Source organism: Acomys russatus, chromosome 16 (assembly GCF_903995435.1).
Source record: "Acomys russatus chromosome 16, mAcoRus1.1, whole genome shotgun sequence".
Lineage (NCBI taxonomy): Eukaryota > Metazoa > Chordata > Mammalia > Rodentia > Muridae > Acomys > Acomys russatus.
The window spans coordinates 10,123,192-10,405,234 of NC_067152.1; the positions used below are offsets into that span (position 1 = coordinate 10,123,192).

A 282,043-nucleotide genomic window follows, 5' to 3' on the forward strand; every position below is an offset into this window, starting at 1 on the left:
CTCTTGTGAACTCTCCCTGACAGGCTAGTAAGGACGGGGAAATGTCCACATGGCTCCATGCCTGGAAGGCAAGCTGAAGGAGGCTGCTGAGAACGAGAGAGCTGGTTTACCTTCAGAGATGAACTCCCACACAAGTTTGTCTACTCCCAAGAGGTCAGCCCTGAACAATGGCACATAGGAGCAAAGCAAAAGGGACTCAGCATGTTATGTGTACATGTGTGTATATGTACACATACACACATGTGTATACATATAACCAAAATAATTCAAAAAGAGGATCATGAATTTGGGACAGGAAGAAGGAGGGGTGGGAACAATGTAGATGCAATGTTCATGTATGAAAAGTCAAAAACAAGCTGGGCGTGGTGGCGCGAGCCTTTAATCCCAGCACTCAGGAGGCAAAGGCAGGCGGATCACTGTGAGTTTGAGGCCAGCCTGGTCTACAAAGTGAGTCCAGGATGGCCAAGGCTACACAGAGAAACCCTGTCTCGAAAACCAAAAAAAATTAAAATAAATAAAATAAAATAAAAAGAGAACTAGAGCTATTTTGCTGACTCTGTGACATGGGTCTCCAGTGAAATTTTGATCACTGTGATGTGCACAGAGGCTAGCTGTGTGCTCTCAGCATGAGTTTGCTTTTCTGGATATATGCTGACGGCACACAAAGCGCATGCCTCAGATGACCCATCAGTCACAGAAGAATGAGGAACATACAAAACCATCCTGAGCTCAGCTCGGAGCCAAGTTCAAGGGACTCCACCTAGATCATCCGGAACCCAACAGGTAGTAAATATGCAGATGAGAAATAAATAAACAGCTATCGTTTTACAATTGGGATTCCAAGGTGGTTTTGTAGCAGCAACGGACAGATTCAGGGCAACTCGCCGTGTCACAGTCTGGTCACACAGTCTCAGCGATCTCTCTGTTGGATGTGTCACTAGCGAGTCTGCAGAACTAATGATAGGACAGGTACATGGTCATGCAACCTCTTCTCTTTCTGATATATTCACAAAAACCCAGAGATAGGGCTGCTGGATGAGAGGACTGAGATGGAGGAAATAAGCACCTTATTCCTCTTGATGGGAAGGGCACAGTCATCGCATTTGCTAACATACCGCTCTGGGTGGTGGCGGTGGTTTTAGCTTTGCTTCTTGACCCCAGTACTGAGGATCAAAGCCAGAGCCTTGCATGCGCTAGACAAGTCTGCAACACTGAGCCAAATCCTTCATTAAAAAATATTAATTTTAATTACGTGTATATGTATATACTTATGAATGTAGGTGCCCATAGTGCCCCAGGAGCTGGAGTTACAATTGGTTGTGAGTCACTGGACACCGAGTTATGGTAATTAAACTCAGGGCCTCTGGAAGCGCAATGGGCTCCCTTAGCCACCGAGCGGTTTCATCTCTCCAGTGCTGCCTTCCCCCAACCCTTCTTTTGAGACAAGGTCTTGTTATGTAACGGACAGGGGCTGGGATTGCATGCCTGTTGCCTCAGCCTGACAGACATATAGAGGTCTTGTTTTCATTTTTGTTTTTAATAAGAAGGGGGAAAGGCTGATATCAGCATCTGATTATAAAAATGAGTACTCTCAGAAACAGTTGACACTGCAAAGGAGCATGCGCGGTGAGCTCTGCCTAATCACCCCTAATCCAGAACCTCAAAGAAGTTACTTGAATTGTGGGTAGAAGCATGAACTATTTAACCTTGACGTTGCATAGGGACAGTTTCAGAGAAAAGAAAAGATGACCCTGTTCACGAATGGGACTTTTAAAAATTAATACTTTTTAGCAAAAAATGATAATTTTTAGCCAAGCTTGGTGGTGTACAACTTTTTTTTTTTTTTTTTTTTTGGTTTTTTTTGAGACAGGGTTTCTCTGTGTAGCCTTGGCCATCCTGGACTCACTTTGTAGACCAGGCTGGCCTCGAACTCACAGTGATCCGCCTGCCTCTGCCTCCCGAGTGCTGGGATTAAAGGCGTGCGCCACCACGCCCGGCATGTGGTGTACAACTTTAATTTCAGCCTTTCCTATGCTATGGACTCTGTCACTGAGGTATAGCCCCAGACTGGTTTTTACTTTTTATTTTGACACAAGGTCTCACTAAATTGCTCAGGCTGACCTTGAACTTGAAATCCTCCTGCCTCAGCCTGAGGGGTAGCTAAAGTTAAGGGGCCTGCAGCATCAGGCCTAGATTATTCTACTTTTGTTCAAATGATTTAAGGAATGTATAAGTAGTCCATTTTCTATTTTTTTTGTTTTTTGTTTTTGTTTTTTTGTTTTTCGAGACAGGGTTTCTCTGTGTAGCCTTGGCCATCCTGGACTCACTTTGTAGACCAGGCTGGCCTCGAACTCACAGCGATCCGCCTGCCTCTGCCTCCCGAGTGCTGGGATTAAAGGCGTGCGCCACCACGCCCGGCTCTATTTTTTTTAAAAATGTAGTATTATAGAAGGATTTAGCCAGGCGAGGTGGGGCACGTCGTTAATCCCTGCAGTTGGGAGGCAGAGGCAGGAGGATCTCTGGATTCCAGACCAGCCTGGTCTAGAAAACGAGTCCAGGACAGCCAGGGCTACTCAGAGTTACCTTGCCCCCAAAATATAAACAAACAAACAAAAAGGAACGCTAATCCCATCACCAACAGAGCCTCCCGTGACCCACATGCTATGTTAAGCGCATCCACAAATCATTTACACGCCCATTTTTCAGATGGGGACCTCATCTCAAGCAAAATATAAAAGGGAAGAACTAGAAGATAGAGCATCCCCAACTCATCCTTCTTTTCACAGCTCCCCCAGTTCTTTGTCATTTTTGTTCTTTCATTTCCGGTTCTAAGCAATTCAACTGGTTTCCTGTAGCCCAATCTCCGGCTTGTGGCAGAAGAAGAGAGCGATGGGTGGGCACTTCACCAAGGCATTAAAACGCAGGGCAATGGGGGTTCCAACACTTTTAGGGGACTCAGCCACAGCAACACAAGACAGGCATTCTCCCCCCATCTCCCCACAGTACAGGGCAGAGTACAACAGAACTAGGCTTCGAATGATTTCTTTTTTTCCTCCCTTCTCTCTCCGTATATAATAACTGACCTCATCTGCTATTTAAAACCTTGTTTGTTTTAGATTTTTCGAGATAGGGCAAAGGTCTCGAGCTCTTGGATCCTCCTGCTCGGATTAAAGAGAGTTGGGGCGTTGGGGAGTGACAGAAAGGAAGGTTTTCAGTGCTATGTGTTAAGTGGCGGATAGTTCTAGAGAAAAATTCGAAAACCGATGAGTCTGCTTTTCTTGGCGTTTTCTTTTTTTGAGACTTGGTTTCTGTGTGTACCCTGGGCTGTCCTGGTATTCCGCGGAAAAAGCTAACAGGTGCAGCGGCCCGTGCCTCTCCCCGAAGCCAAGCAGTTTTCGCACAGAAACTCAGAACAGCTGAAACTGCAAAGCGAAATACGAGTTTAAATTGAAAGAAAAACAAGCAGATATCAAGATGGTGGGAAGCTCGCACGGAAACCACAGAACAAAACACAAGTGAAATAAACACTTACAACTCAAGGGCAAGAACAGGAGATGTCCGTCTGTTTTTGAACCGGCGATAGGGTCCCGGAGGGGGTGCACCGTTCCTGGAGGTACTGCAATACCAGGTCGATGCGTGGAGTGGACGGAGCAAGCTCCTATTCCAACTCCTAGCTCCAAAAATCCATTTAATATATTGTCCTCGGATAGAGGACGTATCAGATATTAAACTGATAAGAACAGATACTACACTTGATCTTAGCCAAAAGGCCGAGAAGCGATAACGGAACCGCGCCGCACGCCCGCTGCACTAACGCGCAGACACATCTTCACCTCACGGTCACTAATCCCTCACGCGCCGAAAAACACGCGCTCCACGCTAACTCTCGGGCTCTATGGTCATGACCACACTTTTTTGGCCGGGAAAATCCTGCGATATCAAGAAAAGGAGGAGAATTTTTCGTTGCTCTTTTTGTTCCCAGAGTTCCGGGAAGGCCGGGCTATGTGCTCATTTGCATGCCCCGCCCAGCGCGTCTTCTGCCTTTCTTCTCGGAGCTGCTCGGAATCTTCACAACGCTGCTCTACTGACAGTCAAATGTCCTCGGTACTTCCAGGCTCATCTTCGCAATCTTTCGGACACAGACTTGACAACACCAACCTCTTGTATCTGCCCATTTTGCTTCGTGTCTCGCCCTGAGATGAGAGCCCGGATCGAGGGGGAGGGGACGGTTCGCTTCCTGAGTGTGGCCCCGGGGAAGACAACTTCTGATCCGCTCAGTGGGTGGACAGATCCTTGGGAGATGGACACTCAGAACTTCAGCTCCTTTGCTGTAACTATTGCTCTGGAATTTTGCCCTTTAACCCTTCATTTTCGTTCATTCCGTTTCTTGTTTTATTTGTTTCTCATCTGCATATTTACTACCTGTTGGGTTCCGGATGATCTAGGTGGAGCCCCTTGAACTTGGCTCGGAGCTGAGCTCAGGATGGTTTTGTATGATCCTCATTCTTCTGTGACTGATGTGTCATCTGGGCCATGTGCTTTGGGTGCCGTCAGCATATATCCAGAAGAGCACAGTCATGCTGAGAGCACACAGCCTCTGTGCACATCGCAGTGACCAAAATTTCACTGGAGAGAAGGGACATGACCAAGCCCATGTCACAGGGTCAGCAAAATAGCTCTAGCTCTCTTTTTAAAAACAGGAGAGATGGCTCAGTGGTTAAGTGTGCAGCCTGTTCTTCCAAGGGTCCCGAGTTCAATTCCCAGCATCACAACAATCTATGATGTGATCTGATGTTCTCTTCTGGCCTGCAGGTGTACATGCAGGCAAAGTACTGTATACATAATAATAAATAAATCCTTTAAAAATATAGGGTTTTGGGGTTTTTGTTTTTGTTTTGTTTTGTTTTGTTTTTTGGGTTTTGTTTGGCTGTTTTGTTTTGTTGGTTGTTTGTTTGTTTTTCAAGACAGGGTTTCTCTGTGTAGCCTTGGCTGTCCTGGATTTGCTTTGCAACCCAGGCTGGCCTCGAACTCACAGCGATCCACCTGCCTCCGGAGTGCTGGGATTAAAGGCTCATGCCACCACGCCAGGCTCGTTTTTTGACTTTTCATACATGAACATTGCTTCTACATTGTTCCCACCCCTCCTTCTCCCTGTCCCAAATTCATGATCCTCTTTTTTAATTATTTTGGTTATATGTATACACACATGTGTATGTGTACATATACACACATGTACACATAACATGCTGAGTCCCTTTTGCTTTGCTCCTATGTGCCATTGTTCAGGGCTGACCTCTTGGGAGTAGACAAACTTGTGTGGGAGTTCGTCTCTGAAGGTAAACCAGCTCTCTCGGTCTCAGCAGCCTCCTTCAGCTTGCCATCCAGGCATGGAGCCATGTGGACATTCCCCCATCCCCACTAGCCTGTCAGGGAGAGTTCACAAGAGCGACTCCCCTGCTGTGCCTAGGGGACCTGCTGTCACAGCGGGGCTCACAGGCCTAGGGTTCTTACCATCGTTCCTGCCCCTTTGCCATGATTTTCCCTGAGCCTTTGATTTAGGAGGTGCGTTGCCAATATATCAGGCGGGGTTGCCACACCCAGCTCCTTATGACGTGCGCTTTAGTCAGTTGTAGAGCCCTGTAACAGTCTCTGTCACAGTCCATCTGTTGCCATTTAAAAAAAAAATAAAGGAGCTTCTTTGACGATGGGTGACAGCTACACTTATCTGTGTAAGAATAGCTGCTGAGAAAAGATCAATTATATTGGTTTATGAAAGGAGTCAATTCTCCTTTCCCATCTACAACCTCTCTAGCTAGGTTGGGCTAGGTTTACAGTACTAGATGGGAATTCCCTCCTGGTGAGCAGGCCTTAAGTCCACTCAGACAGTTGTTGGTAACCCCCCAAATAAAGGTGCCACTATTACGCCCTTGTGGCTGTCTCACCAGGCCAGTGCAGTGATTGTGGTGGTTCCTAGGATTTTCAGCAGGGAAGGATGCTTCCATAGCATCTTCTGATAAGACTATAGGAGCCGGTCGTCAGGGAAAAGGCTTCGAGGCCAGTTCCAGCTCAATTCTTCCAGGCCAGGCGTCCTAAGTGCCTGACATCGTCGGCAAGAGGGTCTTACCTTCAAATTCTGGGAGCTAACCAAGGGCAACAGCAGTAGCCCGCATTGTTCTAGAAGTCTCTTAGGTCCCCTGGCCAGTATCTCAGGAGAACTCATGTTTCTCAGTCATGGTACTGGGGTTTTTGTTAGACTGTTCATGGCCCTAGCAGGGAGCATTAGCACTCCAAGTGGCATAACTTCTTTCTCTTATTTTCTATTTATACTTTTTTTGGTTTCCCTGTGTAGTCCTGGCTGTTGTGGAGCTCACTCTGTACACCAGGCTGGCCTTGAACTCACAGAGATCTCCCTGCCTCTGCCTTCCAAGTGCTGGAATTAACGGTGTATGACACCACCATCTGGCTTGATCTATCTTTCTTTCCTTCTTTCTTTCTTTCTTTTTTTTTGTTTTTTGTTTTTTGGTTTTTGGTTTTTCAAGACAGGGTTTCTCTGTGTAGCCCTGGCTGTCCTATACTCCCTCTGTAGACCCGGCTGGCCTTGAACTCACAGCGATCTGCCTGCCTCTGCGTCTGCCTCCCGAGTGCTGAGATTAAAGGCGTGTGCCACCACGCCCGGCTCAACCCTGGCGACTCTTATAAAGGAGAACGTTTAACTGGGGCTGGCTTACAGTTCAGAGTTTAGTCCATTTTCATCATGGCAGGGAGCATGGCAGCGTGCAGGTAGGGGTGGTGCTGGAGAAAGAGTTCGACATTTATACAGCACAGTTTGTGCCACACTGGGCACAGCTTAAGCATAGGAGATCTCAAAGCCTATGAGGACAGGGACATACTTCCTCAAGCGAGGCCACCCCTGCTAATAGTGTCACTCCCTTTGGGCCAAGCATTCAAACACAGGAGTCTATGGGGCTCACACCCATTCGAAACATCACAGCGATTTAAGGGAAAAAGAAAAATGGGAAAAGGCAGGGGGAAAAAAATGAAAGAGCAAACACTTGAGGCAATGGTTCCTGGAAAGAAACGGTCAGAGTCTGAAACAGAGCTCAAAAGGGAGGGGGGAGCTTTGGGCGGGCTTTTCTTGCACATGAAAAAGGTACAGGTGAAGAGAAAGGCCATGGCGGGATCATAAAGAAGAGGAAATTACAAGATGGCCGTCTTCTTGCTCATCCTCCTGACCTGAGACAAAAGCCTGGTGGTCTCAGGTCTAATGGTGCTTTTCTCCTGCCAGTAGGGTCCCTCCCACCATCTTCTGATGAATCCAACAAGCTCAAGGCCACAGCAGCACGTGTTCACCCCAAACCTGTGGACCTATGGGCACCCCAGTCATTGTCCAAACTGAACAATCCCAGACCTCAAGGGGAGGCAGGGCTTCAGCTTCCTGAGTGACCTCTTGTACCCCCACCCCCACCCGCGCTTTGCTAAGGGTCTTCTGTTTTCTGTCTGTCTTGCTGTGTGTTTTCTCTCCTCTTGCCCCCTCCTCCCCTCCCAATCAAAGCCTTTTATAGGCTGACCCTGTTGCTACTGTCAGCTGTGTCTGGGCTCTCACACCTTCCACCCTCTCCCGTTTGTGTTCCAAATGTCTCCTGTTTTAATTCTTTAACTGGCAGAGAAAAGAAGCCCCTAAACTGGAATGCAAGTAGAGGTGCTCAGAGTGAAATATCTCATGGCGAGAGAGGGCTCTGTGCCCCAGGTGGGGACCAGAAGCAGTTGAGACTTCAAGGCTTTAATGGTGGATCGAATCTGTTTTCCTGGGGGAGATGAACACGGACTGTTGGGAACTGGAGTGGATTGCTTTAGTTTGGGTATTGAGAATTACTCAGACTTCCATGTCATAAAGGCCTGTTCCTCAGAGTGAGGCTCACTGGGAGTGGTGGCTTCTTGATGGCATGCCCCTTGTGGAGAGTATCTGGAAAATCCCATAACAGTGTAAGCAGAGCACATCAGAAGCTTGGTGTGTGGTCTCAGAAGAGCTTGTGTTATGCCCAGATGTCAAGGACCCCAAAAGCCACCAGGAGTCCAAAGTCATATGTAAAAGCAAAGAGCCTTTATTCCAGCATGCTAGGGTCAACCATGCAAACAAAATGGCACCGACCCCGAGGGGGACTGCAGGCCTCTTTTAAAGGTCAGACAGGGGAGTTTCTGCTGTGGTTACATGACCGGGATTGAGATTGACCAGTACCCAAGGAGGCTACGTGACTCTGGTCAGGAGTGAAGGGCTTTTTCAAACCAGAGGCTAAGGAACCATATCTTTTTCAGGCCAGGTCTCCCAGAAGTCCCTGGTTGGCTGTTCATTTTCTGTGGTCACCATTGAGGAATGGAGACTCAGGCCTGCTTCAAGTTGACAAGAAACTGAAGCCTGTCATGGAGTTTTAGACTAGATTTATTTAACCAGGCCTCTTCATTTGGAGGGAATTAGGGGGCTCTTGCCGCTTCATCTAGTCACCCTTGGCTGTGACATAAAAAGAGGTTCACTGCCCCCACATGCTGCCTCCAAAAGCACCAGGGTCTGTTGGACACACACAGGGACCTCAAAAGCTGCAGGCCCACACAGCTGTCCTTCCTCTATGTTCACACCTCAGGGACTCGGCACTGTGACAGAAAGCTGAGGGTCACATACAGGACTACCGAGAGGAGCGCAGACGCTTGCTGTGTGCAAACTGCTCAGGGGAGAGAAGACAAGATGCCATGGGCTTTTGATTTCATCCACTGGCCACTGGCCATCACCAACTGAGTAAAGTCAGGACCAATGATCTTGCTCCAAATTCCAAAGAGAAACGCTTCCAACGGAAGTCAAATGGGGCCTATTTAGGTGGAAGAAACTGACCAGCGTGAGAGGAATAACGTAAAAGTGTTGTGGGTGTGTTCGCCAGAGATGACTGCTCTGACAGAAGCTTCAGCCAATAGTAAGTCTTTATTGCTGGCCAGTGACTACACTGAGTGTTCAGGGTCCCAGTGTAGCACCGTGCCTTCTCCAGGGTGAGCTTTTAAGCACAAAAACCACATCCTGGGTTGGCATATCTCAGCTCCCAAGAGCAGTTAACCAGAAGCACAACCACAGACGCCAAAAAAGCAAGGCTAGTACACCTCGAGACTTTCCCAGAACTACATGGGCGTTGATGGATGGGTTAGACAGACCTTTGTTTTCGTTCTGGCAGGTGTGTTGTCTTCGTGCTGAGTTTTACAGCCTGGATGGTCCTTCCATCATGGAGTCAGTTGTGCTAAGGTCAGAGGTGTGGTGGTTTGAATAGCAATGGCCCCTATAGGTTAATGCATTTGAATGCCTGGCGCTATTAGGAGGCGTGGCTTTGTTGGAGGAAGTGTGCCACTGTAGGGGCGACTTTGAAGTCTCCTATGCTCAAACCCCACCAATGTGACATACAGGTTCTTCCTGGTTGCCTTTGGAGAACCCTCATCTTCTCCAGCACCTTGTCTGCCTGCACGCTGCTGCCACACTTCCCGCCATAACGATAACGGACCAAACCTCTAAAATTGTAAGGCAGCCGCAATTACGTGTTCGCCTCTATAAGAGTAACCTTGGCCATGTTGTCTCTTCACAGCCATAAAACCATAAGTAAAGCAGGCGCCTACTAAAATCCCTGACAGCAAGAGAAAAGAAAAAGCAAGTAAGCACGAGGGCCGGCCAATGTCTTGAATATAGATGAATTTCACCTCACCCTTTCTGCAACCCCTCCTGTACTGTCTCTGAGGAGCCCAGGAACAAAGGCTTCCCCCCGCCCCTCCGGCATGTGCCATGCTCTGGATATGATTACAGGTCTGCACCAAAAAGCCCAATGAAAAATGAGTCTCAGTCTCTTTAAAAAGAAAGGAACTAGGTGGCATACACCTGTAATCCCAGCAATCTCTGGGAGGCAGAGGATCAGAGTGAATTCTAGGCCAGCCTGGTCTACAAAGTGAGTCTAGGACAGCCAAGGCTACACAGAGAAACCCTGTCTTTTTTTCCCCCCTGTGTTGAAAAAAAAAAAAAAACAAAATAAAAAAGAAAGAAGTAAAGGAGGGAGGGAGGGAGGGAGGGAGGGAGGGAGAAAGAGAGGGAAGGAAGGAACTGTGCCTTTAAGATTAGGGGAGAGTGACAGGCAGATCTCTGAGTTTGAGGCCAGCCTAATCGACATAGCAAGTTCTGAGATAGCCAGGACTATAGAGAGACCGTGTCTCAAAATATAAAAGAAAGGAAGCTGGCTGTTGGGCTAGGCTCAGGGGGTAGGATCACAGAAAATTCCAGGTCAGTCTGGCCTTCATAGGCGTCAGATTCTATTGAAAAGAAGAAACGGAATGAACGAAAGTTGAAGGGTTAAAGGGCAAAATTCCAGAGCAATAGTTACAGCAAAGGAGCTGAAGTTCTGAGTGTCCATCTCCCAAGGATCTGTCCACCTCGTGAGCGTGAGCGGATCAGAAGTTGTCTTTCCCGGGGCCACACTCAGGAAGCGAACAGTCCCCTCCCCCTCGATCCGAGCTCTCATCTCAGGGCGAGACACGAAGCAAAATGGGCAGATACAAGAGGTTGGTGTTGTCAAGTCTGTGTCCGAAAGATTGCGAAGATGAGCCTGGAAGTACCGAGGACATTTGACTGTCAGTAGAGCAGCGTTGTGAAGATTCCGAGCAGCTCCGAGAAGAAAGGCAGAAGACGCGCTGGGCGGGGCATGCAAATGAGCACATAGCCCGGCCTTCCCGGAACTCTGGGAACAAAAAGAGCAACGAAAAATTCTCCTCCTTTTCTTGATATCGCAGGATTTTCCCGGCCAAAAAAGTGTGGTCATGACCATAGAGCCCGAGAGTTAGTGTGGAGCGCGTGTTTTTCGGCGCGTGAGGGGTTAGTGACCGTGAGGTAAAGATGTGTCTGCGCGTTAGTGCAGCGGGCGTGCGGCGCGGTTCCGTTATCGCTTCTCGGCCTTTTGGCTAAGATCAAGTGTAGTATCTGTTCTTATCAGTTTAATATCTGATACGTCCTCTATCCGAGGACAATATATTAAATGGATTTTTGGAGCTAGGAGTTGGAATAGGAGCTTGCTCCGTCCACTCCACGCGTCGACCTGGTATTGCAGTACCTCCAGGAACGGTGCACCCTCTCGGGGACCCTATCGCTGGTTCAAAAACAGATGGACATCTCCTGTTCTTGCCTTTGAGTTGTAAGTGTTTATTTCACTTGTGTTTTGGTCTGTGGTTTCCGTGCGAGCTTCCCACCATCTTGATATCTGCTTGTTTTCCTTTCAATTTAAATTCGTATTTCGGTTTGCAGTTTCAGCTGTTCTGAGTTTCTGTGCGAAAACTGCTTGGCTTCGGGGAGAGGCACGAGCTGCTGCACCTGTTAGCTTTCTCCGCGAAAGATCAAGACAGCCCAGGGTACACACAGAAACCAAGTCTCAAAAAAAGAAAACGCCAAGAAAAGCAGATTCATCGGTTTTCGAATTTTTCTCTAGAACTATCCGCCACTTAACACATAGCACTGAAAACCTTCCTTTTTGTCACCCCCCCACCGCCCCAACTCTCTTTAATCCGAGCAGGAGGATCTAAGAGCTCGAGACCTTTGCCCTATCTCGAAAAATCTAAAACAAACAAGGTTTTAAATAGCAGATGAGGTCAGTTATTATATACGGAGAGAGAAGGGAGGAAAAAAAGAAATCATTCGAAGCCTAGTTCTGTTGTACTCTGCCCTGTACTGTGGGGAGATGAGGGGAGAATGCCTGTTGTGTTGCTGTGGCTGAGTCCCCTAAAAGTGTTGGAACCCCCATTGCCCTGCGTTTTAATGCCTTGGTGAAGTGCCCACCCATCGCTCTCTTCTTCTGCCACAAGCCGGAGATTGGGCTACAGGAAACCAGCTGAATTGCTTAGAACCGGAAATGAAAGAACAAAAATGAAAAAGAACTGGGGGAGCTGTGAAAATAAGGATGAGTTGGGGGATGCTCTATCTTCTAGTTCTTCCCTTTTATATTTTGCTTGAGATGAGGTCCCCATCTGAAAAATGGGCGTGTAAATGATTTGTGGATGCGCTTAGCATAGCATGTGAATCACGGGAGGCTCTGTTGGTGATGGGATTGGCGTTCCTTTTTGTTTGTTTGTTTATATTTTGGGGGCAAGGTAACTCTGAGTAGCCCTGGCTGTCCTGGACTCGTTTTCTAGACCAGGCTGGTCTAGAATTCAGAGATCCTCCTGCCTCTGCCTCCCAACTGCAGGGATTAAAGACGTGCCCCACCTCGCCTGGCTAAATCCTTCTATAACACTACATATTTTAAAAAATAGAAAATGTACTACTTATACATTCCTTAAATCATTTGAACAAAAGTAGAATAATCTAGGCCTGATGCTGCAGGCCCCTTATTTTAGCTACCCCTCAGGCTGAGGCAGGAGGATTTCAAGTTCAAGGTCAGCCTGAGCAATTTAGTGAGACCTTGTGTCAAAATAAAAAGTAAAAAGCAGTCTGGGGCTATACTTCGATGACAGAATCCATAGCATAGGAAAGGCTGAAATTAAAGTTGTACACCACCATGCTTGGCTAAAAATTATCAGTTTTTTACTAAAAAGTATTAATTTTTAAAAGTCCCGTGGGTCAACAGCGTCATCTTTTCTTTTCTCTGAAACTGTCCCTATGCAACGTCAAGGTTAAATAGTTCATGCTTCTACCCACAATTCAAGTAATTTCTTTGAGGTTCTGGATTAGTCGTGATCAGGCGAGAGCTCACCGCGCATGCTCCTTTGCAGTGTCAACTGTTTCTGAGAGTACTCATTTTTATAATCAGATGCTGATATCAGCCTTTCCCCCTTCTTATTAAAAACAAAAATGAAAACAAGACCTCTATATGTCTGTCAGGCTGAGGCAACAGACATGCAATCCCAGCCCCTGTTCGTTACATAACAAGACCTTGTCTCAAAAGAAGGGTTGGGGGAAGGCAGCACTGGAGAGATGAAACCGCTCGGTGGTTAAGGGAGCCCATTGCGCTTCCAGAGGCCCTGAGTTTAATTTCCATAACTCGGTGTCCAGTGACTCACAACCAATTGTAACTCCAGCTCCTGGGGCACTATGGGCACCTACATTCATAAGTATATACATATACACGTAATTAAAATTAATATTTTTTAATGAAGGATTTGGCTCAGTGTTGCAGACTTGTCTAGCGCATGCAAGGCTCTGGCTTTGATTCTCAGTACTGGGGTCAAGAAGCAAAGCTAAAACCACCGCCACCACCCAGAGCGGTATGTTAGCAAATGCGATGACTGTGCCCTTCCCATCAATAGGAATAAGGTGCTTATTTCCTCCATCTCACTCCTCTAATCCAGCAGCCCTATCTCTGGGTTTTTGTGAATATATCAGAAAGAGAAGAGGTTGCATGACCATGTGCCTGTCCTATCATTAGTTCTGCAGACTCGCTAGTGACACATCCAACAGAGAGATCGCTGAGACTGTGTGACCAGCACAGCCACCCAGAAGAATACTCTGAAGACTGTGACACGCGAATTGCCCTGAATCTGTCCGTTGCTGTTAACAAAACTACCTTGGAATCCCAATTGTAAAACCATAGCTGTTTATTTATTTCTCATCTGCATATTTACTACCTGTTGGGATCCGGATGATGTAGGTGGAGCCCCTTGAACTTGGCTCCGAGCTGAGCTCAGGATGGTTTTGTATGATCCTCATTCTTCTGTGACTGATGGGTCATCTGAGGCATGCGCTTTGTGTGCCGTCAGCATATATCCAGAAAAGCAAACTCATGCTGAGAGCACACAGCTAGCCTCTGTGCACATCACAGTGATCAAAATTTCACTGGAGACCCACGTCACAGAGTCAGCAAAATAGCTCTAGTTCTCTTTTTATTTTATTTTATTTTAATTTAATTTTTTTTGGTTTTTCGAGACAGGGTTTCTCTGTGTAGCCTTGGCCATCCTGGACTCACTTTGTAGACCAGGCTGGCCTCAAACTCACAGTGATCTGCCTGCCTTTGCCTCCTGAGTGCTGGGATTAACGGCTCATGCCACCACGCCCAGCTTGTTTTTGACTTTTCATACATGAACATTGCTTCTACATTGTTCCCACCCCTCCTTCTCCCTGTCCCAAATTCATGATCCTCTTTTTTAATTATTATGGTTATATGTATACACACATGTGTATGTGTACATATACACACATGTACACATAACATGCTGAGTCCCTTTTGCTTTGCTCCTATGTGCCATTGTTCAGGGCTGACCTCTTGGGAGTAGACAAACTTGTGTGGGAGTTCGTCTCTGAAGGTAAACCAGCTCTCTCAGTCTCAGCAGCCTCCTTCAGCTTGCCATCCAGGCATGGAGCCATGTGGACATTCCCCCATCCCCACTAGCCTGTCAGGGAGAGTTCACAAGAGCGGCTCCCCTGCTGTGCCTAGGGGACCTGCTGTCACAGCGGGGCTCACAGGCCTAGGGTTCTTACCATCTTTCCTGCCCCTTTGCCATGATTTTCCCTGAGCCTTTGATTTAGGAGTTGTGCTGCCAATATATCAGGCGGGGTTGCCACACCCAGCTCCTTATGACGTGCGTTTTAGTCAGTTGTAGAGCCCTGTAACAGTCTCTGTCACAGTCCATCTGTTGCCATTTAAAAAAAAAAATAAAGGAGCTTCTTTGACGATGGGTGACAGCTACACTTATCTGTGTAAGAATGGCTGCTGAGAAAAGATCAATTATATTGGTTTATGAAAGGAGTCAATTCTCCTTTCCCATCTACAACCTCTCTAGCTAGGTTGGGCTAGGTTTACAGTACTAGATGGGAATTCCCTCCTGGTGAGCAGGCCTTAAGTCCACTCAGACAGTTGTTGGTAACACCCCAACTAAAGGTGCCACTGTTACGCCCTTGTGGCTGTCTCACCAGGCCAGTGCAGTGATTGTGGTGGTTCCTAGGATTTTCAGCAGGGAAGGATGCTTCCATAGCATCTTCTGATAAGACTATAGGAGCCGGTCGTCAGGGAAAAGGCTTCGAGGCCAGTTCCAGCTCAATTCTTCCAGGCCGGGTGTCCTAAGTGCCTGACATCGTCGGCAAGAGGGTCTTACCTTCAAATTCTGGGAGCTAACCAAGGGCAACAGCAGTAGCCCTCATTGTTCTAGAAGTCTCTTTAGCTCCCCTGGCCAGCATCTCAGGAGAACTCATGTTTCTCAGTCATGGTACTGGGGTTTTTGTTAGACTGTTCATGGCCCTAGCAGGGAGCGTTAGCACTCCAAGTGGCATAACTTCTTTTTCTTATTTTTAATTTTTTTTTTTTAAGGTTTTGGTCTTTTGAGACAGGGTTTCTCTGTGTAGCCTTGGCTGTCCGGGACTCACTTTGTAGACCAGGCTGGCCTCGAACTCACAGTGATCCGTTTGCTCTGCTTCCCAAGTGCTGGGATTAAAGGTATGTGCCGCCACACCCGGCTTTGGTCTGTGTGTTTAAGAAACATTCTTGGTGTTATTTATTGTCCTGTTTGTATCGCCCTCCTAGCCCCACCCCAATTTCCCCATTTTCTGCTTCATTGCACTGTGACCTGCCATTCCCCAATCTACAGTCCCCCAGTTTGGCCCCTTTTACTTCCTTGATATCTTTGGTTACTCATGTCCAAACATTCAGAGATAAGAAACACGGATAAGAGAAAGCATGTGGTATTTGTCTTTCTGGGCCTGGATTACTTCACTCAGTATATGGTGTGCAAATTACCTGCAAATTTCATGGTTTCCTTTTTTTCTTTGGGCTGAGTAGAATTCCTTTGTGTACTTTTTCATTATCCACCAAGTTTTGAAGGCCATTTAGGTTGATTCCGTTTCCTAGCTATTGTGAATACAGTGGCAGGGAGCACAGCTGAGCAAGCACCTGTTGGGTATGAGGCCAGTCCTTTGAGCTTACTCCCGGGGGTGTTTAGCTGGGATATTTACTTTTGGCGATCTGAAACTCCTCCATGCTGATTTCCAGAGCAGCTGTTTGTCACGTGTGGCTCTGCTGCTGGGATCCACAGTTCCACTGTGACAGGGCTCCAAAGCAGTTAAACACAAGGAACAGCCACATAGAACGTAAAGTTGATTGCAGAACTTGCAATGTGTGTAAAATATCAAAAAGGAATGGAAATAAGCCAAAAACAAAGAAAATACACCTGGGTCATGAGATATTTAGGAGCTTTTTGTTTTTATTTTTTCATTTCTTAAACTGGTATTGTCACATTCTGTTGCTTTCTAAAAAAATGTTTTAAGAGCATCACACCACAAGCAACTCTTTCTTTTTAGTTTATTTTATTTTTTTGGCTTTTGGTTTTTTGAGACAGGATTTCTCTGTGTAACCCCGGTTGTCCTGGCCTCTCTTTGTAGACCAGGCTGGCCTTGAACTCAGAGAGCCACCTGCCTCTGCCTCCCAGGGTGCTGGGATTATAGGCGCACGCCCGGCATCACAAGCAACTCTTTATCTTGATTATTTTATTACATTAATTGTATTATCTATACCATTAAGGCAATGTAACAATGCAAGGAGAGGGAGAGGAAGAGATGAGAAAAGAAGAAGGAGGGAGGGAGAGAGAGAGAGAGAGAGGGAGAGAGGGAGAGAGAGAGAGAGAGGAGGAGGAGAGAGAGAGGAAGAGGAGAGAGAGAGAGAGGAGAGAGAGAGAGAGAGAGAGAGAGAGAGAGAGGGAGAACTTGGTGCGGCTGTGGCTGGTTGCCAGGGATTTTTCTGTTCAGTCCTCACCTAGGACAGGCTGCCCCTATAGGTGCTCTAACTATAAGGGCTCTGCTCGCATCTGTGTTCTTGATGAATGTACAAATTAGCAAGACATCCCTAGTCCACTGGCGAATACAGTTCACACTGTAACGTAATACAGTGGCATTTTCACTCATGTCTTTGTCTTCTGTGACCTCAGTTAGCAGAAAGTCAACCCCAAGAGACTCAACTTAGACTTGGTGAAAAAAAACAAAACCAAGTCTGGCCCTGTAAAGCTTGAGCCCCACAGCCATCATGAGATGCTTAGCTCAGGTGCTGCCTTCAAGACACCCAGTCCAGGCTGGACAGTGGTGGTGCGTATCTTTAATCCCAGCACTAAGGGAGGCAGAGGCAAGTAGATCTCTGAGTTCGAGTCCAGCCTGGTCTAGAGAATGAGTTCTGGGACAGCCAAGGGTACACAGAGAAACTTTGTTTAAAAAAAAAAAAGAAAAGAAAAGAAAGAAAGAAACAAAACAAAACAAAAATATACCCAGTCCAAGTAATTGGTCTAAAGGATAGCCTACCATCACTCCCAAAATAGCTAGAAACTCTGGGAGATGGAGGCATGATCAAGGATGGCGTCAGGAGAGAAAGCAGGCACCACAGAGAGCCTTGGAAACAGATTCCATCCAGAGGCTGCAGGAACTCCCCGAAGCAGAGAATTTCGTAAAATTTTGCTTTCTATTTTAGAATCTTTGGTTAAGAGAATGAAAGCTGACTTGGGTCATGAAGCTCAGAGGCAGAAGACCGATCACACTTACATTGTTACAATCCAGGAAAGAGAAGTGGACCAAGGAGTGAGCATGGCCACTGCTAATAATAGAGTCACTCATCCCAGAAAATATGGTTCCGGGCCATAATGATGTACCTTCATTTCTTCACTTGTAATATTAAAATGGAGCTACCACCCATCTGGAAGGAGAGGGTGCTCTTGTTGGCTTCCTGTGTCATTTACAGTAGTTTCAGAAGGCTGTCCTTCCGTACAGCAAGTAGAGGTGTTTAATGGCTCTCGAGGCAAAGCAGAGTTTATGAATCCCCTCTGACTGCACAGACTCAGGACTAAGCCCAAACACGATATTCCTTGCCATGCCTGAAAACTGCTGGACGCTGTCTAAAATGATGCTGTCGCTACACAGATCAGCAACGCTGCTGAAAGCGACCTCCGCTGCCCCACGCGCCATGGCTCTTAGCAACACATCGTTATACCGTCTTCTGTCTTCCGCTCTCCTGTACAGAATTGCTACGTCTTTGGGCAGATAGCCATCGTGGAAGAGGCTGTGGCATTTTTCTGCCACGTAGTTGGCGATTTGTTCTGGTGTCAGGTTATCCCTGATCTCACACACGCCTGGCAGAGCCTGGGCACGCACTGCCTCCTCACAGGGAGCCTCCCGGAGCATTGCCAGTGTGTCTGGAGAAACACTGGAGGGAGGGTTTTCTTGGATCCTCCTCATTTCTTCTCTCATGACCTTTGCAATTTCCACAGCACAGTGGATCTCGTTGCTGATCATTTTCCGAGGAAACTGCGCAGAAGGAGCAGGAAGGCCACCACCGTCCGCATGGCGGATCTGGAAAGGATCCAGAAAGAGCCAGAGGATCCCATGGTGAAGGTGTTCCCTTGCAGCCCCCTTGGCTTTTGGATGGGTGATGCTCTTGGCCTTCCCGTACCAGTCACCGGGATGACTGCAGAAACTCTCAGTCTCATCCATCACGATGTGTTTAATCTTTGGGAACTCGTCTCTCATGAAGGTCCTCCGGGTCACAGCTTGGCAGGCGGCTTGCTGCCTGCAACCGGGAAGGAGAAGACGGGGTGTCAGGCAGAGAAACGAAAATAACAGGAGGCTTTCCTGCTCTCTGGATTGGAAATGGAAACTAATTAGTTCTCCTTCACAGACTGATTCCCTAAAAGAGGCAGTGCGACAAGACCACTCTGCTTCCAATTAACGTGTGTACCTTGGGGATTGTTTAGTTAAATCTTCACGTGGAATCTTACTACAAAGTAGTTAGACAGTCCAGTGGTTTGCACCTATAATCCCACCACTCAGGAGGCAGGGGATCCTGAGTCCAAGGCCAGCCTGGGCTACATAATGACCATAGGTCAATCAACCTGGTCTACAGAGCAATGCTTGATCTTAAAAAAAATATATATATATATATATATATATATATATATATATATATTTTTTTTTTGGTTATTTCTACCGGTCCAGTTGTGATGCTTGGCAGGGCAAGACACGATCATTACGGTTAAAGGAAATCTCCAAACTAACTCATGCCCGTTCCTACTTAGTTAACGTGCCCTTTTAGACCTAGGGAGCAGCCTCCTACAGGCACATCATAGTGTACGCATATAGAAGAGCTGCAGTCACGGAGCACTGCAGCATGCATACGTGCTACACAAACGTGCTTACCGAGTTTGGTTGCTTCTTGTCTTCTCTAAGTTGGATTACGCTAAGAGGGCCCATTCACTCAGATTTCATACATACAGATCCTGGGGCTTTGTTTACCCTCTGTGCTTTGGCTCATAACGGCTCATTCCCTTCTGGGTTGCTCTGTGCGGCTCTTGAGGAAAAGCACCGACTTCTAGCTGCCTCCATACCTTCCTCACAGTAGGCGTTTGGTGGGTATTTGGGGTTGTGGTTTTAACTGGGATAGCTTTGAACTTTAGCCACAGAGTTTAAGAATGTCCATGGTCCCTTGAGCACGGTTTCCTCCATAACCTAGCATCTGTATCCATTCCAATATTATCAATATGTCCTCACTCTGGCTCTAGTCTAGTGAAAACCGGATGCCTTTGGCCTTGCTGTGCCCTTTGCCTAGTAGGCACCCTCCTCCATTTACTTCTCCTTTAAAAAATTTTTTTATTAATTTATTCATATTACATATTTCTTTTTGTTTGTTTGATTGCTTTTTTGTTTGTTTGTTTGTTTTTTGTTTTTTGTTTTTCGAGACAGGGTTTCTCTGTGTAGCCTTGGCTGTCCCAGACTTGCTTTGTAGGCCAGGCTGGTCTCGAACTCACAGTGATCCGCCTGCCTCTGCCTCCCGAGTGCTGGGATTAAAGGTGTATGCCACCATGCCCGGCTCTCAATTGCTTTTGGTATAGGGTCTCGCTGTCTAGTCTGGGCTGGCCTCAAGCTCTCAGGCCCCTTGTTTCAGTTTCCAGAGAGCTGGAATTTCCGGCATTCCCTCTTATACCTGGCTTCCTAATGACTCAGTAGTCAAGAGTCTCTGTCGCTGCAGAGTACGTACTCACCAACCTCCAGCTATGTGAGGCAGCTCTTTAGTATAATATCAATAATATGGTACTTGCACTGTTTATTTTGTAAAGTTTTCAGTTTTTTCCTCTGATGTTATATTTAACAGTATCTAACATAAATGTTCCTCGATCAGATTTTTTGAATAATTAAAACCAAAAGAAAAATATGAATTTTCCCTCCTTGCTAAATTGTACTTTTTTTTTTTTTTTTACTACACTAGAGGTTTTAGTGTAATTACATTTGCACACTTTCTAAAATTACTTGTGCAGAACAACTCAAATGTATGGATATTTTATAAAGAAAAGTCAAATTGTATTTAAATTAATTCCTACTAGAGGCAGAGGCTAACTGTATAACCAGTCCACTAATTATCCAGCAGAAAGTTAATTAAAGCAAGACAGGCTCAGCTCTATTTCCCTTAGATCTAAGGCCACAGACTGTGGGAAAATGTTTCTACGTCTATATAGAGTCACAGCTGGGCATGGGAGTGAATCCTATAGTTTCAATACGCAGGAAGCTGAGGCAGGAGGAGCTTAAGGCCATCCTGATCTGAGGAGAAAGACTGTCTCAAAAAACAAATGTCAAGCATCCTTGGCTTGTTTGGGATTGGACATGATAAACTACCCATTTTATAGTTCAACCTCGTCTGTGGTTAACGGAAGTCCGTGCTAATTTCCACAATGAAAAAGCATTGTAGAAGCTTAAACTCAAAGCACACATTACTTATTTCATTCTGTTGAAACTTTTTTTTTTTTTTAAGTTTAGATGGTAAAAATCCTCACATCACAAAATTCCTTAAGGAGTCATTTTCACAAACATAGAGGATCTCCTTTGCTTTGCAGCGGAACACATCCTTAATCTTCTCCGTGATCTTTATGGCAAGAGCTGTCTTCCTGGCTCCTGGAAAGCAGTGGATGAACAGTTCGCGGGTCTCCTGGAGGTCCCTGGACAGTGAGTCGCCAAGCTCTTCTACACGCTGCTTGAAAAACTCGCAGCCCAGCCGGTCACTCAGCACCGACCTGGAGCACAGTGAGACGACCACGAGGGCCTGCAGCAAAGCCTCCACTTCAGTTCTGCTGGACAGCGTGTAGGATCGGGGGTAGTACACAGAGGACTGATGAGGTGTGGACGCCCGGCTGGTCAGGTGTATCTGCCTCGGGATGACGCATACTTTCCCTGTATAGCCCCCGATAGTTTGCAGCTGCTGTTTTAAGCGGAGGGCGGTGTTTTTTGAGTATAGTCAGATCTTCCGTTCCCCTCAGGGTCTGTTAAGACGGTACAGAGTACCAGAGGGCTGTTAACCACTACCAGGAGAGCGTCACACAGGACGTTCTGCTCTTTCGTTAAACCAATATCAGCAGCCCAGCTTCTAGAAAGTATCACAATCCCGAGAGAACCAGGATGTGTCTGTGCCTTCAGTAACTCCTCCAGTCCGTCATGGTCTGAGAACAGCTTCTTACAGAGGGATTCTGGCTGAAACTGTAGGTTTTCCTGTGTCTCTGAAAGTCGAAGGGATACAGGTTACCAAAACTTGAAAAAGCACACAGGGCTGCTCTTGCAACCTGGTAGAAAAGGACGACTCTACGCCATGTTTTTCCTGTTGCAAAGAGAACATCCCCTACCCAGGCTGTGATGGGAGGTGCTCAAGCCTGGCTACTCTAGGCTTGAGTTTGTAATTGTGTGGTGTGTAATTGGAAGACTATTATGTCTGCTCAGTCTTACATACGGCACTCTTTCTCTTTTTAAATACAGTATTCTGCCCACACATGTGCCTGCCCATCACAAGAAGGCACCAGATCTCATTACAGGTGGCTGTGAGCCACCATGTGGTTGCTGGGAATTGAACTCAGGACCTTTGCGAGAGCAGACAGTGCTCTTAACCTCTGAGCCATCTCTCCAACCCTGACATTCTCTCCCACCCCACCCCTCCAGCCCCCACCCACCCCCACCCGAGACAGGATTTCTCTGGGTACCCTTGGCTGTCCTGGACTCACTATGTAGACCAGACTGGCCTCGAACTCACAGCGAGCCACCTGGCTCTGCCTCCCAACTACTGGGATTACAGGCGTGTGCCACCACTGCCCAGCCTACATATGACAGAAGGTTTGAAGAAAAAAAGGTTTGGGTTACTTGCTATCGATTCTTCCCAGCTTAATTCTTCTTTCAGTGCTGGGCACCATACTCAGGACCTCCCTGTGCCAGGCAAACAAGTCTACTTATGCTTTACTTCATAAAACCATCTCCCCAGCTGAAATGAACCTGGGCTGGGCAACATAATGAGATATTCTCTCTCTCTCTCTCTCTCTCTCTCTCTCTCTCTCTCTCTCTCTCTCTCTCTCCCTCCCTCCCTCCCTCCCTCCCTCTGGCTGTCCTGGACTAACTTTGTAGACCAGGCTGGCCTCGAACACACAGTGATCCACCTGCCTCTGCCTCCCGAGTGCTGGGATTGCAGACATGCTCCGCCATTACCACCTGGCTCGAGATCCTGTCTTAAAAATCAAAATCAAACCAAACCAAACCAAACAAAATCGCAGATAGCTGTACCTGGAAATAAATGACGCTGCAGAGTCTCCTTATGTTCCAGGACTTTTGTGAGATACGCTGGCCTTCTCAGTGCAGACGAAGCTGATGGCATCAGGTGAGCACTGTAATCTGTGGTGGGCAGGCTGGAAGGATCTAAACAAGGACACAGAAAGTGATTTCAGATAAAATGAAGAAAAAAAAAAAAAACAAGTGGAAGAACTCTGTGATTGTTCTTTCTACAGCAAACTGGTGTGTGGCCCTGCACTGCCTCACACAGCTGTGCCTGGGAAACTGCTCTGTGGGTCTCAAGTCTTTTACCTCCCTGGGTAATTCAACCCAAACAAAGGTCATTTCTCCTATCTCTCATGAAGGGAAGATCTCTCGGTTTCCTTCCAACTCCAAAATCCTGATGCCAGGTTAACTCTAAGAAGAAAGAGAAGGGCGGGGCAGTGGTGGGGCACGCCTTTAATCCCAGCGCTTGGAGGCAGAGGCAGGCGGATCTCTTTGAGTTGGAGGCCAGCCTGGTCTACAGAGTGAGTTCCTGCCAAGGCTGCACAAAGAAACTAAGGAGGAGGAGGAGGAAGAAGAAGAGGAGGAGGAGGAAGAGGGAAGCTCCTAGACTCGTGCTTTCAGCATATGTCACATGAAACACGGTTATTTTAAGCGCTAGGACAGTGAGAAAAAGCACAAGATTGCAGGGAAAACTAAACCAGGAGAGGTGGAGCGGAGAAAGCCCTGCCGGCTGTAAGCAGCCACGTGGCCACAGGGGGGCAGTATAGGCTGCGCGCGCTGATGGTCACGGTCGCTTTCAATCTCAATTCTGAGGAATTGAAAGGGGGAAGGATCTCACTGGGGAGAGGAGGAAATAAGTCAAACAAAAGACAAAGAAGCCAGGCGTGGTGGTGCACTCACGCCTGCAATCCCAGCATTCAGGGAGGCAGAGTGCAGTAGGACTGCTGTGAGTTCGAGGCCATCCTGGTCTACAAAGTGAGGCCTGGACTGCCAAGGCTACACAGAGAAACCCTGTCTCGAAAAAACAAAAAGAAAAGATAAAGGCTGACGCATGAAGTCTGTAATGACTGACTTCAGCGAGTCTGCGTTCAGTGACCTAAGGTGTATCATCAAAATGGGACCATCCGGGCTTGGGGGTGGGGCTGGAGAGATGTCTCAGGGGTTAAGAACACTGTCTGCTCTTCCAAAGGTCCTGAGTTCAATTCCTACCAGGGACTCAAAACCATCTATAATAGGATCTGGTGCCCTCTTCTAATGTACAGGTATATATGCAAGCAGAACGCTGTACATAATAAATCTTTTTTTTTTTTTTAAATCAATGTCATCTTGCAAGCAAGTCAGTGAGCTTATTGTGAGTCTTTATGGGTTGAATAGGCTTCACCAAGGCCGATTCCAAACAAGATGTAAGAGAGAGAAAATCACCATCCGTCTTCTCTCTCAGGGTGATCCCTTACCCCAGAGCATCTGCGTTTGCCTCATTCCTCCGTGTTGTGGTGCCTGGGGCCTGATAGTTTAAGATATTTGCTCCTAGACTTATTGAAATGGTTCATATTGCACAACACACACGCACACATACACACAGAGAGAGAGAGAGAGAGAGGAGACGAGGAGAGAGAGGAGAGGGAGTGAGATGGAGGAGTGAGTAGAGAGCGAGAGGAGGAGAGTGGGAGAGAGAGAGAGAGAGAGAGAGAGAGAGAGAGAGAGAGAGAGAGAGAGAGAGAGAGAGAGAGAGATTGATTCCCTGGAAACACTTGGTGGAGTGTCAAACTTAAATGGTGTTCTCTGAAGATTGTTTTTCCAGTAAAACTATTCTAGGTAGACAAAAAAAAAATCAGCCAAGTTTTGTCAATAGGTTTACAGGGCAGAAAAGGGACTTGCTAATTCATGTCTGTGGCTGTGACATAAGACAACTTGTCCCCAAAACACTGAGGTCCTTTTTTTTTTTTTTTTTTTTTTTTTTTTTCCCCGAGACAGGGTTTCTCTGTGTAGCCTTGACTGTCCTGGACTTGCTTTGTAGACCAGGCTGGCCTCGAACTCACAGCGATCCGCCTGCCTCTGCCACCCGAGTGCTGGGATTAAAGGCGTGCCCCACTACGCCCGGCTCACTGAGGTCCTTTTATTATTCTTTAATTTCAAAAGGATCAGATTCAGAGTCTTTGGAACTAAGCCTCTTAGAAAAAGAACATCACAGGAGAGCATTTGTAAATTAACGCTCATTTCTGTGTTTGTTTTAAGCTAAACTATATGACGGATTACCCTCGAAAGGAAAGAAGCTGGTTCTTGCCCTCAACCTCGACAATGCCTTCCTTCTCCTTTTACCTGGCTGAATGTCCAGCATCATGTGCACCCATTGCTGAGCCACCAGCCTTGTGACAATATTGCTCTTCATGATCCAGGAATCGGGGTCTCCTGCAAACACGACACAACAGAAGGGCTGTACTTGAACCACACAGACATAGCCATACAGGGCCTCTCTTTGGTAAACCTTCAAAATTTTGGTTGCGAAATTCACCTTGGGCTTTTCACGACAGAAGTGGTATATGGGCAGCTTTTCTATGCAGCTTTTAATTTCTATCTTTAGTGAGTCGGGGTTCACTTTTTCTTTCTTGCATCCAAACACTTCTTTGCTCTTATCGTCAACCCCGATAATTATGTATCCCCCCTGAGTGTTGGCAAATGCAGAAACGTAATGAACCAGTGTCTCTTTAATCCGAGGGACAATCTTTTTGGTGGTAAACCTTTTAAACTCGACGTGTGTTGACTCTGTGAAGTTAAGCTTCTCCTTATAATTGAGCTTATCTTTCTGAAAAAATTCCGAGGCACACATCTTAATATCTTCCTCTTCCTCAATGGATATGTTGGGGGTCCATTCATGAGAATGTAACCTGGGCGTGCCTTTTTGGGCTCTAGCCTCTTTCTCTCTGAGAAGCTCCAGGGCACTGCTGGCACTCAAGTTGATGGCAGAGGTCACATCTCTCCGGTATAAATTGGAGCGTAAGCTGCAAATCTTCAGTGGAAGGCTGGAGGCCTCTGGGCTCCAGGACTTGACAAAAATCAGTAGTTCCTGGTTCTGTTGTACATAGTCAAGGTGTCTCTGTGACCCTGATGGGAGGAGCTTTTGAAAGGAAGTTTCCAAGTCCTGCCCCAGCCCGTGGCACCGGTAACTATAGTTTTTGTCGCCGACCTCTGCTCTGATCACACCTCCTCCGGAGTTCAGCAGTGCACACACAGCCTGGATGACACTTGAGTTCTCGTGTCTCTTCAAACAACTGTTTGTCATCTTCTTCCTGTTCTCTTCTCCTAAGGTCACTTTGCCCAGGTTTACGGTGATCTCGGCATAGGGCATTTTCTGCACTCCCAACAATAGCAGAAGGGAGTTCCTAGAAATAACCAGATCGGGACAGGGATATTTCTGTGTTAGTGAGAAGTCCAGAGATGGCAATACTTTATTCAAGGCGATACATTATTTGAGGTACATTTTAGCCTTGGATATGATCTTTCAAAGGATGTTTAGTGGCATCGGGAACTGAACCTCCAGCCTTCCTCGTGCCAGGCAAACGCTCTTCCATCAAGTTACATCTCCTCACTTACCATTTTGTGGACGGGTCCTGCTGTCTCTGACTCCTGAGAATCTGGGATTACAAGCCTTTTCTACTGGTCCCAGCTTTGGAGTAGTCTTTGCTAATATTGTTTTCAACAATTTTGCCAAATAGACTTTTCAACAAGAATAGCCATAGATTAGAATGCGAACACAATCGTTTTCCATAGTGGAAGAAAAAGAAAATGCTGAAGATTTCAGCCCACTTCCACTTAAAGTGTGTGTGTGGGGGAGAGGCACTAACACTGAGTCCGGGTATAAGGGGGTGGGTTAGCACAGGAGCCAAGTGAGTGGCTACAGAATGCAGAAATAGAAGCTGACGTTGACAACTCTATTCAGAAGTCAAAGGGCGAAGAAAAGAAGACCGTGGAAAACAAAGGAAGTGGGATTTGGGGTTGTGTGAGGTAGGTCTTCCTATGAGAATAAACATCGAGCTGCACATGGTAGCACATGCCTATAATCCCAGTGCTGAGGAGGCTGAGGCAGGAGGATCAAGAATTTGAGGCCAGATGTATGTGGGCATGCCTGTACAATGAAGGCAAGAGTGTCAGCAGCTATGAGCCATCCGTGGCTACAGTAAGTTCAGTGCCAGTCTTGACAACATGAGACCCTGTCTCAGACTAGCAAGGACACAAAAATGACGCAATTCATAAAAATTGGTATTTCATATGCTACTTTACACAGTTGTTTATTATTATTATTATTAGTAGTAGTAGTAGTATTTTGGTTTTTTGAGACAGTGTTTCTCTGTGTAGCCTTGGCTGTCTTGGACATGCTTTGTAAACCCAGCTGGCCTCGAACTCACAGCAATGCACCTGCCTCTGCCTCCTGAGTGCTGGGATTAAAGGCGTGCATCACCACACCTGGCTTTTATGCAGTTTTAAAGAGATGATTCTACTCTCGAAAGGATGCCAGTTGATACCAAACGCAGACATTGCCTTAGCGTTTTACACATCTTCTAAACTCACAAGCAGTGTGAATTTGTCACAGGCAGTGTGATGCGAGGCAGACATTTTGCTTTCCTTTCTAGTTTTGTCTTGTGCTATAGAGCCTCTAAGACTTGGAAAACAGCCTGAGTCTTTGGGGTTTGGTTGCTTGCTTAATTGTGACCAATATCCATCTACACTGAAATTAGAGCTCTGAAGAAAACATTTCAGAAAGGCCTCCCTTAACTGCAACTCCTGCTAACTGCAGCAAAGAACATTTGCTTATTAACTAGAGCCAACTGTCTTCCTCTGCGAGAGAGTGCCCATGTGCTGTCTGCACACAGAGGTCCTGCAGAGGTGGTTTGTAGTCAGAGGACACAGCTGCATGCAGCTGGACCTACACCTGACCTGTCACCAGCTTCTTCTTGGCTCCTTGGGGAAAGTGTCCATTAATGTTCTATTTCATCAACAGGATCACTGTGTAGCCCTGGCTATCCTGGAACTAGCTCTGTAGACCAGGCTGGATTAGAGCTCACAGAGTTCCACCTGCCTCTGCCTCCCAAGTGCTGGTGGTGTGCCACCATCTCCTGGCTTAGAAGAGATTTCAGAGACCATCTTAACCCAAGTATCTTGCTGCCCCTTAAATCTCTTTGCAATATTGGTATTACCAAGAACTTCCCACCCAACTGCTTGGCTCTCTCCGGTGACTAACGATCTTCCACAGCTGGTCCATTCCATTTTCAGGAGCTCTGTTAGAAATGGCTTACTTGTTTTCAGTTTGCCTTCTTGGTAACCTTCATTTGTTGGCATCTATACCACAAATCTAAGTGACTTTGGACCAGCCCAATGTCTGGTCTCATGGTTCCCATGTCTCCTTGATGTTACTCTGATGTTTATAACTGCTACGGGATGATAGTGTTCTGAGGCCCTAGGTCCAACTGAGCATCTGTTTCCACAAGTGTGAGACTGTCTCACTCATCTTCTGTAACAAATTTCTCCTAGCTATTATATATATCCAACCTGTCATAGTCTCAGACTTGAACGGTGCCCAAAATAGTGATGAGATTAGAAAAACAATTCTTTACCTGGTGTTCTTGTTTCCTCCGGGTACGTCGGTTGCTCTTCTGGCTTTGGGTGGAATGTTTGTCTTCTCCTAAGGGCCCTGCTGCCCTGTGATAGCTGCCAGGGAGGAACAAGAACTCTGCCAGACTCTCTCAGCCTTCATAACATTGACCCGCTGAGGGAGGCTGATAAGGACTCAGGAAGAGTCTATGTCATGGCAGATTAGCAAACTAAGGTCTGGCCAGAAGGAGTGAATCAGGTCCCCAAAGTACGGAAATGTGGGGGTGGGGTGGGGATGGGGGAGGGGTTAAAGTGAGCATCCCAAGAGTTGAGTTTATATCTTCTAAAGGGATGAGCCTCACTTTTACACATAACATGAGTGCCGCTGTCCTGGCTACATGTGTTGGCAAAGCTCTGCACCCATTTTATTTTAATTTTTTCTTTTGGAACAGGGTCTCACTACACAGCCTTGGATGGCCAAGAACTTGCTATGTAGCCCAGCCTCAGCCTCTGTTTCCTGACTGCTGGAGTTAAAGGTGTGGTGATGTCTGGCTACACTGGTTTTAAATCGGGCTATTCTGTAATAGCCATTGTGAGCAATGACAGCTTGCTTCATTATCTTCCAAGTTTTTTGTTGTATTTTATTTATGTTTATCTTTTTCCTGTTGGTTTTTGAATTTTATTTTTTTAAAGTTTTCATGCAGGTGTAATGTTGAACATATTCCCTCCAAATTCCCTGGGCTCCCTTTTCTTGTTCCTCTCCCCTCCTGATAACTTCCCTTTTTGCCCTAGAAAGCTTTATTTCTACTTTCTTTTTTTTTTTTTTTTTTTTTTTTTTTTTTGGTTTTTCGAGACAGGGTTTCTCTGTGTAGCATTGGCTGTCCTGGACTTGCTTTGTAGACCAGGCTGGCCTCGAACTCACAGCAATCCGCCTGCCACTGCCTCCCAAGTGCTGGGATTAAAGGCATGCGCCACCACGCCCGGCTTATTTCTACTTTCATGTCATATGTACATACCTGATTTCATATATTTATATAAAACCCAAGGAGCAGGAATGAAAGAAAACATATACTATTTTTCTGAGACTGGTTTAGTTTGCTTAATATGATTATCTCCAATTGTATCCATCTTCCTGAAAATAATATGTTGTTTATGGACCAAAAATAATTCCACTGTATTTATACACTACATTTTCTTTTTAATTTTTAATTTTTTTTTTAAAGATTCATTTACTTATTATGTATACGGTCTTCTGCTGTTTGTACACCTGCACACCAGAAGGAGACACCAGATCTCATTACAGATGGCTGTGAGCCACCATGTGGTTGCTGGGAATTGAACTCAGGACCTTTGGAAGAGCAGACAGTGCTCTTAACCTCTGAGCTATCTCTCCGGCCCTCTTTTCAAGTTTTTAAATTAAAGTATAATTACGCCATTTCCCCCTTCCCCTTTGCCTTCCAGCCTTTCCCACATTACCTATCCCTTGCTCTCTCTCAAAGCCATGGTCTTTCTTTGTTGGCTTGTATAATACACACCATCCTAAGTATATACATTACAACCTGACCCGTCCATATGGTATGACTTATAGGTGCACAGACATACATGTAGGCAAAATACACATGTATAATCATAATAAATCTTTTTTAAAAATGAGTCTCTTAAAGTGTTCTAGATAGTGGTCTCTTTTGCTCTCCCCACTCTCTATCGAGGCAAGGGTAAAATCACTATGCTTAACAATGCCCAGAGTCCCATGAACAGAGAACTGTAGGAAGAAGAAAAAGAGCATCGCTTGCTGCACAGACAACCACAGGACTAACTCGCGGAGCCAAGAAGCCCCGGGGAAGCAGATCCCTCCATAACTTCAGCTCCACCTCCTGGCTTTCACCTCGCCCTCCCACTGGCTGCGCGCCAGCCCCGCCTTCCCGTTGCCCGCGTGACGCTCTGGCTGCCGCAGGATTGGCTCTCTGGCGCGCGCTGGACTGTGGGATACGGGCCGGCCGAGGTGGAGGGGAGAGGTCCTGGGAAGGCTGTGTGTCCCGGGCGCAGTGCCCCAGTGCCCCAGTGCCCGGTTCGTTTGTCCTCCGCCGGCCGGAGTTGCGTCCTGATTGTGCGGGTGCAAGACGGCGGAATGAGGTGTCCAGGCTGGGTGCCGATTCAAACCCCGACTCCGGCCTCAGTGCTCTTTCCCCGCCAAGGATGGCTTCAGTCTCCCCAAGTTAGTGGGCTTTGGACTTCATCTCTTTTTGCTTTGAGAATCTACTGTGTGCAAAGACCTCGCTGGCCTGCAAATGAATCTGTGCAGAGCGCCACGAGTTAAGAGGATAGGCGAATGACAGCTTGGAGACAGATGCCTGAAGATGTCCCTACCCACGTGACAAGTTAGAGGTAAGCTGGCATTATAAATTGCGCGGATGCCTTTCTAATCGAGGACCGTAGGGCTCAGTGTGGATGGCTACTCACTGAGGTCATTTGTTAAGCCCCTATGTTCCGGGCTGTTAACACTCTGCCTCGGTTCTTTTTTTTTTTTTTTTTTTTTTTTTTCGAGATAGGGTTTCTCTGTGTAGCCTTGGCCATCCTGGACTCACTTTGTAGACCAGGCTGGCCTTGAACTCACAGCGATCCGCCTGCCTCTGCCTCCCGAGTGCTGGGATTAAAGGCGTGCACCACCACGCCCGGCTCTGCCTCGGTTCTTTAGGAGCTCAGCGAGATGAGGCTGTGATGATGGCTGTGATGGAAGAGAACGCTGTGGAGGTTGAAGGAGACCGGCTAAGGTAGTTAAGGGCATTTACAGAAAGAGTAATATTAGAGTAGCTCCAAAAGTATATCCCAGCCCCCCAAAAATTCCCAGACTCTCTCCCATTGAGACAAGGGAGGGGAGAGAGCTTCAGGAGGAGTGTACAGAGGCAGAGAACTAGGAAAATGTACCCGGCTGGGCACGGCAGGAGCTTGGGTTCAGCTATCATGACTATCTGCATCCTTATGTGGAATTGGTTCCACAGACTTTGCTTCCGTAATTCAGAGAAAGGGCAGAACCTTCTTTTGAAAATTAATTGGGATAAGGCCTCGTGCAAAAAGTGGCAGTGTGGAAGGTCACAAACTGGAGAGGCAGAACTGAAGGGCAGGCAGGGGTGGTGGGCACAAGGTAAAATGGTAGATTTAAGAACTTAGAAATAGTTTGGGTTGAGTGGTCTGTAAGACTGTAAGATTCAGTAGGTTTTGCCGGGTGTGGTGGTGCACGCAGCACTCGGGAGGTAGAAGCAGGCGGATGGCTGTGAGTTCGAGGCCAGTCGGGTCTACAAAGTGAGTTTAGGACAGCCAAGGCTACACAGAGAAACCCTGTCTCGAAAAAAAACAAAACACAAACAAAAAAATATTTTAAAGATTCGTTAGGTTTTGTTATTAATTAGATAAGGATACATTGGGGCTATTTTGGATTTTGTTTTATTTTTTAAAGTATTTTCTTTTTAAAAAATTATTTATTTTTAATTTTATGTGCATTGGTGTTTTCCCTGCATGTATGTGTGAGGGTGTCAGATCTTGTAGTTACAGAGAGTTGTGAGCTGCCCCGTTGGTGCTGGGAATTGAACCTGGGTCCTCTGGAAAAGCAGTCACTGCTCTTAACCTCTGAGCCATTTCTCCAGCCCTTATTTTATTTTTAAAGATTAATTTATTTATTACACACACAGTGTTCTGCCTGCCTGTGTGTCTCCGGACCAGAAGAGGGTACCAGATTCATTATAGATGGTTGTGAGCCACCATGTGGTTGCTGGGAATTGAACTCAGGACCTCTGGAAGAGCAGCCAGTGCTCTTAACCTCTGAGCCATCTCTGCAGCCCCTTTATTTTGTTTTTAAGATGGTCTGTATAGCCCATGATGGTCTCAAAACTCAGGATCTTTGTGCCTTAGCCTCCCAAAGCAGTAGGATTCCAGGTGTGTATCCACCACTATACCTGGCTTAGATTTTATTTCCTAGGAGCAATTGGATGCTTGTCCTGGCTGAATCACATTTCCATTGGTTTAAGGTGTTTATGTGTCGGAGGGAGCCCAGGGAAACCAGAGGCAGGGGACCGACTGAATCGCATTGTTGTTAAACAGGTGAGCTGTAAAGTCAGTTATTGGTCCTCTGCAAGAGCAGCCAGTTCCATTCACTGCACGCCGATGGTTTCTCCTGTCAGTGTGACAGTTGAGAAGTTAGAGGTGGAAAGACATAACCCTGCCGTTCAGACCTCAGTTCCGTTACTGATTGCTGTACAGCTTTAGCAGATGCTTGCCTCTCGGAGTTTTGGACTGAAACTAGAAGATCGTGATAGAAAAGTTTTGTGTTGTATAGTTTTGTTTGTTCACTGTACTTTTTACCTGGCTCAAGTAGCCTCGTGTCTCCCTCTCAGGAGTAGCTGGGACTGCAAGCACACGTCACTCACCGTTGGATTCTATGTTAAATGATTTATAATTTGTAGAAAATCTTTTCTGTAACTACTACTTTAACTTAGGCTATATGTCTCTTAGCAGACATCTGTAAGCTTTTGTCAAAATAAATGGAGATTTGACTCATTAAATAACAACAAAAATATTTTCTAAAGCTTATTTTTTTTCCGGGCGTGGTGGCACACGCCTTTAATCCCAGCACCCGGGAGGCAGAGGTAGGCGGATCGCTGTGAGTTCGAGGCCAGCCTGGTCTACAAAGTGAGTCCAGGATGGCCAAGGCTACACAGACAAACCCTGTCTTGAAAACCAAAAAAAAAAAAAAAAAAAAAAAAAGGTATTTTAAAAAAATTTTTAAATATTTACTTATTATGTATATAGTGTTCTGCCTGCATGTACTGCATGCCAGAAAAGGGCACTAGATCTCATTGTGGATGGTTGTGAGCCACCATATGGTTGCTGGGAATTAAACTCATGACCTCTGGAAGAGCAGTCAGTGCTCTTAACCACTAAGCCATTTCTCCAGCCCCAACAAAAATATTTTATGAGACACAGTCTTGCTTTGTAGCTTTGAGGTTGTCCTGGAACTCACTATGTTGACCTCAAATTCAGAGATCCAACAGCCTCTGCTTACCAAGTGCTGAGATTAAAGGCATGTACTGGCATGCCTGGCTCTAAACTTTCTTTCTTTTTTTTTTTTTTTGTTTTTGTTTTTGAATGATGTTTCACTACCCTGTCTTGTGAAAACAAAAAGGCCCCCTACCCACAATCAAAACTTGTTTAAGTTTTTATTTTTGTATAGCAATTACCACATAGTATTTATTGAAAATTCAAAATTAAAACTTTGAAAAAGCAGATTTTCTTGGTCTGTAAGCCTAGATTTTTTTGGATATGAAAATAGGTAATTCAGGGAGGTGAAATGGGACGATGCAATGATGAGTGAAGTAGAGCCTGACCTGGTATAGCCACTGCTCCGGTGCTGGCTTTGACCAGGGCGTGATCCCTTAATCTTCTCTCTGAGCTGACTCTGCTTGTCTTAGCACACATTGAACCTATGTGGATATGGGCTGAGGTGTGAGAGTATGTCTTTTGTAGCCTTTGCATTACTGATACTTTTGTGTTTTCCTTCGTAGGTCCAGGTGAGAAATCAGGGTCGAAAACTTCATGGAGGAGTCATCATTTTTGCCCTGAATTGGAATCAATTCTTTATTGACTTATTACTGTATTAAAAGTGTTTTAGTTACTATGATTTTTGTTTAGGTAAGACCTTTGCTTTTGTTATTGTTTGGGATTTTTTTTTTTTTTTTTTGGTCAGGTCTTTCCCCCTTCCCCCCAGGGTTTCTCTGTAGCCTTGGCTGTCCTGGACTCGGTTTGTAGACCAGGCTTGCCTCTAACTCACAGCAGTCAGCCTGCCTCTGTCTCCCAAGTCCTGGGATCAAAGGCGTGCGCCACCACACCGTGTTAGACCTTTGTTTTGGTAAGGTTTTACAAGAGCTTATAAATGACCGTATAGTAGTCTTCTGATATATGTAAGCTTTAGTATTTTTAAATCCACAGGATGGATTATTCATTTTAAAACTCAGTAAAGTTAGCCAGGCGTGGTGGCACACGCCTTTAATCCCAGCACTTGGGAGGCAGAGGCAGGTGGATCTCTGTGAGTTCCGAGGCCAGCCTGGTCTAGAAAGCGACTCCAGGACAGCGAAGGTTATATCATCTTTATGGTGCCAGGGTACAGTACGCTCTCAGTTGTCAGCGTGACTCACGGTATCGCGTCAGGCACTTACAAATTATTTTCAGTCATCCTGCACTAAGGATTTTTCAAAAGCCATTTCTTCAACAGCTTGTCCAACCAAGTGTCATGGATTTTCTCAAATAAACAATCGAACTGTTATATTTCTGATAAATATTATTTCATACAAGGTGGTATTCTTGTTGTTAGAACAGGGTTTTTGTTCTAATTGTTGGATTTGTCTTTTTAAAAAGCAAAACTTCAGTCAATGCAGAAATACTCCAAGAAGTCAAAGGTGATCTGAATGAAAATTTATTTAAACTCCTGAAGTAATCTTTTGAGTTTCCACATAATCATGACAGCATGGAACAATTCTTTCTCAGAATCATGTATTGTTAACATTTACTTAAATGTTTCATAGAAACTTTCATAATACTGGGGATGATTCATGCCAATCGAGAAAACTCCTAAGAGCAACAGAGCTTTTGCTCCTCGTTATGTATTCATTAGATAGGCATTATTAGGTAGACATTAGAGGATTTGACTGCAGCTCACCATTGCTTGTTAGCTTTCATTCATACTGAAATGTCCAGACTCCTCTCTATAGACAAACCCTACTTTTCTTTAACCTGTTTCTGAAGACAGACCAGCATGGTTCATAAAAGAATCTTCAAAGGCTGATAAACTACTGGATGTTAGTAAGCCAGGGTATATGGAAGGGCCTTTTCTCTAAAGTGTTCTTAAGTATTTGTATAAAGAGGAAGTCCATGTTTCATAGTGTATGCAGTCTGATAAAGTCTCCACTTCACAGGTAGAGACATGGTTTCTAAAGAGAAGGCCTGCTTCTGAAAGCAGCTTGCTTTATTAAGGTCTAACCTGGGTTTTCCTGCTTGATTTTTATCCCTTCTAATCAGGCTCTCACTTTAGTTTTACTTTTTTGCCTGTCTCTTTATGGTAGCCTAAGCTGGCCTTGAAGTCAAAATCCTGCTTCCATCTCCTAAGTGCTGTTAACTACCACGTCCAACTTAAAACCGTGCTCTAAAGAAGGTGGTTTCCCTTGATGCACTTCCACACTGGCCCTCACACCACCTGTGATCCCAATTCTCCTGCTTAACCAGCTTGGTAGAGAACAGCCCAAAAGGTGGGGATCCATATAGTTACTGACAGTTAATGGAGTTATGAATCAGGGAAGTATCAGTGCTGTCTGCCATTGCCACAGCAGTCTTGAGCTGTGAGATCATGTGCTAATCTCTTTCAGTTCTCTGGAGAGTAGAGTTTAATTAGATGCTGGACTTCCGTTGGATACCCTGTGATGGGACAGGCTTGGTGGCTCCTCACATAATTGAACACACAGCGGTAACAGAACACATAGCCAGAGGTGGCAAGAACTGTATCATTGACCCGAGTTTTACGGCACAGGGGGCACACCGTCTTCATTTTGGGTAAAAGGGGGGAGTCCGAGTTGTAGTCTAGGTGTACAGGTGGCGGTGGAGTAGGCAGGGCAGTCAGTGATTTGATGGTCTCTTGGTTCTCAGAAGAGTACCACCAGTCAAGGAACTGCAGGAAGAAGACGCCCACAGAGAGGCCCGTGGAGAGGGATAAGGCAACACCACCCACAGCTTTCTTCAGAGCTAGCTTTACCTTCTCGCCAATGCTGCTGGGAAAAGAGAACAAGGGGCAGAAGAAATGGTTCACTTGTGTGAGGTCACAGAGTGACGTCTATGGGTGCAGTTCACACTTGAGCTGCTGGATGGGGGCGTCTGTTGTAAACAGGCCACTCATTCTAACACCTCATGCTAGGGGGACGCCTAAACTCTGGTGTTGTGATGTCTAAAATGTTTGTGTCTGCTTGTCTGTATGTGCACCACACGCATGCAGGTGCTACTTGGGCCAGAAAAGCTGGAGTCACAGGCAGTTGTGAGCTGCCAAATATGGGTGCTGGGACTTGACCTTTGGTCCTCTGGGAGAGCAGCACATGCCATTCACATGTGCCATCTCCCCCGACCCCAAAACTGTTTTCAATAACCGAAGATGAGGTTTTGATTTGAGAAAAGCATTAAGTATTTGATTTTTAGAGAATTTTTAAATGGAAGATAGCCACCCAGAAAAAAGTAGTTCAGTTAAAAAGTAACTTAGCAGCACCGAGACACATACATGTTTGAACTTGTGGGAGAAAAAGTACTAGCTAGAGGTAGTGTGGCATCTTGGATAAGAAGTCTTTAGAGGGGCTGGAGAGATGGCTCGGAGGTTTAGAGCACTGACTGCTCTTCCAAAGGTCATGAGTTCAATTCCCAGCAACCACATGGTGGCTCACAACCATCTAGAATGAGATCTGGTGTCCTCTTCTGGCTTGCAGGCAGGATATTGTGTACATAATAAATAAATCTCAAAAAAAAAAAAAAAAAAAAAAAGAAGAAGAAGTCTTTAGAATTGTAGTGCTTGGTCTTGAATCTTGGCTCTGCTATCTTCTGGCTGTTGGTTTCCCTAACGGTTATATGAGGCCATTGCATTTAATGAAAGGGTTTTGAGAAAATGTCAAGGGCTTACCTTCTGGCGGGCTCCTGCATCGCACCGGTTTCAGCCAGTCTATGTTCTATAGCTTGTAGGTCCTGAGCCGTCAGTCGGCCCAGCCGAACCCCAGCCAGCTTCAGCAGGGGAGAGTGATGCTCAGCTCTTCCCAGGATGTAGAGAAGTTGTTGTGTAAGAAACCAGCCTTCCCAGGCCATGTTAACAAACGGGTAGGCCGCCAGGAAGGCTCTGTAGAACCGCTTCCAGTGAGAAGAAGGGGGGTGGATAGAGTATTCATCCTCCTCTCTCAAGCTGGAGGCCAACTTCTCCAGCTTCACTTTCAGGTACGGAAGAAGAACAAGAAACAGAGTGGATTTCCAGAGCTGCTTCTCGGGAAGGCCAGCACTGGCTGGTCTCTGGAGCTGCTTTGAGCTCCCCGCTACAATCCGCTTTAGGCCATAAAAGTGTTCAGAAAACGAGGCGCTAGTTCTAGAAAGATAATGCTGCTGGAGCAGAAAGTCTAGTAGAGCGTAGATTTCATCAAACCACCTCCAAAAGAAGCCGTAGTGTGCAGGGTTTGATTCCGCAAGAACCTGAAGCAAAAACACATTTAAAAAAAATAAGTCATCAGTATGTACTTGCATTAACATTTTCCTTCCAAGTTCAACACACGTGGTGTAAACAACACGCTTCTGGAATGTAGCCTAAGCCCCTCGAGGTCCTAGGAATTGAGTATAGGGCACAGCCGTATGTCCGGTGAGCCATGGCTATGAATGGCACACGTCGATCATTGCAAATTTATGGTTACTAATAAAATGTTTGGGGTTTTATCCAGTCGTCCCTGAAACCTTTTGGAGAAACACCTTACCTTGACCACATGCTGAAGAGCGGGTCTCACTGCTGTCATTAAACTGTCCTGTGCTACCACCTCAAAGATGGAGGGCTGGTCGTCCGCCACGGAAGCAGCTGTGATGTGAGCCCCGTGCTCAGCCATAGTGTCCTGTGTGTACTGGGATTCACTTCTCCCACAAACACTCTACTGAGCATGAACCTGGTTTGTGTCAAACGGCTGCGGAGTTTTTAAACCTGCACGGCACCCGAAACTCCAAATTTAATTCTACACGAGTGAAAAATCAACCGACGTAATTAAAAAAAAAAGACTTGTATGGAGGTGGAGGGGAGGGAGTCTCAAAGTAAAGGACTGAACTCCAAAGGTGGGGACGTGGCATATGGGGACTGGGGAATGACTTGTCAAATGCTGCACCTCACAGGGTAGAGGGTGACTCGGAGACAGGTGTGGGCCAAGGAACGTGTCGCTCGAGCTGCAGTCTCGGAGCTCCGAGGCCCCAACTCCGGCCGCTGCCTGGGAAGCGCCCGTCCCGTCCTTGCTTGCTGACCTCGGGTGCGGCGCAGAGGACCCGTGACGCCACTAGCGAAGGGGGGGTCTGGGCTTTGTGACAGAAGGCGCACCCGGAAACAGAAGCTCCGAGGACCTCCGCACGGCGGGCGGAAGATAGGCGCTCTAGCACCGAATGCGGCCCTGAGCCGGAACTCCGGAACTCTATGACCAACCTGGATTTCCGCTTCCGCCCCTCTGACTTTAACCAGGCGACGGGCTAGTGTGGTGGGTGGATTCTGTACCTGGCTATCTCTGCGCGAAACTTTGGTGGAGACACATATTCGACCCTTTGTGCCGAGCTAGGGCCCCTGCCTGGCATCTGTTCCACGGGAGATCAAGCCAGGGAGAAAAGACGGGCAGGTCCTTCCTGCGCACGTGTGCTCAAATTCGGCCCGAGGAGAAGTTGGAGAGACAGAAGCTTTAGCTTTGATTATGTGGTCGGTTATGAGAAAGTTTTACTAAAAGGAAAAAGATTCTATCTGCCCACCAGAACTTAGGACGATTACTTTTCATACAGTATTGTAGCTTGTGTTCCATGTGTACAGTTAAGTTAAAATTGTAGGCACATTCTGCTAGATGAAATTGGTTTCTGCCCTTCGGCTCGGTAGATACGTCGTATTAGGAATCCTGATAGACTAAGGTACCTTTGGTTTGTATATCAAAATCTGTCAAATAGTTTGCAAAGTCCAGGTTATATACTTTGCTTGGTTTGGGGTTCGGATAGAGATAATAGAATTTGGATGAGTTTATCTTCTTGGCAACTCCAGTTTATAGCTATAAACTGCTATAAATATACAAGGTATTCTTAACTGCTGTAGAGGACGTTAGGGTGTAAAAGGAGGCAACTGGTTTGTATAACGAGAACCTTTAAAACGGATCAGGTTTAGTGGTTTCAATTTTAGAAGTTACCTTTATAGCTCTAAAATGTAATTTATACTTTACTAAAATAGTTGTCAGAAAGTGCAGTTGTTTAATTTATAAAAAGTTTTTTTTTTTTTAAAAAATATTTGTTTTAGTCTAAGAAAGGTTCTTGTGCACCTATCTTTGGCTGGCCCCAAAATTGGCTTTCATACCCAGTCTTGAGTTTTAAGGACTAATGCACTACATAAAGCGTCTGGTAAATATATGCTAACCAGTGGCTCTTCATTAACAACAACAACAAAAAGATATTCGGTGTCTGCATGTGTGTGTGTGTGCCATATGCATGCCTAGTGCCTGCAGAGGTACTAAAACAAAACAAAACAAAAAACAGGTCAGGCGGTGGTGGCGCATGCCTTTAATCTCAGCACTTGGGAGGCAGAGGCCTGCTCTACAAAGTGAGTCTAGGACAGCCAAGCTACACAAGAGAAACCCTGTCTTGAAAAACCAAAAATAAAATTAAAAATTAAATAAAGTTAGCAAAAATGTAGCCAAGTAACCTGTTACAATGAATGCATGTCAAGTTGTTATTGTGCCTATGAATCAAATTCTCATAGGTAGGAAGGACATGCTGACATGTAGTCCCAACACCTGAGACATTGGGCTCTATGGCAGTGAGGCTCTATCTTGAAAAAGGGAGAAGAGAAAAGGGGGAGAAAAATTTTTTTACTTGAGCAATGTTGGCTCAGAATCTCATTTCATTCTTAGTCAGAGGGGGAAAGACACTTTGACTAATGGACCCATGAAGTTATGCTTTAAAAAGAAAACTATTACATGAGAAAAGCAAAAGAGTTAATATGTCGAGGTTGGGGATATAACTCAGTGGTAGAGTATTTCCCAACATGTGTAAAGCCATAGGAGCCACCCCAATTCTGGAAAGAAAAAGCATCAATTTTCATTTTTGGTAATGTATCGCGTTTTAGTCACCAAATAATCAATACATTAAAAAAAAAAAAAAAAAACCCACCCTCATGTGTGGCTTAATAGAAGACACATACACGGCTTATTTTTCTATTAGAAGGCATTGCTAAGCCTGACCATCAGGGTTGGAGATCTTGACTATAAAATATAAACACATAGGAAATGACATAATAAATGCTTAGTAAATAATGTGATTGTGACCGGGTTTAAGTTGTCATGAGGTTGGTTGGTTGTTTTCTGAGACAGGGTTTCTCTGTGTAATCCTGGCTGTCCTGGAACTCACTTTGTAGAACCGGCTGTCCTCGAACTCATAGAGATCCACCTGCCTGTCACCGGAGTGCTGAGATTGAAGGCGTGGGCCACTACACCCAGATGCCATGAATTTTTTTTAAGTTCCAAATCTGGAGGCTGGACACATGGTCCAGCGGTTCAATTCCCAGCACCCACACGGCAGCAAACAGCTGTCTGTAACTGCAGTTCCAGAGGATTCAACACCCTGTCATAGGCCTTCATTAAGGCAAAACACCAGTGCACATACAAAAAGAAAAAGAAAAAAAAAGTTTAATATCTATCACTTTCAGAGATATAGTAGACCTTGGTAAATATTTGTTCAATAGTAGAGTAAGAGAAAGCCTGGACAGAAGATAGAAAAATTCAAGACACTTTGGAGGCAGAAGCAAGAGGGGGTCCAGTTCCAGGCCAGCCTGAGCTACACAAACTGTCAGTTCTTTCTTTTTGCCGCTGGACGTGGTTGCCAAACACCTGTTGTACCATTTTAGTTTCCCAAGGAAATTCGTATGCGCCAGGTGTTTTAGCTCCCTTAGACCACTTAAGCCCCAGCAAGACTAATGGCGCGGGGGTGCGGTGGGAGCGACGGAGACGCCGAAAAGCTTCCCCCTTTCCGTTGCCTGAGAGACAAAGATACAGCTTGGCTGTTCGGCTCTCCCGCGCACCAGGATGACGTCACGCGGCGAGATTCTCTTACGCCAAAGCTTCCGGCCCACCATCTTTGTCCCTGGCAAATTGGGTTTTGCGCAGTGGCTTAGATCTAGAGAGAATCGTGACGGGCAGGAAACCATTACACCACCACCCCGGCTGTGCTCTCCGGCTGCCGCCGCCACCCCGCCCTTGCCTCCGGTGAGTTCAAGGCGGCTGGCTTTTGGGGTGTGTCCCTGACTGACTCGGGATGGGGGAACCCCAAGCCGGGTCGTTGGCTCGGGAGGAAAGGAGATCCTAGGAGCGTGACGGTTGAGGATGGAGGGAGTCCTCGGGTGTGACCGTTTGAGGGAAAAGCTTGGAGAAAGTGCCACCTCCGTGGTGGGTTGGGGCTGCTCTCGGGTGTAGCAGGCGGTAGTTGGGGGCTTGGGACGAAGCATGTTTCGAAGACCGGCTTGGGGTGGGGGGCGCTGAGGCCAGGGGTGTGGCCGCTAGAGGCCGAGGGAGAACCACCCAGCTTTGCTATTTGGCATCTGCTCATTGAGAAGCCCGTGTCCATCCATCAGCAAGCCAAGGGAGAAAGGATTCCCCCGACGATTTTGGTCATTGAAGCCTCTCTTTATCGCCCGTATTTGGGGTGTAGAGGCATCTCTCCTCACCTGGTGAAAACTGACCAGATCTCTAGGTTTAGACCTGGGGAGGTGGGTAGAGAGAAAAGGGGACTAAATGTGCTTCGAGGAACGGAGGAGAAACCTGCATAACTGACTCCCTGTGTGAGAGGGGGAAGCCAATGAAAGGAAATTTTGGCCTGGAATTTCGTTTTTCTTCCCTGAGGTTATAGGAGTAGTCTAGTTTGGGCAAGGCTGTAAAATTATACTAGAAGTGAAAAAACTGGAATTTCCTGCTATTTCCTTATTCTTTGAATTCGTGGATGCATTAGCTTTCTTAGGAGCCCTCTGTTTAGCCCTCTTAGAAGGCTCTTGTTAAACAGGCTGTTTAATTATGAAGCAGCGTGAATGTGTCGTGGATGCTTCGTTGATTTTTTTTTTTAAAGAGGGAGGCGGGGGTAAGGGTGGGGGAGCGGGCGGGTGTATTTTAATGGCTAAACACTTTTGCAACCACTGCGCTTTAAAAGACAAAGACCGCACCACAATAAGCTCAGGAAGGCACGTTGACTAAGAAGGAAGGTGCTTTCAGTAAGGGAACAATTTTAATCTTTAATTGCTCTCCTTTGGTAGTTCTACTGCTTAGCCTTAGGGCGCACTTACAAAGTAATAATAGAAAGCGGCGGGTGAAGTAGGTGCAGCTAACTGGAAACAGGCTCCAGTGATGACTAAGTGAGGTGTGAAATGAGAACTGCTCGCAGGTATCTTCCAGGGCAAACTCCATGAGAAATAAAGGGATCGTGTTCTGCAAACCGCCTCCCTAAAATTGGACGATAAAATTTAATATAAAGCAAACATTCTGATGACTTAAGACTCAAAGAACTTCCCTTACAGTCTTTTCTTCTGTAAAAGGTTATTTTAGTCAGTCTCCGTCTCTGCCCCCATCTCTGTCTATCTGTCTCCCCGCCCCCACCTCCACCCCCTATTAGTTTTTCGAGACAGGGTTTCTCCGTGTAACCTTGGCTGTCCTAAAATCACTTTGTAGACCAGCCTGGCCTCGAGCTCACAGAGATTTGCCTGCCTCTGCCTCCCAAGTGCTGGGATTAAAGGCGTGTGCCATCACGGCCCGTCTCTTTATTTCAGTCTTGCACAAGTTTGAACCAAGTTAGACAAGGGTTGTTCAGAGGACGTCAACCCCGTTTTCATCCTTTCCTTCTAGGCTTCAGTTTCCCAAGATTTCTTGGCATTTCAGAACACTTGGGTGTAAAGCTGTTGGGCTTCTTTATGAATTAACTTGTAGCTATTTAAATAGAAACTGGAAGTGAATTTAGCTTTTAAATGTTTTATTTCTGATACGCTAATTAATCTGAAACTGCTGTTGTTCTTGTGTTGCTAACATTTGGCCAGAAATGGTCTTGACACCTTTCATCCTGGTGAGGCTGCTGGAATGACTCTTCCATTTATGTTTTACTGAACTTTGGCTGGTTACTGACTTTATGTGCGAAGAAGGGCCTGGTGGCCTTGCCAATGCTAATGTTAGCTGCTGTTTCCCAGAGAACAAGTTGGAATTAAGACATTATAAAATTTTTTTTCTGACCTTATTCTACCCAGCCTATTAATCTTTGGCTGTCGAGTTTCTCTGTTGGGGAATTGGAGGAAGGGAAGGATGGAAGGAGAGAAAGGCCGCTGACAACCTATATTTGGCAGAAACTAGGTTATATTAATCTAGATGTATAAACTTGTACAGGGAGGCCTGTAAAAGGCAGTGAATCACACCGTGGGTCAGGACAGAGTACAAGTGAGTATGTGCTTTGCCTGGTGCCTGTTTTGTTTTCTAACAGTGTCCCTAGGCCATGCCTTAAGACAGGCGACAGTCAGTGACTCTTCAGGCTTGATGTTGTATTCGATTGTGTGAGTTCACATTCCATTGTGGCTTGCTTATTTCTAGGGATTTCCCAAAAACCAAAAAAATTACCCCAGTAGGGTTTTGAGTTCTGAAGCACCGGGCAAGTTGTGTTTTCACACCCTGTATTTGGAGAATTTGGCTGGGTCTGTCTGGCAAGTGTTTGGGAGTATTTTATTAAAAAATAGGTATTTGAGCTGGGCAAGGTGGCACACACCTATAATCCCAGCACTTGGGAGGCAGAGGCAGGCAGATCGCTGTGAGTTCAAGGCCAACCTGGTCTACAAAGGGAGTCCAGGACAGCCAAGGCTACACAGAGAGACCCTGTCTCGAAAAAAAAAAAAAGAAAGTCACAGTGACATTAAGGTTCTGTCACTACCAAGTCTTCTTATTTTTAATTAAATATTTAATATTCATACAAGTGTTGGATCCAGTCCACCCCCACTCCTTTCTCTTTACTCCGTTTGCTTTTGTTTAGAGAGCCTTGGCTGTCCTAGACTCACTTTGTAGACCAGGCTGACCTCAAACTCACAGCAATCTGCCTGCCTCTTTTTTCCGAGTGCTGGCTGTTTTCTTTTTCTTTTTTCTTTTTTTTTAATATGTATTGAACACCAGGAGAGGGCACCAGATCTCATTCTAGATGGTTGTGAGCCACCATGTGGTTGCTGGGAATTAAACTGAGGACCTCTGGAAGAGCAGCCAGTGCTCTTAACCTCTGAGCAATCTTTCCAGCCCCTCTGTTTAGACTGTTTTCATTTTTCCTTGGAGGTTTTTTTTTTTCTTCCTTAAGTCAAGGATAGACTTGATACCATGTGTCTTTGCCTGTATGATGGAGATTATTTCATCACAATTGTTTACCATGGTGTCCACTTGAGTGAGTGATATATTTACCTGCTTATTTTTCTTGCTTTTTTTTTCTTTTTTTCTTCCTTCTGATGATGGAAGGGGGGCGGTCTTATACCTGTTAGGTAAGCACTCTACCATTGAACTCTATCCCTGCTCCAAAATGGCACTGGAGATTGGGCACAGGGTTTTCTATATACTAAGCACGCCCTCTACCACTGAGCCCTTTTTATGAATTTTATTTTGTGTATGGTTATTTTGACTGCTTGTAGGTCTGTATACCACCTGTGTATTCAGTGGCCCCAGAAGAGGGCATCTGACCCCCTGGAACTGGTTAAGAGTTGCCAGGTGCATGCTAAGTCTGGTCTTCTGGAAGAACAGCCAGCGCTCTGAACTGCTGAGCCATCTCCAGCCTTAGTTTATTTTTGAGACAAAGTCTCATTAAAGTTTCCACACCTGTCTTAGCCTCCCAAGGAGCTGGTTCTATCTCTTTATCTTTCTGTTAGAGCAGAGATTCTTGGTTTAGGATCTATGTTGCAGGCTTCTTTTTACTATTATTATTTTATTTTGTGCGGGTTATGCCTGTGTTTATGTCAGTGCCTCATGTGTGTGCCTCGTGGCCAAGGAGGCCAGAAGAGGGCGTCAGATCCCCGGGGACTGGAGTTTCGATGGTGGATGCTGGGAATCAAATCATACAAATCATGAAATGTGTAGGCTGCTGATGAAGACATGCCTTAAGGTGGCTGACAAGAGTATTTTATGTTACCTGGGTATGTGGCTCATGCAATTGCAGCACTAATGAAGCAGAAACAGGAGGATCACACGAGTAAGAAGCCAGCCTGGTCATTATAGCAGGTTTCAAGTCTGCCAGGACTAGACAGTGAGGACCCTACCTATCTCAAAAGAAAAGAAAAAAAAATTTTTTTTGGGCATGTGTGTACAGGTAGCTATGAGAGCTTTAGAAAACAGAATGCTTTTGTGCGCTTTTCCCAAGTAACTGGGTGAAAAACTTCCAAGCAAATTTTTGTCTTTAAATCTTAGGTTCGAAGGTTTGGTGATTCCATGAGGTTTAAAAAGGTACAACAGCATGCTGTACAAACAGGAATGGTTTTGAGAGGTAGCTCTTAGCACTCCTGTCAGACCCTAGTAATTGTTTCTGTGTGTCAGCTTTTCTGTTTGTGTACGCCAACTTACAGATAACTTAAGATTTATATTACAAGTGTTTAAAAGTTTTGTTGTGGTTTGAAGCAGGTTCTTACTATGTAGCCCTGGCTTGCTTGGAATTCATTATGTAGACCAAGCTGGCCTTAACTCCACCTGTCTAAGTGAAGAGTTCCTAGGCAGATGTGGTGCTATACACCTGCAGTCCCAGCACCTGGGAGCTAGAGGCTGGAGAAGCGAGACTAAAAGCCATCTTCAGCTACATAGCAACTTTAAAAAAATTTTTTTAAATTTAATTTTAATTTATGTGCATTGGTGTGAGGGTGTCAGATCTTGGAGTTACAGACAGTTGTGAGCTGCCATGTGGGTGCTGGGAATTGAACCCGGGACCTTTGGAAAAACAGACAGTGCTCTTAACCACTGAGTCAACTCTCCAGCTCCTACATAGCAACTTTAAGACCATCTTGGGCCACATGAAATCTGTCTTTGAAAAAATAAAAAAGAACTGCTGGGCGTGGTGGCTACACCTTTAATCCCAGCACTCTGGAGGCAGAGGCAGGTGGATCGCTGTGAGTTCAAGGCCAGCCTGGTCTACAAAGTGAGTCCAGGACAGCCAAGACTACACAGAGAAACCCTGTCTCAAAAAACCAAAAAACAAAACCAAAAAACAAAAAAACAAAAGACTGAACTGTGTGTGGTGATGTGTTTATAAAGCCAGCACTCTGGACAGGGGCAGGAGGAGAGGACATTTGCAAATTCAAGGCTAACCTCTTTTACATAGAGTCCCAGGCCAGCCAGGGGTATACAGGGAGATGCTGTCTCAAAAAAGCACAGTGATTACAAGTCGTCATGATAAAATTATAATTTCATATGATAAATTCAAGAATAAATTTAGCCTTCTATTAATGCATATTAGATGCTAAAGAAATATTTAAATTTTTTATGTTATGTTTGAAAAAAAAGAAAGCACAGTGGTTAAGAGCACTTGGTGGTCTTAACTCAGGTTCAATCCCCAGCGTCACATCAGGTGGCTCACAGCCATCCGGAACTCCAGCTTCAAGAATCCAGCTCATTCTCTTACAGGGGCACACACGGGTGTACACACACGTGCGCGCACACACACACACGTAAGTGAATAATTAACATCAAAACAAAAAAATTTCCCTCATTTTTCTTTTTATTTAATTTATTCTGTGAATGGATAGATTATAGCCTTTCTGAATTTTTCCTGCAAAGACACGAAAACATTAACGTGATCCTCTATGCGACAAATACCAAAACAATTTCTATATTCTACGTGGTGTTCGTGGTTCCTAGCTCTTTCATTTCTTTCCTTTTTGGTTTTTGAGACAGGGTCTTATGCACTCCAAATTTATCCCGAACTGACTGTCGATGAAGAAACAGGTCTGCCTGCCTCTATTCCCGGTGCTGGGAGTAAGGCAGGCATCTTGTTTTTCTGAGAGTCTTTTTGCAAGCAATATTTAATAGTTTGGCGGAGCTGTTCCACCTTTGGCTGCTTGAAGTACATGCTTTGAGTGACTCCATACTGAGGCAGGGAAGTGACCCGGTCTTACTGATTAGAAAGTTATGGAGAAACCTTTCAAACTAAGTCTTTGTCTTAAATGTTTGAGGGAGTGACTAAGATGTATTTACAAGTCAAGCTTATCCTTGGAGGCCACAGAGCCACAAGGGGTTCAGATTATTACCCCATTCCATTTGTCCTTCACACTTTTTTCCTAGAAGTTCCTTGAGGCAAGTTGCAGTTTTTTGTTTTGTTTTTGTTTTGTTTTTTTCGAGACAGGATTTCTCTGTGTAGCCTTGGACATCCCAGACTCACTTTGTAGACCAGACTGGCCTGGAACTCACAGTGATCCACCTGCCTCTGCCTCCTGAGTGCTGGGATTGAAGGCGTGCGCCACCATGCCCTGCACAGTTTTGTTTTGTTTTAAAGTTTAATTTTGTTTTGTTTTTCAAGACAGGGTTTCTTTATGTAGCCCTGGCTGTCCTGGAACTTGTTTTGTAGACCAGGCTGGCCTTGAACTCAGAGATCTACCTGCCTCTGCCTTCAAGTGCTGGGATTAAAGGAGTGCGCCACCACTGTTCAGCCAAGTTGCAGTTGTTATTTCCTGTGCTGCTTGGACCACAAATAGTGGTGGTATGAGGAAGCAACTACTCACTTGGTTAAAAAGCAGAAATCTTAAATTTACATGTTCTTAAAATTAGTCAGATGCCTTGGCATGCAGTTTGGGTAACAGTATCCTTTACTCTCGCCATAGGTACACGCTAAAGATCCAGAATCATGACTGACTCCAAGTACTTCACAACCAATAAGAAGGGTAAGTGGGAGAGCCTTGTCAGATCTTCAAATTGTTGCGTTCAGTTGCTGGGTGAGATTCCCCAATACGATGTTCTGACATTTTAACATACGTGTTTGCGGTCTCACTGGGAATCTGATGCTTCTACAAATAATTGTATTTGAATAAATTATTAAAGTGTTGGGGATTTTACATGCCTGCTTTCCAGGACTGGGGACCTAGTCCAGGGCCCGGCACATGCTAGGCAGGTGCTTGCCATTGCGCTACACCTCTAGCTCTTGACTTTATTACCTTAGTCACATTTGTGGTGAGTAATACAGTACTGAGGTCTTTACACATGCACGTGGGCTTATGAACTAAGGATTTTTTTTGGGAAAAATCTAACTTCCCAAATTATTTCCAGATGGCTCATTTCTAGAGCTAGATTGGTGTCACTGTCCTCAGCTTACTAAGCAGCCAGCCGAGCTTGCTCTGTTTCTTGGGATCAGAACTCTGTGCCTTTGCATTCAACAGGTCTTATATTTGCTGAAAAACTCTGGGCACAGCACCAACTTCTGTGGTGTTTATTACTCCTCTTTTTCAGTGTCTTGTCCTGCATCTCAGGTGAAGTCATTAACACGAGTGGAGTTAATGACTACGTACCCCAATTTTCACTAAGTCAGAGTAGTGCAGAAGGTTCCTAGGACTCAATCTCAGTTTCTAAATAACATTTTTCAGCTGGGCAGTGGTGGCACATGCCTTTCATCCCAGCAGTTGGAGGCAGAGGCAGGTAACTTTCTGAGCTCAAGGACAGCCAGGGCTACAAAGAGAGAATTTATCTAGAAAAACCAAAAATAAATAACATCTTTTACTGAAAGCAAGCAGAACTCTTTGGGCGAATACTGATTCTAAGGCTGTGTCAAGTTGCAGGTGAGTGTCTCCTAAGTAAGGAAATGCTCAGAAAATGATGGGAAAGGAAGGGCCCTCACAGGTTTAGGACTCCACTGCCAAAAAGTGATCAAATTAATGGATTTTTATAACCTATCAAATATAATCAATACATATGTGACTGTATTTAGTATAAATTATTATAGTTTAAGTAAGAGTCACATCATGCTAAAATTAGAAAGTAGGTAGTTTGATGAAGAACAGGGTATTGATTGGGCTTCAAACTGTCTTTCCACAAATTACTAACTACAGTGATGAAAATATGAGTTGTTAGCCAGGCGTGGTGGTGCAATCCTTTAATCCCAGTACTCGGGAGGCAGAGGCAGGAGGATCGCTGTGAGTTCGAGGCCAGCCTGGTCTACAAAATGAGTCCAGGATGGCCAAGGCTACACAGAGAAACCCTGTCTCGAAAAACCAAAAAAGAAAAGAAAAGAAAATATGAGTTGTTTAGTGTCAAAATTTGACATTCAGGGGCTTAGAGAGATGGCTTGGTACTTAAGAGCACTTATTTGTGGAGAGTTAGCTCACAACTATTTATAACTCTGGTTCCAGAGAATGTGGGGTCCTCTTCTGATCTCTGTAGGTACCAGGCAAACACATACACACACACACACACTCACTCACACACACCTGCACACACACAATCCAAAAAACAACAACAACAACAAAGGTACTTAGAACCTTAACTACATAGTCATGTTAATATCACCAACAGCTGGTCAAAGAAACACCGTTTGCCTTTTCATTTGGTGTTCTATGAAGTTTGCTTAATAATTTCATAACCTTATTGCAATGCAGAAAACCCATGACAAACTGGAGGTGCTAATATTAATGACCCTATACTTAAACATCTTATAACCCAGCACTGGGGAGGCAGAGGCAGGTGTATTGCTGTGAGTTTAGGGCCAGCCAGGGATACACAGTAAGACCCTGCCTTAAAACAAAATATGATCATGAAAATAGACAGATTAATGACTAAATAGACAATGATAATAAATATAATGCCTATTCTTAAGCTGGATGCTGCCCCAGAGCTGGGAATGCATGGGAGCATTGAACAGGATTTGTTTAGATTAGATGGTGGTGGTATATTGATAATTTAATATTAATATCTTAATAAAATAATTAAGAAAAGTTCCCTGTTTTTAAAAAACACAGGTTATTTATTCAAGGCTAAAGAGGCATGATGTCTGTGTAAGAAAAAAGTAATCTCTGTATAGAGAATTATAAACAAATAAGACAAAATTATAACTGCGAGATAAATACAGTTTGAAGACTGATTTTATTTTTAGAGAGAGAGAGAATGAATGCGTTTGGTATTTACAAGTACATAGAAGGTTCAGTTGATGTTAGGGTAATCTTCATTAAAATTTTATTTAATGTGTATGGGTATTTTACCTGCTGTGTGTCTGTGCACCACTTGCATGCCTGGTGCCTATGGAGGCTTGAAGAGAACATCAGGTTCCCCAGGAAATGGCATTTCAGCTGATCATGAGCTGCCATGTCAGTAGAGGAATCACGTTCAGGTCCTCTGGAAGAGCAGCCAGTGCTTCTAACCTCTGAGCCACCTCTCCAGTCCTTACTCGGATCTTTTCTATCTAATCTGTTTTATTTAATGTTGAGGTAGAGTCTTACCACTAATTAGCCAGGTTGTCCTAGATCTTATGACATATTCCATGATAGCCTAGAGTTTACTCTCCTGACATCCTCTCAAGTGCTGGAATTACAAACATACATCACCATGCTAGGCTGAATATTGAGGTTTTTAAAAATCTACAGTTTTTTTGGTTTGTTTGTTTTGTTTTTTAATGTGTGGCCAACATTGAGAACCACTCTTACTTACTAACAGTGCTTGACAGATTTGGCCAGTGGAAGAAGTGGGGTTGGATAATCAGATGTGGTCCATGCAAGGTACTTTGGCTCTCCTAGTACCTGGCTTTAGATCCATCCAGTTTCTTCTCTGTATTTATGATTTGTGCCTCACACAAACCATTAGCCTGCTGGTCCTGGTGGCATATGCCCAGAATCTCTGCACTTAGGAGGCCGAGGCAGGGTGCTCATGAGGCTAGATCGGGCTGCCGGTGAGATTCTGTCACAGAAATCAAACAGGGCCACTCAAGTGACTCTTCCAGTAAAGGTACTTGCTGAGTAAGCCTGGCAACCTGAGTCTGATCTCCACGGCTCATGTAAAGGTGGAAGGAGAGAAACACACACATGCACACGCGCGCACACACACACACACACACACACACACACACACACACACACATACACACACAGAGCCATTAACTCCTTGTTATTGTTTCAGCTAACTACCCAGTCATTTGCATATGTATTTACTTTTTGACCAGCATTATTGTCTATAATGACATAGAAGGGTGGTGGTTGTTTGGAACTTCAAACATAGACCAGGCTGGCCTCAAACTCGAAAGATTTGTCTGCCTCTGCCTCCTGAGTGCTGGGGTTAAAGGCGTGCACCACTACACCTGGCTTTTATTTTTTTTAGGTCTTTAAAACTCACCTATTTTATCAAAGCTTTTCCTGTAAAGGGTGCAAATGACATTTATAAAGTTTGAGACATACAAACTGAATCACTGCTAGATAATATCATGTTCTTCAAAAATGGATAGACCATGTTCCCTTTGCTTCCTGCAACGCCCACCAGAACCGCCTCTGGAGCAGATCCTTTAAATGTGTGCTTGGCTCTGGAATAGTCTCCACTACATGCTGTTTCCATCCTGCAGCTCCTGCTGCTGCTCACAGTGCAGACCCTGAATCCCTGCTGTTTGCCCTTCACTGGGCCAGGAGTAAATGATGGGAGCCCTGAGAGCCACATTTGTCAACTCACGGCTCAGTAAAGAAGAGAGTAACTCTTTAAAGGGCCTGGCCTTTCTGCCAGTGTTATTTTTGTAGTTGTCAATTAAATGGAATAGATTTTTAGAACATTTTGCTTGCCTGTTGGGGATGGATATTGATAAAATAAGCTTTTTTTTGTGAGTGTGTGCTCCATTTTATGTCTCTTGTCCATATACTTCTTGTCAGAGGCTTCAGGGAGATTATATAGTGTGCAGACTGGTGGATGACGTATAGGTAAAATGAGCATTGAGAATAGTCTGGAAGGTGGTGGACAGGAGGCAATACTGTAGACAAGCTTGAAAAGTCAAGATGGAAAAGATGAACGAAGTGGTACACACCTGTGATCCAGCACTGGGAAAGCAGAGGCAGGGTTGCCTATGAGTTAAGAGGCCTGCTTAGTCTACATTGGGCATTCTAGGCCAGCCAGGGTTACCTAGCACGGCTCTCTTGCAAACAAAACAAGCAACCACAAGAGGTGGGGCATCCACAGAAGGAAGAGATGGGAGTAAGCATGAACATGGTGGTGTGGGCTAGCCCAGCTAGCCTTTGCCCTCTCCTTTGTCCAACGTGGACCATTGCTGTTTCCTTTTGTCCCCTGTGTTCTGAAGGCAGATGAGGCTAGAGATGGCCCTTAAAATAGTGGTGACGGTCTTTGATTGACATCTCTTGAGTAGTCATTCAAAATTGGGCCTTTAGAAATGACCCTAGTTTGTATCATTTTAACCTCCATTTTTCTTGCTCCCTCCCCCAACAGCTCTCCCCCCCTCCCCCCAGACAGCATCTCATGAAGCCCTACCTGGCCTGGAACTTGCTAAGTAGACCAGTCTGACTATGAACTTGTGGAAATCTCCCTGCCTTTGTCTCCCAAGTGCTGGGATTACAGACATGTGCTACCATGCTGAGCCTCCTTGACTTTCATTGAATTGATTGAGGCTGAGACCTTAATGCCCACTAACTTACAAAAGTGCTCACTAGGGCAGTGATTTTTAAAATATTTATTTTATATTTAGTTTGTGTGCGTGTCATAGCACATGTGGAAGTCAGATGACAACTTTCAGCAGTTGGTTCTCTCCACCATGAAGGTTCTGAAGCATCTTTAACCGTTTAGCCATCTCACCCGCCTGTATACATTTATTGAGAATTTCATACGTCTATAGTGTATCTTGTTCATATCCAGCGCCCTTCTCGTCTCTAATTCTCCCCGACATGTTCCCCTCCATCTCAACTTCATGGTCTTTAATCTTTTTTAATAATCCACTGAATCCAGGTAGTGCTGCCCTCATGTCTATGAGAATGGGGCATCTAGTAGAGCATGGACAATCTGCCAGTGGCCACAGCCCCAAAGAAAAATGGCTCTGTCTCTCCCAGCTGCCATTACCTCCCAGTAGCCCCCAAACTAGGGCCTGAGCCTTGTGAGTCCAGCCTCCCCCATCCACGCTTTAATGTTGACTGACTTGTATTTTGAGTTAGTGAATGCAGTGGCCATCTCATGTACAGCAACAGCATCTCCCAGCCTCCTCTCCATCCTCCAGCTCATACACTGTTTCCACCACCCCTTCTTCCAGGATGGTCTCTGAGACTTGGGAGGACTCAGTTACTTACTCTCAGCATTTTGAATGATTTTGACTATCTGTTTCCAACAAGCTTTTCTGACCAAGGTTGAAGCAGCACCAATCTCTGAGTATAAATGTACATATGTAGAAGGACAGCATGCTCATTCAGCAGGGTGACAGTGACAGGCTGCCCATCAGGGCCTTGGGCTTTGGACCAGGTTTCCAGTACTGCATTAGTTACTTTTCCATTGCTATGACAACATAACATGACTAAGGCAGTTTATAGGAGGAAGGGTTTCTTTGGGTCTTACATTCCAGAGGGATAGGGTGGGGGTGATATTTTTATTTTTACTTTTATTGTTGCATCATATTTTGCAAACACTCCCTCCAGCACCTTCTGATTGGATGGCCAATAGCTGAGGCGGTAGAGAACAGTGGGACGTCCAGGCAGAGAGAGAAACCCTGGGAAGGAACCTGAGGCACAGGAGATTCACCAGATGGGGAGGAAGAAAGAGATGCTGGTAGTATGGAGAAGTAACAAGCCATGTGGCAGGACATAGGTTAATATAAACGGGCCAATTTCAGTTCTAAGAGCTAGCTGGGAACAAGCCTAAGCTAAGGCCAGGCTTTCATAGTTAGTAAAAAGTCTCTGTGTCATTATTTGGGAGCTGGCGGGCCAGAGAAAGTCCCATTTTAATCACGGTATGCAGACAGGCAGATGTGGCACTGGGGCAGCTGCTGAGAGTTCACATGTAGATCCACAACAGGAAACAGGGCATGAACAGTGGGAATGGTGCCTTTTGAAGCCCTAAAGCCCTCTTGAGTGACACACTGCTGCCATCAAGACCAAACATCTTAATCCACCCCAAACAGTTCTTCCAATTGGGGACCAAGTGTTTAAACATGTGAGTCTGTGGGGACATTCTCATTCAGGCCACCACAAGCACTAAGCGTGAATTCCCTCCTGTGAGTGAACTTCAAATCCTAGTAGGAATTCATTTGGACGAGACTAGAGTCAAAACATTGATGTTTTTGAACATTTCTTAGTCCAGTAAGATAGTTCAGTAGGGAAAAGTGCTTCTTCTGCAAGCTCGACCATCTAGGTTCTGGTGTTGTATGCATCAGTAATCCCACTTATTCCTACTTCAGCATGGGAGATGGAGACAGGAGAACCATGCAGGTACCCAGCACAGCAGCAGAAACAGCAAGACTGTCTGAACAAGGTGGAAGGAGAGAACCAACTCCCAACTTTAAAAAATACTATTTTTATGTGTATGAGTGTTTCTCTGCGTGGATATATGTGTGCCTGGTGCCTGCAGAGGAAAGAGGGCATCAAGTTTCCTGGAACTATAGTTACAGACAGCTATAACCTACATGTGGCTGTTGGAAAGGAAGCTAGGCAGAGAGTGCTGGGGCCTTGGAGTTATGGCTGAGCAGCTAAGGGCACTTGCTTTTTGAGAAGACCTAGGCTTAGTTCCCAGCACCCACATAATGGCTCACAACTTCCATAATTACAGTTTGAGGACACCCAACACCCTCTTCTGGCCTCTGAAGATGCCAGGCATGCATGTGGTGCATAGACATACATATAGGCAAAAATTTAAACACAAAATAAATAAACTTTGAGAGGGGTAGGGGGATGCTAAGCCTAATTTTGTAATTAGTAAACTGATTTTTGAGTCAAATTTATCTATAAAGTTGTATCTCTTTAACTTGTAAACACTGATTTCTTTTTCTTTTTTCTTTTTTTGGCTGTCCTGGGAGACCAGGCTGGCCTTGAACTCACAGAGATCCACCTGCCTCTCTGCCTCCTGAGTGCTGGGATTAAAGGCATGTGCCACCACGCCCAGCTGTAAACACTGATTTCTAAACTAGCTTCTTATCTTACATTTATTTTCTTTTTAGGCCCTTAAAAATCTGCTGTGAGATTACCTCTCAGATACTGTTATTAATTCTGTTGTAGTGAAGCTGACTTTTTCTTGCTCTTACGCTTTCTAAAGAAAGGTCTGCAGTGCATTTTTTTGTTCGTTTGCTTGTTTGTTTGTTTTTTTCCCCAAGGCAGGGTTTCTCTGTGTGGCCTTGGCTTTCCTGGACTCGCTTTGTAGACCAGGCTGGCCTCAAACTCACAGTGATTCACCTACCTCTGCCTCCCAAGTGCTGGGCTTAAAGGTGTGCACCACCACGCCCAGCCTGCACTGCATTTTTTAAAACTTCTTTGAATGTCTATTATTTATACGTCATGCATCAAAATCCCTCTCCTCCCCCCAGTAAAATAAAACAAACAAACAAAAAATCTTGTTCCAGAAGCTGTAGTATATCACCCGGTATAGCCTTTTGTCCACATATGTTTACTTTGAAATGTTCATTGCTAGAGTCCTGGGTCTGGTTGGAGGCCTACACTGTCTTTACCGGATCCTCACTGGGACTGCTGTCAGATATCCCGTTGTTGCTGTGTGTCAGGGAGATTCTTAATCTTTGAATCTGCAGGTCCGGCCCCTTCATGTGTTCCAGCAGGTCATACATGGGGTAGATTTGGGGTAAGGTCCACTTAGAGACCTGGCTCAGGGCCTGCTCTCTTGTCCTCAGGGCAGGGCCCACTTTCCTGCTCCTGTGTCATCAGGGCAGGCCTGGCTTACCCACTACCATGTCATTAGATTGCATTGCATTTTTAAGGACCATGATTTAAAAGACTTTAAAGATTTATTGCTGAGCCTTTGTTGGTGGGTCAGTTACTATTTGGGGCTTTGAATTGTACATCTCTCTTATACTTTTTAAATGACCTCACTTCAGTAGCTGCCTTGCTATGCTAGTGTTATTTCGTATTGCAGTATTCTACCCGTTCTAGTCCTGAGACCATGCCTGTTTGTGTTCATCTCTTTTAGGAGAAATCTTTGAATTAAAAGCTGAGCTCAACAATGAAAAGAAAGAAAAGAGGAAGGAGGCTGTGAAGAAAGTGATTGCTGCTATGACGGTGGGGAAGGATGTTAGGTAAGGGTGATGACCCTGGCCCTCTAGAGAGCCAGACCGCATGCTCCAGCCCTTATTGCTGTCCTATAGGATCCAAGACTGCTCAGGTACAACCGTGCTGGCCTCTACTCCCAGCTGGAGAAGCCGAGGCAGGAAGATCTCTTGAGTCGAGTTGAGCATCTAACTTGGGCAACATAGCAACAATGTCTCAAAAAACAAAAAACAAGAAACAAAAAACAAACCCAAACACAGAGAATCGGTACAAATGGGGTTGTCTGGTGGAAGCCATCACAAGGAAGTCTAAGCACTTTGGTATTATCTCTGACCTACGTTTTATTGGTTTGCTTTTTAAATTTTTGTTGCATACAGTTTTAGAATAAACCATGTCTAGTCCTGGCACTGTTAGACATATGTTGCCTGAGGTAGTTTTAGAAAATGATAAAAATATGCTGAGCTCACATACTCCTCTTTAGTTGGTGCTACCAGCCAGTGCTATCAGCTTCTCAGCTCTACATTCTGTTGTTGGATTCGAGGTGAAAACCAACACTACCAAAATTCCCTTGGCCCTGCTTCTGTGATGGTGAGACTGTTGAAGATGCAGGCTCCACGGCCTTCCAAGTCCTCTTGCAGGTCCGTGAGAGCAAAGCTGGTTTTTTTTCCTTTTTTTTTTTTTTTTTTTGGTTTGTTTGTTAGTTTGTTTTTTGAGGCAGGATTTCTCTGTCCTTGGCTGTCCTGGACTCGATTTGTAGACCAGGCTGGCCTTAAACTCACAGTGATCCACCTGCCTCTGCCTCCCAAGTGCTGGGATTAAAGGCATACGCCGCCGCCACCACCACCGCCTGGCTCAAAGCTGTTCTTACAGTACTTGGATGTGCTTTGCTTCGTGACCGTTCTGAGCTTTTCAGTGACGATGGAAGCAGTGGTGGGTGTAAATGCCAGTACCTTACTGTGAATCCAGGCAGTGATAGTCTTCCTGTGTTCACTACCAAGACAAAAAGAAGAGTTTCATTTAGGACTGTCATTCATGATGCAGTAAAATTTCATTTTATTGAATAGATACTTTGTTTGCTTATCTATGTGTGTGCCTGTGGGAGTGAGAGGACCACTCTCTGGAGTCTGTTCTCTCCTACCCAGGTCATCTGGCCCATGTACAAGCACCCTACTTGCTGGGTCGTCCTATCAGCCCTTTTTTCTTCCTTAAAAAATCATGTATGTTGAAGCTATGTTTTTAATATACCGTGATTAAGGGATGGAGAAATGGCTTAATGGCTAAGAGTACTTGTTGCTTTTACAAAGGACCTGTGTCATTTTAACTGAAAATCCCAGATTGTTCTGTTTACCAATAAAAACTGAGAAGCCAGATGCTATCGTAAAATCCTGCTAGCTCAGAGAGGCAGAGAAGTACCCAGCTGATCTTCCTACTTTGCTCACATCCTGATGGAAAAGGCCCAGAAGGCTAGTGCTCAGCTGCCAGCCCAGGAGGAAAAGGCCAAAACCCAAGGCCAAAGGCTTGTTAGCTCAAAGTCCAAAAAAACTAGAGGCCAAGGAGCTGAGGAGCCAAAGAGCAAAGAGCTAAGAACTAAAAGCTAAAGAGCTAAAGACCCTTCTACTTCTACACACTGTCTGAAATATCCCTCAGCTCAAAGTCCCTCCTGCTCTTTAATCCCTGTCAGCTGGTTTCTTGCTCCACCTCTTAACCTAGGGTTGACTTTATTAAATCCTGTGTACAGGTAACTCTTGGATTAAAGGTGTGTGCTTGGGCTCAATTGCATTAAACAAAAGACAGCTTTTTACAGTTCACAACTTCAGGGATCACAGTGGGATCAAATGCAGGTTTTTACAGTTCACAATTTCAGGGATCACAGTGGGATCAAATATCTTGTAACAGACCTGGATTCAGTTCCCAGCACCCAGGAGGTCTAGCACTCCCAGCACCTTCTGACTCCTTCCGGCATCAGACATACATGCAGTGCATATACATATATGCCAACAAACACTACTATGAATTAAAATATATATGTGTGTGTATATATAAACAGTTATCCATTTATTTGAAAAAGATAGTATTCATTTTTCAAGTCATATTTATAGGAAGCTGATTTTTCCTCTTACGCTTCATATAAACATTCCATAGCTGAGTTAGTAGTGTGAGAACCCAGCTGTCTCTACTTAACCGGACGCCGTAGAGATTTATGAGTATGTGAACAGGGCGCGGATGAGGTGGCTCAGTGGGTAAAGCCGTTTGCTGCAGAGCCTGATGACCCATTAGTTCCCAGAACCCTGCAGCGAGCCACTGCTGCAGGTTGTCTCAGACCTACACAGAGCCTGTGGCATGAGCCCACCATACACAAGCACTTACAAAATGTAAAACGCTGCCTCCTCACTAATAAAAATAGCATTCACTTTAACGTAATTTATGAAGTGGGCTTATGATTTTATTTTACTTTTGAGGCAGTCTCTCTATTTAGCCCTGGCTGTCCTAGAACTCACTATGTGGAGCATGCTGGCCTTGAACTCAGGAATCCACTTGTTTTACCATGCCTGGCTTATGCTTCTTAAGTGGATTCTTGATCTACTAAGTCGAGATCTACTACTATCTATTACCTTGGCTTCTTATGAAACTGCCATTCCTTGAGGTCTGCATAGCAGTAGCCTAAGCTAACACATGAAACTGGACCAGCAGAAGCCTACTTCAGGGCATCGGGGCATCGGAAGAGGCTGAGTTCTTTCCTGTCCCACCACCGTTACCTTATGAGGGCAAGCTCTCAGCCTTTTGGTCTCAAGATCCCTTGCTTTTATATCCGCTTTCCCCAAGATCTCCAGAAAACTTTTGTTCATGTGATCATAACTACTGACATTGAAAAAGGAAGGAAAAAAAAAACCTGAGAAAAAATTGAAGTATTAGTTATTCCACTTAAAGTAATTATCATAAACCTTTGAAATTTACTGTAATTTTCTCTTGTTGGCCAGGGAATTGAATTATGGCCTTGCTTATGCTAGGCACAGCCTTTATCATCAAACTCCTTCCCAAGCCTCTTTCTCCTTCTTCATCTCAAGAGAGGGTCTCACCATGTGTCTGAAACACCCTCCCTGAAACTCGCAGTCTCCCTGCCGCCTCAGCCTCCCAGATGCTGGGCTTACACGCATGCACCGGTGCGCCTGGCTTCAGTTTCTTGTGTGGGCTGTTAGCGTTTCCCAGGATTGTAGGCATCCTACTGGATAGTGTTTTAGTTATTGACTGGTTTTAGTTACCTCTGGGTGCATGGAACTATACCTGACACCACACAGAGAAGCTAAGCAAATCATAAACAGATCTCCAGAATAGAAGTCAAGAGGCTCATTGGAGACGTGATGGATTCTTTTTGGATGTGAAACCCATCTTCCTTTTTGTAAATACTTTGTTTTGGGGCCAGAGAGATGGACTGATGACCTGAAATCAGTCAGTGGTTAGAGGAGAGAACTGACACCCAAAGGTTGTCCTCTGACCACCACACCGGCACACATAAAGACACTTAAAAAGTAAAACAGATCACATCATGTTTATGCCTTAAAACATAGTGTCTGTATTCTGCTTTTGTATGTGTACAAGACTTAAACTATGTGAGATATAGCGATGCTGGTTTTTTTTTTTCTCTGTATTTATAAGATACATAGAATATGGATTTTGTTTTGGCTTTTTGTTTGTTTGTAGACCAGGCTGGCCTTGAACACACAGTGATCTGCCTGCCTCTGCCTCCCAGGTGCTATAGAGTATGTATTTTAATAAAGCTTTGGGAAGGCTACTTGATAACTTTAGAGTTCACTTCTGTTTTTAAAATATGGCTTATTTTAGAGTCCAAACTTGGAGGAACGTGGATCCTTTTATGCTAACGGTGCTACTTTGTGAATGTAGGTAGACATTTCTTTCCTTATGGGAAAATGCTACATTATGAAATGATAACCAGTACTTGAGAAGTGAATAGACCGTTTATATTTGATTATGCCCCAGTTTGCAAATGCATGATGCTTTTTAAAAGTAAGTAAATTAATAAATTCTACCAAAAGGAAATCAGAGCACCTTGGAGAAATGAGTGATTCTAGGTCTGGATTAGGAATTTTAAACTTGAACATTAGGGAAAGCTTAGAAACACTTGAAAATATAGGTTCACATCACAAGGACTTGGGAGTTATTCAATTCCTACTGGTCAATGGTAGAAGAAAATGTGCATTAAAAAGTGTTAACTGTTGAAGTGCTTTGATAGCACAGTGAGCTGATAAGGATAATTGTTCTTAGGGTATGCCTAAACTATCGATGAGCTGATAAGGATAATTGTTCTTAGGGTATGCCTAAACTATCGATGAAGCAGCACAGTGCAAGCTGGCGGTAGTGATGCACATCTGAAGCCCCAGCACTTGGGAAGCTGAGCTCACGGTCTCTCTCTTGGCTTACATAGGAAGTCCCAGGTCAGCAGAGATTAAGCATAGCCCGACCTTGTCTCAGAGCCAAGAGCTAGGCATAAAGCTCAGTAAGATATACACTTTCTGTGATTCATTTAAAAATGGTTCTGCAGTGTGCAATATAGCTCGGTGGCAGAGTACGTTCCCAGCACGAGTGAGGCCCTGGACTTTATCTCTACCCGAGAGCAACTAGACAGGAGTGGGATGAGGCGTTAGGGCTTATGTGAGGCACGGTGAAGTGAAACATGCAGCATCACTTGTGGGTAATGCATATGTCGGGCTTTTTCTGTTGCTCTCAGACTTTCCCTCCACAAAACTACTGAGAGGGCTGAGGCTGGAGCTCAGGCCTTCCATGAGCTTGCCTGCCATGCACAGGTACTGTGGGCAATCTATGCACTACAAAGCCAAACAAACAGTTTAGCGACCTGCCAGCCAACAGTGCTTTTTATTTTTATTTCTTTTGTTGGCTCTGTTTTTTAACAATTAAACTTTATTATACAACCCAACTATCTTACACAAGAGGGACAAAAGGTTAAAGGGAAACAAGAGTGAACCTTCCGGTATCTGTTCTATGGCACGGGTCCCTAGATGTCTCTGGCCTGTGCGCTGGTCGGGCTTGTTCGCTGATCCTTTTCCACGTGCACTCAAGCTCGGTCTGAACCTGCTGCCCCTCTTGTCCTCTCTGCCTGTGTCTTTCACGCGCAAGGGCCAGTGTGGAGTCTCTTGTCAGCTTCCTGAATTCCCAGCCCAGTATGGCTCCACCCAGTCTATCTCAAGGTTAATCTCAGGGAGTATCCGTGGTGTGTCCAAGGCCAAAGCCTGCCAAGACTGCTTTCACCTTTGACAAAGCTTACAGTCCTTCCTACATCTTTAGTTACTTGTGTCCATGAAAATGAATTCCCACCATTGAACTGCTGTCCTCTTGTCAAATGGTTCTGGAATCCAAGACTGTCATGTCACTTCATTGTCTGTAAGAGCTCAGCACTGAGGTTGTGTTTCCCTCTTCTCTCCTCAGCTCTCTCTTCCCTGATGTGGTGAACTGCATGCAGACTGACAACCTGGAGCTGAAGAAGCTCGTGTACCTCTATCTGATGAACTACGCCAAGAGCCAGCCAGACATGGCCATCATGGCTGTCAACAGCTTCGTGAAGGTAGTTTCCCAAGGACTCCAGCTTCTCCATCTCACGTCACCTTTTCAGTAGCGACTTTTGATGTAGTTTGTGTCTGCATTGCACACAAGCAGCTTGTGTTTCAAGGGACGAAGTCCTGTAGGGAAGTCCTGGCAGTGAGCAGCAGTGTTGGTGTTGTAAGCATGCAGTACGTCAGCATGCAGCATGCAGGGACATTGAAACCATATGGCAAGCCTTCTGTTAGTGGGGGACGTCCGTCCTTGCCAGATGAGTAAAAGAAAGCCAGGTGAAACCTCACGTTTACCCTTCCGGGCACAGAGGGTGGGCATTTCATCGTATTATTAGTTACTTGCTGATGAAGGTTGGACATACCATAATATTGTTACCTGAGGATTTGTGCTGCTGCAGGAGCTAATACTCGTCCGGTTCAGCCGGCCTTACAACATTAAAACCAACATATATATGTATACACACACATAAGTATGTATGTATGTATGTATGTGTGTGTGTATATATATATACTGTGTGTGTGTGTGTGTGTGTGTGTGTGTGTGTGTGTGTGTGTGTGTATGAGTGTAGTGGCCAAAAGATGAGTTGGAGCCTCTGGACCAGGAGTCACAGGTTGCAAACACATGACATGGGTGCTAGGAACTGAATGCAGGTCTTCTAGAAAAGCAACAAGTGCTTTCCACTGCTAAGCCTTACTTCAGTCCGTGATTAAATATTTTTCATTATGGAAATTTAAAAATACCCACATAGAGGAAATAGTATAATAAATACTCGTCTTATGGTTTTTAAATAACTACTGACACATGGCCACTCTTGTTCAATTTATATCCCCTGTACATAAGACAGTTTTCTGACCCCAGCCCCCTCTTTCAACATCATTTTCATGCATATGTTTGTCAGAATAAGATCTGAAGGATCTCAGTCCCTCCCTGCTGGCCGTACTCTCACCTAGCTGACCTCTCACCTAGCTGACCTTTCTCATTCCCCTGCCCCAGCACCCGTGTGCTAGAATTACAGGCACATGCTGCCACCTGGCTGAGATTGTCTTTAGAAGCATCATCGCACCACTACTGTCACATCTTTAAAAACTGACAACCTGAAACCCTGTCTCAGAAAACCTAAATAAATAAGCACGAACACCAGATGTCCTTGCTGTAGCTGAGTAGTCAGACCTTTGTGCCGCTAGCTGTGATGAGCCTGAGAGCGGGCTGTTCATACTAGCGCCCTTTCTGTCTGAAGTATATTCTGCATTTAAAAAAAAAAAAAAAATCAGACAATTCCAAAATCAACTTCTGTTGAACTTTGAAAAATAACTGACTTTTCATAGGCTTATTTTTCCTACATTTTCACAGAGAATCATAAATTTATTTTATTTTTTTGTTTAATGATTCCTAGGTAGGTAGAAAATATTATAGGGAAGGGTTTTGTTTAATTTTTGAAAGAACTGGGCATAAATGCACATGGTTTAAAGATATTTTTTTTCTCTTATTTTGAGACAGTCTCACTGGTCAGCCCTGGCTAGCCTAGAACTTGTTATATAGACCAGGCTGGCCTCAGGCTCAGAGAGCTCCATCCACCTCTTGCTTTTGCCTCCTTGGTGCTGGGATGAAAGGCATGCGCCACCACTGCTGACTTCTTTCTTTTTTAAGACTTTGTTGTGTAGTTTTGTTTGAGACAGGATCTCACTATGTAGCCCTGGCTATTCTGGAGCTCACTATGTATCTCGGGGTGACCTCAAACTCCCTGAGATCCACCTGCCTCTGCTTCTTGGGTGTTAGGATTAAAGACATGAGCTACCATGCCCAGCCTAGATAAATTTTTGATACAGGTATTTTAAGAAAGCATTCTTTGTCAGTGTTCTGTCTGTGGTGTATTTGAAAGAACTCCCTAGCCTTTTCAATTCTTCTCCCTCCTGCTCCCCCGCTCCCTTCTCTCTCTCTCTCTCTCTCTCTCTCCTTTTCCTGAGCAAGACTAGAAGAAAAAGGTATGTTTTTTGTTCTTAGGACAAGTCCACTAATAGTTCTAGGTATGGCCATGCCAACTTACCAGGCTTTTTGCCTAGCCCAAGATTGAATCTATTGGACCTTCCCTTACTCTGTGTATATAGCACTTCAGAGATTTCTTTCTGGGGCTGGAGACAGTGGTTAAGAACACTTGTGGTACTTGCAGAGGGCCCAAGTTCTATTCCCAGCACTCATATGAGGTAGTTCATAACACCTTGTAGTTCCAGCGGCAGGGGCTCTGACACCCTCTTCTGGCCTCTGTGGACATGTGCACACAAGTAAGCCTACGGCACCTGCATACACTCATAAATAAGCTTCTAATTTATTTTATTTTAGATTTATTCAATGTGTGTGAGTGTTTTGTTTGTATGTGTGTTTGTGTACCATGTATGTGCTTGGCACTCGTGGAGGGCAGATCCCCAGGGTCCCCTGGAACTGGAGTTATGGGTGTTTGTGAGCTGCCGTCTGGATTCTGGGATTAAACTTGAATTCCCTGCAAGAGGAAGTGCTCTTAACCTCTGAGCCACCTCTCCAGCTCTGATAAATTTCTTTTTAAAATTTCCTTCTAGGCTCTTGAGTGGACAACTAAGATCTGTAGGAAAGGAAGGAATAGCATGAGAGATTGAATTCTCCTGTTCTACAGGAAGGTTGTGGTTTATGTCAGCTGGAGTGTTTACTTATAATTACCTTATAGTCATGCAGCTTGTTTGTTTGTTTGTTTGTTTTATTTTTTGGTAGGATTGTGAAGATCCCAACCCTTTGATTCGAGCCTTGGCAGTTAGAACTATGGGGTGCATCCGGGTGGACAAGATTACAGAATATCTCTGTGAACCTCTCCGCAAGTGCTTGAAGGATGAAGACCCATATGTTCGGAAAACAGCAGCAGTCTGTGTGGCAAAGCTCCATGATATCAACGCCCAGATGGTGGAAGACCAGGGATTCCTGGATTCTCTACGGGATCTCATAGCAGATTCAAACCCAATGGTAATGCATTGTGCTTTACAACGAGAGCAGCACTTACAATGACTCTTGCCAAGGCATGCTGACACAGTGTTGTCTTTGAGATCTGACTACGGGTAGTTGTGGGAAATCGTTTTGTTAATGTGTAGATTGTATACGTCATCCCCCAGGTGGTATTGTTTTGTTTTTGAGATTAGTTTTTCAGATAGTGGTAATTGCTTGTATGAAAATAAAACTGGATCAAAGTCATTTTTATTGACCAGCTATTGTACTCTCAAAGAACTCTAGGGTAGGAAATGATTATGTTCTATGCAGTTATCAGCCAGAACGTAACACTTAAGATTTTTACTTTACATTTGTATTGGTTTGGTTTTGTCAGAGCCGTGTGTAAGTCCGTTGCTTCTGAGCTGCATCCTCGCCTCAGAGGAGTTTCTCTCCTTCTTGACATCTTAGCATTTGTTCAGATGCTAAAAGAAGAGTGGGTCCCAAGTGACTATTATCAAATTAAACTCCTTTCAGTGGAGTGACAGGGACTGAGAATATTGAGGGGGCTGCTGGCCACTTTAGAGTACATCTCCAGCATTCTGCCTTTGTGTGCTGAAATACGGTTCCGTGTGTTTAGGATGGCTCCTAACCTGTTATGTAGTCGGCCGTGAACTCTTCCTGTCTCCACCTCTCAAGTGCTGGGATTACAGGCATATGCCACCACTTTTAAAAAATTAATCTAATCTAATCTAATTTTTTCAGACAAGGTTTTATTGTCTTGCCTTGCATAGGCCCTGCTAAGTAATTTTTTTGTCCTGTACAATATTTCTTTGAAGATAAACTACACTAAGAGATAGTCAGTGGTTAATGTTAAATTATTTTGTTGTTGAGTTTTTACAAATAGAGAGAGGGCTAGACTTTTCCTGAAATAGGCATCATCTTTCCCTGGCAAAAGAATCTGCTCAAGTCTTGATCATCTTTCCATGGCTTTCGCCTTATTATCCTTCTAATGCGGCAGAAAGCCATCGGATGGAGTGTCGAACTTACTCTTTCCTGGGTACACGCTGTGCTCAGTCTCAATAGGGAATTTCCCGCCACTTACTAGGAGTAAGAGTAGACACGGAAGGGTGTGGACAGTGACTTTTGATAATGTGTCATCTCTGTTAGTAGAAGATGAACCCCCTTTTTGTTTAATCTCTGAAACAGCACTGCCTGGCATTCTTTTAAAAAGATTCCATAAAAATTGAGTCTATATGGTAACCTAGTTTTGCTTTTAATTAATTTGTGTGAGCGTGTGTGCTGAATTGAGGTGCTGTATGCCATGATGTGCTGTGGCTCTCTGCTTCTTCCATGTGGGTTCCAGGGATCAGGGTCTCGGTTTTAAGTGCGTACACGCTAACCCATCTTGCCAGTCCTGGCAGTACCACTTTTAAGGACTGCTTAGCTGGTGTGTGTATGGTTGCCATCATTTGTGGTCACTCTGTCATTCTGAGCAACCATCTTTGACCTTCTCTACCTGTGGACAGATGAAGTGCTGAAAGTTCCAAGCACCAACTAGATAGGCAGAATGCCATGTACCCTGTGGAAACCTACTAAATATTCAGTGCAGCTAAGAATGGGCTGAAGCAAAAAATACATTTTAACGCCTACAAGCAATTCTAGGTTTGGAGGGGAAAGGCACCTCGACACTCACGCAAAGTTTTCTTGTGAAACCTATTACATTTTAGGGTATAGAGACTGGAAGGCCAGCAGCCAGGCTATTTGTTTGTTTGGAGGAAATGGGGTTTGAAGTCCTGGTAGCCCTGGAACATCTCTGTGAGATCAGCTGAGAGCATGCCTGCCCAGCTTACCTGATCTACTCTAAGCTTCCTCTGTAGAGGAGCCATCTGAATTTTTTTTTTTTTTAAATGCAGTGCCTAGTACTTTTCAACAGATATAATAAATGGACTTATTTATCACTGCCAGATTCAATAACTTATCAATATATTCTAATCTTATTTCCTTAATCGGCTGGCTTATGTAATTTAAACAGACATTGCTGGGTGGGTTCTATTTGAATTCATATCAGTATATATAGTAAACAGATGTTCCCGGCAGTTGTCATCATTGTTTGTTTTCTCTGTACTGTCCAGATTGTGTTGGAACTCACTGTGCAGCCTAGGTCAGCCTTGAACTGTCCCTCTCACTGTCACAGCTTCACAAGTGCTGGGACTGCCATCACTCCTGACTGTTGGTGACACTTCTTAACTTGTTTTTATAACAACTGATTAAGACGTGATTTGAAGAGATTTTAAAGATAAGTTTGAGAGTTGGGCACAGCTGGGCATTCCTGTAATCCCAGCACTTGGGAGACAGAGCTCTGTGAGTTCGAGGCCAGCCTGGTCTATAAAGTCCAGGACAGCCAAGGCTACACAGAGAAACTCTGTCTTGAAAAACAAAACAAAACAAAGAAATAAATAAGTTTGAGGAGACATCTCTTTAAAAATTATGGTTACTTGGTAGGTTTATGAGAAACTCTCATGCTTGTGGTCTCTCTCCCACTGAGAGAGATTTTCTTCTTCCCATCCCACTAGACTCTTTGTTGTTGTTGTTTTGGTTTTTGAGGCAAGGTTTTTCTGTGTAGCCTTGGCTGTCTTGGAACTAACTCTCTCTGTAGATCAGACTGGCCTCAAACTTATAAAGATTCATCGGCCTCTGCCTCCCAAGTACTGGGTTGATTGCGTGTGCTACCACCGCCTGGCCCACTAGACTATTTATTGTCTGTTTATTGCAGACTGACTTAGAGCATGTGTCAGCATTAGGTACCAAGTGTGGCACCTCTTTGCTAAACAGAAAGTCTGCCTTCTTTTGACCTGGAACCTCTACTTTTTACCTTAACTGTATGCTCTACTTTTTAATCTTAAACACAGCATTTCAATTACCAAAAGGTAACCTTAAGTAAAATGCTAGAATTAGCACCCTGCTTTTCCTTTATTGTGGGATCAGATGCAACTAACAGGTAGAACTAGTGAATGAGTGGCCAGTAGCATCTGAGGGCTAGTGGCGGAGTGTTAGCTTCCTAGCTTAAACACTGGAGAAGCTCCAAAGGCTGACCGTGCTTTTGTGTCTATTGGAAAGAGAAATGTAACTTGTAATGCCTGTATACCAGGCACAAGATAGGTGATTTTATCCAAATGTTTCACGTAGTTTTCATGTCTATCTGAAGTAGAAGTTGCTCCATGTTACGGTTCAAGACGTGCACTCGGAGTCTGAGCTGTCTCGGTGTGATGCCGCTAGTTGTAATGCAGCCAGGATTCCAAGCCTATGCCTCATCACTGCGTTCATGTATATATGTAAAGAATCAAATTTAAACGTACACAGACCCCATACTTAGGTCGTGAAAATGTTTTGTTTTCATTTTTTCAAAATGGTTGAGGTTTTGGATGCATAAAAGTCTTTAATTATCTGTACACTGTTACTACGGGCATGAGTCCTTACTCTCTGCTTGAGTAGTCTTGTTTCGGCTTTTCTCAGGCTGTCCCACATGGTGGCAGCACAGCACCAGCAAAGGTTGTCTTAAAGGACATGAGTACTTAGAGATCCCACCATTGTGTTCTTACAGCCCTCAATTCAGAAGGGCTTCCTAGAGAGGCAGCACCAGCTGGCCTCGAACTCACAGAGATCTGCCTGCCTCCTGAGTGCGCAGAATCTCTGAATATGAGAATAAAAAGTCAGTCAAGCGTTGACAACTCTTGGAGTTGTATCTGCTTTGAGTACTAGCATTGGTGTGCCTTGCTGTAAGTAATGGCACTGGGTTTTCCCTTGCCATTCTTGGGGTTAGACATAGCTCATTTTCCCTTAGTTATTTCACTGCTTTACTTAACGCTGACTCACAGTGTCCTGGTGATAGCTTTGAGGTAAAAGCTTCTTGGCTGCTTAGTGCTGGCTTTATGCTAATGCAACTTCATGTTTCTTCTGAAAATGAGAGAGACTGCCTTTAAGAGTTGGGAGCAAGAAGGCTAGAGGGGGCTCAGTGGTTGAGGGTGTGGACTGCTCTTTCAAGTTCAGCAGCATCGACATTGTAACTGCCTGTAAGTCCAGCTCCAGGGACTCCCACTCTCTTCTCACCTTTGAGGACTCCATACTCACATGTGCAACACAGACATACACACACACAATTAAAAATAAAACACATTATTTTTTAAAGTATAAAAAAGTAGGTCAGGCTTGGTTGGTGTACATCTTTAATCCAAGCACTTGGCAGGTAGAAACAGGTGGATTTCTGTGAGTTTGAGACCACCTGGTCTATATTGAGAGTTCCAGGACAATCAGAGCTACATAGAGAAATCTGTTTGTTTTTGTTGTTGTTTTAAGTACAGGGTTTTTATGCGTAGCCTTGACTGTACTGGGCTCACTTTGTAGACCAGGCTGGCCTCTCCAGCTCACAGAGATCCGCCAGCCTCTGCCTCCTGAGTGCTGGGATTAAAGGCCTTCGCCACCACCTATTGGCAGGAGACCTTGCGGGGGGGGGGGGGCACGGGGAGGAGAGAGAAGAAGGAGGGGAAAGGAGAAAGAAGAGAGAGAGGTGAGTGGGGGGGGAGGAAGAAAGAAAAGAAAAAAGGTTGAGACATTAAAAATTTACAAAAACTATTCCTATTAAAGTACCTGGGATATGGCCAGAAGGCAGTGGCTGCTACTGTAATTATGAAGTAGACATTAAGCCAAGATCAACCGTATCCATATTAATTTAATACTTATGCATTTGATAGGATAAAATGTGATGTCATTAAGAGTTAAGCCTACTTTCAGTTGTGGATTTTACCATCCCATTTTGTAAATAAACTTGTCTTTAGGATGAGGAAACACTGAGGAGCTGCAGGAAAACAGCTTCCATGATTTCTTCACAAATAGCAGATTTTTAAGACACAATTTGATAAGTATGTTTGCAGGAAAACAGTGTACTTTGAAATGATAGTGTTCTCTAGCGTTTGGGTCTTGTTAGTCTCTTCCTTGCTTAATTTGGTTTTGCTCTCGGCCATCTTGGATACTGTTCTACACCTGACATTTATATTAGGATCCACTGTTTGGGGACGCCATTGGCAGCCGCACCGTGTGTGCCCCGCTGGCTCACTACAGAGCTTTGCTCTCTAGCCTCCAGGCCTTCTCTCACTCCCAGCAGCCCAGGGATGCGCCCAGGCTCCATGCTGCAGCCTCTCATAAGGTGTAAAGTAAGTAATAAAGGACACACTTTGTCTGTGTGCCCTGGTTCCGATCCTCCTTAGCTGTGTGTCCTCCCTAAGCTTCAGTATCCTCATCTTCAAAGTGCAAGTGACAAAGTGCTTACATAGAGTTGTTGAGTGTCAGACAAAGGCTCTCAAAACCACTTAGTGCAGAACCTGGGAGATTAAACCTTGGTATGATGACCTTGTACTCCACTCCTTATTGTGCTGTGGTGCTGGGTAGTAACAGCTCGAGAAAGGTTGCTCTTTCAATGGCAAAATTTCTATTTTAAAAGCTTTCGAGGCCATTTTAAGAGGTTAAAACAAAAGGTCATGATAGTGGGAGTTGGAAAAAGTGGCTGGGATGGTGAGCATGACAAGGATGCGTTCTAGGGCTGGAGATGACTCAGTGCTAAGAACATATGTTGCTCTTGCAGAGTAACTGGGTTCCCGTCCCGGCAGCCACGTGATGCCTCACAACCACCTGTAACTCCAGTTTCAGGTCTGATGTCCCTTTCTGACCCCTGTGGGCAATAGCATGCATGTGGTGCACATACATACACGCTAGAAAAACACATATACTCTTTTTTTTTTTAAGATTATTTATTATGTGTACAGTGCTCTGCCTACCTGTACACCTGCAGGCCAGAAGAGGGCATCAGTTCACATTATAGATGGTTGTGAGCCACCATGTGGTTGCTGGGAATTGAACTCAGGACCTCCGGAAGAGCAGTCAGTGCTCTTAACCTCTGAGCCATCTCTCCAGTGCCAACACATATGATCTTAAAAAGAAAAATTTAAAGGCTGCATTAAGCACATGTGAACTTGTCAAAAGAATAATTTTATTCTTATAAAATGTTAATTAAAACTTTTAAATAAAATTTAGACTGAACTTTGTTTATATTGGCCTATCTATGTATGTATATGTCATGTATTTAGACTATAGGTGCTCCATTGTCATCTCACCCCTCTCTCATTTGTCTCCTCCTTTTCCCCAGTCTTTCTTCTACTTCTTGTCATGTGGTGTGTGTCTGAGTGTGTGTGTTAGTATGTGTGTGTGTGTGTGTGTGTTAGTGTGTGTCTGAGTGTGTGTGTTAGTATGTGTGTGTGTGTTAGTGTGTGTCTGAGTGTGTGTGTGTGTGAGTGTGTGTGTATGTGAGTGTCTTGAGTGTGTGTTGTGTCTGAGTGTGAGTGTGTGTGTGTGTCTGAGTGTGTGTGTGTGTGTGTGTGTGTGTGTGTGTGTGTGTGTGTGTGTGTAGGCTAGAAGAAGGTGTGATTGTAAGCACCCCTGTGAGTGTTGGGAACCTAACCCAGGTTCTCTGGAAGAACACCTGAGACATCTCTCCAGCCCTAGATGCCAACATTTTATAAATCAATTTGTATATCACCAATGTTCCATTTTCCCATTTATAATCTTTCTTTCCCCTCCTACTCTGGTTTTCTGAGACAGGGCCTTTTTTGTTTTTTTGAGACAAGAGTTCTCTGTGTAGCCCTGGCTGACCTGGAACTCACTTTATAGACCAGGCTGGCCTTGAACTCAGAGATCCTGCCTCTGCCTCCCACATATTGGGATTGGGACAGTGCTTCTTAAGGCTGCCTATGAATTTCTAATTTTCCTGCCCTCACATCCTGAGGGCTAGGATTACAAGTGTATACTGCCACACTTGGCTATAAATTTACTTTTAAAGCGAACTTCCTTAAGAACTTTTTTTTTTTCTCATATGCTCTTAATTTTTCTGAGGTTATAGCAGTGTTCCTAAGAGAAATGATAATTTCCTAGGGAGGAAATAGACTTGTCTTGACAGCGATTCATTCACAGTGATGCTACAGATGGAGGAAGCACACCTTTGCTTCTCTGTTGGGACTGAGCTTGCTTTCTGGGGACCTTTCCCTAAGTCCCTACAGTGATGTGGTACTCTTTGGAGAAGGTTCTTTGGGAAAAAGTGAGTTCTGATTTATCAGTCTATCTTTAAATTTCCTTTTTAAAAATGGGCAGCTTTGTACACAGATGTTTAAATAGAAACATCGACAAGAAAGAAGCCTGGTACACACCAGCTGCCCACCGGTGGACTTGAGCTCAGTCTTTTCATCTGCCTCAGATGCAGTGTGGGAAGCACGGTCTTCTGACCATGAGACTATAAAACACTCCATCTGGGGCTGCCTTGGGTAATTTCTGGAAACCCAAGAACCTGAATTGATTGGAAAATGACAATGGAGAGGTAGAAAAACCTTGGGTAGTTTTAGAGGAACAGGAAGTCTGGTGCAGGGTAGAAAAGCATCTCGTCCATCCTGTCACTTTGTTGGTGACTTGACCAGTGACCTCTTCCCTCCCCCAGGCTGTGTTCAACATGGTCCTCTGATCTGCTCTTTCTATATATTTCTTTTTTGTTTTGTTGTGTGTGGTTTTTTTTTTTTTTTTTTTTTTTTTTTTTTTTTTTTTTTAAATGAGACAGGGTTTCTCTGTGTAGCCTTTGGTTGTCCTGGACTCACTTTGTAGACCAGGCTGGCCTTGAACTCACATCGATCTGCATGCCTCCACCTCCCAAGTGCTGGGATTAAAGGGGTGCGCCACCACGCCCGGCTGGCTTTTTGTTTTGATCACCAAATTATAGCTCAAGAGTATTCTGCGTCTGCCATCCTTATTTTCTCCATAACAATGGCTATTGCCACGTTGCACTGTGTCCTAAGTCACTGTCTCCTAGGTATTTGCTTTCTGTGTTTACTCTCACGATTAGTATAATCTGCAGAGTACCTTGGCAATGTGGATAACAAAGCTGATACTACCTAGGTTATAGCCATAATGTTTTCCCCTTGCTAACTTTAACTGTAAAACTGGGTTTCTCAAGTTTTTGTTGGGGGACTTTAGCAAGAATCAACTTTGAATTAACATTTTTGAGCATTTTTTTAAAAAGAGTATTATTGTTGGAGATGACTTCTTGACACATCTCATTTAAGTCAAGAAATATAGTCAGCCTTATCTCTCTAGCTCTGTAAACTTTTGATTTTTCAAGACAGGGTCTCCTGGACTCACTTTGTAGACCAGGCTGGCCTCAAACTCACAGTGATCCACCTGCCTCTGCCTCCCACGTGCTAGGATTAAAGGCGTGCGCCACCACACCCAGCACCATAAACATTTCTTAATGTATAACATCATTGGACTTGGACCCTCAAACTAAAATTAATCTATTAATCTATGAAGTAAATTAAATTTCTCCTGGTTTTCAGATGAGCAAGCTGCATGGTACAAAGGTTACGTGTTTTTCTAGTATTGTATACTAAAGAATTCTGCTTTCAAGTCTGTTTATCTTATTCTAAGCTATGTGATAATACTCAATAATTAACAGTGTCACCTCTCTGTTTTCTACATGCACTTATAATTTGGCCTAGAATTTTCTGTTAGGTAATGTAAATATTTACTGAACTTTTCCTTTTTGTTTTGGGTTTTTTGGGTGGTTTTTTTTTTTTTTTGTTTTGGGTTTTTTGTTTTATTTTGTTTTGTTTTTGTGAGGTGTTGTTCTATAGTCCAGGCTGTTCTGGAGTTCACTTTGTAGCTAGTCCATAATAGCCCCAAACTTTGAAAGGCCTCTTGCCTTTAATCCCAGCACTCAGGAGGCAGAGGCAGGTGGATCGCTGTGAGTTCTAGGCTAGCCTGGTCTACAAGGCAAGTCCAGGACAGCCAAGGCTACACAGAGAAACCCTATCTCGAAAAAAAAACCAAAAAGAAAAAAAAAAAAAAAAAGAAAGGCCTCTCTTTACTTCAGCCACCCGAGTGCTGGGATAACAGGTGTAAGCCACCACCCAATTTAACTTCACTTTTTATAGCTGTTGATATGTCATGATATTAGTGACAGTTTTGAGTGTTGCTGCAGTGTTCATGTTTCAGTCGTGAATCAGCTGCGACCCCAGTAATATGTGAATTACTTTAATTCTGGAGCGCCTGACGACTCAGTAGCTGTGCATGCTATCGTTGGTGGCTTAGTACATGTTTTGAAAGCAGTCCACCTATTTCTGTCTAACTGGGCAAAATGTTTAGGAATGAGTAGAGATGTGTGAAGGGATGCTGCCAAGGTTGTTTGTGTGGCACAGTTGTGGCTTTCTGAGTATATCCCAGTCATTATCTGTTTCTTTGCCAGGTGGTGGCCAATGCTGTGGCAGCGCTGTCTGAGATCAGTGAGTCTCACCCAAACAGCAACTTACTTGATCTGAACCCTCAGAATATCAACAAGCTGCTCACAGCCCTGAATGAGTGCACTGAATGGGGCCAGATTTTCATCCTGGACTGCCTGTCGAATTACAACCCTAAAGATGACCGGGAAGCTCAGAGGTCAGTCGTCTACCTGGACATGAGCTGATGGTCTTGCCTGACTGAGTACTATCGAATGTCTGCTCTTAGTGTGAGGTCAGATCGAGGAGGGCAGAGGACTTAGGGGACATTGCCGTCCCCAGCATATTTTCTCACTGGATTTAGGAACACTGTAGGTGCTAAACCACACCAAAAATGATTTGGTTGTTTCTATGTGTGTTTCTATAAAACCTCCCTCATACTGTCGCCCATCTCCCAGGTCCTGGCTGTTTGGTAAACAGAAGTTGTGACTGTCTGTTCCTGTAATGACACACTGTCTATTCTGTTAGGTTCTTTATACTAGTTATGAGCTGAGTAATATAATTTAGTACTAGGGTAAGTATATTAAAGTCAGCAACATATATGCGTCTTGCCATTGTGTATAGAAGCCGTGTGAGACTGCATTTGGAGCTTTTGAGAACATGCCTTGATGGTTTTGCTCAGCCCTTTACCACTTACATGTTACAAATTTTTCTTTGAATGTCAGAGCTTTATTACTGAATGTCATCAGCACGTAAATGCATAAGTACATTACAGTTTACAAAGTTGGAGTCACAACCAATTTTAAAAATGAGCATGTTGTATATAAAAACACTATGCTAGGCAAAATACTTTTGAAGAATTGCTGCCTCTTCATTAAAGTTGACGTATTTTAATTATGGTAGATAAGAACCTTCCTTGTGTGGCAGAAGCTGATTTCCAAGCTACTAGAATGTAAGTTCTCTTCACTTGTCTGAGAATAATTCCCTCTGGACTTAACTAATACTGCTGGTAGTCTCTGTCCATTAGTGAAAGTACAATTATATTCTGGAAAGAACTTTACCAAGAATTTTATTTTTCATTGGTCATTGGTATTACACTCATTAATTCACTGATATTTCTTTTTTAAAAAAGGCTTATTTATTAAGTATACAGTGTTCTGCCTGCATGTACTCCTGCACATCAGAGGAGGGCATCAGATCACATTATAGATGGTTGTGAGCCACCCTGTGGTTGCTGGGAACTGAACTCAGGACCTTTAGAAGAGGAGGTGGCGCTCTTAACCACTGAGCCATCTCCATCTCTCCAACCCCAGCAGATATTTCTTAAGCCCAGTCTATGTCCTAGGCTCAGTTCTAGACTGTGAGGATTCCACAGTGAGCAGACAAAAATTGTGTTCCTCATGCATCATTCATTCCGAAGAATGCGGTAGGAGCATGTGCAATATGGACATTTAGCAAAACATACAATAGGTCATATTTCATGACTGCTTAGGGACAATGTAAGGATCTAAGAAATGGCAGATATTTTAGAGTAAGAGACTTTAAAGAGAATGCCCTGCGCCCCCTTATTTTTGTTCGAGTTCAGGGTCTATGCCATGTAGCGTGAGCTGCCTGCAAACTTGTGGTCCTTCTGCCTCGGTTGTTTTTTGTTTCTTTTGTTTTGTTTTTAATCTGTTTTTAGGCTGTGGACTCTAACCCACCTCGTAGACCATGGCCTCTAACACACCACGTAGACCGTGGCCTCCAACCCACCACCTACACCGTGGCCTCCAACCCACCACATAGACTGTGGACTCTAACCCACCACGTAGACCATGGCCTCTAACACACCACGTAGACCGTGGCCTCCAACCCACCACCTACACCGTGGCCTCCAACCCACCACATAGACTGTGGCCTCTAACCCACCACGTAGACCGTGGCCTCTAACACACCACGTAGACCGTGGCCTCCAACCCACCACATACACCGTGGCCTCCAACCCACCACATAGACTGTGGCCTCTAACCCACCATGTAGACCGTGGCCTCTAACACACCACGTAGACCGTGGCCTCCAACCCACCACGTACACCGTGGCCTCCAACCCACCACATACACCGTGGCTTCCAACCCACCACATAGACTGTGGCCTCTAACCCACCACATAGACCGTGGCCTCTAACTCTGAGGTCCATCTGCTGCTGCTCCCCAAGAGCTAGAATTAAAGCTTTGTATATCACACCCAGAGGATTTTATTTTGCTTTTTTGAAATTATACTTTTTAAAAAGAGTAATCAAGAGGGTATATGAAAGGGAGTGGACTTTTTCCCCAAGGCCTAGGTCAGGATTCAGCCATGTGATCATTGGAGGAGAAGAGTAAGCAGCCCCTGGTCGGGTATCCATAACAGTCACTTGGGGTGCCTTGGGGTGCTGCCCAAGAGCTAGCAAGGTTAGCAAGGTGGCTTCGGGTAGAACACCGCGTGTATGAGTATCAGGACTCTAAGCGTAGGTAGAGGGGCTGGAAGAAGAACTCTGGAGAACATTGTAACAATATTCTTATATTAAAAACCAACCAAATAAAACAAACCCCACATCTGTTTCTGAGTCTTTCTTACTAGCCTGAAATTTGTCTAGTTTTTCCTGCCAACCTATTTCCTCTTTAAGTCCCAGGTGGTTGCCACCTCTCACTATGGATCTTTAGGATGCTTGATTTGACTTCCTATAGGTTGAGTAGAGGTGAGCTGTGAGGCAGGGAGCCCTAACATTATGTGGGGAGACAGAGGACTAAACGCATGAAGGTAACTGGTGTGACTGCAAGTGTCTGGGGGATTGCTAGTTTCCTTCCGGTTTGACTTCCCTGTTGCTGGCTTCTAGAGTTCCCTGATGTTCCCACTCTGCCTGTAGTTCACTGGGCATGAGGCTTCTGTGATGTTGGATCCCATTTTGACCTGAGCATGGAGCTTTGACCTTTCTAACTGATTCTTTGACTTCTTGATACTTGGGTCATGGAACTCTGAAGCTTTACGTTATGAAATGAACTGAACAAAGGTACCGCAATCCAAGGTACTAATTTCCCTTTCTGCCCCCAGCATCTGTGAGCGAGTAACACCTCGGCTATCCCACGCCAACTCTGCAGTGGTGCTCTCAGCGGTGAAAGTCCTAATGAAATTTCTAGAATTGTTACCCAAGGACTCTGACTACTACAATATGCTGCTAAAGAAGTTAGCGCCTCCACTTGTCACTCTGCTGTCTGGGGAGCCAGAAGTGCAGTATGTCGCCCTGAGGAACATCAACCTAATTGTTCAGAAAAGGTGGGACAATAGGGATTTGGTGATTTAAAAATGTTTGAGATCTTTAAATTAAACTTCATACAAATGTCCGTAGACTGGTGCTTGTTTGTCCTTTACTGTGTGGTAGTAAAGTGTTACGTAGTAGCACAGCTTGCCCAGGGGTAGCGACTTAGAGTTGTTATCCTTTCTTCTGTAGTAGTTGAACTGGTGTTGCAGTTCAGGGTGTTTTGTTGTTGTTTATTTTTTAGAACTAGGCTCTCACTCTGTAGATGAGGTTGACCTCCAACTCACAGAATTCCACCTGCTTCTACCTCCCAAGTGTTGAGATTTAAAGGTGTGTAGCACCACTCCCAGCCAGGTTCCATTCTTTCTTTTCTTTTTAAAAAAATTATTTATTTATTTTATATGAGTGCTTTATCTGCACATTACAGATGGTTGCGAGCCACTATGTGGTTGCTGGGAATTGAACTCAGGACCTCTAGAAGAACAGGCAGCATTATTAACCACTGAGCCATCTCTCCAGCCCCACCAGGTTCCTTTCTTAAGTCATTCTTTTGGATGTGCTACCCATGGAAAGTTGTAGGAAGGGCTAGGTTGTTCTTCCTTAGCAGTTCCCCTGGGTAACATATACCCTCATGTTTTAAAGGCTACAAATGAGATGTCAAGGGGAGTTGATGAGATATCTGGGCTGGGAGTGTAACTTCATGATAGAATGCTCGCCTAGAACGTGCTAACGCACTGACCTTGACGCCCAGCGTGACTGAGTGGCAGCGAAATGTTACATAGTGACATAACTACTATATAGGGGCTGGAGGGAGGCACAATAGACGCTTATACAGGACATTTGTGAAGGGGCCAGGCAGAAAGAGACTTGAATACAGGCTGAGCAGGATATACCAATAAGTGGAGCCCATCGTCTTCCTCTTTTGTGTGTCCGTGTATCACAGGCCTGAAATCCTGAAGCAGGAGATCAAAGTCTTCTTTGTGAAATACAACGACCCTATCTATGTTAAGCTGGAGAAGCTGGACATCATGATTCGTCTTGCGTCCCAAGCCAACATTGCTCAGGTCAGACCTCAAGGTGTTTCACATTCATGCCGGCTTAGAGCTTAAGGTCTGGCTGGCCTTCAGAAGCCATGAAATCACTATTGGAGACTCTTTAAACGTTATCCACTTCTTGGGTATTTGATAGGTTCTGGCAGAGCTGAAGGAATATGCCACTGAGGTTGATGTGGACTTTGTTCGCAAAGCTGTGAGGGCCATTGGACGGTGTGCCATCAAAGTGGAGGTAAGGCTCCAGAGGCGCTGAGATCACATGTTACCGGATTCTGCCTGTTCATTGAATGTAGACATTGAAGTTTATCAAAATAATAAAGTATATACTTAATGAGCTAAATAATTTTTCAAAAATTAATTTAATGTGTATGGGTGTTTTGTCTGCATTTTATCTGTGTACCGTGTGTGTGCCAAGTACCTGTGTAAGCCAGAAAAAGGTTCCGCACCGCCTGGAACTAGCATTACCGATGGTGGGTCATGAGCCACTATGTGGGTCCTGGGACTCTTAACACAAGTCCTCTGGAAGAGCAGCCATTGCTCTTGACCTCTGAGCCACCTCAGGCCCAGATTAAAGAATTTGTAACAAAATGCCACTGTCCCCACTGTCGCTGGTTCTTCCCCCTCTCTCCCTCAGCCCACTTCCCCAGAAGTATGACGTTCAACTCTTCTACTTTGGTTTTTCTTTAGATACTTCCAGATCTATAAATAATTTTGTTGTTATTTATTGATTTGTTAGTTACAGAGGTTTATCTTTTTTAATTCCTCACCCAAGCATTTTGGGGTGCTTGTTGGTTTTACTTTTCGAGACAGGGTATTACTGTGTAGCCCCAAATTCACATTCCCTTTGCCTCAGCCTCCCAAATGTAGGATTCCAGGCACAAGTCACTATACCTAGCTTTTATTTTATTTTCTTTTCCACATATTGCTTTTAGTTAATATGTTTCCTTAGGTGTTATATTTTCTTTTGGCTTTAATTTGTTTTTATGCTACTTATTTGTTTTTTACATGTATATATTTATTGTTTGAGGAGACAGCATGTACCAAGGTTACATGTGTTGAGATCAGAGGACAGCTTACAGGAGTTGGTTCCCTCTTTCTACCATGAGGGTCCTGGGGATCCAACTCAGGTCATCAGGCCTGGTGCCCAGGTCCCTTATCTAGTGATCCTCTCACTGGCCCTAACACCACATATTGATTGCTTAGTAGAATTAGAGACTTTCCCAGACACTGGATTGGACTTTTATCTTAGTGATTCTGCTTATCTCATACCTCTTACCTTCGGATGATTAAATCTGGAGGCTTGGTGATCTTCAAAGGCTTTAGGTGATGCTGCGTGCTTCTTTTTGAATCCTGACCAGAGGCACATGATTTAGTGACCTGTAGTAGTTCAGAAGGATAAATGGTAGACATGTCCTTTGATATTGGGGAGTTTTCTCATATTCCTGTCCTTAAAATAAAAATCTATGCTGGGTGTTGTGGGTGTGCACGCCTTTAATCCCAGCACTCGGGAGGCAGAGGCAGGTGGATTGCTGTGAGTTCGAGGCCAACCTGGTCTATAAAGCGAGTCCAGGACAGCCATGCCAAGGATACACAGAGAAACCCTGTCTTGAAAAACAAAACAAAAATCTATCAGCTGGGTGTGGTGGCACATGTATTTAATCCCTGTGTGTATTTAATCTCTGTGTTAGCCTTGGCTGTCCTGGACTCGCTTTGTAGACCAGGCTGTCCTCGAACTCACAGTGATCTACCTGCCTCTGCTTCCTGAGTGCTGGGATTACAGGTGTGCATCACCATGCCCGGCTTTCAGTATGTTTTCTAATGAATAAAATCTGGTATATTCCTAGGGTTGTTAATGTTGATATACACCAGATAATTTATAGCAAATTCAGTGCCAGTCTAATTTAGCCAACATACTTGTACGTTTCCTTTTTTTTTTCTTTTTTGTATTGAGATAGTGTTACTGGATTGACTTTGTTTTGATGTCTCTCTCCCTAGCAATCAGCAGAACGCTGTGTAAGCACATTGCTTGATCTGATCCAGACCAAAGTAAATTATGTGGTCCAAGAGGCAATTGTTGTCATCAGGGACATCTTCCGCAAATACCCCAACAAGTATGTCACAAGTCTTGTAACTTTCTTTCTCAAATCATTTGGGAAATGTTTAAGTAAGGCACTTTGAAGTTGACCAGGTAAGAAGTATTATTCTTAGTATAACAGGTTGTATAGATACTTGGTTAAAAGTCAGAGATACCTAAGTGGGTAGCAACAGAGACCGAAACTTTTCGTTTAGAGATAGGGGTGGGTTTCAAGTTGGCCCTGTGTGCTGGGCTTGCAGGCATGAGCCACCATACCCAGCTGGTGTATTATTTTTCTAGAAATGAAGTTTTGCTTGACTATAAATTGCCTATTGGCATAGACTAACTTAAACACATAAGATTGTTTGTTGTCAAAGTTACCATTAAACAGGAAACCTATATGTTCCCAGTGTCTGGACACACTTTATGCCAGACAGGTGATTGTGTACTTCATCCCCTCAGAAGGGTCTTAGCATGGTAGATGACTCCGAGTCATCTTCTGCAAAAGCAGGGTGCTAGCAGCCATGCTCCTTACTTTGCATGGAACCTGCTTCCTTGTGGGAAACAGACAACTTCTTACAATAAATTACCCATAAATAAGTAAAGGTGTTATTTTTAAAAGGAGGAGTACCACCTTTTACTGAAGTGGAGGATCAGGTTTCTAAACTGTTTTGTTATATATTTTTAAAAAATATCGTCAATAGAGAAATGTTTAAAACTTGAGTAAATAAGGGGCTATGACGGTTTAATTTTAAGAAAACAGTCAAAAGCCTGGTTTAATAAATAGGAATAGGGTGGATACTTGACCTAGTTACCCTCATTAATTTGTTCTGTCTCAGTGTAATGTTTACGTTAGCCAGCTGGATCTGGTGGCATAGACCTATAATCTCAGCTAGTCAGGAGGCCAAGCCAGCCTCTGCAGCCTAGCAAGATTCTGTTTCAAAGCAAAAAGAAAACAAAAGGCTGGGACACAGCTCAGTGGAAAAGAGTTTGCCTAGCATGTGCTAAATCCTAGATTCAGTCTTCAGTAATAAAACACATTTCCAAATTACGTTAGTAAAGGACATAGATTCAACCTGGTGAACATGAGAGGGCCATAGAGCTATAAGACTAAAAAGAAATTATTGAGTTTCTTACTGAAAGCAGGGCATTAGTTTAATGCATTAGAAAGAACATAAAGATGTCTTTTATAAAAGGTAAATGGGGGCTGGGGAGATGGTCCAGATAAAGCACTTGTGCATAAGCATAAGGACCAGAGTTCTAATCCCTGTCACCCATATTAAGAAAGTGCATGATGGTCCACTTGTAAACCCAGTGCCAGGAGCCAGCGTAAATGGGGCAAGCTGGCTAGCTAGACCCCCTGGATCTATGAGCTCTCTTGTTTTAGAAAGAGACCTTACCTTGGTTAAAGTCAGGCCTTCACACACACACACACACACAGTCGCACACTTGTACACATGCACACACTGGTGCACAAAAATAGAATGAGAAGTGCAATAGGAGATAGAGTTATGGTTTCCTATTGTTTTCTAACTCCATCTTTTTAAAAAGAAAGATTTCTAATGTTTTCATGAGATCAAAATGCAAACTAGGCAAATTCTTTACTGTAGTTAAAAAGGTGATTTTAGACCCAGTGTAGTAGGATTTTTCTGTCTTGGGCCTGGAGAGACGGCTCAGCAGTTAAGAGCACTGGCTGCTCTTTCAGAGGTCCTGAGTTCAATTCCCAGCAGCCACATGGTGACTCGCAACCATGTATAATATGATCTGGTGCCCTCTTCTGGTGTGCATGAAGACAGTGCACTCATATACATAAAATAAAATATTAAAAAAAAATAAAATCTATCTAATGAGCTCTTGTAAACATTTAAAGCTTAGTTATCAAAACATAACTGAGCTAGTCATGGGAGTGCATGCCTTTAGTACCAGCACTCAGGAGGCAGAGGCAGGCAGATCTCTGTGAGTTCAAGGCCAGCCTGTTCTATAGAATGAATTATAGGACAGCCAGAGCTGTAAAGATAGACCCTGTCTCCAAAACAACAACAAACTAAAGAATGGTGGCACACAGTTATCTGTCACTCCACTCCCAAAGAATCCAATGCCTTCTTTGACCTCTGCAGATACCAGGCCTGCGTATGGTGTACACACATACATATGACCTAAACACTCATATACATGAGATTATAAATAGTAAACTAAATCTAAAAAATATATATATATTTTTTTAAAGCACATTTGAAGAAAAATTTAAGCCATAAATTTCTGATTTACTACATTCTGTTGACTAAAAACCATTGTGGCTTAGAGTCCTTTGTGTACGGTTTGTACTTTAGCTTCCACTGTTCAGTATGTTCTTAGTTCTGGTCTTAGTGACCGCGGTCCATTTGCTGTAATAGGTATGAAAGTATTATTGCCACCCTCTGTGAGAACTTGGACTCCCTGGATGAGCCCGATGCGCGAGCAGCTATGATTTGGATTGTAGGAGAATATGCTGAACGAATCGATAACGCAGACGAGTTACTCGAGAGCTTCCTGGAGGGTTTTCATGATGAAAGCACCCAGGTAAGTTCTCTCCTGTGCTGTGTTCTGGATCTCTTCAGGACGGTAACCAAGACGGTAAAATGTTGGGTGTGTGCGTTTATATGTCATGGTTTCTTTTTCTCAAAGGGGAAGACCCTTTCAGTCAGAGTAAGAGAGGCTGCCGTGCTTAGAGCAGTGTTTCATAGACTCTGATGGGGGGTGGGCAGTTTGAGGGCGGTTGAAACACAGCTTGGTGAGCCTCAGCCCCCAGTGAGTGAGAGGCACATAGAGTCACTCCTTAGCTGCTGCGGGTACCGCTCCAGAAGTGAGCATCCTGCAGTGGTGGAGAGCAGCAATCGAGTTTCTATTTTCTTCATTTAAGGATGATTACACATTGTCCTCGGCATTTGCTGGTGCTCATTACAGCACAGCACGGCGAAGTTTGAAAAGGTGCTCTGCGGATGATTGGATTTCTCCCATCTGTCCCTTTCTCCTACTAAAATTAGAGCCAGAGGCCCAGAGAAACAAACAGATTATTAAGCCCTTTCTCTCTGGCATTTGTGCTCATAGCAAATAGAAGTTTGTGTATGTAATTCATTATAGTAACTTTAATAGGCTTAATATTAATAGTGGAACAGCAGGCTCCCTCTAATTGGCTCTAATCTGACATAATTCTGTTTTGGCTCTTATCCCAGTATGACAAGTGATCTCATAAGTTCTTCAACCTTGTAAGCTTTGGCCAAAATAAATAATACATGATTTGATCAAGAGCTAGTTTTTGTACTTTATGTATGTACTTTAAAAAATACAACTGAGGGCTGCCTCATAGGGCAAAGGTGATTGCTGTGCAAGCCTGGCAACCTCAGTTTGAGCCCTGAAGTTTGTGTTAAGGTGGAAGGAGAAAACTGACACCTCAGAGTTGTCCATGACTTCCACATGTGCACCCTGAAACATGTCCTCACACGCATCATGCAAAAACACAATAATGACAATGATAACAACAACAATAACAACACATTTTTTATTAAAAAGAACAGTTGAAAATCTGGCCCAGAAACAAGCCCTTTTGATACTAAAAATGCATCTGGAAAATAAGAGGCTAGTGAGTGGTCAGTTGATTGCTTCCTTCAGAGACAATCTTTGACTGAGCTTTAACATTTCAACCCTTAGCCAGCATCAATGATTCATAGCTGAGGAAATGTGAGTTAGAGATGATGCTGAATTTTGTTTTTTAGGTGCAGCTCACTCTGCTTACCGCCATAGTGAAGCTATTTCTCAAGAAGCCATCAGAAACACAGGAGCTGGTCCAACAGGTCTTGAGCTTGGCCACACAGGTAGGATGGCTTGAAAGCATCCAGAGGGTTGACTTGTGCTGCCTCAGATGGTGAGGACCAATGATACTTCTTGTCTTTTTCAAGGCTGCTGTCGCAGTGTTGAATTCAACAATGAGGAGCAACTTGCGGGGGGTGGGGGGAGGCTTTATTGACTCACATGCTCTGAATCACAGTCCGTTTTGGGAAGCCAAGAAAGGAACTCAACTCAGCGGGAACCTGGAGGCAGGAGCTGCTGCGGAGGCTATGGAGGACTGCTGCTTACAGGCTTGCTCCTTGTGGCTTGCTCAGCCTGTGTTCTTATAGAACCCGGACCACTGGCCCAAGGTTGACCCCTTCCATAATGGGCTGGGCCCTCCCCCACCATTCACTAATTAGGAAAATGGGCTTCAGGCTTGCCTACAGTCTGATCTAGTAGAGGCATTTTCTCAATTGAGCATTTTCTCAATTGACTCTAGCTTGTGTCAAGTTGAAATAAAACCAGCCAGGATACTTTCCAAGAAAATTCATTTGGGGCAGGTTTTATGATGCCTCTTAACAAATTCTGCTAAATTATATCTGGCTAATGCAGCTTTTAGCTCAGCTGTCTGAGACTGGAAAGGTGGCTCAGCAGTTAAGAGCATTTGTTGTTTTCACAGAGAACCCACATCATGGTTCACAACCAGCTGTAACCCCAGTTCCATGGGAGCATCCACTTCTTCTGATCTATGCAGGCTCCTGCACACATATGGTACATATGCACATACTCAGTCACACAAATATACACATAAAATAAAACTTAAAATTAAAAAACTTAGGTTGGCTGATTGCAGCTTTCCTGATAATTTTGGAAACATATACATGGATGCAAACCTACATATGTGAAAATAACCCTGAGTTTGATATCTTGTGGATGACTTCAGCTTGTGAGATGCTGTGTACTTGATCTGCCTTTCAGAGAGGTGCCTTTCTCATAGAGGTCGCCTTAAAGTGCTTATGCTGTTTCCTTAAATGTTTTGATACTTGAATTATATGATGCGTTTTTTTTTTTTTTTTTTTTTTTTTCCTGTCACTGATAAAATACTCTGACTAGCAACTTTAAGGAGCAAGGGTTTATTCTGGCTCACAGTTTATATTCTAGCCCAGCATGGCCAGAAGTCACAGGAAGAGGAGCATAAGAGAGCTGGTCACACTGTATTTGCATTGGGAACAAAGCACTAAGCATGCATGCGTGCTGCTCAGTTCCCTCTCTGTGTCTATGTCACCAGGATCCCCACCCACTATTAAAATGGGTCTTTTGTGTGTATCAGCTATCATGATGGAGACACCACACCTCCCTCCCCAGAGGCCCATCCCCCAGGGAATTATGTGTCCTGCAAGTTAACAGTTCACCCCAACCACCACATAAGATATTTCTGGTCAGAAGAAAAGAAGTTCAGGGGGATTCCAATTTGGGAATGTGGCCATTGACCTTACATACCATGCCACAGCCAGACCCGATGGCACAGGCCTGTCATCCCAACTACTGAGCAGGCTGAGTCAGAAGATAAGTTTAAGGTCTACCAGGAAAACTTAGTGAGACCCTGTCTCAAAATACATTTTTAAAAATTTCTTAAAATGCTGGGCATATAGCCCAGTCATATAGTACTTGCCTAAGATCCACAAAGCCCTACATTCAATTTTCAGCACTGAAAATCAGGTTACCCTTCAGATCCATAAAAGTCAAAATAATTTGTTATTTATAGTTTAACTAATATGACGATTACCAGTCCATTGGGTGTATAATACCCTGAGTTGAATTTGAGAACAGGCTGGCTTAAACAAAATTGTCAGTTAAGTTGTGTATCTACACACGGAATCTGATTAAAATATTAACCTTTTTTCTGTTTCTTCTCTTTCTAATGGTATATTACCAAAAATTCAGTCCTTTCAATATTATCTTGCCTAATTCTGGCTATCCTTTTCCCATTGCTAAAGATTTTTTTTTTTTTTTTTTTTTTTTTTTTTTTTTTTACTTAAAGATTCATTTATAAGTGCTCCTGGAAATATTTTTTAAATCTTATTTTAATTTTTATTATCTGGACAAATGTGTATGAAAGTAGCTTATGGAGCAGTGTGGATAACATGAAAATAGGTTACTGTGCCAAAAGCGTGTTTGCTCCTCAAGATAGACACATGCAGCCTGCTGGTCAGGGTTATTGGGAATGGAGAGCTGAGATCAGGAGGGGATTGGATAATTGTAAGAGTTTTGTTGTTTTTTTAATTTCATAGTCTTATAAATCTTGGTGCAGCCTGATTACTACTTGTGTGCTTGTTTTTATTTTTCTTTCCAGGACAGGGTCTCAGTATGTAGACCAGGCTGGCCTTGAACTCAGTGCCTGTCTCTGCCTCCCGGGTGCTGGGATTAAAGATATGTGCCACTATGCTCAGCTGATTATAATTACTAAGCCATGAGCATGCATAAAAGTATTTTAAAACTACAACAAAAAGAGCACTAAATTCAAGTGTTATTCCTTTTGAAAGTGCATACATTTATATGTCCTTTTAATGATCTGTTGTTGAGCCATTTGGGGCTTTTGTTGTTGTTGTTTTAGTTAATAGTACTTTTATGAGTCTTTAGTCAGGCATTGTATGTAGTCTCTTTTTATTAGCCAATGTCTCCATAGGAGATGCATATAGGTATTTGAATCAAGAAGGAAGTTATGGTCCTGGGGAGATGGCTCAATGGTTAAGAGCAGCTGCTGCTCTTACAAAGAGTTCAATTCCCAGCATCTGCATGGTGACTCACAATGTCTGTAACTCCAGTTCCAGGGAATCTAATACAACCATCTGGTCTCCACAGGCTCTGCACATGTGTAATACATGTAGGCAAATAGACACATAGTCATAAGTTAAAAAAAATAATGTAAGGAATATATTAGGAAAACATGTTAGGTATAATGTGTGTTAAGAAAATTCCTGCTCTTATTTCTGGCCATATTTATTAATTTTTATTAATTAGTTAATCTAGAAATGGTGTCTTGCTATGTAGCCCTAACTGGCTACATCAATGCATACCCCAAATTCATGCAGTCCTCCTGCCTCAGCATCCTGAGTACTGGAATTAGAGGTATGTGCCTCCACATCTGGTTTATGTAGCATTTTTGGACACATGCGAGCTAGAGAAGATGACTCAGTGGTTGAGAGTTCTTACTGCTTTTGCAGGACCTGAGTTCATTTCTAGCACAACATAGCTGCTTACAGCCATCTGTAATTCTAGTTCAGGGGCTCAGACACCCTCCTCTGTCCTCTGTGAGTACTGCATGTACATAGTGCACTTACATTTCTGTAGGCAGAACACTGGTACAAATAAAATAATAAATCATTTCTTAAAAGGCTGACACAATTGTGTGTGTGTGTGTGTGTGTGTGTGATAGTGTGCTTGTAGAAGGCAGTTGACAACTTGTAGGGACTTAGTTCTCTCTTCTCCTACCATTATTGGTTGCAGAGGTTGAACTCAGGTCACAAGGCTTAGCAGCAAGTGGCTTTACCCACTGAGCTATCTCACCATATCTCAATATAATAATTTAAGATACTAGTTTTACTTCCCAAGGCCATTTAACTATTGCTGAACTAGAGTGGTTTTTTTTTTTCCTTCTCAATTTGAGTCTAGGCAGTAGCCCATCTCAATATGTGCTTACGTTTAAGTTACAAAACTAATAACTATAGACTGTCATTAAGTCCCAGTAAAATACTGTTTTAATACTCACTTACACAAATCACTACAACAGTACCTTGACAGTGAGTCTGGCACATTGGTGTCTCTGTGGAGAACAAATCCATGTAAATCACCTGGCCTTTGCTTTTCTTTAGGATTCTGATAATCCTGACCTTCGAGATCGGGGTTATATTTATTGGCGCCTCCTTTCAACCGACCCTGTGACGGCTAAAGAAGTAGTGTTGTCTGAGAAGCCACTGATCTCTGAGGAGACGGACCTCATTGAGCCTACCCTGCTGGATGAGCTCATCTGCCACATTGGTTCTTTGGCCTCCGTGTACCACAAGCCTCCAAATGCTTTTGTGGAAGGGAGTCATGGGATTCATCGCAAACACTTGCCAATTCACCACGGGAGGTAAGCAGGTGGCTTCGGTGAGAAGAAAGTTGCTGTTCAGGTAGTTTGTCCGTCTCCTGCTCCATACCTGGTTTGCTGTGCACTCTGCAGTCTTGCTGCTCTGCAGCGTTTCTTTCTCTACCTTCCAGTCTAGGAGTACACCAGAACTATACAGAACTGTGGAGAACCCCTTTTGAATTGATAAAGGGTGAAAGTTGCTTAAGTCTCTGGTAATGGATTAGCTACTGGGGCTGAGGAGATAGCACCATTGATAAAATGAATCTGATCTCCACAACCCACGTGAAAAAAGCTAGGCATAGTAGCGAGTGCTTGGAGTCGAGCAATGGGAATATAGAGACAAGAAAGTTCCCAGGCTCACTGGCTAGCCAAAGCAATCAACAGGCTGAAGTCTCAGTGAGGTGCTATCCCCAGAGCCAAGCAACATGAGCTGGAGAGATGACGCGGGGGGTCAGTGCACTTGGTGCTCTTCCTGAGACCAGATCTCAGGTGCCAGTACCGCACTGAGTGGCTCACAGCCACAAGGAGATCAGCGTCTGGTCTCCTTGGATAAGGAACACATGCAGCACACACTTAAACACAGACAGATACATAAATGAAAAGAAAAATGTCTTTAAAAATAATAAACAAGCTGGACACAGTGTCACACACCTGTAATCCCAGCACTCAGGGAAGCAGAGGCAGGTGGATCTCTGTGAGTTCAAGGCCAGCCTGGTCTACAAAGCTAGCCCACGACAGCCAAGGCTATACAGAGAGACCCTGTCTTGAAAAACCAAAAACCAAAACCAAACCAAACCAAACCAAACAAACAAACAAACAAAAAACCCAAAAACCAGCCCCCATCATCATCATCATCATCACCACAGCAACAACAGGGCACCTAAGGAACAATACCTCAAGCTGTCCTCTGTCCTCCATGGATTGGCACATGCCCACATACACACAGTAAATGTTATTATTAGATACTATTTCTCTAGTATAAATGACTTATGGCAAAACTATTAACAAAATACTTTTGCAGAATTGAGATGTATAAACAGCTTAGATTCTCTGTATAGATACAGCTTTCCGATATAGATGCCTAATTTATTTTGTTTTCCCCAAATAAGGCTAAGGAGATCAGTAAGGAAAGTGTGCTTTGAGCAGACCACAGGTAACATGCAACTGTTGCTTTCTAACTCTTTCATTCTATAATCAGAGAAGAGGAACATTAATAAGCTCTTTTTGCTTTTTTTTTTTTTTTAAAGATTTATTGATTATTATGTATACAGTGTTCTGCCTGCATGTACATCTGCAGGCCAGAAGAGGGCATCAGATCACATTATAGATGTTTGTAAGCCACCATGTGGTTCCTGGGAATTGAACTCAGGACCTTTGAAAGAGCAAGCAGCGCTCTTAACCACTGAGCTATCTCTCCAGCCCTTCTTTGGTTTTTTGTTTTTAAGACAGGGTCTTATATGCCCAAGGCTGGCCCACAACTCATTGAACAGCCCAGTAGCTTCGATTTTCCTGCCTCAGTTTCCCATGAAGCTAGGAAGCTAGAAGCAGGCCTGGGCAACTGGGTCTGGCTTTATACATAGGTCCTTTTCAAAGCCCCCTATCCATTTGTACTTACTTTTGTCTTTAAAGACTGATAGCAAAAAAATACCTTTTGGTATAAATGGGGATCCCAGTTTAGGAATATACCTCGGTGGGAGAGTGCTTGCCTAGCACCTACCTGTAAGGCCCCTAAGTTCAACTCCAGCACCCCATCCCATCCGAAAAACAGAAAGGGCATGTGTGCGTGATGAGTTGCTGCAAACGGCATGTCCATAAGGTCCTTCCCTAACTCCTCTGTAACATAGATTAGTAAGTGATACACTTACGACATGGAGTAAAGCAGCACTTGAAGGCTTTGGGCTGCCTCCTGGAGAGGTTCAAAAGGTAATGTCACTAGGTCTTTCAGAATCACTCACAAGAGTAAAGGGCCATCTACCCAAGTGTTGCCTGCACTTACTGTCTGCCAGATGCTCTAGGAAGGTGACATGGTAAATAGTTGTCTGATTTGGGACAGTTAACCTTCTCAGAGTATTTCTTTGATTGTATTTGTGCAGTTTCTTTACAGACTTCATAATGGTCTTCTTGGATGTATACTCGGGATTGATCTTGTTCTTCTAGGCTTCTCTTGGATCTACAGGAATATATCTTGTCTTCTGACTGACTTTGCCTTCTTAGAATATTCTTTCATTGTAGTGAGGAAAACTATGCATTTTCACTTTCTGGGGTTTTTTGTTTGTTTGTTTTGTTTTGTTTTGCTTTGGTTTTTCAAGACAGGGTTTCTCTGTGTCACCTTGGCTGTCCTGGACTCACTTTGTAGACCAGGCTGTCCTTGAACTCACAGAAATCCACCTGCCTCTGCCTACCGTGTGCTGGGATTAAAGGCATGCGCCGCCACACCCTGCCCTTACTTTCTGTTTTAAGGTACTAATAAATGCACATATTCTGTCATGCTTCTTACATGGCTCATGTTGTAAGTTGGTGGAATTTCTTGTGTAAAGATTAGCTTATGTGTTCATGTGTTTCTTTCAAATTGTGAGATCATCTGTGACTTCTGCCCTTATTTGTCCCTTATAGGCATGGCTTCTCCTAAGTCATCTTTCAGAGATGGGCTTTCTCTTGAATCTCTGCAGTTCCATGGTGTTTGGTTAGTGATAACTTCTAACAGGAACACCTTGAAGGAGGAAGAGGGTAGCAGGGATCTCCTTCTTAAGGGACTGTCCTTTTATCCATGTGCAGTGTGTTATTTGAGCTTTGAGTTTCAGAGAGATTTTAGTCCCCTTTAATGGGGGACGACATGGCTCTGGTAGCTCTCCAGTCATGGCAGTGGGAGTGTGGGGCAAGCTGCTTCTTCACATGGAGAGCAGGCTAGTACCAGAGACAGATGGAATGCTCCTTAGCCCTCTCCTAATGGTCTACTTCCAATAGCTGTGGAAGCTAATCTCAGGGGCTGTCTGTGGGGATTATGTAGATTGGGGTAAATTAGTTGGAAAGGCTCACCCTAAATGTGGGCTGAGCTGTGACATGGGCTGGGGGCCCAGACTGAATAGTTGAGCACAAGTGTTCATTGCTCTGTGTGTCCTGATTGGGCAGAGTGTGAGCAGCTGTTTCCTGTTCTTGCCACCATACCTTCCCTGCCATGATGAACCAGTCTTCTAGCTGTGAGCCAAATGAACTTTCTTCACGGCTTTTGTCACAGTTACGACAAGTAGCTAGCACATTTATCTTATTACTGTGTCAAAATACATGACAGAAACGAGAGAGTGGGGTTTACTTTGGCCCACGGTCTCAAAGGGTGTTTTACTGTCATAGCAGAGAAGGCGTGGAGGACAGGAAAACCCTATTCATGCCAGTAGAAGTGTGAGGCAGCAGCTTGCTCTCAAAGAAGCAAACAGGAAGCCGATATAACTTTCAAAAGCCTGCCTCTAGTGAAGTACTTCTGCCTGCCAGGCCCTATCCCCTAAATGCTCGATAGCCTTCAGAACAGTGTGACATCGAGGGGAGTGCATATTCAAACTGTAAGCCCGTGGAGGGCATTCCAGATTCAAGCCACAACACCTGCTCCTTCTCTTCTCCGATTACTGGTCTTGGTGAATTCTAAAGGTCTGTCTGAACCTCTCTTCCTGTGTTTCTCTTCATACTCTTTTAGGGAACTTACAGGCCAGCCACAAGTCCCTGCTGATACAGCACAAGATTGTACCACATAACATCATGCTTTGTTGAATCCTTACTTTGATAGCCTGGCTTGGGTGCATTCTCTTGATGATGAAATGTCAAGTGATTATTAATATTTAATATCGATTTATAATTTTAGTATAATTAACAGTTACTCCTTAACCAGGTATCTAGCCAAATAGCCACACAGAGAGACTAGGATATATTTAATTAACCTGGTGCATAATACTGAACAATAATTATTGAATCTTAAATCTCCAAGCTAGTGTAGCTTCCTCCCATTCAGATTTCCCACATTACACTTGATTTTTATTCATCTTCTAGGTTTGATTCATATCTCCTGGTGCTCCCCAGTCCTCCCCATGTGCATCCCTCCTTTCCTCCTACTCTTTTTTGTCCCCTCACTGGACCAGGATGTCCCACCCTATTCTCTCTCTTGCTCAGCATTGGCTAGTTGGCTTTTATTGGCAGTACAGAGAACAAATTGTGACATGTTTACACAAACTTGAGAGAGGAGATACTTAGAATAAACATCACAATGCAGTGTCTGAATTGAAACCGGATAGTGGGGTAGAGAAATCAGCATGTGAATGAACAAGGGTAAACTGTACACAGTCCACAAGAACTTGATGACAGCAAAGAAACCTTATCATAGAGCTGTCACCTACGGTTACCACTATGTAAAGCCTACACTTGGGCTTTGATGTTTGATTCTAGATCCCTTGCTCTTACCAACACAACTTCTGCTGGAAATTTACCTGAAGTGTGTGTATAAATTTCTTTCCAAGTTTTTGTCTAGCTCTGACTGTCAGTCACTTGTCTTTAGTTGCCTGCTGGACATCTGTGGTTGTTTTTCTTACCACATAACAGAACTGAGCATCTTGAAGCTGTGGTTGTAGAATGTGTTTCTAGCAGGTGTGATTCCCCTACACCAGAACAAAACCAGACAAAAACCTGAGCGCCTTCTTTTTCTCAGAGATCCACCTGCCTCTGCCTGCCCAGGGCTAGAATTAAAGGCATGAGCCACCACCACCCAGTTGTGTCTCACATTTTTATCATCCCTCCAGACTCCCCTGTTAGCAGCATCACTTGTCTTTTTCTTGATGTTTGTTAACTGTCCTCCTTACTCCTCCATGTTCAGATCTTGTCAAAAGCTCCTTAGGTTTTTTTGCATTGTTGTTTTAGCATGTACTTATTTACTACTGTGTGTGTGTGTGCACATGTCTCATGGAGGACAACCTGTGGGAGCAGTTCTCTCCTTCCATGTGTGGATTCTGGGGATTAAACTTGATGGCAAGGACCTTTCCCTACAGAGCCATGTCAGCCCTGTTTAGTCTGATTACATTTTTAGTGTTTTGTGAGTCTACCTGTGACAGTCACCTGCTGCTTTTGTTGTCTTATGGATGAAGACGGTTTTTCTCATTTCTCCTCTGTGTGTTTGATTGCAGCACTGATGCAGGTGATAGCCCTGTTGGCACTACCACTGCAACCAACCTGGAACAGCCTCAGGTCATCCCCTCTCAAGGTGACCTTCTGGGGGATCTTTTAAATCTTGACCTGGGTCCCCCAGTGAATGTGCCACAAGTGTCCTCCATGCAGATGGGAGCAGTGGACCTTTTAGGAGGAGGACTGGACAGCTTGGTAAGCATCTTTGCTTCTCTTTGGTTATTATTAGTTTTTGGTGGACTAGAGAACTTGATTTGGCTTTTCTTGATGAGCAGAAATGTCCTTTGTAAAGGACAGAATTATCCATCTTTAGAGAGTTCATTACCATTCTGTTCATCATTGGGATGCAGTATATCTGCACGTGTCTAGGTTTATCACGTTGATCTGCTTATAAATAGAACTTCTGGTATTAGCCAGCATGTTATTTGGCAATCTTAATTATTAATGTCCTTACCAGAGTTCATTATTTTTCCTGCTTCTCGTTTTCTTACAAGTTTTCATTTGGTCCTGAATATCATTAAAGTGACTTTATAATGGACACCCTCCTTCAGGCTTTTAAACCTCTGCCTTGTTGGGTGTGGTGGTACATGCCTGTAATCCCATTACTTGGGAGGACAGGTAGGAGGTTCAGGAGTTCAAGGTCAACCTCAGCTACAAAGTGAGTTCGAGGCAACCCTGAGCTACATGAGACCCTGCTTTAGCACACACACATCCCAAAAAATACCCTCTATTTTTAAAAATATTTATTGGTTTGTGTTTTTTCCGACTCTGAAGGGCTTTGAGGCAGTTATTTGAGCAATTTTGTCTAAAATGTACCGTTATCACAATTGGAAAAAACTGCTTGGCTTTTTCCTTCCTCCTCACTTCTTCCACCTTTGTCATACTTCCAATTAATTAGCTTCCAGGATTCTAACAATAAAAGGCTCCAAAGTCCAGAATGTCAGTGGACACGTGCCACCAGTTTGTTGTACAAGATGGAGAAATATCAAATGCAACCTTCAACGTCTGGGGAAAAAAGCTAGGAAAAGGGTAGGCCACCAGGCTCCCTACGGATTAGGTTCTAACCTTGGAATTACAGACTGGTGTCCGATACTCTGATGACTATCAAGATGCCTGACAAGCTGGCGTATTTCCCAGCAGCATTGGAAGGCACACACCTTAAGCAGGAAGTGTGCTTTCAGAGAGGATGGGAACAAAGCACCTGGTTCTTCTCTGTATATAATGGCGTTGTCTCTTAAGCTGTGTGAGGATTGTGGTATCTGTGGCTTACCCCTGTCAGTACAGGTACATTTAAGTTTTGGCAGACAGTCCACTAAGGTACAGTCAGACCTCTGAGTTGCACTGCATCCAGACCATGCAGTGGACTTGGCTTGCTGGCACAAGTGAACTCCCTTATTGTCTTTTTTTATTTTTTTAAATATAGCATTTGGGCTAGACTTATTGTAGAAGGAGAACAGGATCTTGTGTCATCCTTCCACATTGCTGTATATGTATAGAGAGCCCCTTTAGACTCAAGGTAGACAAGTATGTATCGTTGAGCTGCCCAAGAAATGGAAATAGCTCTTGTATTGATGTATAGACCACAGGCTGAATACTGTGTCCAGGTTTGTTTTACCTCCTACTGCTTTCCCTGGAGGCTTACTGCATGAGGGACTCATTTGAACCTGTGAGGGCAAATGGCAGGGTTAGAAGTGGAGGTGGAAAAGAGGCCCCGATTTTGCTGTTTCCAGGCCCACATTATAACAGGTGGATAGATATGTAATACATAAAGATGAAACTCATTGTAAATAAATAAACACATACAATAAAAAGACTGCAGGAGGAGCCTGGGAATGGCTAAGTCTTGAAGTGTGAGATCCTGAGTTTGGTTCCTAATACTTACATAAAAAATGGGGTAATGGCTGGGTGGTGGTGGTGATGCCTTTAATCCCAGCACTTGGGAGGCAGAGGCAGGCGGATCTGAGTTCCAGGCCAGCCTGGTCTACAGAGTGAGTTCCTGGAAAGCTAGGGCTCTACAGAGCCCTGTCTCGGAAGAAAACAAAACAGAACAAAACCAAAACAAAAAAAAACCCAAACAAACCACAGGAAATGGTGGCACAATTTGTAAACTCAGTGCTCAGAGGCACAGACAGATGGGTCTGGAGCTTGCTGACCAGCCAACATAGCCTAATTATTAAATGTAAGGGCTCTAAGAACTTGCTCGAGGTTAGGCATAGACAGAGGCCTTTAATCCTAGCACTGGGGAGGCAGAAAGCAGGTGGGTCTCTGTGAGGTTGAGGCCAGGGTGGTCTTCATAGGAAATTCCAGGTTACCTAGAGGTGCATCGTAAGACCCTCGTCTCAAAAAAAAAAAAAAGTACATGGTATTCTTTCTTTTTTTACTTAATTAAATGTATATGGGTACTTTGTCTTCGTTTTATGTCTCTGTCTGTGTACCACATCCATGCTTGGAGACCAGAAGAGGGCATCATTATCTCCTGGGCCTGGAGCTACAGATGGTTGTGAGCACCATGTGAGTGCTAACAGCTCTTACTTTTACTTTGGATCTGTCTGTAGTTTAAAATATTCACTCAGAGAACTGAAATCTTTTTTACAAGAACATTACAAGAGAAGCCCAAATGTGGCTATGTGGAAAATGAGTTTCCAAAGCATCAGTGGACGGTGCTACTTTTAAAATTACTTTTCAGGTCATCTAAAGAGGAAAATCATTTCAGTTTGTCTCATAATCTGTACAGTAGCCCATCTCTTAAATCCTCCTTGCTTTTCACACAACTATATCGTAAGGTATACAAAGATCCATACAAGAGAGGTCCTGATGCGCTCGGGCGCCGGCAAAACCTAGTAGGCAGCAATTAGGGCTTTGTGTTTGTTTTAGTTTGGTTGTGTTTGTTTCTTGTGTGTATGTGTTTGCATGTGTGTGGGTGTTAGAGGACAACCCTGGGTGTTAGTCCTTGCCTTCCAGCTTGTTTTTGAGGCAGTTTCTTTGTTTTTGTTTTGAAAGGCTCTTCATATGTACCCTAAGCTAGCCTCAAATTGACGATCCTGCTGCCTCAGCCTCCCTGCTGCTGGAATTGCAGGCCCAGCATTAGTATTGGGTTTTAACTAACCCTCACCCCATCGATGCCAGTGGTATGCTGCTAGTGAGCTTTTGCCTGTCAGCTCCTCCTTGCCCCCCCCCCTTTTAAAAAAAGATTTATTTATTTATTATGTATACAATGTTCTGCCTGCATGTACACCTATACACTAGAAGAGGGCACCAGATCTCATTATCGATGGTTGTGAGCCACCATGTGGTTGCTGGGAATTGAACTCAGGACTTTTGGAAGAACAGTCAGTGCTCTTAACCTCTGAGCTGTCTCTCCAGCCCCCTCCTTCCCTTTTTATAGTTTCATTCTAGCTGTATAATTAAACCCCACCTTAGTTTTATCTAAAAAATACTAACAATACTATTTATATATAGTAACAAGAGCAATTAAACAAAGTATTTGCGAAGTTGGGATCTTTTTTGAGACAGGATCTTACTGTGTAGCCCTGACTGGCTAGGAATTCACTGTATAGAATGGGCTGACCATGAACTCGAGATCTGCCTGCCTCTGCTTCCCAAGTGATGGTTTTAAAGGCATGCACCACCAAGCCTGGCCCCAAATACTCACTTTATTTTATATTTTTAAGGTTGCTCAAGATATTTTAATTTTACAGCCGGGATTGAGAACATTGAGCCAAATAAAATTCCAAATGGAATTAGGTAGCTGATCTCTTATGCCAAGCAGTGACTTTTTTAAAGGAAAAAAAAAAATGGTTTTCTGACAGGTGTCTTTGACATAGCTTACAAAAACAGACAGACATCTTGGGCCAGTGGTGATCTGAGTGCAGTCCCTAGATTCCAGGTGGAATGTAGTGCTACTTTTAAACTCTGTTTTATATTGGTCTCTTATACCTCTATCTCCCTGCCACCAATCTCCCAACAGTAGGTAGGAGAGAAAGAAGGTTAGAAGGGAGAGGGGGCAGAATTCTCTTTAGCTACACCCAGCTGATTAAGGCTGAATGGTTCTTTGGGGCAATACCACTTTCAGTTATCAGTATATCCAGTGGTCCAGTGAACCAACAGCCTTCCTCCTCCTCCCGCCTGACCGTCCCTTCAAAGTGTTTCTTTCCTTGACCATCACCTCAAAGCCCACTTTTCTCTTCCCAGATCATCCTCTTCCTTTCTCTTAGCTCTGGACTATCTCAGAGTCCTCAGAATTAAATTAACTGTAGCTGGCAAAGACCATACCCCTCTCTGAGCCACATCAGGCTGGTATCAGCTGTGGATAAACTAAAGGGAGCCCCATATCCCACACTTGGGATTAAAACAAAAACATATTTACATAATATAACTGAGTTTTAAGGAAACCAAAACTTCCACTACAGTGGAAGGAGAGAACGACTCCTGAAGGTTGTCTTTTGGGCTATGCACACTAATGCACACTAGTAAATATTAAATAAAAAATTTAAAAACTAGATATCTCAGCTGGGCAGTGGTGGTGCACCCCTTTAATCTTTGTTCTCAGGAGATAGAGGCAGGCAGATCTTTGAGAATTTGAGGCCAGTCTGGTCTACCGAGTGAGTTCCAGGACAGCCAAGGCTACTCAAAGAAACTCTGTCTCAAAAAAACCAAACAAATACAAAAACAAAAAAGCCAAACAAACAAAAAGCCCAAACCTAGACATTTCTGAGCTTACCTTTCCTTTTTTTTTTTTTTACTCTTGGGGGCAGGGGCCAGGGGACAGAGGGGGAAACAGGATTTCTCTGTCCTGGAACTTGCTCTGTAGACCAGGCTATCCCCCCTGCATCTGCCTCCCGAGCTCTGAGATCAAAAGTAATGCGCCACTACCACCTGGCTTCTATTCTGATTTTAGGCAATTCAGTCTCTCTTGGTTAGAAGTTAAATTTGACCAGATATACATATGTTGGAGACTGAAAAAAAATTGAGGTCATTTTATATATATGTGTGCTTTTTTTGGTCAAGATCTCACTCTATCCCTTTTGTCCTCAGCCTCCAACATGCTGGGCCCACAGGTACACAGCAGTGTGCCCAGCTTCAGCGGTTCACTTGTGTAGATGTTTACACTCACTAGCAGTTACTATCAGTGGTCTTCTACCAGTTCTCCTTGTTGTCCAGTTTGCCTTTTTACCTTCTTTCATTGCCATACTTGAGAAAGTTTGCAATTCAGCGACCTCTTCCCCACACTGTCATGTTAGGAAACAGTAATCATGCCTGAGAACGGCTTTCTTGTATTAGCGATGCTGACTCTGTATCTGAGATCCTTGGAGTGGAGTAGGCTGGGGTGGCGCTGGGATGCAGATGTGCATGCACCATGCCTTTCTATTTCAAAACCTGAACCACAAGGAATGCCCAGCTTCTCTCGTCGCCCCTTCAGCATTCTTCCCCCTTTGCCTGCGCTCTACAGATAATGTCTCGCTTCTGTTACTGTAAACTCAGCTGTCAGCTTGATGTGGAGACTTGAGTAAAATGTAACTAAATGCTCCATCGGCTGGACATATGAAGCCGGATGGCATTCAGTCCAGTGGTAGGCTTACACGGGCAGTTACCTGGGCATGTGTTATTGGCATTCATAATCAGTCTATAAAACTGCCTGTTCTGGGTTAGGTATGATTTTACTCCTGGTTTGATGTAGTGTATGAGATGACCTGAGGGTCACGTGTGTAACTCTGGCCTGTGTGTTACAGTATAATGCAAGAGTCTGGTACCCAGAAGATTGTGGAAGCAGCTACCGAGTCGCAGTTATTTGTTGCCTTTGCTTTAAATCTCTCAACAGAAGCCTTAGCTAAATTGGTCGTTTGTTCGCCCAAAATGCTGTGTTATTCTGTTTAAATGGTGCTTTTGGGTACCAAAAATTACAAAGACATTATTCCAAGTGCCCTTTATGCTGAGGAAGGACTTCATACCAGAAAATTATTCAGCCCTGCTGGAGCCAGAGTAGCAGCTAGGAGAAGCTGTGTTTTTCCAAGTCCTCGAGTGTGCTGTCGAAGCCTCCCACGCCGTCCCCTGCAGTTTTTCTTACCCCGTGTTTGTTCATCATGTGCCATTTTATTAACGTTTTGAGTGCTGAGCCCACAGGAAATTCTGCATGAATTCTAGTTTTGCACTGTCATTTCTCCTTTGCAGTGACTTAAGATCTGGGTTTAAGTTTATTGTGTGGCGAGGTCTTTGTAAGTTCTTACTTCATTGTGCCCATTAATGTTTTTGAGGATGGCTTCTGAGAGTCCTTTTTGTCAATGCAGAGATTTAATTAAGGCTGGCCTCACTTTGCTAGTGACCTTTGTCACTGTAAGCAAAACCCCAGATAATCAACCTATGAAGAGAAAGGGTTCATTTTGGCTCACAGTTTTGGTGGCTTCAGATCATAAATACTTATTCCTGTTGCTTTCGGGCCTGCAGATAGCTAATCTTGATTGTCAATTTGACTAATCTGGAATTAACTAAAAAATCCAATCTGCTGGGCATGCCAGTGAAGGCGTTCTTAATCTGATTATTTAAGGCCGGAAGACTCACCCTAAGTCTGCCCCGTCACCTGGTGGTAGCCCAGGTAAAACAGGGGAAATGGAAGAAAGAAAGTGTTCTTTGTCTGCTCACCCTCACACTCGCTGGCAAGGTCATCCATCCTGTTGGTATTAAATCCTCCTTCCTCAAGATTCCAATGTAGACTGAGAACCAGCCCTTCTGCGGGAATCCCCCAGCACTCCAGCGTCAGATTGGGACCACTCAGACAGGGCCGGTAGTGAGGTGGCACAGGACTTCGTGGTGCATGGTGGACCAAACCTACTCACTTTGTGGCTGGGAAGCAAAGCATGAGGAGGGTTACAGGGCCCAGGCTATTAAAGACCCTCACAGCTGGGCGTGGTGGCGCAATGCCTTTAATCCCAGCATTTGGGAGGCAGAGGCAGGCGGACCACTGTGAGTTCGTGGCCAGCCTGGTCTGCAGAGTGTGGATCCAGGACAGCCAGAGCTGTTACACAGAGAAACCTTGTCTCAAAACAAACAAACAAACAAACCAAAAAAAAAAAAAAAAAAAACCCACAAGACAAAAGACCCTCTCAGTGACCAAAATGCTTCTCAAGGGTCACCCTTTGAGCTTCTGTTGCTTCTCCTTCCACCACAGCCTTTAACAGACATTTAACAGGTGGACTTTTTGGCGATACTTACCCAAACTATAGCAGGCAATTTAGAAGAAAATTTCTAGTTGTTTACCGTTAATCCTGTGCTAGGCCTTGTAGAATTTCTAATCCTCAATATTTATCACCATCCTGTGATTGCTCAGGTTTGTTCGTAATGAACAGAGCTTAAACGGTTTCCACTCAAGATCCTCTTTCACCCAAGAAATTTTATGCTACCCTCAATATATACCCACAAAAAATAAATGTACAATTCAAACATTTTCTGACAATAAACAATTAACTTTTGGTTTTTGGACACAGGGCCTTCTCTGTGTAGCCTTGGCTGTCCTGGACTCATTTTGTATGCTAGGCTGGCCTTGAACTCACAGAGATCCACTTGCTTTTGCCTCCCGAGTGCTGGGATTAAAGGAGGGCGCCACCACACTCATCCATAAATTTATTTTAAAATAATTACTTGATATACATATAATTTCAGCATTTAAAAATATTTATTTTATGTTTTATATGTATGATTGTTGTGTGTGCATGTAAGTGTACTGTGGTACGCACATGGTACCTACAGAGGCCAGAAGGACCCCTGGAACTGGAGTTAGAGACGGACAGGTACTGGGATGCAAACCTGCATCCTCTGGAGGAGCAGCACGTGCTCTTCACTGCTGACTCCTCTCCAGCTCCAGTTGCATTGTTCCTTAATGATCGAAGTAAACTTGCATGCTAATGAAATGAATAGTTTATTTTTACATAAAATTTACTTAGTTGAATATTTGATACTTCAGTTAACACTTTTCAGAATTAATGATTATATGTTATAGTTGTCAATGCTCACAGTGCTGTTTTCTCATAAGTACGTAGTACAAAAATGGCAGAAGTGTAATTAGGGCCACACCATTGTTGGGAATTCTGTCCTAATTCCAACTAAAATTCAGTGGATGATTTTGTTTGTTTGTTTTCAAGACAGGGTTTCTCTGTGTAGCTTGGATGTCCTGGGCTCACTTTGTAGACCAGGCTGGCCTTGAACTCACAGAGATCCGCCTACCTCTGCCTCTGCCTCCCTTAGTGCTAGGATTACAGATGCCCCACTTGAATGATTTCTTTTTTTTTTTTAAATACAACTCAGTGCCACAACTCAGAGCAGCAATTCTAAAAATCAGACATTCAAACACAGTACAGAGACACACTAATTTGATACTTTTGTGGTAAAGAACCATGTGGGAAACTATTAAAAGTTTTTGTTTTTCATAATTAGGCTCTGGTGTTTCAATAAGAACAGGAAGCTTTGTTCAATTCATATGAAACAGTAATATTTATCTCAGCCAAGTGCTTTGAGCAGTATTGTTGGCTGTGAAGGATGTGACCCCATGGCAGTGCAAAGTTCAGGTATTGTTTTCAGAACCAAAAGTGCAATGAGGTCACACAATACAATATGGTGAGCAGTGACTCATTACACACTTGATTTTGATTTCATTTCTGGTCATGGTGTGTCCAGAAACCCTTTTACTGTTTCCTAATTTTTCATGATCCTGTATTCAGCCACATGGTTCAAAATTTGTGTTCTAGAGTCAGTTTCACCTCACTTAGATGGATGTCCTATGGAGTACCCAAGACAAGATAAACATGGCAGACTTGTTACTTTCAATGTTAGTCTTGCTTAATGGTGATTAATGAAAGCGCAGAGCAGACTGACATGTTGGAATACAAAATAGAAATTGCTTGACTGTTTTAAGACAAACATAGGCTGACTTCTCCTGGATGTCTCTGCGATGTACCTCTTATGCCGTGGACATGTGTGTGCGGGCTAACGTGTTGTTAGGAAGTGCATGAGCGTTGGAGAATTGGAGAACTATATTCATCTGTGAAGAGAAAAGATGGCTAAGCTCACTGGCCCTTCCGTCAGACTGCTCCTCTTATTCTCCTTCAGGCATTTCAGCAAAATCCCACCTTCTATCTACTTCCTGTGACTCAGGGTAAAGTAGAGCAGCTACTGACACACAGGCACTCTTCTACTCCCCAGATCACACAGATGCTGGGTGTGTAAGCTAGGCGAGGCTGAGGTGGGGGGGCTGTCATTGGTTTGAGGTAGCCTGGGCTACAATAGCAAGTAACTGGCCATCCTCATCTACATATCCACACTGTCTCAAAAACAAACACAAACAAAACAAGGCATTGGGCCTGGAGAGCTCATTTCCCCCGGGTTGGTTCTTTTCTCATGTGCTGGCTCTGTTGATGTCGGCCGTGTGCTCTGGGCCAGTTAGTAGACAATTCATTGGCTTCTGTCCTTTTGGTGATTATTTTCTCCAATAAAATGATTCATTTCAAAATTGACTCCTAAGAAATATTGCCAGTAGCTAGGCTTGCATGGTCACTAGAGCACTGATTCACTTAATAAATACATATGAATGCTTACGATGCAGCAGGCTTTACTCCAGGTAGTAAGAGTAAAGTTGTAAGCAAGCCAGTTCTTACAAGCTTCTCCTCCAGTGGAGGGGAAAGAGGTGAGCTCCTGTGTAGGGGCAGCAATGCAGAGAACAGTGGGGCAGCATGCAGCTTCTCGTGTGAACTTGCTCTGTGCAACACACAGCTTCTGTCTGGCTTGTGAGTCCTATAGTGGGCTTTGAGGGGGACTTTTAAATTTTCTACCAGGGAGCTCCCAGCTTTCCCCTTTGAGGAAGCTGAGATGAGTCGATGTGTTCTCAGCAATCGGTTTGTTTCTTGACTGATGACGTGCTCACAGAAATCTTGTGTTTGACTGACTATGGCTTACGATGCTTCTCTGCATACCTTTGAAAGCTCTGTTTTCCACCCAGCAGCTGAAACCCATATGTTCCCCTCACAGGTTTCTTTGTGATGGAATCACTGTCTTGTTCTACATAGTTCTAGACTCCTGGGGAACAGAGCTATTGGCAAGCTGTATGGGTTGGAGCATTCCTTGGAGTCACTCCTCTTCGATGATTTCTAGAAAGCATTGCATCAAAGAGCCATATCTAGGCAGACATGTAGAAATGCTGAGCTTAAGGTCTGCTCCTGTGGCTAAGAAAATACCTTCGGGTACCTACCCAGCTTTATGGTTTTAGAAACAGGTGAACGTAGTCTGCATTGGCCACAAGAGGTCTAGCCTAGGCTAGCCACTAGTACTTTAAGTCAGCGGCCGTCTCTGTTAATATTCTTTGTTAAGCTGTTCTTTTCCTTAGAGCTGAGCAGACTTGTTTAATAGAATTTCCATCTTCAGTGTTGCTGAAGTTCTGTGTTGCTCTTTTATACTTTGAGGCCATTCAAGCTGAACTGACATTTGAGCGCATCTGGAGCTTACATGGGCCTTGCCTGCTTCTACTGCAGAGCTCATGCAGTGTGCCTAAGTCCGCTCAGCTTATACATTACAGTGGCCATCATGGGATCCCTGCTTTCTGTCCAGCTCCTGGATTAGTTCTACAGTGACCTATTACTGTGTAATCCAGCATTAATACCAGGGCTCTTATTAAACACTACTTTAGATGTGCTGGAATGGCCACTCTGTGACAATAGCCAAATGTTAGTTCTGTTTGTAGGACCACTTAATGGCAACACGTCCTGTGGTTTAAATTGGGGAGTGGGGAATTGCACTACACATTGGAAGTACCAGCTAAACACCTTTAGAAACGCCCTCAGTTTTCACCATTTGAAATATTCTTTTCCATAGCCATTTATGCTGGCTCATGTCTATGGTCCCAGGATGTAGGAGACTAAGGCCATTTTAGGATATATAGCAAGGCCCTATCTCAAAACAAAAACCATTCCCCTCCCCCTCTGAAGTTGACACCTCTCCTTCCTTCCCTCTTGTATTCTGATTTATTTGTCCTGTAGTTGATGTTATTTTCTTCATGGAGAAAAATTACCCTTAGTAAGACAATCCTGGAAATAACGGGGTATAAGATGTGAACAGTTGGAAGTGTTTAGACACTTCAGGCAGGGACATGCGTTCTTTTCACTCTTGGCTTCCAAAGTCACTGGATAACAGAAGCTTGACTTTTATAGATCCTACTGTGATTGATTTGATAAGTGTAAGCTCTCAGAATACTCCCTACTTGATAAATCTCATTCTAGCCATTGAACAGGAGATAAGTAATGTCTCGTTAGGACTGATGTGTAATAACTTTTTTGAGGATTTTTCTTGCTTGTCAGTGTGGTGGAGATAAGACCATGTATCGAGTTGCTTCCATCCTTGCTGATCTCTCTCTGCTAGTCACTCCCTCACCTAACATTTTGCTACCACCTTGCCATTTCTCTCTCTCTCTCTCTCTCTCTCTCTCTCTCTCTCTCTCCCTCTCGTTTCTGTCTCTCTCTTGATTTATTTATACAGTGGTCTGCCTGCATGACAGAAGAGGGCATCGGATCACATTATAGGTAGTTGTGAGCCACCATGTGGTTGCTGGGAATTGAACTCAGGACCTCTGGAAGAGCAGACAGTGCTCTTAACCTCTGAGCCAGCTCTCCAGCCCCCCTTACTATATTCTCAAAGAAGAGTATGACCTCCCTTGGAATCTTGAGGTCAAGAGGACAGATTCAAAATAAAGTCTGAATAAGCTACAATCTAGTTTTGCTAGTTAGGAAACATTGGGCTTGTTCTTTTCCTTTATGCTGGCTATAGCACAATTAAGTTAACCTTTGTAGTTCTGACTGTGTGTCTCATCCCTTGGGTTTTATGTGTGTCAGGTTCTAGATGAATTATGTGTTTTTGATTCTAGATGAATTGTTAGTAATATAAAACAGGAGCCTGAGGCTTGTTTTTCCTTTTTCTTTAACATTTTTAAATTTATTTGGTTTTGTGTGCATGGATATTTTGCCTGCATGTATGTCTGTACACCGTATGCATGCTTGGAAGAGTGTGCCAGATCCCCTAGGACTAGAGTTATAGACAGTTGTGAGCCACCATGTAGGTGCTGGGACTTGAACCCTTGTTCTCTGGAAGACCACTCAGTGCTCTTAACGAATGAGCCATCTCTGCAATCTCCAAGATTGTTTCCTCTGGGGCTTCAAGTAAAACTGGTCAGTAGTATGGGAAAATATTATGTTTAGATCTAATATTCTCATAATATTCAAAGATGAAAATAAAAATCTAAGGGGGCAGGGAAGAACTAAAATGGCTTAGGCATGGTGGTGCACATCTTTCCAGCACTTAGGAGGCAGAGGCAGGCAGGCCAGCCTAGTCTACAGAGTGAGTGAGATCCAAGCCAGCCAGAGGCCTCATAGTGAAACCCTACCTCAAAACAAGATCTATAAATTGGGTTCGTGTTAGTTTTGTCATCACTGATGTATCAAATACCTGTTTAGTCCATCATGGCAGGGAAAACACAGAGAGTTCATGGCAGCTGGAGTGTGTGGTAGGGGATCACACATCTTGATAGATTAGGAAGCAGAAAGCAGAACTGGAAATGGCTAGGTATAATCCTCAAGGCCTGCTCTAGCAGCCAGTGGTCTAGTTTCCAACCCTCTCAACACCACTAGCCAGGGTCTAAATGTGCAAACATATGAGTCCACGAGGGCCATTTCAGATCCAAACCACAGCAGGTTTTGGTTCCTTTAGCCTAAGTATCACCAACAGCTACCCCTTCTCTGTGTTTTCTGTTGAATATTTGGTAAAAACTATTACTTCTTTTTATATATATGTGTGTGTGTGTGTGTTTTTCCTTCTAAACGTATGCCCGTATGCCAACTAGTTTGATAAAAAAAAAAAATTCTAGCTTTCAGCCAGATGTGGTGGTGCACACCTTTAATCCCAGCACTTGGGAGGCAGAGGCAGGCAGCTCGCTGTGAGTTTCAGACCAGCCTGGTCTACAAAGCGAGTCCAGGACACCCAAGGCTACACAGAGAAACCCTGTCTTGAAAAACAAAACAAAAGTTTTATAAATAAATAAATAATTTCTAGCTTTCAAGCTTGGGTTGCAAACCTGACCAGAGAGGGGATTCTTTGGGGAATGGAGGGGCAAGCCTGTTAGACAGTCAAACCACATGAGCATTAGGACAGACAGGATGGTTTGGAGAGCCCCTTCTGGGGGTTTGCACTTGGCTTTCCTTTCCTTTCTTAGAAAGGGTTTCTCCTGCTCACATTCTGACCTCATATTTTATATAAAAGTCAGCTCTAAAATCATTTTTTAATAGGAGAATCTTGGCTGACTCCAAATAGTTCTCTACTGTAGTGTTTTCAACCCTGCCTGTATATACATTAGAATGAACTAGAGAAATTATTTCAAAATGCCCAGATAACACCTTAGAAAAGTCAGTCATTGTCTCTGAGGATGAGACTGGCAGTAGCCACTTTTAAAACCCATGCGCACACGCAGCTGGTTCATTCCATTTTGTACTAAGGTTGAAAGTCGTCATGGTTACAAGCACATAGCTAAGGTAGGTAATAGTACTATTTAGAAGTTTGATTGTTACTCTCAGAAACCACCAGGGTTTTTTGTTTTGTTTTGTTTTACCACCAGAGTTTTAAAAGGAAAATTAAAAGATGTTTGCAAGCTATGTTATTGCCTCTGCAAGCTTTTTTGTTCAACTTTAAAAAACAAAACACCTATCTGCTCTGTGATTCTGTCTAATTGACGCACTCCTTCCTGATCACACTTTAACGTGTGTCTTCAGCCTCTGTGATGAGAGACGACCCTTCCCCTTTGCGCTCTGTTTTGAATTCCATGTTACCATGCCTATGGTCTTTTCATCATTGCCCTCCAGGCCGAGGGAGGCTGTTCCTTCAGAATTCTCTCTTCTGTTAGTTATCTCCACGCGTTTGCATGCTGTTTTGATCTCCCGCCAGCTTGTAATGCCTGCCCTCATTAATCTGTGGTCCCTTCGTTGCTTGGCATCTTTTCATGCCTTGCATGCAGGAATGTTCTATATTTGTCTGAATAAAAAGTGCCCTGGTTCTCAGACATCATGCTGCAGATATGTGTCATTCTAGAATCAGGACAGGAGGTGTGCAGTTTCTTGGGTTGGCTTTGGCACTTTCAGCTACCCAACTCCACGGTTGCAGTGACCTTTATTTGGATAGGTATCTTTGAGAACCACATTCTAGAAATGTTGGCTTGGCTAAAGCGCTTGCTAGGATTAATTTTCTATCTTAAATGAAACAAAATTTTGTCATAGGGCTCACTGTTTCTGAGTATAAATTGAATTTTAGATTTTGGCAAATATATATATATATATATATATATATATATATATATATATATTTACATATATATATACATATATATTAGTTCATAAATCATTATTCCCAAATAATAAAGATGCAGCATAATTTTGTTTTTACTATCACCCAAACATGACTTCTAAATTATTACCACTAAATAAAAAGTAACGGAGGACTTACAGACTTTTGGTCTGTTTTTAGAGTAAGGAGGTTGTAGATACGGTGAGAGCTAGGGCGGAAACAAATACAGGACTGCAATATCACCCAACCAAGAAGTTTTAGCTTTCTTAATAGTACTGTGTGTGTGTGTGTGTGTGTGTGTGTGTGTGTGTGTGTGCGCGCGCCCACGCGCGCCCAGCTAAACAGCTCCAGTTTTCCTTCATTGTTCTTGTCATGGAAGATAAGACTACCTTCAGGGTGAGCTAGCTGTGTTATAAAGCTGTCAGGGAAAGAAAGACGACTAAGAGCCTGCAGAACTGTTTTCCTGTCAGCTAACCAATTAGTCTAATTCTCTACTTTGCCTCCCTTAAACTGTGAGCTCCAAATAAATCACAGCCTCTCTCCTTAGAGGTGCTGTCTGTGGGAGGCATGGAGCGATGCACACCTGTCTTTCTGTACCAACTGTTTTCCTCAAGGAGTGCGCTCACCTGAAAACTGTTGATGTTCCACCGGTAACTTCTGAAACTTTAAGTTGCAGCTTAACACTCGTTTGGGTCTTATCATCTCAGCAAGGCAGCCAGCCGGTGTTGTAGGTTGAAGCATTTTTAGTCTTCCTTTGATTTTTCTCCCCCGCCTTAAATTTCTTTGTAAAAGAAATATAATGGTGCTTGGGCATAGAGCTTCTTAGAGTATATAAACACTAAATCTTGTTCGGATTTGTGACAATGAATTGGTGTAGAAAAATTGGATCTGAAGTATCCCTATGATGTACCAGCTCCATTTTCCAAGTTTTTGCTGACCTCGCACGCCCTTTCACTAGCACTGCTTGGTCCCCCTGAACATGGTTCTTGGCGATCTAGAATCCCTTAGGCTTTGGGAGACAAGTCAAATGGCATGTATTTCCAATGACTTGGTAGAGCAATTGACAGAATCTATGTGGGCATCTAGTATTAGCTAAATGAACTCTACCTCTCTCTCCTCTCTCTCCTTTCTCTCTTTCAGCTTGGCAGTGACCTTGGCGGGGGCATTGGAGGAAGTCCGGCAGTAAGTGCCATCTGTTTTTTTCACCATGGGAAGCTCTGCCCTGTTTGACGCTTTCCTTCATACACATTATCAGAGCCGCAGCTGCTCTCCAGCACTGCACGCCATAAGCTCAGTAGCAGTTTATGAGGGTAGAGAGTACAGGGTCATTAGAAAGCTTGGGGTCACATACCACGTGTGTTCTAGGGACATCTTCAGGGATTGATGCTATGGTGCCTATAGAGATCTGTGTGCTTCTGACATTAAAGAGCTGAAGGAAATGGAACCTCCCATCTTGACGACAGAATGCCTTTATGCCCTGGTCTCCAGAAAGAACTTGAGAGAGTTTGCTGGACTGGTGGAGACGCTTTCCTCACAGTTGAGTTCCTATGGGTGTGAATATCATCTCCCTCAGGAGAGCTTCCTGATAGATATTAACACCCAAAGAACTAGGCATGGCCAAACCCAAGTGGACATGGAACTGTTTAAGTTGGATGCCTCTCCCTCGGTCTATAGACACAAACTCTTCTTTTGTTAGGGTACCTGTAGGCCTTTTGCACAGAATCGTGGAAGCTAAAATTGGAAACAAACAAGACAAAATCTTGATCAGTGTGTTCTTGCATCCTACCTGTGTCTTGACGAAGCTTCTAAAGCATGTGTATGTTTAACAGTTGTGAAAAATCGAGATAATATGCCGATTTGATTCTTACGAGTTCTGTAACTTCAGTGTTTTCCAATTGATTTTGCATCACTGTTAAAGCAACATTGTAAGGACAATTAATCTATTCTTTCTCATCTCTTTCCCCTTTCTCCCCAAAGGTAGGACAGTCCTTCATCCCGTCATCAGTGCCCGCAACCTTCGCTCCTTCACCTACTCCTGCTGTGGTCAGCAGCGGTCTGAACGACCTGTTTGAGCTCTCCACCGGGATAGGCATGGCACCTGGCGGATACGTGGCTCCTAAGGCGGTGAGTAGTTAGCTGAGCAATGCTTTCTCAGTGGACAAAACCCAGATTACTTCTAACAAGTGTTACTTCCACTAACACAGAGGTATAGCTCTTGTCCTGGGGGACCTATGAGGAAGACACAAGGGGGCTGCAAGCTCAGCCATAGGGAGCACTGTTTGCACCCTCCTTAAACATTTGGACTTAAAATTGGACCTATTAAATACTTGATATTTATTGTCTTGAGCCTCATGTTTAGAGACATCTGATTTGTCAGCATTAAAGTACATCTAATAAAAACCTGGTACATCATTTTATAGTACACTGGCAAGAGACACACACAGTAGAGAAAAGTGGCTTTTTGGTTTTTTGTTGTTGTTGTTAAACTTCTGTTCATTTCCCCTTCTTCATTGGGACCATATAAGGATTCTAGAGCACAGTCTTTCAATTTTGATTTTCATAGGTTTCGTATACCTCTTTTTTTGTAGCCTGTGCTCAAACTCATGGTCTTTTGCACCAGCCTCCTTGGTGCTAGAATTAGAGCAGTGTGCTACTGTTCTATACAGAGAGTGATCTGTGATAGCCATGCTTGTGGTTTCAAATGCGTGAACTCATTAAGTATGGAGCAGGCAGAAGTGAAAGAACAGATAGGAGCAGCAGACAGCAAAGATCATCAGGTCAGGCACTTAATAACGCAGTAGAAACAACTGGAGTAAAGCTGGGCGTGGTGGCGCATGCCTGTAATCCCAGCACTTGGGAGGCAGAGGCAGATGGATATCTGAGTTTGAGGCCAGCCTAGTCTACAGAGTGAGACTAGGACAGCCAAGGAAGGCTACACAGAGAAACCCTGTCTTGAAAAACCAAAACCCAAAACAAATACAATCCCAAAGAAAAGACAAGACAGAAACAACCGGAGTAGCCCAATTGGGAGAGCAGGTGCTTACAACAGTGGACTCGACCGCAACCCTGAGACTGGACTTCCTGACTGAGAGAGCTCCAGGCAAGCAGAGGGTTTTCTCTGGATGAGTTTCTGGCTTCTGGTTCTCAAAGCAGGTACTTCTGTTCCATGGGAGAGACAATAGCAACCTCTGTTGGAAACAGTTTACCTCCTGTCTGTTCTCAAAGATGCAGTGTTTAAACTACCCTTAGATGGTTGCTGTTCTTTTCCTGTTAGAGAGGTAGGAGGTCAGGCTGACCTAGGGCAGGGAGTTTTGGGGGACACTTAAGATAGAAATGCTTGAGTCTGAGACACAGCTGCCCTCACTCCCAGAGTCCGCTTTTTACAAGCACAACATATGCCAACCTATTAGTGTCATTCTGCCAGCTCCAGCCACGGTGTCCAGCTTCAGTGCTCCTCTTTAGAGCTCTTACTTAGCTGTGTCTTAGGACCCAGCCCGTCGCAGACTTGTTTGACGTCATTCAGATATGGCTTTAAGATAGAAAGCTCTGTGAGTGACATTTCATTTACTAAGCTCTTGAGAGGGGTTCAGATGAGCCAGCCGATCTGAGCGTAGGCTTGTCTTTCTGAGGACCAGCATCTCATTTCTTTCTTTCCCCGTCTAGCTCTTCACGAGAGACCCTGCTGTAGGAGTGTGCACTGGCTGTCTACTGTTAACTGTCTTTGTATGCTCTCAAAACAGAAAGGAAAGACTGGGCGCACAGCTGCCTGTCGTGTCCTTTGAAAATGCCATCATCATCACATTCTCTTGAATGGCTGTAGTCACTAGATTGATAAATCACAGTTTGTTAATTATTCTCCTGTTGATACAGTGTTTATGTTATTGCTTGGTGCTTCCCTCATCCTTTGTTGTGATGCTGCAGAGGACATCTTTGTATGTCCTGGTGTGTTTTGTAAGGATGTCTGTAGAGTATCATTGGAATTGGCATCATTGTTTCACATCTTAAAGCAGACATTACCAAGCTGCCCTCTGAAAAGCTGGTGTCAGATTGTTCCAACAAACCACAAAGAGTACCAAGCCTCCCATATTCTACCTCACGCCAGGTATTGCTGGGTGTTTTGGGTTTTGTTTGTTTGTTTGTTTGTTTCGTTTGTTTTGTTTGACCCTCTCATAAATGAAAAACAACATCTTGTTTATATTTTTTTTCTTTTCAGTGTGACTGGGTTAAATTATTATTATTTACTACCCATAAACTCTTTAGCTAGGGGTCATAACAGCTCATAAGCTTGATTTTTGTTTTTCCCTTAAGTATTATGAATCAGGAATATCCTATGATATTCTGAGGCCATGGATACATAATCAATTATATATAGAAAAAGCATTCAGATTATTTAAATAGCATTTGAGGTATTTTACTATCTGTCAGAAATGGAATAGATATAAATATAAATATATGTCCTTGCACTTCATAGGGGGCTGATATGTTGGAAATGTCTTGAAAGATTACAGACATTCTTTTCTCATTAGTAGATTTGACCTCTTTAAATCATTTTTTTTAGGCCAAATAGAAATATGGTACTCATCAGAATGCTCACTTGTATAAGTTTTTGACAGCAGTACTTAAAATGTAATATGACCAAGTTGAACAGAAGATAGGGGGAAAAAGCCAGTTGTGCATAGACTTTTATTTTAAATTAGTTCTAAAATAATTGAGCATGATCTCAAAATTCAAAAAATACTGCTTTATTCAGAGCCTTTCACAACACAGACTTAGGATTTGTTGTATAAAAATCACCATAATTTCCTGAGGAGTTGAATTTCCCATTATATGTTGGGAAAGAGTAGCACCAAGGTAAATCTGTCCTGGGCTTTGTGCTGTGTTTCATCAGGTCTGGCTACCTGCAGTAAAGGCTAAAGGCTTGGAGATCTCAGGGACGTTCACTCACCGCCAAGGGCACATCTACATGGAAATGAACTTTACCAACAAAGCTCTGCAGCACATGACAGACTTTGCCATCCAGTTCAACAAGAACAGGTAAGAAGCAACATCCTGGGTTTGGTGCTGAGCAGTCACATGGCCTGTTCTGAATAAAGGAATGTTCCATTCAGCAGGAGTAAAGGCTCAGCCGGCAAGTCCTGAGTATAGAGTAAGCTTTGTTCAAGTGTGAGCTTCGGCTCTGGAGAACAAGGGCAAAGTTAGAGGTTTGAGCTACAATGAAGTCTCCTAAAGTCCTGGGCTAGATTTCCAGCAAAACACACACACACACACACACACACACACACACACACACACACACACACACAGTGGGCAGCGGGAAGAGGAGAGAGAGAAGCCCAATGTTTTTTGTTATTGTTCTTGTTTAGTGTTTTAGAGACAGGATTTCTCTGTGTGGCCTTGGCTGGCTTCAAACTCAGAGAGCTGCCTGCCTCTGCCTTCTGAGTGCTGGGATTAAAGGCCCGCGCCACCTCACCCGGCTTTGTGTCAGTCAGAAGTTACGGCCTATAGCCAGTGTTAGAGCAGGCCAGCTGAGCACACCATTTCCTTCCATTTAGTTGTCTTGACAGTTCTTTCACTGTGATAAGATCCACGGAAACTTGGACTGTGTGGATCCTGCCTCTTGACTAACGTCTGGGTGTTCTTCCCCGTCTCTAGCTTCGGTGTCATCCCAAGCACTCCCTTGGCCATACATACTCCACTGATGCCAAACCAGAGCATTGATGTCTCTCTGCCTCTCAACACCTTGGGCCCAGTCATGAAGATGGAGCCTCTGAATAACTTGCAGGTCAGAGTGTACTGCACTTGGAGAGCGTTTGCTACTATACTGCTTACTTTTCTTATGGGTAGAGTGGTGCATCTGTAGCAGCTTGTTTCCATTGCTGTAACACAGCACCCATGTAAAGAGCTGTGTTGGCTTACAGTTTGGAGTGTGTGCGCATGTGCCAACACTTACCACCCTAGTGAGGGCACTTGCCTTCCTTGTATCATATGTAGAATTGTGGTAGATGACATGTGACAAGAGAACTGTCACAGTGGCAACATTGGGAACCAAGGAGAGGCAGAGGCAGTGACTTTTTTTCCCCCTTAAATAAAAACTTACTCTTTTAGCCAGGTGGTGGTGGCTCCTGCCTTTAATCACAGGACTCAGGAGGCTGAGGCAGGCAGATCTCTGTGAGTTTCAGGCTAGCTTAGTTTACAGAGTTCTAGGATAGCCAAGGCTAAACAGAGAGAAAATTGTCTTGAAAAACAAACCAAAAAAAAAAAAAAAAAAAAAAAAAAAACCCTAACCAAAACCAAAACAAAAAACCCTGTATTCTTCCAAAACCTAGACAGGCTTTCACAAGAACTACTGTAATGACTTGGAAGGGCTAACGTTCCTGGTGACCTCAGCACTTCCCGCTAGGCCATTCCCCCATCTCAACTCGGCACTTCCCGCTAGGCCATTCCCCCATCTCAACTCATCATGTTGAGGATCCATTCGCCTTCCCAATACACAAAACCTCTACGAAAAACTTCTTTTCTTGTGGTAAATTTGGTAGCAAAATAGTTTGAAATAACTCTGTGATGAGTTTTTATTTTGTTTTCACAGAAAACAAAACAAAAACAAGCTGTGCAGTTACTTATTCAGTAGACCTTCTAAAGCTTGTTTGTTTATTGAGATGGTCTCATTTAACCAACTCAGCATCTCCCCATGTAATTGAGAATAACTGAACTTCTTATCCTCCAAGCTGTACCTCCTCTGTGTGTAGGATTCTCGGTGTGTACTGCCATGCCTGGCTTAAGACTTGCAGCTGAAGAAACTGCACGTGCTTTAACAGAGGACCTGCGGTCAGTTCTCAGCACCCACGTGGCAGCTCACAGCTGTCTGTAACTCTAGTTCCAGGGCACCCAACACCCTCTTCTGGCTTCTCTAGGCACTGCACACACATGTTACACATACATACACATATGCAGGCAGATACTTATACACATAAGGTAAAAGTAATACAATCTTATTTTTTAAAAAGACTCCAACTGAAAAGAAAATATGTTGATAATGAGCTCCTATTTGATCAAAACATGAAAATAAGAAAAGGAAGAGGACTGGAGAGATGGCTCTGCAGTTAAGAGCACTGGCTGCTCATCCAAAGGTCCTGAGTTCAATTCCCAGCAATCACATGGTGGTTCACACCCACCATAAAGGAATCTGATGCCCTCTTCTATCTGATGCTCTCTTCTGTTAAGCAGGCATACATGCAATAGAATTTTTTTTTTAAAGATTTATTTATTTATTATGTATACACTGCTCTGCCTGCTTGTACCCCTGCAGGCCAGAAGAAGGCATCAGATCTCATTATAGATGGTTATGAGCCACCATGTGGTTGCTGGGAATTGAACTCAGGACCTCTGGAAGAGCAGTCAGTGCTCTTAAACTTAACCACTGAACCATCTCTCCAGGGCCCTAGTAGAGTTTTTATATACATAAATAAATCTTTTTTTTTTTAAATAAAAAAGATGAGGTAAGACTTAGCAGAGGACTGTTACTTCTTGCCTAGAAATTGAAATGATAGACTAATTTGAATGAGACTGTGAAATATATTTAACATAGTGAAATAAAAATATTAACCATGCCCTTTCCAGTCCAGACAGATGGGTCACATTGCTTGGGGTTCTAGAAATACCAATGTGAGACATGACTACTGTTGATAAAACAACAAGGTACTATGTTGAACTTAGAACTAAACATTCTCCAGTACTTTAAATACCACCACAAGTTCACGGACTACCTTGCTGCCACAGTGGCTAATTGCTGCTTTTCTTAGCACCGAGTAAGAATTTTTTAGAGTAGACAAGTGAGTCAGAATATAACTTGGCTGAGACTAGAAGAAGAAAACTAAGGTGACTCTGTAGATAGAATTGGCTGTTGCTATGAGGAAAGTACCGTGTTCAGGAGTGTTCTCAGCTCACAGTCTTCAAGTAACTAACCCAGATATGCATCTGTTCTCTTCTCCTAGAGGCTAGCCTCCCATTGGCTCATTCAGCCCCAAGCATGACGACTAGAGCAGCCAGCACACACGCATGAATGCTTGCCTTCAGAAGTAGGAAGGATATTTGGGTCATGGAAACTAGGACAAGTTCCCAAGCCTTAAAAGAAAGCAAAGGGTTGTTAGCTCACTTTCCTGCTTGCACTTCTAATTGACTGACTCCCACATAGGAACCCTCCTAAAGAAGGTGGGTCCTAATCGAAATCCCTCCCTTGACGGTTTCGATTCAATATTGGGACTAACTTACTTTTCACACACCTGCTGTTGTAAAAAGCAGTCTGTAGGGGCCGGAGAGATGGTATTTCTCAGTGGAAAAGATACACAGAACCTTAAAAGGAGGAAAGCTGTCACCCCTCTGAACACTGACTTACTGTCTGCTGGGAGAAGGAAGCAAGTAAGAGGCTGAGGCGAGGGAGGCTTGCAGAGTTAAGCTTCCATTCTGCTCTTGTCCCGGTGTGAACAAGAAGAGTGGACACTTAACCTAGTGAGATTAGACCAAGAGCTTAAACCAAATACAAAGCTATCACTAAAGCTTTTCATTAAAGTTGTTGTAGTGTAGGGGCTGGAGAAAGAGCTCAGAGGTTAAAGAGCACTGCCTGCTCTTCCGAAGGTCCTGAGTTCAATTCCCAGCAACCACATGATGGCTCATAAGCATCTACACTGAGATCTGGTTCCCTCTTCTGGCATGCAGGCGTACATGAAGGTGAAACACTGTATACTTAAATAAGTGAATCTTTTTTTTAAATTGTTATAGTATGGAATACTGTAAGTTAAAAAGATAGCATCTCTTCATGTGTGTTTGTGCGTATGTGCATACTTGTGTGCATGTGGACATAGAGGCCAGTGCTTGGCATCCATCCACCTTATCTTTTGAGACAGGATCTCAGCCAGCATTTGTTGATCTCGCTGGTCGGCTTGTCTGAGGAACTCCAGGTGTCTCCCTTCATTGCTTCAAAGTGCTGGGGTTACAGACACATTCCTCCATAACTGGCTTTTTTCTGTGACTGCTAAGGATCAGACTCCGATACTCACACACAGGCACTTTACCCATCAGCCTACTGTTCCTGTGTGTGTGTGAGGAGCAGAGGTCAGCCCTTGGTGTCATTCCCCAGGAGCCCACCTTGGTTTAGAGACACAGTCTCTCTTTGGCCTGGAGTTCACCAAGCAGGCTAAGCTAGGTGACCAGTAGCCCTAGGGCTCTGCTTGACACCCCACTGCTAGTATTAAAAGCGTTTCCTCCATTCTTGTTTTTGTTTTAATGGGCTCTGGCCCCCATGCTTACACAGGAAGCACTTTACTGACTGAGCTCTCTCCCCAGCCCGTTACCTCTTAAAATACCAAGCAGATTATGCCCCAGATGCAGGAATGAAAACTCTACTAGAGATTTGAACCTACAGTGATTTACTGCCATTCCAGTACTGATTAGAAAAGCTTTTGTGAGGCTGTGTCGCTCAGTGGCAGAGCTTGCCTGCTGTGTATAAGGATTTAGGGTTTGACACACACACACACACACACACACACACACACACACACACACACACACACACACACACACACACACACACAAACCAGGTTATAAATCCAGCTCATAAATAGCATACAGAGTAAAATTTGTCCCACTGTGGAATTCTTTTGAGTTTATTTATATCAGATAGCAATAGTCCTAAAAAAGGAAAAAATTATCCCATTTAAATAAAACAAAAGCCTTAACAAGAGTCTAAATAAATTTTCTCTAAATGTGTTTAATTGACTCCAATGTCAATGGCTTTTTATTTCACATGTATTAGTTGCTTAGAAACATTTTCTCTATATACTCCACCGGCAAGTAACAGCTTCTTCAAGTCAGAGCCTGCAGAGACAATGGAGTTATGACATGCCCAGGAGTTCCCATGGCTGCGAACTTTTCCACTGTGCTGTAGCTGAGAATATTGATAGCGTATTCTGCCAGGGTACTTTTTACCAGGGTTATATAAGTACAGCTTACAGAATCACCTGAGGTTGGGCATGGAGTCTGTAACCCAGCACTGGTGAGGCTTAGGCAAGAGGATTGCAGCCACTGTAAGACTAGCCTGGGCTGTGCAGTGAGCTTCAGATTCACTTGGACAAAATGTTAGAATCTGTCTCTTAAGAACAAGAAACTAACAGTGCAGGAAAGACTCAGACCCCAGCCTTCTCTCCACAACATGAGCCCCAGTTCTCCTCCTCCACAAAAGCAGCCTCATTTGCCTCTTCTAGTCAGTTCTTTTGCTGTTTGCCTCTAAGTGAAGCGTGCTTTATTGGAAAGTCTGTATTTTTGATGCCTCTCCCTCCATTGTGGTCATTATCTCCGTGTTTGCTTCCACACCTCCACTTTCCTGGTAAAGTTACCTTCAAATGTTCCTAGTCAGCGATTGTTACTATAATGTATAGTCATGCTGAGCCATATAATGTGGAATTTTTCTCCATAAAACATGTTGTAAATAAATAGTTACTTTAATGTTAATTTAATGTTCTTAAGCACAATTCAGCCCAAAGTTTTATTGCATTTATATTCTCCAAAGTAGCCTGTCAGTTCTCCTTTCTTGATGTCTTTTCTGAAGTTTTAACCTACTCCACTGCAGACTACTAAGCTGTCACCCTGACATCCTGCAGCACCGCCCTCCTCTCCTACACATGTTCTCTCTAGTTGAGTTTTCTTTTCTTGTTTTTTTCTTTCATTTTGATATGTGTTCAACTTCCAGCAACTTCCTGAGACTAGGGAAATAAATTTTAGGAGACACCATCTTTTTTAATATGTCTCGGTGTTTTGCCTGCATGCATATCTGTGTACCGTGCATGTGTCATGCTTAACACAGGCCAGAAGAGGGTGTGGATATACTGAAGTTTCAGACAGTTAGGAATCACTTTATGGTGCTGGGAACTGAACCCAGGACCTCCAGCCAGTGCTCTTAACCTAGATTTTCACCTGTGTTTTTTTATACTTCTCCTTTCTTGTCTTTACACTTCACACATTTGTATAGATCTTGGGTTAGGAATCATTTTCTCCCTACTCTGAAGCTCTTACAGTCCTTCATCCTTCTGTGCCCTGTATCTCATCAATGAGAGCTCTTAGACTCCCCATCCTCCCCCCCCCCCCCCCCCCCCCCCCCCGCCTGCTCCATTATTCTAAAGCAAAGGTTCACTTCCTCCCTGAGCAGTTTGTCATGTATTTCCAAAACAAAAGATTCTTTTCTTAGAAAGAGCCACAAGAGAGTAATAGGGTGGGGAAGGTGGCTCACTGGGTGACGTGCTGGCTGTCCGAGCATGAGGACCTGGGTGTGGCAGCACGTGCCTGTAACTCCAGCGACAGGTGGACACAGGAGGCTCCAGTGGCATGCTGGCAAGCCAGTGTAGCCAGTCAGTGAGAGATTTGTCTTAAAAAATAAGTTGGAGTCAGGCATAGTGATGTGAGCCTTTAGTCCCAGCACCCGGGAAGCAGAAGGAGGCGGAGTTCAAGGCCAGCCTCGTTTACATAGATAGTTCCACGGCAGCCAGGACTATGTAGTGAGAGACCCTGTCTCAAAAGAAAAGTTGGAAAACATAGTTCCTTTCTTGTTGCTGTGACAAAATACACTGACAAGAGCAACTTACAAGGAAGAGTCTGCTTTGGCTTACAGTTCCTGAGGGAGCTGGCATCATGGCAGGAAAGATAGAACAGGCACGGGGAAGAGCAGGCAGTGAGGAACGACACTAGGTACAGCTTCAAGGTTCACTCCTAGTCAGCCACTTCTTCCAGCAAGGCCCCCTCTCCTAAAGGTTCCACAACTTCCTCCAACTGACCTAGCAGCTGGGAATATTTCATATCAAACTACAAATGACCACGATTAAGGAGGACACACAACACCGATATCCGTGCACACAGTGAACTACAACAGTTACCCTCATATCTTAAAAACACTACCGAGAATGCCTTGCAGCCAAGGACCTATTAATATGCACTTTTATAATTTGTCTTAGTACCCTAACAGTTTTGTTTTTCTGGTTCTCCGGTCACACCCAGAGCCTTGTGCATACTTGGTAGCCATTCTAGCTACATCCACGGCCCCTTGTTTAGTGTTGTTGTTGTTGTTTAAATTGCTAAAATGCACATATTGTAAAGGGTCATTGCTGATTCCTTAAGCCTCTTTGCCATGTTGTTTGTTGTGTTTGGGGTGGTTAAACTGAAGGACTGACGCCATGCTAAGGCAGTGCTGTGTGACGGAGCTACAGCCCAACCCTCTTTAGTTGTACTGTTTAATATACTAGCTGTTAGCCTCCACGTGGTTATAGAAACTAAAATCAATTAAAATTATGCAAACATTTCAGTTCCTCTACACTGGGTTGGGTAGCATAGAAGGCTTCTCTGGAGCCTCTCTCCCCTTCCGTCTTTTGTCATGTACTTACCTGACTTGGAGCCCGTGGAGCTTCTGGAGTCTGTGAGTTGATGTTTCTCAAGTGTGGGCAAGTTCTATTCTTAGTCTTTACTGTCTTCCCCTGCCCTGTCACGTCTCTTCTCTCCTAGACCTCTTATCAAACTCTTTGAAATCACATCTCAGGCCATTGAGGCTGTTGGTGCAGGGAGAGCTTGGTTTTGTTTTTCTGTTCTGAAAATCAGACAATGTCTATGGAATTTTTTTTTTTTTAACCATATCCTTTTTCTTGAACTACCTGAGTCCTTGTTAAAAGTCTTTAACTATTTTGAATATACTATGAAGGCTCGGCCAGCCATTTGAAAGCTGGGAACTTGGGCGAGGCTAAATTTAAAGTGAGTCTTAGCATTCAGTCTGTGTAAGGTCACTAACCCTCCCAGCCCTCAGCTGCTCTGTCTCTCTGAAGGAATTCATCTTCTGTTTTACACAGAGGCTAGGGCCTACTGTCTACCAGTATGGAAAAGAAATGGGAATCTAGGCCTATTGATGGCATCTTAACCCTTTGTTTATGTTTGTTTTGAGACAGAGTTTCTCTGTATAGTCCTGGCTGTCCTGGAACTCACTCTGTAATCCAGGCTGGCCTTGAACTCAGAGATCCACCTGCCTCTGCCTCCCAAGTGCTGGGATTAACGGCGTGCGCCACCACGGCCATAGCCCACCGCTATGCAAGCCCCGAGTGCTGCAAATCCTCCGAAGCATTTGAGAATCCTATGGTGTTTTTGACAATCTGTGGTTTCTCTGTGAAGCGTTTTTGTTCTTATGTTCTCCTTCCTTTATGGGTTTCTGGTGGTAAATGTTTTGTTCAGGCTGGCTTCTACGGAGTAGCTGAAGATGACCTTGAACATCTGAGTTTACAGGTTTAGGCTACCACTTCCTGCCTGTAGTGCTGAGAATTGGACCCAGGGTTTGGTGAACGCAAGGCAGGCGCTCTTTCCACTCAGCCATATCCTCAGCCTTAAATGTGATTTCTGTTTCTGTCTTTGCTTCGAAGATGGACAACACCTTCTTAAAAATTGTTTTTGAGACAGCAAGATGGTTCAGCCAGTAAAGGTACTTGAAGCCTTAAGACAAACCTAAGTTGGAGCCCTGGAACCCACGTAATGGAGAGAGAGAACAAACTCCTGCGAGTGTCCTCTGATCTCTGTACATACAGTGTGGACACTTGTGTAAATATTCACATACACATGAAGACAGATAAGGAATTGTAATTTTTTTAAAGTTTTTTTTTTCCTTTTAGATAGACTCACCTTCCAGATGAATCTGTGGCTAAAGAATTTGTCCCCTCTGTTTCTTATCTTTTTATCTGTTGTCTCTTAATCCTAAGTAAACTGTGCATAAAAGACTGACATGTTGATTGGGGGAAAGAAATAGGTGTGTGTCTCTTGATTCTTTTTCTTTGTATATCTGTTCTAAAATAAGGCTGTATTCATTACTTGTGATGAGGGAAGAAAGTGTTGAAGACACCAGCTACAAAGAACAACACCACGCCTAATCCTTGTCCTTCAGACCTTTATCAGCCAGAAGGGGTTTTTTGTTTACTGTATTGCCCTAAGGAAATTCTGTCTCTTGTCACTCCTACTTTGTAGTCCTAGCTTGTGAGACAGTCAGTTACAGATGGTGCCTGTCCCTGGTATTTCTTGTCTCGCGTATGTCCATTTGCACTCAGAAAGTCTGCAGCTGTAGCTCTTGTACCAGAAAAACTAGTGAGTGCTTCCAAGCAGAAGACCTTTGCAGCAGCTCCCCGTGGATGAAGCAGGCCTGCCTGGCATTGGCAGACTTTGCTTGACTGATGCACAGTGCAAACACGTTCAGGGTTAAAGCCTCTTTGCCTTTTCAGGATCCACAGTTGGGGACTCCATGTAGCCTTTATGGGTGCTGCTTGTTCTGTATACTGGGCCTGTGGGGATGGTTAGCACAGGTGTAGTACATATGTACATACGTGCCAGTCAGATAAATAGATCCAATGCCATAAACACTTAAACAGTCCTAAAATCATGTAAGGAAATAGGGTATTAATTCTGAAAAATTAAAGATACTTTGCTAACCAAAAATACAATTTCTGTGGCTATTTTAATACATTTTCCCCATCACATCAGGACTGTACCTTGTTCTTCCGTTTCAGCAAAGAAATCTGTTATCTTGAATCTTAGATATTTCTTTTTTACTAGACTGCACTTGATGACACTTACCTTTTTTGACAGGATAACTGAGATTCAGGTTGAAGACTGAATTCAGTGCTAGAACACCTTCCTGGTGTACGTTAGACTCGGGGGTTGATTCCTAGCATCCACACTCACTTCCCTCAGATGACAAACAGGATTCTCCTGAGCAGTTCCTTCTGTTTTCTCTAGCCAGTACCTCACTACTAGATTGTCCTAAGAACATGTCTGAAGTTAGGGTTTCTATTGTTATAAAACATCATGATTTAAAGCAACTTGAGGAGGTAAGGGTTTATTTCAGCCTACAATTCCACAGCACAGTCCATCACTAGAGCTGGTGGAGAGCCATAGAGGAGTGGTGCTGATTGGCTTGTTCCTCATGGCTTGCTTCGCCTGCTTTCTTATAGCAACCCTGGACCACCAGCATTGAGGTGGCACCACCCATGGTGAGCTAGGACTTTCCATATCAGCTACCAATCAAGAAAATGCAGCACAGGCTTGCTTGTCCATAAGCCAGTCTGGTGGAAGCATTTTCTCAACTGAGTTTCCTTTTTCTAAAATGACTCTAGCTGTGTTGAGTTGACATAAAACTAACTAGTACAGGGAAGGGTTATTTCAGCTCACAGTTCCACAGTGTGTCATTGAAAGATGTCAAGGCAGAACCCGGAAGTGGGACCTAGAACAGAAGCCATAGAAGAAGGTGGCTTACTGGCTTGTTCCTTCATGACATGCTTAGCCTGCTTTCCTCCCCACGTCGCCCCCCGCCCCCCTTCCCAAGACAGAGACTCACCATATAGCTCTGGCTATCTTGGAACTCCCTAGAAGACCAAGCAGCCTTAAGTTCATAAAGCTCCTTTTGCACTCTGCCTCCCGAGTGCTGGGGTTAAAGGTGTGTACCACCACCTCTGACCTATTAGCCTGATTTCTTATATATGCCAGGACCGCCTGCCCAGGGGTGGCACAACCCACAGTGAGCTGGGTTCTCCCACTTCAATCACTAATTAAGAAAATAAATGCCCCACTGCCTGCCCTGTCCTACAAAGTCATGTTCTTAATTGTGGTTCTGCCTTCCCAGTTATGTCTAGATTTCTGTCCAATTGTCAGAAACCAAGCAGCACACCTGTTAACAGCAGCTGCCCCATCTGAATGACTGACTGCATGTGAGCCATAGCAAATAATGCTATATTCTCATGAGCCCAGGTGCTCTGCTAGATTAGAAATCTGCTGGCAGTGTCAGGAGACAGTTGTTGCTGAACACAGCTCAGTTTTCAGGACACCCAAGCTCATGCCATCTGGAGGGCCCTGTAAGTGCCGTTCTTCAGGGGGAAAGGCCTGTGCTAAGACCTCGAGCAAAGGATAAGGACTTAAAAACTAAATAAAAAAGAAAAAAATATATATGTATTAGTAGTAAAAAGTAACCTATAGACTTTTGTTTATTAAAATCATCCCATCAAAAAATAAAAAATAAAATAAAATCACCCCATCTATCATAATTATGAGTGAATGATAGAAAATGAAATTTAGTTTAATCTTTTAGTTTGTTGCATGGTTGGAAATAGCTTTAACTATATGGTCTTTATGCATGTAGAGAACTTTGAATTTTCAGTACAAAACACCTAACCCAGCTGGGCATGGTGGTGCACTCCTTTAATCCTAGCACTCAGGAGGCAGAGGCAGGTGGATCACTGTGAGTTCGAGGCCAGCCTGGTCTACAAAGTGAGTTCCCAGACAGCCAGGGCTACACGGAGAAACCCTGTCTTAGAAATCAGCTAACCCCTTTCTAGTCCCTCTGTTCTCATTGTCTTAAAAACTCTTTACACAAAGCTTTAGTGTACGTAGTACCTTCAAGTTCAAGAGAACTCTGGAATCGACCTGAGCTGGACTGATGTCTATTTTAGAGTCAGAGTCGCATTCACATTTGTATTTACTTGTACTGTTCTCTCTCCCCCCCGAGTGTGTGTCTGTCTGTCTGTCTGTCTGTGTGTTTTATTTTGTTTTGTTTTCGAGACAGGGTCTCTCTTTGTAGCCTTGGCTGTCCTGGACTTGCTTTGTAGACCAGGCTGGCCTCGAACTTGCAGCGATCCACCTGCCTCTGCCTCCTGAGTGCTGGGATTAAAGGTGTGTGCCACCACCGCCCAGCTACTTGTACTGTTCTCTTATGTTTTGCTCTACCATTGTGTTTTTATAAGATAAGATTTTTTTGTTACTTTTCAAATGGATAGGTTATGCAGGCTTCATAATATGAAATTCATTACATATTGAAATAAAACTTGACGATGTGGGATATAGCCTACTGGTGTAACTCCTTATCATGTTTGAGGCCTGGGGTTGAATTCCCACTACCTAAAACAAAAGAAAAAGAAGACAAAACGTGCACGTGCATGTAGCGGCACTAAGGAGATGCTTAGGAAAGCACTATGAAGATGCATGTGTGAAGACTGTACAGTCTTGGGGCTTAGGCTGCATCTCAGGGGCAGAGCTCTTGTCTGATATGCACAAGACCCTCTGCTCCATCAGCGAGAGTATACAATCTTACAGAGGGAGGGGTAGCTTTTATTCTTTTCTGTTTCAAAGGCTGTCTGTTTTTTTTGGTAGAATTCACACTTGGGGTTTGAGTATCTGCAGGAATACTGTCAGTGTTTGTTATCCTAAACTGCTCTGCTCTGTCTTGTAAATTTTTATAAGAAAGATAGTTATTTGAAATAAGATGTCTTCCTTAGCATCTCTGTAGGTACCAACTGTGGATTTCACAGAATACGTTGCCCAGTCTGGCCTTGAGCTCACAGTCCTGCCTGAGTGTCCTGAGAAGCTAGGATTGCAGGTGTACACCATAACACCTGGCTTCGTTGCCTCTCTTGTTCCATTTAAGGAAAGCCTGATTTAAGGGAAAGTGTTGATAAAGTTAGTTGTCAGTCTTACTATTTTAAGAAGAAAATCCAGTTAGAAGTAGGGTTTGCTGGTGAATATCACTAGACACTAATATAGTTTGGAAACTAAGAAAAGTTTTGGAACATTTTGGAAAGGTTTATGAATGAACGGTGGTCGTTGGTTTAGTAGCAGCCTTGGTTTCCAGGAACCATTCAAAGAATTGGAGGGTAACTACCCAGAATCTATTGCTTTCACTGACAGCGTCTGCCCATCTATATGTGACCTACTTCCATATGGACGACCTAGAGATAGATAGCATCTGCGCTCAGTGACCTGTCCTTCCATCCAGCATCTCAACAGCCATGTGTCTTCCTTTTTTCCACATTACGTTGGATTACACACCAGGTAGTTCACAGGCACAGCTGTGACACTAGTTGATTTCCATTAACTTGCAGCCAGTGACGTTTTTATGCTGCTATGAGGGCTTCTATAGCATACTAGTCTATGATGTGGCATGCTACGATCTCAGAACTTGGTACAGTGTATATTAAATGTGTTTTAAAGGGTCTTTTTACATTATTTGTTCAATGCATATATGTGTGATGTGGAGGTCTCTGCGACCTCCATGGCCAGCAAAGTAACACTCTGTGGGAAGCAAGAAGGCAGTTCAGTTCAACATGACTTAGCATGGTTCAAACTTCTGGAGTCTGACCCTGAGTGGTTTATTTTAGGCATATTTAAGCCCAGCACAATTTGGTGAAAACTCTGCTGGTGATAAATAACTCAGTCCCTTGTGCACAGTAAAGTATACCTATATCTTGAGATACAAGGTATGCTAAATAAAGATCAGATGGGACTATCTCAAAACTACATGGGACATTTTCCATAAAGCTAGGCTCCATAGATTGACTGAGAAAAACAAGCTTATGATAAGGGTTGAGGGAGGGTCCAGTATGGTCACACAGATAGCACAAAGGTCACCAGGCTATTAGCCTTGTCAACTCTCAGCCTTTGGGAGGATTACAGGTTATGCATCCTCCCTTTGAAGGGACAATCGTGTGTATTTAGCATTCCTGGTTCCCCTAGTGCTAATCTGTGATCTCCTGCAGGATGAGTGTGCACATGGAGGGGTCTGAAAACAAATTTGCACACATTGGTTATCACTTTTTACCATGTGAGTCCTGGAGATTTGACTCAGGTTGTATAGAGCTGGTGCCCTTACTCACTGAGCCATCTGCTAACCTCTGTCTTAAAGGTTAACAGCAGCTGTAGCTTGCCCAGAGTGCATAAAGCTGCTGGGTTCAGTTCCTTGAGCCTCAGAAAATAAGGAAAGTTTAACAATAAGCTTTTGTAGCAGGCAGTTCCTCCCTCCACGCCTGAGTATTAATGCTAGGACATTTCAGAGGTGACAGCTGCAGTCTTCCCAGTCCTGGCAGGGTATGTAAATCTGTCATGGAAAGGGAAGAGTGATGCCTGTGGGTGGGTGGCTTGGTTTGTTGGTTGAATAGGATTTGCAGAACTGCCTAAGGTAAGAGTTGACATTTGGAGAGATGGCTCAGTGGTTAAGAGCACTTGGTGTTCTTGCAGAGGACCCGGCACCCACATGGAGGCTCACAATAGTCCGTAACCCCCAGTTCCAGGGAATCTGATGCCTACTTTTGGCTTCCCTGGGCACCACGTACCCAAGGGGTGTACATATATGCATGCAGGCAAAGCACTCATATTCATAGAATAAAAATATAATCTTTTGAAGGTCAGCATATGGAGAACTGACCTGTGTCTGGATGAAAGGCCTTTGAAATTATTGGTGGCTATTTTTAGCATCTGATACTGTATAAAGGAATGTACTAATGACTAGAGGAAGGGAAGGTAACGGTTTTGGTGACAGTGTCTGGAGAGCCACTGGCTTGCTCAGGGCAGTAGTGTTACTGGCTAGTCATCCTTTAGCAGAAAGAGGTCACATATACACTCTGAGCTTCTGGTTTATTTTCCTTTCATAGAGTGGGTTTGCTTTTGTTTTTTGTTCTTTGTTGTTGTTTTAATCAGGACAGTGGGGCTGGGTATATAACTCAGCCTGGAGCACCACAGGGGTGGGAGGAGCTACTTGGAGCCAGAGCAGAGCCATTCTTTTCCCTTGTCCTGAAGTTCCTGGTAGGGCATGCAGCTCACAGGAATGAGCCTGCTCCGATGATGGCCGATGATGAATGATAAACGTTGCTTGGCTGTGGCTGTAGTTAAACCGCAAACCCTTTCCTTTAAGCTCACAGTCCCAGCCTGAAAGAATGTGCATTCATAATTGTCTAAGCTGAGAGGCTGACAGTTCCACATGTGTCCTAACCGTGTCCTCCTCTCCCCTTACCTCATTGACCGCATTTGCTCCTCCGCCTCTTTGTCTGCTGTAGGGCGGCCAGTAGGTCCACTGCTACCCTGAAGCCTTTAAACTGGCCGTTCTCTTGTCTGGAGTGTGCCCTCTCCCAATTTCTAGCTGCACAGCTTACTTACTTCATTCAGGCCTTTGCTAAAATAGATTCTTTGAAGTCAGGGCTCACTCCTCCCTCCCCCAGTCCCTGTCAGCCGTGTTTTCCTCCTATGCTGCTTATCACATTTTAAATACATGGTTTTCACTCTCACCTCCTTCCCCACTCTGACTAGAGCAAACCATTGAAGAGCAGCAGTTACTGCCCCCTCCACGCACATTCGTAATCACTCAGTTCCTAGAACACTGCCAAACAACACAGTAGGGGAGTAGTAAATATTTGGTGTCAGGTGAGCCTTCTTTTCCATTTAGAAACGCCACGTTCCTCCAGTCCTTGAATGTTGCCCAGCAAGACCAACTCTTCATGTTAGCAGGGAGTCCCTCACTGGAGGCCCTGCCTGCTGTTCCTCTGTCACTCATTTTCTAGGTGGGGCTGACCCTAAGCTGAAATTTTGCCTCAGATCAACAGTCAGATTCCTTTCTATGGGGGTGGGGGTGGGGACAGGGAAGGAACTGTTGCTTTAAGACACATTACTGCATCCCAAAATTGAGGATGAAGAGACAAATAGGACATCTTGTTCTATTTATGTCACAGACCTATGCCCATAATTCCTCAGAACAAAATCAAACTGCCAGCCCTAAATTATTCAACTGTGTCATAAAGCCCAGGGTATTTCCAGGGTAAATTTGGAAGCTCAAGCTCAGAATAAATGAAAAAGTTCAGGGATTCTCTCTAAGTGCCTTGGGGAAACCAAAACCATTAAGATACATACCTAATAGGAAGTACAGCTAAGCAAGACATTTTCAGTGAGAGACCAGTGCTTGCTCTTCCATAAACCCAATAAATGCAAAGATGTATGTAAGAGACACACATGCGTGGAGAGGTAAGGGATGTTGACTAGAACAGGTAAAGTGGACGTGGTAGCTCATGCCTGCAGTCTCAACACTCAGGAGGCTGAAGCGAGAGGCCAGCCTGGACTACCTGCTCAGACCCTAGCTCTAAAATAAAGATAAAATGACACAGTTGTTCATTTTTATCTTCTCAGTCATTTATTTGCTTTAAGGAAATAATTTGCTTTTAAGGATTTTGGAGCTCGGCATGGTGGTGCACACCTGTAATCCCAGCAGTTGGGGAGCAGAGGCAGGTGGATCTCTGTGAGTTTGAAGTCAGCCTAGGCTACAGAGTGACCAGGTCAGTTAGGGCTGCAGGAGAAAAAAAAAAAAAAAAAAAACTTCTGTTTTTCAGATAATGATCAAACAGTCTAGCTTTTGCCTTTAAAAGAAAAAATCTGATTGCAAGTTTGTCTTTGCATGTAGTCAGAAAGCTTACATTGGTAGGTGTGGTCGTAAGTTAGGAGGTAAGGAGTGTAGAGACTGGAATGTCTACGCTGAACTTCACTGTGGCGATGAGTTGTCACCTGGCTGGCTGGCCTCCACTGAAGATTGTGTTGGAACTGTGAGGGTGTGAGCTTAGTCTGCTCCCCGCAGTTCAGACCTTCCCTGGGGCTGTAGACAGGCTGCTTAGATCTGATTTAAACTGCAGTAAGAGTTGCAGAGCTCTAGGCAGAGAGCCAGCTCAGCAATTCAGAGTAATTGCTCTGCTGCTTCCTCAGAGAACCAAAATTCAGTCCCAGCACCCACAGCAGGAGGCTCACAACCACCTGCACCTCCAGCTCCAGGGAAGCCAGCACTCGGCACCCGTGTGCATGTGCATACCAGTAACAGTTAAAGATAAATCTTTAAGAGTTCTAGAACTTGATTCCAGTAGTTCTAACACTGCTTTGCTTGGACTTCTACCATGACAGCCCTGGCCTCATTCTTGTTTGCCCCTGCCCAAATCAGAAGCCAATGTCTGTCTACTTTACAACTTTAATCTACCCATTGGGGGTTTTGGAATTTAACCTATATACATTCTAACCCATGGTCTAAATGACTTGAGGGTTTTTTGAGAATAGATTACGTAGCTCTCATGGCAGAACAAGGACCACAGGAGTCACATTTCTGTTTTAGCGCCTCTTAAAACAAGGCCCACAAAAGAGTTTAGGTCCTAGGAATTTGTTGTATTTTTTTAAAATAAAAATTGTGTTTACAGTGCCCTGCTTGCATGTACACCTGCACACCAGAAGAGGGCATCAGATCACATTATAGATGGTTATGGTTGCTAGGAATTGAACTCAGGACCTTGGAAGAGCAGTCAGTGCTCTTAACCTCTAAGCCATCTCTCCAGCTCCCAATTTGTTGTATTTTTAAAGCCCAGTAATAATTTATTCTATAGAGGATTTTGAGTTCTAGGAGCCATGAGGAAGGGGATGTCTGTTCAAAGCTTCCATTTCTGTGAAAACAAGTGTTGAAGTGCATGTTGCTGCCCACAGGGGCTTTCACATAGGGACTCAGAACACTGTGTCTGTCAGGAGAGAAGGCTGACATACTTGCCCTGTGTAGGGCTCCCATTCACATATTCTTGACAGTGGGTAGTGTCCCAGCATCTGCACAGAATCAACAAGGATGGCCTTAAACTAGGACACCCAGCAGTTTGGTTCTATTTGAGCCCTACTCAGCACACATGAGTCCTCTTGACCCAGTGGATGGTCAAAGAAAAACATATAGACAGTTGTTTGCAGCTCAGCATTGGATTAAAAACTAAATAGCACTTGATGGAGGGTAAACTGCCCGAGTTTCATATTTCTGCTGTATTTTTTTCTTGTGCCCAGATACTGTCAGATGTTGCAGGTAGCTCTGTTCATCAGGATTATCTCTGGGAATCCCCCACAATTCATTGTCAGGCTTTGAAATGGAAAGCGGCATTTAACCTTAAGGTGGGAGATATTTAGCATTAATTAGGATGAAGAAAGATGCAGGTCCATCAAACTCCTGCAGCTAATAGAAAAGGCCATTTCTACCTGAGTCTCAGATGACATATGTCACACTTAGAATCTGTGCCATTAAAAGCCTGTCACTCAGAGCCATTCCCTGGATCTGTTGATTAGGTTGTGTGGTGCTTTAAAAACACATCTGAATCATCATCCCTCAGAGAACTGGAGATGGCTGGCGTCACTGTTTGGTCCTAACTTGGAGCAGTCTGCAAATAATCCGTCCAAAAGCTAAATGCAGAAAAGGAATAAAAAGACAAAATATCTTTCAGAGACTTGGAAAGGTCACTTGTGACGTCGTAGAGGAGTAAATGAGATAATCTGGAAGGTTAGCCCTGTACAGCTTGACGACTTGATTTCTGTTGTGGTGCTGCCTCCTTTGGTTACCTGTTGTAGTAAAAGGTGTGCCAGAGTTGAGACTGAGTTCATCTCAGACCTTTTAATAGTACTCCTAAATACCCTGGAACACAGTTAGAATATTAATTTAGCCTGTTCATCTCCAGCTGTGCCACCATAAAGAGGCTGCAGCTACTGCAATAGGCTTCCTAGACTATGGAAAGAAAGTAATTGCTGGGTACAGGCTGATGCTGACAGGCTACTCTTTCCCCAGCAGCCCCTGAAAGTAACTTTACAAAACATTATTATTGTTATTAAGCATTTTTAGCTCACTTTTGTGTTTCAGAGTGCCTTATAATAATCATTTCTATTTACTCTTCCTATTGATGTCCTGAGAAGGAAGCAGGTTCGTAGTGTTACGGCCACGTGTTGCACATGGTGTGTATATACCAGTGGACCAGGCAGCCCTCTCCTTGTACCATCTGTGATCTGCTTTGGGCAGTCTCAAAGCAGAGGCTGAAGCAGGCATTCTGTTCCTTTGTTCACTGAATCCATTTTTTTAAAAACCACTTTTATTTGAGATGTCAATATTGTGTGTTTTATGCTCTTTAAATGCAGTTTACAGTAAGAAATATAGTTTTATATGATGTGCACTTACATAGGTGAAATGAACATTAAATATTACTGTCTATGAACTACACAGTGATATTTTCTGTTTTGTCCCTTTTGATCTTTTTAAGGCATGGTCTTGCTATGTTGCCAGTGCTGGCTTGGGATCCTTCTGCTCCCAACTCGTGCAGACTGGGCCCATAGGTGTGCTCCATTACATCTGGCTGGTTTTGATGCTTTGAAACAGGATCTTGCTATCTTGCTATGCAGTCTATAGTGGCTTCCTACTGGGGCATCCTCCTGCCCCAGCATCCCAAATCCTGGGATTATAAGATGTGCTAACATACATGGCCACAGTGATATTTTGTTTGTATTTATTTTAATATTCCAGTTTCAACTTACTCAATTTTAAGAACCGCCAGTTGGCCAGGCTAAGGATACTTGCTTTTGTTGTTTTGCTTTGTTTGTTTGTTTGTTTGTTTGTTTGTTTTTTAAACAGGGTCTTTTAAGTTGGGCATGGTGGCACACACCTGTAATCCCAGCACTCCAGAGGCAGAGGCAGGTGGATCTCTATGAGTTCAAGGGCAGCCTGGTCTATAAGGTCTAGGACAGCCAAGGCTACACACTCGGGGAGGGGGGGGCAGTGAGGGGGGTGTCTTCCTCTTTAGCCCTGGCTGTCCTAGAACTCACTAACTCACTATGTTTGCCAGGCTAGCCTCCCCTGCCTTCTTTAATCATGTGCTAGGATTAAAGGTGTGCATCACCATGCCAGCACTAAAGATACCTGAAGCACTATACAATGGCAGCACTTAGGATCCGGAGACAAGCAGATCCCTCTGAGTTCAAGGTCAGTAAGTTTTAGATCAGCCAAGGTTACATAGTGAAAGCCTGCCTTAAAAATGGGTTGGTGAGTGGATTGATACACACTTTCTTTTCCTTTACTCAGAGATAAAAGAGTATATCTTTTCATATTAAAACATAAATATGCATTATGAAATTACTCAATAGAATTTCAAAGGAACTGTCCTTATCATAGACTAATTTATACTAAAATAATTCTGACCTTATTCTCTCCTAGTAAGTGTTCAGAATTTCCCCCTCTGTTTAGGAGAAAAACAAGAAGTGCTCCTTTAAGTGAACCTTTAAACTAGTTCATATCTTGTCTAAACCCAAAGGGGGTCCAAAAGCCTTGCATAGAGGACTAGAAATGAGCTCAGCTGCTGAATGCACTTGCTGTTCGTGTGCAGGACCTGAGTTCACTACCCACAGCCGGTAGCTCAGAACTGCATCTCATAAGCAGCCTGTAACACCTCCTCCAGGAATTGATATTCCTTCCTGCCTCCATAGGCACCTGTTCTAATGTGATACATGTACACCCCCCCACACACACACACTCTCTCTCTCTCTTTTAAAAATTGCTTGCGTGATAATTTTTATGCTCACTTTTACATCACAGCTACCTCACTCTCCTACAGAAACTACAAATCCTATAGTAAACAAAAGACAAAAATTTCTTCAAATAACTCATGTTTTGCTGAGAAGAGGTATAATCAAGCTAACAAGTAAATGTTTAAAAAAAAAAAGTAAAAATCATTTGGGTCAGGAAAGATGACATTAAAAACTAAACTAAAACAAGTGTCTAGCTGTGGCTCTGGCTCCTGGGATTGGAGAGGGATGTGAGGTGTGACTATCATAATACACGGTCCACAAGACCCACCTGCCCGAGATCACTGTGATTAAAGCAGAGCCTTGAGGTAGTGAACCATGCAGGTGTCCCCGGAAGAAACAGCAAGTGCAAATGCACAGGGTAAGGACAGCCTCTGTATCTGGAGCTGCAAGGGAAGCCATCACAGGTGAATGGGGACCAGATTATAGTCAGCTGTATTCTGAATGAGAAGGGACCATTGAAGGCTCGAGCTGAGAAATCCTTCCAGCTGCTGTGTTGGGAGGAAACTGGAGAGGCTAAAGGTTGTGAATGGGAGTTAACAGGCAGATGAGTGGAAACAAGTGCAGAAATAGTAAGGTGCTAAAAGGTTTTATATTCTATTTATTAAGCTTGAAATGATGGCGGGGGCTAGAGGGAGAGCTCAGTGGTTAAGAGCCTAGTCTGCTCTCCCAAAAAATCAAATTTGATTCCCAGCACCCACGTCAAATGAATGGCTCACAACCTCATGTATCCAATGCCTCTGGCCACCATGAGCACACACACAAATATGCACAAAACCATACACAGATGCACATTTATACATAATTTTTTAAATTATATTTAAGAACAGTGATAATAAGAAAGTGGGCTTGATAGTGATCCCAGCACTTGGAAGGCAGAGGTGAGAGGACACAGCAAGCTCCAGGCTAGCCTGGGCTACATAATTAGACCCACTATCTTATATAAAGGTTTCATTTTGTTTAAGTTGTAATGTACTATACCTGTCTCTCTAAGAGTCAGAGGTAGAAGGATCAGAAGTTGAGGCCCAGCCTGAGCTACACAGCAAGAGTCTATCTTTAAAACCAGAAGGCCTGGGGCATAGCTCAATGTCAGAGCACTTGCTAGCATGGGGAAGCCTAGAGCAAATGCCCAGCACCTTAAAGAAAAGGGAGAGGGAGAAGAAAAAATGAAGAAGGAAGAGAAGGAGGAGGAAGAGGGGGAGGAAGGAGGAGAAGAAGAAGAACAGGAGGAGGAAGAGAAGAGGTTCTGGAGCTGGAGAGATGGCTCAGCAGCTAGTACTTGTTGCTCTTGAAGCAGACCCCAGGTTCAGTTGCCAGCACTCACATGGTGACTCACAGCTGTTAGTGACCCAGTTCCAGGGGAGACAGGTCCCTCCTGTGACTTCTGCAGGCCCCAGACATTGTCATGGTCCACAGGCATGAATGCAGGCGAAACACGTACATGTGCAGTGATCTCAAAGAGGAGGGCAGGTTCTGCTTACACTCAAAGATGGTTGGCGTATCCATGGGCGTCTAGCTTGCTTTTGTTTGTTTGGTTGGTTGGTGTGGTTTTGGTTTTATTTTTGTTTTGAGACAGGGTCTCACTATGTAGCCTTGGCTGGCTTGGAACTCACTGTGTAGACCGGGCTGACCTCAGATTCACAGAGATCTGCCTGCCTCTGCCTCCCAGGTGCTGGGATTAAAGTTGTGTCCCAGCATGCCTGGCTAGTATCTATCATAGTTTAGGGTACAGTCTCTTAGATAATATTTCAACTCTGATTTCACACTGAAAGAACCACCACGACCATCTCACCCGGGCCTCACTGATAGCCTGTGATCCTGAGAGATCTTTGTTACACATATGAATGAAGTGTAAAGGAAGGAAACAAGTGAACAAACTAGTGCATTGGCCCATGTATGTAACTCATTCCAGCAAATACTGCTGGAACTGGGCAGCATGCTGCTAAAAGTGTGGTGCCCCTGCATTCTCAGCTTACTGTATCAGTAGCAGCTTTGTGTAAACAAGTTTGTGTTCTACACTGTAATAGTAGTGTGTACACTGGGTACTGTGAGGGGGCCTGAGGCTTTCTGAAAATTTAATACTGACCTAGTCTTACAGTTAGATAAGGTAGACAAATCTTAAGGAAAAGAATGATTCAAGCAGAAAAAACAGTATGAAAAATGCAGAGCTTGAGTTTCAGTATTGGAGACCAAGAAGTAATTTGGATATGGTTGAAATGATGGGAAAAGCCCAGAGAGGTGGCTTTTCAGGGCACGAGTCCTGAAGCGAACGCACTTCTGCCCAATGGTCACAGTTTGAAGACTACAAAATAGATAGAAGAATTAAAACAGTTCTCCAGCAAGTAACCTGTGCGGTTACTCATAAAAGATGGCCCTTCCAGCCGGCCGTGGTGGCGCACGCCTTTAATCCCAGCACTCAGGAGGCAGAGGCAGGCGGATCGCTGTGAGTTCGAGGCCAGCCTGGTCTACAAAGTGAGTCCAGGACAGCCAAGGCTACACAGAGAAACCCTGTCTCGAAAAACCAAAAAAAAAGATGGCCCTTCCAAGCCACAGAGAATCATTTAGCTTAAGCAAACAGTTGGTCAGTAAGCTTTAAAAACTCTCTGATTCCTATGTAGCATAATAGCACTACTAGAACCTTAGGTAATCCAGTGTGTGGTTCTCGTTAATGATAAAGGAAAAAACCAAAACAGGAGATGGAGATAGAGAACGCAGTTTCTTACTGTCATGCAGTCAGCAAATGCTGGAGAGTTAGCATTCTGTGTGCTTAGCAGATATGAACCCCTGACTTCTCTCTACGACAGCCTTGTGAATAATGCTTTGATCTTTTTGTCAACAAGAAATTAATCTGAATACTGCTTGCCTGTAAGTCACACCGCAAGCAGGAGTGAAAGTTAGAATTTGAAATCAGTTGTTCTGGCTCCCAAGACTCTCTCAGCATTGTCTGCTGCCTTTGAAATATCTGCTTCACAGAATTATTCTAGAGCAGGCATTTGGGGCCAGCCTTCGGGGAAGATGAGAACCCTGTCATGTGAGGCACAGAGGGTTCCTGCCTTTCTGTTTCTGAGCTCTAGATGGTAGTCAGGTGGAGGTCTAGCCTGCTAACCTCAAGGAGCATTTCATGGACTTTGATGGATGATGGGCTGTAATTGGGATAGCCATCTCAGAAGGGCAAATGTTTATGGACTCACTCAGGCTTCTTAGAAAGCACTGCTGTAAATTAATGGTCTTTCTAGACGCTGTTTCCAGATGGAGAAGTTGTAATTCTTTCATATATAGAGCAGATCCCTGGTGTCTGTTGTAAATAACCTGTCAAGTCTATTCCGATAAAAGCTTTTGGTTAAGAACCACCATCCCCTGGGGAGATAAGCGCTATATTTTCTCTATTTTTAGTTTTATCACAAATGCTTAGAATGTAGTGAACACCAACGAATGTCTAAACTGATGACACATTGTGAGAGCTAACTGCTTTGTATTCAAGAATGATAATAATAATCATCATTAGTATTCATGAACCTCTCACGTGGCCAGCCAGCTCCATTTCCCCAGTTTTCAGTTGGGGTGTGTGTGTGTGTGTGTGTGTGTGTGTTGTTTTGGGTTTTTTGTTTGTTTGTTTTTTGAAACAGGGTTTCCTCTGTGTACCCTTGGCTGTCCTGGACGCACTTTGTAGACCAGGCTGGCCTTGAACTCACAGCAATCCACCTGCCAGTTTTCACTTGTAAATGTCCTTTACAGAGCCAGACACTGTCTTAAGATCTTCTTGAGGCTCTAATTTGAAGTAAGAGCTTTCTTTTCTCTAATTCTTCTGCCGAAGATTAGGTGAATGTATGCATAGCTCTCTTCCAGCAGCCCACAGCTGGTTTAAGTCTGTGAAAGGGGCACTTCAGTGTACCGTCACAGTGCCTTGCACCCCCTTCCTGACGGCAGTCCTGGTAGAGAGACTGCTGGATTAGTCTCTCTGAGAAGCTTCTGCACTTGGGACTTGGAAGGCTGGAAGTGCAGCTCCCCAAGAAAATAACTGAAGAGACTCTGAGAGATCAGAGAGGTGTGTTATCAAGGAGCATGCCCAGGAAATGGGGGAAAGCAAAGGTGCTAGCACATTCAGAAGGCAGAGTTGGTGAGAACTGTGAGGACGGCAAGCACTTCAGAAAGGAGTTTCTTCAATCACAAAGCCACAGTTTTGTAGTTGTTAATTTAATTTTTTATTAAAAATTTTCCTATGCGCTTATATTATTATACATATATACAGTAAATTATCTACAGCAAGAAGAACCACAAAACAATCAGGAATTATATATATGTTACTTTCATAGAGTTTTGTAGTTTTGATGAAGGGACATGTATGTAGCTTGAGTAGGAAGGAGGGGAGGATGGATGCGTGGGTCAGTGCCGCAGTCATGTACACACACACAAAAAGCACCCAAAATCTTAAAGTAGTTTGAAAAGACACAGCTGCAGAGATGAGTCTTCGTCTAGAACAGTGGCTCTCACCCTCCCTAGTGCGGTGGCCCTTTAAGACAGCGCCTCATGCTGTGATGACCCCAACCATAACATTATTCTCCTTGCTAGTGCAGAGCTGTAATTGTGATACTGCTATGAATCAGAATGTAAATGTCTGATACGCAGGGAATCTGATATGTGACCCCTGGGAAAGGGTCATTCAGCCTGCAAAGGGTCACAGCGCACAGGCTGAGAACCTGTGGTATACAGGGTTTGCCATAGACAGTCCCTCTGGAGAAAGAGTGCTCACAAGTGCTCATGGTTACATGTTGGTGAGTGGTCAGGGGTGTGCGCCGCAGTCTGAGCCGGGCTGTGTTGATCGGGAGGCCTGCACTGACTGAAATAGGAAGTCGATTTCTAGACACACCTGTTCCCCTCGCCCCCTCCTCCCTGGCTCCTTATTGATGTCCCCATTTGTCCATTCCGCTTCCCTGCCAGGTGGCTGTTAAAAACAATATTGACGTCTTCTACTTCAGCTGCCTCATCCCACTCAATGTGCTTTTTGTAGAAGACGGCAAAATGGGTGAGTGTGTCCTCCTGTCCTGCTGACTGTGCCTTGGCCATCGTCTGAGTGGCAGGCATAGCATAGCCCTAGACGTACAGACCATTTTGAAATTTTAAAATGAGATTAGTATATTCTAGAGCCCCAATAAATAATTGATCATTGATCCTTTGTCAGTCGCTGGGATTTGGGATGGCAGAGATGTGGGGTTTGGGGACAGCTGTGAATTCAGTCTTTGCCATTTATTATCTGTGTGACTGTGGGCAAGATGCTTCAGTCTCTTGTTTGGTTTCTACCTTTGCAAAATGGAAGTAGTTTCTATAATGAATTAGTGAGCTGATGTGTAAGTTTAGCACTTGTTCTACAGTAAGTACAGACCAAGAAGGATTCAGTAATTGTGGTAAACCACTAGTCTCTAGCCTACCCTAAGGTAGCTAAAGTTGAGGGCCAGCTTGGTCTACAGAGTGAGTTCCAGGACAGCCAAGGCTACACAGAGAAGCCCTGTCTCAAAAAAACAAAAGAAGAAAAAAAACAAAAGAAGAAAAGAAAGGTCACAAGATGTGTCCAAAGTCATCTATGGGAGTACAAAGAGCCAAAACTAAACTCTTAAGTGAACCTTTCTTCCGGTGTATGTTAGCTCAGCCAATAAAGGCCTAGTATATACATGGCTTTCACATATCAAAACCTCGGCTCCAGCTCTAGCCTGCCCCTCACAGGTCAAAGGAAAACTGGAGGGAGGCATGAGGAAACAGAATACTGACATGCCACCCTTCTTCCCGTCCCACACAGAGCGCCAGGTCTTCCTTGCAACATGGAAGGATATTCCCAATGAAAATGAACTCCAGTTTCAGATTAAGGAATGTCATTTAAATGCTGGTGAGTAATAACTCTTGATTCATTTTCATCTTAGTAAGTCAAATTAGATGTTTAAAGTTTTTCTTTCCTGACTCTACTCTCTACATTTTACATGATTCTAGTGGATTACATGTTAAATACATTACTTTGCAAATCTCTCTCTCTCTCTCTCTCTCTCTCTCTCTCTCTCTCTCTCTCTCTCTCTCTCTCCCCCTCTCCCCCTCTCCCCCTCTCTAGTTTTTCGAGACAGGGTTTCCCTGCATAGCCTTGGCTGTCCTGGACTCGTTTTGTAGACCAGGCTGGCCTCGAGCTCACAGCGCTCCGTCTACCTCTGCCTCCTGAGTGCAGGCAGAGAAGCCTGTCCTGAAAAACCAAAATAAGTAAATAAATAAATTGTAAATAAATAAACTAGCCTAACTTGCACAAGAGCCTAGGTTTGCTCTCAGTACCACAAATTGTAGAAAAACATGAAAGAAACAAACTATAAGCCATAACTGGTCTGTGTGCTCTACTAATGCTGCAGTAGTAGAAGGAACTGTCAATCATGGTACTTAAATGTCCTCAGCATCAAGTACCTGAAGTGGTAGGTAGGGGCAGTCACCCTCCTAAGAACTGAAAGACTTCTCATCTCTCGTATCAGCATGTGGCACTGGAGCAAAGCCTGTATTTAGAATTCTATTTATTCATAAAGCATGTATCGCAGTTGGCTGACGCCTAGCTGGTAACCTTTACTGTTACTCCCATCCCTCAACTTTACTAACCTTTTTAATAACCACTAATTCCCAAGCCCCTTTGCAGTTAACTTTGTTACTACAGTAAAATACAAAAAGAGGTAACCCAAGAGGAGAGACACCAGCAGCTGTCCTTCCCCAGGGCCTTGTTTCACCAGAATATTTGCTGTTGAGAACACTGGCTTTTGTTCTAGTCTTTCTTCCCTTCCTGCCTGGCACTCTCCTCGTTTACCCCTCAGTTCCCGCTCTGTGCACGGTGGTCCTCCTTACGGGTTCTCAGCACACTGCCCTTCTCCACTGGGGCCGGAGCAGGGCATTGGAGAAAGGAGTATAGAAGTATAGAAAGTATATGTTCTATGTGTGTAGTATAGAAAGAAGAAAAGGGCTCCCCCTGCCCTCTCACCCCAACTCTCCGTACTGCATTTTGGTTTTGGGGTCTGTTGTATTTCTCTTCTCTGTTTAGACAGCTCTTTGCATGTAGGGCTTTTGAAATCCAACTCGATAGCTATCAGCATCTTCCCTGTGCTGGCTCTTAAATGTGCTGGTCCAGTCGCACCTCCAAGGCATTCAGGAGGTCAGTGCCTTCTGGAAGCCTCAGACATAAAGATAGTCTGGCATCCTTTGAGCAGACACTTCAGGCAGAACGTATCCGTGGTCAGGGTTACCTCACATCTCCTCTGCCCCTGGACGGGGAAGAGAGACTCTGTAATGATTAGTGAGTTGAGTGTCTTCATCCTGTGGGTTTTTAAGTTGCTGGCAGTGCTAGTTGTTGCTTCCTCTAAGCTCACCAGTCAATTACAGTGAACTGTTTTTGTGAGCACAGAAGCTCCATAGAGTGGACTGTTCCTCAGGAAGCAGGAAGCCTCAGCTATAGAATTCGTGTGCTGGTGACAAAACCAGCATGTGCCCCCATGAGAGAATCAGCTCTGTACTCTATTATATCAGAGACTGCTCTGGGTCAACCACATGCCATGGCATGTTCCTTAATAAAATGTAGGGAACTTTCCTATAGTGATTAAAATTAGAAAATGCGGCTGGAGAGATGGCTCAGAGGTTAAGAGCACTGACTACTCTTCCAGAGGTCCTGAGTTCAATTCCCAGCAACCACATGGTGGCTCACAACCATCTATAACATGATCTGATGCCCTCTTCTGGCCTGCAGGTGTACACGTAGGCAGAGCACTATTTACATAGTAATAAATAAATTAAGAAAAGAAAAATCTTACCTTAGAAAAACCTGGCTGACTCCATGTTGCTTGTAGAGCTACAGATCACAAATGCTTGCTTGCCACTGTTCCCTACAAAGAGTAGGACATAGAGGAATTGGGGAGTAGTTGTGGTTTCAGGGATCCTGTGTGAAAGTACTTGCATGTGAAATTTGGCTGATGAAGGGCTTTAGTCTGGCCTGCCAAAATACTAGACAGAAAGGACTCCGTACTGCGCCAAAGCGCGTGGCCTTTCTCCCAGGGAAGCACTCTCCTCTGATGTCCTCACAGCTGACTCAGTTCTGAAAACCGCCATGGCCTCATGCCAGTTCTTCCTCTGTGTGTGTGTCCCAAATGCTGTTGAACCAGCTTCTGGTGGCACACGTCATGGCAGAAGGGCACATGGAGCATAAAGAAAGATGCCAGTTCGTCTTCTCTAGCTGTCCCAGGCCATTTCCATGCATGATCACTGCTAATCTTACAAGACCACTTTCTAACTCTTCCTTGCCTCCACTCTGAGGTATGGAATGCCTGGGCCTTTACATTTCCTCCCAGCCATGAGGACTCAATTAACAGGAACCTTTGCAGGTTTAGTGTCTTCTGATTCAACACCCTGTGTCTAGCTGGGAGCTAAAAATACCACCCTTTCCAGCTGATCTTCCCTAATCACAATAGCACCCGCACTTAAAATAGCTCTTCTGTGCTAGCAAAGACATTTGACAGATGGAAGGAACACTCCGGGCTACAGGAAGTCACAGCCTTAAAGGACTCACCAACATAGCAGTGAGCTTCTCTGCCTCTTCTCTGAGCTTTCTAGAGAAGAGAGAAACCCTCTGCAAGTCTTAGTAATCAGAGCGTAATGAAAATGTTCACGTGCCAGTGTTGGTGGCTCTGCTATTTGCTGTAAATACCGATGCACAAGATTCCTGGTTTTTTGGTTTTGTTTTGTGTTTGTTTGCTTGCTTGCTTGCTTGCTTGCTTGCTTTTGAGACAGGGTCTCATTGTGTAGCCCTGGCTATCCTGTAGATCAGGCTGGCCTCAAACTCACAGAGACTTATGCCTCTTGAGTGCTGGGATTAAACATGTGCCACCACACCTGGCCTGTTCCATATCTTACCTTGTAGCTACATTTGGGATCATTACATATTTTGAAGCACTACCTTCAGTGCACAAGAGGAAGGTGCATTTCTATCCACATCTCAGAGGGGTACTTGTGGCAAGCACTCTTACAAACCTGACAGTTATGTGTTTAACTATGCTCAAGAAAGCCTCAGACACCTGGCGTACCTCTTCACTTGTCTGGCACTGCAGTGAAAAGGAGCTGTTTCTTTAGGCATGGGCACTGAGAACGAGTTAGATCTCTGTTTTACTGTGGCTTTCCCATCCTTTGGAACATTTCAAAAATGGAAACTTTTCAAGTTGGCACTTAACTGTAGTTCTTTTCCCTAAATGATTTTTTTTTTCCAGTCATTTTCAGCAGTCCTTTTCAGATGAGCAGTTTTGAACTTGCTAACCAATGTCCCATAAGGGCCCAAATGCAGATTTCTACCTTCCTTTTTTGATATCCTTTTTACTCTTATTGTTGACAAAATTGTGGCCTTAGCTAAAGAAGAAAGCTGAAGAAAGACACTTTGACACCTTCTGAGAGCCCAGAGGACTGACTGACCAGGTTTGTGGGAGGGAAAGGTAAATGAGAAGTCATCTTGAAACAAGTCCAGTCACAGCTGACCATTGTCCTGCTTTAGGACACACATCAGGAGCTCAAATTTTGAGACTCTGTCCTGTGTACCAGTAGCTCAAATATGTAAAACAAACTGTGATGTTTTATTAAAAAGTCTGTTCCGTGTGGCTGGAAGCTGCCTAACATCCAGCTCTCGCTGTTGTCGTGGCCTGCCTCGCCTCCTGGGAGGAGGTTTTGGGGTATGCATCACAGCATTCACCACCCTTGAATGGTACACTTAGCAGAGCAAATATTCTTCAGCCCATAAATCCTCAGGCTCAAACCTAAAGCCTTAGCATATGTAAGGCCCAGGTCCTTGTTTGATAAATGCCCAGCATTGGTTCAGTGTGTCACACTGTAAAAATAGGTCAGATGTGGTGACTTACATCACTGCAAGCCGGAAGCCAGCTGGTTTTACACAGCCCAGGTTACATAATGAGACCCCCTCTGAAACAAGCAGGCATACACCTTAAATAATAATATGCCTAAAAACGAACAAATAAAATAAAACATTGACTCATACATACTTTGTTATAGAACCCTCCTCCTTCCATTCAGCCTTCTGGTAGAAATCACAGTTCCTCCATTCAGCACAAAGAGAGCGCTCTCCTTCCCTGTCATGTTACAAAAATGGTGAACTCACAAGAAGTCTGCAGGCATCTGGGCCTCAGTCTATGCATAAAATGAATGTGTACCTGTGCAGCACAAAGCCTGTTCAACAAAGGCACCTGCCCTGCATGGTTTCTGCTACTCTGGAAAATAGGCAAGCACCTCAAAAGTTAAGGAAAGCTTTTGCAACTTAAAGTAAGTCCCTGTGTGTTAAAGACAGTCCTTTCAAAAAGCATTAGCCAAACTCCAGCTGGAAATGTTGCTTAGCAACCCGTTAAGTTGCAAGAGCACTTCAGTGTAGGAACCAGAGTGACAGCAAGAGCTGTCTGCCCCCCTATGAGATGATTGCAGAGTTTATTGAGGCTCCCTCCTCCATCAGTATTGCATAGAACTACCCTGAGAGATAGGCTTTTTGGGTGTGGGATAAAGCCGCGCCCCCTCTCTCTTTCAGTGTTCTGGGTAAGGGCGTTTTACCTAGAATGATCCTTTCACAGGGGTTACGTATCAGGTGTCCTACTTATCAGATATTTATATTACAATTCTTAACAATAGTAAAATTACAGTTTTAAAGTAGCAACAAAATAAATGGCTGGCGGAGGTGGTGCACACAGAGGCAGGCAAATCTCTGAGTTTTATGGCGGGGGGGGGGGGGTCACTAAAACATGAGGAACTGTATTAAAAAGTCACAGCATTGGGGCTTGAGAAATGGCTCAGCAGTTAGGAGCACTGACTGCTCTTTCAGAAGACCCAAGTTCAATTCCCAGCATCCTCATGGCAACATACAACTGTAACTCCAAGATCTGACACCCTCACACAGACATACATCCAGGCAAAACATCAATATAGTAAAGGAAGGAAGAAACAAACTGAAAATTAAAAAATAAATAAATAAATAAATAATATCTGCCTTTTTTAAAAAAAAGTCACAGCATTAGAAGATTGAAAACTAACTAAATAAATAGATGATAATATCCACCTGTTTTGTTTTGTTTTTTTAAAAAGTCACAGCACTAAGAAGGTTGAGAACCAGTGCCCTAGACAGTTGTGAGCTTGGAATTAAATCAGGTCCTCTGGGAGAGCAGGCAGTGCTCTTCACTGCTGAGCCATCTCTCCAGCCTCTATAGCCATTTCTTAAGTTACAACTGTTTGTCTTTGATATTAGTGAAAACTTTAAAAGGCAAAAAAATTAATAACTAACTGTGATTAAAAAAAATATTTACTGAATGAGACCTCAGTTGTGCCGTTGTCCACAGCTGCCTGGCATGGGTGTGGAAGGACGTCAGAGTGCGAAGGGCCTCTGAAAGCAGTTTCCATCCCAGCAGATGCTTAACCCTGTGGCTGTAGAAGCATCTCTAGCACCCAGGTCAATACAAAACTCGAAGACATATTTATAGATGTTGACAGCATCTGTGTGTCCAGATGCTGAGAAAAGCCAATGCTAAAAACATGAGGCCGCCTATGCTGAGATCTCAGCATTCCTGGAGACCATGCCTTGCTGTAGCATACCTTTTCGTGAGAGAGTTTAGTTCCTGAACAAGGCTGAGTAATTTGAGTTCTCTTCGGAAGCTAATGCAACAAATAGGTTACAAAAAAGCTGTGTTTATCCTCTGTGTGTGTATGAGGGGGGAGGGGGGAGGGGAGGGTTTCTGTGTAGCCCTGTGAGCCCTGGGTATCCTGAACTCACTCTGTAGACCAAGCTAGCCTCAAACTCAGAGACTGCTCCTACCTCTGTGCCCATGCCTCCTGAGTGCTGGGATTAAAGACACACCGCACGTGGTATATCACCTGTTTTTTTTTTTAAGATCTTATTTATTTTATGTATATGAGTGCTCTGTCTGCATGTACGCCTGCACACCATGCACAAAGGGCATCAGATCCCTGTGTAGATGGTTGTGAGCCACCATGTGGTTGCTGGGAATTGAACTCAGGACCTCTGGAAGAGCAGACAGCGCTCTCAACCTCTGAGCCATCTCTCCAGCCCATCACCTCTGTTCTCTTTTTTCTTTGTTTAATTTACTTCTTTTTTAAGGGTACAGTGCCTGCATGTACACCCGCAGGCCAGAAGAGGGCACCAGATCTCACTATAGATGGTTGTGAGCCACCATGTGGCTGCTGGGAATTTAACTCAGAACCTTTGGAAGAGTAGTCAGTGCTCTCACCTCTGAGCCATCTCCCGCTGCCCCTCCCCATCACCTCTGTTCTTAAAAGCTTTTCTGTCTCAGACTCTGCAACACGTCACACAGAAAAGTGACCTTTAATTCCAGAGAGCATCATGTTTCTTTGACACCAACCTGTTCTGCCCTGATATGGTGAGTGCAGAGACAGGTGTGGCCCACTTTGTTTCCTTGTTTGTTTAAAAACATGACTTTCTTTAGCATCTAAAGAATTGATTTGCCTGCTTCAAAAAAAATTCTTAAGTATTTACTTTAACTAACAAATCTGACTTAAAGAGACTTGTGCCACTCTGCCCTTTTCTAAACCTGGGAAACTGAGGCCCACCTGACAATAATATTGATTTGGGAAGAGTACATCTGATCATCAGTATAACTCTACTGGTTAGGGAACAGTATTCCAGAAACAAACACCAACACTGCAGTCTCAGCGGGGACCCCCACACACCCATCTCTCTGTCCCTGTCAGAGCACTTGGACTGTCTGTCTGTCATTGTGATGCTTAATATTGTCAATTTGACGGGGTCTGGAATCACCTAGAAGGCAAGCCTCTAGGCACGCCCCTGGGAATTCGTGTGTGGGAATATCCAGTTTAGTTGATTGCAGTGGGAAGGCCCACCTTAGCTGTGTGGCTTCCTTCCTTGTGGTGGGGTCCTGGGCTGAATAGAAGAGAGGAAGCAAGACTGCCACTAGCATTCATCCTGTGCTAACCATGGAGGCCGTGTTGTCAGCTGCCTCACGCTCCTGCTGCCGTGACCCCCCACCGTGCTGAAGTGTGGCCTGGACCTATGAGCCAAGATAACCCTCCTTTCGTATGCTGCTTTGGCTGGAGAACTGGGTCACAACAGTGAGAAAAGTAACTAATACGAGTACTTAGTCCTAGGCCTATCTATTGGCTAATCTTTACAGTAACTCTTACACCAGTGCTAATGCACCTCACTGTTTTCTGATATGATGGGCAGGCCCATCTTCCGCCGCCTGTGTCAGAAGAGCCTCCTGAACTGCGCACATGACAGAACTCATCGGGGAACTCCAGCGATGGCTCCCGAGCATGTCCGGGAGGGGAGCGCATTTGCCCGAGGCTTTAACTGAGAGTCTTAAGTTCTGCATCTCTGTTTCTAGACACAGTTTCCAGCAAGTTGCAAAACAACAATGTTTACACCATTGCGAAGAGGAATGTGGAAGGGCAAGACATGCTGTACCAGTCCCTGAAGCTCACTAATGGCATTTGGATTTTGGCCGAGCTACGGATCCAGCCAGGAAACCCCAATTATACGGTAAGGTCTACCCCAGAATGAGTGAGAGGGTTTAGATTAAGAAGTAAGAAGTGGGGTGTGGTGGCGCACGCCTTTAATCCCAGCACTCGGGAGGCAGAGGCAGGTGGATCGCTGTGAGTTCCAGGCCAGCCTGGTCTACAAAGCGAATCCAGGACAGCCAAGGCTACACAGAGAAACCCTGTCTCGAAGAGAAAAAAAAAGTAAGAAGCCAGACATTTATTTCTTAGTGTACTACAGAGACCCGGAGGAAGGCCTCTGATGCCCAAAACAGGCATTCAGTAAGGGAGTCCCCGTTTGCCTTCATGGAAAACCTCCTCTCCTCACTGTCGTCTTCTGACCTTTGAAAGGCATGGTGCTGGGGCTAGATGATTTGCCTCTGACAATAGGAGTTCTGCAGACCCATCGCACCGCTGACACACAGAGATGCTGCCTCCTCAGCATCAGTGCGGTGCTGTAATAAGCTGTTGAGAGGAGTGTTTCTAGCTGAGCATCATGGGGCACACCATTAATCCAGTGGAGGGTGGGTTGCTGTGAGTTTGAGGCTAGCCAGAGCTTCATGGTGAGACCCTGCCTGAAAAAAAAAGTGTTTCTGGGCTGAGAGATGATTTGCTGGGTAAGGGTGCCTGCTTGCTCTACAAACATTAGAACTTGCTCACATCTCCAGCACCCACATAAAAGCCGGGCATAACCACACATGCTGGAAACCCAGTGTTGCACTAGCAGGTGGCAGGAGGTCATTGGAGTTTGCTGGCCGGCCAGCCTCTCCAGGTTCAGTGGGAGACCTGCTTCAAGGTGATGTGATAGACAGGATGGAGCAGAATGCCCAGCACACTCCTGGCTTCTGCATATGCATGCGCACATGCACACACACGCAGACATACATGCACACAAACACACACAAAGCATTTCCTAGCTGGTTTACATTGAACTTTTTCTACTTTTGGAGTTCCGGGACTTAAGGATGTCTAGACCTAGACATAGCTACTACCACAAAGACATGATTTGAGCAAGTCACTAACTAATTATTCTTAGCCTGGTTTCCTTAGCCCAGAGGGAAGTGTCCAGCCTGCAGGTTCCCTTTAGCTTGAGGAACCTCCTCCAGTAGCCCACTGAACCAAAGAAGCCATTGCTTTGCTTGGCAGTGAAGACTGATCCGCAGGGCCCTGACGCTGGCTGATGTGTTGTGGTCTTCCAACAACTGACAAGCCTTGAGGTGGGGGACATACTGTATTCTCACGTTAGACTGTTTTGAAGGAATTGACAGGGGAAGAGGATTCAATGGTGACTAGTGCCGAGGAGGGTGAGAAGTCAGACTCGGAACCTTTTATTCCTGCAGCCCATTCCTTAATTTTGACAGCTGTTGTTTATACAAGCATGCATCAAAGACTAGTGCCACCCAAACAGAGATGCTTAATGTTCGTGCTGATGTAAGCTGGAATGCCTTGTGTGTGCCTGCTGCTGAGTCCTCTCGATTTGGGTTTTTACAGTAAGCGTTGGTGGGCTTTCCCTATGAGGTGTAGACCCCTCCCTCTATCTCGGCTACCATCTCTTACCTGGTTTTGTTTTAGGTTTCTGAGAAAGGGTCTCAAAATGTAGCCCTGGCTATTCTAGAATAACTATTATAACCAGACTGGCCTCAAATTCACAAAAGTCCTTTTGTCTCTGCCTCCCAAGTACCGAAATTAAAATGAGTTCTGGGATTAAAGGCATGTGCCATCGAGCCAGGCTTATCTCTTGTCTTTTTCAGGGAGTAATAATCTGTTCTGTCATTTACTTTAAGTTCTGCAGAACAGGAAAACACTCTACTCTAGAAGGAGAAAGTCTTGCTAAGAAATCCAGATCTTGAAAATAACTCCATTTATTTACTTCTCTAGACGTTTGTTCAAAGTCTGTGTCCATGTTTCTTTTTAACTCACTATATACATGGTCTATCTTTGCTAAGTTAAGGAAGCATATTAGTCCCGGGTTGTAGATCACGAAGCTTGTTGCCTGTAATCCCAGCACTCGGGAGGCAGAAGCAGGCAGAGCTCTGTGAGTTCGGGGCCAGCCTGGTCTACAAAGCGAGTCCAGGATCAGCCAAGGCTACACAGAGAAACCTTGTCTCAAAAAACCAACCAGCCAACCTTATAGTTAAGATTGGAGGGGCCAGTGAGAAGGCTCGGCAGGCAAAGTCACTTGCCACCAAGACTGACAGCTAACCTGATAAAGGTGAGGACTGTCTCCCGTCAGCTGTCCTCCTAACCACAAGCACTGTGGCACATGCACACACAAGTCAGGTGTGATTTTGTTTAAGAATGATTATTGAGACTAGATCCTAGTAGTATAGACCTGTGTTCCCAGCTGTGTGGGAAGCTCAGGCAGAAAGACAGAAAATTCAAGGCCAGGCTGGTCACCTCAGAGACTCAGTCTCAAAAGGAAAAGGAAAAGCAGGGCTGGGGAGTATCAGTCAGTGGCAGATACTTGTCAGCTGGGCTAGGCCCTAGGTTCAACCCTGAGTACCAGACGTGAGTTGAACAATGACTTGCTCAAAATCATGTGGGTTTTTGCGGGGGCAGGGAGTGTTGTTTTTAATAGACAAGTGATGTTTAAGGTTCTGGTGTTTGTTGTTGGTTCCTAATGCACATTGTTAAGAGAAGGGCTGTTCACGCCCTTAGATATAACTAACACTTTAAAAAAAAGACTTTATTTTGAAAGAACTCAAAGATTTTTAATGAGACTTTTTTCTTCTAACACAGTTTTTCATGTTGATAATATCTTACACTTTGAAGACTAGAAAATTACTAACGTAACTATAGACATAATGAGACTGTACACCATTGTCTGGTGGCTTTGATGTTTTTAGCATGGATTTCCTTACCTCAGAGAGCCACATGGGCTGTTGGTAGACACACAGCACAGCTGGACACCAGTAGAGTTGGGGTTTGTATTATCTATGGTTTGTATCAGTGAGCCCTCTACTCGGCTGTTCCACCTGTAGTGTCTCAGAATGTCAGAAACTATCCTGCCCTGAATGCTTGGATGCCTTTGGGACCGTGCTGTCTCCGTGCTGACCTCTCTTCTCTTCCTCTTCACAGCTGTCGCTGAAGTGTAGAGCCCCTGAGGTCTCCCAGTACATCTACCAGGTCTACGACAGCATTTTGAAAAACTAATAAATGGGTTCTGTACCCGACAGTCACCCTGTAATCGGTGCAAGCCAAGAACTCTAAACTGGAAGAAGTCGTCCTGCTGTGTAGAGCCTGACCCCAACCCCTGCAACACCCACCCCAATAGTGAGCAGCCATCCTGTGCTGACTGTAGCCTTCACCCCGTTGGATAGGGTAGCTCCCTGTGACATCTGTAACCACACTTCCATCACTCGCAACCTCGGCCACCTGCTGCCGCTCTCTGTCCTTCCTCGTGAGCTTCTCCGTGCTGTGCCAATGGCTAGCTTTTTCTACACCCTCTTTTGAGTGTAGTTTGATATTTTGTAATCGAAAGATCATTTCACAAGCAGACGAAGGCAACAAATTAAAGCAAGGTAAAGTGTCACCAAAACATAAGCTGCACCTTATTGTTTTATATTTTTGTACAGATGAGAAATTGAGGCAGAACAATGAGCAGAAAGGGTGCCTGGCATCACGAAGCACAGCCTTAGAGGAGACACAGCATCAGCCCCTTCTGGTGTCTGTGACACCCTGCTCCTGGTCACGCACATGTCCACTTCTCCCCTCTATCCAAACTCTTTCCCTGGCCAAGCACTCAAGCTCCCTCATGCCCCATGCTACACCATTTGATGACTCCATGCTTGGCAGTGGTGGTCCTCATTGATGCTTCAGAGTGTAGTGTAACTGGGCATGTGAGCACAAAGCTGGGAGACAGCAGAACTATGTTCCTTCCCTCTGCACTACCCCATAATCACACCGAGGAGGCTGAGAAGAGCGAATGCGCACAGGGCCCTCCGAGACTAGCCTTCTTCCCTGTATTTGTCAGGCTTGGTTCAGAACTAAAGTCAGTGTTTTACAGTTAAAATGGACTTTGATGTCTTATCCAACCCTGTTTTTCTACAAAGAAACGTAACAGGCAAAAGTTGATTTTGCCAAGACCTCTCGGCTCTTGAGTAGCAGAACTAAGACTGGTTCCCTGAAACTCCATCAGCTTCCCTGTGTGGCTGGCTCATTGTTGTTTGGGGTTTGTTTTTCTTTTTCTTTTCTCAAGGCCTTCTGCCTTTCCTGTGCCTGCCGCTGGCACTTTGCACACTGCATACTGAGTTTGGTGCTCCACTCACTCATTGGTTTCAGGTGGCAGTTGACGTCTTCTCAGTTACCTGAGTATACATCCAGGTAATGAGAGTGAAAGCGGAGCTGACATTTGCCAGGCTTCCCAAGAGCCCCAGTTGTGGAGGCTAGCTGGTGACGTAGACGTGTGTAGATGCTGCCAGTTCTCACTGTCTCTCAGCTCTCTGATCTGCTCCTCATCCGTGCTACTCAAGCCCAGTAAGATCATCCCAGAAGGCCATGTAGTTCTTGTCATCTCTCCAAGGGCTGGGGATGTGAAGTCCCCTCCCTAACACATTGGTATGACTCATTGAAGAGTGCCCCACACTCACCGCCCTGCTCAGTACTGTTCACACCACTTGAGATGTGGCGCTTGCTGCACAGTCTGGCACCTGGTATTCAGGGTCCTTTCAGAGTCCCCTGCTCAAGTCAGAAACATGCCAGCGTCCAAAGTCCTCATGCTGGACCCAGACCTGCCCCACTGGATCCAGAGGAAGAGATTGTGGAAAATCAGAGTAAATACTAACTTCCTTCAACAGTGTGTCTGGAGTGACCCTGTTTCCTCCCAGTTAGAAAGCTTCTCTCAAGTTCCTTGTTAAGTCTTGCGAGTCTTTGAGAGAATTGTTGGTTGGTGAAAAGGAAATGCACCCCCCTCTTACCATGTGGGGAGTGGGACATACTGCAGGGTTAGGTGGGAGGCAGGTAGGTTGGTGAGAGGTTGGGTGGAAAAGCATGTTGACAAAGTGCCCTTGTTGAGACCCGTTCATGGAGTTGGTTAGATATGAGTGTTTTAAGGGGTTCACACTACAAGCAGTTTGCATCTCAAAGCAAACTGTGCTTCCTGAAAAAAGAGTATGTGTCAGGGCAAGCAGAGAGAACAGTTTCATACCAGGATGTATCCACCCCCCAAAACTGAGGCCTTGCTCAGCCTCTCCGCCACTGACAGATAACAGCTATAGTTCTCTGCTGCCCTGCCCATCTGTTATGTCTGACCCCGTGGGGAGGCCACCTCTTATTTCACCCTAGGCAGAGTAAGGGAGACCGGATGCTGCTTCACAAGCAAGGACCTCTCCTAAAGAGACAGTGTTGCCTCTGCCACAGCTTCCTTCAGGCCCTTTTCGAGCTTGGTCAGATGGGAGAACTGGGCTCAGGCTACCCTGTGTCTGCTCTCCTTGACCTAAGCGTGTCTCTCACGCGAGCTGGAGTACAGAGGACAGGGAGCAAATACACCAGAGCTCTTGCTGGTCAGGTTCCCCGAGTGTCTGTCCCCAGCCAAGCCTGGTCTGTGTGTCAGTGTTGTGGAACTTGGACCGCTGAAGCCAGGTGTAGGAGGGTCAAGATCACCCCAAGAATGCTTAGTCTCCTGTTCTTGGATCTTGTTGGGGGGGTGGGGGGAAGGAGGCTGGGGAGGCTTGACCTTGTGTATTCGTCAATAAACTCATTTACACAAAATAAAGTGTGTGGTGTGCACTTTGCTCTCAGGATTGACACCCAGGACAAAAGAGTAACCTTTTTTTTTTTTTTTTTTTTTTTTTTTTTAATGGCCCTAGCCCTACCAAGAGGTTCATCCAGATGAAATTAGAATTGAGAAAAAGCATTTATCTCAGGAAGGTGTGCACAGGGAGCCAGTCACTCTGGCAGCTGTTCCCAGAGCACTAGGTGGAATGGCAGTGGCCTTTCCCCTGGTTGTCAGTATTTACCAACTCAGCCAAGGGCAGGGACCACTGATCTGCTACAGGACACCAGCTACCAGGATGTCCAGTCAGCATTCAGGTGTGAAAGCCTTTTGAACCCAGGGCCTGCATATTCCCAAACAAATAAGATAGCCACTTCCTTAAAGAAATCATCCCAAGGAGTCCAGAACTATTGCATTGCTTGGGGCGCTTGTGTGGTTTGATGAGCTCTCTGCATTGATGTCCCTACAGCCTGGCGCTGGGGAAAGCGCCTAGAGAGGGAGCAACGTCAGGAAGCCCTTGGACAAACCCTCACACATCTCAAGTACAGATAGTTTGGAGTTTACAGCACTTAGGCGCTCAGTCTTGGGTTTTGGTGTCTAGACCCTGAATGAACTGCTCTTGGCAACTAGCGGCCCTTCGCTGGGGTTCCAAGCTCTAGTGGGAACCCTGGGAAGGGAAGGGTCCCTTAGTGAAGTTCAGCATCAGGCATCTGAAGAGCAGTCTTAAGATCTATCTGGGATATGGTGAAGCAAGGGCCATAGAGGGACCCAGTTCAGAAGCCCAAGTCACCTGGAGAGCTTTTAGGAATGACAGATTGTCATGTTCAATGAGTTGAGTCAAGTGTGGGTGAGATGGTCCAGTGGTAAAGGCGCTCAGCTATCTGACTCACATCCCTGAAGCCCATACAGTGGGCAGAGAGAACCAACTCCCAGGAGTACCCCCTCTGACCTACACACATACACACATACACAGGCACGATAAATTAACTTTTAAAGAGAGATAATACCCAAGGTTAATGTTGAGCCAGTGAGGACTCACCGGCAGGGTGAGCCTTATGCCTGTTCATTGGCCATCATCTACAGTAATAGATGATCTACAGTGGTAGAAAGGTAAAGCACATGGTGCCCATGATACCTGCTTAGCCTGTTCCCCTGCCCATCGGAAGTCAGCATTGCCTGCTTCTTGGGTGACCACAGTGGCAGTTTCCTCTTTCACTCCATAAAAGATTCTCCCCTCCTACTCACTACATCCAGCACTGCTAAATCCTGAGGGTGGCCATATGCTCTGGGCAGCTGGCCCCCCTCCCCCACCCCAGGACTTCCACCTGCGATTACACTGTACTCAGCCCCTAGAAGGGGCCTCAGGTAAGTTGTTTCTGAGGACTCTCTGGTCTGGGCCTTCCTCCCTGCTGCGTGAATTAGTACTTCCGGTTTTGCTTGGACCCAGATTTTTCTCTGCCACCCTCAGCACTAAGAAGCAAGAGCCTGTTTATTTTAATAGCTGGTATGGCACTTGGGAAAGATCACACCTCCCCCGCTGTTACCCATTTCTATCTCCTGAACACTAATCCTAGAATCCCAGCCAGCCCCCAGGCATGGTATTAGCAACAAGGATGGTTCTTGAAAAGTTTCGAGTTGGCTTCGAACTTGCCTTCTTGGATTCTCATTTAGCTTTTGCCCTGCCGTTCTCGATGCTGCCAACAAGGGAAAGCCTCGGTTGGGGGGGGTTGGTGAGACCTAGATTCTTAGTTGGAGACATGGCTTTGCAGAGCTTTTTCAGGAGCAATGTCTAGGGACAAGTCTGCCATCTCTAGGAGCAGACCTTCCTTTGGGCAGAACCCCAACACCTGAACTAAGAAAGTGTGGCTTCCATCTCCCCTTCACCCTGCCCCCATTGGTTTGGGGGACTGAAGGGTAAAGTTTAGTATCAGCTGGTTTTCCCTTCACTTGTGCTCTACAGCCAGCCTCTGACATCTCAGTGGGGGTCCTCAGTTCTGGGGCTGGGCCTGGCCTTTGTCACCTTCCATGCCCTGGCTTCAGATGCTACAGTGGGGTAGAGTGGGCACACACAGTTGCTTGCCTAGAACCTGAGTTTGTGAGCTTGCACCTTAGCTACCAGGGTATCCTTAGCTGAACCACAGCCACAAGAGGCTGAAGGCCAGACAGATCCAAGGACCAAACCCCTTGAACTTTCCCCGCAAGGTAATCCTGGTGACAGAGGAGAGTAAACAGGTCCAAATTGGCTCTCAGGAAAACAAAATGAAATAGCTCAAATTTGGGCAAATATGTCATTTTATAAAGCTACTATTGCTGGTTTGTTTGTTTGTTTAAGAAATGCTTTAAATGACACAGTGAAGGCTGGAACATGAGGTCCCATAATCTGTAGGGGCAGAGCCTTGCTAGGTTTATTTCTAGTCCCCTCAAGCTGAAGTGGGCCTATGTCCTGGGGGAACAACAGAAAGCCTGTATCCTCGGGCATGATGAGGATGAAAAATTTTTTCAGAAGCGGTGGAAATGAGTGTCCTGGAAGCTAAGAGGGTGTCAGTGACTCCATCCACTGGAATCCCTTGAGTCCAGCCCCAAAGTGGTGCTCTGAAAGAGGGGCTGTGACCTGCCCCATCCTAACCTTGTTCCAGACACTGCCCCAGCCCTTCTCAACCCCACACCCAAACTCGAGAGCCCACCTAGAACTCATGGAAATGCTGCTCATCCTAAAAGAGAAGACCACACATGGGGGACCCTGGCAGGCATTGTGTAAAGACTTCACACACCTTGCCTCATTTATGCCCTGCCCGCAACAGGCGGGGAAGGACTGGCACCTATTCTATCAGTAAGGGTTTCTTACTTCAGTCACGCAGTACTGGCCAGGGCTGGCGTCAAATATGGAGCTGCCTGACTGGGAAGCCCAGGCTTTTGACCACATGCTTTCTGCACAGAAGAGAGATGGTGACAACACAGCCCAGAGAGAGAAGGGAATGTGAGGCCCGTGAGACAGCCAGAGCCCACAGTAATAGAGAGCTTCAGAGGAGGGTTCAATCCCAATGGGGGGAGGGGGGACCCTTGGTGGATGGATACCAGCCAGTACCTCCTCTCTGCCCTAGAAGCATTTAATGCCCAACTATGATGCCCTGCTCCAGAGGTCCTTCCTTGTTTACCATCCATCCAGTACAGGACAGAGAACAAACTCCTGTCAACTTCACTGGATTTGAAATTACATGTTTGGGCGTGTCAGGGTATTTCCAGAGAGTTTAACTGAAGGGGGAAAAGCCACCTGAACTTAGGCAGTATTGTTTTATGGGCTAAATGAAAAGGCAAAGGGGGAGGGGGCAATCGGCTTTTTACACTAGCATCTCTCTGCTTCCTGGCTGCCCTCACAGCCCCAGGCACCTCACATTCCCACCCCTCTGCCTTCTGGCCACAATAGACTGTGTCCCCCCGAAAACAATGAGCCAAAACAAGCCCCATCTCCCTTAAATCACTTTTGTCAGGTGCTTGCCACACACCAACAAGAAAAGCAACCAAAACAGAGTCTTTGAAACCCTTCTAGGGGCTGGAGAGAATGCTCAGCGGTTAAGAGCACTGTCTGTTCTTCCAGAGGATCCAGGTTCAAATCCCAGCAACCATACGGCAGTTTACAATTGTCTGTAATTCGGGAATCTGACACCCTCACACAGACTATATATATAGAGGCAGAACACCAACATAAAGAAAATAAAATAAGAAACCCTTTTGGGGGCACAGGAACCAGCCAAGAAGGCATACAAGCCACAGTAAGAGGTCTGAGGGTATATGGGAGTTGTTTCTCCTACTTTGTGGATCCCTGGGACCAATCCTGGGGCCTCAAGCTTAATGGTAGGTACCTGTACAGGCTGGCATCTCGTAGCCCTGAGACCTCCTCTTAACCTCTCTCAGCCTCTTCTGATCCCATTCTTCCAGTCTGAAGGGTTCTGTCAGGTCTCTGGACACCCTCCTCAACACCCTATAATTGCCCCAAGCCTCAGCTGGTCCCTCTAAAATAGCCCACCTGATCTGCCCTCCAAGGCACCTTTTTGACCTCGAACATAGGAGTTCTATCTTTGGCCTCCCCCACTGGGGTGTGTGAATCCTCTGCTGAGCTTCCCCCCACCCCGGCCGCTCCCTCCCCCCGAAGCTGCTGGATTCGGCCGTTGTATTCCACATTTTGCATTTAAGTAAGAGGAGTTACTCATCTTTTCTCAGCCTCAATGATCTCATCTGTGAAATGGGGGCAACCAAACCTACTTCATAGAATGTTCTGGGGATTTAACTTGAGGACGTAGGCAAAGAACGCTCTTACCACATTGGGATGTTTACCTACTGACAAAAAATATGTTGGTGAGGATTGTTTTAGAATGAACACAAGAGGACCTGCGCCCTCAAGCCTGGCAAATGCTGGGATCTCACAGAGGAGAGGGATCCGCAGCCTTAGAGGAGTGGAGGTCATGCTTTGGCAGGGGACCAGCTTTGCTTGGCGCTAGCCTGGCCTGCTGTTCCCTGCCGCAGTGAAGAGTGAGAGTGACCACCCTCTATTCCGTCCTTCAGGGGTGGAAGAGCAGGAATCTGGATGCCAGCACCCAGGACAGGACACACACTGGGCACCTGCCAGTCACTGACTGACTGGATCGGTAAGGGTAAGGGTTAGAAGGACAGAAGGTGGGGAGGAGGGGACACGCCTGGCCGAGGGCAGGGTGCGAGGTTGTGAGAGAAGGGAGTCGCAATGAAACCAGAAGCTCTCAGGCCTTTCCCGTCCCCGCCCCCAACTCCTCCAGGTTCGAGTCACATTCTCCCTAGGGAGAATCGGGAGGGAGATGAAGGTCGAAGTTAGGGACTAGGGATCTGGTCCCGCGGCGCCCCAGTGAATCCGTCGGGCTCGCGGACCCAGCGGAACCCCCCCTCCCCGCGTGCCCTCCTCCCCCTCCGCCGGCGCGAGTGGGGCGGCGCGCTCCGCAGGGCGAGCAGCTGAGCGACCCTCGGTGCCGCGGCCCCCCGCGCCCCAGCCCGCCGCGCCCGGGCCGCGGGCGGCGCCCCTCACTCTCCCCCCGGGCGGGGGAGCCCAAGGCAGCGCCGGAGCCCGGGGGGAGCGCGGCCGCGCCGGCCAGGGCAGGGGGCAGGCAGCCAGGACGGCCCCGGGTAAGCTGGAGGAGGAGGTGCGGGGCGGCCGCGGGGTGAGGGGCATCCCGGGGAAGGGGGCGGCGGGGAAGCTGTCGCGGGGGTGGAGCTGGGACCGAGAGCCAGCGGGGCTCCTGCAGCCCCAACACTGCCACAGATCGGGTCATTGGGAGCCCGGCATCCTCCGGCGCCCCCACCCCCACGCGGACGTGGTAGGGACACACTGCGCGAGGACGTACCACCCGGCCTTTAGGATCCTCAGGAGCCCCTGACCTCCCCAGTGTGAGGTAGAGACCCAAGGCATTCAGGCCGGGGAAGGGACTAGAAAGAGGCTGTGGCCGGAGTGTGTGACCCCTGTCTCTTCCTGGGAGCTGTCTGCAGACTCACTGCAGAATTCAGGCCCTGGGGGAAGCCCAGGGGGCCTGGGCCCTGCTTCCTGGGACAGACTTTTCACCCCCATATAAACCAGACATGTGGGCTTAGTAAAAACGCTTAGACCCAGGACCTGTGCCTGGGAAGAAGGAGGGGGCATCTGTCCCCCCCTGAGTTGGAGACAGGGCCACACTTAGGCCTGGTAGTTCCAGAGGCTGGCCCATGCCTAGGGGGGCTGTTTTTGTAACCACTCTTGACTCCCAGGCTGTACCTGGTTTTTCGTTTCTGCTATTACTCAGAAAGAGTTGGTTCTGGGGCTTGAGAATGGCAGGTAGGCTACATCCCGAAGCCTCCTGCCACACCCAGAGAGTGACTCCCCGGCTCTGCTTCCTCCTCCTTTGCCCTCTCTAGCTGCCCAGGACTCCCCCATCCCCACCTGCTTGTGCTGTTATGTAATTAACCCAGCTGAGTTTCTTTGCCAAGCTGGTAGCATTCAGGGATGCCCCAGGGGCCTAAGGACCTGAAGGTGGTGTATGTGGTGGGAGGGTTGGTTCTGTCCTGGCTGGGAGCAGGCTCAGCAGATGAGCACCTGTTGGGGAAGGGACGTTGTGCATGAGGCACAAAGGACGTTGGAGTCCTAGCCTTAGCTAAGTCGGCTTCCTTCCCTAGGTCTCTGGGTCTCGATTTGGTGGCGGTGGGTTTTTGTTCCTCAGTAAAATGAAAGGCATCACATACGTGCACATGGGTGCCAGGTGCACACACCACAAGTACGTAGCCCATACACCAATGGAGAGTAGCCCCTTCCAAGATGGCCAGGAAGTCCACCTGAGCATCTGGGGAAAACTTTAGGTGATGAGTAGCCACTGTTCCGTTGTTACCTACCCTGTGCCAGGCACTGGGCTTTCCATGAACAACCTCCCAGGGCCTAGGTCATACTTTAGTGAACGGCAGAGCTGGGAATCAAACCATGATGGCTCTTACTCCAAACCCTGTCCTCTTCTTACCATGGTGTACACATCCAAACTCATAGGTTGAGCACTTTGAACCAGAAAAGCCTGGGGGACATCCAACTTTGATTCATGCACATATGAAAAGAACATACATGTACCAGAACACACACACACACACACACACACACACACACACACACACACACGTGTGCACTGAAAATCTTGGCATCATCACAGCCTAGTAAAACCACCTCTCTGCATCCATTTACGACTTAGGATCAGCATCAGCATCCAGCCCAGAAGGAAGGTTTTCCCCTTCTACCTGAGAGATTTACTAAGGTTGTCTCTCAGAAGTGGGGGCTGTTGACTCCACTTCCCATATGTGCAGAGCCTGACTCCAAAGCAGATGTTTTACTCCCAGACCTAAAGCTAAAAAATCACCAAAGCTGGGGTTTACGTCCAAGCTCTAAAAGTCACAGGAACTGAGCAAGCCAAAAGCTAATGAATCCATCTCCAGAGTCCAGCCCCTTCCTAGGCAGCAGCTGTGCCCACTTCCTGGGCAGTGTACTGCCAGGCCCTCTGAGGCTCTAAGCCCCAGCTTTTAGCCTGTCATTGTTTGAAATCACTAAGCTTAAACACAATAGGCACTGCAACCTGTAGGATGCCTGCTCCTGGCTGTGTGGTTTGGAGCCCACGGAGCTTCTCTGAAGTGCAAATAGGAATACTTTTCCCTTAGGGGTATTGTATTGACCAAGGATAACCGTGTGGGCAGGCTAGCAGCCAGTGCTCAACTGTTACTCTCCGGAGCCAATGCAGTCATCTAGTTCAGTGGGACTTTGGGAAATGCCAGGGGCATTTTGGGTCATTGTTGGTGACTGGAGGCTGCTGTGGGCACTTATCTCCCGAGAGCCACAAAAATTAAGATGCCTGGAATATGAGAGCAGCTCTGCACACAGAAAGAGTTTTCTCTCCTGACGATGCTGTTTGTTCTTCGGGCTGAGGTGGAGAGGAGTTGTTATTTGTCCCAGGCTTGGGGCTGGGGCTGGAAATTTGAATCCAGGTCTAACGCTCCCTCCACTGTGCAGCAAAGTATGCTTTGGTTGAGGGGAATCAGACCTGGTGAAGAGTCGGGTTGTAAGAAGACCAGCTAAGGAAGGTGAATAACTTGGGGGACAGATTGAGATGGGGGGGTTTCTATCTAGAAAAGGAAGGCTTTCCAAGTGGCAATTGCAGCTTAAGCAAAGACACACGGCTGGGAAAGTACAGCACAGGTCCAGGGATAAGCCAGAGCACTGAGCCCCCACCTCTTGTCCTCCAGTCTAGGTGGTGGCCACAGAGGGCCAGAGGCAAACAGAGGGAGCAATGGTTGGTCCTGACGGTGGCTGAGCCCCCAGCCCCTGGAATATGCAGCCCGGAGGAGCCCCAGGCAAGGACGCGGTGGCGGAGTGGGGCGGGAGGCATGGTCTCCACCTACCGGGTGGCCGTGCTGGGGGCGCGAGGTGTGGGCAAGAGTGCCATCGTGCGCCAATTCTTATACAACGAGTTCAGCGAGGTCTGTGTGCCCACCACCGCCCGCCGCCTCTACCTGCCTGCTGTGGTCATGAACGGCCATGTGCACGACCTCCAGATCCTGGACTTCCCACCCATCAGCGCCTTCCCCGTCAACACACTGCAGGTAAGCTCCCTTGTCAGCAATCAGGCAACGCGGAAGGGAAAGCGGAAGTCCCACCCTCTCTACCCCTCCAGCTCTGGCCCCACTGTCAGGAGCTCCCTCCTTTAAAGCCCAGTCGCAGGAAGGCGCTCGTTTGCGTGCTTAGTGAATCCAGAAGATGTTTGACGATTGTTTAATGTGTGCCAACCCCTGCACTGGGCATCAGGACTGAATGGTCAGCAAATTCAGATATGGAAATTTGCTTTCAAGGAACTCGTAGTCTGGGGAGAAAAGGCTAACAACAGGCAGTTATTACTACACGATGTAACGAACGTTGTGATTGGAGGAGCTGAGAGAGCTGGAGCAGGGGCCCAAGCTGAAAGGGTCTAACCTAGTCAGGTGCGTGGGGTCACGGGAGGTGATGTCTCAACAAAGAAAGGGCAGTAGAAGAGGAGCAAAGAACACCGAAGGCCTGTTCTTCCTCAGCTCTGCCTGCCGTGGCCTCACGCCTCGTTGTCATCTGGAGAAGGGTGAGCAGGATGGACTGAGATCTGAGAAGAGGGTGTTCTCAATGACTCTGGAGACCCCAGTCAGATCTCTTACCCAAGGGCCATTTCTCCCAGATACCCCATCCCCCTAGCCTCAGGACTGCCTCTGGGTTCCTTGCAGAGTTAGATTTAACTGGCTCCATTGCCTGCACCACCCCCCCACCACCCCCACCGCCCCAGGCACCTTCCCCTGGCTTCTAGAACCAGGGCCACTACACTCTCCGGCTTGAGAGGAAGTTGACCTCAGGGAAAGCTGAACTCCCAGATGCATTTGCTGGTTGCAGAGGTTTGTGGGCACATCAGACAAGGATGAACTAGTTGTGACAGCGAATTCAGCATCTCAGATGGGGCCTGCAGGAGCACAACAGAGGTCTAAGCAACCCCAACAGGAAGGTCTCCCCGGCCCAGCCTGCTGTAAATACTTGACATGACACCCAGGAGAGAAACATGACCCAAGCATGTGATTCACTGGTGTGTCTGAGAGGTCAGGGCTGTGAGTCCCTGGCCAGGTCCTTCTTCTTACTTCCCACCTGAAAACTTTGGTGAAACCTGGCTCCAAGTCCAGCTTGCTCTTTCCACGATCAGCTATCTTTCCATCTTTACTAATTTTAGAACGGGTTGGACAGATGCAGTTTAAATGTCTGGGCTGTGGCCTAGAGGAATTTGCATCTCGCCTCTGCCCCTTCGCCCTGTGGTCACTCTCCCTAGCCGCTCTCACTGATAGTTCATTGACACTCAAGTGAGAAACTATGTTTTCATTACACACACACACACACACACACACACACACGTTTACATAAAAGATAACCCCACAATGTTCTTTGTCTTGTTTTGGTTGGTGTTTGGTGCTTAGGAGAGAACCCAGAGTCTCTCCCATATGTTAAGTCAGCACTCTCTACCACTGAGCTGCATACCCAGGCTTCTACTTTGGTTTTTGTTTGTTTTTATTAAGAGGCAGGATCAAGACTGGCCTTGAGCTTGAAATCCTTCTGCATACTCCTTAGACTAGCTGGGATTACAGGCCTCACCTCCAAGCCTGGCCCTTGCTTCTTCAGCTGAACGGGTTTTTGGTTTGTTTGGTTTGGTTTTGGTTTTGTAGGGGGGGTTTGTTTTCGAGACAGGGTCTTCCTATGTAGCCCTAGATGTCCTGGAATTCACCTCGTAAGACTAGGTTCAAAGAGATCCATCTGCCTCTGCCTCTGCCTCTGCCTCCCGAGTATGGGAGAGTATGGGATTATAGGTGTGTGCCACCACATAGCTGTTATTTCCTCTCCCTGTCTGGAAGGCATCCTCATCTCTTCTAATGGCTGTTCAGAACTCCACTGCAAACAAGTTTCGTGTGGATTCCTCTGTTATAGGGCAAGTGGGTGCTTCCCAATCTTAGACCTTTGGGGTCAATGCCAAAATGAATAAACAGTGCATAGGTCAGTTTGCACATAAATCAATATATTTACAGGATCAATTGCTGGAAATGGCATTGGTTCAGAAGATAAGTGAGCATGAGAGTTGGAAAGTGTCTCCAGAATCCCTTCTTTGAAAGTTGTATGTGTGTCCTATGAGACTTTGGGTTGTTGTTGTTGTTTTGCTTTGGTTTTTGGTCACCCTAGAACAGTGGTTCTCAACCTGTGGGTCATGACCCCTTTGGGCATCACCTATCAGATCTTTACATTATGATCCAGAACAGCAGCAAAATTATGAAGTAGTAAATAATTTTATGATTGGGGGGTCACCACAACATGAGGAGCTATATGAAGGGGTTACAGCATTAGGAGTGTCGAACACCGGCGCTCTAAAAGACGAGGGAGGACATTTTTAGCGTGATCTGTACTTGCATTTCTGATTGTGAGTGAAGAGCAGTTTTCTATGTTTTTAAGGCTTTTATGTTTCTGGTTTTTCTGAGAACTATTAATATCACTTGCCTGCTTTGGATTCTTATTATTAGGAAGGGGTTGTTTTTATTTTTGAGACAGGGTCTCATTTAGCTAACGCTGACCCAGAACTTTTTCTACAGCCAACAATGGCTTTGAACTCCTAAGCCTCCAGTCTCCACTTCCCAAGAGTTAGGATTGAAGGCATGTAGCACCATGCTTGTGTGACTCCTCCTCCTCCTCCTCCTCCATCTCCTCTTCCTCCTCCTCTTTCACTTTTTGAGACAGGATCTCTCTACGTATATAGCCTCTGATGTCCTGGAACTTACTCTGTAGGCCAGGATGGCCTCCAACTCATAGAAACCCACCTGCCCCTGCCTTCCAAGTGCTGGGATTAAAGGTGTGCACCACCACCACCTGATGACCCCTTTCTCCTTGATTGACCCTTATATTAGATGCTAAAATCTCAAAGATTTCACTTCTGGTGCACAGTTAAGGGGCTTTAAGTACAGAAGTCTTAAGGGCTTAAGAAGAGACCTTGAAAGATTTACAATCAAATATAAACCTTAAGACTTTTTTGGGAGGGGTTGAGACAGGGTTCCTCTTTTAACCCTAGCTGTCCTGGACTTACTCTGTAGACCAGGCTGGCCTCGAACTCACAGAGATCCGCCTGCCTCTGCCTCCCAAGTGCAGGGATTAAAGGCGTGGGCCACCACTCCCGGCTCAACCTTAAGACTCTTGATGGCCACTTTCTAGAAATAAGAGAATGTTTGCTTGAGTCTGAGCATGTTACTTTCTACAGTACCTTCTCCTCCAGAGCAGGAGGCTGAAGTTAGAGGGCTCATGCAGCCTGCCAGAGGAGACGCCTGAAAACACATGGCTGAGGCAGGTGACTGGGTCCCTCCAACTTTTAGCCCCGGAGCTATGCTTCCAAGGGACAGCTATGTTTCCATTTTTCCTCCTTTGTCTCTGTCTTTGTCACCTAGAGGCTGGACCCAGGGCTTTGTGCATGATAGATATATTCATTGCCATTGGGTCCACCCCCTGACTCAGTACAGCCCAAAGATGGCCTCTAGGGGAACACATTGGAGCCTTACATGGAGCACACTGGCAGGAAGGCTGCACTTTCTCTGTTCCTCCCTTCAGTCAAGTCCGGAGCTTTCTGCTGGTCCCTTTTAGAAGTCTCCTGAGAGGAGTGAGTGGGAGGCATCCTGGGATCCCCTTGAGGAGGCAGAATGTTGAAGGAGGGGCTGGGCTGTCACCCTAAAAGTCTGGCAGCTTCTCTCTAGCAGCCCAGCAGAGAGCTCACGGACAAGAACCCATTCTTTCTCCCTCTTCCGGGTGGGGTCTCCATTCCTCATGTGGGGTGACAGAGGAGCTGCATAGGTGTGCAGGCCTCTGCTCCCCCTTACCCCCAAGGCAATGGTGTCCCACCAGACACAGTGTTCCCTGGTCTAGGAGGAAGATGCTTTGTGATTTCCTACGTTCCGAGATATGTCCTCTGCATCCTGCCTCTGCACCAAAAAAAAATTAAAACCTCAGCACAAAGATGCCACATCATCTCCCCAGGGAGATCCTCTGCAGCATCTCTCGAGCCCTTCTAAAGTCAGGCTCCACACTCCACAGCTGCCGCCCAAGTCTGCCCCTCTGCCTCAGCTGAAGCTCACCTCAGCCGCATGCGAGCTGCGCCTGGCTGCACGCCTCCACCGCCTTCTGGTCTTCCTCTTGTGTGGACTGGAGGTGGAACCGAGGGCCTCACACAGGCCAGGCCGTGCTCTGTAACTCACTGCACCCCTTTTCTTCCCATTCTAGTCTTTTCTGTGGGCCTCATGCGAGAAGACCCTGCTTTCCTCCGCCCCAAAGCTTCAGGACCTCCGTTCTGCGTGCTGTCTTCCTTGAACAGACTTTTGCAATTACATCTGTTGGCAGATTAACTAGCTAATTAATCTCTTAGGGAACGTTCTCGTTAACACATTTAGCCTTTCCAAGGGCCTATTCATCTTGAGTTGAAGCCCCTCCATGAGGAGTTCTCACAGACAAAAATATTTAAAAATATTCACATAGTCAAGCCAGGCACGGTGGTGCACGTTTATGATCCTAGCATTTCAGAGGCAGAGGCAGGAGGATCAAGTGCCCTGTGCCTCCCCCCGCCCCCCATGCTTCCAGTTTCCATCTTTTTCAGGCTTGCATTCAGGCATCAACCTGAGGGCTGTGTTAGGGATAGGACTTACCTTGTTCCCGCTTTGGGGGTGGGGAGGGGGGAGCAGGGGGAGGGGCAAGTCGGGGTTTCAGCACCACGGAGAGAGCTCAGCAGCACAGTTACCGCAGTTAAGAGGCTAAAAACTTCATTGAGCAAGGGACAGGAGGAGGGACTGTGTAAAATGGAAATAGCCGGATCCTGACCCTCTTAGGTGCTCACTGCAGTTGTGAGGACCCGGAAATAAGATCATTGTAACCAGGGTATAATCCACGACCTCAGACACAGGAAATGATGGGCACAGTGCCCTGCTTGCAGGAAAAAGTGGTAATTTGGGCCAGGAGACCCTTCAAGCTAAGCCTTGGAAGATAACATTACAGTAGGGTACAACTGCTGGGTCAGGCCTGTGCTCTTAGCATAATTTATAAATGCACTTTGAACAAAGGAGTGGCTGGATGGACCAGACAGGTCTAACCTCCAGATCCAAACAAGATAGTATGGTGGGCCGGGAAGTCAGCCAGCTTGTGGCTTGCTCGATCCTGATGGGGGAGGGGAATTTTGAGCTCTGAGCACCAGGGAGCCTGGCCCTGTGGTGGGGGGGGGAATAGAAAGTGCCGGTGTGGTGGCAGATGAGAGCACTGTCCGTTTGACAGGGTGGCTGGAGGCTGGGAGGCCTCTTGGCTGCTCTGACTGTGGTACTGGCCGGGGGTATTGCAGGAGTGGGCAGACGCCTGCTGCAGGGGACTCCGGAGCGTCCACGCCTACATCCTGGTCTATGACATCTGCTGCTTTGACAGCTTTGAGTACGTCAAGACTATCCGTCAGCAGATCCTGGAGACAAGGTGAGGAGCTGTGACAATCTATTGCTACCTCAGTGGATACCCTACTAGCCTGTCCCCACCCCATCCCCCAAAAAAAGTACAGGGGTGGGGGCCGGTAGTGCAGGGGTCACAGGTGATGTGTATGCATTTTCTGCTTCCCACGAGTCCCCAAGCCTCTTTCCCTTTTGGGGCAGGGTTTCAGTGTGTAGCCAGACTGGGTTTCAATTCCACCCCCACCCACCCCCACCTCAGGCCTCCGAGTGCTGTAATTACAGGTGTGGGTCACATACTTCACTTCTGTTGACTCATTTTGGGACCCTGACTTATGACGTGGCTACACTAACAGTGAAGAGCAGGGGCTGGGGACTACATTGCCACGGATCGGTTAACATATAAGTCTCAATTTCCTTGTTTGTAAAATAGGCGGAACAATAGTATCGACTTTTTTGGATCCAAAGATGTGCCTTTTAGAGATGTAATCTTCCCCATGGGGTTGGGGCTGCACCTGGATCAGAGAGCATGGTAGCTCGGAGCCCAGGAGTTGCTAGCCTGGCAGCGCCCTCAAATTTCTGCCTCCACCCGCAGGGTGATCGGCACCTCAGAGACGCCCATCATCATTGTGGGCAACAAGCGCGACCTGCAACGCGGACGCGTGATTCCACGCTGGAACGTGTCGCACTTGGTGCGCAAGACCTGGAAGTGCGGCTACGTGGAGTGCTCCGCCAAGTACAACTGGCACATCCTGCTGCTCTTCAGTGAGCTGCTCAAGAGTGTGGGCTGCGCCCGCTGCAAACACGTGCACGCCGCCCTGCGCTTCCAGGGCGCCCTGCGCCGCAACCGCTGCGCCATCATGTGATGGCCTCCTGCGCTCTGCGGCAGCACTGTCCCAGTAGAAGGGAGAGAAGGGCGGGGCCAGCCTTCCGCGAGACTCCAGGGCCAGAGCAGGGAACCCCCGGAGGCAAACTCTGGGCTCCCCGCCTGAAGCACCCCTACAGCCACACACCTCCCTCCACGAGAATCAGAGGGCAAGAAGGACCCTCCTTGCCAATCCCCAAATCCTCCCTCCCAACTTGGGTATTCCTGGGTCAGCCACCTTCAGCGCTGTAGTATAGTGCAGGGTCCCAGGAGGGGCCACAACCTGTGGGACAACCGGTGAGCATGTGAAATGGAAGGTGAGGTGAGGAGGTGCTGTCTTGGCCAGCCGGGCCCCTGCCCATCTAACCCACAGTGTGTCTGTCTTTACCCAGTGTCCCCTTTTTCAATGTCTGTCCTCTCAAGGGTCTGGCAGTACTCATTTGTCCTATCTACCCTCTAGTGTCCCTCCCCACCCCACCCCCCAGCTCCGCTCACAGGGCTCTCACTTCGTCCACCCCCTTGTCACAGATCCTGGCAGCTTTGTGATGCCAGGCCTTCTCACCGGCAGCGCCAGCGGCACAGGGCAGAGAGATGCATGTGGCCCAAGGACCAAAGCCAAAGGGTCCAAGGGCTGAGGTCCGACAGCCGTTAGGGAGAGAAAGCTGAGCTCTTTCTCTCATCCAGGAAGACCTCCCTGCCCAGCAGCCCCCCAGAGACGCAACCACCTACCTTCCAGCCTTAACTCAATGGTCCCTGCCGGGTGCCCCTCAACCCCCCCCCCCCCCGATCCCAAAGCCAGATTTCCCCAGGGCTAAAATTCTTTTTGTTTCGTTTGACACTGTGGAGAGGAAACCTCTCAAAGGAGGGTAATTTTCTCTTCGTGATGCTAGGTCCCACTTCTGTTACCTCCTGCACTGAGATGGTCAGCTACACTGGGGGATGTGGAGTTTGTGGGAGACTGGTGATGATGGGCAAGATGGTGATGGTACCCAGGAGGGGGTCAGCTTATGGTAATGATGATTCTGTGTCTCAGTCCAACCTCAGTCCAACTGCCTAAGACTCTGCTTCCATCAGTTCTCAGCCTTGATCAGTCTGTGTAGGGGCAGAGCCAGGAAAAGAATAAAACTGAGGGAGATTCTTGTGCCTGGGGGAGATAGGCATGCATCCCCACCCATAGGTGGAGGCCCTCAGGATCTGACCCCTTGTCCCAAACACCAGATTGGCCCTATGCCCTAACTCACCCACCCCATTTTCCCTGGCTGCCTGGCCGGGTTTCTACCTCTCGTCACCGGAGCTGATCACTGTCAGTTTTGTACCGATTTAGAAATAATAATAATGGAGATTCCAGGAATGGCCTGAGGGATTGCTCAGGGGGGACTTAGAGGGTGGGAGGAAGAAGTGGTGCCATGGCCCCTGCCCTGCCCCCTGGCCAAAGAAAGTTCTGGAGGCTGAACCCTCAGCCTCAGCCCTGGTCCGGTTGGGCGCATAATGAGGGTCCTTTGTCAAGAGGGTCCATAGCCTTGGCCAAGGCTGCAGTGCTCAGACCAGGAAACCAGGTACCCTGAGAGGTGATGGGGGGGCAGGGCAGGGGTAGAGGATCCATGGTGTTCCTGTGTGGGAGGGAACCTATGATTCTCTCTTCACCTTCCTCTACTGAATCTCACTCCCTCCACCCATGGGGGCACTGCAGTACAGCAGCAGCAGCCCTGACTTTGGGCAACCTAACGTTCTGGGTCCTAGTCCTTGCTGTCCCACACAATTTTGGGCTAGCGACTTGCCCTCTCTGAGCCTCCCTCTGAAACAGAGGCGGTGGCTCCCCTTCCCCACACTTCAGAGTGGCTGGGAGGGTAAGGAGGAGGGTCTTCCTGTGCTGCAGCCCCACCACTGGTTCCTCGGGGGTGTGGGGGGAAAGATGGCAGTGTCTCCTGTGCCCCATCACCCCCTCACTCTGAGGCACTCGAGGTGAGGGTAGGGGATTCAGGCCTCTGGCTGCCCTCATGGAGGGGGGGGGAGTCATTGGAATGTAGCCCCCCTCACCCTTTCCTCTTCACCCCAGGTCTTGGATTTCAGGCCCCTCCACCCCATTATGAGTCTCTGTCCTCCCCCCTCCCCCAACCAGGGTTTCCCACACAGGGTCTGGAAGTGTGTGTGACACCCATTGAGCTGTTACTGGAAGTCAGATTAAAAATCAGGGAGTGTTTTCCCTCGTTTCTCTACCTCAGTGTCAGGTCCTTGAAGTGCATGTGTGTGTGTGTGCTCTGTGAAAAGAGTGGTGCTCCCCACCTGAAAGACTAGGTCAACCAAGGGATGGCTCCAAGGAAACCGGTCCCGGATGTAACTCCTTTCCCTCCTGCTAGTCCCAGCCACACAAGGGGTAAGGTACCTTCACAGCTGCCTGCAAGACTCAATCCCAACTTCTCCTGCACCTTCCTCCCAGTCAGGGTCAAATGTGAGGCCACTGAGCCATAGCTCCTGAGATACTGAAGTGTGATGGATGCCACCTACCAGCCCTCTTTTCACCCTGAGGCATCCCTGTTCTCAGGACCAGGGGCAAATCTTTGAAGTCCACGTCATCAAAAGGGGTGACCTTCCTGAGCCTCTGTAGCGCCGCCCTTGTCGCTGTCCCAGGTCCTGAGCACCAAGAGCTGCTAGGGAACCCTCCCTTCCTCCACCTTGTCCCCAAGTCATTTCCAGCAGAGACAGTGTTTGAAGTCGCACCTCTCTACACTTCTATGGTCTTAGGGGGAGGGACCCAAAAAGCAGATGCTCAAGGACAGACCCACATGTGTTTAATAACTTACAGCTGTGGAAATGTCCAGAGGCTGAGGGGGCAGGTGGGCAAACAATAAGCTATTATTGGATTCTTCCCTGTCACTACTGGCCTGATTCTGGCTTGCAGTGGGGGTGGGGGGTGTAGGCTGCTCTTTTGCTCAACTGAACACATAGGGTCTTCAGACTTACCCCTGGCCAAGCCCCTGTGCTGAGTGAGGGACTGTCCTTTCTCACACACACATTGCACTGCACACATGTCACTGTGCTCCTGCCCGTCAGCGAACTCTTCAAACCCAAGATTCCTCAGGTGGAAATGGGGTTCCATCAAGCTGTGGAGGTTCCTGGATCTCGAAAGGCTGGGTGCTGCTCTCCAATGAGGTGCTGGCTTCTTTCTTTTTCTCTTTCTCCTCCTTTTCACTTGCTTGAATCACCTGGCAGGTGCCCCCTCCCTTGCCACTCAATGTAACTTTCAATAGCCGGCTGCCAGGAGCTGCCTTGGCTGGACCCAGGCAAAGGTAAGCCAGTGGCTTGGGAATTCTGGAAGGTCTTTTCTCAGGCCTGTGGTCTCTACGGGGACGGATTCTGGGTCTCAGCTTCAGCTTATAAATGGATGGGACCTTCTGGGGCTTGCGGAGGGTTCTCTTTCCCTTGCCCAGACCTACCTTGGCTTTGTTAGAACTGAGATCTGAGCGTGAGCGTGTGGCAGCCTCTGGGATGGCAGGCGCAGTCAAGGTGGAGCAGTCCTGCCCTCTTGCAGGGGGCATAGTCCTCACTGTGGCTCCCTTGCCACCCAGGCTTGCCTTTGTCCTTGGCCCCCTCTCTCTGGGTCCTAGTTTCTCTTTGGGGCTTCCTGGGCTAACATCTGGCTTAGGGGGGCCTTTGGGGCTTACCTTCCAGGATTTCAGATCCACTTTAAGGAGGGGTGGGGGGCCATGAACCAATTCCTCAATGACCTTATCATAAGGACCCCCGGGCTCAGGCCACCTCCCACCCAGGCTGGGAACATAGACCCCACTTCGAGGGATGACTCGAGACCTTGTACCCTGAGTGCAGGCAGCCCCCACCTCCAGCAGTTCCATGTTGGCCACAATCTCTTCCTCAAGGCTACCATAGAGGGCTTGTTCTCTGGTCCTGCCCAGGGACAGAGAGGTGTGCCTCCCCTTCCACTGCTGTGTGCCCAGGCTCCTGGGACTTTCAGTCTCTGAAGTAAACTGCGTGTCCACCTGGTGGTTCCCATGGCTTGTGTCCACAGAGCGATGCCTGTTTGTGGATCTATCCGGGTTCCCTGTCAGGGTCCTTGATGTGACGTGGCCTCTCCCTATGGAGACTTCATCTTCAGTGCCCAAAAAGCTTCTTCCTGGAGTTGGGGGTCGGGCAGAGGGTAGCCGGATGGGGATCTTGGTGAGCCCTTTGCCAGGGGTTGGGGATTGAGTAGACATGGGCTTGCTGAGCTGCGGGGAGGCACCCTGGTGCAAGAGCCAAATGCTATGAGGATTGGCTAGGCTAGAGGAACGAGGTGGGGGAGACGGTCCTGTTGTTGATGTCCCTTTACTGGTGGCCTCAGGGATTTGGAGCCTCTCTGGGGCAGGGGCCTTAATATGTCTTCCTCCTCGGCTGTCTGTTTCCTTGTGAGCCCAAGCTGTGAGAGTCCTTCCTCTGCGCAGCTCAACCAGGCATCTGTTCTCTCTCTTCCCTGACAGGGTACTCTGTAGATCTGAGCCTCTACAGGTAGATGAGAATTGGGGACTAGGTGACAACATCCTCTGAGATGGAGTCATTGGTCTCTCTTGGGACCTGAAAAGGAGAAAAACAGAGTGGGAAGGGAGATTCAGGATAATCAGAGGCATTTCCCACAGAAACACCACAGGGGGGTGGGCGTAGGGTGAGGGGAGCTTTGAGGACCAGTGTTCTTCCTTACAACAAGCCAAGAGGTCCCTATGCTGTCATCTTGCAGCCTGTGCTCCCTTGTTCCCCATGGAGCAGATAGAAGGTGACTTCAGACCACTCAATGGAAGATTCCAGACCAGAAGACTAATTAATAATCAATGCTATCCATATCTGGGGCAGGTCTCAGTCTTAGCTGTATCATGAACCGGAAGAACATTGAATATGGCCATCCACTTTCTGTGTTTCAGCCTCCTTGTCTATGGCACTTGTGCGTGCTGGGGGAGCGTTGTCCCACTGGGCTATATGGCTTTGTGATATGGCCTCCCTAAGCAGCCCAGGAAGGGACCAAATTCACAATCCTCTCGCCTTAGCTGTATGAATGCTGGGACTCTAGGCATGTGCCACCATACTTGGCACATGTGAAGGTTTGTTGTGGCACGACATTGTTTGCTTTTTCTTGGGAGATGAGCCACTGAGAAGAGAATACAGGGGAGACCCTTCCATGTACCTCTTTTGTACCTTAGTGGTGGAGCCATCTCTCTGAGGGTTCTGGCCTCTGATCCCCGTTCACCACGGGGTCCAGGAGAAGAGGGAGTGGGGGGCCTCAGCTTTCGGCTGAAAGAGGTGTATGTCTTCCAGTCCACCGGAGGCAGTGGGCTCTGGGAGCGGCTGATGGTCATTGTAGGGTGGGGCTGTGAGGGCCCATCCTGCACCGTCACTTCATGCTGCACTGGCGGTCCCGGGGGCTTCAGGAAACTGCCTTGTTTGTGGGCTACCAAAATAGGCCCCAGGAAAAGCAGAAGAAAGGAGTTCAGTTCCTGTTTGTGAAACTCAATATTCCTCCTCTCCACACTGTCAAATTCTCCTTATTCCCCCTTATATGCACCAGAGCCTACAGTGGCAGTCTCAAGTTTCTACAAAGGGGCTCAGGGGACACAACCTGGTCAGAGAACCTAGATCAGAATTTGCTGAAAACTATGTTGTACTGCAGATCTGCAACTTTTAATCGGAACGTATGCTTATTCGGGGTGACTTGACGTATTGATGAAGATTAGAGAAAAACTGAAAACTTTCCCAGTCAAGACTTCAGGTCACCTGTGTGGCCTCCCAGCCAGACCTGAGTTCTACTGAGATGCACCTTGGCCAACGCTGTTATTGCGTGCCTTGAGTGCCACCTTCTGGTTACTCTTAGTATTGCGCCATGGCCCCCCTTCGGTCCTCACCCATGGTCCCCTGTATAGCTGGAGGCCCTGGAGATCAGGCCTCTTGGCCCTCCCACAGGCGGCCTCCCAGTCAGAAGGTTTGTCTCTCTAACCAGCCCCACCGTGAAAAACTCTTGGGGAACTCACAGAGGGACGTGCACCGGCAGGGGTCATGTTTATCCAGATAATGACCCAGCGTGTCCCAGCCGCCCCCAACACGCACCATGACGTGGCTCCGGAGAATCTGAGGGGCAAAGATATGCTTGAGAGCTGGGTAGAAGGCTTCCCCTATTCCTGCATACTCCCTTACACATGTGTGTGGTTGAGAAGACAGGATGTTTTGCTGTTTAGTCTCTTACCCATGACTGGCATCAGACATCACTTGTCAAGGGTGGGGGCCAAACTGCCAAACAGGAAGTTGTATACCCACAACTGGACAAAGGATCACATAGGCATTTGGGTAACCAGCCAGGTCCCAGGACACTCTCATTGCTATACAGGGGTTTGCACCTATCTCTGCTTGCAATTGGTATGGGACCATCATGCCTCTGTGATGTGTGACAGAGACCGTGGGAGCCCTGCCCAAATGTAACAGGTCCCATTGTCTTTGCAGACTTTAATGGCCACAGCTCAAAAACGGGGCCACAATCCCTGACCCATACCCACAGCACAAGACTGTTTATTGTCTCGGGGCCTAAGGGCGGCTCAAGTTGTTGGCTCTGCTCCTAGGTATGCCCTGTGCCCAAGGGAAGGGCTTGACCGTGCCCAGCTGCTGTCCATAGACCGTCTCTGGGGAGGCAAAGCGGGCATGAGGAAGGGCTAGTGGTTTTTTTGTTTTTTTTTTGTTGTTGTTGTTTTGTTTTTTCGAGACAAGGTTTCTCTGTGTAGCCTTGGCCATCCTGGACTCACTTTGTAGACCAGGCTGCGATCCACCTGCCTCTGCCTCCCGAGTGCTGGGATTAAAGGCATGTGCCACCACGCCTGGTTGAGGAAGGGCTAGTGGGAAGCCCATCCCAGCCTTCCCTACTGCTCACTCAACGGAATGGGTGGGCCAGGGTCTGAGTGGTGTGAACTTCGGGATCCACATGGCTGGGGCTGCACACTGAACACAAACCCAGCTTCTCAGGCCCCCTCACTCTGACCTGTCCTGTGGGATGGCAAAGTGAGGGTACCTTTTTCTTTCTTTTTTTTTTTTTTTAGAGATTTATTCATTTATTATTATTATGTATACAATGTTCTTTCTGAATGTACACCTGCATACCAGAAGAGGGCACCAGATCACATTATAGATGGTTGTGAGCCACCATGTGGTTGCTGGGAATTGAACTCAGGACCTGTGGAAGAACAGCCAGTGCTCTTAACCTCTGAGCCATCTCTTCAGCCCATGAGGGTACCTCTCTCATATACCCTATTTCTGCCTGGAGGCACCCTGTAGACTCAGTTCTAATGGCGGTGCTGGTGCCGGCGCCGGCTGCAGCGAGGGGAGGAAGGGACAGGCTTGTCAACTTTCCCTGGGATCTTCTGGAAAATTCCAAGGTAGGGGTGAGCATCAAGGCCTTGTGACTTGGGGTGTATGACGGCTGACTTCCTGTCCTTGCCTTCAGGCGTAGCCTAGGTTCTATGGAGAGAAACCCCATTTACTGACCCTGGATGCCCCTTCCCCTTGGGCCAGACTTACCCTGATGAAGATGAGCGTGTTGGAGTCCCCCACTCTGTACTTCCCCTCAGATATCTTGATCATGGAGAACTGCACTGGGCACGTGCAGTGGCTCACTAGGCTCTGCACCTGTGGATGGTGGTGGAGGCTCAGCTCTCTTCTCTGCCTCAGTACCATCGTCCATCACATCCTGGGTCAAGCTAAACTAGGTGCCTGACTACTGAGAGCTGCTGCCCCCAGGGCCGAGGTCAGAGTTGGGGCCTGAGAGGCATGTAGGAAGAGAAGGCCTTTAAGAATCATCACACCTGAGCCAGGCATGGTGGCCTCACGCCTTTAATCCCAGCACTTGGGAGGCAGAGGCAGGTGGATCACTGTGAGTTCTAGGCCAGCCTGGTCTACAAAGAGAGTCCAAGACAGCCAAGGCTACACAGAGAGACCCTGTCTCGAAAAACCAAAACCAAAACCAAAACAAAAAAAGAATCCCACCACGAGGAGCCCCCTGTGGTCCACTTCCCCTGCTGCTGGCAGTGGGATACAGTGGGCTGTGCTGTCTGACCAGCATGGAGCATCCATTGCATTACAGGCCTTCAGCTGAGAAGCCTTCCGGAAGGATGGCTTGGGCTCACGAGTTTGAGTCATGTTTGGCAACATAACAAGCGAAGGGAAAGAGAAGAGCAAAACAGAAGAGAAGAAAGGGGGAAGGGGAGAGAAGAAAGATGAAAGAAAAAAGGAGGAGCTCTCTGGGAGCCCCATTTTTCTCAGTGATGGAAACGAGGCTAGCCTCAGGGACATGTCTCCTCCTTGGTAGGATTTCACTCTGGAAACTGTCCCGTGCATTTTATGTCGGTTCACTTAATTCTCACAGCAATCCCAGGGAATGGGTACTGTGCCTTGTCACACTACGTGCTGGCGAACCGGGGATCCGAAAGGTTAAACTTTCCCAAAGCCACCTGAAAAAGTTACCTGGCGACAAAGAAGCCATGCTCTTGGCACCCAGTCCGCGGGGCTGAATGAGAGGTGTGCCCTGCTGGGCTGGTGCAAAGGTGGCTAAGTGGCAATAGCCACTGTCACTTGTAGATAGAGTCAGGGCAGGCAGTTGGGACTGGGGAAGAGGAGAGCAGGATACAAGCCTTCAGGCATCTCACCATCTGGTCCAGGTTGTGGAAGTGGCAAGGCCTGCGGATCGGGGGCGCCGGCGGCGGTGGGTCCGGCGAGGGCAGGGCCAGGTCACGCCTCAGCTCCTCATCAATTTCCTCTTCCAGATGCACCAAGGCTGGTGCCGGCACACCGAAGCGCCAGGCGCGGCGACCTAGCTCCAGCAGACACAACACCACACTCTTCACGTTCTTGCGCAGCACCAAGTCCTCTGTCTCGAACATTAGCACCTCTGGCAAAGGAGAGAAGGGGGCGGCTTAAGTCCCTCCTTCCCCACTGGAGCCCATCCTAAGGCATGGGTACCAGACCCAGGAGGGTGCTTGGGTCTCAGGATCTCGGGTTGAGGAGGCTCCTAGAAGGGGTCCACACAAGGTAGCCAGGCTGAGCTTAGAACTCTCTATATCTGACTCTCCTCCAATCCCCTTAGCCACCCAGAAGATCTCAAGAACAGGAAGCAGTTTCTCCCTCTTCCTATCCATCTTCCAGACACCCCAAATTCAGCTCTAGATAACCAGGCTGACGTTACTATAGTCAAGTACCCCAGCCTGCAAGGCTCAGTCCAGGAATCTCCCGGTGGCTATGCGCCCACCAAGCTAGTCCCAGAGTTCCAGTTTCCATCTTCTGAAAAATGGGGGTATGGCCTAGCTCAACGGAAAGCAGCAGTTGTCTTGGGGCCTGGTGCTGGGAATGGAGCCCAAGACCTGGTACATAAGCTACATCATTAGCTTTGATCAACCCCTTACTTCCTGCCACCAGCCAGGAGTCCAAACTTGACCTTTTCTCTGTCTCATTCCAGTTACCTCTGGCCTGAAGAATTGTGAAATCACACCTCATCCCATTGCTGGGTTCAAGGCCCAAAACTGTCACTCCACGACCCCTACAAGTCCCCGCAGGACTGTACCCACTTCTACAGAATCCTCCCTTCCCCGATTACCACCCTTGAACTCCCCCCGCCACCCATTAGTATAGTGGTTCTCAACCTGTGAGTCGCGACCCCTGCAGAGTGACTGCCTAGCTTATATTCTGTGCCTCTGATATTTTCATTATGATTCACAGCCGTAGCAAAATTAGAGTTATGAAGTAGAAACGAAAATAATTTTATGGTTGGAAGTGGGTCACCAGAACACGAGAAACTAGGAACTTTGAGAGCCACTTTAGTCCTTGATGCTCGCCGGCCAGCTTCTCCCAGTCTTTCTTGTGCTTTGCCACTGCAGCCCAGAAGAGGGCACTAGACCTCACTATAGATGGTTGTGAGCCACCATGTGGTTGCTGGGAATTGAACTCAGGACCTTGGGAAAAGCGGACAGTGCTCTTAACCCCTGAGCTATCTCTCCAGCCCCCCAAACTTCTCTCTTTAGCCCAAATCTCCTCTCTCTTGTTGCCCTTGCTGGCACCCACCACTATGCCATGAGGCTGCTGTACCCATTCCAGGTCCCATATCAGACACCAGCCTCTGAAGCACACGTCACCCTGGGCTGTAATTTCTGAATCTATTCATTGGCTTTCCTTCCTAGGCCATGCACTGCTGGGCATTTGGGTCTTGTTCCTCTCAGTCCTCGGTACCCAGCATGCACTGGAAACAGAAGAGGTGACGCACCTGTCTCCATGGGTTTAATCGTTGGTCATCAGTGTGTGTTTACTAAGGGTTTACTATGATGTAGAGAAAAAGAAGAGCTACCTCATGGGAGATCTAGAAGAACACCTCCACTCCTGACCCCTCCCAGAGCTAACTTAGCTAGTGTCTCCAAGTGATGCTCACGCCGACAAGACAAAGGTCTGAGATGGGTGCGTTACCTTGGATGCCCATCTCCTTGCGACACCACTGGATGAAGTTGGAAATGTTGTCCCTGGCCTGGAAGGTGCCTGGCTGAGCAGCCCCGTTGCAGACAACCCCAGCCTGGGGCATGGGAATCTTCTGGGCTCGGTCAGGTGCCTCAGCCAGGAAGGCCAGGGCAGCCTCTGTGACCATGTTGGCATGCTGGCACAACACCAGGCCAGTCTCCAGCACCTGCAGGAAGTTGGCTGCGTCAATGTCCAACCCGTACAGATCCCGAAGCCACTCAGCCAGGTCTTCCTTCATGGCTTCCAAGTACTGCTCGCTGGACTTGAAGGGCCGGATGCTGCGCACAGGAGGCCCTGGGGTCCTGGGCCTCCCCCTGTGTCCCCCAAGCTGAGACATGGCTGGAACCGAAGGATGGGGGGGAGGTGGAAGCCTTCTGTCCCCCACTGCTGTCTCTCTAGTCCTACTTCCTGTTAAGTCAACGTGCTGGCCCAGTTCTCCTTGGTTCAATAGATTCCTTTCTACCCTCCTAGAGCCCAGAACTTCTGGATCTGCAGCTTGCTGCTGGCTTCAGCCTCTGGGCCATGCCCAGCCCCCACTGCCCACATTCCTCAATCCCTGCCTGAACTTTCTGTTTGGTGTCCCTGCAGTGACCTCCCTCTCTTGCTCTCTCGCTCTGTCGGCTGAGGCTGCTCCTTCCACTCAGAGTTCAGTGCTTCCAGGACTGGTGGAAGTTGCGGACACTCCTCTCTCCCCAAGGCTAGACAGGTCTTCTGCCGCCTGCCTCCGACCTGCCACTGTCCCCCGCCTGGAAGCCTTGAAGACAAGCATCTAAGGCTGCAGCCTCTGCTTTCCTTCCTCTCCTTGGAGACAGCAGCTGCTACAAACACTCCTTGTTAACCCTTCCTCTGGCAGCCAAGAGCCTGCTGGCTGCTGGCCTGAGCAGAGGGAGCAGCCCAGAGAGGGCGGGTCTGGGTTCTCTGGCCCAGTTGACTCCTTGTGGAGGAATTTGGGGGAGCTGAAGGAGAAGCACAAGGGCATGGTCTTGGGGGGAGTGGTCAGTGAGCACTAGAGAATGAGTGAGCGTGAAAGACACAGAGCCCAAAGACAGGAGCGTTGTCCCAAATTCCTTTGGAGGTGGCATACAAGCCCTGGTTTCTCTGTGCCTTAGTTTCTCAGCTGTCGAATGGGAAGAGATCTACCCTTCTAGGGTGTCGTGAGGCTCGGTGACTTTTCTAGCAGTGCTGTCTACACACTGTGATTCGTGATTCCCATCTGCTCTGGAGAATTTGTTCTATCCATGTGATTCTTCTAGAACAGTCTCAGCCTGTGGTCACAGCAACGCATTCTGTAGACCGGGCTGCCCTCGAACTCACAGAGATCCATCTGCCTCTGCCTCCCGTGTGCTGGGGTTACAGGTGTGTGCCAACACGCCCGGCAAAAGAAAGATTTCTTAAGCTTCTCCTATGTGCCAAACGCCGTCACCACCTGAACTCATGGAGGCTACAGGCTACATATGTGTTACCAGGTGATGGGGGGCAGAGGGCAGGAGAGACAAACAAACAAGCCTGGTTAAGAGTCCTGGCACAGCACTGTGATTTCAGCATCCGGGGAGCTGAGGTAAGAGGATGGAGAGTTCAAAGCCTACATAGCAAACTCAAGTCCAGAGTGTCATACGTGGTGAGATCCTGCCTCAAAAACCAAAAGACAAAACAAATAACAACAAAACAAATGTGTGGTCAACCAGAGGGACAGTATAGGAGAAGAGAATGGCAGCTTTATAGGGGGTGAGACCGTCTATTAAGAGACAGCCTTGATGATAAGGTGCCATCTGGGCAGAGACATGAAGACACAAGGCCACATGAGGAAAAAGTGGCCAGTGCTGAGGCTTGGATGCAGGAGCATGCTTGGTAAGTCTAAGAACAGCAGTACTTTAAAAAGAAAGAATAGCAAGGAGAGGGGGCCGGAGAGAGGGCTCTGCAGCAGTTAAGAGGGGTTTCTGCTTCTCTAGAGGACTTGGGTTTGGTTCCCAGCACCCACATGACAGCTCACATCAGCTCACATCTGTCTATAACTCCCACTCCAGGGTATCGAACACCCTCTTCTGACCTCCATGGGTACCTGCACACACATGGCATACACACACATATATACACATAAGTTAAAAAAAAATTTTTTTTTTAAAAGAAAGTAAAGAGGGGCCCTCTCCACAGACATCAGTCTCCAGTTCCTGCTTGGATTCACTTTGGTACCGTGGTTGGAATGTGCCTGGCTCAGAACTATGACATGTCAAACCTGGCTAAAAAGCTTGAAGAGATTAAGAAAGGACCTGGAAGCCAAGAAGAAACCCCCCAGTTCCTGATGTCCTCCTGGCACTGCATTTGAACCCACCAATTCCGTCCTGAGGGGCCTGCCTCCTTCCTAGCCACATCCAAAGCCCTGTTCCTCTTTGGTCTCAGACCCTGCGTGTTGCCTCAGAGCCAGCACAGGCCAGAAGTTGGAGTAGCTTTGTTTCCAGCAGCCTCCCCTCCTCCTGTATCTTCTGTCTAGCTGCTTCTGAGTCCTAAGACTGGGACTGTGGTGCTAGGTTAGCAAACCCAACCGTTACTAGCACTCGCTCACCTGCATTTTGGGAGTTCTACCACCTGTTTTCAGGAGAAAAACGAGTGGATTTGGATAGCTGCTTTTACTGCCTAGCAGTTATAATAGGAGCTTGCTAGACGAACTAAATTTTGTTGTCAAAGTAATTAAAGTCAGAACCTTCAAGCCAGTTTCTGGTGAATTACCCATTTATTTTATATTGTCATCAGGTGCTCCAAGATCGATAATTTTACCAATAAATCTTTGCTGGCCATTAACAAAAAAAAAAAAAAAAAAAAAAAAAAAAAAAAAAAAAAAAAAGAAAAAAGAAAAAGAAAAAGAAAAAAAGAAAGTAAAGAGGCCTGGGGAGACAGTTCAGCAGTTAAGAGCACTGGCTGCTCTTGCAGAGGACCTGAGTTCAGTTCCCAGAATCCACATGATGGCTCATAGCTACTGGTCACTCCAATTCCAGGGTATCAGACACCCTCTTCTGGCTCTGCTGGAAATTGGCAGGCACATAGTGTGCATACACATATGTAGGCAAACACTCATACACATATACACATAAAATAAAAATATGTAATCTTTATTTTTTTTAAAAAAAGAACGGGCTGGAGAGATGGCTCAGAGGTTAAGAGCACCACTGCTCCTTCAAAGCACCTGGGTTTGATTCCCAGCACCCACAGAGCATCCCACAACCACAACTCCAGCTGCAGGGGATCCAATGCCCTCTTCTGACCTCCATGGATACCAGGGCAGGGATATACCTGGTATACATATACAGGCAGGCATGGTAAATAAATAAAATTTGATAATAGTTTAAAAAAAAAAAAAAGACAGACATGTGGCTAAGAGAAATGAGGCCACGAGCCAGACAGTGCCTGGCAGGTGAATGCCACAGTGTATTTTCTTTGAGGGAAATGGCAAGTGTACTGTAGAGTTTAGGGTAGAGGAGAGACATGTCCTGACTCAGGCAACCTGTGTGGAGGAACCTCAGGACCACAGGTGTAACTGGACAACATCTGAAATCAAGTCCAAGACAGACAAGGCTACATAGAGAAACTCTGTCTTGAAAAACAAAAAAAAAAAAAACAAAAACAAAAACAAAAAAAACAAAAAAACAAAAAAACAAAAAACCAAAAAACCCAAAAAAACAAAACAAAACAAAAAGCAAAAAACAAAAAACTAAGCCAAACCAAACAACAACAGCAAACAGGAACAAAAGTTTTTGTTGTCCAATTTCTAAATGTTAAGAGATTTCAGGCTTAATTGAAGTCCTGTTTGGAACAGTCTGAAAGGCTGGGCCAATTGGGACCAGCAGCTTTCTTTGGAGCTTTGAGGAACAGCAGCTGAAGCAGTCTGAGGCAGGACAGTGTAGGATGCTGGGATGCCTTGTGGAGCCAGTGGTACCCAGAAGCAGTGAAGAACTCATTCGTTGGGAGCTGTGGTACCATGCACACCTGAATCCTGCTGCAATGCTTCACGATTCGTGCTCTGTGGTAGAAATTTAGCTGTGGGGCCGGACCCCAAAATCTTCTTCATCCCAACTGATTGGTGGTTCTATGGACTCCCCCATATAACCTTTATGAATTTTCCATAACCAGAAAGATCTTTCCTGATTGCTTTAGCCAGGCCTGTTTTCTGTTGCTTATGGTTAAGTCCCTACTGACATACACAGTCATCCTTCAAGCCCAGGAGACTGGCCTTGCCCCAAATTCCTTTCCTGATAACCCCCTAGAAGCAACATGGCTCTCTCCCCAGTCCTTCCAACTCACCTGCCTTCAGGACCAGCTGGCAGGAGATTTCAGTGGAGCTCCACCCCAGGAACAGAGAGGCTGAAATCACAGGCCTTCACAGGGAGTGTGTGTCTGTTTCCTAGGGCCACTTGTGTGGGAAGGATGGAGAGGTGATGTTTCAAATTTTGCTCAGTGAGTCCCTCCTTGAAGGCAAACAGGCTTGGAGCAAGAAAACTAGTAGGTTTCTAGGCACTGTGGATGGAACAGATTATCCCCAGAATCTAGTGTAATGTGAATCTAAGGAAACACCTGGGTTGGGACACAGAAGGATTGGGAGTCAGTAGCTGGCCAGCTGAGCAGGAGCGAAGGCAAGAGAAGGGAGAAAGAGGAAGGAAGGCTCCAGCACCCACACCAGCCTGTGGCAGAAGCAGCAGCTCTGGCTTCCGTGACAGTGGGCTTTCTGTGTTCAGAGCGTTCCCAGCACAAGCCGTAGAGTCTGGTGATGCCTGTGGCCATTAATGACATCATCAGGACATGGAACTAGCCGTGCATCTGGTACCTTCTGGCTTATTGAGTGTAAGCAGTATGGAGCCATTACTAGGTAGCCATTTTAATCTTTGGCCAGCCAGATACGCTTTAGCTGACCTACCTTACGAAACTCCACTCCCTTTCTCTGCACAAGCTAGGATCTTCCAGACAGTCACATGAGAAGCACCTGTGACCCTAGTGGGTGATTTAAAGTTATCTGTACACAGATATTGTACCAGCCCATCCACCCCACCGACCCCCGCCAACATCAGAGTCTCAATATATAGCCCAAGCTGGCCGCAGACTCACACCCATCCTTTCTCAGGTTCCCCCATGCTGGATCACCGGTGTGCATCACCTTTTGGTATCCGGCCTAATAAAGTCTATGAACAGTAGGAGGTCATGTTTGGACTTGCTAAAAGATGCAGTCCCTTCTTCTAGGATGCTGAGCCCACTCTTCGGAGTTTCCAGTTTCCACTCATGCTCAGTGGGGATCCCCTTCTCCAGGGGCCTTCTTGGGTGGCGCTTACATGTATCCCACATTCTGGTAAGATTGCTTGCTCACGTGTTTTCACTCAAGACGGTTTTTTTATCCTGTGGCTGTTTTTATTCTGTGAGAAGAAGCCCTGATATCTTCTTTTAAAATAAGATTTATTTATTTATTTATTATGTATACAATGTTTTGCCTGCAAACCAAAAGAGGGCATCAGATCTCATTACAGATGGTTGTGAGCCACCATGTGGTTGCTAGGAATTGAACTCAGGACCTTTGGAAGAACAGCCGGTGCTCTTAACCCCTGAGCCATCTCTCCAGCCCCCGCATCCCCCCCCATATGATCTAATGCTAGTGTTATTTTTAAGACACTCCGATTTTTTTAAAAAAAAGATCTTTAAAATTTTTATATTATGTATATGTGTTTTGCCTGTGTGCCTGGTGCCTGCAGAGGCCAGGTGGCACTCAATCCTCTAGAACTGGAGTTGTGGATGGCTGTGAGCTACTATATAGGTGATGTGAACCAGACAGGGTCCACTGCAAGAGCAGCAAGTGCACTTACCTGCTGAACCATCTCTTCAGGCCCCAACACACATTAAAAATGAATTTCTCATAAGCCCTAGAAGAATCCTGAGAAGGACAAAGTGCTGTTGGGTAGATTGGGCTTGGTGAGGCAGGTGACATAAACAACTGGACCTTGGGACATTTGCATCTTAGTAAAATGCTTTGAAGTCATAGGCTGGGTTTGTTGGTTCTGATGTATCTGTCAAAGGATACTGGGACTTAGGGAATGACTGAAGGTTATGACCCCTGGTGCCCACCTCTAGGGTGCCTACCTGCAGCAATGATCTAACTGAAATATTCCTGTAAAACGATTTTTGCTGAAGGACTGATAGACTATATATTTATGTGGGAGAGCTGGGATTTGAACCCAGTCTGTTGGGTCCAAAGCCATCTTTTATTCCCCATTGGAATCTTCCTTGGGGCAAGTTAGGGGACGTGAAGGTTTTGAGTCTGGAGACTCTAGAAAAGGCATCGGTCCCTAAGCAGAGCCCTATGGGCAGCTGAGATTCTAGCCCCACCCCCTCTGTGATCCAACAGAGGTCCTAGAAACCGTACGGAGTTCTAGTCCCACTGGCCATCCCTGACATCCAGTCCCTGACCAGAGGGAACAGGCAGTACAACACTGGGAAGGATGGATAAACACAGTGAGTTGGACTAGAAAGGGTGCGGACTACTTGACCCATTTGGGACCAACCAGCCCATGGCTGGGCATTGAGGCCTATGCTTTTGATCCCAGAACTCAGGAGGCAGATGGATCTCTGTGAGTTTGAGGTCAGGACAGCCAGAGCTATGTAATGAGACACTGTCTCAAAAATACATACATACATACATACACACATACATACATACATACATATGTAAAAATAACTTTTATTCTCCTTGCTCAGTTGTTGTCTGGGAGGCTTACTGCTTCCTTCTGCTAACCTAGGCCTAGTTCTGGAAGCTTCTAGCCTCCATACAGTCTAACCTAGGGCTAGAATGTTTTCAGCCCCTGAGATTTACTGCTTAAGAAGCTCACCGTTTTTGTTCTTACTGTGTCTGATTCTTACTGGTTCAACTTAGCTGTTCTGGCCCAAACTCTTCTCCCAGCTGACTTACTCAATCTGGCTTCTCTCTTGGCTCATAATTGCTCTGCTTGGTCTCAAACTAACTCAGCAATCTGCTTTAATCTGACTTCTTCTCATTTTCTGACTAGTTCCGTCTATACCCATCTCTCTATTACTGTCCTGGTAAAAACTGCCTCCTCTCTCTGAAAAACTGCCTCTTAAGTAGCTTCCCTTTCCACTCTCTTCTCGTGAGAGTTGGGCATATCCTATTCTGTCAAATCTCTGATTTGTCACCTTTTCTGCCACTCAATTAGACATCACTTTCAAACATGGGTGCTTCCTTTTACAAACTGACTTTTCCTTCATTGTTTGGGATTAAAGGCATGCACCACCACACCTGAATCTAAGCTTTTCTTTATGTGAAACTTGCTCTATACTAGGCTGGCCTTGAACTCAGATCTGTTTGCCTCTGTCTCCTGGATTAAAGGCGTGTTTGTATTCCAGCCAGATCACACAGACCTAGAAGGTCTTTGGATGTGATCTCTTGCAGAGCAGCCATGTTCTGAATTAATATTCCTTGACACATACATACATACATACATACATACATACATACATACATAAACCTACCTCATAAAAAAACCCAAAAATTAGAGTGAAAAGGGTTTAGACAGAGACTCAGATTGTAAGCCAGGATGTCCTGGAACACATTACATCGCAAGGGCTGCTGGCCTGAGTTCTCTCTCTCTCTCTCTCTCTCTCTCTCTCTCTCTCTCTCTCTCTCTCTCTCTCTCTCTCTCTCAGTTTTCAGATACAGTTTCTCTGTGTAGGCTTGGCTGTCCTGGATCTCACTTTGTACACCAGGCTGGCCTCGAACTCACAGCTATCCGCCTGCCTCTGCCTCCTAAGTGCTGGCATTAAAGGCGTGCGCCACCACCGCCCAGCATAACTGGTACCTATTAACCAGTTGCTTTTCTTCTTGCTGTGACAAAACACCTCAAAGAAGCAGCTTAAGGAAGGGAAGGGTTACTCCAGCTCACAAAGGGTATAGCCCATTGCATGGGAAAATCACGTTGCATCTGACTCAGGGGACAGGTCAGCTTGCTTTCTCCTTTGTATTTTTGTATTCTGTCCCAGACTGTTGAAGTAACTTTTATTTGCCTGATGTGATTATTGTCTTGGAAGCTTCCAGTCTCTGTCTGCTAACCTGGGCCTAGTCCTGGAAGCCTCCAGCCTCTGTCTGCTAACCTGGGCCTAGTCCTGGAAGCCTCCAGCCTCTGTCTGCTAACCTGGGCCTAGTCCTGGAAGCCTCCAGCCTCTGTCTGCTAACCTGGGCCTAGTCCTGGAAGCCTCCAGCCTCTGTCTGCTAACCTGGGCCTAGTCCTGGAAGCCTCCAGCCTCTGTCTGCTAACCTGGGCCTAGTCCTGGAACCTTCCAGCTTCCATACAATCTAATCTAGGCCTAGAACATCTTCAGCCTCTGAGACTTACTGCTAGGCTCATCCTTTCTAGCTTTTTCTGAGCTTTGGCTGGCTGGTTCCACTCAGCTGTTCTGGCTCAAACTCCTCTCCAAGCTGACTTATTCAATCTGGCTTCTCTCTTTGACTGAATTGCTCTGCTTGGCCTCAAACTAACTCTAGCAATCTATTCTAATCTTCTGGCTCCTTCTCATTCTCTGGCTTAATTCTGTCTTCACCTGTGTCTAGCTTGCTCTCTCTTCAACCTCTCTCTCTCTCTGTGAAACTCTCCCGGTAAAAACTGCCTCTGAATTCCACGAACTGAACTGCCGTGAACTCAGCTCCATTGCTCCGCCTCTCAACTCCCTGACTCAACAGAACTAGCTAGAACTCAGAAATCTGCTTACCTCTGTCTCCCGGGATTAAAGGCATGTCTATATTCCTGCCAGACCATACAGACCCAGAAGGTCTTTGGATGTGATCTCTTGTCAGAGAAGCCATGTTCTGAATTAAAATTCTTCCACACCAGACTCTAGCCCATGGGGCAGTGTTACCCGTATTCAGGGTGGGTTTTTTCACATCAGTTAAACCAACCTAGAAACTCCTTCACACAGATGTTTAGGTGTTTTTCGGTCCTGCCAATTTGACAATTAACCATCATAATGTCCAACACACACACACACACACACACACACACACACACACACACGGTGTGGGGTGGGGGAGAGACCTTCCTGCCCATTTATTACGTTACTATCATTCTGATCAACTCCCAAATTGGGGAACAAATGGACAGGGGTCTATAGAAATTGTCCTTGATCTTTCCAGGACAAACCCCAAATGCCTGTCCCATGGCCTCCTCCCTCCCACCTCCCTCTTTTTTTGTTTTTTGTTTTTGGTGTTTTTGTTTGTTTGAGACAGGGTTTATCTGTGTAGCTTTGACTGTCCTGGACTCACTTTGTAGACCAGGCTGGCCTCACAGCTCACAGCGATCTGCCTGCCTCTGCCTCCCAAGTGCTCCCTCGCCCCCTTTTAAAGATTTTCTTATTATGTATACAGTGTTCTGCTTACAAATACACATGCACACCAGAAGAGGGCACCAGATCTCATTATAGGTGGTTGTGAGTCACCATATGGTTGCTGGGAATTGAACTCAGGACCTTTGGAAGAGCAGACAGTGCTCCTAACCTCTGAGCCATCTCTCCAGCTCCTGTCCCCTTATTTGCATTATAAATCTAGCTGTGCTGTGGCTGCCTATGCGCTGGGTGAATGTCTGCTGAAGGAATGCTTCTCCCAGAGGAGATGTTTAATTTCTGTGTCGGCCCGGCCCAGAAATTTGCTTCAGGCCCTTGAAGTTGTGATGCCTTTGAGCTGAACAAGAGAGTCAGTCAGCTAGAGGAGTCAGTGTGGTTGAGATCTACTTCCAACTGTTCAAGCCTGAGACCTGTTTCTGGGTTAGTCAGCTTCGCCTGTCCACCCCGACTCCATACTGTGCTTCTTGCCACCAAGGAAAGGCAAATGTAGAAAGAAACTTACTTAGGAGGCGACGCCAAGTAGACCTTTTTAAATTCCAGGTCAGCCTGGTCTATATAGTGAGTTTCCTCATCAGCCAGAACTATATAGCGAGACTCTATCCCTCCATCATCATCATCATCATGCCATAAACAACCACTTATTGAAATAAGGATTGGTTTATTAACGTTGGGTAACCCTCCTCCTTCCCCTTCCGGGTTGGCAATATATGTTCGTTGACTGCTTGCTCAACAGCAAGCAGGAAACTATGCTTTACCCAGACACTATCTAAAGTCAGCCTCACAGCCACTCTTGAGGTAGATGCTACTTTTCCCGCTTCAGAGACGAGAAAAATGGAGCTTGATGGAAGCGAGGTGACTTGCTTGGAATCTTTAGCAAGGAAGCTCAGGAGGGTGGGAACTCGGCAGCAGTCCGGGTATCTGGGACTCCAAAGCCCTTTGGCAGGCAGCAGCGGGTCGGTGGCATCTCCCCCAGGGAAGCAGTATTCAGACTCCTGCAGCAAGCAGCCGGGACAGCTGGCTGCACTGACCCCCTTCCCGCCTGCAGGCGTGAAGACTCCTCTGTGGAGGAAGGAGGTGGAGGAGCCTGAGGCCAGGGAGGAGGAACTGGAGGACGAATCGGACTCGTCATCCTCCTCAGAGGTGGAGGAGAGGCTGAACCCCGAGAGCCCGGAGAAGGCCGAGGAGGACGTCCGAGAGACAGAGGAGCGCGAAGCTCGCACGGTGTCCTATTGCCCTCTGCGCCAGGAGCCCAGTAACCAGCAGGTGGCGCTGCTGCGACGCTCGGACAGCGGTTTCTGGGGTTGGCTCAGCCCGTTCGCACTGCTAGGTGGCCTGGCGGGCCCCGCTGAGAGGTGAGAGGCAAAGTGCCCGGGGGCTGAGCCTTAGGGAGGAGTGCTGCAGGGTTCTTGAGCACTCACGTCCCCGGCCCACAGGAAGCGGGGTGCCCCGGAGGAACCGTGTGTGTTGGAGACGCGGCGGCGGCCACCCCGCCGCGGCGGTTGTGCGCGTTGTGAGATCCTTTTCTGCAAGAAGTGCAAGAGCCTGCATAGCCACCCGGCCTACGTGGAGCACTGTGTTCTGGAGCATCCTGACCTGGGTAAGGCGGAGGCCGCTGGCACCTCTGAGCGCATCTACTCTCAGCCTCTGCGCCCGCAACGCTCCAAACTCTTCTATCTCTAGTGCGTTCCACAGGACTGTCCTCTCCCGCCGCCATCCCTGAGAAGGCCCGCTGTGGGTTCAGCGTTGTCTCGCTGAATTACAGCAAAAGCTAGGCACTCCTCCCGAGACGACCCAGCATCTACAGCCCTCCTGACCCACACCTCCAACACAGCCTCACCCTTTTCAGGTCCTTCTGGCCAAGCGAGCAGAAGCCTCGCCTGGAGAAAAGCAACCCTCTAAAGCATTGCCTTTTTCCCTCTAACCCCTTCAATAAAGTCTCTAATCAGAGTCGCTTGAGGTGAAACGGAGTGACAAAAGATGGTACTCTCCTGGGTACACCCCAGAAAGCTGGGAGGCTAGCAGGGGGGTTCCTCCATGGTCTTCCTGGGACAGGGCAGTACAAAGCACTTGCATCCAAGGGCAGTCAAAGGTCATTCTGTCCAATACAGAGAAGAAAAGAGGGTGCACGGCCAGTAATGCCTCTGGGGACCTGAGGGCCGATCCCCTGCCAAATGATTCTCCCCTCCCTGACAGCTGGCTTGTGGAGGTCACTGTGTGTGTGCAGAGGCACTGGGAGGGGGAGGCAGGGAGGGCTGGAGATCCAGATGCTAAAATGAATAGTGAGATGGGCTGAGACAAAAGGCTCGGGAGTTGGTTCCTTCACCAGGAATCCCAGTTATTCTTGGCTAGACAGCATGGGCTGCGGAATGCTGCTGCTGTGTGTGGCCTGGGGAATGGGGCCATTTCGAGCAAACGGGCCTCACCCAACCTGCAGAGCACTGTGAAGGCTGCATCCCCAGTGCGCGGACTGGGTGGAACCCACAAGGGCCCTCTTTCTTCTTCCTGAGGCACAAGACATCCATCTTGGAGGCAAACGGACTGAAGATGTTCTGCTTTTTTTGAAGAGAGGCGCACTCTCCATGACAGTCATATACAGCTGACTGTCCCTGGGATGGATGTCAGAGCCATGGTCCCCGTGTCTCCAGCGCCCAGTACCCGTCTGCTTCTGTTGAGAAGGGCGGAAGATTCTGTCCGAGGACCTGGGGGTGCTTTTTCATTAGCCCAGACAAAAAAGGCAGGCCCAGGAGGACCGTGTTCTCTTTGCTCTGCCTCTTGATCCAACAGAGGGCCCGTGGCAGTGGCGACCCTTGAGTCTTCACCACAACCAAGCTTGTTGGAAGTGGGAGATAGGGTGATGTCGCTGATGAAATAACAACGGTATTTCCCAAGAACAGTCCGAAAGTCTGAAAGGGAGGGTCCTGCAGAGTAGTCTCCACCCTCAGCTGAGTTTTGCATTATCCAATGGACTTGACATTGATGGGCTTTGGATGTCACGGGCACCTCTCAACTCACACCCACCCACACACCACCACCATCACTAGGAGTGGGAAGGAAAGAGGTCATTGAGGGAAAAGGCTACAGGAACCCTATTTTGCTTCTCCTTCCACTCCGAGAACAAATGCAGAATGGTTTCCTGCTGGAGGCCAAGCTGCAGGGAGGTTCCGGTGAGGTTCAGGGGTTTCCTAAACAGGCCCCGCCCCTCAGGCGGGGGCAAGTAGGGTTCATTCGGTGGTAGGAAGCCTTCAGAAGAGGGAACCTCCGGAGTTGGCATTCCAACAACCCATCCAGGGCAGCTCGGTGGCCCAACGGCCGGAGCTGGTCACACGAAGTTTGGCTTGATCCAAGTGCCAGTAGTGGTCGTCTCTGAAGAAGATGATAGAGCCATCAGGCCTTGGCAGGGCGCCGCTGACCTCCTCGGGGACCCCGGCCCAGTCCTGCAGGCTGCGAGGGTAGTAGGGCTCCATTTGTACCCCTCCGGGAGCCAGCACGTAGTAGCGGGAGCCCTTGAAGAGGACTAGGCGGCGCAGAGGCAGGAAAAAGAGAGCTGCGTCCGGATGTCGTGGCAGACCTCCTGCCCGGCAGAGCTGTGCGAACCTCCACACAGACTTCGAGCCCTGGAACCTCCAACATCGACTCCCTGTGGAGCATTGAGAGAGCCAGAGTGAGTTGCAGGCTCTCACTCTTTGGCCATCCACCTCATCTCTGTCTCCCCGGGCCCCCTACTATTTTTTAGTTGGAGCCAAAGTGTGGCTCACTGAGAACCAGGAGTACACGGTAGAAGGGGACCCTGTTATGGTCTAGACTTCCAGCAGATGTCAGCAGAGAGCAGATGACGTCAGGCGAACCCGTCTATTCCAGGCTGGGGAAGGTAGGAATGTATTGAGGGTGGGCGTGGAAGGTGGAGGTAAAGTTTCCTGCGTGGGCGTGGAATGGAAGATTGAGAAGGCTTGAATTTCTCTTCACTCCTCGACTACTAATAATTTCTCGAGGGAAAAGGTGTTTGTTTGGTCCACTGCTATGTCCCCAGTCCCTCCCTCCCTCCTCCTGTTCCTAAGACACAAGGTTGAAGGAATGGACGCTGCTCAGTTCAGTATTACCACATGTCCACCTTTCCGCCGTTGTCTTGTATCTGGCTTCCTCATCACACCTGAGCATTACTCTCCCTATCCAAGGAATGCAAGTTCCAAAAGCCAACTAAGTGGCATGCCAACCTCACATGGCCAGGACACCAGAGCAGACCTTGCTAGACTTTCAGCTTACCTGGGGAATGAAGAGACGCCCACCTCCCCGGCCCCTTTCTACACGGGACACCCTGGACACCTCCTGCTCCCAACCCTATCTCTGAAAGAAGTCTTTCCTGGGCTACAGGGTCAGCTTGAGGTAGCAAGTACAATAGGGACTCAGTGTTTGGGATCTTCCCCTCTTTTCACCTCAGGCAGGACACCCCACCCCCCAAGTCTCAGCTGGTTCAGGCCCAGTACCTTTGAAGAAGTAGAAGTCCCCATCTTCCAGGGACACTGCAGCAGCCTCAATATTAGGGGGCAAACCAGGCCACCTTTTCTGGAGTGGACTGGGCTCCGAAACATTTCCATCAGCCGCCACTTCCCAGAAGTGGCTCCCTTTGAAGACGTACAGTTGCCATTGCCCATCTGTCCCGGAGACAAGAGATGTGAGAAAAGGCTATAGGCCTCCTGTTCATAAGAGGGTGTATGTGTGTGGGGAGTGCCACTCTAGACCCGGTTTCCCAGACAACAAGTTTAAGGCGGCGTGCACACCTTGTAATACAGCTGTGAGACCCCTGGAGATGTGGAAGGGAGAAAGACACCAGCCATGGCTGCGACCATCTTACCTACAGTGATAGCATCAAAGGAAGAGTGGCAGTACTTAGGAACTCCGGTTTCCAGGCCTCTGCTCTGGGAGTTGTGGGGGTCCCAGGACTCAAAGTCAGTGAAGACTTTCCCGGGGAGTTGGGTGGCTACTGAGCGTCCCAGAGGCTTCCCTTAAGATCCAAGAAAAGAGAGAGGACATGGGTCGGAGTATAGGGAGGACTCAAGGCCCGCCCTTCTGCTCTGCTGACAACAACGATCAGGGTTAAGGAAAGAGTTGGGCCATGCACAGTCCTGGTTGTTGGTTTTATCCAAGAGAGAGCATTATCCAAGAAATTTCCTCTCTCACTCAAAGACTCGGGAAAGCGTGACCCTACTGAGACAACATGAGGGCTGGAGACCAAACAAAGGGTTTTGAGCTAAGGACAAATGTTTGCACTTATGAATTGCTTGGGACTGATGGAGAGGTGGGCAGGCGGGGAGGGCGGCGGTGGTCGGGGGAAAGGAGCCCGCACATGTTTAGATTTCAAGGGAGCCTTAGGGGCTTTAGGACAGGGAAGGATTCGCGAAAGGAAGTGACGGGAGGAGTCCGAGTACTGAAGACCCCAGGGGTCTAGGGTAGAGCCAGCAGAGGGCTAGGGCTCACCATACAGGCTCTGCACCGCCAGCACGTCGTCCCAGCTGAGCAGGGCGTCGCGGCCCAGCTTCTTGTAGTAGGGCGCCATAAGCGCGCGCGGCGCGGGCGAGTGCGGGAGGCCGAGCGTGTGGCCGATCTCATGCGCCAGCACCACGAACAGGTTGCGCCCACGGCGGCGACTCAGGGACCAGCGCTCATCTTGGTCGAAATGTGCTTCGCCCCGGCGGGGCAGGAAGGCGTGCGCCAGGGCGCCCCCTGTGAGCGACACAGAGGGTTGGGCGAGCCCGGGGACCCGGGGTTCCCTCCCACAGGCATTGCGCTCCCACGTGGGGTGGGGGTGGGGGGTGGGGTGTGGTTGTCATCTACTAAGTTCCCTCTCTGTAGAATCAGATGTAGGAGTGCGGGGAGGCGAACAGATAACTAAGCAGTGGACTCTTAGGAGGAAGTACACGCGTAGACGCCAAGCTGTCTGGGCTCCAATACTAGATTTACTAGCTGTGTGATGTTGGGCAGACAGCTTAACTTCCGTTAAGCTTCCTGATCTGAACACGGGTATGGTGATGAAGAGCTTCTTCCTCATAGGAGTGAGCATGTGTGACACTTGGTCCTGAGAACAGTGCCTAGTCTAGGAACTATTAATATCGGGTACTCTAGAAGAGGGATGGTAAGGCTTTCTGCTGCTTCCTGACTTGGGTGCTTGGTGTATTATGTTCAGGAGTCTGCAAACTTAACTATGTGCTTCTAAAAAACAAAACAAAAGTGCTTCTATGTGTATGTACATTTTCTTTTTCTTTCCTTTGTTTTTCTTTTTCTTTCTCTTTTGTTTTTCTAGACAAGGTTTCTCTGTGTAATAGCCCTAGTTGTTCTGGAACTCTCTTTGTAGACCAGGCTGGCCTCGAACTCACAAAGATCCGCCTGCATCTGCTTTCCCGGTGCTGGGATTAAAGGTGTGAGCAACAACACGCATTAAAAAAAAGTTTTTGTTGGTTTTTGGCTGGGTATGGTGGCTCATGCCTCAAACCCCAGCACTCAAGAGGTAGAGACAGAGGGATCTTTGCAAGTCTCAGGCCAGTGTGATCTACAAAGGAAGTTCAAGGCTGGCGGGGTTGCATAGTGAGGCTCTGTTTTGATTGTTTAAGCGTGTGTGTGTGAACTGTGCCATATAGAGATCAGAGGACAGCTTGAGGGATTCAATTCTCATCTTCTACCATGTCTTCAGGCAGCAAGAACAAGCACCTTCAACCCACTGAGCCAGCGCACCACCACAATGCTTTATTCCAACAGGGTCTTATTATGCTGGCCTGGAAGTAACCCTCTCTCTCTCTCTCTCTCTCTCTCTCTCTCTCTCTCTCTCTCTCTCTCTCTCTCTGTGTGTGTGTGTGTGTATGTATGTATGTTGCAGGTGTGTCATCTGTGCAGGCCAGAGGTTGATGCTGGGATGTCTTTTCTCAGGCACCTTTCTCACTTAAATCTTTTTTTCTTTTTTAATCTTTTCAAACAGTATAATGCCGGTGGGTGGTAGCATTTGGGAGGCAGAGGCAGATGGATCTCTGTGAGTTCGAGGCCAGCCTGGTCTACAGAGCTGTTACATGGAGAAACCCTCTCTTGAAGAAAAAGGGTGGGGGGGGGGAGAAAGAAAAGAAAGAAAGAAAGAAAGAGTGTAGCTCTGGCCGCCTCCAACTCATAGAGATCTGCTTGCTTCCACCTCCCAAGTGCAGGAGTTAAAGGTGTGGGTCACTACGCCCTATTAAATTAATGTATTATGTGTGTGATTATTTTGTTTGCATGTATATCTTGCATGCACCATGTATGCCTGGAGGGTGTTGGATCCCTGAACTGGAGTTCCAGACAATAGTGAGCCACCGTGGATGGTGAGAACCAAATTTAGGTTCTTTAGAAGGGCTCCACCACCACCATTATTATTATTATTATTATTATTAATTTTGAGACAGGGTCTCTGGCTGAACCTGGAAGGTTTGCTGGCCAGTGCTGAGCGGCATGGACAAATGACTTACACTGCAGAGGAAGCCTTCGAGCTGGGGACAAATGGAACCAGCTGTGGCTACGGTCTATGAAGCACTTCCGTGAATGCCATGCTAAAGACCTCTTGTGCTGGTTGTGTAGGAACAGGGGAGGAAGGGGCTGGTGGGGGCATCAGGATATCTATCTATAAGAGTCTATCCTGGTGAACAACAGGAGCGCAGGCCTGTCTAGAAGCAGGAGTAGACAGCATCTCAGAACTCTCTCCAAGAATCCAGCATACCCTAGCGTTAGCGAAGTGCTTTCCACACAAAACCTTGTCTGTCTGGCCTTTCAGCTGTGTGGTGCACCGTGGGCAGGGTGTGTTCTCACTTTGTGGATGGGGAGACAGAACCTGGCTTGGCTGCGGTTTCCAGGAGAATACAGACTCCACTGCCACCCTCAGGCTGCCTCTCGTAGACATGCCCCCCCCCCCCCCCCCCCCCCCCCCCAGCTGCGTGGAAAGAGGCTTTGTGGCAGCACCTGGGCCATCGAAGGCATTGGCCAGCCCATCGTTGTGATCTCCTTGGAAGAAGGTGAGGCGGATGTCAGCAGGGCCTGTGGCTGGGGCCTCCCAGAACTCCAGCGCTGACACGTTGCTCCACAACTGGAAGGCAGCTCGCACAGCCCCTCGGACAGCTGGCTGAGGCAGGTGCTCAGGCCAGTTCACCAGGCGGTAGGAAAGGTGCTGCCTGTACCATTTGTTCCCTGTCACCCAGAAAGGCCATGTGAGTCATACCTGATGCTGAGGCTGGTCCCCACAGGTCCAGTAGGATGGGTTGGCCCTGCCCCAGGGACACCCTTTATCTGATGGGGAACACTCAGCCCTTGCTTTGAGCAGCCCTCCCATTTGATAGGAGGGATGATATGTCCCCATTGAAGGGAGCTGTCACCCTGGGCAACCTATCCCTCCCCTGGAGAGTCTCCAATTTAGTGGCCTGGGAGGCACCATCTGAGGTAAGAGATGTAGCTTCTGCCCAGAAAAGACCCCCTTCAAGGATCAGTCTGAACCCCTGGTCTGTGGTCTTACTCTTTCCCACAGTCTAGGCTGAGCCTGAGAAAGCTACATGCCTCCTGCTGACAATCACCCTGAGGCCCATCCTCAGTGTCCTGGGAGGGACAGGCAGTGGAGGCCACTAAGGTCACAGCTGTGCCTGCCCCAGGCACTGGCCCCATCCTCACAGTCTCCTGCCACCTCCCAGAGACTCTCTGTACTTACCAGAACCTAGGGCCTGCAGCTGGCCAAAAACAAAAAAAAAAAACTCATATAGTTGTGGTCTTTTCCTGCTCTCTTGACCTTGTCCCCCGTTTCCTTGGGGACTCGAGAGAGTTCCGAGTTGAAGACACATAAGAACAAAGGGTGTGTTTTGTCACAGGCCCAAAACTTTTTTTCCATCTCTTCCTTCTTAAATTGCTTTCCCTTTGCCCCAAACCTCAGTTCCTCCCTGAGCGCTGGGACTCTGGCCTCTGCTATAGCCTCAGGTCACTCATAACACTGGACAAACACTGAAGTTTGCTGGACAAGCCAGGGGCCTCTGAGTAGCCAGAAAGTCTGGCTTCCGGGTTTGTCAGGGATGGCCCCTGAGCCCTGTAACCCAGAGACTGAAACCTCCAATGAAATCCCTCGTAGCTTGCAGGCAAGAGTCCCCAGGCCCAGACTTTGATGACCATGACTGGGGGGTGAGGGGGAGTGAGGGAGGAGGTGCCTGCCCACAGCTGCAGAGTGAGAGAGGAGTTAGGCTGGGGCCTGACCCCTGGCCCAGTGCTCCTATAGTACCGCATTTATTTCTGTCAGCAGAGACACCAAGCCTACAAATCTGCTTAAATATCACTTGGTCCCGTCAAAGCTTAGCAAGGGCTGAGATTCCCCAGATGGAAGGGAGGTTCACTTTCCACCCATAGAAGTGGGGGTGGGGTGTGCCCCCACTCCATTCAAGGCAATGCATCTCTTTGGGCTTGTTTGGCCTGGCAGCCACCCAACCACTGCCTCTCAGCCAGTGACCAGCCCTTAGGGAGAGAAGAGAGAATTATTTTGAGGGAGGGAAGGAGGGAGGGAGGGAGACAGGCAAGGTCTTACAAGGCTGGGGGTCCAGAGGTCCGCCCAGGCCAGTTCATTCTTTACCAAGAACACTCTGCTGCTTGCAGTGAGTTTACACAGGGCACAGGCCAGTGTGCACTGGGCTCTCCTACATCCTGTTGTGACTGACTCTCAGTCTCTTCCCAGCCACCATCACCCTCTAGTTGCTAGTTAACCCTCTAGCAAATGGTATAAGGTGGCTCCATCTGCAGTTATGGCCTGTCACCCCACCTCCACTACTCAGGACAGAAAAGAGGGATGGCGGTAGTCATTTTAGTAGCCTGTGAAGGTGATAGGTCTGGGGGGGTGGGGAAGTTCTGTGAAGTGGAGTGGGGGGAGGGTAGGGAGAATGAATAAGGAACAGGAATTGGGGGAGGGGGTGCTTTCCTTGGGAGGCACCAGGAAGGAACTGCCTGGGGGTGGGTAGGAGCGCTAGCCTGATCCCCTGTCCTCCTCTACCTTGCCCATGCCCCCAAGAAAGCTGGCTGTTCCAGGCCCTATCCTTAAGTCCTACCTGGGCAAGTTTGCGTTTCTTGATAATCCCTAACCCTCAGCATGTGTTACTCCCTGCTCTGCCCTCTCTACAGGGTCCCAGAGAGAAGAGAAAAGGGAAGGAGCTAAGGAGGGCTGGGGACAGCAAAGCCAGATCGTTGGAGCTGGAAGGAGAAGTGGGGTCCTGATCCCCAACAGGTAACACGGGTATAGGTTGAAGTTGTAGTCCTGTATGTGTAAGCTCACAGGAACCGGTGGGACCTCCCCAAGCCTCAGTTTCCCTCTCCATACAGTGAGGTTGGTAAGGCTTACCTATTGGAACAGCATCGTGAAACCGCCTGGAATGTGATGGGGGGCTTAGAAAATGCCCATTTGCTTTGATTTCTATCTCCAACTCAGATGCCCCACTCCGCTCCCTAACCTACTAACGCTATGAAGGAACGGTGAGGTGGTGGCGGGGGGGGGGGGGGGGGGTGGGGGGTGTGCAGTTAGAAATGAGCCCTGCAGGCACAGAGAGGGTAAGTACTTGGCCTGAGGTTGGCAATGCAGTACGTATAAATCCAGGATGCCCAGTACAATTTGAATATAAAAATATAAATACATTACTTACTCTTCATCGAAAGTTCAAGTTTAACTAGGCATCATGCATGTCTCTGGCAGTTAACGTACTCCAGACTGCTAGCTACGAATGCATTCAGTTAGATCCTACCTTGGGGGCAGGAGAAGATGAGATGCAACCAGAAAGAAGCAGCCCCACAGCTCAGGCGCCAGTGTTTCTGGGCTTGCCTACTTCTCACAGCATTCCCACAGGCCATCTTGCACCTGGTACTCCGGGATGGCTGTCTTTTGCACTAAGAAGGTCTGACTGTTGTGTGAGGGGTGTGAGGGAGCATGAGGGGCCAGAACGCAGTGCCATAACTTGGTCATGACAGCTGATAACTGAACCCAGTGCTTCGGGACTCCAGTGTCCTCTCTGCTCTGGCCTGTCATGAGCTTGTGCCTCCCTTTTCCTTCTTCATACTTCTATCCGATTGCTCAGGGACACAATAGGATGCACAGCATGCTGACACCAAGGACATGGTGACCCCAGCACCAGGACCCCAGAGTTGCCTGGGTGAACAGAGTCATTCAGAAGAGGGTTGCGGGGTGGGTGGACGTGTAGATGCAGCAGCAGTGGACGAGCACACGCGTGAAATGGCCACCCTGCAGCTGCCCACCATCTCCTTGTACGTTAGCGCAGACAAAACAAATTCTGTGTACAGTGAGCTCGGTCGGTGAAAACAGCACAGTTAAAAGCAACCACGGTCCAAAATGTACACGGTAATATTAACTATACTTGAAAACTTGACAGAAAAAAAAAACCCCCAAAAAAAAACCAAAACCAAAAACAAAAAAAAAAAAACCTCATCTTGTGAACAACCTTGAAAGCTGCAAAAATTTGACCAAAGAAAAACTGACTTAGTCGAAGCAATCGTGATACTAAAATTCCACACAGTAAAACTTATTATTTGTGGAAAATTGACAGAAGAATCAAATCTTCAGAAACCTTAGATGGCTGGTGTTTGACCCTGGAATATTTGATTGGGGGAGCAGGGTAGGAAGAAGAGGAGAAGGAAAAAAGAGGAGGAGAGGATGAGGAGGGAGAAGGGGGAGGCAAGGAAGAGGGACAGGAGAGGACTTCGATGTAGGTTACTAGCATCACTCACGACTCTGGGTTCAAATCCCAGCATTGGAAAGAAAGGATCCGGAAGGGAGAGCAGCGGAGGGAAGGAGAAGACAAGGCAATTTCCCAACAGGAGGAACTGTACAGAGAGCACAGTGCGCTGTGATGAAATGCTCAAGACAGGCGGAGCCCCTGAGACAGACAGCAGGTTAGGGGCTGCCAGGGCTGGCAGCAGGGCACAATGGGGAGTTAACTGCTAATGGGCATGGGGCTTTTAAAGAGGATAATAAGAACATTCCAGAAGGAGGGATTAGCTTGTGGTAATGGCTGGACAATTCTACAAGTGTACTAAACGCCACTGAATTGGATACTTTAAATGGGTAAAGTGCATGGTGTGTGAATTCCATATAAATAAAACTTAAAAAAAAAAAACCAAACAAACCAAAAACCACTATAAACAAAACAAAACTCATCAACCGATCATGTCTTGGTTGAATAAGTGTTATGAAAAAGGATAGATTCTTATCGGAATAGCTTCAATAAAACATAAGCAAAAACTACTGACAGTTTAACTGCCCTGGGTAGAAAATTGATCAGAGAATTAAGTGGGCTTGGATGAAGTTTAACCTGGAGAGTATAAGCAAAATGAAAACTCATCAACGCAGATATAATTTAGAGTTAAATATTTGTATTCATGTTTATGATCCCTAAGTCAGAAGAGCCTCCCTTCTCTGGCCTGGGAAGAGAGGCTTCTCCCCGAGTCCAGGCCCAGCTCAACCGCTCTTTCAGCCATGGGATCTTCTGAACACCAGGGAATCCCAGCCTAGTTGGATTTCAGTGCACTCACCTGGCTTTGCAAAGCGTTTCCTGCGCCTCATTTTGGCCCCATGTCTAGCACTGATCCTCTCTGTCCAAGCTGCATAACCGTCAGTATCTGCAACCCCACAGCGAGGACGCGTCATCTGGCGCAGTGTGGCCTGGTCCAGCACGCCACTGATGGGCAGCTGGGACACCCACTGGAACTCTCTGCCAGAAGGAATTGAGAGAGAGGATTACAGAGGGAAGGCCTGGGGCAAGGGCTTGTATTTTGCAGCCCTCCATGTCCCTCCATCATACCTGATGGCAGTACTGAACTGAGTGGAGGTTGCAGCTTCAGAGCCCTGCTCACTGAGGTATCCGTACTTCTCCAGGAATGCCTGGGGGGCGGGGGGGAGGAGAGAGGACCATCCACTCTTCTCATCAAGCAGTATGCTTGTCCCCTCCCTTGTCCCCTCCCTTGTACAAGAGTCTGAGGCACATCCATCTAGATGAGTTTCCTGTCCCAAGAAGGTTTGTAAACCATAGCAGAAAAAGTCCTGGGATTGAAGTTGGAAGGCCAACTGGCTGGAGGGTCGCAGGCAAACTCCTCAGGATACCTGAACATCCGCTTTCGCTTTCGTAAGATCTTCTGGCATTGTCAGGAAGCAAACAGGGGGTGCCGGGCAGGGATGGGCTCTGCAGGTGGCCTGAGCTGGCTTTGAATTCAAGCTCTCAACTGGCTTCTGTAAACTACATGCTTCTCAGCTACAGAGCAGTTGTTATTAAGAATTTACTCTTAGCCAGGCCGAGGTGGCACACTTCTTTAATCCCAGCCTTCCGGGAGGCAGAGGCAGGTGGATCTCTGTGAATTCGGGGCCACAACGCCCAGCAAGAAAAAGTTCTTTTCTTTTCTTTTTTAAAAATGTATTTGCACCCCTACCCAGATCTAGCCAACGGTCAGAACAGTCTCCACACTTGAGTGGAGAGTGGGATATGACTTTCTCACGTACTCTGGTGCCTCACATTTGACCATGTCCCCTGGAGGGGGAGACCTGGTGTCACTCAGAGGAAGGACAGCAGGTTACCCAGAAGAGACTTGATACCCTATGAGCATATACAGGGGGAGGTAATCCCCCTCAGGAACAGTCATAGGGGAGGGGAATAAGGGGAAAAGGGGAGGGAGGGAAGAATGGGAGGACACAAGGGATGGGATAACCATTTAGATGTAACAAGAATAAATTAATAATAAAAAATTTAAATAAAAAAATTAAAAATTAAAAAAAATGTATTTGCACCCGGGCCTGCTGGCACACGCCTTTAATCCCAGCACTTGGGAGGCAGAGGCAGGCAGAGCACCACCATGCCCAGCCTTCTATTTACCTGATATAAAAATAAGCTTTCTAAAGAAGTATATTTTGAATTAGAAATCTGCAGCTTCTCCTTTGAGAGCCTCTGGAGAAATGAGTTCAACCGGATAATGTGTCATGGTCCCCAGCCTTTTACTGCCCGCATGCCCTCACATACATGGAGGATGGTCTCCCAGTGACCAAATTCTTGGGACCAGTTGAGAGAAGAGGGTGTCTCTTTACCTCACTTATTGCCAGCTCTAACCTTTGGGGGGGCAGTTTGTGTATTCAGTTTCCTGCTTGCCCAGAGCATTGATAAAGCCCCATAAACCACACTTTGGATACGGGGGCACAGGGAGTCCCTTCCCTTCTCCCTCTCTCATTTTCTTCATTTATCCCAGGCTTGCCTTGAACTCCCGATGTAGGCAAGGATGACCTTGACTAAAGTAAATGACCTCAAGTTCCTGCCTTTATCTCTTGGGGTGCTGGGATTACAGACACGGACCACTGTGGCTGATCTGTCTGGTGCTGGTCAAGCTAGGCAAGCAATCCTTCCAACCGAGCATCTGCCAGGCAAGCATCCTCCCAACCGAGCATCATCCCCAAGCCCTTCTGCTGCTAGACTCCAACTTACAACGTCTGAGACAGGGTCTCACCATGTAAGTCTAGCTGACCAGGCTGGCCTCGAACTCACACAGGTCTGGCTGTCTCTGCCTCCTGGAACTAAAGGAGGTTGCCACCAAGGCCGGCCCCAGTGTACTCTCTGTCAGCTTATCTACACAGAAGTGCCTTTCTGTTTTCCCTGCTCTCTTACCCTCACCTTTCTTGGCTATATTTACTAACTCAAGGTAATTCTAGTCCCAGCTGCTGCCTCAAGTCAAACACAGAGCCGGGAGAGAGGCCAGAGTCTCAAAGAACTGGCACTGGCAAGCTTTCTCTTGTGGATTTCACTCACATCCATTTTGCATTTTCTAAGTCAGTGCACCCCTGTGACCCCAGCACTTGCAAGGGAAGCCTCAGATACATAGCATGTTTGAGGCCAACATGGGCTGTATGAGACCCTGTTCCCCCAAAACAAAGTAGGGGCTGGAGAAGTGGCTCAGCATTAACAGTACGTACTGTTCTTGCAGAGGACCCAGGCTCTGTTCCCAGTGCCCACATGGTGGTCCATGAACACCCACAACTCCAGTTCCAGGGGACCTGAGGCCCTCTTCTGACCTCTGTGGGCTCCTGCATGCGGTGTACACCTTTAGTCCTAGCACTCAGAAGGCAGAGGCAGGTGGATCTCTGTGAGTTCAAGGCCAGCCTGGTCCACAGATTGAGTTCCAAAACAGCCAGGGCCACACAGAGAAACCCTGTCTCAAAAAACCAAAATAAAGCCAGGAAGTGGTGGCGCATGCCTTTAATCCCAGCACTCGGGAGGCTGAGGCAGGTGGATTGCTTTGAGTTTGAGGCCAGCCTGGTCTATAAAGGGAGTCCAGGACAGCCAAGGCCACACAGAGAAACCCTGTCCCAAAAAACCAAAAAAGAAAAACAAAACAAAACAAACAAATAAACAAAACCCTCACCCTACTAGGTGACAGGACATATTATTTCTTTGCACATCAGTCTTTTCCCCTCAACAACTTGAAAATAATATGAACCTCACAGGATCCTCAGAAGGGCTATAGGCAATAGGCACAGTAGGTGCATTCCTGTGATCCCAGTACTCAGGAGGATGAGGCCAGTGGATCTATCGCTCAAGACCAGCTTGGGATAGTGAGTTCAAGGCCACCCTGAGCTGCACTGTAAGAAGACACTGTCTCAGAAATAAATAATAAGTAAAGCAATGCGCACCTGGCCCGGTGCCAGGCACACTGTAAGTGCCCCGCAAGCACTGATTTCATTGGTTCACCTTAGCAGGGAAAATTAACTACGGGCTTTGGGAACACAGCCCACCTGGACCTCTGTGCTCTGTGCAGGGGCTGCTGCCTGGCACTTGCCTCACTTCCGCCAGGTTCAGGTTGTCTTCCTCACCCCTCCCCCACGCCTTTCTCTTGGCGACGCTGGAAAAGAAGCGTTTACAAGGAAGCCCCGTTGCTGGGCCCTTGACTTTCCAGAGACCAGGCCACAGGTCGGTAGGGCTGGCACTCCCCACACACAAACAAACCCGCCTAGACTTTATCAGGGAGTTGGCTGAGATTCTGGGGCAGGGAGGGGGGAGGAGGGGAAACTGTGTGGCGGGGTGGGGTGGGGGTGGGGGGCGCGGTCGGCCCTGTTTCCTGGCTGGGCTCTGTTGCTTGGTACTCTGGCAAAAAGTTGGGGGCAGAGGCAGGTTCAGAGGTCATCAGAGGGGAAGTCTGGCCTCTACAGTAGCTTAGCAGAGCTGAATTCCCAGTAAGGAGAAAGAACACATGCCCAGGACACCAGCCAAGCTGAGGCACCAAGAATGAGAAAAAGGCACTTTAAGAATGTGACATTTTATATTTCCATAACAGCACTCAAATGTTATAATGGGGACCATCTAGATTTATGAACTTTCATGTTTATGCATAATAATGTACATGTAGACATTTAAAAGGGCATACAGGAAGGGGCCCCTTGCTACTGTTAGTGCTCTGAAGTTCTGGGCAGTAGAGGAGAGAGGTGGTAACGGGTTAGACTTCTGCCCCTGGAACCGTCTCTGCTATTTTTCTGTGCTCCTGTCTCTGCCAAGATGACAGAAATGCCCGACCTTACATGGGAGAAAGAACATCAGCGGGTTTTGTGGGTAACTGCGTGTCAGTGAGGAGCAGAAAAACCTCACAGGACCTAGCCTGGTGGCTAAGTACCAGGCTCCATCTTCGTCCATCACTTGCCACTTTGGGGTTGGAATCTCTCCTACTGGCGTCCATTTTCTGAGGCTGGGCTTGTGCAGCTTTGGCGGGGGTGTGTGTGTGGGGGGGACTCTTAGCTCCATCCAGGGTCATCCCTGTCCCCCTTTCTTGAAGGTGGTGCCAGACAGCTCCTCCCTACCTTGGAGTTCAAGCAAGTGTCTGTCTCTCTTCCCTGCCTCTGCCTAGCCAGGGAGCCCAAGGCTAGGTTTGAAGGGAGAGGAAGTTGAGGGCCTAGCCCTTCGGGTGATTCATCCTGCTTTGGCCTAACAACATGTGCCAGCGTGCCTGCTGGCCCATCTTGAGTAAGGATGGTGCCGCTCTCCCGGGGAGTCATCTCTGAAAGTCCTGGGAGTTACTGTGGTGCCTGGGTAAAAGGAGTATGCCTGCACGATCAGCCACCTGGGTGGGACTGCCACTCTAGAAGATCTCCAACATGGGTCCTGACTTGTCACGAGAGGGTGTGTTAAGTCTAGCTCAGCCTGCATGCTGCCTGAGGGAAGGGGAAATTCTGGCCATTTCTGAGCACCGTAATGAGGTGGAGTCCAGAACTGGGCCACTGGACTGAGAGTCAGACACTGCCGCTGTGTCCTCGGCCTGTTCTCGGGCCTCTGGTTTCTCATCTATAAATCGAGGGACTGGATTACAGCCCTAGATAGATCCCAGTCCTAGCTGTCATTGTAGATAAATGACCTGTGTGTATACTCGGAGAGAGCTGCCCGACCACCCTCTGCCCCAGTGGACATTGGGTAGAAGACCACAGTGCCCCCAACATTCGAGAGGTTGCTGTGTGAAAGCTTCAGGGAAGTCATCCCACTCAGAATGTTATTTTAACCTCTGAAGTCACCGGAATTTATTGCCAGAAGGGACCTTTGCCAGGTGACTCTAGTGATTAGCCTCTTAAATAGTCTCTGCATCAATTTTAGAAGCAAGAATAAAGCAAAGATGCCGGTGAGATGGCTTGGTGGGTAAAGAAGTTCGCTCCTCAGGACTCACATGGTGGAGAGAGAAAATCAACTCCTGCAGGTTGTCCTTTGACCTCCACAGGTGCCTAGTGTCCCACAGTGGCATAAGCATGCATGCATGCACGCACACACACGCACACACACACACACACACACACGCACACGCACACACGCGCGCGTGCGCACACATTTAAAAATTGCAAAGTGACCAACTCATGCAGAAACCATGTTGTTTTACCCATGCCATCTCTCTTTCTTCCTTTTCGTTCTTCTTGTTGTTTTTTTGGTCTTGTTTTATTTTGGTTTTTCGAGACAGGGTTTCTCTGTGCAGCCTTGGCTGTACTAGAGTCGCTTTGTAGATCAGGCTGGCCTCAAACTCACAGCAATCCAGTAATCCACCTGCCTTTGCCTCCCGAGTGCTGGGATTAAAGGCATGCGCCACCACACCTGGCCATTTTCTTCCTTTTTCTTCTCTTGTCCATTTCCTTCCTTTCTTCCGTCTCTCCTTTTCCCCTTACCTTTTTCTTTCATTTTTGTTTGGGGGTGGTGATGGTGTTTTTTGAGGTTCTGAGTGTCCTGGAACTTTTAGCAATCTTCCTGCCTGTCTTCTGAGTGCTGGGACCACAGATATGCGCCACCACACCGGGTTCCATTATATATTCTATTTCATGGTTTCTGTGGGCTCAACTTATCCCCCAAGCATACCTTTAACTATTAGCTGAGTTAGGATGTAAGGGATAGTGGCTGGTGTCCTGCCTTGATGCACCCTCTCTGTAAAGAGGGTCTGGTGCACGAGCAGTCCTTCAAATCTGTGGAATTTTCTAGATGTTATGCCTTCTTTGAACCTTACAATCCGCCCTGCAGGAAGATAGCCAGGGCAGGTGAACTTGTTCCCATGTTAAAGGACAGTGGGGAGTGCAGCATCATGTTGAAGTGTCCCCGGGAGGGGCAGAATCAGTAACGGAATCCAGGGCCCTCTCCACCCACCCCCCACCTCCCTGCACCAAGAACTAGCCCAGGGGTTCTGTTGGCAGGGGCATTAGTGGTTCTGCAGCTTTTATGTGGATGTGGGGGTAGGGGTGGGGCAAGCAGCTCTCCCAACCTGGACCTGGGGGCAGTGGCTCTCAGCTACACAGGTGAAGCTGGGGTTTTCTGCTGCGGGGCGTCAGGGACATGGCAGAGAGGGGAAGCGGCTTGGGTGGTGGACTCGTGTCGTCAGATGGAGCCCAGGACGATCCTTTTCTTCATAGCACAGGTTCCAAAGAGAAGGACCGTGTTCCTTCAAAATGGCCAACTTCTGCTTCCAGAATAGTTCTCCTTCCCTGGCTTCCCAGGGAAGACCTTGTGGTGGGGTCAGGCCAGCTCTTCCCCTGTGGGCTGGACCCAGGCTTTTCCCTCCTGTCCGTCTGACCCCTCTCCTCTTTGATCCAGGCCTGCCATTCACAAGCCTAGATCAACACCTGAAGTCGTCTTTCCTTTTGTTCTTAGGCAAGATGGAGATCATTGACTTGCTAATCTCTATCAGGATTCCATCTTATCCCCTCTCCTTGTTTAGGGGCAAAGTCTCACTCCATAGTCAGGCAGGCCTTGAACAGGATCCTCTTGCCTAAGCCCCCAAAGGGTTAGGATTACACTCTATCTAATGCAGTTACCTTATGTGTGGACAAAAGGTTCCACAGGTAGGCTTGCAGGGCCAAAAATAAGGTGCCAGATAATGACTGAGCCGTGACTAAGTTTAAGGAGAAACACAACAGACTCTCCTCACTGGTACCCTGCTTCCATTACACAGTTTTTTCTAGATGTCTTTGTTCTCAAACTGCGTTGATAAGTGCTTTCCCCGCCAACTCGTGGTCCTCGGTGACCTGGGATTTTTGTACCTCCATTTACCCTCTGCTCATGAGTCACTATGCTGAGCTCCTGGGAATGGCTTCCACGCCCAGGCTTCTAGTTTCTGACTCACAAAAAGCCAAATGAATGAATGGCTCTGGGCTATGAGAACGAGACACTACATCTTGGCCTTGATACTCCACAGAAGCCTAAGAGAGTCTCGGGAGACATAAACAGTCAACGCGGAGGGGGGGGGGGAGTTGCTGTGCAGATATGGGCAGGTCACAGAGTGCAAGGCGGGTCCTGGAGCCACTTAGTAGTCTGGTTCCAAACAAAAAGAGCCAAACAAAGCTAAGGGTGGGTAGATAGAGCCCCTGGGACCTTTTGTAGCCCAATATAGGACAGAACCTGGCTGGGAATGGGGACCAGGACGGTGATGTCACTCATTAACCCCATCTTGCTGCTCAGCACTGGGGGCTCTTCCTACTTAGCAGTATTGTGGGTCACTCCGGTTTTCCTAAGCGGGCAACAATGAACTTGTTCATAACTCTTTGAAAGCGGTAAATCTCCCAGGCAGAACGCACTCTGGAAAGGCCTCAGCTTCAGCACTCTGAGTACATGCAGGGCAACAGACCCAGGCAGTCTGGATACAGCGATAGATGTGACAATTTAAGAACACAGACACATCCAGATGGAGGTGACCTACAAACCCAGCCCTGGGGAGGCAAAAGCTTGAGGCCAGCCTGGGCTACAAAGCAAGACCTTGTTGCAACAAAAACAAAACAAAAACTCCAAGCTAAGCAAAAACTATAGCCACAGATATGGCCCCATAGGCAGACGCCTGAACACACACACACACACACACACACACACACACATAGCCAACCACACAGGCACAGACAAACACTAAAGCCAAACAACATTCTAACTGGAGAGAGAATCTTAGATGTCATTCAAATTTTACTGAAGCCCAGAGAATTGAAGGAATTAGCTCTGACGATCCCACAGATTATTTATCCTTTCTTTCCTTCTACACCTCTGTCCTTCTCCTGGCTTCCCTGAACTGTAAGTCTAGATCACTGATCTAAAACCCTTCTTTATAGCCTGGGCATGGAGATGCATGCCTTTCATCCCTGCATTCAGGAGGCAGAGACAGGTGGATCCCTGGGAGTTCACAGCCAGCCTGGTCTTATGTGCTTGAAGGCATTGAAAGCTTTACATTTCTCTAAGTGAATATTGCTTTAGCTCAATCTCTAAACGTTACTGTGTAATGTGTTTTCCATTTTTTCTTGCCCACTTGTGGGTAATTCAGAAGCGTGTTGTTTGGTGAAATATTTGCAGGTGTGTTGGATATCTTGTTACTGGTGCCTGGTTCAGGTCGGCTTTAGTGAGAAGGCATAACCTGCGCTACTCCTGCTTGGAAGTGTGTGCCTGGACTTACTTTTATAACCCAGAGTATGGCTATCTTGGTAAATAATTCACATGCACCTGAAGAGAATGTGTTCTGGGATTCTTAGGTGGCATTTTCCCATCGCTATCAATTAGGTGAACACAGTTGACATTGCTGCTCAAGTCTTAGACATCCCTAACAATTTCTTTGTCTTTTTTAATCTACCATTTGGGGGGCGGGGTGGGCCGGGAGGTGCATCGGTGTGTTTGCGGATGCGCACATGTGCCACAGCATGAGTGTGTGGAGGTCAGAGAAAGTCATTTCCTTTCACTGGGGGGTTTTGGGGGTTGAACTGAGGTAGTCAGGCTCTCAGGCTTGCTCAGCAAGTGCCTTTACCTACTGAGCCATCTCAACACCAGGTCCTGGTATATAAATATCTACACTGGAGATCAAACCCAGGACCTCACATATGCTGGGCAGGGACTTTACCACTGCTTAAACCCCTCCCTCTAGGTGTTTGTTTGCTTGTTTGTTCGTTTGTTTTCCAGACAGGGTTTCTTTGTGTAGCCTTGGCTGTCCTGGACTTGCTTTGTAGACCAGGCTAGCCTCGAACTCACAGCTATCTGCCTGCCTCTGCCTCCCCGAGTGTTGGAATTACAAGCGTGCACCACTGTGCCCAGCTCCCCAGGTGTTTTTATTTTACTTTGTGAGAATTACTTTTAGGGTCTCTTATAGCCTTGGTAGGTTTTGTTTTAAGTATTTATTCCTCTCTCTGTGTCTCTGTCTCTGTCTCTGTCTCGGTCTCGGTCTCTGTCTCTCTCTCTCTCTCTCTCTCTCTCTGTGTGTGTGTGTGTGTGTGTGTGTGTGTGTGTGTGTGTGTGTGTGTGTGTGTGTAACAGTCCTGGCTGTCCTGGAACTCCTTTGCAGACCAGGCTGGCCTGAAACTCTCAGATATCTGCCCGAGTGCTGGGATTACAGGCGTGCGCCAACCACCCGGCTTGTTCTGCTCTTTACTGGGTTAGAGACATTCAGACTTCCCAATTCTCCACAAAATACCACATTTTGGGCAGGGAATCCTGGTTTATGCCTGTAATCTCAGCCTTGGGGGATACTAAAGCAGAAGGGTCACCACAGCGCCTAAGCACGGCTGAGCTCCATTGTTAATCTGAAGGCATCCCGGGGCTACAGAGTGAGAGCAAAACAGAAACTAAAAAGCCCTCAACTGCCCCCTCCAGAAGAAAAAAATTCCACCACATTTTATATGATTTCATTTATACGGAACATGCAAATCTGTAGAGGCTGATCTTTGCAAGACTTGGTTTTGTTCTGGGCATGTGTGGGTGGGCCGCACGTATGACTTCCTTAACCTGTCTCAGGACATCCTTAACCATATTTAGTGTACTTACAGCTACGCTTACACCAATATAACACTCCCCAGTTTCCACTTGACACGTCCTATGTCTACTTCACACCAGACACTTCCAATTCATGAATTTATCAGTGCATCAGTGCACACTAGCTTAATTTCATTTTCCTATCCTACGCCCTCATTTCTTTTGCTATTGTCAAACATCTTGCTTGTGTTACAGAGCACGTGGTACTGAATTCTTTTCTTTCTTTCTTTCTTTTTTTCTTTCTTTCTTTCTTTTTCCTTTTTAATTTTCTTGACTTTCAGAAAGAGGGTTTCTCTGTGTAGCCTTGACTATACTGGACTTGCTTTGTAGACCAGGCTGGTCTCAAACTCACAGAGATCTGGCTGCTTCTGCCTCCCTGAGTGCTGGGATTAAAGGTGTGTGCCACCACTGCCCGGCTCCCTCCCCGCCCCCCCCCCCCCAGTCAATTATCTTTTAAGGAAATCCCAGCAAGTGACAAATCATCCTAGGTCCACCCATTTCTAAGCTTTGGTCCACTAGACCACCTTCAACACTAAATAAAGCCATGGAATCACAGTAGGGGGAATTCAACTCTTGTCCATTTTGTTCTGACCAGACCTCTAACATCTTCCAGACCTGCTCAATTTCCAGAATTTTGTGTTCTGTTCCCAGTCATCCTCTGGTAAGTCCCACCTGGTCTCAACTTGTACATGCCAGGGAAGCGCTTAGGCCAAGGTCTGCAGTGAACCCCCACACAGACTTACAACACCCCCTTGAGCCTAGTTCCCTTCCCGGGATACACTGCTCGGATCATTGTAGCTGCTTCAACAGCTCTCAGCTCCGAGTCTGCCACCTCAGCTCAGGGTGGCTCTGTGCTCTGTTTTCACCTCAGCTCAGGGCGGCTCTGTGCTCTGTTTTCACCTCAGCTCAGGGCGGCTCTGTGCTCTGTTTTCAGTCCACTTCCCTACAGTGCAGCTGGAGAACTGTGTCCAAGCCAAGAACTGGGGAGGTGGTGGCCTTACCCCAGTGACCCAGTGCTCTGGTTGAGAGCCAGCGTGCATGAGAGAACAGCCCTCAGACATTGTGGGGTGGGAGCAGCTTTCCTGATGTGCCTTATCTGAAATTTTGGTCTGAAGTATCTGTAAACCGAAGCTTTATTTCACCAAACCTTGGCGGGCAGGGTTTTCTTTTCTTTTTCTTTCTTTCTTTCTTTCTTTCTTTCTTTCTTTCTTTCTTTCTTTCTTTTTTTTCTTTTCTTTCTCTCCCCCCCCCCCTTGCCTTTATTTTGCTTGCTTGCTTTGGTTTGGTTTTGATTTTTTTGATCCAGGGTCGAATGCATCCCAGCCTGGCTTAAAATTCACTGTGTAGCCAAGAATGACCTTGAACTTCTGATCCTCCTGTTAATACCTCCCAAATGCTAGGATTACAGGTGTGCACCTGATTTCTTCAAGACATAATTTGCCACAGCCACAGTCACGGCAACACTATCAGGAGCTGCAGCCCTCTGCTGCCTCTTGGCCAGTGCTGAAAAGAATTGCTTGACATGTTTTGCTCTGTGTTACTGTTGTTGGAGAGCTAGACTCCTGGCCCGGAGCTCCAAATCTGAAGCTCAGAGCTCTAAGATAATGATACAGATAATTCTAACGTTAACAACATCGAGAACAATTTCTTTGCGTAGACTGCTTTCTATGTACTAGGTACCAGGCTGAGTGTTGAAGAGACATAATTTCAGTGAAATCATATCAACAGACAGACAGTATGAGTGCCTACTGGTTAAGTGACTTACCCTGGTGTATATGCAGGCCTGGAAGCCCTTGTAAACAATGGACATTTTAACAGTGGACAGAAACACAGACTCACACACTCACCCACACACCTCTGCCTTCTTTCATAGACACACAGAGATACACACCCACGCTACACATTTCCAGAGCGTTTAAAACTTTTTTTATGAGACGGGCGTGGTGGCGCACGCCTTTAATTCCAGCACTGGGGGGAGGCAGAGGCAGGCGGATCGCTGTGAGTTTGAGGCCAGCCTGGTCTACAAAGTGAGTCCAGGATGGCCAAGGGTACACAGAGAAACCCTGTCTCGAAAAACAAAACAAACAAACAAACAAACAAAAAAAACCCAAAAAACAACTTTTTTATGCCCCAAGTTTAAAATCCCCTTCCCCCAATTTATGTTAAACAGACCGAAAGGGACTTGATCTGCTAGGTATTAAGTTTCCCAAGCATACCCCAAGATGAAATTCTCTCCATCTGGGGCCACCACAGGCATGGGCGGCAGTGATCCTGTCTCTATTCCTCTGCCAGGGATTGCCTAGGGGGAGGCGGGGTGGGACTCTTAGCTAGACTTGGCTTTGTAGGCAGAAGCCTTCTCCTGGGACCTTATTAACTCTGCACTCGATGCTGTAAGAGTAAATCCGGAAAGACAAGCGAATCCTTCTATGTCAAAGTGGAGAGCGCCTCCTCTAGCAAAGGGAAGGGCTGAATGAATTGGAGAGAAGGTTGGTTGTCCCGTTAAGACAAAGACATTTCCAGATATCCCCGAGCAGTGATGGGCGCTAGCGAAGATGGAAGGAAGCAGCGTTAGGAGAGCAAGTCGTCGCACACGGAAGCTGGACTCAAATGTTGAATGCCTATTTCCACCACTTCTTACAATAGCGGAGACCTAGGTCCTGTTCTTGAGAGGAGAAAAGAACAGAGATGCTTGCTTCTTGGTGTGTGGTGCAGTGTGTACGTGTGAAATTGTTGTTTGTACAATTACAAAGTGGAACACATCGACCCCCACTCCACCTCACAAAGGTTCCACTGTGCTACCCGAGCCAAGCAGAATTGAGGGAAAAAAGTGAAATGAGAAATCTTTTGAGGTTTACCTCTGCCTCGGCTCCTCTCACTTTCGGTCCTAAAGCACCATTTAAAGCTCCCTAATACGCGGCTCTGCAGACTCGCCCCGTCTGACAAGGCTTGTTTTCACTAGGCAGGAAAGCACAAGCCAGGAGGCCACGGTTGCTCTGGCCAGTCAATAGGACCCTCTGCACTGCACCCAAGTTGCCTGGACATTCGATGGGCGGGCGTCTTCTCTCCCCAGTTTAGCGAAGAAGGTGGGGTTCTTTCCGGCTCTACCCTGCCTACCTGCCCCATCTGGTCGCTGTCTCTTCACCCAGCTATGCGGGATTGCAGGCCTGACTGGTCCCAAAAGCTCTGGCACAGGGCGGAATCCTGTCCCATCTCTTTGTGTGTAAGTTGTCAGGGCGAGGGGACGCTCGGAGTGGACCTTGAGCGGTGTCCCCCTCTCCGCCAGGCACTGCCCGTACCTCTGCCTCCTGGCGCAGCTCCGGGTGTCCCCGCCGGGCGGGATGCGCGTCCCGGCAACTCCACAGCAGCAGCGGCAAGGCGCGCAGCAGCAGGCTCACGCTAGCCACCATCTCAGCGAGCTGCGGGGCGCTGGTGGTCAGCTGCGCCCGACTCCCGCTGATGCCAGCTTGTCGCGGTCCGAGTGCAGACCCACCAGGTCCCGGGGCTCTCCAGCGTCTGGCTCCGACGTCGCCCGAGGTCGTCTCGCACCGGTTACGCCTGCCCACTGGTCGTCGTCCGGAATACCCAGGGGCGGAGAGGGGTAGGAGTGCCGGGCGCCGCCCCACCCACCAGCCGGGCCGCCAGCCCAAGCCTCTTCCGCCAGCGGTGCAGCCTCTCCCTGTGCCAGCTGCCACTCTCTCCTTGGTCCCGGTCTCCCCAGGAAGCGCACGGGACTGCTAGAATAGGACTCCTAGTCTTTCCGTTATCTAACACTTTATTAAAGAGGGGCCCTGGCCTACTAGAGGCCTACGGTTTCACTCAGGTTCGTACTAAGGCACCTGACTACGGAAGAAGCCAGGGGTGGGGTCAGGGAGCTGGGGGCTTGATTTTGAGATGGGCTCCTTTGGAAATGCCCGGAGTTACCACCCCAGCGGCCAGCAGGCTGTGTGGTCTTGGGCTACTCACCTTTTCAGAACCTCGTATCATGGGGAAATAGGGATAAGAATACATAGGTTTTGGGGTTTGGGGGGAAGATTCAATGAGATATTAATGCCTGTTCATAAGTAGGCATGGTGCCTGCTATCATGCAGAATACAAAGGGCAGGACGCAGTGGTGCCACCTTTGGCAAAGGATCATCTTCTTCAAGTGTCGCTTCCCAGCAGAAGGAGAGTACATGGCATTTAGTTGCTAGAATAGCGTACACACGAAGGGCATACAACACAAAAGATTCTACATAGCCTCTACAGTGTACAAATGGAAAGATTCAGCCTTTGCTGCCCACATGCTGAGCAAAAGTGAGCTCACCTGTGTCTACCTTTGAGCGTGAGCATAGGCTGCTGTCTCTTTCAATCCACTCATCTGTACAATACAAATAGAACCAGGACACTGGGACGCCGTCCTTCTGGGATTAGATGAGGGTTGTAAAAATAATCTGGAATCTATTAAATGCTAAACAAAAGCAACGCAGTGTTTTAACCCTGGGGCTCAGGGCCTCACTACGCTCAAAGTTTTGTGCTGTTAGAAAAGGACACTACTAGGGTAGACGAATGGGAAAAAAAGTTCTTTGAATACACATCTCCATCTTACAAACAAGCATTCCCCAGGGAGGCACCATTAATTGGAAACAGCCCTCAATTTCTCCGTACCTTCTAGCAATCCAATGAAAAGGGGGAACCCATTTCTGGGAGGGAGGGATCAATTAGAAACAAGCACTCCGGGCTGCAGAGATGGCTCAGAGGTTAAGAGCACTGCCTGCTCTTCCAAAGGTCTTGAGTTCAATTCCCAGCAACCACATAGTAACTCATAACCATTTATAATGAGATCTGGTGCCCTCTTCTGGCATGCAGGTGTACATGCAGGCAGAGCACTGCGTACATAATAAATAAATCTTTAAAGAAAGGAGCTGGAGAGGTAGCTTAGTGGTTAAGAGCACTGACTGCTCTTCCAGAGGTCCTCAGTTTAACTCCCGGCAACCACATGGTGGCTCACAACCATCTATAATGTGATGTAATGCACACTGTATACATAATAAATGAACAATCTTTTTTTAAAAACTTAAAGAAAAAGAAAAGAAAGAAAGAAGCAATGGCTGAGGCTTGAGCCTTGTCCTCTGACAGCTTCCAGTCTAGCTATATGGCCCACAATGTAAGTTCTCAGTTCAGAACAAACAGCCTTTGGTGACCTGCAGGGAGAGAGTCTGAAGGGTGGTGGGACAGAGTTGTTAAAGACAGCAAACAAAAAACATAGTCCTGAGCTAAACTTCAATATTACATTAATACTTGTCTAATACAGGTGGGTGTCATGTGGTTTTTGGGACAGGCATTCTACAGACAAGTAAGATAGACAAAGTTCAACTGGGCATCTTATAATTTAACTGGCAACTGTAGGGTATATGTATGAATTATGGGCACAAGAATGACACATGTAGTGACAGCCTTATCTAATGGGTGGATTTTTTTTTTTTTTTTGAGTCAGAGTTTCTTTGTGTAGCACTGGCTGTCCTAAACTGGTTTGTAGACCAGGCTGGCCCTGAACTCACAGAGATCTGCCTGCCTCTGCCTCCCAAGTGCTGGGATTAAAGACGTGCACAGCCTGCACTAATAAGAAAGGGGAAGAGGGAGCTGTGGGTCTCCAGGTAACCAAGCATTTGGGAGAATACAGGCTTAGTCACATAGGCAGCCAGTCCTCCCATTCTATGAATCCCAGGCTAATCTCAGCCATGGACTTTTCATAGTAGTGCTGCTGCTGCGTTTGGGAGCCACCTTGCTCCACTTTACCTTGTCTCCTTGGTCGTGCTATTAGAGGAACAAACAAACATACAACAACAAAAACCCCCAACCCACATACACATCAGAATCTAGAGTGATGATGGCTCAGTGGCTAAGAGCACTTGCTGCTCCTGCAAAGGACGGTAGCTCAACTTCTAGCACCCATATTGGGATGGCTCACAACTGCCTGTAACTGAGGCTCCTGGCAATCTGACACCTTCTTCTGACCTTTGAGGGCATTAGCATCCATGTGCACACACCCACACCTGTGCACACACAGTTAAAAATTAAACATTTTAAAATAAAGATTTACTTATTAAAATTTTTGTAGATGGACGTTGCATGTATGTATGTATGTGTGTATGTATGTGCACCGCATGCATGTAAATGCCTTTGGAGGGCAGAAGAGAGCATCAGATTGCCTAGAACTGGAGTTACAAACAGTTGTGAGCTGCCATGAAGGTGCTGGGACATGGGAGACTGAGGCAGGCTGTCTCTGTGGTGAGATCTGGACCAGGCTGGTCCACAGTGCTAGTTCTGAAACATGCTGTATTGCCTTTATGAGAAGCTACTATTCCCTGCATTCTTTTTTTTTTTTTTTTTTTTTTCAAGACAGGGTTTCTCTGTGTACCCTTGGCCATCCTGGACTCACTTTGTAGACCAGGATGGCCTCGAACTCACAGCGATCCGCCTGCCTCTGCCTCCTGAGTGCTGGGATTAAAGGCGGGCGCCACCACGCCTGGCTTATTCCCTGCATTCTTTTTTTTTTTTTTTTTTTTTTAAATTTCATTTTAATGTATGTGCATTGGTGTTAGGGTGTCAGATCTTGGAGATTCCCTGCATTCTTTCTTCTTCTTCTTCTTCTTCTTCTTCTTCTTCTTCTTCTTCTTCTTCTTCTTCTTCTTCTTCTTCTTCTTCTCTTCTTCTCTTCTTCTTCTTCTTCTTCTTCTTCTTCTTCTTCTTCTTCTTCTTCTTCTTTTAAAGGATGAGGGAACTGAGCCTTGGATATGTCATCGTTTGTCCAAGGTCACAGTTCTAGTAACAGAGGCAGGATTCTAGAACACTGAACTATCATGCATCAAATGAAATGCATAAAATGTGCTTCATAGGTCCATCACAGAAGCACTTACTAAAAATTCTGATTCCTGGGCTGGGCTCAGCTATAGCTCAGAGGTCAAGTGTTTACCCAGCAAGGACAAGGCCCTGGGTTCAGTCTCCAGAACACTCCCTTCCCCCTTCCCTGTTCTCCCTTCCAGAAACCTTCAGATTCCTGAGGCTTACTGCAGATTTTAGAGCAAATAACTAAATACTAAATGCCAGCGTCCAAGAGGAAATCAGCTCCGAGTTTTCCAATGGTCTTGTTTTCATCTTCCTTCCTACCCGGTCTTTGCCGGTGGTTTGATTCCACCCAGCAGTGCTGGCAGCACTCACCGCGTGTCCTCTTCAAAGAGAGCTGCCTCCCCTCCCTTCCTCCTGCAGAAGTTGGGGTTTGGCTGAGCTCCTTAGAGCTTCCCAATTCTCCCAGAGTGGACAGGACTCTGGAACTCATGCCAGGCCTGGGCATGCTGTGTAGCAAGGGGAGTGGCTGTCCGTAGCCATTCCTCCTGTTCTGGCAGAAGGTGACAGCAGGTCCCCAAGTCAGGCAGGATGTATAAACTGGAACAAGGAACCTCTGGGCCTCAGTTTCTCCCTGTATAATAACAGGGACAATCAGCTTTGTCTTTGCCCTTCCCTCCTCCCTAGGAAGTGCACAGAAAACAAAGGAGATTCTATCAGAAGGAATCCTGGACTCCTAAGAAAGGCATTCACAGGAGGACCAGGAATCCCAAGAATAGGGAAAATCTGAGGAATGATAAGGACAGGACAAAGGCTGGAGTGAGCTGGAGAGGCTTTCCCTGGGGCAGTGAGGACCTCAGTGCAGCTTTTAGTAATGTGACCCCCTCTTTCTTTCTCTCTTTCTTCTTCTTCTTCTTCTTTCTTCTTCTTCTTCTTCTTCTTCTTCTTCTTCTTCTTCTTCTTCTTCTTCTTCTTCTTCTTCTTTTTGAGACAGGGTTTCTCCATGTATCCCTGGCTGTCCTGGACTCGCTCTATAGACCTGGCTGGCCTTGAACTCATAGTGATCCGCCTGCCTCTGCCTCAGCTCCCCCTATAACCCAGGGAGGTCACCCTTCTTCAGCACAGTGGACATGGCCTTCTCAGCCTGCGGCACGTTCACAACTGTATCTATCTGCCTGTATACTTTTGGCCCTTTCTAGCCCTTTCTTTTCTTTTTTCCTTTTCCTTTTTTTTTTTTTTTTTTTGGAGACAGGGTCTCTCTGTGTAGCCCTGGCTGTCCCGGAACTCACTCTGTAGACCAGGCTGGCCTCGAACTCAAGAGATCCAACTGCCTCCTAGTGCTAGAATTAAAGGCATGTGCCACCACCATCCAGCTCTTTCTAGGCCTGTCTGCCTCTGTCTGTGTCTCTCTGATCTGGGAAAAGCAAGGCATCTGGAATGAGACAGACCTGGCTTCGAAGCTTGGCTTTTCACTTTTTTGTGACCTTTGCAAATTAAATAATGACTGTGAGTTTCTGCTGTTTCTCAAGTGGGACAAAGAGAATTCTTGTCTCCCCCCCTCCCGCCCTCCCCGCCCCCCATGCCCCTAACATGTGATGAGAATCGAGCAAGATAATTAGTAACCTGAATCCTGTCAAGTACTGGCTGTGGGTTGCACAGACACAAGTGTCCAGCCATGTATGGGACAGTTTCCACACCTGGGCCTGCTCGTATTCCAGATAACACACCGCCGAACAACCACAGCACGTAGTCACTATGCAGGACTCCAGCTCGGACCACCTCACTGCCCCATCTCTCATCAGGGCTTAGCAAAAGTATCAGCCTCCTCTTGGTTTGTTTTTTACTCACACCAGGACCCTGGGGACAAGTGAGGAACACAATAAAAGCTGGGCCAGTCTGGCACTGTGCCCCACTTCCCTTCCACATAAAGGCTGTCTGCCCGCCAGGCATCTGGCCGGCAAGACTGGGCTGTGACTTGCTGCGCATCTGCTGCTTTGCTTAGGAGACCTGCTAACAGGAAAGTGTCTGGTTCCTTTCCACCCTAAACAGGAAGCGCCTGCCATGGTGAGAGGACTGGGTAGCCTGGCCATTTATAAGGAATCTCATGCTGCAGCCAAAAGAAAGAGCTGCTCTCGAGGAAGGCCAGAGGAACTGGGCCCCACGGACACCTCCCTTGGAAGGGATGGGGTGCTGACAATGGCTACACACTGCCTATGGCACTTGGCACAGAGTAGCTGTCATTCTTTCAGTAGTCACTCATGAGACACTGACTTGTGCCCTAAAGGAGACATAGGACAGGTCCAGATAACTTCAGGTGTGAGGAGTTAATACAGAAGCCAGAAAGGCAGGTGGTTTCTGTGTGGTGAAATTCTCGTTTATGCATTCGTCACGCGTGGGTGATGGATGGCTTAGTGGTTGAGTACTTGCTGCACTTCCAGAGGTCCTGGGTTCAGTTCTCGGCACCCACACTGGTAGCTCACAATCATCTATAGCTACCCAGGGCCAGGGCATGCAATGCCTTAGGCACCAGGCATGCATATGATGCACAAGCACACACGCGGGTAAAACACTCAATACACATAAAATAAAAAGAAATAAGCCTAACAGGGTTTTACTTGTTTCCTCTTTTTGTTTTTTAAGACAGGGTTTCTCTGTATAGCCTTGTCTGCCCTGAACTTGCTTCGGCTGGCCTCAAACTCACAGGGATCCACCTGCCTCTGTCTCCTGAGTAAAGGCGTGCGCTATCACTTGGCTAAGCCTAACAATTTTCAAGCCTACTGTTTTAGGTATTGTGGTGGGTGCTGTAGGTTCAGGGAGAAATAATGACACTTATCTACAGAACAGACTAATGAGAAAGCCTGGGACCTTGTGAATGGCGCAGGATCCGGCTGCGGCCTAGGTTTGACTCTGCTTTGAGCAGTTAGCTTTGCTCAGCTCCTGCTTGACCTACTGGAGTTCCAAAACCGCAGCCAGAGAAATCTTGGTCAAACAGCTCACACTTCTGCTCAAATAGCTGCATCCAACAGCTTCTCCTGTCACCTTACGTGACTCTACAGTCCTCACAATGTCCTTGCAAGGCCTGCACCAGTGGTGGAAGAGTTGGCGAGCTAACCTGGCAGTGGAGGCAACTTGGAAGCTGTCAGCGGTAACAGTTACTGTATCAGCTGTGAACCAGCAGGAGGAAGGGACGGGGTGGCTTATGGAGCTAAGGATCAGCGCCCTGAACGTTCCTCACCTCCAGGAGGCCGGTGCTAGAGCCCAGGTCACCAGTGGAACCTGAAGCTCTTTTAACTCCCTGAGGAATGACCTCTACTTTTTCTTGGGCTTCTTCTCCCGTCTGATTTCCTATCAGGTTTCCCATTGACAAAAGCTGGATTTGTTGTTTTGTGTGTTTAGTTGTGTGTGTGTTTAGTATATCTACTTAAGTGTGTATGTGTGCAGCTGCGCATGCGTATGTGGAGGTATTGTGTGACAGACTTTTCCCGGGAAAGCACCAAACACACACACATCTACTCACTCTAGAAAGGAAGTACAGATCAATGTATGGACGCTACACCAAAGTTCAGTTTGGTAAATGAGTTCTTTTGGGGTTATTAATGGGAATGGAGGTGGGGTTATGACTTACAGGAACAAAAATGACTCACAGACAGCTACATCACCCAAGCCCACTCTAGCATGTGTGGCAGCTCACAAAAACTGGAAACCTGGCACACACTGCACAGCCCTCAGGCAGCGCAACAGGCTGGAGTGTGTCTTTTCCTGGCGGCTCGGTTAGTCTGAGCCTTTTCCAGACAGCTGGGCTTGTCTGAGAGCAACCCCCAGGAGTCTATTGCTTAGGGAAGAAAGTTCCGGTGAATCTGATCAGTTTCAGGGACTTCCTGAAGTTTGGAATCATTTGCTTGCTCTCTGAAGAAGTTTCTCTGCAGATAGAATGTTTCAATGCCTGAGAAAATTGCTTGTAAAAAAAAAAACAAACCCTTTCATTCTCCTGAGGTAATTGTTGTCTTGGAGGCTTATTGCCTCTGTCTCCTAACCTAGGCCTAGTCCTGGAAGCTTCTAGCTTCGGCACAATCTAACTTAGGCCTAGATTGTTTTCAGCCTCTGAGACTTACTGCTTAATCAGCTCACCCTTTCTTTCTTGTTCTTACTGAGCTCTGGGCTGGCTGGTTCACCTTAGCTGTTCTGGCTCAAACTCCTCTCTCAGGTGACTTATTCCATCTGGTTTCTCTCTTGGCCCCTAAATTGCTCTGCTCAATCTTTGCTTTTCTTCTGGCTCCTTCTCATTCTCTGGCTCATTTGGTCTTCACCTGAGTCTAGCTTACCCTTTCTTTTACAACCTATCTCTCTATTACTGTCCCGGTGAAAACTTCCTTTGTTTCTCTGCATTGCCCCTGCAGTAACTTAACTTTCCTCTCTCGTCTGGTGAGAGTTGGGCGCATCCTATTCTGCCAAATCTTTCTGATTCCTCACTTTTTCTGCCACTCAAACATCACCTTCAAACATGCATGCTCCCTTCTACAAACTAACTTTACCTTCATTGTTTGGGATTAAAGTCGTCTGGACCTAAGCTGTTCTTTACCTGAAACTTGCTCTAAACCAGGCTGGCCTTGAACTCAGATCTGCTTGCCTCTGTCTCCTGGATTAAAGGCGTGTTTGTATTCCATCGGGATCACACAGACCTAGAAGGTCTTTGGATGTGATCTCTTGCCAGAGCAGCCATGTTCTGAACTAACATTCCTCTACACGAGGCTACCCAAGGAGGCCAGAGGTTAAAGTCAGATGTCTCCTTTTATTTTACGTACTGAAGCAGAGCCTCTCTCTGAACCGGAGCTCACTGGATTTGACTAGTCTAGCTAGCCAGCTTGCCCTAGGGATCCTCTGCCCCACCAAGTGCAGGGATTCCCGGCAGGCCACCATGACCACCCCGCATTTACATGGGTGCTGGGGAATCTCAACTCTGATCCTCATGGTTTTCTCCGCAGCCCCTTACTTTCCAATTCTAGTGGGAGTAGTTAAGCAACTTTTAATTTAAAGTAATTTTTGCATGGCGGAGGGTTAACCCCAGGGCCTATGTCTAGCTGGGCAAACAGCCAACCCAACACCAGCCCCTACTGGTGGGCCAGGAGAGTGGACATCCCAAGAGCAGGCGGAGGCGGCATGGAGTGTAGGAGGGTGAAGACGAAAGCTTGTTGCAGATACCAGCATAGCCTACTGGATTCGTCAATGAGGCCAAAGCCTGGGAGGCAGAAGGCACAGGGCTCAATGTGTGATCCCATCTGTGGTGGAGAAGGACCCTCAACAGGGTACACATGGGAGGAGCTTCAGGTTTGGAGAGTAGGGACACTGTGCACAGATCACTGACCCTAGCTCAGGGGCTGGCAGGAGCTCTGCTTGTAGTCCTAATTGGCCAAGTGTACTTGATAAAAGCGTTCACCTGTCCGAGTGTCAGGGCTGTCATCTACAAATATAGATCTTCATTTCACAAGCCTGCCCAGAAAGTTGAGAGATAAATGGGCATGGAAAACTAATTGTCACCCCTAAATGAACTTCCTCCGAAGCCCCCACCTCTTTCTCTCTGCATGTGGGGCAGGTTAGATGCCGATGTGCAAGCGTCGGATCTCTCCTTCTACCATGCAGGTTTCAAGGATAGAACTTAGGTTGTCAGCTCTGGCAGTAGGTGACGCGAGCAACTTCACTGGCCCTCAAGTTCCCATTGAAATTCTTTTCACATTCAAATTCCTAACTAAAGCACACAGGCCTTTCAGGAAGTGGCTTCTACCATTTTATAGTGCGTGCGTGTTTGTGTGTTTGTGTTTGTGTGTGTGTGTGCATGCGTGACACAGTTTTTGTCATCCAGGCTGACCTCAAACTCTGGATCCTCCTGTGTGCTGGGATTATACAGATGTGTCTCCATGTCCGCATGCCTACTTCTGTCACATTTTTTATCATTTCTCATGCCTGCAACTCCAGTGACAAGCCAATCAGGGCCATGTACAGTGCCCCAAAGCACGCACTCTCTCCCCTTTGGCTTAGAACACCCACTGGCTAATTTCTGTTCTTCCTTCCTAGCTCAGTTTAGGAGGCATTTCATGCAGCAAGCTCTCCTTGATAACCCTACCTTCCTATGGATGGAGTGTCCTCTTTTTTTTTTTTTTTAATAACTTGTTTCATGTTATGTGCATTGGTGTTTTGACTGCATGTATGTCTGTGTGAGGGCATCAGATTCCCCTGGACAGGAGTTACAGACAGTTTTGAGCTAACACATGACCTGAAGGTATCAATTCTGAACCCTCCCCCTTCGCTCCATCCTTGTCTGCTCCTCTTGATCCCTGTCACAGTGAATGACACCTCTAGCTGGCCATCCGTGTACACAGGAAACCTAGGACCTCTGTGCACCGGCCCCTCCTAAGTGTGCCTGTGATTCCTGCACTTAGCCGCGCAGCTACTTCCTGAGTCCATTGCACAACGATCTCTCTCACTAGGATTATTACGTTGGCCACTCGAGTGATCTTCCTGCTTACATTTTTTTTTTTTTTTTTTTTTTTACTTTCTTCTGAGACAAGTTTGCCCTTTGTAGCCCTGTGTGTCCCGAACTATATAGACCAGGCTAGCCCCAAATTCAGAGGTCCACCTAATTCAGCTGCCTGAGTGCTGGCATTAACAGGGGTGTACCACCTCGACTGGCTTGAAAATGTATTTATCAGTGTTGGGACTTGAACCCAGGAACTCAAGAATACTAGGCCAAGCTTTAATCACTGAGCAATAATCTCAGTCACACCCCCACCCCCACCCCGCGCACGTGCTTTAGGCACCTCTCAGCTGCAAAGTACAGATCTGATCTCCCCCTTCTGAAGTTCTCCTAGTGGGTGGATCCACCGCCTTCAGGACAAAGTTCAAACTACAAGGCCTCAGCGAGGCTGCCTCCGACTTTTCTGGCATATTCTACTATTCTCCCCTGGAGACTACACTCCCAACAAATCAAATTACTTGTTCCGCAGCTGGTCTGCACAGATCTTTTGCACACTTCTTCAACTTGATTAACTAACTTATCACCCAGGCCTTGGTTCAGGTGTCACTCACTCGGGGGAAATGTCCTTGCTGTTCTCTTGAGTTTTCCAAGCCCTTTCTCTAACTGGGCTTACTGTATACAGCGTTATGGTTAGAGCCTTCAGCAACGGGATCGGGTTACCCGGGACTTCAAAATTCCACCTATGCCTTTATTAGCCTCAGGGCATTCGGCTTTATCCGCAACCAGGGGGAGAAATTTCATCAGTCTGTTGTTCGAATCAAATGAGATGATGTAAGGCTCCCGACAATTAAGAGTTAGCTGTTATTATATAGGACTGAGGAAGCCCGATTCCCGCGCCGCCTTATTCCCGGGTTGAGGTTTGTGCGGGATCCATACTGAATTCACATTTTTGCTCTGTTCTCAACGTGATTCTTACTTGGACAGAGCAGTTACCGCAAGCCTGAAGGTGATCGGGTACCGAGCTCGTCACGGCTTTCGTTCTGCGCGCTCCACGGACTCGGAACGCCCCCAAGTGGTTCAAGCTCTGCAGCAAGAGTTGGAGCGAGGCCGGCCGCACCATTCCCCATTTTAGAGGAAGAAACGACTTGTTCAGGCAATTAGTCCTTATTTACAAAACGAGTGCCTCCTATATAGCTTCATAGCTTCCCATAGCTACCAGACCCAATAAAATCCGAACTCGGGGTGCAGACGGGGCGGAGCGAGCTGGCCCGGCTACCTCCCCTAGACCCACGAGGGCATTGGTACTTTCCTTTCTCAATTCCCTCTCAATAATGGTACGGTCGCGGAGGGGAGACCCTGGGGGGGCGCACGGGGCTCGGCGGGCCGGAGTGGGGTCGGACCACCCCTCTGCTTCCGGCGCGGTGGCATCGCCCGCCGTGCGCTGATTGGCTGCCGCCCGCCCGCAGTCGGCCTCAGCCCGCCGCGCCGCCCTCAGAACAGCTCCAGCAGCCGCGCCGCCTGGCTTCTCGCTTTCCTTGTTCTCCGCGGGCCGTGGGGGGCTCCGCGCCGCGGCTGTTCGTCATGTCGGGTAGGTGACTCCGTCAGCGAGCAGCGGCAGCGGCGAGAAGAGGGTCCGGCGGGTTCGGGCCGTCTTCCCGCCCACCGGAGGGGCCGCGAGGGAAAGCCTGTGGCCTGAGGGAGGCTCGGGTGTGTGGAGGGGAGGGGGGGGGGCGGCCCGCGTCGCCGCCATGTTGGACTGGAGGCACGCACGCTCCCAACGCTCCTTGGCGCTACAAATCACGGCGGGAGCGCTCTGGAGCGCCCTGTCTTTTAATCGTGCTCTTGGAACCCGAGGAAAACGTGCAGCTCCCCGGAGAGGGCGTGTGTGAATTGGGGGGGGGGGGGACGACGGAGGCCCTTCTAAGCCATCGTAGGAGCGGCGGGGTGGCGGGGAGCGGGGTTGGGGGGGGGCCCGCGGCGAGCAGAGATCTGAGCACTAGAGCTTGAGGACCGGGGCTTCTGGTCCTCCGCTCCCGCTCTCAGATCTCCTCTCAGCGAGGCGTCTCGCCGCCTGCTTCCTCAGTTTCCCCGTCCGAGAAGTGGACCTGGGTCCTCCCCTCCCGTTCATCAGGTGGCGGTGGTGTAAGGGGGGGGGGGGGGGCGGCGTCTTGCGCTCTGGGAGCCCTTTTCAAAGCACGTCGCCCTGCACGAAATCGCGCTTACGGTCACCCCCTCTGCTGTTATCCCTGGGGGGGGGGGGGGGGGGGGGGGGGGGAGAGAGAGAGAGAGAGAGGAGAGAGAGAGAGAGAGAGAGAGAGAGAGAGAGAGAGAGGAGAGAGACTGTGTGTGTGTGTGTGTGTGTCTGTGTATGTGTGTATTTGTATATTCAGCTTCACCTTTGCCCTCCCTCCTCTGCTTGTTAACCTCCTGAACTTAAAAAAGCAGGCCTTGACAGTTAGTGATGAAAATTTTTTAGGTCTTCGTGGCATTTCCCGTTAAGACATTGAGACCAAAGGACAGCGTCTTTCCCAAAGTACCATTTAGAGGAGCCGCTGATGTGTGGAAATGAGGCATTTCCCCCTTCCGCAGCATGCAGTTTGGATCCTGTTAAAGCAGAATTTAAAAGTCCCTGATTCTAACAGTACCAATTGACCACGCGAGGTCCTTCTCTTTGGGCTACATTTACAGATGGCAAAGACAGAACCGGGTATCCGCTTGATCTGAGAAGCCAGCTGGAGAGTTTGTACTTTCCTTCGGAGGGAAGACATTGCCTCTAGCCAGATGACTGGGATGAAATAGGCCTTTTGGTAGTTTTACACTTTATTGGAGACAGGGTCTCAATGTGTGTATCCTTGGCTGGATGGGGAACTCGCTATGTAGATCAGGCTGGCCTCACAGGTCCACCTACCCCTTCCTCCCAAGTGCTGGGATTAAAGGCTTGCACCACTAAGCCTGGCAGATTTGCACTTTCATTTATTGGCAAGCCTTTTAAAAGTTTCCCCAGTCCACCAGGAGGGGTGTGTACTATCACAGCAGTAGCAATAGGAGAAGATTCCAGATGAGCAAGGCTGACGGGGCAGAGCAATGATTATCTTCCCTTAGATTAGCATTGATACTAAGGAACTAGAAAGCTGGTCTTTCTGGGTAGGGAACCTGTCTGATGGTCTTTTTATTTTATTTATTTATTTATTTTTAAGTTTTTCGAGACAGGGTTTCTCTGTTATCTTGGCTGTCCTGGAGTAGCTTTTTAGACCAGGCTGGCCTGGAAGTCACAGTGATCCCACCTGCCTCTGCCTCCCCAAGTGCTGGGATTAAAGGCGTGCACCACTACGCCCGGGGCTGTTTAATTCTTGTTCAAACAAGGGATTTATACCAAAGGAGACATTGGTGCATCTTTACCAGGTACATAATTTTGTCATGTAGTAAAGGTCCAGAAAAGTACAAATGCTTCCTTAGGAAGAGTTTATGTAGGTTAATCATGACTTATAAATAAAATTCTATCATGTAGAAATTTACTAAGATTCAGTGCAAACACTGCTCATTAAAAACTCTTGGGATTATTTGGACAGGGTCTTCCATAGTGACATTTAGAAGTTTGTTTGTTTTTTAAACCAAAAACAAAACCAAGAATGTGTTTTTGTTTTAATGCCAGGTGTGGAGATATGGAGCTGCTTTGGACTGTCTGAAGCAGTTGACTATGATTTGCTTTGTGTGCTAACAAAGGCATGATTTTTTGCCAGCTGCAGATACTTTCTGTGATTATTTGGAATTCTGGGAACTTTATTCTGCTTTGTTGGAGACTGAGTTTCTCTATATAGCCTTGTTTGTCCTGGACTCCCTTTGTAGACCATGCTGGCATCGAACTCACAGAGATCTGCTTGCCTCTGGAATTCTGGGAACTTTTCATATGGTATATAAATGCTAGAGCCCCTTAGGTGTCTGTGGTTTTGTTGGTTAGGGAGGTTGGTTTCAGTTTATTAGTAGCTGTGGTCAAAGAAACAAGGAAAGGAGTTGATTCAGGGAATTTCCTAATTCCTGTCCCCTCTATCCTCGTTTAGTGTTGCGTGAAAATGGGGGTGAAGAGGATAAATTGTGGAAAAAGAACCCACAAAGTAGTAAAACCCAGCAGTAGTCTTGCAGTGTATCCCAGGCTGGCCTTGAATTCATCCTTAAACAGCCTCCTGGGTGGAGTGACAGGCAGGCTTGTTGCACCTTGCCCAGATTTGCTTTTTTTAATCTAAATTATTCATATAAGACAATTTTTATAGAATTGGGTAGTTTCTTTTTTTCTTTTTTTTTTTTTTTTTTTTTTTTTGTTTTGTTTTGTTTTGTTTTCTCTTCTTTGAAACAGGGTTTCTCTGTGTAGTCTTGGCTGTCCTGGACTCACTTTGTAGACCAGGCTGGCCTCGAACTCACAGCGATCCGCCTCCCGAGTGCTGGGATTAAAGGCATGCGCCACCATGCCCAGCGGATTGGGTAGTTTCAATGAAAGATTTAAATTTAGAGGCTTACCTTAGAATCCTTTTAAGTTTTTAGTGTTATGTACAACTTAACATGTTTTGTGATGTGTGTATAAATACTTTGACGTTTCTATAAATGGCTTGTTTAATGTATGTTTAAGTTAATAAACTTAACAGAATAAATGCCCCCTGTAAACAACTAGTATCATTAATGAACTATATCTTTGAAACATTCCAGACTAACTTAGACATTTAATTGACTCAACTAACCCAGATGTTTTCCATGGTAGACTTGCAAACCTATTAAAATACAAGCATTTGGGCTGGAATTAATGCTTAGCATGCACAAAACATAAAGGTTTGATCCCCTCTGTCAGGAAAAAAGATGTATTTTAGTCAGAAAATCAAATTTGTCAGTCTGACTTCTTGGAAAAGTGAATTACCAGAGCTTTTGAATTAAAATCACGGGTGAAACATTAGTTATATATAAAATAAAGTCAAGCTATTTCCCATTTAGGCAATTAGGATAGATTAAGATTTTATTAAGATTTTTAAAGTCTTTATACACACTTACCAAAAAAACCTAGGAAGGCTAAGACCCATGGTAAAAATAAAGTGAAAAACCAGGAGCTGTAGCACACAACTGTAATCCCAGCACTCAGGAGGCAGAGACAGGTGATCTCTGAGTTCGAGGCCAGCCTGGTGTACAGAGCGAGTCCAGGACAGCCAAGGCTACACAGAGAAACACGGTCTCTTTAAAAACAAAAGAAAAGTAGAAGAGATATTTTGGCACTTACCCTACAGAGAGATAGATAATAAATCCACTCTACATAAGACCTAAGCGTGGGTGATGAAACTGTGAACTGTTAGCCAGGTATTAGGAACGGAAGCCCTTATAAATCATGAGTTTACAGGTGATCGAGTTGAAGGACTGTGCCCTTCAGTGAAGGAAAGAATGAATAAAAGGGGGCAATCCTAGTGTAAGCATAACAAGGAAGCTTAGACCATGAGTAGAGTCTTAGAATTTGTAACCTGGAATCTCATTCTTTTAAGTATTTACTTAGCTTTTAAGAAACCTTAAAGTGGTTTAACATTAAAAAAAAAATCTGGGCTGGCTAACATCTTTGGGTTCCTGGTTAAAAATAAATGAATGAAAAACTTGTGGAGGTATTTTCACAACATAGATCACAAAGAATCTGAGAAAATCCAAATCTTTCAAAAGATGAGTTCATGGTAAAAAATTGAATACTAGAAACAGCTGTCAAAATGAGTCAGATGACAAACAGGATTGGTGCGAATGTTTTTATGTTGAAGATTAAAAACCTAAAATAATGAATCAACTTTAAGACCAATAAATTATGTGGGAAGGCCACATTGATTTGAAAAAGGAACAAAATATAATAGATGTGTGTGTGCCATGGTGTACCTGTGAAAGTCAGGACAACCTTAGGAGTTGTCTGCTTTCACCATGTAGGTACTCAGGTTGTCAAGCTTATGTCAGATATTTTTTCCTGCTGAGCCATCCCACTCCTCCCCTCTCCCAAATAATTTCCAAAAGTGAGTAAAGTGAAATAATCATAGCAGAATTTTAGATGTAGTTGTCTGTTTTTAAAAAACTCAACTTAGAAGGATAGAGATGAAAATGAAAGCTGGTGGGTGTAGAGGTTTTTACCTATCACTGGAGCTCAGTGTTGGCATACTTTTAAACAACTATTTTTATTTTGGCTTCCTTAAATCTCTTCCTGTTAACCCCAATTTCTTTAACACCCCAACACCAGGGGAGAAAGGAGGTTAGTGAGGAGAGGGGGTGTAGTTTTTCTTAGCTGCTTCCTTGGAGCAAACTTGGATTCAGGATGTCTCCAACTCTTGTCACACTGTATTAACAGCGACCAGGAGCCTTTTTCTTTCTCAGAGCCCCTACCCACTCTCTCTGGGTCTGATTTTTATTCCCACTGACAAAGACAAGACCCCCCCCCCCCCACTCCTGGTAGTTCACAGCTGATGAACACCAAGTGCTCTCTCAGGAGCACACCTGCCCCACACCTGTGATTAAAACAAAAACACATTTCCATATAACCCAAGCCTTCCACAACAGCTCAGGAACCTGAGTTGGGCAGATCTAATTTTAAACCATCATGAACCACATAGGAAGCTCTTGTCTTTTTGTTTGTGTTTTTTGTTTGTTTGTTTTGTTTTTTTGAGAAAGGGTTTCTCTGGGTAGCCCTGGCTGTCCTGGGCTCACTTTGTAGATCAGGCTAGACTCAAACCCAGAGATTTGTCTGCCTCTGCCTCCCAAGAGCTGGCATTAAAGGCATGTGCCATCACACCTGGCTGGAAGCTCTTGTCTTTAAAAAATAAAAAAAAAATCTAGAAAAGTTGAATTTGGTTTTCTTGGTTTTTGTTTTTGTTTTTTTTAAGACAGGGTCTCACTAGCTATAGATGGCCAGGAACTTACAGACCCACCTGCCTCATGAGTGCTGGGATTAAACAAGTTTACCAAGGCCAAAAGAGTTGAAGTTTTAAATCCAGCATTAGTTTCAAACATGATGCCTAAGCATAATTGTAAGTAATAATCTATAAAATTACAGATTATAAAATAACAATTTTATATAGAGAACAATTTTAAGAAGGGCCCTTGAGCTATGGCTATGCTCTTGGCACAGGGAACCAGCGTTGGTTACCAGCACCCACACCTCACAGCCCAGTTACCTTGGCTTCAGAGCGTCTCACACCCTCTTCTCTCTTGTGTGCATGTTGCATACTCATTCACACATGTGAAAAATAAATTTAAATGTTTTAAGATAATGAATTTAGAGGGAAAATAACCAATGACTTTGATATTAAACTCACATAGTCACACTGGTGTTTGCTAGAGGAATTAATGTATAGAAAGGAAGAGGAATAAAATTGCAAGGAAGAAGGCTTTAATTGACATTAGGATAATAAAAATCTGTGTTTTAGTGGAGGTTGATAAGTTTGAATTTTGCCAGGAAAGATGCAAAAGTTTAGTTATGAGGCCATGGAAATCAAATGTAAATAAAGCAGTAGTAAAAATGTGGATAAAGAAAATATAATTACAAGTAGGAAAGGAGTTAAAAGGAAAAGAAAAACTTAAGATAGAAAATTCTAATGTAAGATGTCAGCTACAAGTAAAAATTGACAAAACAAAACAAAAACCCCAAAACCTAGCTCACTTAAAGCACAAAGGTGTTCACAATGCTAAGAAATTACCTAGATAATGCTGTTCAGAAATAATAGCTTTAACTGAGATGTAGTTGTGCTTGCCTCTGGTGTGCATGATGTCTAAAGGAGATTTCTAAGCCAGGATTTGTGGCTCTGGCCTTTAATTCCAGCCCTAGGGCCACAGCTTGGACATACATGGTTGTCTTAGAGTTACTGTTCAGTCATGACTGAAGCAACTTGGGGAGGAAAGGATTTGCGTTCATCATGGAGGAACTCAGGACAGGAACTCAAACAGGATAGGAACCTGGAGGCAAGAGCTGATGGAGAAACCAGGAAGGGGTGCTGTTTACTGGCCAGCTTAGCCTGCTTTCTTACAGAACTTAAGACCACCAGCCCAGGGATGGCACCACCTACAATGGGCTGGACCCTCCACCCTCAATCACTAGTTAGGAAAATGTCCTGAAACTGGATCTTAGGGAGGCATTTTTCTCAATTGAGACTCTTTCTTTCTTTCTTCTTCTTCTTTTTTTTTTTTTTTTTTTTTTTTTTTTTGGTTTTTTGAGACAGGGTTTCTCTGTGTAGCCTTGGCCATCCTGGACTCACTTTGTAGACCAGGCTGGTCTCGAACTCACAGCGATCTGCCTGCCTCTGCCTCCCGAGTGCTGTGATTAAAGGCGTGCGCCACCACGCCCGGCTTGAGACTCAGAGGACTTTAGCAGTGTTAAGTTGACATAAAACTATCCAGGACAAATGATCCCTTGTCAGTTTGACACACAAAAATCACTATTAAGCTACAGCCTTGCCTTGTTCATTCCTAAGACCACACATGCTAACATCAGCATCACAATATAAAACATTTTACAAATTTTAAAAGTCCCACAATCTTTACAAATCCAATGTCTTTAAAGATCTGAAGTCTGTTTTAAAATCTAAAATATCTTTAAAAATCTGGTCTTTTAACTGTGGGTTCCTGTAAAATTAAAACAAAATGCTAAATACTTTCTACAAGAGGAAAAAACCAAGGCACATTTACAACCTGAGCATAGCAAAACCAAACTCCAGTTGTATATAACTCAGTATCCTATGTCTGGTATCCACTCTTCTGATATCCTTTGAACTTCTCCAAAAGGTTTGGGTCAATTCTGGGTTCTGCCCTCTGCATGCAGCACATAAACAGCCTGTCTTTTAGGCTCCAGCTGGCTGTTCCACTGTTGCTGCTGTTCTTGGTGGTCATCCCATGGCATGGGCATCTCAAATACTGGGGCCTCTTACTGCGTCTAGGCCAATACCCTCCTCTGGGCGCTTCATGGTGCCAAGCCTCAACTTCTCTTGATGACCCCTTCAGTCCTGGGCTCCAACTGCTCCTGAGGCTTCGCCTTCACCATGGCCTCTCACAGTGCCAAGCCTTAGTTACTCTCCATGACTCCTTCCTTCATGCCTTGAAGATCAGCACCAAGTTTTGCTGCCACAACAAGATACAACCTAGGCCACCTCTAGAACACATTTTCTTCTGTGTTAACTCCCGGGAACCACTTCCTAGTTGGTCTTTTAATCACTGAAATTTTCTTAGCTGACCAACATCAATTGTCCCACCAAAGCAAAGGTTTAAACTTTAGTGGTTCTGGTCTCTTGTTAGTCACAGCTGACTCTTCACCCCCAGCTGACCAGTACCACAGTTTGTTCTCACAAAAGGCCAAGGAGAGTCTTTGCTTGCCCTCACCCCCCAGCCCACCCAGAAACTTACCAAGCCAGCCCTTTATTACCCACAATGCTCTCAACATAATTGTTTTCCAAGCTCCTGCAGAAAAGCTCATTGAGCTCTTAACAGTCAATGGCTTTTCTAGTTCAAAGTTCCAAAGTCCTTCTACAATCCTCCTCAAAACACATGGTCAGGCCAGTCACAGCAATACTCCGCTATCCTGGTACCAATTTGTCTTAGGGTTATTGTTGCTGTGTTGAAATATAACCAAAGCAACTTGGGAAGGAAAGGGTTTATTTGGTTTACATTTCTATATCTGCTTGTCATCGAGGAAGTCAGGGCAGGAATTCAACCAGGGCAGGCAGCTCCTGGAGGCAGAAGCCTGGGAAGGGTATGCCCACTGGCTTGCTCCTCATGACTTGCTCAGCCTGCTTTCTTACATAACCCAGGACCACTACGCACAATGGACTGGGTCCTTCCTCTGTCAATCACCAATTAAGAAAATGTCCTACAGCTGGATCTTAAATAGGCTTTTCCTCAATTGAGGTTTCCACCTTCAGATGACTCTAGCTTGTGTCAAGTTGACATAAAATAGCCAGTACACTGGTACGCTTTGGTAATGTAGAAGCACTTCTAAATAATGAACAAGTCCAGACACAGAGCTCAAGTGTCAAGTGATTTCAACACGGACTTGTTTGAGTTGCTCTAAATGGAATTTATAAACTGATTTCTTTTTTTAACTGAATTTTTAAAAAATCTTTATTTTTATTACTGAAATAAATTTTTTCTGGTGGCTATGCTTATTTGTGTATCTTGAAGTTTTAATTCAGCTGAAGTCGGATTTATAGTTTCAGAGGTTTGTAGTTATTTAGGCTAAAGTTAAGGAGATAAATATTAAATTTTGAGAGAAGGCTAAAGATCTAAGTACTATATACACAGTACGTAGTATCCTGAGATAATAGACATGTATTCTCAAGTCCTCCCTCTTCCCCCCAAGCCTTTTCACTCTGATTTGGGTGACTTTCCTTTGCTATTTGATAGGTACATCTGTTTATACTTCTGGTCCAGGTAGAGTCAACTCTTACCAGTTGCAGAAAAAGTGACATGTTTAAGATCGTCCCTTTTCCCCTCCATTTCAGATAGCCTTGTGTCCTTAATTTCACAGAAATAATTTATCATATTTCATTTTATAGATTTTAAGAGAAATGTCAGATTGGAGATATTTACAGTAGAATAGTGGCAAATTTAATGTCACTTAAACAACCTGTAGTGTGGCTTTATAGATAATTTGATGTAAATTGACTGAAAAAGGAAGCTTTTGATTTGAATTGTTCACTAAAGATTTTAGCATTAGGTAAGGTTGGTCATATGATCAGTTTGACACTCCTGTTTTGAAGTTGTAATATTTTATATAACTGGTATCTTATCATCACATCGTTCATTTGGCATTGAATAGAAACCAAAAGGGTAGAGCGTCCTCAACCATTTTTGGTATGACTTACACTTTGAACTATGGAGAGAGCTTATAGTCTACCTTCTACCACCTTTACTTGACATGCTTATTTAAGGTTTTTTTTCTAAGTTTTTTTGTTACTAAAATGCAGACTAGAAGCAGTTTTCGTTGCTGAGTTGAAATGTCAATTGGCTAATTTCCTAAAAACTTGGTAAAATCAGCAGCTTTTATTAGCACGTCTTTGGAGGCTCTATATTAACGCTGACAGCCACAGGAGTCCAATATAGAAGAACAGCGTATATGTAGATGTGGGAGTGTGATTCTGCAGACTTATTATGTCAGTGTGTGTTTCTTCCTTTTTTGGACCTGATTAGTTTAAACGGGCACTTTTTTGTTTTGTTTTCATTAATGTAAAGATACATATATGTAGCTTGTACTTTTGAGGGTTGGTTTTTGTTTTTGTTTTTTTGTTTGTTTTTCCCTTTGAAGTAAGGTTTCACACTGTGTTCCATTCACCCTGGTCTAGAAGTTTATGTACCTATCCTAGGCTGGTCTTAAGCTGTGGCAATTCTTTTTGCCTCAATTTGCCAAGTGCTGGGATTACAGGCATGAGCCACCATACCTGGTTAAGTTTTTTTTTGTTGTTGTTTGTTTCACTTTATTTTGGTTTTAAAGGATGAACGTGCGTTGATTTTTTTTTTTTTCTTTTTTGACATTTATTCCCTTTCTTGTGATCACCAGTACACAACATTTCAACAATGTTGTTACTTAAAAAAGTAGTTATTGTTTTAAAAAATACTGTGTAGATTTTCCCCATGCACATATTTAATTTCTAGGTTTTCTTTTTTTGTTTTTGTCTATGTTTATTCTGGTTTTGTTGTTGTTGTTTTTAATTCAGTTAAAAAAAAAAAAGAAATCACTGCAGCTCTGGTTGGCCTGGAACTCACAGTAAACTAGGGTGGCCTTGAAGTCATAGAAATCTTCCTGCCTCTGCCTTCTGAGTGCAGGAATTAAAGGTGTGAGCCACCAAGAGCCACCAAGCCTGGCTTCTAGTTTTTCTTAAAGTAATTTTGACAGTTTCTAGCTGTATGTTTATTTGTGTGAACTAAAGTTAGTCTTAGGGGAAAGCATAATTTTAAATATTATTTAAAATTCTTTTTATGTGTTTTAGATTCTGGAAGTTACAGTCAGTCTGGGGGTGAGCAGCAAAGGTAAAGTATATTATATATGTCTTCATAATATCATGAAAAGATAAAACAGAAAAAAGATGACAGTTTTTTCTTTGAGGTTTGTTATTTGGCTGTATTAAGTCGTTCAGGCTTGTAATCTCAGCACTCAGGAGCTTAAGGTAGTAGTATTGTCACAAACTTGAGGGCAGCCTGGGCTATATAGAAAGAACCTATCTCTTTTTTAAGAAAAGGGATGGAGGGTAACTAAATAATTAAAGCTTGTTAACAGCAAAAGAACTTGCCTTTATAAATAGGTGTTGTACAACATTTCTTCCTTTCTACCTTTCTAAAGTAGCCTGTTTAATTAATAAATATGTCTTGAAGGTAAAGACAAATCCTAGGTTTTTGTTTTGTTTTGTTTTAAATCCTAGGTTTTGTAAAGTTTTTTTTTTTTTTCCCTTTAGGAATTTCTTTGAGAAATTAAGAGAATTTCTTTAAGGATTTAAAAAAATTTTTATTGTTATTTATGTCTTCATGTGGTACCAGTACCTATGGAGGCCAGAGGTGTCAGATCCCCTAGAGCTGAAGTTACAGATGCATATAATCTGCCTGATTTGGGTGCTGAGCATTGAATCTAGGTCCTCTGGAAGAGCAGGCAGTGCTGTTAACCTCTCTTATTCCTCTGCCTAGAGAATTTCTTAAAACTAGCATCAAACAAGTTCTTAGAAAAGACATTTTACTTTTTGATGATATTTGTGATTTGTTTTTAATATTTAGCTTTTAAAAATGTTTTATGTGTATGGTGTTCTGTCTGCGCGTATGTCAATGCATCATGTACATGCAGTGCCCACAGAGGCCAGAAGAGGGTGCTCATCCCTTGGGACTAGTGTTAGCCAATATGTGAATGCTGGGACTCAAACTCAGGTCCTTTGGAAGAGCAGCAGTGTGTCCTCACCCCATCTTCCCTCCTCTGATTAAACCATTTATTTGAACAGTGAGGACAACTACACCCTGGCATCCTCAAGGTCAGTTGTAGCTTCCAGTTCCAGTGGTACTTGAGCCAGAAAACAGCACTGTACACTAAGGAAGACCCAGAGCCTCGAGCAGATTTCCTTGAAATACTACAGTGTTGAGCAGTTCTTAAGTCCTAATGTGTCCTAGGGAAACTTTGTTTTTAGTCTGTATCATGTCTGTATCTAGGCTATTCATGATTAGCAGAAGAACAATTTCAACCTAATACTACAACTCTTGTTGGGGGCTCAACGTAAGATATTAGGCATATCAGAAACAAAACTGATGCGATTTATTCTTATCAGTAGTGCTATCCTCTTAGTTGGTACCTGGCAAGTGTTTATTTATTGTTTGTATTTTTAAAGGTTAATGGGATTCTAAAAAATAGTTGTAGAGTTTAGTGTATGTTAGCTCTAAAATAAAAGGTTTTATTTTGAAGATATTTTTCTTTGAGTATTGAAGAGCTATATAGTCAGAGTTGTTTTTCTGTCTTGCTAGTACTTACATGATAACATTTTTAAAATTTAAATCTTACATGTCAGTTTTGATGCTATATAATTTCATTCTGTTTTGGTTTTTTTTCCCTAATTGCTGAAGCATTTAAACTAGAGTTTGCTCCATATTGTGCCTTTTCTGAGAGGTTAAAGACATTCACCAGAAACAAATAGTACAAAGAAATTAATCTACTCAGATATAGCTAATTGGTTAAAGTATTAAAAAGTTATCTTTTTAAACCAGATATGAGAGCATGTAATGGATGTACTGTAAACATGTTTTTGTTTTGATCCCAAGTGTACCTACTCAAGGGGATCTCTGAGTTGGAGGCTAGCTTGATCTACAGAGTGAGGTCAGCCAGGGCTACACAGAGAGACCCTGTCTCGAAGACAAACAAAAAGTTACCTTTTTCTCCTTTAGATGATCACTGTGGGTCTCTACATGCAGTTCTTGGAAATAACACATTGTTAGGAATGGTTGCTTGTTATTGTTTTGAGACAGTCTTGGGGCTGGAGAGATGGCTCCGAGGTTAAGAGCACTGTCTGCTCTTCCAGAGGTCCTGAGTTCAATTCCCAGCAACCACATGGTGGCTCACAACCATCTATGATGCAATCTGATGCCCTCTTCTGGCCTGCATGTGTACATGCAGCCAGAGCACTGTATACATAATAAATAAATAAATATTAAAGAGACAGAGACCGACAGTCTTACTGTGTAGCTTTGGCAAGTTTGGAACTTGCTATATAGACCAGCCTAGCCTCAAACTCACAGAAGTCTGTCTGCTTCAGTCTCGTGAGTGCTGGGATTAAAGGCCTGGGCCACCATGTGATGTTAGAATGGTTATTCGTATAAACACTGTTTATTTGCAAACAACTGTATATGCTTTACTATTACATCTATGTATCTTTACATTCATATCATACATAGTGTGCATTAGATACTATGTATGGCATTAAATAAAACTGTAGATGGAATGATACTATTCAATGCGTTCTCTGTTTTGTTATTTCTCTCAAAGCATATTTTCTTACTTTTGCAGTTCTGAAATAATATTTGTGAGAAATTTTCACAGAACCCTTTAGATACTATAAGGTCTGAGAATTAGCTCGTTTATGTCTTTAGTTGTTGGTCATCAATTTAAAAAGTGTAAGAGACAAGCAGAATTGTTATTTAAATGTAAGCAGTCTTGTTTTGAATCAATTACTAAGTACAACCAAAAAGATAACTTTTTTAAACTCTAGAAAATACAAGAATTAGTATCTAGAAAACATTTCAGACAGGACAAACACTAAGTTCTGTTGAAAGCAAAGTTTTTCATTTAAGTTTTTAATTTCTTAAAACATATTTCTTTCAAGTATTACAATTTTCTTTTACAGTTATTCTTCCTATGGAAATCAAGGCAGTCAAGGCTATGGACAAACATCACAAGTAGGTTAAAAACCAGTTGTATTTATTCTATTTAATAAGTAAAAAAGTACACAAATCATTATTTTATCTAGTAAGTAATAAAATTTGAGTGTTTATCTGAATTTCAGAGCTATTCTGGCTATGGGCAAACGACTGATTCTTCGTATGGACAAAACTATGGTGGCTACTCCAGTTATGGACAGAATCAATCAGGTTGGTATGGTTTGTTAATTGCTATTTTATAGAATCAGGAATCAGAGCCTTTGCTAAATATTATTATCTAATTTTTAGGTTATTCACAGTCCTATGGTAGTTATGAGAATCAAAAGCAGAGCTCATACGGCCAGCAGTCATATAATAACCAGGGACAACAAAATGCGGAATCATCAGGAGGGTAAGGAAACACGTGAACTGTTGAAATTGTGTTGGGCATGTCTGTCTTTTTTGTTCCCTTAGTTATTTTGTGGTGTTGGTAATAGAACCCAAGGCTTTGCATATGCTACATAAGTACTCTACCAGTCGTGTGCCCAAATCCTTCATTTTGCTTTTCAACCACTTAATATTACTTTAAAAATATTTTTAAAAATATATTTATTTTACTTTATAAGTATTATGTGTACCATTTATGTCTTTGGTGCCCACAGAGGCCAGAGGTGGAGGGTGGAGAGTTAGAGGCCAGAAGAGGGCATTAGATCTCCCTGAACTGGAGTTGCAGATGGTTGTGAGCTACCATGTGGGTATTGGGAATTGATTCTGGGTCCTCTGCAAAAGAAGTGTTCTCAAATAGAGCCATCTCTCTAGCCCTCCCTCCCTGTTTTGATTAAATAGTGTTTTACTATGTAGCCATGGCTGGCCTAAAACACTGTCGGCCTCTATAAAATGGAAATAACTACTAGTATTATTTCATAGTGGAGTTTTTACTGTGCTTTTACATTTCCTAGTGTAGTTGATCTTTCACCACTATGAAACAACACTAATGGTTATTTTCATTTTTATAGGTGTAAAGAGGCTCAAAGAATACAGTGATTTCTGTCTGCAGTGACAGAAGTACTTTAAATGAAATTTCAGTAGCATTGGGGAAAGAATTGTGAGGTCAGATTATTGGTCTTAGAGATATAAAGTACTCTGAAAAGTGGAAACTATAAATAGGTAATCATATCTGGAAGCCATGCTGCATTAGGAAAAAACCTCCAAGCCTTATTGGTAAATTTAATCATAAGGAAAATGCTTTTATAAAAGCTCTATGTTTGAAAGCATGAGATAAACATAAAGCAAAGAGAGATGTTCTTTTTTTTTCCTTTTTTAAAATTTCTTTTTTTATTATGTGTTTTTTGAGATAGGGTTTCTCTGTGTAGCCTTGGCTGTCTTGGAAGTCACTCTGTAGACCAGACTGGCCTCGAACTCAGAAAGAGAGAGACACATGCCTGCCTCTGCCTCTGTCTCCCTAGCAGTGGAATTAAAGGTGTGCGCCATCATTGCCCGGCTAAGAAATGTTTCTTTTGACCACTTTAAAGAGTTCAGCAGAGCACGATGACTCATGCCTTTAATCCCAGCACTCGGGAGGCAGATGCAGGCAGATCTCTGAGTTCGAGGCCAGCCTGGTTTACAAAGTGAGTCTAGGACAGCCAAGACTACACAGAGAAACCGTGTCACTAAAAACCAAAAGAAAAAAAAAAGAAAAAAAAAAGTTAGTATTCAAAGTACAGTTATGTGGTGCTTTGAGTTGGAAGGTGGAATAAATTGTTTTGGTATTCTGCAGAATTATGTGTGAGTGTTAAGAGTTGAGACAGCACCCCCTTTCCCCCCACCCCCTTTTTTGAGACCAGTATCTGCATAGCCTACTTGGCCTTCAGGTCATGATGTACCTGTCTTCCTAATACCAGAGAACAGCCATCATGCCTGGCCACAAATAAAAAAGACACAGAGTCTTTCACTAGTAACTAGTAAAAGAGCTCATCACTTAAGGGCCATGTTTGCCAGAGAGTCATCACTGTGTTTTGGTAGTATCTTGCTCTGTTCTTTTTGTTAATAGTGGTTTTGTTGTTGTTGTTTTTCCCCAGTGTAGTGCAATAACTTCCCTTCTCCCCTTTGGCGCCTTTTTAATAATGGTGAAATTATCTTTGGAAGGCTTTCCATTGGTGAATTTTTATACCTAGAAGAGCAATATAACTACCATGAGAATGTAGTATTAGCTTATCTTACTAGGCTTTTTATTTCAGTGCTGTTTAACTTGCTGCAGTAAACACAGTTCTGTAAGGTCTCATGTTCTTGGTGTTTCTCTTTAGCCAAGGTGGAAGAGCACCTTCATATGGCCAGTCAGACTATGGTCAGCAAGACTCTTATGACCAGCAGTCAGGCTATGGTCAGCATCAAGGCTCATATGATGAGCAGTCAAATTATCAGCAACATGATTCCTATAATCAAAACCAGCAGTCTTACCATTCACAAAGGGAAAACTACAGCCACCACACACAAGGTAAGATGATAATGTCCTCTTTTTCATTATTCCGTCACAGAATTGCTTATTGAGTTTTGATTAATTCGCTCTTAGGATTTTACTTAATGATAAAAATTTGGAGTGACTGGACATAGAGTCTCATGACCACTGGAACTTTTTTTTTTTTTTTTTTTTAAATAACTTTTGGGAGATTGTCAGAAGGTGTGACTTGGTTATTGATTACATTTCCTTCACTTTCCCTAAACTGAGCATTTGCCAGTGCTGTTGTTATCAGTTCTTGTGGTGACGCTACACTTGATTTGGGAAAGTTATTCTTTGCTAGCCTTCTCTAATCATAGGTAAGCATTTTTCTTGTTCCACAATACTTTATATATATTGGTGAGACATAGGACACCATGAAAGTCAGTGACTCAAGGGCAAATTGTCTAGATAGGACTTGGCTCCTAGTAAGTGGTCATTAAATATTTTTTGCTGAGAAAAATTTGTTTTGGCATGCTAGGAATTGAATCCCAGGGCCTTTGTATATGCTGGGTAAATACTACATTACTGACTATATCCCTAACCATATTGATAATAGAATGAATGAGTAAAAGTGGGTGCTCATTCTCTGAATATCTGCCTTCTCAGTTTTAAAAATGTGGTGGCTGTGGTTATGCCTGCCCTGTGGTTGACTTACATTTAATGTCTTTGAGGTGAAGAAAGTAGAAGAGTTCTTTCTTCAAGTTATTAAAGTTCTTGAATTAAATTTCATTTGCTGTCTGATTTTTGTGTTAAAATAGAATCTGACACAGATGTAATTTTCAAACATACTTAATTCGAGAATGTTCTGTAATGTCTGAATTTTGGTGTATGGGATGTGTCTTTCCCTGAAGGACTTAAGGGGCCATTTAAAATGACATTATTTGAAACATGTAATCACAAATGATAATAGTGGCTGTGTGTGATGGCATACATTATTACTACTATATGAGGACTGACAGGAGAATTGCTTAAGCTCAGGAATTCAAGGTCAGCCTGATATAGGGAGATGTTCGATGCAACAAAATTTAAAAATGTTTAAAGACATTGGAGTGACAGTATTTTTGTGTGTTATATTTTGTAGATGACCGTCGTGACGTGAGTAGGTATGGAGAAGATAATAGAGGATATGGCGGGTCACAGGGAGGAGGTAGAGGGCGTGGGGGATATGACAAGGATGGAAGAGGTCCTATGACAGGCTCAAGGTAAGTACTTAGATACAGACATCTTCATTTTCTCTTTCTTCCTCTCTTAGTGTTTTCCTGATTTTATTCTGGCATTTACTTTAGTTAAGAGGCTTTCAGAGAATATGTTATAGAAAGAAGAGCAGAAATGAAAATTTATTTTCAAGGCCTTTATATGTTGTAAGTCTTCATAAGAGACTGTTGATATTATTTTATATGGTGTATGTTAAATTAAACACCATTAAAGCTCCCTACCATGGTTATGATTAGATTAAATTACTTGATTGGTTTTCCTGCTGGAGCTAGACTCTAAACTCCTTTAAAAGATAATTTTGGGCCAGGCACAGTAGCGCGTGGCTGTAATCCCAGTATTTGGGGAGGCAGAGGCAGGCAGTTTTTGAATTTGAGGCCTGCTTGGTCTATAAAGCGATTCCAAGATAGCCAAGGCTACATAGAGAAACCTGCCTCTGAAAACAAAACAAAGCAAAACAAAACAAAACAAAAAACCAGAAAAGAAAAAGAAAGGAAACAAAACTTTGGAAACCAAAGTGTTTAGTGTCTTAACAGAAAAAGGTAAGTTAATCTATATGGAAGGCAAATAGTTCCCTTGGGCAGGGAAAGTATTAGACAGTAGCAGAGTAGAAAGGTGGGGTGTAAGAAAGCTTTAACTTTCTCTCTCCTTAAACATAATTATTGAAATAATTAGTGTATCACATAACATTGTGTACTTTTTCTGATTGTAGCTCTGGTGTGTGAAGTCTTTAGCATTTCTTTTGCTATTTTAAAATTAGTGTTAGGTTCAACATTATTTACTTACAACATAGGTTATAAAAGCTGATTTAGCATAATTTTTAAATATATTTGTAAAGTACATTGATATTGAAAAATGGAATGAAAAACCAACTGGCCTGAGATTTATAGATTATAAATTTGTAAAATATGCAGGCTTTAAAATAATGTTTACTGAGGATTGAAATTGCCGGTTGTCTGCTGTTGATATTTAATGATGCATCAGTAGCAATTCATTCCTGTCCTTAGGGACTGAGGGTCCCTTAAGGTGACAGAGAAACAGCTAATACGTATATTCATTTCAAGTTCTCCACGAAATTGCTTATACATCTCTTTTTAGTATATTGTATGTTTTCTCATTATGGAAATGTGAAAGTTTGATATTTTTCAAAAATTTTGTAAGAGACATTAAAGGCCTTTTTAAAAATTGACTAGTTTTTAAATTGGTAGTCATTTTACAAAGATAAACAATATTGTATGTGTTTTTACCAAGATAATTGGTATTGTATATATCTTCATTATCAAAAAAGTAGTCTGCCACTATTATCATTTGATATAAATTAACAATGTAAAGTGAAATGGTACTTATCTTTTATCTAGTAGCCTCTTCCCCAACCTAAACCACGTCCCAGAGATAACAACAGATAGACATTTACTTTTCCAGTGGAGTTATTTTAGATCACTGGCTACCTGGAATACTATAAATGCTACATGTGTCTTAAGTTTGATTTTTCTGTGTAAGGAAGTTACAATCGAACATTAAACTGTGACTGTTTGCCTGAATAATGGAATCCCACTTTTTAGAAGAAAGGGACTAGGTAGAGGAACTCTATAAATAACATTTCAGTTTGTAAGTGAGCTCCTATCTTAGAACTATAGGGTTGAAAGGATGTTTAGCGATAGTGATTCTTCCCTAATGGGAAAACAGACTGGGTTCCTTTTTTTTTTTTTTTTTTTAAGCAGACTAGCTTCCATGGCAATATAGAGTATAGTTTTAGCTTGGATATTATTTGATCAGCCAGGTTTTTATTTAGAAATCTCTTTATGCATAGACACTTTACAAAAAGCTTGTGGAGAAGCCTGGTATATATTAGGTCAAAATGCTGCTGATGTGGTAAAGTGAGAGATGGAGAGATTTTAGTCCTAACTACTTCCCTGTCCTCCTGTAAATTAGTTGTTCACATAAAGCCACTTTTGAAATCCTGGTGGCTCTTACTCTTTGTATGGAGTTGGCAAGGTTTGTTTTTGTTTTGGTGAAAGGCAAGATGGTAAATGTTTTAGGCTTTGCAATTCTTAACCCTTGCCCTTTGAGCACCAAAGTAGGCATAAATCAATGTAAACAAACCTGACTCTGTTCCAATAAAACTTTATGAATACTGAAGTTAGAACTCTGGGCTGGGTATGGTAGTGCATGCCTTTAAACTCAGCACTAGGGAGGCAGGCAGATTTTTTTCAAGTTCAAGGCCAGCCTGGTCTACATAGAGTTTGAGGAGCACTCTCAAAACAAAAACCAAAAAATAAAATTTTCATGTGCTACAGCATCTTTAAAATGATGTGCCTTTTAGCTTATTCACTAGGGTGCAACATTGGGAATTTGACTATAAATGCCCAGTTTCAAGATTTTTCTTTTTTTTTTCCCTTCCTTCCTTCCTTTCTCTCTTTCTCTCTTTCTTCCTTTCTCTCTTTCTTTCTTTCTTTCTTTCTTTCTTTCTTTCTTTCTTTCTTTCTTTCTGTGTGTGTGTGCTTAAATACCAAAATACACAGGAATTACTAGTCTTCAGCACCACTATTTGTGTTTCTAATCATCTTACTTAGTAGTAGGCTGAGTTTTTTATCCATGGTGGTGTAGAAGCGTAGGAGGGACACAATATTTTGAAGATTACCTGGCATTAAGTAAATTTATCATCTTTGAAGAAGGGTCATAGCCTGAGGTTGAAGGTTGGATATGATAGAGAAAGGGATGCTTATTCAGTGGCTGGTTGGCTGGAGGAAGACTTCATACCAAAAATGAAGCCATTGACTTAATTTGGAGAGAAATATGTGACGTTCCTAGGGACTACTAGAAACAATCTTTTTCATTGAAAAGCAGTTGTTGCGGAGCTGGAAGGATGGCTTAGAGGTTAAGAGCACAGACTGCTCTTCTGAAGGTAGTCCCTTCAAGTCCCGGTAACCACGTGGTGGCCCTCAACCATCTATAATGAGGTGTGGTGCCCTCTTCTGGCCCGCAGGAGTAATTTAGGCAAAACACTGTATTCACTATAAATAAATATTTCTTTAAAAAGAAAAGCAATTGTTCCAAAGAAGACTGACTTTCTATCTTCTGACATTGACATCTTAGTGGGCTGGAAGCTAAGGTAAAAATGCTCCAGTGCCTTGTAGTTTAGCATTGATGACTCTCTTGCAGAATATCTTGTTTTCATTGTTTGTATGTGATCATAGTGTCTCAGGCTCTTACAGGTGAATTCCAAAAATCTGGAACTGAATGTTTTCTCCCTTTTGCAAGAGAATTTATTTTTATCTTGTACGCATTGGTGTTTTGCTTGCATATTTTATCTGTGTAAGGCTGTTGGATCCCCTGGAACTGGAGCTACAGACAGTTGTGAACTGCCATGTGAGTGCTGGGAACTGAACTCCAGTGCTAGAAGAGCAGCCACTGAGTGCTCTTAAACACTAAGCCTGCAAGAGAATTTAATTAGCTCTTTTAAAAATACATACATGTCCAGCCAGGCATGGTAGCATGTGCCTTATTCCCAGCACCTGGGAGGCAGGGTAGACAGAGCTCGTGAGTTCCAAGATAGTTAGAACTACATAGAGAGAACTACAAACAAGTGTCTCAAACAAAATCTGTGCATGTCCTGAGTTGGAGGCGTGTTTAGCTTAGTAGTAACCATGCTTTAGCATGGTTAAAATACTGGTTTCTAGCTGTGCAGTGGTGCACGCCTTTAATCCCAGCACTCAGGAGGCAGGCAGGTGGATTTCTGTGAGTTTTAGGCCAGCCTGGTCTACAGAGTTCCAGGACATCCAGAGCTACACAGAGAAACCCTGTCTTGAAAAGTCAAAATAAAACAACAGCAGCAAAAATTGGGTTCTGTCCCCAGCACCGGGGTGTGATGGAGTAGTATGCACATTCTAGCTGTAGTCTAGAATAGCACTGCTTCATAGAAAAGCAGTGTGGGTCAGAATACTTGAACTGCATTGAAAAGAAAACAGAAAGCCCATGGCTCTAGCTCATTTGTAATAGTCTCTTGGATTAAGTTCCCAGGACTGGAAAAAAAAAAGGACGAAACACAGAAATAACAGCAAAATTGCTTTTAACAATACACTTTACCCAGTACATCTAAAATATTCCATGTAATTAGGTAAGCTATGATGCTAGAACTAGAAATTCATTTCATTTTTTGACATTTAGAGCTCATCTCATTTTAGTCTGCCTACCTTTTATCATGCAGATACTATATGTTGGACATTGTAGTCCTAGAAAGGGGAGATTCTTCCTGAAGTTAACTGATAAATCTTGATTCTGAAAGCCTTTTTGCCACAAACGTACGACTTGGAGGGAAGTAAAACCGACTATAGAGAGTGCTGTTCAAACCGATTGAACCATTTACCTATAGCATTGTTGGTCTTTCCCCATACTCCCAAAGTATGTTTTCTGGATTTGTTAGTGTAAAAACTCGGGCCCAGAGCATGGGTTTTAAGTTAATCTTTTATTGCTTTTTAGTTATCCCCTTTTTTTCTCTCTAAGCTAGTTTTCTAGGATGAAAGATTTCTGCAGCAAGGTGCATGCCTAAGTAAGCCCAGGCACCTGAGAAGTAAAGCAGGGCAATCAGAGCTTGAGCTGAAGACTGGGTAACTTAGAAGCTTTGCTTTGGTTCCGGGTTTATTTCCTATTACTGAAAAAAAAAAGATGGTGGTGTGATAGTGTGACCGCATCATACTGTGGCTTCCAAAGCAGTTTAGTCCTGGGGTGGAAACTAACATGCAGAGCCCCAAATAACTTGGGTTCTTTTGTTTGCTTGTTTGGTTGTTTTTTTTTTTAATTATAAATTGAGAGCTTAATGTAATGGCTTGTGCTTGTTATCAGTCCCAGCTCTTGGGAGAGTTGTCCTGCCAGCTTGGGCTCCCTTTTACCAAGCTGACCTGAGTTTTACAAAATAAGAGACTCTGTCTCCAAAGAAGAAAAAACACAAGCTCCTAATAACAAAAGCAAAAACAAAACTCAAGGAGTAGTACGCCAAAGAAAATTTAAAAAAAAATTTTTTTTAATTTTTTAAAAAAGTATTTATATGTATGGGTATTCTTCCTGCATGTATGTTTGTACATGCATGCATTGCTACATGTATACATTGCCCATGAAGGCCAGAAGAGGGCATTGGAATAGCTAGGATTACAGTTCCAGATGGCTGTGAGCTGTGTGGTTGCTAAAAATTGAATATGGATTCTCTGGGAAAGCAGCCAGTGCTGTGCTCTAAACAGCAAGTCACCTTTCAAGCCCCCAAACTTTCCTTTTTGTTGAATCTGACTTTTCCAAATATATAATGCTATCACATTGAAGCCTCCACATTTACCCCTAGAATCCTCTTCATTGTGGTTTTGAATTTGGAAGACTCATATGTTTAAGTTTGCTTATGGAGGGACATTCAGCCAATTAAGTTGAAGATACCCATGTCTCTTACATATCCCTGCTACTGTACCTTAACGTTTTTTGCAGAATTCTTTACATGTACACATTTGCTTCTGTTTTTGGGATTGAAAACAAACTTGCAACATCTTGACTCAGCTGTTGAAATAACTTTGTTTTAATTTGCCAAGGAGGCTTTAATATGTGGAAGAAATGACTAACTTAACTACAAGTTTGAAAGGAACATCAACTACAGGACTATCCCCCTTAGGACTAGTCAATATTCCTAGAAAGTCTATTTCTGTAGTTAATGGCATAAATTTCCTATTAAAGGAAGTCTAATATAATTAATATACAATTTACATAAGGAGAGAAAATGATTGTCATGTTAAAGTACAGGCATTTACGCCAGTACTTCTTAGACTTAATATTCATATGACTTACCTGAGGAGCTCTCAGGCTGTCTTTATGCTTGTGCTTACCCTTTGAGTGGTAAGGACATAGAACTGAGTTTTGTAAAGAGGGAAGCTCAATCTCAGTATTACTATAAATCCTTTTAGAGGGTGCATCTTTAACATTTTTAAATTTATGTGTATATATTTGTGCAAATATTTGTCATGGTGGTGCCCACAAACAGAAGAGGCTATTGGGATACTTTGGAGCTAGAGTTCCAGGCAACCACTGAACATGGTTGCTAGGGAACTCAACTTGAGTCTTCTGAAAGAATAGCAAGTGCCCTTAAAAGATAACCACTCGTCATCTCTCTCTATTTTTTTAATTGTTCAGCCAGGCCACATAGTGGTGCATACTTAATCTTTAGCACTTGGGAGGCAGAGGGGGCAGGTAGATCTCTAACTTTGAACCCAGCCTGGTCTACATAGTGAGTTCCAGGATAGATAGCTAGGGTTATGTAGAAAGACCCTGTCTCAAAAACAACTGTCATCACTAAAATTGTTCAAAGTTATATAGTTGGCCAGAATGAGTCTATCATATATATATATATACACACACACACACACACACACACACACACATACACACATACATATGTATATATATATTTGCATGTTTTCTTTTCATTGTGGGCCAGACCGACTGTTTTGTTGTTGACAACCAAGCAATTAGGAGGTATCTTATGAACACGTAGCTTCTTGTTTCTTTCTAAGTCTTCTTTCCTCTTAAACACTTTAATCTCCTAAAATGGGCTTGATGGCACATGCCTGTTCTCAATGCTAAGAGGAGACTTGAAGATCATAGGGGCTCAGTAGCCAGCCAGTTTAGCTGATCTTTGAGCTTCAGGGTCAGTGAATAATCCTATCTCAAAAGATAAGGTGGAGAACAGTAGAACGCTCTTGATAGGTGTCTGACTTCAACAGGCGGGCATAGGTGTGTGTGTGTGTGTGTGTGTGTGTGTGTGTGTGTGTGTGTGTGTGTGTGTACACGTACACATACGTACACACATGCCCATGCATGAATGCACCATATATAAGAAAGAATAAAAAATTAAACAATATTCAAGTTTTGTGGGCTTGGTATTTTCAATAATTCTTCTTGTTTGCCATTGGGGTTCTGAGGTTTATCTTTGACAGAACCTTAGCTTCTAATATAATTTTCAAGGGGCTTGGAGGATAGCCTACTGGTAAGACCACTTACTTAAGCAAGCATGTTCAATCCCCAGTACTGCAAAAGAAGGGGAACTTTCCCCCCAACAGTTTAACCTCAGCTGTGTTTGGCTATTCATGATGAATGCACTTGAGAGGAAAAGCAAAAGGTTCAAGAATTCAAGATTATCTTTATCTACATACCAGATTCAGGACCATAATTAACCCCATCTCAAGAAATGAAACCAAAATGCAAACAATTAGCTTCTTTTTCTTAAAGAGATAGCCGTGATGTACCTGTCATTTAAAGTATAGAGAAGGTTTAGGTACTATATTGAAATACTAAATTGAAATACAAAGCTGTGTCTAAGAAGCACTTCAGTTTAATATTGTCTACATAGCCTTTAACGAGCCAGATTCTTCTGTAGAAAGGGTTTCTGGGACTTGCCCAATTGAAAAGCAAATTAAAAACACATGTGTCCATCCATACCTAAGTTGATTACAAGGGAAAATGTTTTTATGTCGGGGTAATAAAATGAAAATGAAAAAGCTTTCTCATTTAGTTCACAATTTTCATTGAATGATTCAGAAAAGACATCTAGAAAGTTGGGTAGTCACTAGAGCAGAGGTTTGTAAGCAGATAATAAATTAGGTTAGCTTCTAGGATCATGATAAAATGAGCAGCAAATCAGATATCTGAAAAGTGTTATTTCCTTATCAGCACCTATGTTTTAGAAGGATTATACACTTCAGTCAAGAGAAACAGGCTTTTATGGGATGAGTAGAATTTCTTTTTGTTTTTTTGCTTTTAGTTTCTTGATTAGCATGAGCTGCTTAGATTTGTTACATAAAGCAGTGTGTACAAGGACCATTGACTTAACTGGCACTGTAAATTTGCCAAAGTCATTCTGTGGGCAGCTACAGTGTTGGAGTATTTGCATCTTTAGCATATTTTGTTGGTTTGATATTTAGAGCATTTGGCAGCTTGAACCTCAGCTGTGATAGGAAAAGATCTTATATTAACAATGGATAATGGAGAAGAAAGTTGAGCTTTTTTAGTTCTCACTTTATCAGTTTTCCTAAAAGTTTCAACTTTTAAGACTACTTCATTCAGGCTCATTTTTGTTTAATTTTATGTATCACTTTAAAAAATTCATCTCATAAATCTCATAATTTAATATCACAGCAGAATCTACTCAGGTTTTTACCTTTCTTGTCCTACTATCAAAGCCTAACAGCTTCTTATTCCTCTGGTCTTTTAGCTTTTTCTTGTATTTCAAAAATATCCCCAATACTCTCACTTCACGTATTTGTGCTGTGCCTCCAGCATTAAGTTATGGTTTGAGTAGGAACCTTTTGGCTTGGGGTTGGGGAGATTTTCTTTTAACATAAAAAGTGTATTAGATATGTTATAATAAATGTGAAAAGACAACTTGTGGAAATAAATCCTTGGGAAAATACTTAAATTGAATCATTGAACTCTGAAATGGAATTTACTGGAAAGTTAGTAGTGCTGCTATTTTCCTAGGCACTCTACTTGTGACAGTTAAGTGTAGCTTGAGCCCAGGGCTCACAGCACGTTAGAGACTTAAGGAAGAAATCATTTCTTCAATTTTTCCTCTGCAGTGGTGGTGACCGCGGTGGCTTCAAAAATTTTGGTGGTAAGTGCTGAGTATCCCAAAATGTTTCAGTGGAAATGCTATGTAAATCTAAAAGCCACCAATATCCCGCAGATGCAGTCTTAAGCCCTCTTATCCTGTTGAGGCTGGTGTGTTGTATGCATTATAAAACACTGTATACATGCTTAAAGTCAAATATTAAAAGCCAAAACTGATCTCAAGTAGTCCAGTGAGTTTTCTACACGGTGCATTTGCATGAAAGAGTCTATGACCAGTGAATGAGGACTTCTGGGTTTGACAGTAGGTTTTCTTCTTTTATAAAGGTAGCTGACATGGTGTTTTGAAATTACTAGGGGTTTCCAATCAGGCCTTATAACCAGTGCTTGACAAAAGTGGTACTAGAATAATGGCAAAAGTGGTGGGTGCCATCTTGGATGAGTTTAAGGAACTGTTGACATTCATCTCTATTTCTTAAACTTTTAATAATAAAACTTTATGTAGTTATTTTATGAACATGTGATGGTTGACTTTCGAGGATTTGGAAGTATTGACTGTACATGCCTTGGTTATTGCCGTCTCGCAAAGCGTCAAGTGAGTGCCTTAGACAGCCCTTTCCTTCCTTCTCTCCTAGGTCACAGGGATTATGGACCCAGACCAGACGCTGGTAAGATTCTTGATAGTTTGGTTTTGCAATGATAAAAATGTCAGTTTTCCACCTTTAATAGAGGCGTATGTAAATACTGGAGGGAGATTTAATTTAAAGGTGCTGTCAGATCTGGAGAATTTGACTTCTAAACAATATAAAAATCTAGGGGTCTGATGAGAAAGTTTGTTGACTTACCAGTTTATCACTTTGTCAGTTTTCCTAATAGTTTCAAAATCTAAGACTACTTTCATTGAGGCTCAGAATCAGTATAACAAAATTGCTGTTTGTGCTGTATTATACTTTTTCTTATTTCAAGAAGCATTGGAATGCTACTGCTAATAAGTGTTAATGCAGTGTAACTTAAGAGAAGTTTGCTGTCTTAGCAATGTAGAGGTTTTTTGTTTTGTGTTTCTTTTTCTTTCTTTTTTTTTTAAGCTGTTCAAAAAAAAATTGGATTGGTAGTTTTCGTGGGCATAAGAAATTTGAGTTCAAGCCAGTTGATGGTGGTGCTTGCCTTTAATCCCAGGACATGGGAGGCAGAGGCAGGAGAATCTCTGTGAGTTCGAGGCCAGCCTGGTCTACAGAGTGAGTTCCCAGACAGCCAGGGGTGCACAGAGAAACCCTGTCTTGAAAAACCTTAAAAAGAAGAAAAGAAATAAATTTGAGTTCACGCACAATAAAATTGTCTTTCTTTGGGTAAAAGTCACAAATTTTATGTGGCTTTTCGTTTTCAGATGAATTGAATTCAAGGCCATAGACTTGCTTTTGGAGCCTTTTGAAAGTTAGGGTTTAGAGGTTAAAATCTATTTGAGCAAAAAATATTTAATATATATTGAAATCAGAACTTTTGTTTTTATTAAGATGCCAAAGTATTGTATATGGATGGCAATTTCTGAATTATCCCTTGATGGACTGAATTTTTATACAACTTTCTTACTTTGTTGTACTAATCCAAAAGTGTGCGTGTAAGGTAAGGTGTGTGTACCAGGTGCTCTTACCTTCTGCTGTATACATGGCTTTTTGCAGTGAATGGGAAACCAGCAATTCTGCTTGGCTGGCTGGCTTGAGAGTCAAGTGTCCAATTTGGGGGAATTTTGTCCTAGAAGGCCTTAAAAGCATTGGTTAGTTAGTCGTATGATTATATACAATTGAAAGTTCTTTTGAGAAAGATATGCTAATTAACTTTCTTCATCTCTTCATGAGCTTTAGTCCTGGATCTGAAGACTCCCTTAATTGGTTTATATGTATTTCAGAGTGTAGTCTGCACTTTATGTGAAGTTTTAAGAATTGATCTTCCATACAACTGTGAATACTTTGCATGTTCATATAAGATTTCCTATTTGTCCTATTTGGGGCTTAGAAGCAATCCAATACTAGTCAATACATTATTTTTGATTACTGAACAGGATGTAGTGAAACCAAGAAATATATACGTGAAATTGACCATAATTTTTTCTCTTTAGATTCAGAGTCTGATAATTCAGATAACAACACAATCTTTGTGCAAGGACTTGGGGAGGGTGTGTCTACAGATCAAGTGGGAGAGTTCTTTAAACAAATAGGAATCATCAAGGTAAGTAGAAAGTGTCACATTGAAGATTTCAGAGTTAATATTCTAACTAAGATATATACAGTACATTGTAAATCTGTATACTATAGTAAGCATTATATAAACCCGATAATGTATGTGCTCTCCCATGTCTGTAGGCCTTTGCTAAGTATCTTATTTAGCTTTCTTTTTATATGATAGAATAATCTAACTAAAAGAAACCTGGGGAGGAAAGGGTGTGTTTTACTTGGCTTATCACAGTCTATCATTGAGAGAAGTAAGGGCAGGAACTGAAGTAGAGACCGTCAAGGAACACTGCTGGCTTGCTCCTATGGTTTGCTCAGCCTCCTTTCTTACACTACCCAGGACACCTGCTCAGGGGCCAATGCCTCTAGTGGGTTGAGCCCTTCCACATCGGTCGTCAAACAGTCTGATGGAAGCATTTTCTCAATTGTAGTTCCTCTTCCTAGGTGACTTTAGAGTCAAGATTATAAAACAAACAAAAACTAAACTAAAAATCTAAGGAGCACACTGAGTTAGTACTAAGTACATGGAGGTTTTATTCCTTGCTTATGTTTATCTTTCTGCCTGTGCTTAAGCTTCATTCCTGGCTTCTGAAATGCTAACATATGCAAACTAAAATTATGCTAATTGTTTATTTTTATGCTTAGTATCTGTACTTCATTAATTCATTATCTTGTGATTGGTTTTGTTGTTCATTTAATTGATTTTTTTTATGTATGCTTTTAACTGAAAAGCAGCCTTTAGAGCAGGTTAAGTGGATTGATATTTGTTTGATGTCATTGTGTTCATTGCTCCTTGTTTCGTTGTTTGTCAAATTACTTTTTTGTTGTTGGGAAATTATTAGTGCTGGGATTAGAGGGGCAAGACACTATGTCTGGCCACATCCTTTTAATAAAGCAGAACTCTGCCTTCTCTCATCCCAGCCAAAGCCCAATGTATTCCTTATTAATAATGCATTAGATTTTTTTTGCCTTTTATTGTATGCATTAATATATAGAGATATGTATCTTTTTAATTCAACATCTACTTTGATTTTTATGGGTTTAAATAAATTACACATAACAGCATACTGTTTCTTAGGGTTTTGTTTTTTGGGTCATTGCTATTGTTTTTGGTGGTCCTGGAAAGTGGAATCTAGACTCTCATATGTGCTGGCCCTTACAAGATTTTTTTGTTTTGTTTTTTCGAGGTAGGGTTTCTCTGTGTAGCCTTGGCTGTCCTAGACTTGCTTTGTAGACCAGGCTGACCTGAAACTCACAGCAATCGGCCTGCCTCTGCCTCCCGAGTACTGGGATTAAAGGCGTGCGCCACCATGCTTGGCTATCCTGGAACTCACTATGTAGATCAAGCTGGCTTCTAGCCTCCAAAGTACAGAGATTAAAGAAATGTGCCACCACACCTAGCCCCTTACAAGATATTTATAGCTTGTTTTTTACTTACTGTAGCATGGGAAGTTTTTATTGTTCATACCTACAGATAATTTCATTTTTATGTTGTGTAGTTTAGTATATATGTGTGGATGCCTTTTAAATAATGTTTACGTTGGCTGGAGAGGTGGCCATTTTCAGCACCCTTATTGGGCTAATACCGCCTACCTGTAGTTCCAGCTACAGGGAATCTGACAGTTCTGTTTCTGAAGGACTTGAATTCATATGCACATCACATACACACACACACACACACACACACACACACACACACACACACACACACACACACACACTTGAAAATAATACATAATAATTGAAAATAATAAATCTTTGAAAAGTTTTTTACCTGAATGATACGTGATTGTTTGTTTCTGAAATGCAATACCAATTTGGTCTTTTCCCCCCCCTTAGACTAACAAAAAGACTGGAAAACCAATGATAAATCTTTACACAGACAAAGACACAGGGAAGCCAAAAGGGGAAGCAACAGTGTCATTTGATGACCCTCCATCAGCTAAGGCAGCCATTGATTGGTTTGATGGTATGTTCATTCTTGTATTTAAAATTATGTATGGGTAGGTTTTTTGCCTGTGTATCTGCATGATTTGTGTAGCTGGTGCCTTTGAAGGCCAGAAAAGGATATCAAATGCGCAGGAAATGGAGATCTAGATAGATGACTGTGAGCTGCCATTTGGATGCTGGGAATGGAGCCTGGGTGCTAGAGGAGCAGCCAGTGCTTCTCAGTGTTATATATCTCTCTAGCTCCCATTCATATACTTTTGAAGAAATGGTCTCTAGAAGTCAAAACACATTCTAGGAGATAGTATTTATTTTCCTATTTAATAGCAATCAAGAATACAAGCTTGAGCCGGGCGTGGCGGTGCAGGCCTGTAAGCCCAGCACTCAGGGAGCCAAAGGCAGGTGGATCTCTGTGACTTTAAGACCAACCTGGTCTACAAAGGGAGTCCAGGACAGCCAAGGTTACACAGAGAAACCCTGTCTCGAAAATAATAATAATAATAATAATTTTAAAAAGGAAGACAATTTTGTGGGCTGGAGAGGTTGTTCAGAGGTCAACAGTACTGGTTGATCTTCCACAGGACCCGGATTCAATTCCCAGCACTCACATGGAAGCTCACACCTGTCTATAGCTCCAGTTCTAGGGTGATCTGACACCTTCACACAGATATACATAAAAACACCAATGCACAGAAATACAATTTTTAAAAAATGCAAGCTGGTACTTTTATGTGCTTATAGAAGAGATATGCTGTGTCCTTGTTTGTTTAGAGTAGTTCTTTAACCTTACCTTGCATGTTAATTCTAACACTTTTATCGGTGTAGAAAGTTAGCTTGGTTGACATCTGCCAGCTAGGCACTTTGTTCAAAACATGCTACAACCTTCCAAAACAGTGCTGCCAGCTGAGGACCAAGTATTCACACATGATCTTGTTGGGGACAATTTTACAATCAAATCTGAACCCCCACCTTGTTTATTCTAAACTATAAACACACTAGGAAGTCCATATACAAGTTTATGCGTGGATATATGTAGTTACATGTGTATGTACATATACATATACCAATTCCACTTAAGAAATAATGGTAACCTGATGTGGTGGTGCACACCTTTAATCCCAGCACTCAGGAGGCAGAGGCAGGTGGATCTCTGTGAGTTCGAGACCAGTGTGGTCTACAAAGTGTGTCCAGGACAGCCAAGGCTACACAGAGAAACCCTGTCTCAAAAAACAAAAATAAAATAAAATGAAAGAAAGAAATGGTGACACAGTAGACAATTCTACAAATTAGATCTTCATATAAAAATATTAGATAGAAATCAGGAATATTGTTCAGTGGTCTTGCATTAGGTTCAGTTCTCAAAACTAGAAAACAAACTTTTACCTGTATTTACCACAAGATGTTTGTTTGTTTATTTTGGTTAAGCTTAGTAAAAAATAACTTTCTCCATGGAAAGTCTGTTCTGTTGCATATATTATTGGTTATATTTTAGCACTGCTCACCTGTTTGGAACACAAAGCACCTAGTATGTTTGAAGCTCTGTGAGGATATGTTTATTATTCTTCTGACACAAAAAATAGCCAAGATAGTTTTATTGTTTTGTCAGGAAGTAGAAGTATGGAGTGGCATTGTAGCATTCATTTAGAACACTCTCCTCTTCCCTTCCCCCTTTTTATTAATAGATTTTGGAGAAAACATCTTAGTGTCTAGGGTCCTCCATCTCAGTGATTCTTTTACCTCAGCTTCTTGAGTGTTGAGATTATAGGTGTGCACCACCTTGTTGAGCCTTAGAACTATTTTTTTTCTCCTTAGGAAAAGAATTCCATGGAAACATCATTAAAGTGTCGTTTGCCACCAGAAGGCCTGAATTCATGAGAGGTGGGGGAAGTGGAGGTGGACGACGAGGTAGGACACTGAGCCCCAGCACTGTGCACATAAATGAAAAGACCCAAATGCTACACACAGGGTTTGAATTCAAGTCTGTCTTGTCCTTGCTTGCATAGATTTGCCTGCAATACTTTAAAAATAAGTTTGTCTGTCTATCTCTATTTATCTATCTATCCCATATGAGTACTCTGTCTGCATGTACACCTGCATGCCAGAAGAGGGCATCAGACCCCATTGTAGGAGTCCCATTATACCATGTGGCTACTGAGAATTGAATTCAGGACTTCTAGAAGTATAACTAGTGCTCCTAAACTCTGAGCCATCTCTCCAGCCCTATAAGTTTTATTTGATTCATTTTGGTTTTTCAAGACAGGGCTTCTCTGCATAGCCCTTTCTGTCCTGGAACTCACTAGGTAGACCAGGCCAGCCTCAAGAGACATACCCCACCCTCAGTGCTGGGATTAAAAGTGCTGCACCAACTCCCAGCTGCTTACTATTTTTTTTTTCTGTTTAGGTGTGTGTGTGTGTGTGTGTGTGTGTGTGTGTGTGTTTTGCTGTTGTTGGTATGTTTTTGTTTTGTTTTTTTGCCTTTCCCTTTTTTCTTTTTTAAAGATTTATTTACTTATTTAATGTACATGATTATATTGCTTTGCATATATGTATATGCAGTGTAAATGCCTGGTGTCCAAGGATGCCAGAAGGGGTCTTTGGATCTCCTAGAACTGGAGTTACAGGTGGTTGTGAGCTACCATATGGCTGCTCAGAATCAAACTCTGGTCTTCTGTAAGAGCAGCCAGTGCTTTTAACAACTGAGGCATCTCTTCTACTTTCCTGCTTTTCATCTTACAGTAAGGATGTTCCAGTAACTAAGAACATGGTAGGAACAATGGTAGAAATGTCTTTGCAGTGCTGCTATAGCAATGGAAAAGAGCTCTTGAACAGGTGCTTACATGAAACCTAGTTAAGTACGTTTTAAAACACTAATTTATGTGGCACGTACGTGCCATGGTGCAAATGAGGAGTTCAGAGCACAACTTACCTCAGTTAATCTCTTTTCCACTGGGTGAGTGACAGGCACTAAACTCAGTTTGTCAGGCTTAGAACGAGTCCTTTGCTGCTGAGTTATCTCACTGCCAGAGGTGACCCAATTTTTAAGGTCCCCAATGCAGCTTCTTGCGTTTTTTAAAGTTGAGTCCATTTCTTCAGGTTTGGAATTTACCTTTCTACTTAGACTTAATCTTTATAACTGAGATTCTCAAACTATGTAGAAAATTACAAAAACACACTTTGCTATAGTATAATGCATGCCCGTACCCAGTTCATTCTTAACATTTGCTGCTCAGTTTTTTGGAGATGTTTTTTCTGTGTAGCCTTGGCTGTTTTCTAGGCTGGCCTCAGACTCACAGAGGTCCTCCTCCCTCTGTCTCCTGAGTGCTGGGATTACAGATGTGTGCCATCGCTGCTACTGCCATCACCACCACTGATGGTTATTTGCTGTATTTTTTAAGTGACACCTCCAAGAATCACAGTTTTGTTGTAATGGGAATTAATTTGGAAGGGGTCTGTCTAGGTATTAATGGGAACTTATTTCTTTATTTCTTTTATCTGCTGTTCTTGTATATGGTTAATGTCTGCTGCTGATTTTTCACTTCTACCTAATCATCTCCTACCCCTCCTCCCCACTCCAGGGCGTGGAGGATATAGAGGCCGTGGAGGTTTTCAGGGTCGAGGTGGAGACCCCAAGAATGGGGACTGGGTTTGCCCTAATCCGTAAGTGTGCCATTTACTTTGGTGGCTGTAGAGATAGAATTGGATGGGTACGAGGAAGGGTTTTGGGTTTACTGGAGACTTAGGAACATTTTACTTCTGTCCTTCAGGTCATGTGGAAATATGAACTTTGCTAGAAGGAATTCCTGCAATCAGTGCAATGAGCCTAGACCGGAAGACTCTCGTCCCTCAGGAGGAGGTAGGCCGGCTCTTTCTCTACTTAGACCTTCAGCGACACGTATAGGATGCTTGTCTTATAACTAGTATTGGGGAGGCTTTGCATTATTAATCCTGGCCTTACTGGTTTGTGTTTTTACCTTGCAGATTTCCGAGGGAGAGGCTATGGTGGAGAAAGGGGCTACAGAGGTCGTGGGGGCAGGGGTGGAGACCGAGGTAGCTACAGTGGAGACAGAAGTGGGGGTGGCTATGGTGGAGACAGAAGTGGGGGTGGCTACGGTGGAGACAGAAGTGGGGGTGGCTATGGTGCAGATAGAGGAGGCGGCTATGGTGGAGACCGAGGGGGTTATGGTGGAGACCGAGGAGGTTATGGTGGAGACCGAGGGGGTTATGGTGGAGACCGAGGGGGTTTTGGCGGAGATCGAGGGAGTGGCTATGGAGGAGATAGAGGAGGCTTCAGAGGCGATCGAGGAGGATATGGAGGAGACCGAAGCAGGGGGGGTTATGGAGGAGACTGTGGTGGTGGCGGAAGTGGAGGCTATGGTGGAGACCGAAGTGGAGGTGGCTACGGAGGAGACCGAAGTGGAGGTGGCTATGGAGGAGACCGAAGTGGGGGTTATGGAGGCAAAATGGGAGGAAGGTGAGTATTCAGATGTACTTGTGAACCCCTTTGTCTTGATGCTTTTAGGTTTTAGGGTTTAAGCCATTGTTGTACATTTTTTGTTTTTCCTCTTCAACCCCATTGACATCTTTCAGGGAAATAAATCTGTTTACTTTCCTGCTTAATAATTTCAAATTTTTAGTTTTATCTTTCAAATTAATAAATCTTTGTTGCTTTTCTCATGGTTAAAGAAAACTGGGATTTAGAGCTAACTTAATAATGTTTGAATTAAGATTTCTTGGAGGATTTTCAAACCCTGCACTTGTTCCATACACAATTCCTGTTTGCTGAAGGTAGTGTAAGCTAGTGAGGATTAGCATAATATTTACATATTGGAGGTTCAAATTGCCTGGTTTCTGTTCCACATCTTAATGTGACCCTAGGCAAGTTATAGAACCTGTTGGAGCATCAGTAGTCTCATCTTTGCTCAATGGAGCAAATACTATTTGTAGAGTTTTATGAGACTGTAGCAGTTTCCCCATAGAAAACATTGTATAGTTGTTTGGTATTACTAATAGCTTACTTACCCGATACTAAACTTCTCTGTGGCAAACACTGTATGTAGATTATCTTATACAAGTTGAGTTCTGGTCCTTTTATCAGTCTGCCTAACAGAGAGTCAGACATTTAGTAACTTGAGATTACACACATAGTAACAGATACAGAATTTATACATGAAATCTGAATTTAAAAATTTTGCTTTTTTCACTATGCTATGGTTATTATATCTGGAGACTAAAATCGGCATTGTAGATAATTGAAAGTATTTACAGTGGTTTTGTAGTCTTTGGTCTAGGTAGAAAATTAATAGAGTTGATGGATAACAAAGCCTCTTTACAAATTTTGTAAGTCTTAAAGCTGATGAATTAGATTTTTATTAAGAATACTTTGAGTTTGAGGACAGCCTGGTCAACATAGTGAATTCCAGGAGAGTCAGGACTATGTAGAGACCCTGCCTCAAAAAAAAAAAAAAAAAAAAAAAAGAAAGAAAGAAAGAAAAAAAAATTTTTTCCCCCTTGGGATTACAGAAATGAGCTGTATTGCTATCTTACATAGAGAAAATATCTAGCTGGTACAGGTCACCAGCACTCTGAAGAAGTGTCTGACGTTCCATTGATTAAAAATGACAAGAATGTGGTTTGGTTCTTTATTTTTTCATTTTTAGAAACGACTACAGAAATGATCAGCGTAACCGACCGTACTGATAACTCTTTTGAATCCTCTGTCTCTGACGTGGTCTGCAGTGGAGCTGTCAGAGTTTGCCTGCTGCTTTCCTCCTGGCCTCTGGGTAGTGAAATTGACATTGGGCTTTTATTTGGGTGGGAGGGCTGGGGACAATTTTCCTTTTAGCAAGGTCCATTGAAATTTTCCCTTTTAGTTTCCCACCTTCTCCTTCCCAACCCTTAAAGCTAAGTGCGTTGTAAAATATTGCCAAATGGAAAGTGTTTTGTAATACTGCAATAAAAGCTGCTTGTTTTTTGTGGATATTGGGTATGTTATTTGCCACACTTAGGACTCAGTCACAGCAAACTAACCCTACAGAATTTGAAATTAATATTACCTGAGTAAATTTAAATGCTGTTTCCAAGGTCATAAGCTCCTGCTTTGTTCAGAATAGTAGGAAGACTTTGGGTACCTAAGATACCTAGGGCAATCAAAGATTACTTCTGATTACCTGAAAGGACTTTGATTACAGCCCCAGCTTCACTGCCATGTGGTGGAGCAGAGCTTGGTGTGGGGTGTTAGGGAGTCAGTTCTGGGAATGTCTTTTTTAGGTTAATTATGTTATCATGCTATCAGACTTATATTTCCAGTCCTGACCAATGTCCTTTATTATCTCCCAATCTTAAATTCTTATCCTTTCCACTTATACATGGAAAATAAGTGCTTAAAACTTAATGTGGCCGAAGTGGTGGCACACACCTTTAATCCCAGCACTTAGGAGCCAGAGGCTGGCATATCTCTGAGTCTGAAGCCATCCTAGTCTGCAAAGAGAGTTCAGGACATCCAAGGCTACACAGAGAAACCCTGTCTTGAAAAAAAACAAAAAGAAAACAAAAACCTTACCATGTACTAAGAACATTTGATGTTCCAAATCAGTTTCTTCCTGGTCTTCCTAACCTAATGTCTTTACCAACCCACTCAGGCCAGATCACATCAAAACTTAGAATTTTTTTTTATTTCTATCTTACATCGTATACATATGCAGGTCATTCTCTCTCTCTCTCTCTCTCTCTCTCTCTCTCTCTCTCTCTCTCTCTCTCTCTCTCTCCCTCCCCCTCCCTCTCTCTCTCTCTCTCTCTCATTTTTTTAAGACAGGGTTTCTATGTTTTACCTTGGCTGTCCTGGACTCTGTAGACTGTCCTCGAACTCCCAGAGATCCTCCTGCCTCTGCCTCCGATGCTGGGAGTACAGGTGTACCACCACACCCAGCTCATATGCAGGCCATTTTGACTCTACTTTCACAATGTACCCTGAAACCACATCTATACTCTTAACAGTACTGATAACATGTGTCTCTTTATGACAGTTACCGCAGTAGAGTTTTTGTTCACAAGTCCTACACAACTAAGTAATGTTAAGATGTAAGTTACAATATGGTATGCTAGTGTTTTTGAAACTTTTCACGCTTTAATTTTTATTTAACTTTGTGTGTATTTGTGTATCACATGTGTAGAGGAGCCTGTGGAAGTCAGAACAGGGCTTTGGAATCCCGTGAGCTTGAATTACGGGTGGTTGTGAGCTGCCACGTTGGTGCTGGGTGCCAAACATAGGTCATCTGCAAGAGCAGGAAGAACTAATTGCTGAGGCATCTCCTCCTACCTCCTTTTTTATGCTTTATATTCCATATAGACTAAAACCTAAATTCCTCACCCCCAATTTACAAGATCCTACAGGATTGGCCTTCCTCTCTAACCCTTTTGTTGTTGTTGGCTGTTGTTTTTGAGGGGCAGTGGTGTTATTGAACCCAAGAGCTTTTTATTCATGTTGGACACTCAATCTGGCCCAATAGTTCTTGTCTATACCATATAGGCTTTTGTTCTGGAATCTTTGCATGTTTAGTGTTCTCAGATACTCACATGGTCTACTTTTTCAATACTGCATTAGATTATGGAGTACCATTTTCTTCCTTGTTTTTCCTAGCCATTACGCCCTTTGCAATATCTTTGTTGGACATATTTGCAAATTGTTAACCAACCATTAAGTGGGAGTTGAGAACAGATACAATGAATTATTTATTTATTTATTTATTTTGTTTGTTTGTTTGAGACAGGGTGTCTCTGTGTAGCCTTGGCTGTCCTGGGCTCACTCTGTAGACCAGGCTGGCCTCAAACTCACAGCGATCCGCCTGCCTCTGTCTCCTGAGTGCTGGGATTAAAGGCGTGCGCCACCACCGCCCTGCTTGAGAACAGATACAATTAAAGAGGCCTAGAACAATGATTAGCTATATATAAAGCTAGAAAAATTTGAAAATAAAGATGTCATTGTTGGGCTGGCAACCTGGCTACCACGTGGCCCCGGGGTCGGCCCCAGCACTGCTATGGATGACTGCATGGAAGAAATCAAGTTGCAGTTTTGCACCACGAGGGCTTTTACAAGCTGCTTCCAGGCGACGCGCAAGTCTGGCCAGACCTCCACTCAGATCCCAGTGCCCAGATCCCAGTGCCGCCACAGCCCACTCAGCCTCCATCAGGGCCTGGAGGCTCAGGACCTGCACTGCCTCAACCTGGTGCCGCGTCTATGTCAACCTGGCCTGTGAGCTTTACTTGTACCCCAGCTGCCGCCGCCACGGAAGCCAGCGGTCCATTGATCTCAACAAGCCCAACGACAAGCGGATCAGCAAAGGGACCCAGCTCACCTGCTACTACTTCAACCATTTCACAGCTGCCACGGAGACCATTTCCCTGCTGGTGGGCTTCTCTGCCGGCCAGGTGCAGTACCTGGATGTCATCAAGAAAGATACCTGCAAGCTATTCAATGAAGAGCCGCTGTTTGACAAGACCAAGGTGACATATTTGAAGTAGCTGCCTGAGTCAGTCTGTTCTTGCTTCTCACGCCAGTGACCACCTGTACTTCTACAATGTCCACCCCACCCCAGTACACTTTGCTGAGACAGGGTGAGGGCTTTGCTGTTTATACAGTGAAAAGCAAGGTGCCCCGCAGTCCACTGGCCAAGTGGGCAGTGGATGAGGGCCCCCTCAACGAGTTGCATTCTCACCTGATGGCCGGCACCTAGCCTGAGTCAGCCAGCTCGGCTACCTGCGGGTCTTTCATTTTGACAGCATGCTTCCGCGTGGGCTCATGAAGACTTTGGGGGTCTGCTGTGCTTGTGCTGGAGTCCTGGTGGCTGCTATGTGGTGACGGGAGGGGACAATGACCTGGTCACTGTGTAGTCCTTCACAGAGGGTTGTATGTTAGCTGGAGGCCGCAGCACAGTCCTGCGTGAATGCTGTATCCTTTGATCCGTACACCACTCAGGCAGAGGATGAAGAGCCTGAGGCCACCAGCTCAGACAGGGGAGCCCCACTGTCCCCTCTGCCCAAGGCTGACTCCATCACCTATCACTTTGGCTCAGCTTGCCAGGACACGCAGTTCTGCCTGTGGGACCTCACAGAATATGTGCTCTCCCCTCATCTATCTCTGGCTTGCACCCTCACCCTGCCGCGCATGCCTGGAGCTACCCCACCAGCCTCTGGCAGCTCTTGGGCCAGAGAGACAGGTCCAGGCCTCTTGCCCCGCCCTCTGTCACGTTCCAACAGCCTCCCGCACCCAGCTGGTAGTAAGGCCGGTGGGCCCAGTGCAGCCATGGAGCCTGGCACACCATTCAGCATCGACCTCTTCACCAAGCTGAACCTGCAGGGGCAGCGGGACCAGGACTCTGAGAAGGAACTTAACGCTACCACGGCCTGGGAAACATCAGCCGCGGGGGGGGGGCCGGTGGGGGAAGCAGCAGCAATGACAATTTCAGTGGCCCTGCTCCCTGCAGCCGCTTGGACCCAGCCAAGGTGCTGGGTATGGTGCTGTACCCGCACATCCATGAGATCCCACTGTTGGAGCCTCTCATGTGCAAGAAGGTAGCTCAGGAGCGCCTGACTCTGCTGCTGTTCCTGGAGGACTGTGTCACCACTGCCTGCCAAGAGGGCCTCACCAGCACCTGGCCCGGCCAGGCAAGGCATTCACAGACGAGGAGACCCGAGGCCCAGGCCGGGGAAGCAAGTTGGCCCAGGTCAGTGGTAGAGAGTATCTCCTCCCAATCAGGCAGCTCTCTCAGTGGCACTGTGGTGTAAAGCCATGGATGTCCCATGCCCATAGCCTCCTAGCTATAGCCCTCCCTGCTGACCTCTAGGATTACTGTATTAACAAGACTAACCATGATGGAACGACTACTCCAAGCCCCCATCCTACACAAGTACTGGGGGTCCCCTAGGCTGGCCCAGCCGTGGTGTTGTAGTGGCCTGTTTGGCCTCAGCCCTGTCCTCAACCCACTACCAAGTACAATGACGTGTTCTTTGAAGCATCAGTGTTAGCCACATCCCTGTGCCAGTAGGTGTCTTACTCACTCCTGGGAGAGACTCAACCCACACCAGCCGAGCTTCACAGTACCCCTGGGTGGGAGGGCAGTGCAGGGGGCGTCCCCTCTCCAGCCAGCACCCATTCTTTGTTATAGTCTGTCTATGCTTTTGAAGAGTGTTTAATTATGGAAGCCCTCAGGGACCTCCCTGACTCCTTGACCATTTATTTATACTAAAGTACTTGTTTGGGGGGAAAAATTGTCCATGTATAAACTTTACTCCAAACATCTGAATGAAGCCTGGGTTCTTCTGTGTAGCCTTGGCTGTCTGGGACTTGCTTTGTAGACCAGGCTGGCCTCCCAGTGATCTGCCTGCTTCTGCTTCCCGAGTGCTGGGATTAAAGGTGTGTGCCACCACGCCCAGCCTAAGAATTGAATTCTGAATGCAAACTAAAATAGGGTAGCTAATTAGAGAATGGCTTCCCTCTTCTGGAGTATAAGCAACACTCCTTAGGATGGTCCCTTATACTGTGGCACGGTGTTCAAAGATGGGAAAGGTGCACTTTCTTTGGCCATGTTGTGTTTTTGGAAAAATAAGCAATTTAAGTCATATTTCCCTGGGTTTCAATAGCCTACAGGTAAGCCGGGTGTGGTGACACATGCCTTTAATCCCAGCACTCAGGAGGCAGAGGCAGGTGGATCACTGTGAGTTCAAGGCCAGCCTGGTCTACAAAAGCAAGTCCAGGACAGCCAAGGCTAACACAAATCCTGTCTTGAAAAACCAAACCAAAACAAAAACAAAAAGCAATAGCCTACAGGTACAAACATTGTGCTACTAACATACCGTTTAAGCTTTAAACTTGTGTAAAACCGTGCCTGGATCCTCAACCCTTTTGTCCATATTTATGGTGTCTCAGAGGATGGCAGTCCCTGCATGGTAGCATCTCAATCCTAATTTCACCAGTACGCAGCAGAAGACTTGCTAGCACTGAGCACAAGTGGCTTCATACGGCACCTACCATCTGGCCTATCACTAGTGTGCCAGAGCCGTTTCCTTCCCTCTTCTCAAGAGTCCTAGCATGTCCACTCAACCATCAAAATCTATTAGAACTGACTCTAGGACACCATCCAACATGTAACATGCACCCTTCTGTAACAAACCTTTGAATGGGATCTCTGCATGCTGCTCTAAGAGTAAATAAAGGGCATTTACAAGCCTTGATTCAAATATTCTTATCTATGCCTATCTGAAATCTTGTCTGGATTTAAGCCACTTGCCAAAGCTCTCAGATGTTAACCATTTGTTCTATTGTCACCACTGTACTGCACTTTTAAAAATCAGTGTTTCTTGGGAGGCAGAGGCAGGCAGATCGCTGTGAGTTCGAGGCCAGCCTGGTCTACAAAGCAAGTCCACGACAGTCAAAGCTACACAGAGAAACCCTGTCTCAAAAAAACAAACAAAAGTCAGTGTTTCTCCAAAGGTCCCATACCGTAGCCAACTACACTCCCTTAACTTCATTTCTTCTCCCTCCCCACCCCCCTTTTTTTTCTTTGCTGTGTATAGCTCAAGCTACCATTAAGCTCACTGTATGGGGCTATGGAGATGGCTCAGTGGTTAAGATCCTTGTTGCTCTTACAGAGGATCTGGGTTTGGTTAAATCTTAAAACAACAACAAAAAAACTCAATGTAGCCCAGTCTAACCTCAAACCTATTCTCTTGCTAGCCTCCGAAATGCTGGGATTATGGGTATATACTACAACACCTGGCAGCCTTTTGTAGCTTGTTGAGATTGGTTTTGTTGATAAAGGGAAATCCAGATGTCAATAGAAATAAGAGGCAAATTTACAAAGTTAATGGGGTCTCTTAGGGTGAATGACTGTCAAGTAGGTAGGCAGCAGATATTTTGATTGGCTCTGACTAAAGCTCAGTATCTGCACTAGTCTAGGATACATAGCTAGATGCTATCTCAAAAAGATTTCTTTCTACAAGGCCAGCAAGATGGCTCAGCAAATAAGGGCACTTTCCCCCAAGCTTGATAACCTGAGTTTGATGCCTGGGATACACATGGTGGATGGAGAGCTGACTTTTCCACGTTGTGCTGTGGTGTATGGATTCACACACACACACACACACACACACACACACACACACACACACACACACACACACACACACACACATACACACATGTACTCACAAGTGAATAAAGAACAGAAATTTAAAAAATAAAGTTCTCACCATTTTAGAGAGGAGATGAATGAGGTTGGGGGCAAAGTTAGTAAGATGATCTAAGAAGCAAACGTCCCAGCACTGTTTGCTCCATGTTTTCTGTTGACAGAGGTCCAGCTCTATAGTTCTGTTACCAGGTTCTGGGCGCTAACAAGGGACATGATTTAGGGAAATGTCTTTTGTTTTGTTTTGGCTTTTTGAGACAGGGTTTCTCTGTGTAGCCTTGGCCAGTCTGGAATCACTTTATAGACCAGGCTGGCCTCGAATTCACAGTGATCCACCTGCCTCTGCCTCGAAAGTGCTGGGGATTAAAGGTGTGCACCACCTCGCCTGGCCAGGAAGTGTCTTCTTTTTTTTTTTTTTTTTTTTTTGGTCAATTTGATGTAATCTAGAGTCTCCTGGGAAGAGACAGCTTCAATTAAGGCAGCTCTGGGAGATTGTCTGGATTCCAAATTGATATGTGTGGTCTCTCCGTGGATGTAGAAGCTAAGCATAAGCCTACAACTAGTGTTCCTACATAGTTCATGCCTTCAATCTCCTGCCACCAAGTTCATGCTCTGACTTCCCTCAGTAACGGACTGTGACCCGGAAGTATATGCCAAATAAATCCTTTCCTCTCCTAAGGTGTTTCTGGTAATGGTATTTGTCACAGCAGCAGAATGAAACTAGGACAGAAGAAAGCTAGCCACAGAGAAAGAATTTTGGTCTCCATCCTTCCCTCTTTGCCCTGATGAAATCTGACTGCACAGAAACAAGGAAGGAAACTGTCCCAGTGCAGCCTCAGGGGAGTGAACAGCAGTGGTGGTTCGGTAACTAAGGTAAAGCAACAAGCAGGTGTTTATTCGTGGAAGAGAGAATGAAAGTGATCCTCTCAGGGGACCATTCTGAAGGAACAAATAGGACTTAGCCCCAAAAGAAAGTACTTTGAGGCTTCACCAAATTCCGGAGTTGTTCCCTGATTTTTGGCTGCCAAGGCCCTTTGGGCGGCGGCCTTTGCTTTGTTGGTTTGGAGAAAGAGAATGAGAAAGCAGGCGCCTCTTGCTTTTCGCCTAGCTTGTTGCAGGACTTTGCAATAAACAAGGGGCTCAGCTTAGCACATCGAAAGTCTTTGATGCATAAGTCATCCAGGCCATCTGGCTCCTTCCGGAACCTTGTAGGCCCTGCCTTCACAGCCTTAGGTACATCATACACAAAGAAAACCTTGTTCCTGAGCTTCATTTGGATCCAGGGATTGCTCGAGGCCCAGACAAGTAATGTTTCTTGTATCTGCAATGGAAACAAAGACCTTGGGGCCGGTCACTTTGTGCTCAGGCTGGGAAAGGGAGTAGCTGGGAAAGCAGGTTCTAGATGTGGTTACCTTGGCCCCAAGGAGTCAAACCAAGGGACAGTGTCTGAGGACTTTTGCCCCAACTCCCCATTGGTGACTATGAACAAACAGTAAAGCTGAATGGAAGGGACGTGGAAGAGAGAGAGAGAGGGGAGAGGGCTATGGAACAGGCATCTCACACTCTTCTTCACGTTCTGAGTCTCTTCCGTATCTAGCATGTCCAGCAGCAAGTGGAACACCTGTTGGTTGCGGATACCCAGGGCACCCTGGGCAGAAAATGAGGAACTCTAAGTAGTTAGCTTCAGAAAGGTAAGATCCCCAGCCTCTTTCCCACTCTCCTGCTCTTGAGATGACCCTATGGCCTAGAGACAGATGTGATTTCTTTCCTTGGCATTTGGGCAATCTCGTTCCCATTATTTATCAGAGTCGAGACCTTTTCTGTAATATGCAATAGCATCCTTGGCACTCATCTCTCATTTATCCTACTCATCCCAGGGTTTGGACCTTCAATAGGACTAGAATTCTCAAGTAACTAACCTTCCCAAACTACGGTTCGTATCCTTTGTGACCTTTACTCCCTCCCACCCCCCCCCCCCCATCATCAACACATCTCAAGGATTGAGTCAGTAAAACAGCCCTGCTTACCAAAGAGATGACTGCTTCTTGGCGGTCACTGACATCTGGGCTCATCAGTTGCCTGCAAAGAAGGGAGTATGTTGTTCAGTGGGAGGGAGGTGGGTTACATCTCAGCCTAGAGTGAGTCTGGCATGATGGTGAGTGTTGCTAATTTCATTTTCCTCTCTTGTTTCTCCAGTCAGAGAAGAAGCAGGAAGGGACAGATCCTTTAGTCTGCCATGGAACACTAAAACAATGATCAGGGTTTGATCAGCACCTGAACTTGATGCCTTCCAAAAGTTCCTTTGGGGTTAGAGTAGAGTTTTATAGCAACCCTGTGTGATATCACAAGCTTTCTTTTTCTTTCTTTTCTATTTATTTATTTATTTATTTTGGTTTTTGAGACAGGGTTTGTCTGTGTAGCCTTGGCTGTCCTGGACTCGCTTTGTAGACCAGGCTGGCCTAACACTGACAGCGATCTGCCTGCCTCTGCCTCCCGAGTTAGAATGACTGGCCCAAAAGTACAGACAAGGTTCTTAGCCAACCCCTCCGTGCCTTCTAGCCCTGACTAGTTCGACTTACGCCTCTGTCAGTTTTATGATCAAAGGCTTCATCTTGAGTACTCCCGCTGTTTCGGACACAGCCTGCCTCATTGCCTGTAGCGTGGAATGGGCAACAGAGAGAGAGAATGCAGGGATGCACCATTGCGGCACTCGACGCACCTGTATTAAACACTCAGCTTTTCTTACAAAGGACACCTGCCTTGCACAGCTCAAGCAAGTGAAGCAGACAAGCAAACAGGCAACTAAGTACTGTGAAGGCGGGGTGGGTGGGGTGGGGGTGGGGTTAGGGGTGAGGGTGGGGGGTGGGAACACAGTGTTTCCTTCTTCAGTCTTGGGTTCTGGGATGGTTTCCTGGAGGAAGTGATAGCCCAGCTTGTAGTTGAAGGGTGGGTGGACGGATGGGGGGAGCAGTTCATTTATTGAGATGGTCAGACCAGGGCTTTTCAGATTGCAATTAGTAGTTATGTGGGTACGGCAGGATATGGCCACTAAGCACAGCCGCTTGGTGGCGATAAGAAGTAAAGCTGAAGAGGCTCTGGACAGGATGGTGCACAGCTGTAATCCCAGCACTTGGGAGGCAGAGTGAGGAGTGGCCAGTTTGAGGCCCACTGGGCTACACTGAGTCTTTTTTTTTTTTTTTTTTTTTGCAGTGATTTCTAAAGCTTTATTAAATTCTAGATATTCTTTGAGCTAAAGTATAAAAGAAAGGCAAGGTTAGTTTTTAAGTAAACAGAGAAAACTTAACTACATGACATTAATTGTTTTAATAAACATGCGAATACAATGAAGATATAGGTTGTATTTATTAAGTGTCTTATTTAATATTCACATCTCTTTATAATAACACTGAGTCTTAAAAAGAACCAAGGCCTTGCGATGTAGTTCGGGAGCACTTGCCTACTATATACAAGGACCTGGGTTTGGCGCTGGGCACTGGAGACTAAAGAGGTGAGTGAGGCTTGAGATGTGACACGAAGCAAGCCATCCCGAGGGCACTGGAAACCACTGGAAGTGTTATGAGGAGGTGAGACGACCCACAGTTAGAGCAAGGTGGAAATGCCTCAGTTCTGTCAAGTTAAGTGCAATGGGACGTGGAGGAAGGCAACTGAGTCTGGTGGTTCGGGAAAGCTTCCCGCAGGAAGTTCTCTTTGGACCATCCCTGCCCATCACATCTCATGTTGCTCACAGGGTCCTCACACTTGTTACGGAGCTGAGACTGGCTTTGAGTTCCTGATCATCCCGCCTCTACCTTGTGAGTTCTGGGATCACAGGTGTATCCTACCACACCGGAGAAAGAAAGGAGAAGAAATGAATAATAGGACGCAGTTTGGGTGGCCTTTTTGTGCCGAGGGACTTCCCCACCAAAGACAAGGCAGATAAAACAAAACATGGACTGCCTGAGAGGTCCTAGGGTGTGGTGTTTTCTGGGAACCACTGTTTCAAGAGAATAAGAGACAGACTCAGGCCTGGGAGTTAGGCTCTTACTAGGAAGGGTTCATTGTGTATCTTCCTCTTGAGCAGGTCAAATGTGAGTTCTTCCAGCCCCTGGGCCTGGATCTTTTCCAGCCCAATGGTCTTGAGCATCTGGGTGGCTTCAATGCGATCCTAGGGGAAGGCACGGGGAGGTGCGAAAGATGGTCCATTTCCCACCTCCTCCTCCAGCCCTCCTGGTCCAGTGTTAAGGAAGGTAGCCTAGAGCTTACGTCAAGGACAGCAGAGTTTAGCTGTTCCAGAATGGCCCTGGTGACTGTAGCCGAGTGAATGTTCATTATCTTGACCAGCATCCTAAGTGCCTGGGAAGGGTGAGAACGGCCAGGGCATATTGGGTACCGGGAGGTGAGTTGGTAGCCAAGCAGACTTTAGGGCTGGGCCTGGAACTCCCAGGGAACAGGGAGAGGATGCTTTTTTTTCTGCCTCTTGGCCTTCTGAATGAGAGCACAAGTGGATATGTGCACACATAAATAAATGGACACTCATGCCAAATATATGTACATGTGCACAAGTATTTGTCCATATATCCCTGTAGCCACATATTTACATAATCATAAACACACAGGGAACTCTGCTATGCACAGCTTTAGCTTGGTTTCTTTGGAATGTGATGGTAGGTGCAGACTCCACCCAAGTCAACAGTGACCGATGTTTGCTAAACACTACCAAGGGGATCTCGGCTTCCTGCCTCTCCTACCTTCATCCTCTGGTGCATGGACCCTTGGCCCAGGCAGAGCTGCAGGAACTCTTGGACCATGCTGTTGCTGGGCCTCAGGAAACCCAAGCATAGGGCTGCCTCTAAGGATACTTCACTCAATGGCTTGTCTGTCAGCTTCTGCAGCACCTGCACCAGCTTGTCCTCATTTCCCACTTCCAGCCTCTTAAAGGGAGACAGTGTGTGAAAAGAGCAGCAGGAGGCACTGTCTTCAGCCAGCCTTCACCTTTTAACTTTTTTTTTTTTCCTGAGATAGGATCCCACTTTGTAGGTGACTACAAACTTGCCTCCATCTCAAGAGCTGGGGCTCCAGGGACTTGGTGCCATACCTGGCTCCGGCTTTATGTTTTCTAGAATATTACTTCCAGCCCTTTCTCTCTAAAAGAAGACTCGTGCCATCATGTGATTTTGTACTCTTTCCTCCTTTCTATTTGCTGTCACCTGCTTTCTCCTAAGCCATATCTTTTTCGAGGGAACTTTTTGAAAGGACAATTACGATGTAAGAACTCCAAAAGCTCTTTACCTAGAATATGAGCCCAAGTCCTTAAGAACCCCACAGAGCCACATACGATCTAGTCTCTTAACTTTTTTTGACTAGACCTTCCCAGCCAGTTGCTTTTCTGTTCTGATCTCACTTCAACAACACTGGCTTTTCTTGCTGATCTTTGGCTGTGCTAACCACGTTCCTGTCTTTGTGCCCATTAGTCTTTCTGCCTGTGAGAGAGAAAACAGTTTCTCTCAGGTATCTACAAAGCATCTTCATGTCTTTGCTCAAATACGTTGTTCACACTGGACCTTTCCTGTCTACCATGTCTAAATTACCACCCATCCTCTCCCCTCCTGGGCAGTCTTGGTGTATTTCCTCCCACTACACTTGTAACTTCTGACACATTATCTACTTTTGTAATTAAATTATTATCTTGTGAGTCTCCCCACAAAGGCAGTTTGTCTGTTTGGCTTACTGATATATCCCAAGGGACCGACAGGGCCCAGCACATAGCAACCGTGTAATATGTATTTGCTGAATCAACGGAAGAGTCACGGATTCTATTTTACATGAGCGCTGTTGGAATGAAAGGCCCAGTGCTCCAAAGCGGGGCATAAGTCAAGAGCTCTATCAGTGGACTCTCAGTTTCTGTTCCTTCATGACAGATTGTGCTTCACTGGGCTCTTTTAGAGATGATGCTAACGATGGGTTCCACTTAAGAGAGCTGGCTTCTTAGAGAATCTCAATGTTTCCAGCTTGCCCCTGTAGAGCTTGCCCGACTGGCTATCTCAGCCTATCCTTCCATTCAGCTTTTGAGGGGACCCCACAAGGACAGGGTCTTCTATTAAGTCAGAGAGTTAGGCAGACTTTTTCCACACTCAACTCCCACACACACACACACACACACACACACACAAAAATCACCCATGACTTGGACCTCCTTTGCCTCCAGTGTGGATTCTCCTCCCAATTCACCTTGCTGTTAGGCACGGCAGCCCAGGAGTTCAGAGCTACGCGCAGTCCCACCAGGGTCTCTAGCCTTTGACCCTCCTTGTGTTCTGTCAACTGTTTGATGAGAGCCTGGATCACAGTCTTATTCAAGCAACCTGGCCAGAGAGGGTGCTCAGGTCAGGGAAGGGCCTCTGGGCCTTCTCTTTTCTGTAAAGGACCCACCGAGTGTCACTTTGCTCTTGTGACTAGAGGTCCAAGTACTGCTTTCCAAGGGGGTTACCCATCCTCCCACTATGTCAAGAGCCTGCTAAGTACGAATGCAACTCAAGAGCCTTCCCTGGCCCTCCCTGCAGTCTATTTTTCCTTTTCATCCTACCCCCTCTGCCCAACAGTACCTAAGGCGGTCCCCTGGCCCTGTAGAATGCTAGGTTGGAGTGGGGTCATACCCCCTCCCCTTCCACCCATACCCATAGATGTTGTGGTTAATTTAGAAGTATGGCCTAATGATTGTTTATACTACTGTGGTGGTATTTTCAAACCCGTTATCAATCAATAGAACCCAGACACCTGTTATATTTGTAAATAGCCGTGGTTCACCTGGGGCAGGGCAGATATTAATCCCCTAAACTACTTCCTATATTGAGGCAGGTATCCCATACCCTGCCCAATCCCATGCCATCTGCTTCTAATAATTTCTATTGAGCTGTCTCCCATCCCCGATCTCAAACATTTACTTTATCTGTCTGAACCCTCCACCCACGCGGCCATGTGCTTCTTCCTCCACCTAACCCATGGCTCAGCCTTCTTCCTCCAGCTCTTCCTCCTCCCTCCTGGTCTCTCTCACAAAAGCCAGGGAACCTTAGCCACACCTATCCCATTTACCCTGCCCAGTTGTGTTGACTTTTTAATTGGTCAAACAGGAGCAAGGCTTTAGACAAGGCTACAAACATTTTGGGGTACGTGAGTCTGCTCATTTGGGCAGCAACCAGACCAGCCCTCCAATAGAACAAAGTGGCTGCACTTTTGTACCTCCCCAACTCCCCACAGAGGGTGAGAACATACCTAGGATGGCCAGGGTTCTATAGGCCTCGTCCTTCACTTTTGTGGAACTAGTTTGAGCCTGGAGAAGGAAATAGTGAAATAGCATAAATTGATAGGCTGTCAAGTCTTTAGGGATTGTTTCAGTGCAACTCCTACAAAATAGAAATCAGAGCACGAGAGGGTGCCTCGCTTATGCTCATGCAGAGTGCACAGGCAGGCTGGTGCAAAGGAGCAACGCCAAGCCAGCAAGTCAGGCGCCTGTGCACATTTCTGTGTGGTTTTGTAGTCGCATGGCCTTGGGCAAGCATTTGGATTCTCAGAGCTTCTATTTGTGAGCTACTGTTAACTGTTCTGAGAGTTCTGGAAGACTGTAGGTGTGACTATAGAGAAGACCGAGTAGGGCTCAGGCTGGGCGTGACGACTCATGCCTGCAATTCTAACACTTGGGATCAGGAGGCAGGAGGATTGCCCATGAGTTCAAAACCTGGGCCACATAGTAAAAAATTTATTTCAAAACAAGAACACCCCCCACCCCCCACCCCCCCACACAAGCAAAGACAACTATAAACCATGGCAGGAATGCTTAGATTAACAATGTTTTAGTTAAGTCAGAGAGTGAACTTGGTCCACGGTGGTGGGTGTTTCTGTTTGGTGATGCCAGAACCCAAGGGCCTAGTATATGCTAGCCAAATGTTTACCACTGAGCTACATCTTCCGACCTTAGACAGGCGCTTACTATGCAGCCTGGGCTGGTCTTGAATTCATGTAGCTTAGGCTCCAATGGAATTTGCAGTTTTCCTGCCTCTGTCTCCTTAGCGCTGGGATTTCCGGCATGAGCCACCAAGATTGGCTGCAACGCTAGCTCTTTTCTAGATTTTCAATTCAAAATGTTTTCATAGACAAGGAAGGCCTTCATATTCGCACACTCTCAAGGTGCCATCTAAAGAGTCCAAGGGCGTGAGGTGGGGGACTTTACCACACAATGGAGGACCTGATCTTCCCTGGTACCTTTTCTGGAAGCCTTGTCTTGTGCCCACGGTCCCACTCCCTCCATCCCTCAGACCCTCTTTCTTCTTTTCCTGAGCTCCATGAAGTCCCCAGACTTACCACCTGCCACAGCGCTTCCATGACAAGCTCGTTATTGATGCCCAGTTGCCTTAAAGCCTGCAGGAAGAGGGATGGAGGAGAGGAAAAGGGCCTTGGACACCAGCTCACAAGTTATCAGCTTCTGTACACAGCTAGAATTTATAGCTGGGGTGCCCCCTGCCCCTCCCCTGGCTGCTTCTTACATAGGCTGCATAGCACTGCTCATCCTCTCTTGGAGATTTCAGGCTGTTTGTGAGCTCCTTGCTCATCCAAGGAGGGCCAGTTGAATGGAAGAAAAAAACCACAGAACTCTGAATTGAAAGGAGTCCAGTCAACCTGGTCCCCAGCCTCCCTCCCTTTCCTCCATTTTTCAGGGAAGGACTCAGGGCGGAAAGTAGTGAGAGACCCCCCCCCCCCCCCACGGTAAAGGTATCCTCAGCAAGGGGTCCACATTTCTTCCTCCCATCATGGTCCTGACCTTTAACCTTTGCCACTTCAGAGTGTCCTCCATGGGATCTAACGACCTGGTTACCAACTTCGGTTTTAAGGTTAAGTTGCTGAGTGAGACATGGAGGTTTTGTATTTGGGCACTGTCTTTGAAGTACCTGTGTGAGAAATCGCAGAGACAACCATGGTCCCCTTTTTCCTCCCTTCCTCAGGTCACAACCCCTGCCACAGAGCCTCAGAGATGACACCGGGGAAAGAGGACCAATGCAATGCGCCCAGGGAAAGAGGAATGACGCAATGACACCCACTTGATGGCGTTACTCTTCTAGAACGGCAAGGTTCTCTCTAGCCCGTGGTTTGTCCCAACTCCTGGCCCAACCCATCCTGGAAGGTGTGACTAATAACGGAGATTGGCGAAGCGCACCTCGGGAGCTTTCTCTTTTTCAAGATCACCCTCTGCGACTCCCGTTCCTTGCGTTGTTCATACAGGGTGCGCCAGTGTATGAAGAAATCGGGTTTCTTGTGGAAGAAGCAAGGAGTTGCTTTTGGCCTGCTGGGGTGCACCCTCCAGCACTCTGGACTCGGGGGGAATGCTTCCTTTGGCAGCTGGGAGGGAGAGCAAGTGGCAGAACAGTCAGAAGGCTCCCTTAGACCCTTGCTGGAGTGCTAGAGCCAGGGAAAGGGTAGTGAAGGACAGAAACAGAAATATGAGAGATATCACCCTAATGCTTCATCTGGGCTGAAGCTACAGCTACCATCCCACTGCTGCCACCCCCAAACACACATGATATGACTTGCACGAGTTACTTTTCTCCACCAAGACCTGTCTTCTCCTCTATAAAATGGGTCTAGCTCTATACCTCTCCTAAGATAGTTGTGAAGCTCAAACACACTCTAGGTTTTGAAGGGATCTGTAAACTGATCTGAGTTCACAGTCTGGTTACTTGAGAATCTCAAAGCCTTTGAAAAATTATGTGGGGAGGGAGAAGGCCAGAGCCGGGGGAGATGTACAGCGAGGGAAGAGAGGCTACTGTGTATTCAGACATGAGCACCGACTGCCTGTTTCATGGTTTCTGTCTCCATGAACTACATAGGCTGCTTGAGAGAACAGGCTTCCTTCAAACACCCTCTTAAGTGGGCGACTGCTCTGCTGTGTGTGCAGCTGAGGCCACTTGCAGGACCTTGTGCATGTCAAGGTCCCAGCCTGTCACTGCTTGGTACAGTTATGACTGTAGCCCAGGGCTCATGTGGGCCGGTGGTTTTCTGTGGATCTGGCCTAGACTAAGCCATCTCTCACACCGTTCTATTTTTATAACACATCTCTTTAGGCAACATGGAACAATGGGTTTCGGCCAGCAGTGCCCAGCTTAGTGACGGATAATATCTTAAGGGGTTTCCAATGATCCCCAGGACTTCAAGTCATGCAAAGTGGGCTCATAGAAGTAGTGTTCCCAGATTTAGCAAAGCACTAATAAGAAACTCCAAAAGATGTCAGCTTAAATTTAGGCTTCAGGTAGCAAATAAAATATTTAGGACCTTTATATATTTTTTAAATCCCATACATTGTTTATGGGGATATTTAAATTGAACTGGTCAGTCTGTGTTTTATCTGGCAGCCTCAAGTAAGGGTTGCTGTGTTAACAAAAATGACTCCTTTTAGCAAACACTCTGCACAGGCCAGGTCTTACAAGTTTTTGTCTCATTCGAAACTCTCCACAAGGGGGCAGGCAGTGCTGTATACAAGAAGCCTCTGGGGGCTCAGAGAAGGAAAGTAACTTGTCCAAGATCACACAGCATTAACCGCAGACCCACAGGTGAATGTCAGAGTTCTGTGAGCTAGCTTGAATTGGGAGGGAAAGGAGGTGCTCTGTCTACTTTTGACACATCTCCTAGGGTAACACAAATTACTTACCTTGTAACAGGACAAGGGCAGATGAACAGGAGACATGGCTTTTCTGTATTCTGGCAAGAGGAGCAAGGATGTGTGTGTGCCCTTTGTGCAATGTCTCTGCTACACAAACCTCATTTCAACCAGATCCCCAGGTGCCTCCCACTCAGCTGAAACGTTAGGAACACAGGACTAGCGGTGTTCTAAACTCTGGCCGCATATCAGAACTATTGGCATGACGTTTGAACATGCCTCGGCCCTGTGCCAGACTAATGGAGTCGGATTTGTAATAATAGAGCCTAGGCATTTTGGGAAGCTCCCTGGAGACCCCACTATTCAGTTAAGGGTGATTTGAGTCAGAAATTCTGGTCTGTAGTGATTTACAAATGGAAACTAATTTTATTTCCTAGAGGAGATCATACAGGCCAAGCCTTGCATAATGAGAGTTAACAAGGTGGTGGTGTCGCATGCCTTTAATCCCGGCACTCGGGAGGCAGAGGCAGGCAGATTTCTGAGTTCGAGGCCAGCCTAGTCTGCAGCCTGGAACAGGATAGCCAGGGCTACACAGAAAAACACTGTCTTGAAAAAAAAAAAAAAAAAAAGAAAGAAAAAAGAAAAAAGAGTTAATCAGGTAAGCCAGGGGTCAGAGCAGTGAGCTTAGGGAAGACTCTATGCAAAGAGCTGGAAGTTGTGAGATTGCTATAGAGAGCAAGGTGTAGTTTGGGAGATACTAGCTATAGGGTCACAGGTACCCCAGTTTAGGATAATCCGGTAAATCTTAATGAGGAAATAAAGATTTACTGTGAGGGCTATCAAGAGTCATCAATTGGTCAAAGGTCCACCCTGGCCCTTACCATGGATTTGCTAAACCCTATGCTTGTCTGAGATTCGGCCCGGGTACCTAGCTTCCCTTTATCAGTGCTCCCTCCTCCCTCTTGCTTTTCCATCCCATCCTCACTTTGGTTCCTGTTTCGATATTCCAGCCATGGGTAGTTGAACATCGACCTGGGGATTTGAAAGAAATCGTCCTGATTTTGATGGCCCATCATCTTTGATGTAGGCTAGAGGAGACCCAGGGCAGGGCTTGACGAGGCCCTTTTTCTGGCACAAGAGAGACCAAGGGGGCACAGAGACTTCTGGAGATAGAAGCTTCCAAGGGCTAAGCAACCAGGTTGCCATGGGAAACAGAACACTGTAGGCTTCAAACTTTTTCTTTTTTTTTTTTTAATTTTAATTTTTAAATTTTTTTTCTATTTTTTAAATTTTATTTTTTACATACACATTTATATTATTACACATATATACAATAGATAGCCTATAGCAAGAAGAACTAAGACACAATCAGGAATTATATAAATGTTACATTCTTAGTGTTTTGGCTATTTGTATTTGAGAGCCTTGAAGAAGTCTTTTTTTTTTTTTTTTAAGATTTATTTATTATTCTGTATACAATGCTCTGCCTGCATGTACACCTGCAGGCCAGAAGAGGGCATCAGATCACATTATAGATGGTTGTGAGCCACCACGTGGTTGGTTGCTGGGAATTGAACTCATGACATCTGGAAGAGCAGTCAGTGCTCTTAACTGCTGCGCCATCTCTCTAGCCCCCTCGAACTTTTTCGAACCTACTTTATTTGGGGTTCTTTAATGCTTATACCTCCCTTCCAACCCACCTATCCTAGACAGGAGATTAAAGAGGTTAATGGGAACAGGAAAAATGGACCTTCTTAGACTCAGTTCCTGCGAGTGATTCTACTGGCATAGCTGGCAGGATTCCAGCAGACCCGTTAAACAGCAAACCAGCAATTCAGCAAACGTGACTGCAACCGCAATAGCCAGAAACCAGAGCAGCAGCCAGGACCTGGAACCTTGAAACTTTCTCTGGAGTGTTTCTCTCTAGGAGCGTCTTGAAGTGGAACAGACAACAGCGAAACAATAGGAAAGGATACTAAGACCAAAAAGCCCCACTTCTTATTTGGGCATACACATACACACACACACACACACACACACACACACACAAACACACATCCTCTCAGTGTCCATGCTAAGATGTTTTTCAGCTGGCAAAGACCAAGCCCCACAAGAGGCGGTTCCTCTTTTAGTGGGTAAACATCACCTATTCTCTCACAAGTTTGTTTCCCATCCCATACTTGGGATCAAAAACATGTTTACATCCACTACGGAACACACATTTCCATTGCTGAGCCCCGCTGCTGGCCTCTGTTGGCCTACTGGCTGAGCTGGCCACTGAACTTCATGTCCCTCAGTAGAAAAATGGGGAAGCCATCACCACTCTGTTATCTATTCATTCGTTGTGGTGGACTGTCTTTGTAAACTTTGTGTACTTTGTAAACCCTCAAGGCAGGAGAATGGCCAGACCCCTGCCTGAGGAGCTCCAGAAGCCAGGCCTAGCCCTCCAGATTTTCCTAATGGCCTCTCACAGTCATTTCCTAGGCTTCAGTTGTCATTTTCAGCCCCAAGGTGAGAGAGTGCCCAATCCCTGCCCTATAAGAAAAATCCCACCAATTCCTGAACAGGAAAACCAACCAATCCCTGAGCTTCCCCAAGCTCAGGACTTGAAATCCCACCAATTCTCAGCCTGGAAATCTCTGTCCTGGAACTCTCCACCCCTTAAGAAATCCTATATAAGCCTTGTCTACTGTTCAGTTCCCTGTTGTCTTCTCCTGGGAGCAGAGGCAGCCACTCTTGGCTTCGTCCCTCCAAACCTTGGATTTATCCCTCCCAATAAATCTCTTTTATGAGAAGAAACCAAGAAGCAAAGAACGGAAGAAGGGAAGAAGTGGAGCGAGGCTGAGGTGCTCAGCCTCAGCTCAGCTCAGCTGGGGATACCCTTGCCTGGAAGCTACAATGCTGAAGAAGAGGAGGGACAAAACAGAGCTGTGAGACTGTAGCACGAGGCAAGTCATAGTCTGCTTCAGTGGACCAATCTGAAGCAGCCCCACATCCCACGCCTACGATGAAAACAAAAACAGGTACGAAACATAACTGGGTTTTCTAAGAAACCCAGATTCTCCCTACAGCTGATGAAGGGGCTGGAGAAGTAGCTCAGCAGTTAAGATCACTAGTGAAGGGCTGGAGAGATGGCTCAGAGGTCAAGAGCACTTGGCTGCTCTTCCAGAGGTCCTGGGTTCAATTCCAGCACCCACATGACAGCTCCTAACTGTCTGTAAATCCAGTTCTGGTGGATCTGATACTCTAATACAGACATATGCAGGCAAAACACCAGTGCACATAGAATAAAAATAAATAAATAAATAAACAAACAAACAAATAAATAAAAGATCATTAGTGAAGACATGGGTTTGGTTCCCAGAGTCTGCCTGGCAACTCACAATGGTTTGTAGCTCCAGTTCCAGGGGATCTAATGTCCTCTTCTGACCTGTGTGGGCACTAAGGACACACATGGTCCACAGACAATCAGGGAAACACTCATAGACATAAATATAAAAAGTTAAAAAGTTAATTCATTTAAAAGAAAAAGAAAAAGAAAAAGAAAAAGGGAAATCTCTTCCAGGTATGGCCAGTGGCTTAGTTTGCCCCAGACAAGATGAACCATGACACTACATATCAAGAAAATATGGACCACTGGGGCTAGACATGTAGCTTAGTAGTTAGGAGCACCTGTTGCCATTGCAGAAGACCTGAATTCAATTTCCATCACCCACATGGTGCCTCACAACCATCCATCACTCCAGTTACAAGGGATCCATCGGGAACACATGTGGTGCACACACATGCATGTTTGCAAGATCCTCATATATAGAAAGTAGAATAAACATCTAAAAAATTTTTAAATATTGATCGTTGAGTTATCAGTCTTGAAGTCAAAGGACACGAGTGCTTTTATGTGCTGCACAGAGAAAGATAACATTACTCAAATGGAATTCCTAATCTGAGTCTGATTATAAGGAAATAAGCAAATCTAAATGATAAAATATTCTGCAAAAATATATATTCTGAACAATTTCAATGCCCTTAAGGACAAAAAAGAACTGTTGTTCAGCCAGGCGATGTAGCATACACTTGTAGCCCCAGTCTGAAATCTTGAGATCAGTCTGGACTATGCACTAAAACCCTGATGCACTAAACAGAGCAAATGGCTGGGAGTTCTGGGCCAGCCGTGTGAGCTCAGCACGGGGATGGAGAGGCTGTCACATAAGTCCCAGGCTACCCGGATCTACAGAGCCAGTTCCAGGTTGGTCAGGGCTACACAGTGAGATCCCATTGTTTTGTTTGCTTGATTTTTTGTTTTGTTCTGTTTTAAAAATAACACTAAAAGACATTCCACTAAATTCAGTGTGTGTACTGAATTAATTTCTTAATAAAAAAAAATATCAATAGAGGGCATTATTGGGACAGTGGGAATGTGGTAATGTATATTTGATGATTGTTTGTTAGAGAGGAGTGTCATGTCCCCGTGTCTTTCACTTTGTGGTTTTATATAGAATCTTCTTGTTATTAGTACACAATACCGAAACCTTTAGGGGGTACAGTGACATTGCATATGTAGCTGCAAACAGCTCAGAAAAAAATGTATATGCCAGAGGAAAGGGGAGGAGTTTTAATATTTGTTTGCCAATCCTTTTTTTTTGTTTTCCAGAGACAGAGTTTCTCTGTGTAGCCTTGGATGTTCTGGACTTGCTTTGTAGACCAGGCTGGCTGTAAACTCACAGCAATCTGCCTGCCTCTGCCTCCCGAGTGCTGGGATTAAAGGCGTGTGCCACCATGCCCAGCTGTTTGCCAATTCTATAAGTTTAAAAATTTGTAAACTGGGACTGAAGAGATGACTCCGAGGTTAAAATCACTGGCTGCTCTTTCAGACGTCCTGAGTTCAATTCCCAGCAACCACATGGTGGCTCACAACCATCTATGATGTGATCTGATGCCCTCTTCTGTCATTTGGGCATACATACAGGCAGAGCACTGTATAAATAATAAATAAATCTTTAAAAAACGTAGACTGAAGATGGGGAAACATTTAGACATTTGTATTAGATCTAGTTGGTTTTTTTATAACTTAACTTTAAACTTGGTTTCTTTTTGTTTGTGGGGCTTTGGACCAGTCATTTTCATCTTCCCATGAATTTTGCTGACTGCTGGGCTGGTGAGGGTGGCTCTGTGAGTAGAGCTTTTCCTGTGCAAGCCTTGCTGCCTGAGCTCGATCCCTGGGCCCCATGAGAAGATGGCGGGAGAGGAGGAAGCTCACTCGTCTGACCACCCCATGTGTGCCATGGTACGTAGGTCCATTCCCCCAACCCTATGTGTGTGTGTGTGTGTATGTCTGTCTGTCTGTCACACACACATCATTTAAAAATGAAAGCATTTTTGTACTGCAAATAGAGTCAATATTAGTGCCCATCCTGAGGTTATAAAGTGAAAGAGGGTTTGAACATGAGGGACTTAGCCGACACCTGTCACATAATGCTCAACTAATGTTATGTACAGCTGTGACTATATCCGGTATCACAGCGTTCTCCTGAAGAGACACACAGGTGAGAATGGTGGACTACCCCCTCTTCAAAGGTGCTGGTACTGTTGGTTTAGTTATGAGAACCTTATCTAAAATAATTTCCCTTAAGTCCTGTTCTATGCACAACAATTGTGTTAACGGAACCCACTGGAGATGAGGTGTAGGGCAAGCTAAGGTAGAAGGGTCAGTCAGTCAAAGCCCAAGGAAGCAGGGAGCTGGTGTGGCAGGGGTCCAGATAAATCCCTGGAGACTTAAAGCT

The 282,043-nt window shown here is 45.5% G+C and overlaps 9 protein-coding genes, 3 non-coding genes and 2 pseudogenes across 16 annotated transcripts; 8 read left to right on the plus strand and 6 right to left on the minus strand.

Annotated features, from left to right (window-relative positions):
- Positions 1 to 3,591: 3,591 nt before the first annotated feature.
- LOC127200908 (U2 spliceosomal RNA) lies at positions 3,592 to 3,782 on the minus strand. Its single transcript, XR_007832125.1, has one exon. It is a non-coding gene; the product is annotated as a U2 spliceosomal RNA (small nuclear RNA).
- A 7,169-nt stretch (positions 3,783 to 10,951) lies between these two features.
- Positions 10,952 to 11,142, plus strand: LOC127200914 (U2 spliceosomal RNA). Its single transcript, XR_007832131.1, has one exon. It is a non-coding gene; the product is annotated as a U2 spliceosomal RNA (small nuclear RNA).
- Positions 11,143 to 17,449: 6,307 nt separating this feature from the next.
- On the minus strand, positions 17,450 to 28,261 carry Slfn14 (schlafen family member 14). Its single transcript, XM_051158141.1, is given in 6 exon segments — positions 17,450 to 18,530; positions 20,785 to 21,230; positions 21,233 to 21,501; positions 22,547 to 22,678; positions 24,857 to 25,917; positions 28,147 to 28,261. Coding segments are annotated over 5 exon segments (2,694 nt in total). The 5' UTR covers positions 25,884 to 25,917; positions 28,147 to 28,261; the 3' UTR covers positions 17,450 to 17,710.
- A 5,211-nt stretch (positions 28,262 to 33,472) lies between these two features.
- Positions 33,473 to 33,569, plus strand: LOC127200882 (Z30 small nucleolar RNA). Its single transcript, XR_007832102.1, has one exon. It is a non-coding gene; the product is annotated as a Z30 small nucleolar RNA (small nucleolar RNA).
- A 1,565-nt stretch (positions 33,570 to 35,134) lies between these two features.
- Positions 35,135 to 37,916, minus strand: Pex12 (peroxisomal biogenesis factor 12). The gene is made up of 3 exons (XM_051158142.1): positions 37,651 to 37,916; positions 36,822 to 37,375; positions 35,135 to 35,928 (listed from the first exon to the last, which is right to left on the minus strand). Exons 1-3 carry the CDS (start codon positions 37,774 to 37,776, stop codon positions 35,529 to 35,531), a joined length of 1,080 nt encoding a protein of 359 aa, XP_051014099.1. The 5' UTR covers positions 37,777 to 37,916; the 3' UTR covers positions 35,135 to 35,528.
- Positions 37,917 to 41,011: 3,095 nt separating this feature from the next.
- Positions 41,012 to 150,387, plus strand: Ap2b1 (adaptor related protein complex 2 subunit beta 1). Of its 3 annotated transcripts, none has more exons than XM_051158143.1 (22): positions 41,012 to 41,157; positions 47,745 to 47,804; positions 56,002 to 56,107; positions 61,539 to 61,674; positions 64,404 to 64,649; positions 73,942 to 74,132; positions 76,982 to 77,203; positions 78,130 to 78,250; positions 78,375 to 78,470; positions 80,234 to 80,349; positions 82,706 to 82,871; positions 84,065 to 84,163; positions 87,992 to 88,251; positions 93,408 to 93,600; positions 108,904 to 108,945; positions 109,741 to 109,887; positions 112,652 to 112,797; positions 113,416 to 113,545; positions 137,914 to 137,998; positions 138,767 to 138,853; positions 146,391 to 146,545; positions 149,620 to 150,387. In XM_051158143.1, exons 2-22 carry the CDS (start codon positions 47,768 to 47,770, stop codon positions 149,692 to 149,694), a joined length of 2,856 nt encoding a protein of 951 aa, XP_051014100.1. In that variant the 5' UTR covers positions 41,012 to 41,157; positions 47,745 to 47,767; the 3' UTR covers positions 149,695 to 150,387. The 3 variants fall into 3 exon arrangements, with proteins under 3 accessions (XP_051014100.1, XP_051014102.1, XP_051014101.1); XM_051158144.1 differs by lacking the exon at positions 41,012 to 41,157 and adding an exon at positions 41,201 to 41,337; XM_051158145.1 differs by lacking the exon at positions 108,904 to 108,945.
- Positions 150,388 to 156,700: 6,313 nt separating this feature from the next.
- Rasl10b (RAS like family 10 member B) lies at positions 156,701 to 166,651 on the plus strand. Of its 3 annotated transcripts, none has more exons than XM_051158146.1 (4): positions 156,701 to 156,897; positions 160,022 to 160,378; positions 165,685 to 165,809; positions 166,374 to 166,651. In XM_051158146.1, the coding sequence occupies exons 2-4, from the start codon at positions 160,163 to 160,165 to the stop codon at positions 166,642 to 166,644; spliced, it is 612 nt and encodes a 203-aa protein (XP_051014103.1). In that variant the 5' UTR covers positions 156,701 to 156,897; positions 160,022 to 160,162; the 3' UTR covers positions 166,645 to 166,651. The 3 variants fall into 3 exon arrangements, with proteins under 3 accessions (XP_051014103.1, XP_051014105.1, XP_051014104.1); XM_051158148.1 differs by lacking the exon at positions 156,701 to 156,897 and adding an exon at positions 156,933 to 157,041; XM_051158147.1 differs by lacking the exon at positions 156,701 to 156,897 and adding an exon at positions 157,287 to 157,402.
- Positions 166,652 to 169,560: 2,909 nt separating this feature from the next.
- Gas2l2 (growth arrest specific 2 like 2) lies at positions 169,561 to 177,763 on the minus strand. The gene is made up of 6 exons (XM_051158150.1): positions 177,111 to 177,763; positions 175,307 to 175,548; positions 174,183 to 174,290; positions 172,652 to 172,748; positions 171,822 to 172,074; positions 169,561 to 171,209 (listed from the first exon to the last, which is right to left on the minus strand). Exons 1-6 carry the CDS (start codon positions 177,493 to 177,495, stop codon positions 169,703 to 169,705), a joined length of 2,592 nt encoding a protein of 863 aa, XP_051014107.1. The 5' UTR covers positions 177,496 to 177,763; the 3' UTR covers positions 169,561 to 169,702.
- A 1,194-nt stretch (positions 177,764 to 178,957) lies between these two features.
- On the plus strand, positions 178,958 to 179,591 carry LOC127200440 (short transmembrane mitochondrial protein 1-like; annotated as a pseudogene).
- A 7,773-nt stretch (positions 179,592 to 187,364) lies between these two features.
- C16H17orf50 (chromosome 16 C17orf50 homolog) lies at positions 187,365 to 188,517 on the plus strand. The gene has a single exon (XM_051158694.1). The coding sequence runs from the start codon at positions 187,365 to 187,367 to the stop codon at positions 187,887 to 187,889; it is 525 nt and encodes a 174-aa protein (XP_051014651.1). The 3' UTR covers positions 187,890 to 188,517.
- Positions 188,518 to 189,742: 1,225 nt separating this feature from the next.
- On the minus strand, positions 189,743 to 212,404 carry Mmp28 (matrix metallopeptidase 28). The gene is made up of 8 exons (XM_051158151.1): positions 212,116 to 212,404; positions 199,364 to 199,443; positions 199,095 to 199,273; positions 194,499 to 194,723; positions 192,006 to 192,251; positions 191,383 to 191,532; positions 191,015 to 191,182; positions 189,743 to 190,170 (listed from the first exon to the last, which is right to left on the minus strand). Exons 1-8 carry the CDS (start codon positions 212,224 to 212,226, stop codon positions 189,776 to 189,778), a joined length of 1,554 nt encoding a protein of 517 aa, XP_051014108.1. The 5' UTR covers positions 212,227 to 212,404; the 3' UTR covers positions 189,743 to 189,775.
- Positions 212,405 to 223,575: 11,171 nt separating this feature from the next.
- Taf15 (TATA-box binding protein associated factor 15) lies at positions 223,576 to 259,692 on the plus strand. The gene is made up of 16 exons (XM_051158152.1): positions 223,576 to 223,698; positions 234,077 to 234,116; positions 236,957 to 237,008; positions 237,116 to 237,200; positions 237,279 to 237,381; positions 239,273 to 239,463; positions 240,548 to 240,668; positions 249,285 to 249,319; positions 249,909 to 249,941; positions 251,387 to 251,496; positions 253,338 to 253,467; positions 255,258 to 255,350; positions 257,021 to 257,102; positions 257,210 to 257,298; positions 257,424 to 257,916; positions 259,103 to 259,692. Exons 1-16 carry the CDS (start codon positions 223,692 to 223,694, stop codon positions 259,140 to 259,142), a joined length of 1,704 nt encoding a protein of 567 aa, XP_051014109.1. The 5' UTR covers positions 223,576 to 223,691; the 3' UTR covers positions 259,143 to 259,692.
- A 1,724-nt stretch (positions 259,693 to 261,416) lies between these two features.
- Positions 261,417 to 263,342, plus strand: LOC127200449 (dystrophia myotonica WD repeat-containing protein-like; annotated as a pseudogene).
- A 3,240-nt stretch (positions 263,343 to 266,582) lies between these two features.
- On the minus strand, positions 266,583 to 277,339 carry Heatr9 (HEAT repeat containing 9). The gene is made up of 15 exons (XM_051158708.1): positions 277,249 to 277,339; positions 276,315 to 276,364; positions 274,827 to 275,008; positions 274,434 to 274,560; positions 274,159 to 274,215; positions 273,977 to 274,033; positions 272,891 to 272,948; positions 271,853 to 271,983; positions 270,373 to 270,555; positions 269,888 to 269,977; positions 269,670 to 269,789; positions 268,204 to 268,277; positions 267,652 to 267,703; positions 267,186 to 267,272; positions 266,583 to 266,945 (listed from the first exon to the last, which is right to left on the minus strand). Exons 1-15 carry the CDS (start codon positions 277,337 to 277,339, stop codon positions 266,583 to 266,585), a joined length of 1,722 nt encoding a protein of 573 aa, XP_051014665.1.
- Positions 277,340 to 282,043: the final 4,704 nt, after the last annotated feature.

Excerpts from the sequence above, each read along its gene's own strand:
- Pex12 (XM_051158142.1), bottom strand. The coding sequence starts at position 37,776 with ATGGCTGAGCACGGGGCTCACATCACAGCTGCTTCCGTGGCGGACGAC. Across the intron at positions 37,376-37,650 it reads CTCTTCAGCATGTGGTCAAG|GTTCTTGCGGAATCAAACCC; the intron begins GTAAGGTGTTTC and ends TTTTTGCTTCAG. Across the intron at positions 35,929-36,821 it reads ATGCAGGAGCCCGCCAGAAG|CATTGGCGAGAAGGTAAAGC; the intron begins GTAAGCCCTTGA and ends TTTTCCCAGCAG.
- Ap2b1 (XM_051158143.1), top strand. The coding sequence starts at position 47,768 with ATGACTGACTCCAAGTACTTCACAACCAATAAGAAGG. Across the intron at positions 64,650-73,941 it reads TAGCAGATTCAAACCCAATG|GTGGTGGCCAATGCTGTGGC; the intron begins GTAATGCATTGT and ends TTTCTTTGCCAG. Across the intron at positions 137,999-138,766 it reads TGTAGAAGACGGCAAAATGG|AGCGCCAGGTCTTCCTTGCA; the intron begins GTGAGTGTGTCC and ends CGTCCCACACAG.
- Rasl10b (XM_051158146.1), top strand. The coding sequence starts at position 160,163 with ATGGTCTCCACCTACCGGGTGGCCGTGCTGGGGGCGCGAGGTGTGGGC. Across the intron at positions 160,379-165,684 it reads TCCCCGTCAACACACTGCAG|GAGTGGGCAGACGCCTGCTG; the intron begins GTAAGCTCCCTT and ends GGGGTATTGCAG. Across the intron at positions 165,810-166,373 it reads CAGCAGATCCTGGAGACAAG|GGTGATCGGCACCTCAGAGA; the intron begins GTGAGGAGCTGT and ends CTCCACCCGCAG.
- Gas2l2 (XM_051158150.1), bottom strand. The coding sequence starts at position 177,495 with ATGTCTCAGCTTGGGGGACACAGGGGGAGGCCCAGGACCCCAGGGCCT. Across the intron at positions 174,291-175,306 it reads TCCACAACCTGGACCAGATG|GTGCAGAGCCTAGTGAGCCA; the intron begins GTGAGATGCCTG and ends CACCATCCACAG. Across the intron at positions 172,075-172,651 it reads CTGCCGGTGCACGTCCCTCT|CCCACAAACAAGGCAGTTTC; the intron begins GTGAGTTCCCCA and ends CTATTTTGGTAG.
- C16H17orf50 (XM_051158694.1), top strand. The coding sequence starts at position 187,365 with ATGGAGCTTGATGGAAGCGAGGTGACTTGCTTGGAATCTTTAGCAAGG.
- Mmp28 (XM_051158151.1), bottom strand. The coding sequence starts at position 212,226 with ATGGTGGCTAGCGTGAGCCTGCTGCTGCGCGCCTTGCCGCTGCTGCTG. Across the intron at positions 199,444-212,115 it reads AGCTGCGCCAGGAGGCAGAG|GCATTCCTGGAGAAGTACGG; the intron begins GTACGGGCAGTG and ends CCCGCCCCCCAG. Across the intron at positions 190,171-191,014 it reads GGACTTCTACTTCTTCAAAG|GGAGTCGATGTTGGAGGTTC; the intron begins GTACTGGGCCTG and ends AATGCTCCACAG.
- Taf15 (XM_051158152.1), top strand. Across the intron at positions 237,201-237,278 it reads TTATGGACAGAATCAATCAG|GTTATTCACAGTCCTATGGT; the intron begins GTTGGTATGGTT and ends TCTAATTTTTAG. Across the intron at positions 251,497-253,337 it reads AACAAATAGGAATCATCAAG|ACTAACAAAAAGACTGGAAA; the intron begins GTAAGTAGAAAG and ends CCCCCCCCTTAG.
- Heatr9 (XM_051158708.1), bottom strand. The coding sequence starts at position 277,339 with ATGATGGGCCATCAAAATCAGGACGATTTCTTTCAAATCCCCAGGTCG. Across the intron at positions 271,984-272,890 it reads TAGAACCCTGGCCATCCTAG|GTTGCTTGAATAAGACTGTG; the intron begins GTATGTTCTCAC and ends CTCTCTGGCCAG. Across the intron at positions 269,790-269,887 it reads TAAACTCTGCTGTCCTTGAC|GATCGCATTGAAGCCACCCA; the intron begins GTAAGCTCTAGG and ends GCCTTCCCCTAG.